At 37.8% G+C, this 222,621-nt stretch overlaps 2 protein-coding genes across 2 annotated transcripts; both read right to left on the reverse strand.

The window, feature by feature from the left end:
- Nucleotides 1–34,905: 34,905 nt before the first annotated feature.
- On the reverse strand, nucleotides 34,906–62,556 carry SERPINI2 (serpin family I member 2). Its single transcript, XM_060100019.1, has 8 exons — nucleotides 62,304–62,556; nucleotides 57,303–57,533; nucleotides 55,083–55,277; nucleotides 54,810–55,002; nucleotides 46,267–46,364; nucleotides 42,315–42,401; nucleotides 39,173–39,262; nucleotides 34,906–34,982 (listed from the first exon to the last, which is right to left on the reverse strand). Exons 1-8 carry the CDS (start codon nucleotides 62,548–62,550, stop codon nucleotides 34,906–34,908), a joined length of 1,218 nt encoding a protein of 405 aa, XP_059956002.1. The 5' UTR covers nucleotides 62,551–62,556.
- An 8,425-nt stretch (nucleotides 62,557–70,981) lies between these two features.
- WDR49 (WD repeat domain 49) lies at nucleotides 70,982–213,304 on the reverse strand. Its single transcript, XM_060098829.1, is given in 20 exon segments — nucleotides 70,982–71,112; nucleotides 95,029–95,175; nucleotides 97,025–97,102; nucleotides 97,105–97,133; nucleotides 106,109–106,176; nucleotides 111,117–111,304; nucleotides 113,484–113,648; nucleotides 115,294–115,392; nucleotides 117,329–117,438; nucleotides 127,238–127,353; nucleotides 130,526–130,690; nucleotides 149,450–149,683; nucleotides 167,894–168,041; nucleotides 169,888–170,059; nucleotides 182,314–182,488; nucleotides 183,550–183,607; nucleotides 184,087–184,205; nucleotides 187,492–187,924; nucleotides 189,395–189,402; nucleotides 213,137–213,304. Coding segments are annotated over 20 exon segments (2,811 nt in total).
- Between the last annotated feature and the right edge of the window lie 9,317 nt (nucleotides 213,305–222,621).

Raw genomic sequence — 222,621 nt, forward strand, 5'->3', positions numbered from 1 at the left:
TCCATAAATACATGAATAAATTCAAACAAGATTCTTTCTCGTGAGAATGTATATTTGAGACTGAGAGAGTGATTCTTGGGTTAACAATATTCTGCCATGTCGACTAGAGAAAGAAAAAAAAACGGAAGAAAGGACAAAAGGAATTTTAAAAAGTTAGAAGGGAGGGAATTTTATGGAAGCTTTCCCTTTCCTGAGGACTAGCTACATTCTAGCTTTTGGGTTCCATGATATACTCTTATATCCTTAAAATAAATTCCCCTTTGTTACTTAAACTGGCATGGCTTGATTTCAGTTGTACAGAAAAAAGAATCTTGACTAAGATGACTGTCAGAATTGTAATACTAAAGTAACTTCCTTTATAAGGCAAGTCCAAAGTTAGATTCCCAGAGAATTATTTTAAACAACGGTTGAACATTAATCTATGTCTCTCATAATGTTAAATTAATATTCCTATATATACAAAGATAGGAAGGTCATTTGGCATTCTTTTGAAGCCATTCTATCAAAAAAAAGGTAAAATCTCTTTATTTTTTAATCAGTTTAATTTCTTAGTTTATTTACTTTAAGTGTAGCTGTGCTAGTTTTGCTAGCAGACAATTATTTATAATTGATGTAGCTTTAGGGAAAAGCTAAACTTAAAAAGAAAAAAGCTGGCATTTCAGAGAAAAAGACATTCATTTTGATCCTTGCCAAGTTTTAATAAGTGTATCGTACTGTCTTCTTGAGATTTATGCACTGTTAGCTGTACTTCATTTGGAAAATTTGCATTTTTTCTCTTATGCACTCAAGCTGGGAGGCACAAAACAAGAGTTATAAGGTTTGTTTGACATGAGATGTCTAACAGTAAATTTCATCAACTTTATTCTACAGCTCTGATCCCCAAGGGCAGATTTTTCATCATATTTTGTGAAATATTTTATAACAGCCTTACCTTTTGCAGAAGTTGCTCCCAAAATATTCCAAAGGAGCTGTTACAACTCTCTCCACTATAGAACAAACTAGATTTACCATTCTTATGCCCACTGTGAGTTAACATGACCTATGTATCCATCTTCACATTAATTCAGAAAACCATATACATCTAATGTAGCCAGCTTTCATGAAGGTGTAGACATTCACCAAATACTTCTTGAGGACCTATTATGTCCCAGTTACTTGGATAAATAATGGCTATAATGATGAACAAGACAGATTTGTATTCTATCCTTGCAGAAAAGACAGTTTAGATGGGAGGTACAGACAAGAAACTCAGAATATTAACTACTAAAACTGTATGAGAAATAACACTCTAGAAGCACAGAGGAAGGAAACTAACCCAACAGCTGAGGTTCAAGAAAGGCTTCTTAGCCTAAGTGATGCCCTATCTGGTTTTGGCCCAGTTGTTTAGTAGGAGCTCCAGACTGGTTTGGGGGGATGGGTGAAATTAAGGAGTATTCTGGGTAGAAAAAAAAGTATATGCAAACGTCCCCACGATGAGTTAGGATATGGTTAAGTTTAGAGAATCTAAAAATGTCCAGCATTACTGAAACTTGAAAGGGACTTAGGAGAAGTGGGGAAGAGGGAGAAAAGAAGTGACAGTCACACAACTCTGGCAAAGGGGAGAATAAAAGCCCATTGCTACAGTCAGGCAGATACTAGTGGCCTAGGACAAGATAGCATGATTAAAAGAAAGTTTAAGGATTCAATATTTATATGAAAAATTCATCAGTGGACTTGGAATTGATTAGATGAGAGGCTGAGGAATAAAGGGTGATCCCTAGTATATATGGACCTGAAGATAGGCTTTTTGTATTTATGTTCATGAGAGATATTGGTCTGTAGTTTTCTTTTCCTGTAATGTCTTTTTCTGGTTTTGTTATAAGGACAATGCTGATCTCATAGAATGAATTAGGAAGTATTCCCTCTGCTTCTATCTTCTGAAAATAATTGTACATGATTGGTATAATTCCTTCCTTAAATGTTTGGTGGAATTCACCAGTGTATCCATTTGGGCCTGGTGCTTTCTCTTTTAAAAGTTTATTAATTATTGGTTCAGTTTATTTAATAGATATAGGCCTGTTCAGATAGTCTATCTCTTCATATGTATTGGCAAGTTGTGTTCTTCAAGAAATCAGTCAGTTTCATCTAGGTTATCAAATCTGTGGACATAGAGTTGTTCTCTCATTTTGCCTTAGGTGGCTTGGATAGAGGCTTATTGATTTTATTGATCATTTCAAAGAACCAGCTATTTGTTTCATTTATTTTCTCTATTGATTTCCTGTTTTCAATATTATTGATTTCTGCTCTAATTCTTATTATTTATTTTCTTCTGCTAACTTTGGATTTAATTTTATCTTATTTTTCTAGTTTTCTAAGGTAGAAACTTAGGTGATTGATTTTAGATCTTTTCTTCTAATGTATGTATTCAATACTATAAATTTCTCACTTTAGCACTGCTTTCACTGTGTCCCACAAATATTGATAAATTGTGTCTTCTTTTTTATTTTGTTCAAAATATTTTTTCATTTCTCCTATATTTCTTCTTTGACCCTTGTGTTATTTAGAAGTGTGTTGTTTAATCTTCAAGTATTTGGAGACTTTCCAGCAATCATCCTGTTATTGATTTCTAGTTTAGTTTCATTATAATCTGAGGGCAGACACTATATGATTTCTATTCTTTTTGTTACTGTGTGTTTTATGGCCTAGAATGTGATCTATCTTGGTGAAAATCCATGTGAGCTTTATAAGAATGTATATTCTGCTCTTGTTGGATAAAGTAGTCTATTGATGTACTTTATATCCAGTTGATTGATGGCATTGATGACTTCAACTCTGTCCTTACTGATTTTCTGCCTGTTGGACTTGTCCATTTCCGATAGAGGAGTGTTGAAGTCTGCAACTGTAATAATGAACTTATATATTTCTGCTGGCAAGCAGAAAGTTCTTCCAGTTTTTGCCTCACATATTTGAACACTGTTGTTAAATATAATATATAAATATTAAGAACTGTTATGTCTTCTTGGAGAACTGATCCCTTTATCATAAGGCAATGTCCCTCTTTATTCCTGATAACTTTCCTTGCTCTGAAGTCTGCTCTGTCTGAAATTAATATTACTTCTGCTTTCTTTTGATTAGTGTTAGCATGGTTTATATTTCTCCATCCTTTTACTTTTTTGTATATGGGTCTTTATTTTAAAGTGAGTTTCTTTTAGACAATGTATAGTTGGATTTTTGTTTTTGATCCACACTGACACTCTTTTAATTGGTCCATTTAGACCATTGGTATTCAAATTAATTATTGATATAGTTAAATTAATGTCTACAAATTTGTTACTTTTCCTTTTTTTTTTGCTCTTGTTCTTTGTTGTTATTTCTATCTTCCACTTTTTTCTACTTTTTCTGGTTTTAATTGAACACTTTACATGATTCCATTTTCTCTCTTCTCTTAGTATGTTAGTTTACCCTTTTTAAAATGCTTTTTAGTTGTTGTCCTAGTATTTATCATATACATTTAGAACTAATCCAAGTCCACCTTCAAATAACACTAAACTACTTCACAGATAGTATGAGTACCTTATAATAACAAAATAATCCTAATTCTCCCCTCACCTCCATTATATCACCACTATCATTCACTTCATTATATATACATATGAATATATATATATACAATATTGAATACATTGTTGCTATTATCATTTTGAACAAACTGTTGTCTGTTAGCTCAATTGAGAATAAGAAATATAAAAGTTTTTCTTTTATCTTCACTTATTCCTTCTCCAGTGTTCTTCCTTTCTTTGTGTAGATCTGTTTCTGACCTATACCTTTTTCCTTCTCTCTAAAGAACTTTTTTAAAACATTTATTTCAAGAAAGTCTACTAGAAACAAATTCCTCAGTTTTTGTTTATCTGAAATATTCTTTACTCCTCCTTCCCTCCTGAAGGATAATTCTATGTTAACTCTTAAATTACAGAACTCTAGGTCAGTGGGATTTTTTTCTCAACACTTTAAATATTTCATTCCACTGTCTCCTGGCTCACATGGTTTCTAAGCAGAAATCAGTCTTTACTCCTCTCTAGGTAAGGTGTTTCGCCCTCTGCCTTCTTTATCTTTGATTTTTTTTATAATTTGAGAATGATATGCCTAGGTAAAGTTTTTGGCATTTATTCTGCTTCATCCTCTCTGACCTTCCTAGATCTGTAGTTTGGTGTCTGACATTTATTTGGGCAAATTCTCAGTCATTATTGTTTCAAATATTTCTCTCTTTCTTCTCCTTTTGGTATTCCCAGTGCATGTATGTTACACCTTCTGTAGTTGTCCCATAACACTTAGATATTCTGGGGTTTTTTAGGCTTTAATCTATTTTTCAGTTTTGGAGGTTCCTATTGAGATATCCTCCTGTTCAGAGACTCCTTCTTCAGCCATGTACAGTTCACTAATAAGTCTATCAAAGGCATTCTTCATTTCTGTCCCAGTGTTTTGTTTGTTTGTTTGTTTGTTTTGCTGTACAAGGGCCTCTCACCATTGTGGAGCACAGGCTCCAGACGCACAGGCTCAGTGGCCATGGCTCACAGGCCCAGCTGCTCCATGGCATGTGGGATCTTCACAGACTGGGGCACGAACCCGTGTCCCCTGCATCGGCAGGCGGACTCTCAACCACTGCGCCACCAGGGAAGCCCTGTCCCAGTGTTCTTGATTCCTAGCATTTCTCCTTGATTCTTTCTTAGAATATCCATCTCTCTGCTTACATTGCCCATCTGTTCTTGCATGATGTCTTCTTTATCCATTAAAGTTCTCAGCATATCAGTCATGCTTTAAATCCTCTGAACTGATAATTCCAACATCCCTGACATATCTGGGTCTGGTTCTGTTGCTTGCTTTGTCTCCTTGAACTATGCTTTTTGCCTTTTAGTATGTCTTGTAATGTTTTTCCTGATAGCAGGGGATGATGCACTTGGTAAAAGGAACTGATGTAAGTAGGCCTTTAGTAATGTACTGAAAGGTGTGGGAAGAGGGGAAATGTTCATTTTATGACTAGGTCTCAGTCCTTTAGTGAGCCTGAGCCTCTGGACTGTGATCTTCCCATATGCTTCTCAGTTGTTCCACCTCCCCTTCAGCTGCGACAGAATGACTGAAGCAAGCTAGAGTTGGGTATTTCCCTTCCCCCAGGTCAGTTAGGCTCTGCTAAAACCCCAGCAGGTTAGACTCTCGTTAAATAATTTTTCCTAAGGGTGAATCTTCTGAAGAAGAACAGAAAGCTCTGGTATATTTAAAAACAAATTTTTCCCCTCCCTTTGCCAAAAGCATAAAGGGTTTTCCTCCAATATTCACTGTGAGAACCTGGTAGAATTTCAGGAGGCAAAACACACAAAAGTGTGTGGTCCCTCCAATGACTGGGTCCTTCTGGAGTTTTTAACTTTCTGAGTTGTCTACACTGCACCTCCTTCAATTCTTCAATTACAGTTCAGGTTTCTTGGCCCTGGCACTGGTTCCCCAGGATGTTTCTGGCCCAGAAAGTTGTGATTCTCTGTATTTGCCTATGGGTCTCTATAATTTGGAGGCAGTGGTTGGCCCTGTGACCTCACTTCTCTTGTGGATCTAAGAAGCACTGTTGATTTTTCAGTTTATTCAGCTTTTTACTTGTTGTTAGGACTGAATGGTGACTTCCAACCTTCTTGCCAGTAGAAGCTCACCAGACCAGAAACCAGAATCCTCTGTTTGTTTTTTTTAATAGTTCATATGAGACAATCATAAAAATTTTCAAATCTTAAATTTGAATTTACTTCATAGTGAGTTTAAACATTTTCTAATGGCCATTTGTATTTCTAGTTCTGCGAAGTGCTTCTTTTCAACATGATTGATTTTTAATTGTTACCATTTGGTATCTACTGTAAATAAGGTCATCTTTTCTTTCACCCAAATTATTGAGATATATACTTAAAATGTAATACAATAGGGCTTCCCTGGTGGCGCAGTGGTTGAGAGTCTGCCTGCCAATGCAGGGGACATGGGTTCGTGCTCCAGTCCAGGAAGATCCCACATGCCGCGGAGCGGCTGGGCCCGTGAGCCATGGCTGCTGAGCCTGCCCATCCGGAGCCTGTGCTCCGCAACGGGGAGAGGGCATAACAGTGAGAGGCCTGCGTACCACAAAAGAAAAAAAATGTAATACAATAGATTACACACATTTTAAGTTTACAGCCAATGAGTTTTAACAAATGTGTACATGTAACTACCACTAAAATCAAGATAGAGAAAATATATATCATCCCCAAAAAGTTCCTGCTTGCCTCTTTGCAGTTAATACCCCCAAACAACCACTGATCTGCTATCTTCCACTGTGGAATAATTTTTCCTGTTCTAGAATTTATTATAAACATAAACATAAAGTTTGTTCTCTTTTGTGTAAATCTTCTTTCACTCAGCATAATGTTTTTGAAATTTTTCCATGTTGATGTGTATAACAGCAATTTGTTCCCTTCTGTTGCTGAGAACTATTTCACTGGATAGATATACCACAATTTGTTTATACACTCACCTTTTAATGGATATTTAATTGTATCTAGTTTTTGTCTCTTACAAATAAAGTTATATAAATACTTATGTGAAAGTATGAGAGTTCAATTTGCCACCACTTCTTTTACGGGCATGACCTGGAAATTGCATGTATGCCTTCCGTCTATATCCCATTAAACAGGGCTTGGTCATGTGACAACACCTGGCTGTGAGGGAAGCTGGAAATATAGTCTGTATCTGGGAGACCAAGTATCTGTCTAAAATTCAGCGTTTCTATTACAATGGAAGAAAGTCAAGATGGAAATGTCAGGGATTGTCTTCATGTGAAGAGGAGAAATCTAATCTGGCTTCTAGATTTTGGATGGGTGTTGGTGCCATTATCTGATTTGACATTTAAGTGGATGGATGAGTAAACTGTTCACTATAACACTCTGATATATTTCCAGCACTGATCAAAGCTGAAAATATAAATTTGGGCATCATCAACATATGGATGGAATTTAAAGCAATAGGATGAGATAAGAGTCCCTAGGGAGTAAGTGTAAGATATGGTTTCTATCTGATGATGCAATGATTTCACCAACTGCTTTCAGAGCACAAGCTAAATATAACTATCACTAGCAGAATGCTAGTTAGCCTAAAACAAAACAAAACAAAAAATCTTTTTACCTGGTAATATAGTAAACTACTTAAGTATTACATTTCCCAGCCTCTCTAAAAGGTAGGTGTGGCTGTGTGACTAAATTCTTACCAACAGAATGTGAGTGAATTTCCAGTCTGGATGCCCATCCCCAGACAGACTCTTCTATAAAAGGAAAAACTAACTTCTTTCCTATTTAAGCCACTATATTTGAATTTATTTTTAGCAGCTTAAGTTTTTATTTTCAGGATCAGATGGCCAGATTTAATAAATAATATTAAAATTTGTCAAAGGCAATGAGTAAAAAAATTTGGATATTGACAAAAATTCACTATGAAGTCAGGAAGTTGTAGACCTGGTGTTTCTTTTATTAAGTTCTGAGGACCTTTTCCATCAGGATCACCACAGATCCTTCTTATTTTTTCCAATACAGATTTTGGGGCTCCACCTTGGATTTACTGAATCTCTCTCCTAGAATCTTCATTTTAATAAGTTCCATAACTGACTTGATATAAAATTTTTGAAAATCAACTTTATAGAAGGACATAGAGTACTATTTTCCTCCCTCCTCAAGTAAATTAAATCTAACTTTGTAGTAAGGATTTGTCCTTGGGGTAGAAAATTTATTTTACTGTAACAATAGTCAGGAACTGGTCTAGCAGATTACTGTAGCAGCTTAAGTTTTAACTGATTCAAGAAGTATATCCAATTATTTCTTATGCTCAACTAAATGAATCTCCATTGCCACTCATTTTATTCATTCTTATTGATTTTATCACAGTCTTGGGGGGGGTTAGCATTATTTATTTGGGTTTAGTTTTCAAAAAGTATCAGGTTGCTAGTATTTCTAAACTGCTCCAAGAAATAAAGATACTACCTTACAGAATATTAATGAATATTTTCTTCATATACTTGCAATTCTTTCCAGTCATTGTCTCAATTAATTCTTGATGCTAAAGTTTAATAAATAATATTAAAATTTGTCAAAGGCAATGAGTTAAAAAAAAGATAGCTAATATGGTTGTCCTCATTTCACTGAAGAGGAAACTGAAGTAGAGATATTATTTGCCTATAAAAGAAAACCAAATTAATGGAGAAGGTGGAAGTAAAATGCAATTACCTCACTTCTGTCTTTATTGAACTATTGAATTACAAGTCACAACCAATTAAAAGCATGACATAAGAGCTAAGCAGTATAACCTGTTTATCATGTAAACTATGGGCCCCAAAAAACTGCCCATTAGCAGTTTGTAAAATGTTTCTTTTAGTGAATTTTATTGACCTTTTTCACCATTAAGTTTACATAAATATACATAGATATAGACACATAGGTGAAGATGTAAAAACTATTTTTAAAATAGAAAACATATTCACTCTAAATTTTCCACACTTATCAAATCTGTTTATATCTGGATGTATTTTTTCCAGCCCTTTCTCTATCCATATCGCTAATCATTTAATTTTCACATAATTGTGATCAAATATAAATTCAGATGGCATCTAAAAAACATAATGTTTCTCAGCACAAGTGAAATTCAACAGAAATCCATTGGGTGGAGTTGTACTATAGCTTAACATTTCGAAGTATTTCTCAACTGTGTCTTTTTAACTTTTTCTCCAGTCTTTATATAGCTTATGGCTAAGCAATATTTGCTATTTGAAGATCTAAAAACTATTTTATTCCAACTGGAAATTGTTTGGAGATTATTGGTTTAGGCATTATTCTCTTTTCTGATTGTGTCTAATACAAGTCACATGCAATTTAGAATAGTCCTTCAAAGAATATAGTTGCTTATTTTCCAAAAAAAATATGCAGATTAATGAGATTAAATAGAAAATAACAACTGGCTTGGTAAAAAAAAAAAATGCTGCTCTGTCTTTTCACCTCTCAAACTCATGTTTTTTCTGCCATCCAAAAAGACAGGTAAACATCTGATATTCCAACTCCTCTGAGACAAAATGCTACGTACACCAAATATGCAAGGTTTCATTAATGTTCATCCATTCTAATACATGCCACAGAAAGTTGCCAAAAGTTTTACGTATTCTTGAGGAACAAGCTCTCAAAAAAAGTTTTGTACCTGCATACACAATCAGGTTAATCTCTCTCTGGCAGAATTTTGGACTTAAGTGTGCATTCATATCAAGGACCCAATCTTATAAATTCTGATTTAGCCATAAGAGGTGGATCTCAAGAATTTCACAGGTACCTGCAATAGTCCAAGGATCACATGTGAAAGCACCACCCTGAGGGAAGAACAAAGAAGATGAGGACTTGGCCTGAGTTAGTTCTCAGTCTTGAGCCATGGGAGGAAATAGAGGCATATTAAAACTGGCCTGTGACTCAATTAACCCTCCAATTCCATTCATTCATCTTCTGAAGGAAGAACTAAAATTTTCTCACTTACTCCCTAGGGTTCATTCCCCAACTCTCAAAAATGCACCAGCTACTTATGCCATTTAGAAGAATGAAGGCCAAGATTGTAGTGGGAAAATGATGAGATATGGGAATTTACAGATTGTTCTAGATAAGCATTTTCTTTGATTCGTTAGGAATTACTAAAATTCTTTCTTAGGAAAAGATAATGTTCTTGAATATTCTGCTTTTTTTCTCACAGTTTGTATATAATAGTTATCAATCTTGGTCCTAGCTGATTTCACCAGTAGTACTGGTCTTTTTATGCAGGAATAAGGTTGTGAATTTTCTTTAGCTGGGTATACAATAAGTATAGGCAGGATTACTAGTGTTAGAAAGCAGCTTGGCACCATGGAAAGATCATAAAGAATCCTCAGATCTGAATTTGAATCTTAATTCCATACGTAGTAGCTGAGTAAAAAAGGGGTAGGTTCTTGACATCCATGAGTTTCACATTTGTAAAATATCAATAATAGCACTTTAACAACTTCATCATGATGGTTGTGATGAAGTTCTCAAGACAGCAAATAATAAAAATACTTTGTAAGCTGTGAAATGTTTTGAAAATCACAATAACCTTGTTTCTAACAACATATTCACACTTCCAAGTCATTATCCAAAAGACCACTGGCTGTAAACTATGCATACGAATTGAAGGCTGGGAGTCTGTCAAAATGTTCATCAATGAACAATTAAATCAACACTGAGCACCCTTTCTGTTTTCAGTGCAATGTCAACTCTGATACAGCCATTAAAGATATATTCCTCATGGGCTACCCTGGTGGCACAGTGGTTGAGAGTCTGCATGCCAATGCAGGGGACACGGGTTTGAGCCCTGGTCTGGGAGGATCCCACATGCCGCGGAGCAACTAGGCCCGTGAGCCACAACTACTGAGCCTGCGCGTCTGAAGCCTGTGCTCTGCAACAAGAGAAGCCGCGACAGTGAGAGGCCCCGCGCACCGCGATGAAGAGTGGCCCCCGCTCGCCACAACTAGAGAAAGCCCACGCACAGAAACGAAGACCCAACACAGCCATAAATAAATAAATAAATAAATAAATAAATAAATAAATAAATAAATAAGAACCTATTCTAATATATATATGTGTGTGTGTGTATATATATATATATATATATATATATATATATATATATATATATATATTCCTCATGATCCAGGTGATTACAATAGAATTATAGAATATTAGAGTGAGAGACACCTTATAGGTGTGTTTCTTGATCATAAGACTCACTTGGGGTGTTTGTTAAGATCTCCAGTTTCCTAGCCCCCACATCAGATCTAGTGAATCAGAAACTCCAGGAGACCTGAGAATCTGTATTCTGTAATAAATACAAGGATATTGTTATGATCAGAAACAAAAACCTAGGAAACTGTTTCTAAGCCACTTTTCTCCAAACTCCTATACAATGTTAAGTATCACTGAGACAATACCCTTTAACATTTTGTTGACTTAAAAAAAAAATACATGCACTAGGTGAGAACTGCGCGTTAAGTTTTTTGGGGGCAAAATGAAGACTGAAGCCCTGGAGAGCACGTTTCAGATAACTCTGAGAAACTGCTCGAGGTGAGCGGTGGAGCCGGGATATATAGGAGTTTTTCAACAAAGGATAGGTAGCCGGGAACGTCAACAATTGTTGTTAATTGAAGAAAACCAGATATCTCAAATTAAGGAATTTAGCGCTTTTCTATGTATGGGAAGATGCAAGAGTCTGGGCTCACTGAAATCATTTCTCTGATGTGCACCTCAGCTCTCTGAGGCCAGTATCCTGACACATCCTGAGTTTCCTCAGGGTTCACTGCAGGGAGTGGCTGCAGTCTGTTGGCTGCTAGACGGCAGGGATTCTTTTCAGCCCTGAGTTTCCTCGCCTCACATTGGAGGGTTGCAATCATTGATGACTGTGATATCCTTTGTTTATTGATATGGCAGGAAATATTCCATTTCTCGGTTTCAAAGGGATGTATTCTATCATTGGTCTTTCAGTCAAAGAATTGGAAAGACAAGATCACACACATGAAACAGCAGCAAGCACTGTAAGTGGTGAGTTTTGTGATGATACACACTGATGCTATGTGCTGGACACCTTTGCTCGAAGTAATGTGGACAAAGACATACCTAAAAAATAAAAGCATCCAATTCCAGGTTAATATTTGGTCTGGAGAGCATGACATATGTGCTTCTACAGTAATAAATATTCAAAAGGAGTAAGGTTTTTACTTTCTTATTTTTATGACAACATCAATTAACCTATGAGTGGCATCTTTAGAGCTCATACCACACCCATGCCAGACACTGTAGAAAGAAACAGGAAAAATTACATGTTGGTTTCCTCCATTCACATGTGGCCCTGAGCTTCCTCAGAGCAGGCACCATGACTCATTTTTCTCCTGGCCCCCTTTGCTCTGGGACTCAGAAAGAGCTGCACCTCCTTTCCCAACTCCAGCGTATAGAAGACCAACTTGGGTCAGGTTTTAAGAGGCTTTGAAATGGCTAAAACGTCAACACCTTGCTTTACTTGCTCCCACCTTCTCCCTTCTCCTCCGCCCAGTACAGGCTGGACTAGGAAAGCACCAGCGCCTGCCCCCTTACCATGACCCTGCCATCCTTCTCACCCTGGCTTGCCCACATAATTGTGAAGTCTACATGGCCCAGCCTGAGGCTCACCCAAGAGGCAACTTAGACCAGCTTCACCGTTATCAGAGTGCACACTTTTTTTTCCTTTTCCTTATATCTCTGTCTGTTTGATTCTGGCCCATTTTGCCCACACACATCATAAATTACCAGTTTGGAGGCACGAAGGCAAAAGTATGGAATTAAGAGACAAAGCCATGTGGCTTGCTTTGGTTTGAGGGTTTGGCTTACTTGGTATATAAGGAACCTTATTGCTTGATTCACTCTCATTAAAGTTCTACTTTAAGGCTTGAGTCCAAACCTCCATTAAAATAAGGTATTTCTTTGTGTTGCTTTGCCTTCTTCATATCTTCGTCAGGGATCACCTGAAAAGGAAGATAGTTGCCACGGCATGATTACAGAATTCCTTATTCTTCTGGCAAAATTTCTCCTTAATAGAGCCCAATTTAGTCCATGCAAAACTGCAGTCTCTGAATATATCTCAACTAGTGTGCTGATCCTGGGCCTCCTTGCCCTCAGATCCAGCTTTGCTGTCTACACTCCACTAAAGGCAGTGGAGCCGACTGCTACAGATGCATTTCCCCGGTCCACGTCAGCTGCTCCCAACTGGGTTCTGTTGTTGACTGAATAAATAAATGACCCTGGAAACAAAGTCGGTCTGCATGATTGTAAACTTCAGTGATTGCGAGAATGGGGACTACTACAGTACATAAATCCAGGGGACAACATTCACTTTAAAGTGTACCTGAATGACATGTAAGGGAATTGTATGGAAAGTAGCTCATGTGGCCATTTTCAAGGCATGAGGCAGAAGGCTATTAGCATTGGCAGAGGTAGAAATGAGAGGAAAAAAAGAGTTTTAAGGATGATAATCTTATAGGTAGAGTGAAATAGTGGAAAGAACACTGGATTAAAATTGGAGAAACTAGTGGGACTTCCCTGGTGGTACAGTGGTTAAGACTCTGCACTCCCAGTGCAGGGGGCCCAGGTTCAATCCCTGGTCAGGGAACTAGATCCCACATGCATGCCACAACTAAGAGTTCACATGCCACAACTAAGGAGCCAGTGAGCTGCAACTAAGGAGCCCACCTGCTGCAACTAAGACCCAGCGCAACCAAATAAAGAAATAAATAATAAAAATTAAAACATTAAAAAAAATAAAGTTAAATCTCCTCAAAAAAAATTGGAGAAACTAAGATTGTTCATATAGAGGGGATACAGGGAAGTCACCACAATGGATAAAATCACTGAAGGAGAAAGTATGTGTCAAAATACACAACAGAGATAAGGTTGAACTTAGAGCCAGGCTAATATCCAGAATTAGCAGGGAAAAATAAATAAAAGAAATGCAGAAACAGGACAGATGAATCATCCCATGCAATGCTTTGAAGACAAGGAAGAAAAAAAAGACCAAATGTGTCTAACGGACAGAGAGAATAGGGGTCTTCAGATGATACAAGATAAATGCAATGCCTGGACATTGACTGTTAGAGAGTTAAAGTGGCTGAGGCAGAGAGACCATGTGCTTGGCTGTGAAACAAATTCCCTGTTACAAATCCTTTTGCTCTATAAACTATTATAATTGCTATTAGGTTCCCTGGGTTTGTGATTAACAGCAACGACAATATCTAGATTTATCTGAAAGCAATAGTACTTAAATTTTAGACTGCATTCATATCACCCAGGGCTTGTTAACAATGCTACTCTCTAAGGCTCATCTCATGAGGACCTGACCACTTAGGACTTTCCCAAGCCTGCTAATTCAGTGTGACTCAAAGGACCAGTGTGAACTAGCAAACTGTTTGTTACCAGTACCGGAAGGAAGAAGCACAGATAATGAGAGGAAGGAACTAGAAACTTTCTGAACCATCTGACATTGCTGCAACACCCAATCCCCACGATTAGTGAACTTGTCTCATTGCGTAGAGCGTAGAACAAAAATGTCAGTCCTCCACAGATTAAGGAAAAAAAGGACCTTCATCACACTGAGTTTAGGAAGCCCTGATCTACATAATTCTGATGCAGATAGATCACGAACCAAAATTTGAAAAAATATGCCATTAGGAAGTTCCATGAAAATCTTAATTCAGTCACATTTGAAATGTATTTTATGTGTATAGAAAATAAATATTGTGTGTGTGTGTGTGTGTGTGTGTGTTTATTTATTTATTTATTTACTTACTTACTTATATATCCAAGTGGTATCCAAATAGACTCATAACTTTCAAAAGGTAGGGAAAATTGAGATTCACAAACCTAGAGATTTTTGTTACATCTTTATACCTAGATGTGACCTATCTTAAGAAGTAGCAGCTCAGTTTGTTTTGTTTTTTGTTGTTGAAACAGGTCATGAATGCCTGGGCATGTTATAAATATTTATGATATATGACTGAGAGTGTGCAAATGACAAAGTCCTTGCAAAATAAACACAACCATCATGATACACTAAAGTCTTAAGGTTTTGTCAATGAACACTTTAATTGGAAAGTTACATTAGCAAATTTTTTGTGCCCTTTTCTTTCGAAGAGCAAAGGGTAAGGAAGACTGGGATATATCAAAATGACCTCAGAGAACTTAAACGATCATGATTTATCTCTGCTTTTCACAGGACTTAAATAAAATACCACCACGATGTCAGATTTGGTTGTTGTCACTGGAGAGGAAAGACCAGGGAGAAAGGCGATGTGCCCTAGTCTCATATGGTAAGCATGACACTGCCTACCTGTTTTTTTCTCTTTCTTAATCATTAAATCCTTGAGTATCTCATTTATAAACATGAAGAACTCAGCTACTCGCCTGCAGAATTGTTGAGATATTCGTTAAGCACAGAGATTCTTGGTGGTAGAAATCTGGCTCCTTTCCACAAACTCTTTTTCTACATCTCACTTGACTTCCCTCATTTCAATTTCTTTGCATTTTTCAGGTTTTTTCTTCAGCCACCAGTTGAATTGCTAAGTTTCATTTGACTGAGGAAGAGCACTGCCCTAGGCTTGCAAAGATACACAAGTCACCTCATAGATACTGTATGGATGACCCATGGAAATAAATAAATTACTCCCTATCCCATTTCAACATAAGTGCACACATGCACGCATGCACACACACACACACACACACTTTTCCTCTTCCATGTCATGAGAAAATTATCAGATATGTGTTATTTCCTTACTTTATCTTCCTTGAAACACTGCTTAGTCTCATACATTAATATTTCATTCCCAAATATAACATGTCAAAGTGGAGAGTTGTGTTGACCAGCAAGAAGTCAGAAGGTAAGAAATTGCCCTGCTACCAAAAAAACTATTGTTGGTACAGCAGACAATAATAAAAGGGAAAGGCAGGAGGGAACCTTTTATGCTGAGAAAAATGCAGACGATGACAGAACTTATAAGGCTAAGAAAAAACAAATCATCTTTAGGAGAACTTTCACTCAAAATGGTTTTGCCTTTCAAAAGGAAAAATGCCCTGCTGAATCAGCAGCCTTTGGGGGGAAAAATCTTATGTGGTTTTCTAAATACTAAAACTCACTGGCAAAAAAGAAGGTTGTGTTTGTATGTAAAATGAGAATGAGTTTAAGCTCGGCAAATCGCAAGTTTCAGATGAGGACAATCAAGCAGAGGGGTTGGGGAGAAAAGAAACAAAGCACTTTTGGGCAGGTGGCATCCTGACGTACAACAGAAAAATCCGCATAGTTGGGAGTGGGCCCATTTCATCCTTGCACTTTGTTTCATGGGTTTGCTACAAGATAAAAAAATGAGTTCTAATTCTTGCTCAGTCATAGAGCCTTTCAGCCAAGCAAGATAACAGATAATGGACCTCTACAATGGAAAACTGATTTGTGGGCTCTCAAATTCTTCATTTTGTTTATGTTTCAGAAATGTATAGATGTGTAAGTATGTCTTACTAGGGTTTTTTTTTTTTCCTTTTCAATATTTTATCACAGCAAAAAGGGATAATTTGACTATCACTGTGAAATGCAAATTTGTTTTATCTTGAAATGTCAGATATACTATTGTCAATCTACAACAAACATAAAAAGGAATAAGATTCTCTGAAGGACTGGATAACATAGTCAATAATGTGCTTTTACTGTGGAAAATAAAAACCCCCCTCCTTCAGAAAAATATTGTCTGGATTTTTATGAACTTTAAAATTACAGGCCATAAATTGTGATATGTATGTTGTATTAGTTAAGAAATATTTTCTATATCTAGTGAGTTTATTATGTAATATGTACAAATCAAATATATAAAAATTTAATGAGTGTTTATAATCACTGCTGGTTGGTATTTACTCTAAATCCTTCTACTTTTTGTCTAAAGAATTACGATAGTACATGAAAGAAAGTTTAGTTTTAGATATCTGACATTTGCAACCCTTTAGCAAAATTTAAGGACATGTGAGACACCAGAAATATATTGTTCTTAAATAGGCAGGGTATTATCGTAGGCCAATGTGGCTTCATTCCAAACCTTGTACAGGAGTAGATAATTAAGAGCCATTGTTAAACTGATGAGAATGAGCAAATATCAAATACAAGAAAAGGTAATTTACAGAGATAATCCACGCAAAACCTAAAGCTGCTGAAGGTTTGATTAAATCACGACCGCTGTTGTTCATTCACTCACTCATGAACTCATTCATTCAGTCACTCACTCAATAAGTATCTTGTGAATACTTCATCACAACAACTATTTTGTTAATACAGCACAGGGACAATAACTGCCATTTATAGAGTACCGGTTATGTGTCTGGAGAACAGGAAAAAGATCAAGTTAGAGACAATGGCAGTGACTGAAGTCATTGGAATTGTTGAAATAACCCAATGAGAAAAGGTAGATGATACAGAAATCTTGTACTCTGTCATAGAAAAGGTAGACAAAGGATAAGGACCCTGAGAGGAAGACTGAGAAGGAAAGAATGAGATGATGACCAGAAAAACTATGTCACAAAAAAAATACAAGGAAAGAGATTAATTCGAGATGAGGAGAGTGTCCAAGGGAGCTAAATGCTGCAAGAGAATGAAGACTGAAGCACATTCATTGCACTTGAGGAACAGAAGATTGCTCCCAAACTCTAATAGGATATTTTCATGAAGAGGTGGGTTGGAAAACTGACTGCACTGAATTGCAGACTGAATGAGAGATGAAGGCGAAGAAAAAATTAATATAGTTTTTTCATTCCTGAACTTGACTTTTAAACTGAATAGGAACTCCTGAACTGAAATTAGTAATTGAAGAGGACATTCCAGTGAGTCGTTGTCACCAACAATTAAAAAGCCTATGATGTAGCACAGGGAGATCAGCTCGGTGCTCTTTGCCCACCTAGAGGAGTGGGATAGGGAGGGTGGGAGGGAGACGCAAGAGGGAGGAGATATGGGGATATATGTTTACGTATAGCTGATTCACTTTGTTATAAAGCAGAAACTAACACAACATTGTAAAGCAACTATATTCCAATAAAGATGTTAAAAAAGAAAAAGCCTATGATGAGAAAGATGCAGTAAGCGCTTTCTCCAACTTAAGCAACCAATAAATTCTTCCCAACTGGAAAAGAGATTATCAGAGCTCCCTTTATGTTATGTTGATTTGCAACCTAAGTGACATCTTCAGAGATAATTAGCCCTTAATAATATGCTTTTATGAGCACCACTTCTGTGTGAAGTGTCTAGGAAAGGAATATATTTATAAAGAAGAATATCAATAAACGCTTAAAAGCAATTTGGGCAAAAGCCAACTTGCATTTTTCCCAACAGTGGAAAAGTTTAACACATCTTTCTTAGTAATTTATACAATGGAGACACTTTCCAGGGAGCTCATGAGATTGAAAGTGTGTATGGAAAAGATGTAAATGTTAAGGGAAAACTAAACTATAGGCCCATTAATAAGATGTTTCTTAGGATAGTCCTCAATGTGAGCACCATGGATATATCTAGGAAAATGTTTTACACTTCAGATTTCACTGAAGATTAGTGAGCTTTCTCAGTTTTTCTACTGTGATCTCTAGGAAGGAAGGAGAAGGGAGAGGGAAGGACCTTGAGGAGTGGCAATCAAGAACTAAGCCCTAATATTATTCCTGAAAAGAAGGCAAGGAATGGAAATTGTGCAAGGTGGAAAAGTTTTAATTTTGTGGGTAGGACTTAGCATTTGAAAAATAATAATCTAACTCAAGAGATCAGTTTTCTCCTAGTAGCTCCTCAATGGCCTGTCTGCCTACTGACACAGGAACGGGGAGGACAGGCTATTGCTTGCGAAGCTGGAAGCTTTCCCATTCAGTCCACCACTAGGAGCGCCTTCTGCCTGTTCGCTCCACTCTCTGCCCTAAGTGGCCATTATGTCAATGTTTACTTGGTCTGCTGGGTGGCGCCAGATCATCACATAACCACAGAATCCCAGCAGCATCAAGCATTTCGAAAACTTCAAATGCTTAAGTATAAATGTACAACTTTCACTATATTTTTAAAAATTTTCTAACAAAATCCAAATAACGATACCAGAAAGAAAGAGTATGAAATCTCTCAAGTGTAATACATTAATTTAAAATAGTTTTTTTCTAAAGTTAATGCTAAAACATTTTTATATAGAAGGAATGCCCAAAGGTAATGTCTGTATCTACATGACTTTTCCAATCAGAGAGGCAACTAGAGGTGCAATATGGTTTATGAAAACAATATCCGAGTGTTATCAGTTAATGACTGATATGCTCTCAGACGGTTCTGGGAAGATCTTGACCTGGTCTTACCACCAGCTCAGTGTAATATCTCCACTGTGTCCCAGTCCCTCATAGTTTATCCAAGTTTATCTTTGGCTACAATATTCTCCTCCAAGATTATTTTAGGCAACTGTAAACTCATCTCCATACCCAACTCATAATCAGGCCCAAGTAGCCTGCAGAGGCCTTATTCACTCTCTCCCCATTAAAAATATTCCTGTCGTATGTCCCATACTTTCAAGTTTTCACTAAAACAATAGTTACTTTATTGAATTAATTATGCAGAAAATGTTCTGAATGATTCTATAGTAGATACTACTACTGGTCTATCAAAATCCATACTCCTATTTTTCCATAGTAATAGGGTTCAAACTGGATATGTGGCTATCTAGCTAGAGACTATGTTTTCCAGACTCCTTTGCAGCTGGGATGTGACTTAGTTATCATCAAGGGACTGTGCATGGAAGTGATAAGTGCAATTTCTACCTCACTGGTTTAAAAGAAAATTGCCTGTCTTAGACATCTGCTCTTTTCCCTTGCCTTCAGCCAGAACATGGACTTGTCAGCAATTCAGCTTTTATTTCAGAGATGAAGACATTTCTTAGGAACTGACAGTTCTTTTAAAGTCATTGTATTTCGGACCTACTTTTTTTAAATAGTAATTTAGCTGTTACTTAACTAATATAGATGTTAATAGAGCAGTGAGTTTCATCTCCCACGTTTGCATTTTTGACACAGATGGCCCAGAGACCTATTTACTTAATGACAAATAGCACCTCTACTACAAGAATTCTCCACGCCTTAGCAAGTCAACCATGTCTGCTACTCTGCCAGCACTAATGATTCGAAGGAAAAAACTATGTCTTTCTAGCTCTAGCATTTAGCACAGGTTTTAGTACAATGGTAGGTATAGAATAGATGTTTGCATAGAATAGATGTTTAAAAATATTGGGAATAGGAAGAGTTTACAGCCTCTAAAGTCTCGCCACATTGGCAGCCACTTAACCTACTTACACACAGGGTGAGCCCTGCAAAGGTTAGGCTTTATGAGAACTACTACTGCTACATTGATGGATATAATATCAAGCCAGAAAAAAGACCATATGGCTAATGCATCCACATTTTGACCTGCCAGAAAATGTGGCAGCTCATCAGAAGATCAGCAGTAATATTGACATTGCTAACTTTATTGACCTCTGAACTGTGTTTTAATATTAGGTGTCATAAAATTACAGGAATGGTGAGATACCTATAGGCTTAATTAAAAAAATACTGTGGAATTAATTTACCAGATGAAAGATAATAAGAAATTTGAATCTTTAGCATTCATGTCACTGTTTGGATGCTGTATTAAAGCAATCATGGCTCTCCCTGGTGCCTCATCAAAGGCTGTGTTTGGATAAGTTAGGGCACACCTGGGCAACACTGACCTCATTTAAACATTATTCTCTAAAGGACACTGCTTAAGAGCATTTCTCAATCTGCTCTACACAATAATCTTAGCTTCAGTTGTATATTTGGTCTGCCAAGGCTAGGTACCCATCTATAACAACCCTGGAAAGTGATTTTTGTTCTGGACTTGATAATAACAGCAAAATAAGTCATGGAAGAATGTACTCAACCTACAGTTTTTGACTTAATATATGCCCAAGAAATACAAATAATATCTTTTGTGTGTGTGTGTGGTACACGGGCCCCTCACTGCTGTGGCCTCTCCCGTTGCGGAGCACAGGCTCCAGACGCACAGGCTCAGCGGCCATGGCTCACGGGCCCAGCTGCTCCGTGGCATGTGGGATCTTCCCAGACCGGGACACGAACCCGCATCTCCTGCATCGGCAGGCAGACTCTTAACCACTGCGCCACCAGAGAAGCCCCTACAAATAATATCTTGATGGCAATTTTCAATGCCTCTTCACTAAGAAATCAGAGTCAAGTGTAGACAGAGAAAATGTCTCTCAGGACCCAGGAGAAGTCTAAGATACAGGATGGTCTTAGTCTACTGTTCTCTGAGTCTTAGAGTGATCCCTTTCTCCTTCACTCTTCTTTGTCAGACATTTTTTTAGATTCACCTTCCCTTGCTTTTGAAGATTGAATATAAAAGGGATGATAGGTAGCTCTGGGCTTGGGAGAGATATAAACAAGCTGCTCTGCCTGATCTGATTCTAGTTGAAGCTGCCCTATCATAAACCAGAGGGTTTTATTTTTGTCTCTTTCTGTCCAGTTCAGCCTATGAAAAAAATACCTTAGAGTTAAGGCTAAAGGTCATTATTGATAAAGCATTTGCATTTTCCTGGTCTGGAAACTCCTAAGAATCTGGGCATGCTGACCGCTAATATTTGTAAGTCCTTGGGAAGAGTCAAATGGAGGCCCACATACCATATGTCCAAGTATTTAAAAGTTATAAATCCAGACAAAAATTTAAAGGAAATATGTCTATTCTCTTAATTTAATAAATAAAATTTCAAAATAACCTGGAAGGCCAGATTTGAATTTAGAATTCTTGAATTAATTGGGTTCCTTTAGCAAAATATGGCAGCATAAAGAGAGCCAGCCCCTCATCCCCAGAAGGAAGTAACCCACTCTTTTCTCTTTCACCCTGCCTCTGGCTCACTCTGGAAGGAGTGTGGTTGTGTGCCCATCCCAACCTGTAAGGCCAAGCTCCATCTACCACCCTGCAAATACCAGTCCTTTGACCCTTTCTTGGGTCTCAAGATGGTCCCTCTAGCTGTGCAACAATTCCTAGAGAGAACAGACTCTTGGGAGTGCCCTACACTAACGTTGAAAGAAGGCTTGGGACTGTTTGGGAAGTGAATTCTAGGATGTCAGGTATCCAAAGCATGATCTAAAAGATCTAAAAAAGAGAGTTCCAAGCTCTGGATGGACTCATTCCCTTGGTTTTGCAGATTTTTAGCTCCTTGGTCAAAGGAGGTTTATAACAGGGGACCCAAACTCTCTTGCCTGGGACTAATTGTGAATCTAGGGCAGCAGTAGGCAGTCAGGAGAAGATTTGGAAGTTGGGTTCTGGTCCTATTTCCTAATACAGCCACCTGATGTCAACATTTGGGAAAGGATCCTTTTGAGTATATCAGTTGTGAGCTATGTTATACAATGGCATGGGGATTGATCACATCAAATCAGGTTCCCAAGACTGGTGAAAGACTAGGAAGAAATAATTTGGGGCAGAGCTATGATAAGCACTGGAAATGAGAATTTTAGAATTGTTTACAAAAAGAACTATTACTACAGCATATGTCATATTGCCCTAGTTACTAAATTAATCTGAGATCTAACTTTCTAGTCCCAAGTATAGAGCTATAGAAATGATTTTTTCCCCTTTAATTAAGTGGGTACTTACACAGGGACATGTGTAAGACAGTACTGATAAGACACAGGCAAGCCTGAATACCACTTCCAATTTCTCCCTTTAACTAGAGGAATCAAAGACAGTGCATGGCCAAGGAAGAGGTTTGGGTGTTACATTTTTTCAGCATTCTCTAGGCAGGACTGAAGAGGAGTAGATCGCATTTGTAAACAGTTTTTTGGCTCTTCCAGGAGAAGCCCATGGTTGCATCCCAGACAAAATTGTTCATGTCCTGCTGACTTAGGCTGTAAGGGTGGGATGGCATTTAGGCCTTCCATTTTATGAGTGCAATTGGGTGTAATTCTAACATCACCAACAGTGATGAGGCACTCTGACAAACAGCATTCTGGACAGAACACTTTAAAAATGGATCCCAATGCTAAAAGTCAACCGCGGGCTCCCATTTCAGACTTACAGATATCACCAGTTATTTTCTCAGGTTGCATCAGCCCCCATTTATATATAGGTTCTGATTAATTTAGGTGAGAGTCTGGTGCCCAAAGAGAGAAAGTTCATTATAACATAGCAATTGCTTAGGGAGGTCCAAACTTCATAAAGAGAACTGTCCAGGGGACTTACATCAAAACAGATACCTACAATGATATGTAAAGAAAGTGGTTTATGCCAGTTACTAAAACTGTAGTGATTATGTGCTGATATCATGATTGACTGAGACTCTGGGGAGGGTAACAAAGTTACTTAGATATAAGTAGAAATCTGTAGCATATAATTACATATCTCTTATTTCTAGTGAAAGGCAGTGTTTGTCCAGCTCTCAAGGCACTCCTCTGAGACCTAATTTATATTCCTTCATGAACATCAGCCCCTAATACCTGTAAGCAATAACTATGTTAATCAGGGCTGAACATATAACCCAAACTGGGCTAATCAGATTATTGCAAACTGGAATAATCTGGAATCGGAATTCAGTGATGCTAGCCAGCCTCTGCTGGTGGGTTGGCTTGTAAATGTGGAAACTTACGTGGGAACTTACTTCATACTTAACCATATGCATAAAACAGCAAAAAAGCTGATCTACAGAGACAAATGAATTTATCAGGATCCCAAAGAGAAGCAAAGATGAGAAACCATAGTGCTCCCCCCAAAAAGGATAATGCTTTAATAACCTCCTGAACACTTGATGGTGGTTACTTCCAGTTTCTTGTCCTTCCTGAAACTTGGTTGCAGGTTCTCCCTTGGTAATCAAAATACCCCTATATCCTCAAATAAATCCTCTTTCCTGTTTCAGCATGATAGGTTTCTGTAGCCAGAGAGCCTTGACTAAACATTACTTGAATTTCTAATTTACCCTGTAAAGAACTCTGAAAACACTGGGTAGTAAAGATGAGTCTTGTTCTTCTTTTAATGCATGTTCTCTACAAAACAATTTCGATGATGTTTTATTTCCTCAGGGGAAAAAATACAACACACACACACACACACACACACACACACACACGTAGTTTTTTAAATTGCATTAACGCTCTGTTGCCCTTCCTATGGCTATATTCTGCTCTGTAGTCATGCTCTGCAGTCCATCTGTCCTGAAGTCATGTAAAGGATTTTATAGCTATTCTGTTTCTTTTTCTGGTATGAGAAAAAATTGGGGGGCTGGGGCACAGTAGTAGTTGAAATAGTTATCCACATTATGCAGATATCTCTATGATGTGCCTATCTCACATTACCATACACTCCTGGTTCCCAGACTTATGCTGCTACTTCTTCCACCCATCAGTCATCTCATTTTTTTGTTTTTGTTTTTGTAATCTTTAACCATCTCATATCAATGTGGCCTATGTAAATATACACTAGGGGTTTACAAGAATTTTGGTCTCAGGGTATCTTTCCACACTTAAAAATCACTGAGCACACCAGAGAGGTAAATATTTTTCATACTAAAGAATAAAACTGAGTAATTTAAAAAAATATTTATATTAGTTCATTTTAAAATAGCAATAATAAACCTATGACATGTTAACATAAATTATGTATCTTTATTTTTAAAAACTACATTTTCCAAATTTTAAAACAATCACAGGGAAGAGTAGCAGGTGTTTATATTTTTCATATCTCCTTTTCATATCTCGTTTAATAGAAGACAGCTATAGTTTCATATCTATCTGCATTCAATTTGTTGCAATATCATATATTTTGCATGTAGCCTATGGAAACTCCAGGCCATGCTCATGAGAGACTGAGAGTGAAACGGGCAAATACCTTCATAATATTATTACGAAAATAGTTCAGACTCATAGAGTCTCAGGTACTTTCAAGAGTTCCTAGACCATACTTCAAAAAGTACTGCCATACACTATAAAACCACAGTATTAATCTAACAATCAAAAAATAAAATATTAAATATTTTACAAAAAATAAATCTTTTTGTCTTGGTTTTTAACTAAACTAAAAAAATTCACATATTTGTGGCATCTTATACCACTAATTTCTGAAGGGAAAATTATTTTCCTATTATAAATTTGCTAATGCATAAAATACTTTGGTGAAATTTAAATTGAATCTGAAAAAGCTTATATAACCTATCCATATAGTGGACTAGTTTGTTAACTTTTCATTGTCCGATAGATAGAATGAATAAATTAGTAACTTAATTTATTAAGTGTCTTAGAAGTCTAACATTACCTTTTTCCTTTGAATGCTCACATATAGAATTGGACTATTCTAGCATTTTTCAATTTGATATATTTTTTATCCTAACCTACTGGTACAATAAGTATATAAATAAATATACTAGTCAAAATTGGATTGCAGAATTCTATAAATCTCTAAAAGGAAAATGTATGCTGTGATTTGGTACATCTGAGAAAGCTCAAACACCCCAACTCCCAAATTATCTTTCTTCAATAATCTCTAGATAATTTGATCCAACACTATTTCCTCTCTTAACAGTCTTTGGAAAATGCACCAGAGTAGAACTCCCTTAAATATATTCTATCTGTCCTTAGACGATTAGTTCCATGTCAAATTCAATATTTATAAAGATATCGAAAGTTACCTCCTTATTCTTTTCTCCACTCTGGGCAGGTATAACACTTCAAGGTGATGTCAAGGGCAGGGAAATCAATTTAAGAAGTAGCCTACCTGGATTGCAGTGAAACATTGCAGAAGACATGGAGGAAAACATGTATCTACTTTTTCCCTGTTGAATTCTAGATTTCTTTTTCCAAGGTGGAGACAAGATGAGAAAATATGGATATTAAACTAAATAAGTAACTATTTATGTTGACTTTAACAATCAGCAGGGAAAGCAATGTCAGCAGCTTCCAGTTCTTTTAAGACTTAACCCTTTTACATGCAAATCATATTCTTCCCTTTCATGTTATCATTTTCTGTATATAGCTGAATTTTCTGTCTTTGGCCTTGAAAACATCAAACTGATCTGCAAGTCATTTATGTCTACTAAAATAAAACTCAACTCCCTTTAAAGTCAGGCAACAAAATCCAGATCACAGCAACATAATAAAAACACTAACAATGACCAGCACCTAATCAGAATCACTACATATGCAAAGAAGCAGAAATGTGATCCATCAATAAAAGGAAAATCAACCAAAATAACAGTGATAATGGATTTAGCTGACAAGGGCTTAAAATAGCTATTATAAATATATTTAAGGATCTAAAGGAAAACTTTTTAAAAATTGGAGAAAAATGGAAGGTTTTTTAAAAATAAAACTTCTAGAGCTAAAAATATAATAAAAATTTTACTAGATGGAATTCAGTGAAGAATAGACCCTACAGAAGAAAAGACTAATGAACTTTAAATATATTAAAATGGAATCTATGCAAACCAACTTATAAATAAAAACATAAACAAAGCTACAGTGTCCTGTGGAGTGATGCAATGCAGTTACCATACATGCAATTCAAGTCCAAAAGAGGTGGGGAGAGGAAAAAATGTTTGGAAAAATAATGGCCAAAAATTTCCAAAACTGATATTAACTATGAATCCATGAATCCAATAAGGACAACAACCCCAAGCAGAATAAACACAATGAAGATAACATCACAGCACATTGTTATGAAATTGCTGAAAAGCAGTTAGAGAACAGGGCCACATTACCTAAAGGGAACACTTTAATTGTGCATTTCTCAGCCTCAAGAACTGTGAGAATTAAATGTCTGTGTTAAGCCCACCCAGTCTATGGCATTTTGTTGTAGCAGCCTGAGCTAAGATACAACACCACAGAGACAGAATTACTGAGGGAGATTGAGTCTCTGACAGTCGTGGGACCTCTATACCAGCCATGGACTGACAGCCCCCAGTCAGTGAACTTTTGTTATTTTAAGTCACTATTTTTTGAGTCACTGTTATTCATGGTTGAAACAAATTCTACCTTACACAATTATCTACAATTTTGGGGTCCTCATACTGTCTGATAAGGCAAACATATACCTGAATTGGTGACTCTAACAAAGTTCTTTAATAACTTCGATTTGATGACCCCCTCACTGAGCAACTGCCAGGATGCAGCAGAGTCCTAGGTCCTATGAGAAACAAATGTGAATAAGGCTTTATTATGATGCAGTTAAAAAACACACAACTCTTCCTGGGCCCATTGTTATATGAGCAACTCAAATAACTGTTATGATACAGGGGAGAATGTTGGAGGGAAGAAGTAGAAATCAAGAAAGACTTGGATGGCATTTTTAGGAAAGGAAATATTTGGACTAAGTCCTGAAGCTCAATTAGAGTTTTGACAGACAGAAGAGAAAAGCATTTCAAGTCAAAGGAAGCAGCTTTAGTAGACACCACTCAAGGTGAGAGATCGGAGAGGTGCTGGATGACCAAGCACAGATGAGTGAAGCTTAGTCTAGAAGCTAGACTAGTCTAGAAACTAGACTAGTCTAGAAGTCTTAGTCTAGAAGTCTGGGATTAAATTATGAAAGACTTTGAATATTAGCTGCAGAGTCTTGGTTTTATTCTTCATGCAATGAAGAGTCATCATCTTTGTAATTTATTTACCTCCTTTCATTTGGATTTTTTTTTTTTTTTTTTTTCTGTGTCGGGTCTTCGTTACTGTGCTCAGGCTTTCGCTAGTTGCCACGAGCGGGGGCTTCTCTTCGTTGTGGTGCCCAGCCTTCTCATTGTGGTACCTTCTCTTGTTGCAGAGCACGGGCTCTAAGGGCATGGCCTTCAGTAGTTGTGGCATGTGGGCTCTAGAGCACAGGCTCAGTAGCTGTGGCGCACGGGCTTAGTTGCTCTGCGGCATGTGGGATCTTCCTGGACCAGGGCTCAAATCCGTGTCCCCTGCAGTAGCAGGCGGATTCTTAACAACTGCACCACCAGGAAAGCCCCCCTTTCATTTGGATTTTAATGTAATCTTTTCTTATTGGCCTTTTTCTTCACTGAATCTTGTGTTCTGGTGGCTTCTTTCAAATTGTACTGATTATCGGATCATTCTAATTATAGCAAAAAAATATATAGAAGAGAAGCAGTTTATCTTATTTCAGTGGTTCTCAAAGTATGGTTCCCAGACCAGTAGCATCAGCACCATCTGGAAACTTGTTAGAAATGTAAATACTTAGGACCCAATCCTGACCTCCCAGGGTGGTCCTCACCTACCCTGAGGTAGGGACCAGCAATCTGTGATTTGACAAGCCCTCTAGGTGATTCTGATGCACACTGAAGTGTGAGAACTACGGGCTTAGTGATTAAGACTTGAAGTCTGGAGTCAGAGAACCAGAGTTCAAATACCAAATTTATACTCCATGCATGCCCTTGAGCAAAGTATCTTAATATTTCGGTTTCAATTTTCTCATTTTGCAAAGGGTGGGGCAGAAATGTGAGGATTATGTAAGATGCTGTATATACTTTACTCAGTGATAGTAGGACCTCTGTAAATATAAGCTATCATTAATTACAAAATTGAAATTTAATTGCCAGAAATTTTTCTCTGTATATTTCCATGGATACAAAAAATATGAATAATGTGATACAGGCCATGACAAACCAAAGAATTCAAATCTAATATGTATAGAGAATCCAAAAGAAAATCTGTTTTGATCTCCACAAATGCTTGTTGAGATCTTCTAAGACCAGCTTTTTTTCTGTCATTTTCTGTGAATCATTGAGCACATGCTTTTAAGAATCATTAGCGAGGCCATATCTGCATTCCTTACAAGTAGGCATAATTTTTTATATAAGTCAAAAATCTTTTCAGGACAAATCTTTAAAGATACCCTCAACCCCCACCTCCCACTTCCACACACACATGCACACTACACACACACACCACAGACACACCACAGACACACACACATCACACACACCCCACACACACCACACACTGCACACACACTGCACACACACCACACACACCACACACACCACACACAACCACCACACAAACCACATACACACACCCCACACACCCCACACACACCACACACACAAACACACACACTGCACACACCACACACACCCCACCACACCCCCACACACACAACACACACAAACACCCCACACACACACTACACACACACACCACAGACACACCACACACACCACACACCACGCACACACCACACATACACACTACACACACTCCACACACCATACACACCACACACACACTCCACACACACCACGCACACACCACACACACTCCACACACACCGCACACACTGCACACACACTACACACACCACACACACCACACACAACCACACACACAAACCACATACACACACCCCACACACCCCACACACCACACACCACACACACAAACACACATACACCACACACACCACACACAACCACCACACAAACCACATACACACACTCCACACACCCCACACACACCACACACACAAACACACACACACCACACACACTGCACACACCGCACACACCCCACCACACCCCACACACACAACACACACAAACACCCCCGCACACACTACACACACACACCACAGACACACCACACACACACACCACACACATCACACACACACCATGCACACACCACACATACACACTACACACACTACACACACCACACACACCACACACACACTCCACACACACCACGCACACACCACACACACTCCACACACCACACACACTGCACACACACCACACACACCACACACACTCCACACACCACACACACAAACTACATACACACACCCCACACACCCCACACACCACACACACACACCACACACAAACACACACACACACCACACACACAAACACCCCACACACACACTCCACACACACACCACACACACAAACCACATACACACACCCCACACACCACACACATACACCACACACACAAACACACAAACACACAAACACACACACCACACACAACCACACACACCACACACACACCATGCACACACCACACATACACACCACACACACTCCACACACACCACACACACACTCCACACACCACACACCACACACATCACACACACCACACAAACACACACACCAGGCACACACCACACACACACCCCACACACGCACACAACACACAAACACCACATACACCACACACACAGACCACACAGACCACACACACACCACAGACACACACCACAGACACACACCACACACACCACACACACACAGAGTAACTAGGAGGTAAAGGCTGGTTTTATATTACGAAAAGAGTCTCAATCAAGAAAGCTATGTGGCAGCCAGCAAAGCACCCCATTAGTGAGCTTTCTGCATTTTACATCCTTTCCTCTCTTTTGGTGAAGATACATTTTTACCACGGAGCTGAGCAGTTTGCATGGGAAAATGCACTGGATCATTCCTGAACTTCTTTCACCGAATTAGCCAAAATGAAATAGCATTCCAGAATTTTGTCTTACCAGGTGTCAGCACCAGGATGAGAAAACGTACAGTACAGACTAATACATGGAAAACGTATTAAAAACATAGGTGTACTACTTTCTTGAACACTAGGTACCTAGTTCCTGTGGCTTAACATCACATGGTATATTTCTTGTTCCTAGTAGAGTCCAGTAGGGAATCCCTGGTCAAGGGTAATGGGCAGAGAATAGAATGGTTGTGATCCCTGTAATTATTCAGGGACCCAGGCTGATGGAGATTTGTCATGTTCCAGATGCCTTGTAAGGCTTTCAATGTCATCCTTGATGTTGATATGCAGCCAACAGAGTGAACAAAAGAGAAAAAAAAAAATAGGTCAACTTGCTTCCTCACCACTGTGGCCAGAAGGGACACATAACATTTCTGCTCATATTCCACCTGGTGAGGACAGGTCAAGTAGTCTACCAAGTTCAAGTTCAAGAGAGATATGAAATGTAGTCTCTAGCTAGATACTGGGTCTGTATACACATGGTTTACTTTCCAGGTTATCACAGGCAACAGGTACCAAATAGTTCCACAGCTTAACAAACTCTGCTGCTTTCAGCCTGCTCTGTGTTCTTATTGTTGCTGTCGTTTTTGCTGTCCAACTACAAATTACACCACATACTTTCCATACTTTCCAAAAGCATCCCATTAAAGGTACCAAATTAACACTCACTATTGTCACTTACAACCTCTTAAATTTCAATGAAAATGTAACTCTTGCTCACATCAGTCCCAGGCCAGTAGGTATTCCTGATTGACTTTGGCCCCAGCAGCAGAGAGGATCTGGACACACGATGACAGAGGAACCCAGGCTAACAGAGGCTCTGTCATCTTCTAAATAGAGCTTCCAGGGTGTCCTTGAGCATTGGCATCTAGCTGGTACAGGAGAAGAGAGCAGTTAGAGAGGGACATTTATTCCTTAATCATTTGGGCTCACAAGTGACACACTCACCTCCACTCAAATTCCACTAAGGAGAACTAATTACAAGGGTCCACTTAGATAAGTGCAATGGTAGGAGAAATGAAGTCCTCAGCTAGGCTGCCACTGCCCAGCAACATCTCTGCACCTCAAAACCATGCTCAAAAGTCTTCACTAGATAGGGGTCTCTGCTACAATGGTAAAACTGTTTTATGTGCATTCTATTTTTAAAAATTAAATCTCAAACTTATGAAGAAACAACTGTATCATTTTTTATAACCTATATGAGAAAAGATCTGAAAAAGAGTTGATATATGTATATGTATAACTGAATCACTTTGCTGTACACCTGAAACTAAAACAACATTGTAAATCAATTATACTCCAATAAACTATTTATTTAAAAAGAAACAACTGGAAATAGTTAAAGGTAATGTCATGGACCAAAATTCTACTGAGAGATGCATCCTGGATTTTTGTTTTGTTTTATTTTATGAAAAAACACTGCTTATAGACAATATTGACTCAGAAGACATTATTCCAAATGTATCTTTGTTGAGAAGATTTACAAACATAGGACTTTGGGAAAAGGACTTAAACAGGATTTGTCCAACTTTTCACTGTACAGGTGAGGACATCGAAGTTCCAGAGAATTGAGGTGACAAGCCAAAAATATAGCGTTAGGCAGTGAAACTATATATCATCTTTCATTTCCTTTATATTATATGCCATCAAGGTGGTGACTTGAGGCATCAAAAAGAGAAAGAAACTAGACTTTTGACCTCTTGAATTTTAGGCTTCAGATTTAGAGGTGATCAAACAAGGAGCCAGAAAAAAAAGGAATGGCAGGAGGAAAAAGTGCTCTGACAAGCAAACATTCCAGTAGGTCCACTTTTCCACCCTATTCGTGGAGTCAGTCTCAGGATGCACAGCTCAGGTGGACTTACCCCTTATAGGGTGTGTCTCAGACCGTCCTGTGAGAAATATCTTATTTTCAGAGGTCCAAAGCACTGGCTTCTAACAAAATTTCCCTGAAGTTTTCTCTGTATCTTTCAAGGTTTCCAGGTTTTTACTAACCAATTCAGGAGAATTCTATAAACCTCACCCCCAAAATAGAAATTGTTTATTATCTCAGAACTTTGACGTGCCAGGTCCCACTTCCTAATGTAGCAGACTCCTTCCTCTAAAATATGCCATGGATTATAACTATGTGAAGTCAATGAAACCTAATTCCATAGTTTCCAAAAAATATATTAATACTTTAATGGCCATTTTGCCTCAAAGAAGAAAAAAATATATATATATATATATGATGTATTAAACTTTTACGAGGGCTATTAATTTGACAATATTTTTATCCACATAGATTACATGCTGTTATGAATCTTAAAGATTTCATATAGCTTGGCAGTGAAAACTATTTCATACTTATTTCATAAATAAATAAATACACATATATATTATAAATATATTCCAGACCCTTCTAACCTTTGTAATATGGAACTATAATAACTACTGAGTTAATTACAATGAAAGTGAAGATTAAGGTTTTAATCTTGGAAGTGCTCTGACAACTGTGTGTCTAGAATGGGGGAAGGGGAGATTTTCAGCTTGAATCCACACCAGAAGGCTACTCTCTCTCCCATAAGGAGCTTAAACTCTCTCCTTTTGTAAGGCAAATAATACCTACCAGATGTAGAGCATGAAATCAGAGGAGAAAACAGCAACAATGCAAAGTTGGGCTCCATAGTAGGGAAACTGAGGCAGACATTTAGCAGATCTTGTTGAAGAAAAGCATCTATATTAGGGACATATGAACACATGTACTTAAAGTGAAACCTGGGCAGTCACCTGATTACATTATGTCATTTTATAAAGCCCTTCTCTTTCCTTATCCTGTTTCATTTCTTCACTGGTTCACTGTCTTTCTGCCACCAGTAAATTGCCAGCTTGTTGAGGGCAGAGACCTTATCAGTTTTGTTCACTGGTCTCTCCCTGGTGCCTAGAACAGTACCTGGAACACAGTGGAAGCTCAATAAATATTTGAGGAAAGAATGAATGACTCTCCAGAGCAGATTAACACGTAACACGTGGAAGAGGATCATAAGAACTCATGCAATCCAGGGAAAACAGGAATTTGGACAGACCTGAATAAAACTACTGTCCTCTTAACAGTGTATTATGCTCTTCTTCCTAAATCAAGGAAGCATATTTCTTCCTTTTTTTTTTTTTTTTTTTTTTTTGTGGTACGCGGGCCTCTTACTGTTGTGGCCTCTCCCGTCGCAGAGCACAGGTTCCGGATGCTCAGGCTCAGCGGCCATGGCTCACGGGCCCAGCCACTCCGCGGCATGTGGGATCTTCCCAGACCAGGGCACGAACCCGTGTCCCCTGCATCGGCAGGCAGACTCTCAACCACTGTGCCACCAGGGAAGCCCAAGGAAGCATATTTCTAAACCAGTTCCATGGTGAGGAACAAACTTGTGATATACCATGAACATACATATTAGCATTTATATTTGTGTTATATCTAAGTAAGCTGGACTTGACAGTCTAGGAAAACTAACATTTCTTTAAATTATGTTATGGTTTTAAGCCATCACAATTAGTTCTAAAGTTGTCTTCATAATGTCTTGAGTATTGCTCTAGGTTTTGCTATAGATGGACACCTAGACGTTGGAGACCAGACAGCACAAAGTTTCAGGGGAAGACCTGTGCTACTTTAAAGGACTTAACATAGGAGGGATTGTAACTCAGTGATTATGGTCACAGTCTCCTAGTTCAGACAGTCCTGAGTTCAAACTTAGAAATACAGCAAAGACCACCATATTTACTTACTATATGTTCTTGACTAATTTATATAATGTCTTTGAGCTTCAGTTTCTTCATCAGGAGGCGGGGTAATAGTATAGTATCTCATAGGATCTTTCATGCATTTAACATAATGCCCAAAAAAGTGCTTACTTCAGTGCCTGCCACAAAATTAGGGCTCAACAATGGAGAGCCATTATCATTAAACTCTCTGCAGAGAATTGCCAACGTAAACAAAAGGACATTTTACATCACTAACATAAAAATGGAAAAATTGTGAAACACTTTATATAAAGTCATTAGAATGTAGTATTATTTGGGATATTTACATCTGACATCAGAGGAAGTGTCTCGCATTTAATATTTGTAGATTACAATCTAGGCTCTAACACTGCCATTAACTCAATGTTATGAAATCATGGAAGGTCAGCATCCTGAATCAGGCTAACTTAGCTGCCACTTTCATGTATAGGAAAGTTTTATAGAAGTTCTCATCATTTCTACTTTTTTACATGTTTAAAGCATAAATCAGAAGAAAAAATTGATATGTCCCCAAAGGTATTGAAACAAGGCAACTGTTAAACACAACACATGGAGTATCAAGTTAAGATTAACTACATACTCACAGTTTGTGTACTGTCATGGGTACTGGATTTTTGTATCTCAGGTTGGACCACAGAGAGGCACCCAGCACACCCACTCTCTCTTGACCTTACTTCCCCATGGTCTGGATAATGCTGCTATGCCTGGGAGTCGGATAGTCCAGTCTTTTAAGAATACAGACTTTGATATCTAAGACAGGAATCTGATATCTAAGCTATTTTAGATGGATTGTTCTAACATATTAATATCTTATGTAAGTTCACTGCTTTTGATTCATGTATACTCTATAAAAATACAGAAAGAACAAAAACATTTAATGCATAATTTCATTTATTTATGAATACAGATTAATAAAGGCACAGTTTAAAATAGAAAAAGATATATAGAAAATATTTGATGATATTTTGCCAATCAACTGTTTTCCATATTCTGAGGCTGTGCTTTTCATTCACAGTGAATCTAAATCTCTTCCCTTCATCTTCTGGGTGTCAGGATTTGTCACCCTTCCCATAAACAAAATTGAATCTAGGAAAAGAAAAAAAAAACTTTCAGAATTTCTGGAGAAAAAAAATGACAATGATTAGTATTTCTTAATATTTTAAAAAATCATTGTCTTTTTTTCTATATATGATAAATAGGCAATGTCTAATAGCAAAACCCACTCCTCTGTCTAAAATAGATAATTATATCATTATTAATCATTTTCTGATAATTTATGAAGTAAATTAACACCCACAACAGCTTGTCATGGAGAATGCATTAGTCCTGTTTCTCATAAAGGAAAGCAAAAATAAAGTGACAGAGAGGTGTTCTTCAAAATATAGAGATTCAGTCAGGCAAACATAGAATAATAAAATGGTGATGAGCATGGACGCACTTTAAATTTAAGGTATTAGCAGTCATCTCTTTATGCATGTAATATAAACCATTGGGGTTAATAGTGCAGCTTCTCAGATCTCTTCCTTCAGCTCTGAATCAAATCTTACTGCTAAAGACAATATTTTCACATCTCTAGTGCTTTCAAATCCTCACCGGTGATATAGTATAAAGCATAAATGTAAATATGTAAACATCTATTTCCAGCCATTCTGTGTGTGCAAGTGAAAAGGAACTAAGAACTAGAGGACAAAACAGAAGTAAATATGTTAAAATGCATTCGTCTTTCTTTTCAACTAGGGTAAGGGAAGTGGCTCTATGTCAAGCGTTGCCTTGAGTTATGTCCCTTAAAGTCATATGTAATAAAGGTTTATTTCAAAAGTGATAAAATAAAATTTTACATAATTTTAAAGCTTACATGTATTTGAAATAACAATGGCAGAAATGAAATAAAAAGGCAGAACCCTTTTTCATTAACTCCTTACTGTTCAGTCCAAAGACAGACACAGTCTTAAAAGAGTCAATAACATGGAAATAGACATAATCTCTAGCAGATTTTTTCTTTTTATGATTATAATTAATAATACTTTGCCTCAAAACTCTCAGAATAATTCCCCAAACACAAGAAAAGAAATACACTATTTTTCAGATAGATAGAGATACATAAATAACTTCCTCAGGATGTATACTACATTTAGCCACAATAGGAATCAATAGTAACTCTTGTGTCCTTAAATTCTATGGAATTAAAATGCTTACCAGAATTGCTTGCTTGGGGAATTTTTAAAGTAACTTTCATAGAAACTAACCTCATAAATTGAAGATAATAGTTTAAAGTTCTAAACACTGAGAAGTGTAGGACATTACATAAAAGCCATTTGTCCCAGCCTTTTTAATCTGTTTTTTTTGACCAACAAAACCACATTTTGACTAGAGTCTTCATGCAATCACCAATCTACTCAGTACTAAATTGGACAGATTAGTGAAATCTTCCTTGACATAGTCACAGTGGATTCACAGGCAGGCTGAAGCAGAAATCATTGTTGTTTCCACATTTCTTTTCATGCCCACTTCTTAAAAAGTGTCCCTCATATTTAATCAATACAGTTATAAAACATCTCCATCAGATGGAAGCACTTTTTACTTCATAATGTAAAACTACAATAGCATAACCAAAGCTAATGACCTAGAAAAAAGATTTCTTAGTGAATACCCTGCAGTCTGCTTCTCCCTTCAACCTACGATCTGAAAGAGTTATAAACACAACATTTTTAAATTATGTATGGAGTACTGTCAGTTTCAAAACCAGGATTCACTATTTTCTGAGAAATGGCACATTTCATGTAGCATCTTTGACAATTTTCTTCTGAAAGTCTCTAACACTGGCCTATACCCTCAGCCTAAAAGAAGAAAAATTGTTCTTCATTTCCCTAGAAGTTTGGCTTGGTAAGAGGTTTGGATGAATATACTGAAATATATATGATAGGAAGTCAAATACTGATAGGAAAATACAAGTAATGTATGGATTTTGCATAAGAGGATTGTTTGACCAAAACAAAATTTAAAATTTAGGTAAAAATTGGTTGTACTAAATCTAAACTTATTCACCCTCATACTCCAGAAATTGTCAAATGAATATATTTTATATAAATCATTAAGCCATTTAGTAGTTTACTACACCATGCTAAATCACCAGCTTCGTTAATCCCAATGATTTCTTCAGTTCATTTGTGAGAGGAAAAATAAATAAATCACTGAATGTGTATTGTCTTAAGGCAATAACCCATTCTACAGTTTATATGGCAACAACTTACAGCCTCCAATAAATGAGTGGCCATTCATTTTAAACAATACTTTAAGGGAGTAACCCTAGTTTAGAAAGTCTCATTACAATAGAGATCATAAAACAGTGGAAATTGTCATTAAGGGTCTGATAGTTAATTATTATCATAAGTAAATAAATAAGTGAATTATTTTGGGTTTTGAATTTTCACTGCTGTTTAACTGATAGCGATTACATGTCCATAGTCATCAACTTGGAAAATAAAGAGTAAAACATCATTATGCTAAACACCATTATTTCCTAGTGCATTGATGCCCAATGAGTTTTGTTTCTTTCTGTTCTCCATACTCAATAGTTACACACTGATGGCAAGAAATCAGAGTTACCCTAAGGTTAAAGATGTATAGATCAAATGACATACTCAGAATATCTCTTAACACTGACACATCCACTACTAGAATTGAAGTTGTGTTAATACAATCTCAGCAAATCTGAAACTGTCCCACTGTTTCCAAGATATAACTTTCAGAAAGGTCATTCAGCATTAGTTTCATGGAACTTAAAAAAAGAGACTGATATATCCCTTAGGGGGCCAATAATATCAGTATTGTTAGTTAATCTAACAGATTCAGATTCTGAAATTAACTCTGTCTCTTCTCCACGCAAAACAAGTTATATAGAGAAAATTTCCATTTTTCTTCCTTCATTTATTCAGTCGTTCACTCATTTACATTTATTGATGTATTCACAATGAACACTATGTGCCAGGTAGTGTCACAGGTTTCATATATTCTTTTATTTAACTCTCTAAGATAAGTACTAATATTATGTTCAAATAGGAGGTGGGGAAAATTAGGTTTAGAAAGTATGTGACTTGTCTTACAACTATTAGTTCATTAAGCTGGGACTTGAACCCCAAGTCCAAACCTTCAATCTCTAGGGGCACTGATATTAAGTGCAAGGCACTTTGCCAAATACTGGGCTGGATAAAGAAATGAATAAGACATAATCTCTTTTCCCCTGGTTTAGAGTCCTCACATGGGGTTATGACTCCTGAGAAGTCCTAAATATACACTTAAAGAAAGTTTCCTCACTGTATCCACATTTCTGGCCTCTCTTTTTCATAAGAGAAATTGCAAAAACATCTACACAGACAATCTGCATTTACGATGCCATTGTGTCTAACGCCAGTCCAATCGACTACTACCCCTACATTTTGTGCCCCTACCTTTTGTGCATTATCTTTCACAATTGCCCAAATTGGAGATTTGGAATAATATTTGACTCCTCCAGCCCACTCAGAGCCTATAGCTAGTCACTTATTCTTTTGGAATCTACCTATGAAACCTTTCACAACTGTGCAACTTCCAATTTCCACTCCCATTGTGGCACCATTGAAAGAAAAGTTGACTTCTGAAACAAAATGTCTTATTCTCGCTATGCCACTTTTCATTTGTATGACCTTAGACAAACTACACAACCTCTCTCTGAGCATCTATGTCTTTATTCATCAAATATCTAACTTATTGGAATGGTGTTAGCTGTCGAGACTGGTATTTAAAATCATCAGCACAGGGCTTCCCTGGTGGCGCAGTGGTTGACAGTCCGCCTGCCGATGCAGGGGACACAGGTTCGTGTCCTGGTCTGGGAAGATCCCACATGCCACGGAGCAGCTGGGCCCGTGAGCCATGGCCGCTGAGCCTGCACATCCAGAGCCTGTGCTCCGCAACGGGAGAGGCCACAGCAGTGAGAGGCCCGCGTACCGCAAAAAAAAAAAAAAAAAAAAAAAAAAAAAAAAATCACCAGCACGTATAGTAACTATTTCGGCAGCTATTACTACTATTGCTCTATTTTAGGTCACTGTCATCTCTTAAAACACAATGCCTGGTACAAAACAAGCACTCAAGAAATAGAACTAAAAATTTTTTGAAAAAAATTAAAATAAATTCAATAAATTGAAAGAACAAATGATTTCAGATGTATAGACTGAGATTAGCATCTAGGACTAGGTCTATTTAACTTAAGCAGCTCCCCCAGGGAATTCTCAAAAAGGTACCTGTTGGGTTATTCTTCATAATAAACAGAAACGGATGGTTTGCTATAAATTTGTTTTGAGGCAGACTCATGATCACAGGGACGTGTATGCCTATGAAATAGAGACAACAGTTATTTAGATGTGCACATTAAAAGATCAGTAAAGAAAATATATCCATAATATCCATACTATTTTTTGTAGACAGGAAAGGTCATTTTGTTTGAGAAATTAACATGTGGAAAAATAACCATTTTCTAAGTACAAAGAAATTTGGAATAAATTTAAAAATCGAAGAGCAGAAGAATACATATTGGATTACTCATGAATAATTCTAACTTCACATTTATGCTCAATGAAGAAGAAAACCAAAACTAGTTTCAGTTTAGTGAAAGCAGTTGAAAATTTCATCTTTTAAGCAGTAACTTTCTGCTCACTTTTTATTTGCGTTATATGATTTATCTCATAATTTTTCAACTCCTAATTCCTATCCAGGTATGTTTGTACTTTATTTCTATTCTCCAGACTTGTAGTAATCACATCTGACTTCAAATTTATTTTTTTTAACTTTTCCAAAATTATTCTGTGAGCCCAGAACTTTTAGGATTTGTGCTGTGAATGTGTATGGGATTTTTATTATGATATTAGAAGTTTGCTGCCTTAACAATTATTTAATATGAGAATTTGTATCATGCTCCTCCATTGTGGCATTTATCAATATTTCAGAGTGGATAAATTTAAATGGCTGGATTGTTTTTCTTTCTAGATTAAATATTTCTGCACTCAATTCAGATGTTTTATTTACCAGTAATGTAATAATTTTGTATAATTTTTCAGACCTATGAAAATGGTTTTTAAAATGCAACATGTGATCAGAATTGAAAAACAAATGTAGAGAAGGAAAAAACTATTCCTCTACACTTTTTGTTTGTAACTGGGGTGTGCAAATTAAACTGACAAAAGACAGATTAACAAAATAAATGGTTTTATTTTGTATCCACACAGGAGCTTCACAGAAAAGAAGTGAACACCCAAAGAAGGGGTTGTATCATTTTAACAAAAAGTGGTAAATTGTGGAGAAGTGACTACACAAAGGAAAAGGGGCTTGAGTGTCTAGGGGTGGTAAATTGTGGGAAGGTAAATATATGGGGAAAATTAATGGTATATAAGGATTATTTAGTAAGGTTTTCTTACGCAGACTCATATCACTGCCAACTTTCATCTCCTATGCCAAAGGTTCCTTCTCTTGGCATGGAAGACAAGAAGGGAGATACCTCCACAAGGGAAATCTATGCCCTGATTTTAGACATGTAAGAGGAGGGTAGAGAGCTCTTTTTGTACCTGCTGTTTCTAAACTGCCTTCAGCTCAAAATAACTCTTCTGCAAAAATGGCATATTTGGGGGTGGCATATTCTGATCCCCTGCACAATCCAAAATAACCTTAGTAATATTAAATGTATGGCATTCTTCTACCTGAAATATCAGGGCTATGTTAACCAAATTACCAGTGAATATAGACTCCTGTCTGAATTAATGAGATAATATAGAAAAGCATAGTCAGGATCACACCCATTCTCATTTGGGTGAATATTTGAGTTCTTTTGTTCCTGAGCATCCATTGAGTAGATGCCTGAAAGTCAAAATACTCACACTAACTATTTAAGTGTGATACATCAGGGTCACTGCTGATCCCTTAATGATTGTTACATCCTCTTAGAGAACTCTACATTTAAAACAAGAGGCATCAGGTGATAGCAGAAAGAGTTCTGAACTTGAAGTCAGGAAACGTGATTTCAGTCCAAACCCTACTGTCTATTATTAGCATGACCTTAGGCAAAGCACTTCACACATGCACCTGTTTCTTCACCAACATAATGAGAGGTTCAGACAATGATCAATAAGGACTCTTACAATTCTGTGTAAAAGCAAGTGGAAAATTTGTCTACGTGAACTAGCAACTTCATCCCAAAGCCACCTTTGATTTCTCCAAGGATTGTAATAGCTCATCTCCTCCAATCTAAGTTACTTGAGCACAGTAATGCAAAGTCCTTCAGGAGATAACAAAACAGTAGTGGGAGTCCAGTGTGCCCCACCTAGATGTCAAAATCCATCGCCATTACATAGCATTATAAATTAATCAAGAAATTAATAATGTGGATATAAATTTATCAATGTGACTATTTAAAGGATGCATATCTTTTACATACAGGTTAAAGTCATGGTCTGAAGAATTAAAATAGACTTATGAGGAATTCATTAAAGTTGCCCTTCCATTTCTAATTGAACTTAAGGCTTTTCTCCAATTATTTTTTGAGTATTACTTTTATGCAGCACAGATACTATTCAAAATGCCATTTGTTCAAGGAAATATATCACAGAAGTGGTTCTCAAGCTGTAATGTGCATACAAGTCACCAAGAGACCTCGGAAAATGCAGATGCTGGATTAGTAGGTCTGGAGTTGAGCCTGAGGTTCTGCATTTCTAACTAGTTCCCAAGGGGCACTGATGCTGCTGGTCTATGCATTACACTTGCAGTTGCAAGGATAGGCTCCAAGTAACTGGAGAGCAGTGTTTCTCAACCTGGGATTCACACTGTTATCACTTAGGGAAAGGTAAGAAAATACTGAAGGCTGAATCTCATCTGCAGAGATACCATTCTAATTATTTTGGGGTGCAGTCTGGGCACAGAAATTTTAAAAGCTTTTCAGCTGACTCTAATGTGCAGCTAAGTTTGAGAGCCATTGCCATAGAGATAATAAGAGTCACATTAGACTCTCATTAGAAAAGTAGGGACTAAGAGTGCAAAGGAAGAATGGAATTAATACAATTTCTTAAGAGTGAACATTCCTGAGCAATCATGTTTCAGGTTTGAGCCTACAGTTTTCTCCACTGGGTCCTATCGGCTAATGGGCAGGTAATCCAAGTGACAAATAAGTAGATATCAGTAGTTGAGCCTCAACTCGTAATCAAGTCCCTTCCCTTTTCTTTTGCCTTAAGCTCCAGCCGCACAGGTGCATAAATAGCTTCTATAGCCATTTTCCCCTTCCTTCAGTGTACTGGACAGCAGGAGGAGAAAAGGAGATCAGAGGACCACAGAGTGGCAACATCCTCACGCTCATTTCCTCCAGTCCTTCCTCCTGGCTTGCTGTGACATCATTTGTCCTACCAGTTGATGTTGCAGCTTCACTGCCATCTTCGTTTATCTCAAAGAAAACTTGTTGCATGACATGGGAAACATACACTTCAGCAGAATCTGTAGGAAAATATGAAAGTGCATTGAAGGGTTAACACTCAGGGCTAGTACTTATTGGATCCCAGGTGAATTACATTTTCAAATGAACAAAGAAAAGGAAAAAAATCCAAACTCTTTCCAAGTTAGTTAATTTGCTAGAGATAAATGTGGTTTAGGTTTAGCTCTTGCAGAGATGATGTAGAGAAGGTATGGAGAGACCAAGTTTAGCTCAGATATAAGTGAAATATTTGAATGGACAAAGGGTTTTGCCTGCCTTAGTCATGGTCTACAGGCAAGATGAAAAAGGCTTTACAGATTTGAATTAATCCCACCCTATGTCTTCGACCTCAAAGCCAACTTGCCTTTTAAATTCCGTATTGGGTTTTGATCTGAGTTTAGAACAAAATTTACTTTCTTTCAAGACTGATGAGGCGATAAAGGTCTAAAGAGCTTTTGTGTCATCTGTTACAAAATAGCTTCAGAGCTATGCTTTAAAACCTGTCAAATTTCTCAGTGTAAGATAGTGTCTTAATGACGTTTTGTTCTGCTGTGGAAACGAGCTGAGAGAGAAGGCCCCTCTCCTCCCCTTGGTGGAACTGATGTATGTGTGAAGCGTTTCTGGTATAGTGACCTGTGAAGAGTCTCCTTGAGAAGGGGGAGTGAAACCATGAGTTCAGAAGCCACCTGCCACCCGTGTCCAGACCAGATAGATCTGACAATGTTCCTCAGAGAGACAACGGAAAGGTTGTCGTGAGTTCAGTGGTGGCGAAAGGGTGAGGAAAGAAAGGCAAGCCTTGAAACTTGAAGAGAAAGGAGCTTTGTCCCTCATGAGAGAGAAAGCTGATGTGACGCAGGTGGACTCCACCAAGACGACTGAATTTAGAAGGATTCATGAAGAAATAATTTAGTCAAGGCAAACCAGCTCTGACAGCTTACAGAAAAGTAAATCTCCTCAGGCAAGTTAGAGAGAAGTCATCAAAGGGTTACTTTCGTAAAAAATGGCTTCCTAAAAATAACTCCAAACTGCTTGTAATGACTCCGTCTGGGCCCCTGATTACCTCTCATCCTCATCTCCTACCCTCCTCTCCGGGTCCAGTAGCTCCAGCTACAAGGTCAAGCATCAAGACTTTAGCCCCATCTCTCCATCTGCTTAAAATCCCTTTTCCCAGAACTTTCCCTGATTGGCTCCCTTGTTACTTAGGTCTCAGCAAAAATGACACTTCCTCAAAGCAATTGTCCCTTCTCACCATGTCTAATTCTGCTCTTATCTGATCTAAATCTCTTTATCCCATGACTCTATGTTAGTTAATCCATAGCATCTATCACCTCACCATTTAATTAATTAATTACTCGTTAATTGTCCATCTGCCCTAACAGATGTAAACTTCATTAGAAGAGGGAATGTAGATTTTATTCAACTCTAGAAAACTGCCTGGCACATAGTTGGCTTTCAATAAATACTTACCAAATAAATAAATCAATGGATAAGGCTATGTCCAGTGATAGAAACATGTAAGATGGAGAAAAGGGGGCATCCACATCATTAGTGTGGGTTAACTAAAATGCAGGAGTGTGGTTTTTTAAGGTCATGCAAATGAGCACATTCTTTTCCCACAACTGCCTGGAATAAGATAGGATTCACATATAGAGCACAGAGTAGATGACCAAGGGGCTCATGCAAAGAATGAAGACCGAAAAGCAGGTTGGGGTGGAGTGGAAAATTTCACGCATGCAGTTTAGCACTGGCACCAGACCAAGTGACTCCCTGGCCATTAGACTGAGCAATTTGGTCTTCTGTATTCCATCTTACACAGAGGGGGGCCCGGTCTTGGAAAAAGAACAGGACTTGGGAGATGATAGATTAGAACAAGGCATCTGAACTTCATAAACTCACTGGTTTCTATATCTTTGCAATAATTCTTTCCCTTAATTTCCTATGAAAATTCCAAGTATGTCTTTGTCAAGTTAAGAGGACAAGAAACTTTCAATAGCTTTGCTAGAAGATGTGCAAGTAAATATTAATGTGTCATTTACTCACTTTTTTTTGTATTTAACATTTACTGAGTGTCCACTATATAACAGATGTTGAACAAGGTGATTTACATATATTCTTTTTTTTTCCACCACTAGGATATATTATCTCATTTAATAGATTAGAAAGTTGAAGTTCAGAAAGGTTAAATATTTTACCAAAGGTGACACAAGAAGTAATAACAGTTAGAAGTCAAATATTCATCGCAAAGTTTCCAAAATAACTCTTTTGAAAACATTTCATTCAAAACTTGTGAATGACATGAGTATAAGATAGTGTCTCTTTTGTGTAACTATCACACAGCACTAGCATTGGACTGGTTCCCAGTAGCCTTTAGCAAATGTTTATTGTCTACTTACAAATGGTAAGTAGGGATAGCAGGGAATTAATTCACTATTCTCCTGAAGACCAGAAATAGTGCCAGTCTTGACTGTGGTTGTTCTATTTCAGGCAATAAGACAGAACCAAAGAATCAAAGTAGTTAAAACAACTCAAATAGGCAACTCAGAGCAAAAAATGTTGGACATTTATTCTTTTCTGTTCAGGGTTATTCTCTCGCACAAATTCTTTTATAAAGCATTTTGGAGGTATTTTCTTGATACATCTTCTTGTAAAAGGAAACTTTACAGAAGTCACAAATTGCTGGGAATTTGCAGAGCAAGTGGCTATTTGAAAGTCTGAGATATAGCAAGTGAGCTTCCAAAGGCCAGAAAGAAATTTAAGAGGAAGAGGTGTTTAAAAAATGGCTTGGTTTATTTCAAGTTGGTGAGGTGTCTGCATTCCAGGACACACTTAGATAGCATCCTGTTGCAGTATTTAATTTTGACTGTCTCATTCCTGATGCTGATGAAATTGTCAGAGAAGTCAGATCTATCCGGCAGTGTGAGAACAAGCAGCTAAATCATGCGTGAAGGTGATAATGAACAGCTATGTCACCTGTGTACCCCACCCACCTCCTCCGCCAGGAAAACTCATTCATTCTATTCATTTACTCACGTAATTGATGAGTGCATAAATTAATGAATACTTCTTCAAAGTCCAAATTTTATATAGGACTACACAATAATGCTGGGTTATGATATCCAACCCCACCAGACAGACAAGCCTGTGTCATTAGGACTGTTGTTTTTATATATATATATAAAACAGAAGACTGAATTTAAAAAAGGGTAGATAACTTAGGACAAATTGGCCCTCTTCATCCATTTTCTTTCTCTTTAGTTATTTTTGAACTTGTGGGTACTGCCAGGATGAGAAAAATTAAAGACTGTCTTGGGCTTTGTTGTATAAGTAAGTGTCTTAACTGCACACAATTTCCCAGGTGCCAGTTAGCATAAAAGCTCCATCTCCTCAGATGTGTTGTCAGTCTCAAGCTAAATCTACAAACTGCAGCATTACAATTTCTAGATTGTGTTCATCATCCAGCAACTTGTGGATGCCTATTTCATGGCCTCTAATATTACCGAATTAACATTTGCTAATTGGTTTATAAAAGTTTTATTAGCTCTGCTTAGATGAGAGCCTCACAGTTGTAATTCCCATTATTCAGATAAGGAAATCCAAACAGGGCTGGAATAAAAGCCCATATAATACTTCTCCTACACAGTCTCACTGTAAGCGTGGTTAGAAGGCTTATCTAACATTCTCTAATGCTGTCTGACTTTCATTAAGCAAAACTACTTAAGTGCAAAATAGAGTGCTTGTTTACAGACAGCTTGACATGACTATGACATTTATTCTCTGTGTATGTATCTTCTGGGGCCAAATGCTCTCTCAGTTTTAAGATCAGTCAGTTAACATCATTAGTAAGAAAACATATTTACATGATAATATAAGAATAATTTTCCATATTACCTGTTATTCCAGAAAGGTCACAGCCACCATTAAATATCTTAGTTATATTCAATGAATACAAAGCTTCTTTGAAGTCTAATTTTTGTTCTACTTTAAATCTGTTTTAAAAAATGAAGAGGAAAAATTTTGAAACACTGTACACATTTTCTACCAAAATGATTTTTATAAAATGGATGACTTGGAAAAGATTTTATTGTGAAATATTTTGTTTTCATTATCCCAGTTACGTTTCCTCACTTTTCACACCATTTTTCCCCAGCTCCACTGAGCAGTTCTAAGTTGCTAATAACTTGTTTCCCAGATAAATGGTTGGTTTGGAAGGGAGAAGCAAATACTCTATTTTTTGAAGTAACACCCAACAAAACAGGGTGAATTCTAGCTAAGTTTTCAATTATTTGCTTCTTCGCTAGAAATGTAAAGCTTCCCTCCAGCAACTATACACACTCAGATTTTTCACATCATCAAAGGTGGTTCCTGGCAGGCATCCATGAGACTATGAGCCTGAAACAGAAGCCAACGGTCCTTAAAGGAGATTTTTGGCTACTGAGGTACAGAGAGGGGGCATTAGTAACCTATGAGCCTTCCCATCCATTGTCACAGTTGATGTGACTTCCTTCAGTTTACAGACACACCTAACATCTTCCCCCAAAGCCCTGTATTTTACAGGTAAAAGATTGAAAGGGAACTAAATTTCTTTCCAATAAAGTAAAAATTATAGGAAAAACAAAAAGCTGGCCAATACTTCTAATTCAGGGCCCTAAGTTAGGACTCCAGATTCTGCGCAAGTCTCCAAGCCTCTATTTGCCTGAAGAGGGAGCTTCACCAAAGAATCTCAAAGATTCTCTCAAGTACTGATCTTCTATGATTCCAAGTCAACAGCAATCAGTGACCCTCACTTTCCCATTTCAATAAAAAGGGGGGGGGCAGGAAAAAAAGAAGCTAGTACTTACTGGCTTTAGAGATGCTGAAAGCATCCATTTACATTTTACAGCCAGGTTGGAGACTTTGTTTATGAAAGAAAAGAGTCTTAAGTCCTCCATCAGGGGGCTATGTATATTTCCTACCTCAGGGAAATCCCAAGACAGCTTCTGCCCAAGGGGCTCTGTCTGTGCCCTAGCTGGGCCTTTCCCCCCGTGCTCTCTGGTTTGGATGCAGACATGATTGCCCAAGCACAGGATCCTTGCTTAGCTAACAGGTAGGCCCACATCTGGGGCTAGAAATTAGCTTGTGCAATCAGTCTAATTAGATCATTGTTTTAATTGCCAAATACTGAACAAGCTTCTTAATTATAGTTCTTCAAAACAAGGAACATGCTGTGGCAAAAATTTACTGGCCCTAAATTATTTCTTGGTAAAATATTATGCCCTTTTGGAAGATGTTTATTCATTCAGAACCCTAGCTAACTGGGGACGGGCACAATTCACAACATGCACATTAAAACCTACTGATAATGAAAATAACTTGTTTTATGCCAATCATTTTCAACTTCTTCCTTTTAACTTCCTGCTAAGAAAGATAATATGCAGCATGATGGCTCTGAGGCTTTGGGGTTGTTCTTTTTTTCTATTTTCATTACCACACTTTTTTTATTCTGAATGGAGTATGCGCTTCTAAAAGGTTGAGGAACAATGTTCTAGTCCACCCATAATTTGGGTATTTTTAGTATAACAGTCCAATGATTTGGGGATAATGACAAGAATACTGCAAGACTTATTACAACCTCTAATAAGGTCTAATCATACCAGAGAGTCATTTAAGTAACAGTCTTGCTCATAACATAGTCCAATGAAAGCTACAGTGATAGAAACCCATTCAACCATTTAATAAAAGTATAATCTATGGCCGATTACTAATTAGCCATAATTATTGGAGCCATGAATAGCCAGGTGTGAAGTAGCACTTCCATGTGTTAGCAGTTAATATAGATCATAGTTTTTAATCTTCACAAAAACCCTAGGAAGTGAGCATTATTATTCCCATTAACATATAAGAAAGTGGAGGCTTTGAGAAGGTGGATTTTCAGACTCAAGGACAAGATAGGAGACAGGGCTAGGATTCAAATGCAGGTCCCTTCCAAGTCAGAGCTAATGTGCTAACTTCCACTGCCTTCTAATCTAAATATAATCCAAAATCGTAATCTCGATCAATACGTGTAGTGTTAATTGTGTACCTCTTCCAAATTTTGTGAATCTTAATATTTATTCTAGATGTGGTTCATTTCCTCTTTTCCTTGACTCTCCTCTAAAATTGTCAAAAAAAAAATACAGCTAAAGGTAAAAGAATGAGTAGCAAAAGGACTGGATAGACTATTACCAACCAAACAATCATGAAATGAATGTTTTAGCATATGTAAACATTATCTGCCTCCTTAAAAGGCAGCAATTTACTGCCATAGGCTACCATTGTGCTTAAAGGGGTCTCACACAGGTTAAAGCTGCAGAAAACGAAGGAACACAATTCAGAATTTCTGTTTGAGAAGGAGTCACTCCTGGTCTGCAGGCCCTACTGTGGATTGGTGTTGTCCCTGTCTTCTCCTTTATACCCAGGACTCTTGTTTAACGACAAAATGTCTTCAACTGATTTCCCTCAAGGTCCCTGTCCTTATTGTTTAGAATTCCACTTTTGATACAGTGGGCTTGAGTCATCTTTGGAAGGTTCAGGTTTAGAAACAACCAAGTCTTAGGGCTGCCCACAAGGATAAAAATATAACACAATCCTTGACAGTGGTGGACTTGGACTATTATGTGAGTACATAGTAGTTTCCAGTCACTGTGTGTGTGTGTGTGTGTGTGTGAAATATTCCATTGGCCTCAAGGGCTGAATTAAAAATGCTTTCTGTCACATAGGAAACATAGCTGGACAATGTTTAATGTAAACTTGGATTCCAATTTGTATCAGTGTTTGATAGGCTAAAGTGAAAGAACATTTAGAATCATCATTGCAGCTGGTCATGACTTATCTATTCTCACACCCAGCCTCATTTTCCCTGAGGTCACTTTCTCTCACCCACACACAGTTCACATTCACACACTTAGAGATCCAAAGCTGTCTGTTTGGGATTGACATATGTACACTACTATGCATGAAGTAGTTGGCTGGTGAGTGCCTACTGTATAGCACATGGGGAAAAAAAAGTACAATCCGTTTGCAGGACATATATTAAGTTAACCTGAAAAATGCATTCAAATATACATTAGGTGCAGACAAATACTGTTTGATTCCACTTATTTGAGGTACCTAGAATAGTCAAATTCATAGAGTCAGAAAGTAAACTGGTTGATGCCAGGGGGCGGGGGGGGAGGGGGCGTGGCGGGGGGAGGGGGGAATGGGGAGTTAGTGTTTAAAGGGGACAGAGTTTCAGTTTAGGAAGGTGAAAAATTTGGAAGATGGATGATGGTGAGAGTTGCACAACAATGTGAATGTACTTAGTGCCACTGAACTGTGCAGTTAGATACGGTTAAAATAGTATGTTTTATATTATGTGACTTTTACCACAATAAAAAAAAACATTTAAAAATAAAATAAAATAAAAGAGTAGTGTTTTGAAATACAAATAGCTACAGTTACAGCAGCTAATAATAGTAATTAGCTACCATTACTGACTGCTTGGAACTATACTAAGCTCTTTACATATATTATACCATTTAACCCTTTAAATGACTTTATGAGGTACAGAGTATTATTATCGATTTGCAGATGGGGAAGCTGAGGGTGTGAAAATTTAAGTAACTTTCCCAAGGCTAAATAGCTACTCAGAGGTGGAGCTGGGATTTAAATCCAGAACTGTCAGACTCTAAGATCATGTTCTTCACCACTGTACATACCCCTTCTGAGTGTGTCTCAATAATTGTGCAAAATAGCACTCACAGTCTGTAGAGAACTTCCCAGAGATGCTTCCTTGTAGGAGCAAATGGCTTTGCTCAGTGGGATCTACCAACTTGCTAATTACATTGCATACAACATCCTGAGGTTAAGCAGGGGTACTGGTCAAAGAAAAGAACAAAGTCCACCAAAGACAAAGGCCACTGAGCTAACCAACCACCAATTCCCAAGGGAATCCTGACTTCTTATTCAGTTCCACCCCCCTGCCTAGAAATGAGCTGGTCTCTGGGGGAATCTCTTAGAACTAGATTTCCTGGGATTATTCCAAACATCCTAATCACTTCTCTCTTCCCTTCTGGATGTTGAGGTTGGATAGCATCGGCTAATCCAGTGCTAAAACCTCTAAATCACATGGGATTGTGCAGGAGAGAGACATCAGGTAGACATCAGACCCACCCCCTCAGCACCGCCACACACAGACAGGGCCATGTTCTGAATCTGTGGATGAAGAACTGCACCCAGAAAATGGCAATGGGGCCCCCCAGGACTTTGTGCAATCTTTAGATGGCATTATTTGGTCAAGTGAACCCAGTACCTTAGTAGGTTTACATTTTCTACATCTCAGCAGCTCTCTAGAAAAGCAAGCTCCTAACTCATTCCCATGTATTATCTTTTTTATTTGGCAGGTAAGCAGGGAGGAGAAAGAAATAGAAAATATAGAAAAGGAAAAACAAAATGTTCATAATGCCATAACCCTATTACAACTAATGTTAACATTTTGGTAAATTTCCTTTGTTTCTTTCTGTAGATTTGTTTCTTTGTTTCTTTTTTTTTTTTTTTTTTTTTTTTTGCAGTATGCGGGCCTCTCACTGCTGTGGCCTCCCCCGTTGCGGAGCACAGGCTCCGGACGCGCAGGCTCAGCGGCCATGGCTCACGGGCCCAGCCGCTCCGCGGCATATGGGATCCTCCCAGACCGGGGCACGAACCCGTATCCCCTGCATCGGCAGGCGGACTCCCAACCACTTGCGCCACCAGGGAGGCCCTAGATTTGTTTCTTTACATAGCTGTAATCATTGTAAAAAAATTTTAATCCAGTTATTTTTCTATTAAAATATACCATAATTTTTTCTCATTATCACAGCCTCCATATCTATCATTGTTATTGGCTAGGTTACATTCTACCACACTTTTCTTAAAATTCGTTTACTGTTGAACTTTTACATTATTTCTGTATTTTTTCAAAATAAACAATGTTGTAATAAAAAAAATCTTTGGTGCCTGGAATTTGTTTGGAAAAGGTGGTACAACTGCCAACTAATGTTTCTGCTTCCATATAACTGAAGATTCGATTTCACCTTTTAAGGCAAGTTATTCATTTGTTTGGGAAAAGCAATGCAGTGAGCTCTTTTAATGCAAATAGAACCCCTGGGATGGAGATGGAGAAGTTTGAGATGATGAGAGTGGAATCTGTTCTACCCCATATGAAGACGTTGTTTTCACTAAGGGTTGAAATCTACTGTTATAGATTCCTATTACGACTAGGAATCTGGCCTTAGAGGGGATGGAAGAAAATCTGTGTTACCTTTATTTTATGCTAGGAAAAGTTGGAGGACTCTGGATGCTGGGTAGGATGGAGATGGGAAGGACACCCATTTTGGGTGAGTGGGCCCCAGCACCATGAAAATGGTAGGCTAAGGATAATAATGGACAGAGGAAGACTCCCTGGTACAAGAAATGACCTACATTCCAGGAATACTCATCCTTGAAACCTGGTTTTAAATTTCTTTTCACCTTGTAAGCCCTTTTTATTATTAGATTTCAGTAAAGTTTGGTTAAACATTGAAGTTGCTCTTACTTGTAGTAGCTTGCCAAGGGCTACCTTAACAAATTACCACAAACTATATGGCTTAAATAACAGAAACGTATTGTCTTACAGTTCTGGAGTTTAGAAGTCCAGAAACAAGGTGTCTGCAGCATTGGTTCCCTCTGAGAGCTGTGAGGGAAAGATTTGTTCCAGGCCTCTCACCTCGGCTTGTAGATGGCCATCTTCTCCCTATGTCTCTCCACATCATCTTCCCTCCCTGTGTATCTTTGTATCCAAATTCCTCCTTTTTATAAGGACTTCATCCATACTGGATTAGGGCCACTCTAATGACTTCTCTTTAACTTGATTACCTCTACAAAGACTCTATCTCCAAATAAGGCCACATTCTGAGGTAGTGGGAGTTAGGATTTCAACATACGAATTTGGAGAGCTCATAATTCAACATATAACAGTTGTTCCTGGGCAAATTAAAAGAAAAGTCTGTGTTCACACTATGGGAGAAGTTGTATGAGAAGTGTGGCTACAGTTTGGAGTCGCTGATGACAAGGCCAAGCAGTTTGGAAAAGCTGTCCAGACTACAGTAGTCTAGGCAGATTTGTGGACTGTGAACCATTCCTGTTGGTATTCCTAAAATGTTGGAGAAGGGAATTCTGAAAAAAGCATGTATTTCCTATTGTCAATTCAGTTTGTAACTTATACATTATTATCTAGGCATTTGTTATCTAGGCTAATGAAGATGAAGATACCTTAGTTATAAGTACCATTATCCTCATTTTGTACTAATAAAACCACAACCAGGACATTAAGTGACTCTCCTAATACCCCACTACTAGTACATAGCACAGACAGTTCTCAAACTCAGGAGTATTTTTGTGTGTGACCCCAAATATTAATCTTTCCAAAGGGAAAAGAGAGAGAGAAGTAAATTTGAAAGTAACCAATTCCAAAAATTATTTCTATGATCAATAGGTAAACTATCTGTCACATACACCATTATATCCCTGGTGTTTGGCACATAGTAGGAGCTAAAAGAAATACTCTTTGAAAGACTGAATAACGTCCAAGTAGAGATTTATAGATGGTAGAGAACTGGAAGAGAGATTGGAAAGAGAGAGTCGATATTAGAGACATGAATAGTAAGGAACAAATAAAAGAGAGAAGAAGAGGAAATTTCTGAAAATGAAACTCTGGTAAATATTATCTGGGGACAGAAGGAAAAAAGGTATAAGTCAGGGAGAGGAAAATTTCACAGAAAGAGAGAAAAATAAATAGAAGTAAGTTATGCCATAGGGGTTAAAGAAAGAAGGGTTTTCAAGAAAAAGGGGATGGTCAAAAATATTTGGATCGGGCTTTCCTGGTGGCACAGTGGTTGGGAGCCCGCCTGCTGATGCAGGGGACATGGGTTCATGCCCCGGTCCGGGAGGATCCCACATGCCGTGGAGCGGCTGGGCCCGTGAGCCATGGCCGCTGAGCCTGCGCGTCTGGAGCCTGTGCTCCGTAACGGGAGAGGCCACAACAGTGAGAGGTCCGCGTACTTCAAAAAAAAAAAAAAAAAAATTTTGGATCAAGAGCCCAGAGTTAGGGTGAGGGAATCATAGGATACCTCTTTCTCCAGGATATCAAGGAAGACAGAGGAAGAGAAGTTTAGCAAAAATGTACACAATTTTTGAGGTGAAGGGTTGAGAGGCGAGTTTGCATGCTTATATGTTTTCTTTAAGGAAGAGGTGGTTGAGACATACATTGAGAGTAAGAGAATCAACATGAAGCAGTGCCTGGAGAGCAGAGGTAAAGTCTTGGTGGGGTGTTAGAAGAGAAAGTTCTCTGAAGAGAAAGACTACCAAGCTCCAGCCTCAGGGAGACCAGAGTGACTGATTTGGAGAATTTTGCTTAACAAAATCAGTAGTTGGGAAGCAGGAGTAGCTTTTTGATGAGAGAACTACAGAAGCACAAAGACAAGGTGACAGAAATATTTAAAACGTTTGGTGAGAGTACAACTGAAATAACTGACTGGATCCCGGCTAAGTGGGAAAGTAAGGAAAAGTCAAGAGGGTGGAGAGGTGGAGGGCCAGGAAGGCCTTGATGAGTGTTTGAAGAAAAGTTTAGAAATGAAGGGACAGAAAATAATCTATTAGACACCTGTCTCTTTTTAGAAGTTCAGGTAGAGTGTGATTTATTTGGGCACCCCTTACTCTCTGAAGTTTCTCCTGTCTCCAGGAACCATGATATCAAAAAATTAGTGTTTATAATTATGGCTTCCTGAGATACACCTTTGTGATTTCCATTTTGTATTAACTATCTGAAATGACCCCAATATTTCATAATAGCTATAAATGGAAAGTAACCTTTAAAATTGTGTAAAAATAAAAAAAAATTAAATATTTATATAAATATATATACCCCAATAATAAAAAAATGACCCTAAGATTTATATTTTATATTTTAATGACTCTTACAGCACTATCTGTCAAAGGCACTTTAACATATCTTTTAATTATAGAGTATCACAAGAGTCTTGGGAATTATATTTTCCTTAAACACAATAGAAGACAAAATATTTTAAATTCTAATCAGGAAAAAAAAGAGAAAGATAAGTTTGTATACTAAAAAGAATAATAATTCCCTTTAATCCCAGCATTCTGTTTTGAAGACTTACATTTCTTCATCTCTTTCAGAGAATATTGAGTACTTAAATTCCATCCTTGTCATGGCAACGCAATGCTGGCAATGTTCAGACCTGCCTTTGCAACCATAAAGTAGAGTAACAACTCCAAACGGGTTTTTTTCTTTATATGTTTGTCAATAGCCTTTTCGAGCATTGGTTATCTTTCAGCCGGCTATTCAAGTCCCTCTATAAGTGAAAACATAGGAACGAGAATGATAAAATGACATTACCAACCTAGGGAGGCTTATTTCCACTTCCTCTTCTTGCATCTCAGAGAACCACTGCAGGATTTGATGAGCAGTAATTAGCTTTTCCATTTCTTCTATGTTCACATCTTCTGCAGGAAGTATGATAATTAAACTAAACTCATCACCTTTGTAAGGTAATTCTAAAACCTGGTAGTTCATGGAGGACTCAGAAAAATAACCTGGAACAGAGAAAATAAAATATTAATATACTTGGCAATTCCCAAAATAGTGCTTTAGAGTGTGATTTTTTTCATATTACCATATTTTGTTCTCAGAAGAGTCTTCATCATTGGAATTTTGACTGCTGCACCATATTTCTGAGTGAAATTCATCAGCCTTGTGTCTTCTTTTCTAAATTTCTGTTTCCAATCCCCCTTGAAATAAATAGCATTCACCAAAACAAGCCGAGTCAGAGGGCCAAATTCTTCCCCTGAAAACATGTCTTTAATTTTTCCTGTGAAAGGAAGAGGAAGAGGTGGGAAGAAATATGCAATAGTTATTCAAAGGAACTGCTTTAAATAGAATTAAAACAAAAATTTATTTTGCTAGTCAATTAAAAACAGGGTGCTTTATCATTTAAACTTGGCAATTTTGAGAACAAAGGGGAGCTTTATTAAATATTTCACTTAGAAACAGGTACAAACAGGATTTCACTAGGAAACAGGAGGTACAGGATTGTCTCAGGCAAATTTGGACAGACCTAGTAATGGCCTCTCTTTAGTGAGATTATTTGTGTAAATTGTTTTTCAGACAGAAAGAACAAAACCTAAGTATCTCTTCCTGCATATTTGTTGGTAATTTTTAAACTTTATTTCAAGGTTCTTCAGCAAGTCAATCAGAATTAATACGTTAATGGTTCACTCAAATTCTCCACTCTTGCAGCTGTAGCCACTGACCATTGGGAGAAGACAAGAATAAGGTTGCTAGTATGATTTTCCTCTTCTAAAAAACCAGTCTCCTGGATTCCCTGGTGGTACAGTGGTTAAGAATCTGCCGGCCAATGCAGGGGATGCGGGTTTGATCCCTGGTCTGGGAAGATCCCACATGCCGCGGAGCAACTAAGCCCATGCGCCACAACTACTGAGCCTGTGCTCTAGAGCCCGCCAGCCACAACTACTGAGCCCGCGTGCCTTGACTACTGAAGCCTGAGCGCCTAGATCCGGTTCCCCCACAACAAGAGAAGCCACCACAATGAGAAGCCCATGCACCACAAGGAAGAGTAGTCCCCACTCGCTGCAACTAGGGAAAGCCCGCACATAGCAACGAAGACCCAACGCAGCCAAAAATAAATAAATTAATTAATTTAAAAATAAATAAATAAATAAAAATAAAAAACCAGTCTCCTATTTCTACATTCAATGAGTATTTCCAAGCTGTGAGTCAACAGCATGATCAGGTGCCATGGAGCTGTCTAGGGATGTGTATCATTGTGTATCCCAATAATAGGACTTTCCTGTGAACACTGCTCACAGCACTCATCTCATATTTTCAACTTCTGCTTCCCCATAGGAGGCTCCCCATGAAAAATACAGTGGTGTCTTACACATCACAGTTTTTTGTAACAGGACGAATGAACAAAGAAACAAGCTACTATTAATTGAGGACCTGATATATGCTGTTCACTTCACATACATTTTTTTTAACCTTCCAATAATCCTGAAATGTTTTAATAGTATCCTCATTTTAAATGGAGCATAGTTTAGAACTTGTCAGAATTTGAACTCAGATCTGTATGAGTTTAATCTTGTGTTCTACTATGTCACTCAGTAGCGCCTTTGGAATTTTTGCCAGAAGTTTAGATTACAACTTTATGACAGAACTATCAATATTTATTATGAAACATTAACACATTCAACTAACATGAGTTAATTATTTACAGTATATGTGGGAAAGAAGGCATCTTGGACAGATGGACAGATCTAAGTTTTACCTGGCCAAAGATATTATTCCTGCTGCCATACTTAAAAATCCTATACTTAAACAAAAATTATTATTAAAATTCTCCCATCAAGAATTCTACAAATAGGGCTTCCCTGGTGGCACAGTGGTTGAGAGTCCGCCTGCCGATGCAGGGGACACGGGTTCGTGCCCCGGTCCGGGAAGATCCCACATGCCGCGGAGCGGCTGGGCCTGTGAGCCATGGCTGCTGAGCCTGCGCGTCCGGAGCCTGTGCTCCGTAACGGGAGAGGCCACAACAGTGAGAGGCCCTCGTACTGCAAAAAAAAAAAAAAAAAGAATTCTACAAATAGGTGTCTCTCTCAAACAAAAAATAATAATCTGTATACCTTTCAAAGCAGCTTACACTTTCTCTCTGTTTTACAATTTAGTATTAATTTGAATAACAGGAAAGAAAAATAGGAGATTTGATCCCTCTGAACCATAATTTAATAGGAAAATATTCAACCATTCTTTACTTTAGGATATTAAAAACCATGAATACAATGGCAAATAATGACTTTATGAAAATGGGAAACTTTACCATCTGTTTTGCTTTCTACCCAGGTACTTATTGTCTCTGCACAAGCTTTTGCATTCTGAAAATCCACCAGTTTTATGGCACTCTGAAAAAATTCCTTGTTGCCATGGAGATACTGTTCTTTCACAGTGAATCCTTCTTGAAGGTAGAGGGCATTGGCAAGATTAAATGTAAATTCTTGTTTTTTCTCTGAGATGGCAGAGAAAAATGACTTCAGCACAGAAAATTCTTCTCCTAAAAAATAATTATAATGTATACTGACATATTGAACAACATAAAAACAAGAGCTTCTCAGCTTTGCTTCTAAGCACTCTGATTCATATCACCATTTTTTACACCCTTAGGTATAACTAACGATCCTTTCTAAGTTAGTGTAAATATTTTAAGCATTTATCTCCTGTGGAATATGCATTTTGTAGAGAAATCAGCTCTCATACAGGAAAAAAAATGTCCATGTAAATTTGAAGTTTGTCAAAAACAAGAATATGCATTTAAACAGGCTGAAGGAAACTTCCTCTTTATAATCAAATTTAGCTCGTTCTTAGTTGTTGGAAAGGTATCTTTAGAATCTCATTCTTTGCATAACATGCAATATTTACAAAAGAGGAATACTAATGAATGCTGATGGGGGCTAAGGCAGTGATGAGCAATCCTTTTCACTACTACTTTTATTTCAGCTTAAGAAAGAATTGTTCTCTTATGAGCAACTGTGCCTGTCCAATTTTTGAAATTTATGAGGTACCCCTATAATTATCTCTGGAGATGCATAAGAATCAAAATTACCTATTTCTTCAGGTTCATGAATCTATATACTTTGGCTGTCTTTGTGAACAATAAAAATCTTTAACCATTCCAACTATAACCACTAGCCAAATGAGTCTGTCAGAGTCAGCTACTAATCACCATTGGCCCATTACTTATTTATCACTGGGTCATCCTGACCACCATGTTTTCAGGAAGCTGTACATGCCATTAGAGAATTCAGCTCTGATCGTTGCTCAGTGGCTTCCTATTTATTACCAGAGGGCACCAATATTTTTCATTTCTTTCTGGCTTAATTCTGGAACTCAATTGTTGAATCTGGGAACTGTATTTCAAATCCAAAATTCCTTCAGAGCCTTTGTTTATTTTGATTTAAATACTGAAAATACCGCTTTCATAACTTAGAAGTTGATTGCATGCAATTAATCTCTATTGAAGAAAACACAAATGGTTCATCATTGGGAGATGTCCATTGAATAAAGAGGGGAAAAGAAGACTGAGAGGAACTTTTATCAGAGAGCTAGCAGCCCATAGGGCATCTCTGTGCAAATAAGAACTCATGCCCTCACTGAGTGGTGGTGGTAGGCTGCATGCCCATATTTTGTCCAGCTGAGTGGAGACTACATTTTCAGTCCCCATTTGCCTCTTTGTCCTGGTGCTCTTGTGCAGATACAACCTACAAAACCATAGAGCAGGCTTGGAAGGTATATTGCATCATATTTCAAACTCCATGATTCTCCATTTGTGGGGATATAGACACAGACATAAACAATTTTAGTTACAAAAACTTACTTCCATATGATTGGGTATGAAGAATATCAATAATTCTTTACAACCCTGGAGTTCCTTACATAAGGAAGAATGTTAATCTATTTTACTTGTTTATACAATGATTTCAGATGCAATCATTTCTTGCTATTGGAAGCTGAGAGAATATCTCAACAGCTGAGAGCCTACAAAGAAGACTTTCTGAGGGAAGGCATAGAGCTTCTCCAAAAGACTTAAGTAAGGTCAGAAATAAAGTGGCAGAATTTGAAACCAATTTTCAGAAGTTTGTAATTTATGAACATCTTTATAGGAATGGGGAAAAAAGGAGAGGGGGAGGAAAAAATAGTTCCAACTCATTTGTCAGAGCAAATAAATTTATGTCATGTACTTAAGGTCTAAGACTGTTTGACAAACAGTCAGCTGCCCTTTGATAAATCACTGGACGCAGAAGTAAATGAAAAAATGTCACCAATAGCACAAGTTTGGAGAATATAAAGTTATCTGCCTATACATTTGATTTAATTTACAGATTAATAGTTTCTTTTAGCACAGATCAAAAAGAATACATATCCATGGCTCCTAGTAAGCAATGAGAATAAGTTTATTTCATTTCCTAAAATAGAGCCATGGAAAACCTACAAGTCATGGAATGAATGTGACTTTTGGTTTGGTTGTACCAGACCTCCAAAAAATGTTCTAAAATTTGGTACATGTTTACTTCTCCTGCTGTTAAAAGCCCAAAGATCAACCGTGTGTACAATGTGAGAGATCCAAAGATGAAAACAAAGGCAGTCATAGAATTATAGATTATTTTAGCTGAAAGGTCCAGAGAAGTCATCTAATCCAAACTCCTCTTTTTATAATGAGGAATCTAAAATCCAGAGAGATAAGATAACTTGAAAGGTGCCCAATCACAAGGTCATTTGTATGCTTAACTGAGACAGAAGTTCATGCTCTTCTCTTTCTATAACCCTCTTGGAATAAAGAAGCACCTTTAAGTTAGTCTTCGATTAATAAGCAGCATCATTAGACACAAAGCAAAATGGAGTATTATCAGATGCTCAGTAAACTGGAGAAGGTAAATTCTGAGCAGACGCTTTGGCAATGGGGAAAGAAGGATAAGTGAGGATACTGAGAGCTCCAGTGGGGGTAGGATGCTAGGGGTTGTATGCCCATCTGAAGAATAAGCAGTTTAGATGTGAAACAGGTTGGTAGCTGGAAAAGTAAAATATAGCCTGACTGAACAGATAGCACTGCTTGACAATCAGAGGGAATTGAAGTCAGGGCCAGGACCAAGATGGGTCAATGAGACACTCATTTTGGCATAAAATTTAAGGAGATGCCAACAAATTCAGTAATCAAGATAAATAATATTCTACTGCAATATAATTTTAAATCAATATTAACACAAAGAAATCCATGATGAACAAAATATAAAAATTTTAAATAAATAAAGACAGGCTCATTGTTACTGATTTTTCTTTTTGTCTTGGGTTCCAATATGGCTCTGCTAGGCACTACCTTCTAATCTGTCATACCCTTTGTTCTACCCTTAACACCATTTTGCTTTTCTTTCTTTTCATCTTCCTGCACTTTTTCTCTCTGTTCCCCTCCTTAACTCTGTGTCTTATTTTTCTTTATTTCTTAATTTTCCCTTTCTTTTTTTATTTTCCAGAGTTTAATATTTATATTTTCTCCCTTTTTGGTTGGTCTTCTTTTCTTGTTGTACTTATCCTCCATCTGTGCTTCTTTCTCCCTCCCTTAATGAAGTATAATAGAAAGCAAGTTTGGTAGATTTTGTTACATGTGTTAAAAGGTTAATGCTTAATTGTCCATATATACTCTTTCAAAGAAAATATTAAAATGTTCATTATTGCTCTTGTGACCTATAACCCTCAGTGAATCATTTTTAGAATTAGTTCTGGGCAAGTTACTCAACCTTTCTCTGACTCAGTATCCTCATCCGTATAGCAGGGTTATGTCTGACTCACAGAGTAATTGTGGGGATTAAATGAGATAAGCACATAAAACAGTGACTGGTACACTATATATATCTGTTTGATAATGTCATCATTATTATTACTATGATTATTATTATATTCACAATCCAGCGTTGTTAAGACTCCCATGTTCCTCTATAAGATGGATTCATTTAAAGTAATTTAAATTTCGGAGGCTCTAATTTTGCTAGTTTATCGTGGAATCAACTTTACATATCTTCATAAATGTTCTATTACTTTCCAAAGCAGTATCATGTGATATAAATGTTTCTGGGACTGTGTAGTGGGATTTGCTGAAATTAATACAGACAATGAAGACTAGATCTGCAACACAGTGGCTTCATTTTACATTATCCACAAAGGAAAACTCTTGCAATTAACTTCACTATCACCAACTTCTTTCCTACATAAAATTGCCTTTATTTAAAACGAAGCAAATAAAACCTTGTAAATAGTTTATTCAGAAAAACAATTTCCTAAAAATAACTACTCTGTGCTAAAGCAAACATACTGAAATTGGTTACAGTTACAGTGACTAAATGTCCAAATCAAAAATCTGGAAGTCACCTCTAATGTTTAGGACACAGTATCTGACAGTGATATAAACATTTTAAACTAAAATGGAAATTGGAAGCACAGGATAGCCAGGGAGATGGACAACTACCCCCTGAAATGGGATACCAGCACTAAAGCATCAACACAGTATCTCAGATGGGCCCTTGCGATGCTAGAAAACAACTACCCACATGCAATGGGTTATATAAATGCTTCTTTTTTTAAATTTTCTTTAAAAACTATTAAATAAGCTTTTAAAATATATAAATGAATGCTTTTTCTTGGTCTCACTTAAGTGAAAAGGTTAAATTCTAATTAAAAACTAATTTTTAAAAGCTTACACAATAATAAGAGATGCACACAAAGATTTCTGGGTGAGGGTACTCACTGAAGCATTTTTATAAGAGAAGTATTGGATATTATCTAATGAAGAAGGGTTAGGTGAGTATGCAATAATGTTTTCATCAGAGGCAAAAAGACACAGCAATTAAAAACTACATTCTGAAGCAGTTGCATGATATGAAAAAATGATCAGACACAGTAAGTGCTAGTAGAAGAATATGTGTATACATATATATGGGTGTATATCTACTCATACACATACACACGTGCACACACAACATAATCTCACTTAAAACTGGCTAAAACAGGCTAGAATAAAATATATAGACATAGTCACAATTTTTATGTGTATAGAATTAATTAATAAATTATTTTGGTAATATTCTCATTAAGAAACAATTATAAATATTTACATTGACAATTATTTGCATTTAAAATTCTCCATTTTATTATAATTTCATACTTTTCATAACTTTTTATATTTAATAAGTTCTATGACCCTGAGCTTCTCTGATAGTTTAAAAATAAATTTGGCCAGATCTTATCTAGTATAAATAATCATATGTAAGAATCTTACCAGTTGAGGTTTCTTGAAATTTTAAACTTTGTCTTATCTGCTGTTGTGTTATTCCTTTTGCTCCCAGTTGTACCATTCCAAGGGCCAGAGTTGTTCCAAAAGGGGAAATTATGATGTTGTTCTTATGAGATAAACAAACAGCTTGATAAAGATCCACTGCAAATTCGGTATTTCTTTGAGCCAAGGGGCTTGAGGCTTGACTTCCAGAAAAAGTCAATAGGAGACTCCACAACAAGATCTTATCCATTTTGACCTCTCTGCATTGGTTAATTCAAAATTTGTTAGTTTTCAAAATAATCAGAGTTTACCAGAGTAAGCTCAATAGAAAGATTTCTATCTATTAGAACTTTCTGTCTTATTAGAACAAACTACCACAAGAAGATTCTAATGTCAATTTTCAGACTAAGCATCTTCTATTAGGAGAAATAGGCCATGTGCTAATAGCATTTTTAATATGTATTCAAGAAGCAGTACAGGTGTACTGCAGTTTTTTTAAATTAAAGGAGAAATTATAATGCTGGAATATTATCAATAGCAATGCTATCTGAATAGCTATGTGATACTTTTTTGCATCTTTTCCATGGTTTTAAATGGGATACTTGCAACTCTGATATGAAGGGAAATTTCTGTTCAGACTACTCTAAAATAGTTTAAAGAACAAAAGGAGAAATGGAATAAAAACTGAACACACTCCAGTGTGGTTTTGAACCCATAATATTAGGAAATTCAAGTATTCTAAATCAGTTGAGTAATCTGGCTAACTTCTTACAGCAACAAGTCTCACACTTTATGGAATGGTGAAATAACCTCCAAACCCACCTCATACTTTTCCAAAGAGAGGTTTTACAAACTCAGAAAAAAATTATAAAGAAACAAAATTACAATCAAATATAAATGGTACAATAACAAGAAATGAAGAAAGCAATTTTTAAAAAATCAAAGAATAATTTGACAAATAAATTAACAAATATAAGAAAGCTGCGACTGAAAACTGTAACCAATTCACAACACTAATGACACCGTATTAAACTGCTCTCCACTAAAACTCCAGGAAATTCAACCATCTCATTACATCGGGAGCAGAATGAGTTTTACAATATTACTGCAGACTTAGTAGAATACTGACTCTGAAGTATTTTAAATTTTAAGTACTTTAAATGAATAAATTTTAAATAAAATTTCAAAGTATTTAAAATTTTAGTAACAATAGTTTTACCTTACAAATAATACATTTTAGTCACTTTCAATAACTCCTACTAGTTTAATAGGTTACTAGGAAGTAACCCTTTATTGGACATAAATATGAAAACCTCCGGAATAATGTTTTGTTAGCCTTAAAGACATGAAGAACTATATTTCTAGTGTGTTTTGAAGATTATTAGGAAGGCTTCCATGACCCCTAAATGGCTAAGAATCACTAAGAATCACTATTATACATAAAGATTACTAATAGTCAATTATTTTCCAAAACTAAGTTGTAGAGTCATTATCAAGATATTTCCATTTCTTTTCTAATATGTGTAGTTAAACTTAGATATACAATTTACAAAGAAAAAAAACCTCAAAACACAATCCAAAGCAATTGTTAGAAAATAATGTGTTGATAAACTGCAAATATAAATATATGCTATCAAGCAAGTATCTTATTGAAGATTAAATTAGTACATAAGGTTGTGGGTGGTAGTGCAATAGTAAAAGTGTAAAAGATGTTTTACATGCAAAATAAATTTCTGAGTATCATTTTCTAATATATTCAATATCTCAGAAGATTTCTGACCAAAATATCAGTTTGTAGATAACATAAGTAGTCAAAATGTTATCAAAAATTTTAAGTCATCAAGTGGCAATTCATTTGGCCCATTTTTAAGTACTTGGTTTATATTAGAATAATAAGCAATATTATGAAGGATGTAATTTTTCCCTAGTAGTAGAATCTGGGAGTTGCCCTATCATTATTAACAGTCTTAATAATTAAAATGTATATTCTTTGAGCATCTATTTCTCCCAGGAAATTTTTAGGCCCTTAATAAACTACAAGCTCAGGCAAAAAAGTTGTTTTAAAAATTCACTTACCTCATTGGGCTTTGGATTGTGTCTCATCAGAAAACACAAAGTACTGGTGAACTAAGCAAACTGATGAATAGTCATAAGAATTTGACCTTCAAATTTGTAGTGAAAATTTAAGGAAAATTTAATCTTTTAAGGAAAATAAAAGTAATGTGTTAATTTGATACATTTAAATAGTACCTACACCAGAGTGAATTGAAATGCCATTCCCTTAATCTATTAAACACTCATGGTCAATGTTGTTGCATACATACTTCATTCAAACACTATTTAATTTCAAGGTACTTACCCGAAATTGGCTTCTGATTACTCACTGTAATGTTACAGCTAAAATGTGCCTGCTGGGAAACACTAGTACATGGAACACCTGATCAGTCAAGGACAACTCTACTTATCTTGAACATTGCTCGATTAATTCCTCTAAAACCAAAGCAGGTGTTCACAACATTTGTACAGAAGGACTAACATGACCAGGTTAATGATCAATTATGAAATATGCAAGAATTGAGGGAGAAAATAGAATTTTAAAAAATCATTAAGTTTGAATTATTATTTCATCCATTATTTCACTTCTTTTATAAGTAGAAACAGAATGTGGAAGAATGTGCCAGTGGTTGTAAATCTGCTAGTAATTAGTTCTTTTTGTTTTTTACAGAACTCCCATATCAGATTACCAATGTATTCCATCATAAATATTTCAGAATGCCTATAAGAAAAAGAATAAAGTTAAATCAAGTCCAAACTGCACAAATTACTGCTGCGTTTATAGAGTTCTCAACAATTCATCAAATTATACAATAGTCAGAGGAGTTTCCTGGGGATACAAGGCCCATTTGAATCCTTAGGAAACAGAGAGAATATTGAAGAAATATAGTCTTTATGTTGAGCAAAAACACCAGATTAAGATTATTGTCTTACCAAATTATCAGGATAATATCAAGATATTATTAAATATGAATAATTTGATAATAAACATTGGTGTTACTTGTATATGCTTTTAAAATTCTACATGATTTTCTCTACAAACAGGTTATTAATAAAAAATGGATGTACAATTGAATGGGTTTTGATCTCATTTTTCTAGTTCAAATCAATCACCTCAGGGACTTCCCTAGTGATGCAGTGGTTAAGAATCTGCCTGCCAATGCAGGGGACATGGGTTTGAGCCCTGGTCCGGGAAGATCCCATATGCTGCGGAGCAACTAAGCCTGTGCATCACAACTACTAAGCCTGCACTCTAAAGCCTGCAAACCACAACTACGGAGCCCGCGTGCCACAACTACTGAAGCCTGCACACCTAGAGCCTGTGCTCCACAACAAGAGAAGCCACTGCAATGGGAAGCCCAACACAGCGAAAAATAACTAAATTTTTAAAAAATACTATTTAAAAAATCACCTCAATGACAATCAGATATTAAACACATTGTGTTATTCATCAGAGGCCTCTGAGAAGGGGAAAATTTGGTGCAGTTTCAATTAAACAAATGTTCACTATTTTTTATTTTATTTTATTTTTTTGCAGTATGCATGCCTCTCACTGTTGTGGCTTCTCCCGTTGCGGAGCACAGGCTCCGGACACGCAGGCTCAGCGGCCATGGCTCACAGGCCCAGCCGCTCCGCGGCATGTGGGATCTTCCTGGACCGGGGCACGAACCCGTGTCCCCTGCATTGGCAGGTGGACTCTCAACCACTGAGCCACCAGGGAAGCCCCAAATATTCACTATTGATCACTAAATGTAATATTATTTCTGATAAATTTATGAGAAAGAAATAAAATGAATGTAGATACCTTTAAAAAAATTCATTAAAAAAATAAACTTTTGCAAGGACCCTGTTAACCTCTTTCAGTGTCCTAACAGGGCTATAGCTCAGGCCACAGAAGGCTGATGACAGTCATAGGCCATAATCTCTTAATTTACTAAAATTCTTAATTTCCCATCTAGGCATCTCTAAATGTTTTCTAAATCTTGGGTTATATTCTAGTATTACTTACTCTAACATAAGCAAACTCTATTCCAACTTCAACTTAACGCTGTTGGAGATAATTTTCCAAACACAGAATTATACAACACAAGAACATTATCATTCCTCTTGTTCTAGTCGGCAATTCATAAATAAGTCTGAATGCCTAAGACTATCATTCAATCAATGCTCTTCTACCCATGCAGTGACACTAGCAAATATCCATCACAAGTACCCTTGGCTTCCAAATTATTATGTCTGTACATTACTCAGATCATAATGTGACTTACCCACGGAAAGGCCATTACTTTTCCTTCTAATGACAGAGACAGACACTCTGTCTTAGTAAGATCACTTAGTTGTTCAGTAAGAACCTCATGTTACAGCAGTTCCAGCAGAATGTATACTTTCCGGTCTCTTGGGTAGTAAAAAGCAATGGCCATGAATTTCTCCTCCTTGGTTTAAGCTCTTTTAACTGACAATAAAGATACCATGACTGTCCATAAAATATTGCTGCAAACCTTTTAAATATTTTCACAAATCTGTTTTCTCTATAACTCTATTTGCTCCTAGATCATCAAGAAAAATACATTCATTAGTGAGAGCCAAAGCATCCTGCTATAAATTTGAGCACCATCACTACCGCCACTGTAAAAAATACACTTGAATGTGTATAAAAATAATAGCAAGGGGTTGCAGCTTCAATCTCATTATCTTTCTTAGCATTTTATAGAATTTTTTAAGTAAAAATGTATTTAATTCCAAACTAAAAACATATAAGCAAGCGCTCTCATTTGTAAAGGACATAAAAGTTAATTCTTCCATCTGAGTATGGGTTAATTTCAAGCATTCTTTCCTTTGTCAGTTTGCTCTATATATTTTGAGTGATAAGAGGAAAATGTTCTGTAAATAGAACAGGCTATATTATATTTAGTGTAAGTCTACACAGTACAAACAAAGTAGCCTATTGAAAATTATGGCACATCCTATTTTGCCATTTTTCCACTGCAGAAAAATGGCTCTTAAATAATTGAACCTAAATGTTAATTTCAGAAGCAGCTTATAAAGTCTTCAGTTCTATTAACAGTTGATAGGTGAGACCCTGCTACCTGCCTGGCACAATTAGATACTGTAAGATATAAAAGAGTTAAGACATAATAACTAAATGTCTTTTTTTTTCCCTTTTGTGAGTGTTTTTGTTCCACATTATTAGAAACAGTAACATTAAAAGAGACTTTCATACCCTTAAAAGTTCTATTCTCATTAAATATAGAGAATAGACAGCTCCTCTTAATTCCTTTTACAAAGCAGGCCCTGAAGTTAACTAAGGATGAATTAGGGTCACACACAGCATAGTGCCATGCACATGTAGTAGGCCACAGAGAGAAGTTCTGTCTACATGAACCAAGCTATTTCAGAACAGTCACTTCAAACAGAGTCGTCTCCAGGGCTAAAAAATATATAAAATAGGTCTAGTAAAAGAACTTCCAAATTATAACAGAAAAACTAGAGGGCCCATTCAATCTTTACTTTAAAACCATTGCATTTTATGTGCCTTCACTCCAGAAAGCTGATGGCAGGAGAAGTGTATTCTATTTATATGTGTATACCTGGTGTCTAAAACAGTCCCTTGTATACGCCTTCAATAACTGGTGGGATAGATGGATGGATGGATGCAGAAAAGGGCCTTCACGAAGTATTTGGTAACCATACTACTTCTCTTTAACATCTTAATATTCCTTTAAATTTCTGGAAATAAGGCTCAAATTTCCCTCCACTGTACTGTCACCAATCTATGATTCATAGATCATATGCTCTAAGTTTGAAATGATGGATTGTCCAATCAAACCTGCCAACTAATCCAAGAATTCTCTTCAATATCCCTGTGAGTTATTCAGCCTCTGCTTTGACATCTCAAGGAACCCTTTGGATTAAGGCAAAATTTTTCATTTTTTAAAAATAATTTACTTTAAATACCTTAAAGTTACAGAAAAGTTGCTAATATAATACAAAGAACTACCATCTCCGTCTCTCCTTCTCTCTGTTTCTTCAGTTGTTAACATTTCACCACATATGTGTACTCTATCTATATACCTAATCTCTCTTTCCCTCCCTCTATCTCTTTTTCCTTTCACACACACAATATATATATATTATATATATATATAGTTTATATATATATAAACTATATATATATATAGATAGAATGAAATGTTTAGGAGTGATTGAAAATTGTGATTGAATCTTGCTCTCAAATGATTCAAAAAATACTAATTATAATATTTATATATAATTATAATTATATAATTATGTTTATATATATTTATGTACACAACAAACACACATATATATATATATATAGTGTGTGTGTGTGTAGGTAAATATATGTGTGTTTGTTGTGTACATAAATATATATAAACATAATTATATAATTATAATTATATATAAATATTATAATTAGTATTTTTTGAATCATTTGAGCTCCTCCTGTTTCCTTCCCTAGCTGTACAGTGGGCCTGCTGCCAACAATTCTGTACCAAGATGAGAAGTGAAGATGGGAAGGAAAGGGAAAATAAGAAACCTTTTCAAGTTCAACAGGGATTAGGAAGAAATTCTAGAATCTGCCTTCTTAGCATTGTGCCTGTCAGTTCTACTCTCTTTCTTCACTGCAGCTTTGAAATACTTGAGGATAGTTTGTATCTCCCATGAATTCTCTTTCTTAAGCCAGACCTCCCCATTTCTTTATTTGTTCCTCTAGAATATGGTTTCCAGGACCACTACTGCTCTGACAACATTCTCCAACATTTGTTGAGACTGATTCTTCCAAATATCTTTCTCCTACATCTTTCCCATATGTGACTGTCATTCAATGAGAGGGAGAAGGAATATTCATAGAACTCACAACGTCTGCCTCAGGATTCACTTAAATGTACATGAAATAGGCAACTGTCTTCTGAAAATCATTCTTCTGCCTCTCTCTCCACCAAGCTAAAGCATTTGCTCCACCGATGCTGAAAATTCTATAGTTAGAGTTCATTCCACTGACTTTATACTAATAAGAAATGTGTGAACAGAATAGTGAAAGGTGAAAACCATGGTCTTTGGAGTAAAACAGATCTAGGCTCCAATCCCAACTCTGCCATCAATAATTGGGCACTCTCCTAATGTATCCAAATCTCAGATTTTAACCTTAAAATAGATATATCTTATACAATTATTGTGAGGTTTAAATATGATAAACTTTTGCAGTAACTGGACAGAGTAGACTGTAGACCCTTACGTATTGTCAATTCCTTTACTTGCGTGTGTTACTGCAAAATTCTTAAAAAACAAGTATTTTTAAAGGAGTCTTTTTTGTTTTTTTGTTTTTCTGTTTTTCGCGGCACGTGGGCCTCTCACTGTTGCCTCTCCCGTTGCGGAGCACAGGCTCCGGACGCGCAGGCTCAGTGGCCATGGCTCATGGGCCCAGCCTGTCCGCAGCATGTGGGATCTTCCCGGACCGGGGCACAAACCCGTGTCCCTTGCATCGGCAGGCGGACTCTCAACCACTGCGCCACCAGGGAAGCCCTAAAGGAGTCTTTAAAATACAAAAAAACCTAAACTTATGTGAATGAATTGATTAATTATTCCTACAGGACACATTAGCTAATGTACCATAAAATACTGGCTGCCTAGTAGATAATATTTATAAAGAAAAATGGATCAAAAATGTGATGTGTTTCAGAACGAAACAGTCCCTACTTGACCTTACACATAAAGTGAAGCTTTTACACAGCCTCAGTCCCCTATTTTTCCCCCAAGGCTATTCCCTCTTTGGTGTGCCATGCCTCTCAATTTTAGAGTATAGTATAACAAAGTATAGAAGTAGAACATATGCAGTAATTTCTCAAGAAGTACATAGAAGGATAAATATAAGTAATTAAAAATTAATAGTAATAGCTGCTATTGACAAGGTTTAATTGCATTATCAGAATCATTTTTTAAAAACCTAGAAAGTGTATATAAGTCTCAATGCTTTTCTCAGTCAAGTTTATATAGATATTCACTGTGTCAGTACATCTTTAATTTCAATGCAAATTGATTTTACAATGAAAACTGACCAAAAATATTTATCTATAGGAGCAACAAGAAGTGTGACTGGTCAGAACATTTTGTTCTGGAGTTGTACATTTTTATATAAAAACACTTGAGAATAGATAATACCAATTGCTATTGCCCCCCTCTTTAGTCATATTTTTCTATTTAAAATGCAGAGAAAGTGAAAGGTGATGGATAAAAGCAGCACTAAAACATTGTTTCAAAATGAAGCTTCCTGGGGCTTCCCTGGTGGCGCAGTGGTTGGGAGTCCGCCGGCCGATGCAGGGGACGCGGGTTCGTGCCCCTGTCCGGGAGGATCCCACATGCTGCAGAGTGGCTGGGTCCGTGAGCCATGGCCGCTGAGCCTGCACATCCGGAGCCTGTGCTCCGCGATGGGAGAGGTCACAGCAGTGAGAGGCCCGCGTACCGAAAAAAAAAAAAAAAAAAAAAAAAGAAGAAGAAGCTGCCTGAAGTTCAAATATAAAATAAAAGGAGCAATATTTTTGATTCCATTTTTTTTGCATTTTATATACATACTTTATGTGACCATGAAATATTTATTTTTCTTTCAATTATAATGGCTTCTTATTCCTTTTTATCTTTACATCACTACTTGTGTCTTGACATAATTGCCTGGCTCTTCGGTCACGATCCAGAATTTCTTTGGGGAATAGGCTCTTCTCATCAAATACTGCTTTCAATGCTACAAAATGATGAAGAAAATGACATATAAATTATACTTGGCAAAAGATCCAATTAAATGAAATAGTGGGGAGAAATTTTCAAATTTCACTTCTCAAAATGTGGATGTTCTTAAAACCAAGAGTGCTCTGGGAAAATTTCCTCTTAAGCTTCTACTATTCCTTTTAGTTCAATTTAAATTTAAAAGTTAAATTCTAACAGAGTTTGTCCTATTAATGTATTTATAACATGATAGAGATCTACCATGTAACAGGAGAAGTCTAAAGAAGCTTGTGTTTACTTCCGGGTAAGATGGCGGAAGAGTAAGATGCGGAGATCACCTTCCTCCCCACGGATACACCAGAAATACAGCTACACGTGGAACAACTCCTACAGAACACCTACTGAACGCTGGCAGAAGACCCCAGACCTCCCAAAAGGCAAGAAACTCCCCACATACCTGGGTAAGGCAAAGCGGAGAGATTCCCACACAGAGGAGCGGTGCCGAGCGGCACTCACCAGCCCGAGAGGCTTGTCTGCTCCCCCGCCGGGGCGGGCGGCGCTGGAGCTGAGGCTCGGGCTTCGGTTAGAGCGCAGGGAGAGGACTGGGGCTGGCGGCGAGAACTCAGCCTGAAGGGGGCTAATGTGCCACAGCTAGCCGGGAGGGAGTCCGGGAAAACTCTGGAGCTGCCGAAGAGGCAGGAGACTTTTTCTTCCCTCTTGGTTTCCTGGTGCGCGAGGAGAGGGGATTAAGAGCGCCGCGTAAAGGAGCTCCAGAGACGGGCGCGAGTCGCGGCTGAAAGCGCGGAGCCCAGAGACGGGCGTGGGACACTGGGGCTGCTGCTGCCGCCGCCAAGAAGCCTGTGTGCGAGCGCAGGTCACAGTCCACACCGCCCTTCCGGGAGCCTGTGCAGCCTGCCACTGCCGGGGTCCCGGGATCCAGGGGCGGCTTCCCTGGGAGAACGCATGGCGCGCCTCGGGCTGGTGCAACGTCACGCCGACCTCTGCCGCTGCAGGCTCGCCCCGCCCTCCGTGCCCCTCCCTCCCGCCCAGCCTGAGTGAGCCAGAGTCCCCGAAGAGGCTGCTCCTTTAACCCTGTCCTGTCTGAGCGAAGAACAGACGCCCTCCGGCGACCTACACGCAGAGGCGGGGCCAAATCCAAAGCTGAGACCCAGGAGCTGTGAGAACAAAGAAGAGAAAGGGAAACCTCTCCCAGCAGCCTCAGAAGCAGCGGATTAAAGCTCCACAATCAACTTGATGTACCCTGCATCTGTGGAATACATGAATAGACAACAAATCATCCCAAATTGAGAAGCCAGGAGTCAGTGCTGTGCCTCTGAGGTGGGAGAGCCAACTTCAGGACACTGGTCCACAAGAGACCTCCCAACTCCACACAATATCAAACGGCGAAAATCTTCCAGAGATCTCCATCTCAACATCAGCACCCAGCTTCACTCAACGACCAGCAAGCTACAGTGCTGGACACCCTATGCCAAACAACTAGCAAGACAGGAACACAACGCCACCCATTAGCAGAGAGGTGGCCTAAAATCATAAAAAGTCCGCAGACACCCCAAAACACACCACCAGACGTGTACCTGCCCACCAGAAAGTCAAGATCCAGCCTCATCCACCAGAACACAGGCAGTAGTCCCCTCCACCAAGAAGCCTACACAACCCACTAAACCAACCTTAGCCACTGGGGACAGACACCAAAAACAATGGGAACTACGAACCTGCAGCCTGCAAAAAGGAGACCCCAAACACAGTAACATAAGCAAAATGAGAAGACAGAAAAACACACAGCAGGAGAAGGAGCAAGATAAAAACCCACCAGACCTAACAAATGAAGAGGTAATAGGCATTCTACCTGAAAAAGAATTCAGAAAAATGATGGTAAAGATGATCCAAAATCTTGGAAATAGAATAGACAAAATGCAAGAAACAGTTAACAAGGACCTAGAAGAACTAAAGATGAATCAAGCATCGATTAAAAACACAATAAATGAAATAAACAATACTCTAGATGGGATCAATTGCAGAATAACTGAGGCAGAAGAACGGATAAGTGAGGTGGAAGATAAAATAGTGGAAATAACTGCTGCACAGCAAAATAAAGAAAAAAGAATGAAAAGAACAGAGGACAGTCTCAGAGACCTCTGGGACAACATTAAACGCACCAACATTCGAATTATAGGGGTTCCAGAAGAAGAAGAGAAAAAGAAAGGGACTGAGAAAATATTTGAAGAGATTATAGTTGAAAACTTCCCCAATATGGGAAAGGAAATAGTTAATCAAGTCCAGGAGGCACAGAGAGTCCCATACAGAATAAATCCAAGGAGAAATACGCCAAGACACATATTAATCAAACTGTCAAAAATTAAACACAAAGAAATCATATTAAAAGCAGCAAGGCAAAAACAACAAATAACACACAAGGGAATCCCCATCAGGATAACAGCTGATCTCTCAGCAGAAACTCTACAAGCCAGAAGGGAGTGGCAGGACATAATTAAAGTGATGAAGGAGAAAAACCTTCAACCAAGATTACCCAGCAAGGATCTCATTCAGATTTGATGGAGAAATTAAAACGTTTACAGACAAGCAAAAGCTGAGAGAGTTCAGCACCACCAAACCAGCTTTACAACAAATGCTAAAGGAACTTCTCTAGGCAAGAAACACAACAGAAGGAAAAGAACTACAATAACGAACCCAAAACAATTAAGAAAATGGGAATAGGAACATACATATCAATAATTACCTTAAATGTAAATGGACTAAATGCTCCCACCAAAAGACACAGACTGGCTGAATGGATACAAAAACAAGACCCATATATATGCTGTCTACAAGAGACCCACTTCAGACCTAGAGACACATACAGACTGAAAGTAAGGGGATGGAAAAAGATATTCCATGCAAATGGAAACCAAAAGAAAGCTGGAGTAGCAATTCTCATATCAGACAAAATAGACTTTAAAATAAAGACTACTAGAAGAGACAAAGAAGGACACTACATAATGATCAAGGGATCGATCCAAGAAGAAGATATAACAATTGTAAATATTTATGCACCAAACGTAGGAGCACCTCAAAACATAAGGGAAATATTAACAGCCATAAAAGGAGAAATCGACAGTAACACAATCATAGTAGGGGACTTTAACACCCCACTTTCACCAATGGACAGGTCATCCAAAATGAAAATAAATAAGGAAACACACGCTTTAAATGATACATTAAACAAGATGGAGTTAATTGATATTTATAGGACATTCCATCCAAAAACAACAGAATACACATTTTTCTCAAGTGCTCATGGAACATTCTCCAGGATAGATCATATCTTGGGTCACAAATCAAGCCTTGGTAAATTTAAGAAAATTGAAATTGTATCAAATATCTTTTCCGACCACAATGCTATGAGACTAGATATCAATTACAGGAAAAGAGCTGTAAAACATACAAACACATGGAGGCTAAACAATACACTACTTAATAATGAAGTGATCACTGAAGAAATCAAAGAGGAAATTAAAAAATACCTAGAAACAAATGACAATGGAGACATGACGACCCAAAACCTATGGGATGCAGCAAAAGCAGTTCTAAGAGGGAAGTTTATGGCAATACAATCCCACCTTAAGAAACAGGAAACATCTCGAATAAACAACCTAACCTTGCACCTAAAGCAATTAGAGAAAGAAGAACAAAAACATCCCAAAGTTAGCAGAAGGAAAGAAATCATAAAAATCAGATCAGAAATAAATGAAAAAGAAATGAAGGAAACGATAGCAAAGATCAATGAAACTAAAAGCTGGTTCTTTGAGAAGATAAACAAAATTGATAAACCATTAGCCAGACTCATCAAGAAAAAAAGGGAGAAGACTCAAATCAATAGAATTAGAAATGAAAAAGGAGAAGTAACAACTGACACTGCAGAAATACAAAAGATCATGAGAGATTACTAAAAGAAACTCTATGCCAATAAAATGGACAACCTGGAAGAAATGGACAAATTCTTAGAAATGCACAACCTGCCAAGACTGAATCAGGAAGAAATAGAAAATATGAACAGACCAATCACAAGCACTGAAATTGAAACTGTGATCAAAAATCTTCCGACAAACAAAAGCCCAGGACCAGATGGCTTCACAGGCGAATTCTATCAAGCATTTAGAGAAGAGCTAACACCTATCCTTCTGAAACTCTTCCAAAATATAGCAGAGGGAGGAACACTCCCAAACTCATTCTACGAGGCCACCATCACCTTCATACCAAAACCAGACAAGGATGTCACAAAGAAAGAAAACAACAGGCCAATATCACTGATGAACATAGATGCAAAAATCCTCAACAAAATACTAGCAAACAGAATCCAACAGCACATTAAAAGGATCATACACCATGATCAAGTGGGGATTATTCCAGGAATGCAAGGATTCTTTAATATACGCAAATCAATCAACGTGATACACCATATTAACAAACTGAAGGAGAAAAACCATATGATCATCTCAATAGATGCAGAGAAAGCTTTTGACAAAATTCAACACCCATTTATGATAAAAACCCTGCAGAAAGTAGGCATAGAGGGAACTTTCCTCAACATAATAAAGGCCATATATGACAAACCCACAGCCAGCATCATCCTCAATGGTGAAAAACTGAAACCATTTCCACTAAGATCAGGAACAAGACAAGGTTGCCCACTCTCACCACTCTTATTCAAGCTAGTTTTGGAAGTTTTAGCCACAGCAATCAGAGAAGAAAAGGAAATAAAAGGAATCCAAATGGGAAAAGAAGAAGTAAAGCTGTCACTGTTTGCAGATGACATGATACTATACATAGAGAATCCTAAAGATGCTACCAGAAAACTACTAGAGCTAATCAATGAATTTGGTAAAGTTGCAGGATACAAAATTAATGCACAGAAATCTCTGGCATTCCTATATACTAATGATGAAAAATCTGAAAGTGAAATCAAGGAAACACTCCCATTTACCATTGCAACAAAAAGAATAAAATATCTAGGAATAAACCTACCTAAGGAGACAAAAGACCTGTATGCAGAAAATTATAAGACACTGATGAAAGAAATTAAAGATGATACAAATAGATGGAGAGATGTACCATGTTCTTGGATTGGAAGAATCAACATTGTGAAAATGACTCTACTACCCAAAGCAATCTACAGATTCAATGCAATCCCTATCAAACTACCAATGGCATTTTTCACAGAACTAGAACAAAAAATTTCACAATTTGTATGGAAACACAAAAGACCCCGAATAGCCAAAGCAATCTTGAGAACGAAAAATGGAGCTGGAGGAATCAGGCTCCCTGACTTCAGACTATACTACAAAGCTACAGTAATCAAGACAGTATGGTACTGGCACAAAAACAGAAAGATAGATCAATGGAACAGGATAGAAAGCCCAGAGATAAACCCACGGACATATGGTCACCTTATCTTTGATAAAGGAGGCAGGAATGTACAGTGGAGAAAGGACAGTCTCTTCAATAAGTGGTGCTGGGAAAACTGGACAGGGACATGTAAAAGTATGAGATTAGATCACTCCCTAACACCATACACAAAAATTAGCTCAAAATGGATTAAAGACCTAAATGTAAGGCCAGACACTATCAAACTCCTAGAGGAAAACATAGGCAGAAGACTCTATGACATAAATCACAGCAAGATCCTTTTTGACCCACCTCCTAGAGAAATGGAAATAAAGACAAAAATAAACACATGGGACCTAATGAAACTTCAAAGCTTTTGCACAGCAAAGGAAACCATAAACAAGACCAAAAGACAACCCTCAGAATGGGAGAAACTATTTGCAAATGAAGCAACTGAGAAAGGATTAATCTCCAAAATTTATAAGCAGCTCATGCAGCTCAATAGCAAAAAAACAAACAACCCAATCCAAAAATGGGCAGAAGACCTAAATAGACATTTCTCCACAGAAGATATACAGACAGCCAACAAACACATGAAAGGATGCTCAACATCTTTACTCATCAGAGAAATGCAAATCAAAACTACAATGAGATATCATCTCACACCAGTCAGAATGGCCATCATCAAAAAATCTAGAAACAATAAATGCTGGAGAGGGTGTGGAAAAAAAGGAACACTCTTGCACTGCTGGTGGGAATGTGAATTGGTACAGCCACTATGGAGAACGGTATGGAGGTTCCTTAAAAAACTACAAATAGAACTACCATATGACCCAGCAATCACACTACTGGGCATATACCCTGAGAAAACCATAATTCAAAAAGAGACATGTACCAAAATGTTCATAGCAGCCCTATTTACAATAGCCCGGAGCTGGAAACAACCTAAGTGTCCATCATCGGATGAATGGGTAAAGAAGATGTGGCACATATATACAATGGAATATTACTCAGCCATAAAAAGAAATGAAATTGAGCTATTTGTAATGAGGTGGATGGACCTAGAGTCTGTCATACAGAGTGAAGTAAGTCAGAAAGAGAAAGACAAATACTGTATGCTGACACATATATATGGAATTTAAGAAAAAAAAATGTCATCAAGAACATAGGGGTAAGACAGGAATAAAGACACAGACCTACTAGAGCATGGACTTGAGGATATGGGGAGGGGGAAGGGTAAGCTGTGACAAAGTGAAAGAGTGGCATGGACATATATACACTACCAAACGTAAGGTAGATAGCTAGTGGGAAGCAGCCGCATAGCACAGGGAGATCAGCTCGGTTCTTTGTGACCGCCTGGAGGGGTGGGATAGGGAGGGTGGGAGGGAGACGCAAAAGGGAGGGGATATGGGAACATATGTATATGTATAACTGATTAAATTTGCAAAATAAAAAAAAAGCAAAAAGAAAAAAAAAGAAGCTTGTGTTTTCCATTTTTGTTTTTTAATCTACTTAACAGCTATCAAGGACTCATAATAAGCAAAGAACAAATTATTCTGTATTGAAATAAGACAATTAAAAGCATCAAAACACAGTTTGACTGTCTGCATGACTAAACAAGTACATCTGCAATCACATCCTTATAAGAGAGTTTGACCTGCAGGGATCTGTGGCTTCAGAAGAAAAAGAGCCAAATTATCCCCATGAATGGTTATATGTGCATCAGTGAGAAGTGGAAGGAAACTGTGTTATGCATTCAAAAAAATAATTTTGGCCTTTTGCTAAATTTTGTCATTTCAACAAATGTTTATTGAAAATATATTATGTACTGTGCTCAGGCATAATGGGGCACAAATATGACTAAGTCACAGGCTTCCTTCCAACTGGTAGAAAGTGGGAGCAGTAGCCAAATAACCAAAATGTCATCTATAATATGATAGCATTCTAAGAGAACATGAACAATGTAAATTATGTGGTTAAACATATAAAGAGCTTATAACAATACACAGAGATCAGAGAAAAAGCTTTAAGAATCAGATGCTATTTGAGATAGATCTTGAAGCCCAGAGAGGATTTTCATTGATCTTGAAGACTGTGGAGATGAGGAAGGGTTTGCAAGGGGGAAAGGAAATGTCAACTAGAAGGAACAAAGTAAATACAAGTATGGAGAAACAGAGCTACTCTTCAGGTAACTGAGTAATTCAGTACAATTTAACCTAAAGGAGAGGAAAGTAGAATGAGATTGGAGCAAGTAACTCCACGAATAAATTCCACGTTCAGCAAAACCCAAAGGTAGATGTAACCTGCAGCCTACAGAACATGAAGAAGGGTAGCCAAACAGCTGAGATTGGGCAGAAGTTACACAAGATAAATCAATCCGCATGGAGAGTATAAGAAGGCCAGCAGCAGCTGCAGCATTTCACAAAGTGCTGGCACAGAGACGCTCACTAAAGATGAGGGGCTCACCCTGCGGTCCAAATGCTGTAACTTTCATTTATATCTATGGATGCTACACGGGGTGAAGAAGGCTGGTAGCAAAAGCTCTCCCCAACCTCATTTGGTTCAGCGAAACATATGAGGCAGGACTATATAAAGAATCACACCCACGAGCCATCTTCTGCTAAAAGCAGTCCGCCTCTGTAGGTTGTAAAACTTGAAGGCCACACTGATCCCATGTCCCAGGCTCTCTCACCCAGGGACCTGCTACAAATGTCAAGTCTAAGAAAACCAAACTCATTAAAGGTAATTGATTAAAAGGGTAAATTTTAAAAACTGGCATAGCATGGACATAAATGTATTACAAGCAAAATTAAAAACTAAACAAAATGAATTTTAAAAAGAGCAGCAAAACTAATCAATACATAGATTGCCACCAGGAACATGTTGCCATTGGACAAATATTGTTACCAAGCATTTTGCCACAAATTAAAATTTAAAACTGGAAAACGCTCCTGTCTCTATGAAAGAAGATCACAGAGCAAAAATGTCCCTTCATCTCAGGGATGAGATGAAGACACAATGGGAAGTGATGAAATGTCAGCTGGCAGAACTCGGGAAAAAAATATCACAAGTGAGAATAGACTGCATGGTAACACAATGGGAAGCGTAGAGTGTATGAGTGAGAAAAACAAATAAGATGAAAATTAAAAACAGAACAAATTAGAGGGAAATGATAGATATTAGGGAAAAAAAGACCCAACAAATACATAAATGGGCTGAGTCCTCAAGAAAGAAAAATTAAGCAGAAAAATTTTTAAGTGTTATGTAATAAAACTTTCCTCAAATAAGAGACAACCTGACATATATAAAAAGGACATACTGTTAATTACCTCTTTAATGGACCTATCTGCAAATAGAGTCACATTATATGATGCTGTGGGGTTAGGAATTTGGGGAAACACAGTTCAGCCCATAGCATATATTTTGGAACTTTTAAATGACCAGTGAAGCTGCAGGAGCTTCAGCCTTGCTTCTGCATTTTTGGTAACTCAGTTCCAAACACAATCACAGTTTTATTAATGTGTCTTCACTTTTCCAAAATCCTGACCCTTTTATTTCTTGGTAAATTTGGTATTTCTTGGTATAATTTATTCTTGTATAGCTTAGAGATAGCCAATCTTTGTTACTGGCCTGAGACAATTTTTAAAAATTGTGGCAAAGATGGAGTTTGGTGATATCTCTAGTGGAAAGAAGGAGTTGGAGGCAAAAAGTTAGGTCTTTTAAATAAAAGACCTAACTTTTCTTGCTCTGGGGGAAAAAAAAGGACATAACTTGTGCCAGGAATAATAGAAAAGTCAAAAACAAGGCATATCCTACTAAAGTTACTAGACTTTAAAGATAAAGGCAGAATCATTTGGCAGCCAAGTAAAATGATCAAGTCACTCAAAAGAAGAGAAATATATGTATTGCATTTGATATCTTCATAGCAATGATCAATACCAGTAGACAGTAAAGAGAGCAACTCCCACAAGATAAGTAAGGAAAGAACATGTGAGGTACGAATACTATAAACATCCAAACTACACATCAAATCTGAAAACTTCCAATAGTTTCAAAATGCAGGGAGTTCATGGACTATTGTTCCCAAGAGTCCTTTTTGAGGGAATTACTACAACATAAACTGAGAAATGACTGAGAAAAAGATTTGGTGGTGAGCACCAAATATATTTTAACATAGAAGTGAGATTAAAACAACATAAAGTTTAGGATGATAAATTAGAAGGCAAATGCCACATGCCTGACAACGTAAAAATGATACAGTTGACAAAAATTGGGAAAGTAAGAAAGAAGTTTCATTCATGATAGATCAGTAACAGCTGAGAGACAAAAGACTTAAACCAACAAGTCAAGTACCGTATAAGCAAATTTAACAAAACAAAAGCAGAAAGAAAAATCATATTATTGAACAAAATTGTGTGGTGGAAGAGGGGGAGGGGAATGAAGAAACATGTTCATTTATCATCAGTCAGCATGGATTTAATTGTTACTGCTCTAGAAAACTAAAGGGTGACAATTATAATTATATGAATGTATAAGTATAAAGGTACTACCAGAACAAACATATAACACCCACCCACCCCCCACCTCAAATAAAAACGAAGAAAAAGATTACAGGTCCAGTGAAAACTTCAAAAAATATATAAACAGTAAATAGCAGAAAAGAGTATGAGATATACAAAACCAAACTATCTAATAAACAACAAATTTAAATGTGCTCAATTTCATGATTTTTTAAAAATGGATTTTTTAGTTGGATCAAAGGCAAAAACCCGATTCACATCTAAAATAAAATGATTCCGAAAATTTGAAATAAAAGGATGGGAAAAGTATACCAGGCAAACCAAAATCAAAAGAAAGCAGAGATCAAAATCTTCTAAAATCAGGGCTTCCCTGGTGGCGCAGTGGTTAAGAGTCCGCCTGCCGATGCAGGGGACACGGGTTCGTGCCCCGGTCCGGGAAGATCCCACATGCCGTGGAGCAGCTGGGCCCGTGAGCCATGGCCACTGAGCCTGCTCTTCCAGAGCCTGTGCTCCGCAATAGGAGAGGCCACAACAGTGAGACGCCCGCGTACCGCAAAAAAAAAAAAAAAAAAAAAAAAAAAAAAAAATCTAAAATCATAGATGCATGAAGAAACCCTCAAAGGATACACAGACACTCGCAGTAGTGGTTGCCAGAAATAGGTGATAGTGGGAACTGGACAGATCAGCATCATGGAAGGGAGGTAGACTTCTCACTGAATAATTTTTTACATGTTCTAATATTTGATCAGTGTGAATACATGCTGTTTTTCATATAAGAAAGTATATGAAAAACAGCATATTCTGTTTTTTATTAAGACAAAAATGCAAGCTGGACCTACCTCATAAGCAAAGTTACAAATGAAAACCCTTTCCACTGGCCTAATACCAGCAGTACAAGATAGTGTGGATTTCTGCACATCAGCAGTTGATTCTGTCCTCTGTTGTCTGAAGGTAAGCACGTCAGAATCACAAGGCATTCTGAATGCCTCAGAGTTCTCCTGAGGTCCACTGTGAAAGCCAAAAGGTTGCTTCTGAAATAAACCCTACCTGCTTTACTGAGATTTGTCTCTCAACTAGACAAGGAATTTTCATTGTAATTGAGTGGGTTTCAGGACAGTTAAACCAATAACTAACCAATAGGCCTTTGCAAGTTCTTTGACAGGGATCATCTTTCTGGGATAATTTATTTTTCTGAGTTAAAAAATTCATATGCAATTCATATGCAAGGGTAGATACCTGTTTCCTGGGCCTGAAGCTTACAATTTGGGGAGCTTTCTTTAAGAAAATGAACATAAAATTACAAATACAAAATTATTCATAAAAGTGGTTATGTACTTAGAATGAGAAAATAAATCTCAACAAATTACTAGAGTTTTGTAGAGCTGAATCCTTTTCTTCTCAGATCTCTTTTAGGAAAGGCACCTGAAATGCTTACTTGGAAATGATTCCTACTTGCAACCTGGCTTCCTCTCTTCACCCAGAACACCCTAAAACTCCCAGGAACTCCTAATACTCACAAGGGACTTTGCAGATAAGGCTTATAAAACTTAACCTACATTAGCTTCACTAGCAATCTCCTTTATGTGGCGAAAGCCATGTCATTAACCTAACACCTTCTAAATGAATAATGGTCATCAATTCCTCTCACTATTCAGAGTAACAGCATCTGCTGGGTTAATGGCATAATGTTTGCATATAAGTGAGTCTGCCATGGATTATGAACCATGTAAGAAACCATTAACCATTTATTGAACCTGTTTAAGATGATAAAAGAATGTCTTTAACCTTGCTGTGATGACTTGTTTTCTTTTTTTTTTTTTTTTTTTTTTTTCAGTACGCGGGCCTCTCACTGCTGTGGCCTCTCCCGTTGCGGAGCACAGGCTCCGGACGCGCAGGCTCAGCGGCCATGGCTCACGGGCCCAGCTGCTCCGCGGCATGTGGGATCCTCTGGGGCCGGGGCACGAACCCGTGTCCCCTGCATCGGCAGGCGGACTCACAACCACTGCGCCACCAGGGAAGCCCGATGACTTGTTTTCTTGATGAACTTGGCAAGGCTCTTCCCAGTTATTCAATCAAACACTAATCTAAGTGTTGCTCTGGAGAAATTTTGCCTATATAGTTAAAGTCCCTAATCAATGGATTTTAAGTAAGGAGATTATCCTGGATAATTTGGGGGCGCCGGACTTAAATCAGTTGGAAGGCCTTAGAAGCAGGACTGAAGCTTCCCTAAGACAGAAAAGAAATGCCAACACTGGACAAAACTTCTGCCTGTGCCCATGGAGTTCAGTCCTCTTCCTTTAACTGCCTGTGGACAACAGCTTTAGCCTGTGCCCAGTCTGCGATGATCTTCCTTCCTGGCGCAGCTCTTCTCCTTTTGCACTTGCTCCACCAGCCCTCACAATCCCATAAGGCAATTCCTTGTCATAAATTTCAATACATGGTCCTGCTCATTCTGTTTCCCTGCACCCTGACTGACACACTTGCCATAAAGTGCATTGTTTAATGCAGAATCATCGTGAAGGGCGAAGCATTCTTATTGAGACAAATAGACTGGTTTGTCAAGGTTCCTGCGGTTTGTGACTGGAGTCTGTCGGATACTCCTTGAAAAGAAAATTTATGTTTATTCAAATATACAGCTTATCTTAAAGCACCTTCAAGTTCCCACACAGGTGTTATGTGGGACCTCAAGCCTTAAACTTCTTTCCTTATGGGTCCAACAACTTACTTAGAATCTTGGTGAGTAGTTCACTCAGAAGGGTTAGTAACAGCCAGTGTATTTGGACTCACTGTGTCCAAATGGACCCATCTTTAAACCTTCTAAAGGCGTCCTTCTCACTTAAAATAAACCCAAGTTTCTTGCCCAGGCTACCTCATCCCACAGGAACTGATCCCTAATTCTTCCACCCACATCTTGGGCTTCCTGTGAGCATCCCTCACACTCTACCCTGGCAACACTGACTTTTCTGTCCCTGGAACATTCCAACCTTGTCCCCACCTCAGTAGCTTTACACTTCTGCTCCCATCCTTGGAATGTTCTGTCCCCATTTGTTTGTGGAACTGCTTCCTCTTATCTTTCAGGATTCAGCCCAACAATCAGAGAGAACTTCACTGATGCCCCACCTTAGTCACGTTCCATCACATTGTCTTGCTTTATTTTCCTCATACCTTTTATCAATATCACTATCCAAACGTATCTTCTTCTATTCAGTTATTTATTTATTGTCTATCATGACCCTAGGTGATAAATTCAATGAGAGCAAAGACCTTGTTTGTCTTTATACCCCATATACCCTTAGCACCCAGCATTGTGTCTGGTATTTACATAGAAGATGGTCACAAAAATGTATTTGTTGAATAAATGAGCAAATGAATGAAGATACCTCCAGGCTTGGAAAGGGGCAGGATCACTGCTCACACTTTGGAATTCCTGCCTTCCAGAGACCCGAGGGACTCTATTATGGTAATAGAAGGCTGGTCCTCCATGTCATTTATCTATATATCCATCCACTTACCGCAACCCCTGCTCTTAAAAATTAACATCAAGTGTTATTGGTAACCATTTATGTTCCCTATTTCCTACTTGGGAAAAGATGACATTATACATTAATCACTTCATTTTATAGTTGGCTGCCCAACAAGGCTTGTTATAATGATAACCAAAAGGTGTTTTAAAAGTGATGGAAATGAAAGATGTGGTGGCCATGAAGCTATTCAAACATTTTCACTAAAATAAAATGATTCGGTGATTTTCATAAAGCAAAGTTAATCTTTATCATCTGATCCCTCCCTTGCCCCCTAATTGGAGACTAACTATATATCAGATGAACAACAGTGGCAAACCTCACAAAGGCACCCTGGCAATAAGGTACTTAGCGACCATGTAAACACAGCACTGCAATGACCAACTGTTGTTAGTTTATGAATACACAGTATTCTGAAAACTTTCTCTTCAATTCACATTCTCCATCCTATTCTAAGTCCTCTAGATAAGTGCTTCTCAAACATTAATGTGCATAAAAATCACCTACAAGTCTTGTTAAAATGCAGATTCTGATTCCATAGATCTGAGTTGAGGCCTGTGATGCTGCATTTCTAACATGCTCCTGGGTGATGCCCAGGCTATATCCACTGCCCACATTTTGACATCAAGGTTCTAATTCCTAAATATAGACTAGATCAGGATGGACAGGCTGTCATTTAATTTCAGCCATCACTGTGTAACAATCAGGTAACAAAGCAACAGGTTGTTGGCAGAGTAGTGAGAATTTATCAAAATGCTTTAGTGGTCTTCATATGGCTCTTAAGTGATTGTGCTTGGGACCTGTTCAACCTTTTTTTTAAGACTTTTTTTTTTATGAGCCGTTTTATTTTTACAACAAAATTGAAAGGAAGGTACAAGTATTTCTCATATATCCCCTGCCCGCACACATGCAAACCCTCCCCTGTTATCAACATCAGTCACCAGAATGGTATATTTTTTAGTAAGGGTGAATCTCCACTGACACATCATTATCACCCAAAGTGCATTGTTTACCTAAAGTTTCACTCTTGGTGTTGCACATTTTAAGGATATTTAAAGGATAATGACAAATATCCTTCATTATAATATCATACCGAGTATTTACACTGCCCTAAAAAAATCCTCTGTGGTCCCCCTATTCACATCTTTTCCTCCTCCCCTGGCAACCACTTATCTTTTTTTATTGTCTCCATAGTTTCGCCTTTTTAGAATCTCATAGAGTAGGAATCATACAGTGTGTACCTTCTCAGATGAGTTTCTTCCACTTAATAATATTCATTTAAGATTCTTCCATGTCTTTTCATGGCTTGACAGCTCTTTTTTTAAAGTGCTAAGTAATATTCCATTGTCTGGATGTACCACAGTTTATTTATCCATTCACATGCTGAAGGACATCTTCGTTGCTTCCAAGTTTTGGCAATTATGAATAAAGCTGCTATAAAGATCTGCGTGCAGGCTTTTGTATGAAAATAAGTTTTCAGGTCCTTTGGGTAAATACCAAAGACCATGATTGCTGGATTGCATGTTAAGAGTATGTTTAGTTTGTAAGAAACAGACAAACTGCCTTCCAAAGTGTCTGTACAATTTTGCATTCCCACCAGCAATAAATGAGAGTTCCTGTTGCCCCACATCCTCACCAGCATTTGGTGGTGTGAGCGGTCTGGAGTTCGGCCATTCTAACGCGTGTGTAGTGATAACTCATTGTTCTCTCACTTTGCATTTCCCTGATGGCATATGATGTGAAACATCTGTTGAATCTTTTAAAAAAATGTTTTTCACATGTTAATGACCTGTTTTATAGGACTCAAATTATGGTGATATCATATAAACAAAGATATAAAATAATAGGAAGGATTCTTTTACTTCTAAGATATCTCTGAGTTTTGTGCTCAGCCTGGATCTTCAGTTATCTAAGATTTCCTGGCATGGATCATGTGTAGAAATCTCTCATTTCCTACTAAAAATGAATATATCTATAAATGCATTCTTCTTGTATTTAATTATTTGTTCAAGTAAGAAGATTTCCACAATATTTGATTCTTTTTCTTTACTGGTACTAGATTTAAGATAGTATTTTAAGGCAAAGATATATAAGGTTGATTCTACTAGAATCCTGTGTGTATACCTTTTACCTGTAGCTTAAGAATTATAGAGAGTAAGTTTGTATATCAATGAAAAACCAGTATTGTCTCTAGCACACCCTTCTGAGTATGTAGATTCTGGCTGAATTCACCATTTTTGAACTATTTTGCCCCTCTTTGTAAATTGCTGGTTACCATGGATATGCAAACTCCGCCTCATCTGGTAGAGTGTTAACTGACTTGCTCCCCTTCCTTGGAAACACCAGTTTTTGTACCTACCTGCAAATTGGGTCAGGGACAGTTATCTTGCACAAATTATCAATTCTTACCAAATTTTCAATCCTCCCACTTTTCTTCAATATCTGACCACAATCCTCCAAACTTTTTCAATTCTCACGTCTGTCTAAAACCGAGAACTAAAACCTGACAGCCCAAATCTTTATCCAGACTCCGTGCTGCCTTGCAGCTGTCCTTTGCTCTCAGGACCTTCAGGACACCAAAACAACTGACCTTCCCCCCCTCCTAACATCTGGTTCAACGGGTTCTACAGAAGCAATGCCAACAAGAATCCCTGAGAGACACTTCTCAGACACTGTTCTGCCCCACCCAGAAGATTCATGATCACCTCTGGGCTGTTCAACAATGAGCGGTAATCATTCATCTTGAACAAAAGTAAGGGGGCTGACAACAGTGACCTCTACCCTGTGCAACTAGAAAGTGGAGGCAGTTAAGAAATGGCCCGACCCTCTTGCGTTCCAGAAACAGATAACAGCAAAGGACCACTCTTCTCTCTCTCATTCTGAGATAAGACCCTCTTCACCCTCCTCCCAAGTCTAATAAGACTCATGGATTCACTGACCTGTCTCTATAATAGCTGAAGCCCCCCTCCTTTTTTTGAGATACTCCTCTTTAATGACTATTCTCCCTGTTGCAATAGCTTGAATAAAATCATCTCTTTAATTGTCCCGCACACTTTGTCTTTGACAAACAACAACAACAAAACAACTCACCTGAGGTATCACTAATGCAGCATTTTCTCTACGCTGGAAATTTTAAAGATTTTATAGGTACAATATGATGACTTCTGGGGAATTTATTGGCAAAACCTGACCCAGAGCCACTTCTAAGTAGATTCCAGTTTTTTGAATAAAGCATATCAAAAAGGAGTTTCAAGCTGTTTGAGAACCCACGGGGAACAACTTGGAAGCTAAAGAGAGAGTGTGAAAGATGTTTCAACTTGAAAGGGAAAGAAAGAAAATACAAAAGGACATTAAAAACACAGTAGGTAAAACTGAAAAGTCACCTGGGGTTTATGAAGTGTTTGAAACTGTCCCAAGTTCCAAAGCGGTAGTTTAGAATGTTGAAAGTAAGTCTGGCAAAATGCCTCTCATCATACAATTGCCAAATAACCTTCAGCACACTGTAATTATGGAGATTTCAGGAATGTGTGTAAAATGCAGTGCAAAGACTTAAGGTAGACTCTGTAATGATAGTGTGGAGGAGGGCATGTATTAGTAACTGAGATTTTTTTTTAAGTGCTCATTTATAATAACAATTTTTAAATTCAGTAGCCTCCTACGAAAAAGGAGATGAACGATTTTAAATGAAAGTGTTAAAAATAGGTAATATTATAGTGAAATAGCTCGTTTTAGAAAGCCGCATAAGAATAGGTTGCCTAGGGACTATGATTTCAACGTTATTTGAACAAGGGAGGCTGTACCTAGAAATACTAATAACATGGACACCTGTAAGACAGGGACACTTCTCAACTAGGGTCCACCTTTTACTAGCTACGCGAGACTAGGTATGTTATTTAAACTCTTTTTTCTATCCCACAGAGTCTATGCCAGAGACTCTTTATATAGTAAATAGGGGCAATAATAATTCCTATAACAAAGAGCCATTTAGTGGAATAATAATAATAAAATACCATCAATAAAGAAATGTATCAAACTCTTATTAGGTGACAGGCTCTGTGCTCAGGGCTTCACATGGGTTATTTCACTTAATGTTCACAGAAACATTATGAAGACAGTAACTAATACGATGCCCATTATTAGTTGAAAAAACTAAGGCATAGAGAGTTTAACTGACCTGCTCAAGGTCATATAGCTAGCAAGTGGTAGAGTCTTGATTTGAAGCCAGGTTGATGCTTGAAATTTTGCCCTTACTATACCTTCATTGCTTTGAGTCTTCCAAGTTTTATTCATTCTATAAATGGAAATTCTCCAAAAGACAACCATAACCGTTAACCCCTTATAACTGAGTAGGAATAATGACTGTGATTTCGAAGCTTATAAAATAATGTAAAGGACCAGGAGTGGGATAAAAAGCATGAATAGCCAGGGAAGATGGTACTATGCCAATGATCAGTACATTGCCCCTGAGCTCCAAAGCCACTCTTCACTGCTCGCTGTGTGATAATGGACCAGAGTCTTGTAAATGGTTCTCCTTTGACAGCTGGTACAATGTTGAGCTCTGTCACTAGAGGGACACTGGAGGAGAAATGGATTTCTCTCCAAGCGGGTGCTCCCTTCACCAGGCTCCTGCAGGGCAGTTCCTCCAGCACTAGACTCCTACAGCATGACTTCCCCAGGACCAAGCTCGTCCAGTGCCTTCTGCAGCTCCAGACTCCTGTGATGCAAGGATGGCTTTTCCAGAGCCACAGCTTCCCTTGCCACCCTCCCAGGAGACTTTGCAGCAGAGTGCCACCTGTCTGCCAGCATGCAATGAATGACTTTCTGTAATACCCTAGGAGGCAAGCAGAGGGCCGCCAGTGTGACTCCTCTCTGTGAACAGCGCCCCCCTGCAGCCCCTTGATGGCTTTGCAGTGAGTTCTGAGACACAGCACCTCCCTGTGGATGGCTTCCCCTGACACCCCTGAGAGCAGATTTCTGCAAGTTCCATCTGCAGCAGCTCTGCCGACTTGCCAGGTGGCAAAACAGCGATAAGCCCTCTTGCACAAGGTCTGGGTCTCCACCCTAGCTTAAGTGGGCCTATTCCCTGGTCTGTCTCAGGCCTGGGAGTAGTGGCTTCTCTTTAGATCTTCTATTCCTGTGTTCTTTAGAATCCTCTTTGCTGCTTACTAGCCAATGTTCTATAATGTGTGTATATTATATCTAAAATCGGAAGAAAAAATGAACTGAAAAATAAAATTAATTCTAAAACATGCCTTGACTGTACTTGCTCTTCAGTTACCGTTCTTTTTCTTTCCTCCCTACTATAGTCAGTTTCTTGGAAAAGTGTTAGCTTTTCTTGGTAGATGTCCCACAGGTACCTCCGACTCAACATATTCTGAAAACTAACTCTAAATCATCTTCTCCTCCTATATTTCCTCTCTCAGTAATTGCCTATCTTTGACACAGTTATCCGGGCTGGAAACCTGATAGTCATACATGTCTTAACATCTCATTAGGGCACAAAATCCTTTAAATTCTATCTCTGTAACACTTCTCAAATTAATAGTTACTTCCTTTCTAGGGTCCCCTTATCTTCAAAATAATAATAGTTACCATTTATGAGTGCTTATTATGTGCTAGTCATTGTGCTAAAATTAACCCACACAACTCCAAGAAGCAGGTACCATTAGCCCCGTTTTACAGATGAGAAAACTGAGACTTTGTAGCTTATTTAATTTATCCAGATAAAAACAACTAGTAGAAGGCAAAGTGAAAATTCAAAAGAAGATAGCTGCGTCATACAACAAGTTCCCACCACTCTAATACATACACTGCCTTCAGTCTAGTCCCATTATAATGCATCAACTACACAGTTTCCAGAAAGCTTTCTAGAATGCAAATCTGGTCATGTCACTTGCCTGCTTAAACATTTCAACAGGAATTTTGTTTCTGGATAGGATTTAATAAGTAGTGGCAGGTCTTCCTTCTCATTGCACCAGATAGAAAAAAAAAGGTAAATTACAGAAATAATATTCTTAAAGCCTTCAGAGAGCTGTGAAAACAAATATTATCAAATTAAAATTCATGAGATAGTAGAACCATTCTCAGATGAGCTGAGATTGCCAAATCTTTTCTTCCCTTTGGGGATTAATCATGTCTGGGCATTGCTAAGAAACAGGCTTGCCATAGACAGATTTTCTAAGGGAAGGGAAAATCAGAAGAGCTTTTGATGACTATGTGGGGTGGTGTGATGGACTGGAATTTGGAGAAACTTTGTAACTGTGGCCAGGGTTCCCCACAGGACATATTCTGAGTTCTGGGGTAGTGTGGGAGGCTGTGGATTGGACTGGGGAGGCAGATTAATGTTTCCTTCGGTCACAATATTGCACTACAGGGAGAGGCCTAAAACAAACATTTGAAACTGAAAGTAAAGGAAGTCTAACTAAAGCCATAACCCAGCACTGACCGAACTCCATCCCTAATTGGATTAACATGGTCCACCCTTCATGCTCTCTGTCCAGCTAAGGAAAGGGTGCATGCACTGCCTCAGAGAAAAAACGTTAAGTTCATTATCTGTAGATATTTAACACATAATTTCTGCCATATAATAAAAAATTATACAGAAATTACAGGACTTGCAAGAAAAAAGGAAAATGTGACCAATAACCAAGAGGAAAAAATAGACATTAGAAACAGATCCAAGGATCACACAGATACTGATGTTAGCAGGCCAGGACTTTAAAATGATTATAAATATGTTAAAGAAAACAGAGAGAAAATTTGGACAAAATGGATGAAAACAGAAGTAATTTCAACTGAGTATTAGAATATATATAAACAAGATTCAAATGGCATTTTAGAAATATATATACATATATATGTATATATATATATATATATACACATATACATATAAAATCTGAAATTGGGAACTGATATCATGGGTTTAAAAGAGATTGGCAAAAGAGACAGGATTAGTGAATGCAAAGGTAAGTCAATATAAAATATCCAAAATGAAGCCCAGAGAAGAAAATAAAATGCAAAAATGAGAAGAACATAAGAAATGTTTGTGATATAATGAAAATCCAACATATGTGTAATTGCAATCCCAGAAGGACTGGAGAGTGGTAACTGGAAAGAAACAATCTTTGAAAAGATAATAGCTGAGAATTATTCAACATTGAAGAAAGATGTATTCAAGGATTCCTATCAACCCCAAGCAGTATATATACAGAGAAAAGTGTATTTATGCCCACTGTGATAAAACTGCTAACAAACAAGGATAAAGATAAAAACCTGTAAAGCAGCCAGAAAAAAAATTACATTCAAAGAAGCAACAATAATATGAAGAGTGGAATTTTAAACAGGAACTACAGGAGCAAGGTAGCAATGGGATAGTATCTTTAAAGAGTTGAAAAAAAAAACTGCTATCTAGGGTTTTAAACCCAGTGAAAAAATCCTTCCAAAGTCAAAATGAAATAAACGCATTTTTCAGACACATAAAAGCTGGGAAAATTACTCACCAGCAGACCAACATTATAAGAAATACTGCAGAAATTTCTTCTGAATAAAGGAAAATAATCTCAGATGGAAGCCTAGTACCCCAAAAAGAAATAAAGTACTGTAACCTCTAGAGTAATCACTAAAAGGTTAACACAAAGAGATCTAAAAACTGAAGAATTAATAGAAGAGATAAAATGGGATAATTCAGAATACTTGACAAAAACATTCCAATGGTTCCGCATTTCTGGTAAAATAAATACCAAAGTCCTTAACACAGTACACCAGGTGCTCCATGATTTGGCCCCCATTTACCTCTCTGGCCTTAATTCTCATCATGTCCCTTCAAGAACCCAGCCATTTGGGACTACTTATAGCTCCCTTAGCACACCATCCATATACTGTTCCTTTGCCAGTAATATCATCCCCCCTTTTTTCTTACCTAACTAATATCAATTTAACTTTTAATATCTAGCTCAGGCACAATCTGGTTTCTCTGTAAAATCATCTATGAACCTCCACATGATCCCACAGTACCCAGTGCTTATCTCTATTATAGCCTTTGTTGTAAAACATAATGATTTGTTTCCTTATCTAGTTCTGCAACTAGTCTTCAAGAGCTTTGAAGGCTGTGCCTCTACACGTCAGCTCTGTGCCTCCACCACCCAGCACAAGGGCCAGCACAGAGCAGGCATTCAGTATTCACCAGGAGGGCTAAATAAACACATGAACAAGAAGACTGCTATTATGCAGAGCATGTTACCAACCTCTCCCATTCTCCAGACCCTTATTTCTAAATAGCACACCAGTACCTCAAACTCAACACATTCCAAACTCAACTCTATTCATCTGTGTCAAACTCAGTCAACGTGGCACCATCTGAAGTCACCCATTGCAGCCAGCTTGGAATCATTTGGACTTGTGCCCTACTTCATCCACAATGTGTCTTTCCTTATGTTTCCTTGATCTTGACTTCCTCTTCTCCTCCCTCGCCCTTTGAACTCCTACTCATTTTAAGTCCCAGCTCAGAGGTGACTTCCACTAATTCTTTCTTATGCCCCAGGCAGAGTTAATCTGCCTTCTTCCCTGATGCGTCCACAGAACTTCATTTGTGGTGGCATGTGTCATGCATTCTGCTGTCCTCAGTAGTCTACACTTGTCTCTCCCTCAAGTCGGTGAAACTTTTTAAAAAAGGAACTATTTTCACTTGCAGAGAAGGCAGATGACTGGAAATATTTAAAAGGGAGCAAAGAAGAAAAATAGAAAAGCAAAAGAGAGAAAACGTCTTTTTTAAATGGTGTGGAAACTATAGAAAAATTTTATATTAAGAAATCCAGGAGAAAAAATTCTCTTTGATAATGTATTAGAGGTTTTTTTGTATTTTCAGTATTTCCAACCAGCCATTCACCCCCAACTTCCCCTATACATCCTCCCTGCCCAGGAGGAGAATTTATGTGCAGATGAAGAAGAATTCTCCTGCTGCAGAACTTGCAAGGCTCCTCACAAAAACAGGAGCTCCCAGGGCTGAGGAGAGGCATTTGCTGCCCTCACCCTTGCTCTCTCCCACTTCCTGGCTCTCCATCTTCTGCAATCTCTTTCTCTCTTATTTCTCTTGCCTCTATTCTGACTCCTTGCTCCATCTTGGTTTCCTCCTGTGTGCATGTTCTATGTCTGGACTGTCTTTACACTTTGTTCTGGCTCCCTGGATCTTGTCTTACTGTCTGTTCCCCACATTCTCTTCCGTCTGTGACTCAGCAGGACAAGATAAGTCCTCCCCATGTTTATTCTTGAAGATGAATCATCCTGGGGAAAAAGCAGTAGGCTGATAGACTGAAAGCACAGTCAGATGCACTAAAGGTTATTTAAAGCCCTAACGTTTGTGGATTCATGTTTTTGAAGAAATGAGCAGATATCATAGGTGATCCTCCTGAGAGCAAATGAATGACTATAGATTTAGAAAAGAGAAACTGAGAAAAAGCAAAGGAAGCTGATAATAATTAGACTGGAAATACAGCGGTGAGAAATGACAGCTGTACCTTGTTTACAAGTGGAATTTTTTTTTAAAAAGTGTTGACCAGCTGTCATGGGGAACCAAGCAGAGACAAGAGGCTTAAACTTCCCCAAGTGTAGACATAAATGCCTCCCTCCTACAAGGGTTATTATTTCTCAAGGATGATGTTGAACCCCCATCTCAGAGGATTTGAAAAGTTTAGAAACCACAGATCTCAGATGGTTCGAGTGCAGTTCTGATCTTTTGACTGTTACAAGTTGAAAACTTCTCTTTTCATTAATTATTTTAAATTAATCCCCTGCCGTGTCCATATGCTTTCTGAGTGCCTCGCTGAGTAGCAGGTTGTGTTGCCTGCACTCCCGTCGGATCCCTCTTTGCGGGTAGGATGTTTGTACAGAAATTACTCTTCAAATTCTTAAGACACTCAGAAGCCTATAACAGTCCGAAAACTAGAGCATTTTTTTGCACATCTTGTTTCCAAATCCTCAGAGATCATTCACTTCTGTTTTCTAAATTAAGCTTTCTTGTCGACTCATCATATTAGCCTAGCACAACAGCTGGAAGGCTCTAAGACAATACACTTTAAGTAGCTGCTATTTATAGTGTTTCACATGAAAAGAACAAAACCAGATTGTCAGAGACTCTGTTCTGAAGCTGCCTTAGGATATCTCTTTCTCTGGTATCAGATCTGAAAATTAAGGTTACTGGGAGGAATGGGTTCTCATTCATACCAGACTCATTATATATATTCATGGCATTCTGACTTCAGAAAGGTGGCAAAACAAAAATATTCCTCTTATGTATTTTGGCCTGTTGACTGTCCTTTCTGAGAACACAGATCGGCAGCTGAACTATAAATCTTAGCAGTCAAACCACACGTCATTTCACTGCAACCTACAAGGCGAACACGTGTTACTTTTGTGCTTTTCTACTTTGTTTTCTTAATTGGTTGAGTTTCGTGGGGAGAGAGGATGGACGTGGTATGATGGTTGAGGACTTACTTTCAGAAAGTGATGGAAGCTCTGGAATTTGGGGACATTCCTCCTCTGGTTCTTCCCTAAAGTATTTCTCAGGGTCTAGAAGAAAAGCTGGTTTATTCACTTCAGGTAGTTCTTTCAAGTTTCCAATGCTTAATGACCTAAAACCGCCTTTACAACAGCAGGTTTTAAGGGAGGATGGGAAAAAAAAAAGTATAATATCATTAATTCCTCAGAAAGGGCTAGCACATTTCCAAGTTAACTTTTTTTAAAAAAATCTAACCTCCCTGTTACTCAGCTGGTACAGCTGCAGATCAGCAAACCCTATAAGCACAGCTGTTCAAGATAAATCCATGTTCCTTTTATGCAAAGGGACCAAAAGAAACTCAAGGCTCCCCATTCATTTATTTTTCATTTTGTATTCTTTGCTATTTTCCCTTGAAAATGAGTATTCTGCAGTTTTGGAAAAGCTCCAATTTCTCTTTTATCTGCAAGAAAACTGTAGGCTTTGTGAGATGGAATCTATTTTTCAGCGTTTAACACATCTAAAATTTTGAGTTTGCAGGTTCATTTTCATTTTGCTAAAATATAAACCAGATCTTTATTATTGTATCTATGATGCACACAATGAGATAATGGGAAGGAAGACTCTTAATTATGCCCTTACAGGCAAAGTCTTGGACAAAATAAAGTTTTCTTTTTGCTTCATGGGATAAATGGATAATGGAATGGAAGTCTACAAAAACTTAATTCAAGATGTGAGTCTATGTTTGTTTAACTGTTAGCTCTGTGAAGGTAAAAACTGTCTGTGCTTTTGTCATTGTGGTGGCTCAGTATCTAGGAAAAGTAAACTAACAGGTAATTAGTACCTGATCAGAGACAAGTCATGTGCCATATCAGTGGTTCTCAAACTGTACCAGCCATCAGAATCATCTACAGGGCTTATCAAAGCATAAACCACTTGCACCATTCCCGTTTCTAACTTAGTTGGGTGGGGATGGGGCCCCAGAATGTACCTAAATTCCCAGTGATGCTGGTAGACCAGGGAACGTACTTTGGGAACCAATGTGTTATATTAAACCAAAGGAGAAATCTTCACAACCTTTAAAGTATCATTATGCCCTTTTGACAGATGAGGAAATCAAGGCTCAAGATGCTTTAGTAACTTGCCTGAATTTACATAACTGGTAAATGGTAGACCTTAGACATCAACTCAAGTATATTTCACTCTAAAAGTTGTGGTCTAAGGTATAATAATAATAAATAATATTACTTATAAAACTGTATTGAGTTTCTACAATATGCCAGGCACTAAGTGCTTCACATATATTTTCTCATGTAATCCTGACAAAACCCTTATAGAGTAGATTAGTTTATAAATATGCATTGAATATTAACAAATAATAATGTATCTTTTGACAGCAAAATTTCAACAGAAATGAGCTCATTTGCTCTGTGAAAGTGCAGCTTCCCCTTGGACATAAGTTGACAAAAGATATGTAGTGAGTGAAATATTCTCATTATACAATGGAGCTTCGAGAATGATTCTCACAACTCTTCTAAGTAACACACTTCAATATGATAACAACCCTTTTGTTTCAATTACTTTTTTAACAGTTTTTTTCTGGTCAGCCACAACTAAACAAATACGTTGTTCTGTGTGGCTTTGGGCTTTCTGAGAACAAAAATAGTTTTAATTTTATTTTTATCTTTTAAACACTTAGGAGAGAGAATTAACATCCTGTGCCAACTCTATTTTGGAAACTATAGTGGTCACTTTCCACATGTTTTCTGGTTTAGACCTTATACTTCTGCCTATTGTACACTATGAAGGCTTGGACAAGCCACTTAATATCTCTGAGCCTCGCTTTCCTCCTTTGTTAAAATGAGATCACAAGAGCTTACTTTCAGATTTATTAAGGAATACCAACATTCCTGGCACATAGAATAGTTACTTGTTTTCTTCATACCAATCTATAAAATAATAACACGATAAAATATATCAACAGTGATTACTTACTGAATGATTTTTTTACAACTTCACCATTGTAAAGGTTATGTGTTTTTTTCTTATAAACATTTCCTTCCTTATATTCTTACCTAAATTTATAACTTCTGATGGTCTGACACTGGAAGAAAATAATTTATGATAAAACAAAATATCAACCACAAAGGATGAACAGACACTTTCTGGCTATAAATATACACCTTTAACAAAAAAACGTCTCTATCCTGTGGACCTAAGTAGTGACAACTGTTTACACTAATCAAGTTATATCTTTGAATAAAATGCCTACTAGCCAGGTGATGGTATAAAAGGGTAAGAGCCACGAAGGAGGAGAAGCTAGTTAAGCTAAGGTCCTGTCCCCATAAAAACTGGAAGGTCAGAGAAAAAACTATGAAAAAGAAAATGCCACAGAAACGCACACTATACTTGCCCTGTGTGTAAATTATATGGGCTAATCAGTGGTATGTGTCAAAAGCTCTTTTATCCAGTGTTATGTCTGGATCTTCATTTATGGTATCCAAAATTCAAAAAGAAAAAAAAAGTTCAGTGCTTTTGAGGCTTGTTACATGAATCGATAGGAAAACTTTAGATTAGCTTGAATCCACAGGAAAAGCTTTTATCAATAAAACACAGGAAGTGAAACCAGTCCGTAGTTGTATATAATTCCAGTCAAGAAACAGGAAATGGTCTCAAATATATTTAACATTCACTGTCACAGACCTCAACCTTAACAGCTACAAGCCATGTTTCCAAAAATTGTTATTATTCTCTTGGAAGCCTCAGGCCAGAAAACATACCTATTTTTCACAAAATCATTGAGAGCCATGGGGCCTGCCCTCTCCCTTCTGCCTCCTTTCCTTGCACCCTTTAACCCTTTGTGATTACTGCTGCCCTTAACCTTTATTCCCTATTTTGCTACACATTGAGTAGCTATAGAACCTTGAGATGTTTCCTATACTCTCAGCCTCAATTTCCTGCTCTGTATGAGATTCTTACTGTGATTTTAAAGGAGACAAGATGGATGAATGCTCAGCGATGTGTCTAATAAATAATAGTATTCAATAAATGTTTATTTCCCTCCTTCCTTTTCCTCTCCCCTAGTTGACTGTATCTCCCAAACCCAAATGAGCTTAAAAGTAAAAGTTTCATTTTAGAGTAGTTTTAGAGTTACAGAAAAGTTGCAAAGATAGTACAGAGTTGTGGTATACCCCTCACCCAATTTTCCCTGTTGTTAACATCTTATATTACCCTTTGTCACAATCAATACTGATATATTATGATTAACTAACCTTAGTATTTTATTAGGATTTTCCTAGCTTTTCCTAATGGCCTTTTTCTATCCCAGGATACCACATTACATTTAGTTTTCTGACTCCTTAGTTTTCTCTGGTCTATGATAATTCCTCAGACTTGCATTGTTTTTGATGACCTTGACAATTTTAAGAAATATCAGTCAGTTTTTTTGTAGAATCTCCTTCAATTTGGGTTTGTCTGATGTTTTTCTTATGGTTACACGAGGATTATGGATTGTTGGGAGGAAGATAACAGAGATGAAGTGCTATTCTCATTATATCTTATCAAGGGCACAGGCTATCAACCTGACTTACCACTGTTAACTTTATCACCTGGCCAAGGTTGTGTTTCCCAAGTTTCTGCAGTTACTTTTTCCCTACCTGCCTATACACTACTCTCTGGAGGCAAGTTTCCAAGCACAGTCTACACTTAAGGAAGATGAAGAGGAGAGTTAAGCTCTACCTCCCTGATTGGGGGGCATATCGACATAAATTATTTGGAATTATAGATTTTATTTTTAAGGAAATCTTTGCCATCCAAAAGACTGATGGTAGGTAGCAGCTTTTCCCCAAATCACACTGGAATGATTTCCCTCACAACATACTATCTCCCATGAATAAGACATATTATTCAACCCTCAGAATGGGAGAAAATATTTTCAAACAAAGCAACTGACAAAGGATTAATCTCCAAAATATACAAACAGCTCATGCAGCTCAATATCAAAAAACAAATAACCCAATAGAAAATGGGCAGAAGATCTACACAGATATTTCTCCAAAGAAGGCATACAGATAGATGGCCAACAAACACATGAAAAGATGCTCAACATCACTAATTAATAGAGAAATGCAAATCAAAACTACAATGAGGTATCACCTCATATGAGTTAGAATGGCCATCATCAAAAAATCTACAAACAATAAATGTTGGAAAGGGTGTGGAGAAACAGGAACTCTCTTACACTGTTGGTGGGAATGTAAATTGACACAGCCACTATGGAGAACAGTATGGAGGTTCCTCAAAAAACTAAAAATAGAACTACCATATGACCCAGCAATCCCACTCCTGGGCATATACCTGGAGAAAACCATAATTCCAAAAGATACATGTACCCCAATGTTCATTGCAGCACTATTTACAATAGCCAGGACATGGAAGCAACCTAAATGTCCATCAACAGAGGAATGGATAAAGAAGATGTGGTACATATATACAATGAATATTACTCATCCATAAGAAGGAGAGACGTTGGTAGACCTAGAGACTGTCATACAGAGTGAGGTAAGTCAGAAAGAGAAAAACAATATTGTATATCACTTATGTGTGGAGTCTAGAGAAATGGTACAGATGAACTTATCTGCAAAGCAGAAATAGAGAGAGAGGTAGAGAACAAACATATGGATACCAAGGGGGGAAGGGGTTTGGGATGAATTGTGAGATTTGGAATTGACATATACACACTACTATGTATAAAACAGATAACTAATGAGAACCTACTGTATAGTACAGGGAACTCTACTCAGTGCTCTGTGGTGACCTAAATGGGAAGGAAATCTAAAAAAGAGGGGATATGTGTATATGTATAACTGATTCACTTTGCTGTATAGCAGAAATTAACACAACATTGTAAAGCAACTATACCCCAATAAAAATTAATTTAAAAAAACATGTTTATTCAGCCACTATCGGGCTTTGAAGACAAGAATGATGGTATCTTTAGAGAGTCATTTTAAATAGTAAGAGAATCTGTAAAAATAAGAAGTTGGTGGTGGATGCAGGAAAGGTAAATTACGGTGCAGTTAGGTCTTGCAGTTACTAGGTTAAGAATATATTTTTTTCCTCAGGAAAGTATAACTGAAATAAACTGAGGTGCAAAAGTTTGAGGGAGGTCTATCTTTGGACTAGTTAACACCAGACCTTAGTTTTTCTCCAAACACCCTGAATGGTTTCCTGCTTTTAGACCCTTTGTTTTCCAGCTCTCTCATCCAGTGGCATTTAAACTGAGTATCTTTTGTATGAAATGAAAGACTTTGTCTATCTCCACTAAAGAATTTAATCCACAGAGGGAAAGAGGAAGGCGGACAGTAAGAGAAACTCTTCTAGAGAGTCATAACAACCTGCACGAATTAGATGACTGCCTAGGAAATGGAGCTATACTGATAAAACTCCAAGACAAAGGGCAGTTCTATGAACAACTAGACTGTAGAATCAACTTCGACTTACAGGCCAACCTATTGCTTCTTTTCCATAGATATTTGACTTCTTGGAAAGTGGTTACTATGAAAATGTACAGGGAACTGGAAAGAAGTGAATATTCCTAAGAGTCCAATATTCCTAGTGGTCAAATACAAAGAAGCTAAAGAATGTAATAAGGAACACAGATAGAGTTTAAAACTTTTGCAAAAATGTCTTATGTGCTGATGCAAGAAGGGAGCCTACTATGGGCTCTGACATCCTTGCCATCAATTCTATGAGAAGGAAAGACTAAATCTGCCATCTCTCGGTTCTGGATGTAGAAAGGAGGAACGATGTGTGACAAGTCCCCAAGTGCCCTAAAGGAAAGTGAAGGTACCTAGAGTAGTGGCTTACCCATAGCAGGTACTTGACAAAACATTTGGTCACTTGACTCAGGGACCAGCAACTTTTCAATATGGTCACATGTTGCTTGTCAGACAGGCAGAACAGAGCAGTGGCAAAGTGTACTGACTCTGGAGTTCGAATGCCTGCTTTGGGGTCCCTGGCTCACCTCTTCTTCATTGTGTAAATCACTTAACTTTTTTCTGTCTTGCTTTCCTAGTTATGAAATGGAGATTATAATTGTAGATATCACCAAGGATTATAGTGGCAATTAAATGTTAAACACACAAAAACCCTAGAACAGTGCCTGGAATATGGTAAGAACTCAATAAGTATTGGCTACTATCTCTTTAAGAAAGAATAATACAATATTTTTCACTCAAAGCAGGAGTTCCAACACCCCCTACAGCCAGTTCTAATACTCTTATTTTATGTTTGTATTTTTTATATTTATAATATTCCTATTTTATTTTCTCACATAAGCTCTACTGGCAGAATAATTAGATAATCAACAGCATATAAATGATATTAAATATCAGTTCCCATCTAATAATAATATGGAATTTAGAACATAATTATTTCATATTTCTAAGGAACATTAATTTTAAGTGTACCTTCTGCCTTATATAAACTTACAGAGAAATTAATGGAATTTATGTTTCATTTCCCATCTAATTATTTTATCCTGGTTTCTAATAATCATTTCCCCATAAATATTTTTTTAATGGTAGCCAAAGAAAAATTTGTCACATAGTAGAAGATGGGGTAGATTTGCTCTTTGTTGCCCTAGAATAAGATGAAGATGGATAAGAGCATGTCCTACAAATGGATAGATCTGACCTACAATTAGAGCCTTTCTATAATAAAGAGTGGTTGAATAACAGAGAAGGCTATCTGCACGATGGTGAGTGCAGCCTGTAGGATATATTCAAGAAGAGGCTGGGATGTGCTTCTCTTAAGGCCTCAATAGGAATTAGTCTAGCAGACATCAGATACCTCTTTCAAGTTCATTACTGAATTATTAAAGATTAACAAACGTGAAAAATGTTCTCTCACAAATAATTAAAAAATACAACATAAAACTGATGGTTTATCAGAGTGGCAATTTTAAGACAATGACAATAGTCAGTGTTGGTTCAGAGACAGACATTTCTATATACTGATGGTGGTAGAGTCTTCACATAATTGGGATGGCAATTTAGCAAGACTCAGAGGCCTTTAAAACTTTGACTCAGCAACTCCAATTCAAAGAATTTATTGTAATGATGAATTCAGTCAGGTACTCTTAACACGTGTGCATGAAGGTATTTAAATAAATGTTTCTCAGTTAAAATTTGTAAATATTTTAAAAGAAGACAATGTTTAAAAAGCTAGGTGATAAATTCCTAAGAGGTCATTACGAGTACTGATGTCTGTAGATACTCATATTAAGTAACTCGGAAGTGCACTGGCTGTATGGTTTTAAGTAGTAAAACAGGTTATAAACTGTGTGTATTATATCCTCACGTTTATAAAATGTATATTTCTTTATTTGTATACGCATGCTCAGAGCAAGACCTGAAGAGTGAAATGCCTAAGTATTATTGGTGGTTTTGCTGCTAATGATTTCTTTTCATCTTTTTCTTCTTGCTTGTTTGTATTTCTAATTTTTCTCCTAATGAAAATGTATTATTTTCATAATAAAGAAACACTCTAAGGTTATATTGTCTAAATTATTCATTTTATCTACAATTTTTCTAGATTACAATAATTTTGTGTGAATCCAGAAACCAAATATTGCCATAGGTTAAGAAAAATGTATGTCCACTGTGGTTTTTGTTCCCCCATTTACTTTTTTCAGTTATTTCTTTTTTTCCCCATTTTCTAGTGGTACTATGACTTTTGCAGAACCTACAGAAGGAGAAAAATCTATTTCTTTGTGTCAGTGTTTAACTCAGCATTAGGACTTCCTATTTTCTCTTAAATTCTATATTCATTTGCATATACCCAGGACTTAAATTGAAGATGACATTTTACCACCTACCTACTTCTCACACACAATACTATAAAATACCTTAAGCACTATAAAAACCTGGTATTTATGTATAAGACAGAACATCATAAATGCCAAGCTTTTTATCCTGGAAAGAGAATCTTAGGAGTTAAGGTGAGAACATGGCTTTAAATTATTAAATTTTTCCTTCATTTTTCAAGCTTCTTTCATTTTCTATTGGCTTTTTTCTTTTTTCATCTGTATCTTACTCTTCCTCCCCCTCCATTTAAACATCCCTCCACCCGCATACACACACCAAATGTGCTTTTCCCCTTTTAGTCTCTCTAAATTCTTTCACATATTTACTTTTCTTTCATACTTTTGCATATGGACAAGAACTGGCATGATTTTCTCCTTGGATTTCCTAATCTGATTAGAAATAGGGCACATTCTTCAGAATAATATTTTCTTAGGGAAAAGGTGATCTGTAATCTCTTCAGTACTGGATGGAGGCCACAAGGGACATTCTACATCTGACAATTGTATTTCTTTTGTAGGTTTTCTCCATAGGATTCATGGACATGTTTCCAGGAGAAGTGAGGGCTGTATCTGCCAAGTCAAATCGGAGGATACGTTTTTAACCTTTTCCTTTCAATTAGTTCAAAAATTCCAAAATGATATTATTCCCTTCTATCTCATAATTACAAAGTCTTAAAATTTATTTCAATTCACTCATTTGAATTAAAGGCAGAAATTTTAAATATCACAGGTATTTTTGGATGTGTTGTCACTTGAAAAGATGCGGTATAAACAGAGATAACTTTGCTTTCTACTGCCGGAAACATCTCCCAAGGCCCACAGAAATGTATAACGAAGGTGAGATGATCACTCTGCTGTAGTCTTATTTCCTCTGGCAGAATGCAAAGCTCTAGTTTTAAGAGAAATCTGTGAAGTTAGGAACCTATACATCAGCACTAATTTTCAGAAGACAAGTAAAGTGTCATGGAACAATAGGAAATGAAATAAGATGGATAGAAGTCAGAAAGAAGTCAACAGTTTAAAGTGCCAATTTTTAAATCTAAGGAAAGGCTAATTTTTAAAAAAAGAATAACTGAGATTGTCATAAGTAATGGGAAATTAGTATCTTGGCTGAAATACTCAAACAGGAATCTGTGACACTTGCATTCACTCTTCTAGAAGTGTCACAGGAAGAGAAACAATGATCAATCTGTGTTACCCTGGGGTAACTTTATCTCCTGATCTGTACAATTGAGTTGGGTGGCTGGGTGGGGGCATTATATCGTACACCAAGTCTTTCCATTCTCAGCACTCTATTCTTGTACAGCGTCGGTCATGCTGTATTTCTAAATTGAAAGATTCTTCTGCCTGAAAGTAAAATGCCACTTGACATTTCAGCAAGCCATAATTCAAGGAAATGGAAGAACAAATACCAAAAGGTAATTTAATGTAACAGGATGTTTAAAGGGGAATTTTTTTTTCTCTCCTACCTCGTCATCAGAGGTCCAAAAAGTCTGAAAGCAAGATAATTAATTAATTAAGAGGTAAAAAGTATTCCCACATTCCAAAGTGAGGTGCTAGATCAATTCCTTGCGCAGGCCCACTTTGTCAAGGAGGTAGCATCTTGTGATGCTCAGCCAACCACCACTCTAGGATAGAAACAGACTAAGGATGCAGCAATCCTAAGAGGACTGCACTGGAGAGAGACGTAGGTGGGCACTGAGAACCACTCCCACGGGAGAGGAGGAATGCTTCCCCCTCAGTTCTAGCTCCTGTTCACATAAACCAGGCAACGAGTTTAACACATGCCCCCTGGGGTAACCATTAGAGGGACACAGTGAACCAGTGACTCATTAATATCTGAAAAAGTCTACTGTGGTTGAAGGTACCCCAGTGAGAGGAGGAGAAGGGGTAGCTGTGGAGCAGTTGGTGTGGCAAGGACGTGTGAGCTTCCTATTGGTCAAGCAGAAGTTAACCCAAGAGAAGCTGTGCAAAAGGCGAGGCTGCCAGTGTGAGGGGACTGGAACAGAAAAACCCCAACTGGTGGGTTTGAGCCCCAAGAGCTTAGCCAAAGAGTGCATTAATTTAGAAAGGTGCAATGCAGAGGTCTCTGCGTGGTGTCATCAGAGAACTCTCAACTGTACTCCCTTAATGTAAACTATGGACTTTAGTTAATAATAAAGTATCGGGCCTCCCTGGTGGCGCAGTGGTTGAGAGTCCACCTGCCGATGCAGGGGATACGGGTTCGTGCCCCGGTCTGGGAGGATCCCATATGCCGCGGAGCGGCTGGGCCCGTGAGCCATGGCCGCTGGGCGTGCGCATCCGGAGCCTGTGCTCCGCAACGGGAGAGGCCACAACAGTGAGAGGCCCGCATACCGCAAAAAGAAAAAAAAATAATAATAATAATAATAATAATAAAGTATCAATATTGGTTCATCAATCGTAACAAATGTACCACACTAATGTTTGACACTGTGTGGGATGGGCGTGGGGTATGTAGGAATTCTCTGTGCTTTCTATGCAATTTTTCTGTAGACCTTAAAAAAAGTAATATAGGTACATGGTAATAAAAATGCCAAGTGTATCAAAGAAAATACAATGAACAAAATTGTTCTCTCAAAAGATTGTTTAATATGAAAGGTGAAATTACGAGATCATGAGTTAGCAAGAATATAGGAAACAAAAGAAACAATTAAAACTGCCTGGTATTAGAGTTAGAGGAATGTAAGAATGGGATCCATCAGTGGCATGAAAAGAAGAAATGGCTGAACAACAGGAAGGAAAGGCTAGAAGTCATAAAAGGAGAGTGATATCCAACATTCAAAGTCAAGCTCTTTGAACTTCTGACATATATACCTCTGTGTGCCTTACTAAAACCAGGAGTAAAATCTGACATACATTCTAAGATGGACAGGTAACTAGCTAGGTAGATACATACATACACATATACACACATATATTGCTTTTGAAGAAAGGGGTTAATTTCCAAAATTAGGTTGCTAATGGAGTAGAAACAAAAGACTAGAAGACACAGAATAGAAGTCAAGCATTCAACAGAGACAAGAAGTAAGAATCAGATATCACCCTGAGAACATACGTTCTCCCGTTGCTACACACACATACCTACCAATAACCTAAATGTTAGCAAAATCTTGAAGTAGTCATTGAACATTCCACAAAGCACAGAAGGAATCTGGGGCCAATTTTACTCTTTACAGGTAAGATGTACTTACTTGTATGTTGACTCTTTGTTTTTCTTATCAAGTAGAGAACGTTTTGATGGGTCTAACCCTGATTCCTCCTTAGAAATCAAAGGAATTTCCTTTATGCTTTTCTCTTGAATCTTATCTTCCATTAAATTAGTATTTCTTTTAGGAAGGGAAAAACAGTTCTCAAGTTGCCAGTGCTTTGCCTGAAAAAACAGAGATTTACTTTTATAAAATGTATTTTCCTTGAACATTTATATGTGTCTAACATGTGCTAGATTATTAATTGAAGTCCTGGGGACACCAGAAATGAAGATGATATGGTTCCTGAACTCAAGGAGTTTACAGTCTTCTAAGGGAGATGGGACATAGACATGTAAGTTTAATAAAGTTAGAAAGTGATGTATCATAAGAAACAAACAGATATTTTCTGAAGAGATAATAATGAACTGCAAAACAGAAATTAACATTCCCACTTTAAAATCCTGTATAGCAAGATGTATATTAACTAAAAAGAAAAATAAAGCTTTGGTTGAAGTACTGTCAGAATTTTTCATACTACTACTTTCTTTGCATCTTCCCCTCCCAAAATCTCAAAAGCCAGTCCAATTACTGAGTACTTTTTCCTAGAAAAATATATGTGTTACATGATAGTTTTCACAGATCTTGGCTACCGCTCTTAATGTGTATCCATCTAGCGAGAGCTCCTCATTGACAATTTATGTTTTAAATACAGAAGCAATTTCCTTGTCTTCTATTTGTTCACACTGTATCCACAGGAGTGCAGCAGGGAACACAGCCTGTGTGATATGAGGGAACATTAGGGATCCCCAGCATATCTGACAGGCCTATGGATGATCAACCTTTGTCAGACGATTTACAAAGTAAAATGCCTACAGGGGTCAGGAAGGCAGTGTCAATGAATAAATCAAGTCTCGTACAAGATGATAAATAGCAAATGAAAGTCAGCCTCAGTGTTCATAGGCAAAAGGGAAAGAAAGGTGGCATTACACTGACTTAGAGGGAATCCATTTTCCATAAAGGGGGCCATAGCTACTCTCAGGGAATGACACGTTCTTTTCCAAGAGAAGCAAAAAATTTGGATATTATATGAAACCTCTTAATGTTTAAACGTGGGCAACTAAATCAAATTTTAAACACTGGGTGAATAGGTTCAATCAAAGTCACTGGCCATCAAAGCAATCAGCTGAGGAGGGGTGCCAGTACACACTCTGCCCAGCATAACAGTGGTTAGTACTGAGATGGACACTGAAGAAGCACAAGCATCATCTAATTTCTTTTTATACCACAATCATCTGACAGTTTCCTGGGATAAATGTATCTCCACAGATAAACCATCCCTACCCCTATCTCTCCAACTCTAGAAATAGACATAGCACACCACATACTTTTAAAAATCTAACTTGAAAACCAACCTCAGATCAATATGTTATAAAACTGATTCACAGTTATTAAAAAAAAAACTTCTTTTTTGAAATATACTGAATCACACTGCACTAAATTTTGAATACTTTAATCACACTGAATGTGAATGAAAAATGAAGCCTTAGTGTAAGAAATTAAAATACACGGTTGCTTTTCCTTTTGTTTTTATAACTGCTAGAACAGAATTAATTCCACGAAAAGACAAATGCAACATTCAAATGTAGGTCAAAAGTCACTACACTGTACAAATCAAGCTGGTTCAGGAAAAATTGCTCTGATCCTAGCTATATTTAAGAATTGAGTCTCTTCTTATCTCTGTATTTCCGTCTGTCTCCCATATCTTTCTGTTCTGTGAAAGGGTGTCTCTTCTCACACTATGAGAAGGACATTCACTGTTGCTTTTTTCCAGTATCTGCTAATTTTCTCTCTTTCTTCCTCCCCTCCTCTCCATTGCCCTCCCCTCCCACTGCCTCCTGTGGCCCTTGGAACTAGCAGCACCCATATCCAAGACAGCTTGACAAAAGTGAGTTCTTAAAAAACATTTAAAGCTCAAGCAGAAGGGACTAGAAAACCCAGCTGTCCCCCGCTTTGCCCGCCTTTACTTTCTAAAACTACCCAGCTCTGGTGGCTCTTTTCCTATCTCAAACAGAAGGGAAAAAAACCAAACTATTTTCACGCAGGCTTTCTGAGGCTGAGTCCTTTGAAATAAAAAAGTAGAGATGTGGATGGACCTAGAGACTGTCATACAGAGTGAAGTAAGTCAGAAAGAGAAAAACAAGTATCGTATATGAACGCATATACATGGAACCTAGAAAAATGATAAAGAACCAGTGTGCAGGGCAGAACTAGAGACACAGATGTAGAGAACAAACATATGGACACCAAGGGGGGAAAGTGGCAGGGGCGGGGGGCAGTGGTGAGATGAATTGGGAGATTTTGATTGATATATATACACTAATATATATAAAATGGATAATGAATATGTGACAACCTATATACATGATGAAGTTCATCAATTTCATCAAATAGCTGATTTTACTTTTTTTCTTTCCATCCTCTCCCTTCCCCTCCTTCCTTTCTTTCCACTTCTCAAGTTAGTTAAATCAGTTAGAAACCTTTTTTTGAATGTTAATACCATTTTCCTAACCTCTGTTATCATGAGCTGTTCTTTTGCATTTGTATCACAGATTGCTGCTCCTAAATGTACCTTTTTCAATTTCCGTATCAGACTTTAAAAAAAAGTGTTACATCACTGCAGTCATTTAATATTTGGACATTTTAGAATTCTGGCATTTCTGTTCATTTAGGAGTACTGTCTTAATTCCAGTAAGAACAAACTCACAGAAGCCCCAACTCTGCTAAGATCGTTCCGACCTCAATGAAGACTGGATAAGTTCCGTAGAGATGTGTGAGCCGGGTGGCCCCTTACTGGCTCTCTCCGCCTCTGCAGACTGCAGCATTTGTGTGACTGATGTCTGTGGTGCTCCTGTCCAGATCTTTGGTCAGGTAGAAATATCGTTTTTTTATTATTCTAATATTTACTTGACATTTATTATGAGCTAGGCCTGATTTCCATTTGAATCTCATCGGCCATTAAAGTTCATTAGTCATGAAAGAACTGACTTCCATTTCTGGAACTGTAGCTCCAGGCCTCCCTTATTAACCAAGGCAGTTACATCAAGTGGAGGACACTGGAGACATGAAAAGTTTGGGGCCTCTACGCAGCTCAAAATGTACCAGGATTTGTGAGAAAAATTTCTCCTCCAAAATAAGTGGATTCCTTCAATTTCAAAATTTAGTAGAAACATACTACAATGTGGATACATTTACCGCACTACTATCAAACAGATAGATAACTATGACAGCCAAGTAATAATCAGGTAATAATCAAATATAGAAAATTTTAGAAAAAAACCAAACTCTTCTGTTCACTGTCTGATTTATTCCTGCCTAAATAACAATTGCTAATGTTTGCTGAGTTTCTCCTGTTCTAAGGTCTCTACATGAATAATTTCATGTAATCTTCACACTTGCCCATCCCATGAGGGATGAATGATCATTATTCCTATTTTATAGATGAGGAAAGAGAGGCACAGAGAGTTTGAATAAATTGCCTGAGCTCACAGAAGCTAATAAGTGGTAGAGTTTGGCATTTGACTCAAGCTGGCTCATTTCAGAGCTCATGCTTTTAACCCCTTCCTCCCATGAAACTAAGCTCTGATTTATACCTGCTTATAAAAAAATAGAATAAAGAAAATATTTATTGTCTCACATTTCTTTTCTTTTTTCCATTTATTTTCATGGGAACTCAGCTCCTGTTCCCTTTGTACTTTGGGGGACAAAATATCAGCCTGATCTGTTTCAACCAGCACTGTTCAGACATGGTGGTGTGAGCATACCCTGGAACCTCCGTTTCTATCTGGCCAGTTAACTTGGTCCTATTCAGCAGCCTCAGGTTCCACTCTCATGCCCTGAGTATGGTGATTCTCTTCATGCTGGAAGACAAAGTCTGTTGTTGCTCCCTTTGTGAAGTTGGCTTGAGGATACCAACCTGTGCTGACAGAATTCCATACAGCCCTTTAGGACATGGAGGGTGATGGTAAATCAGAAAATGATGGTAAATTGGGCAGATAGACCGTTTTGGGCCGGGTAATGCAGAAGTCTCCAAGAGCTGTACAGCCTCTTCTGCTCTGTAAATAAGGCAAGTGCTAGACTTTTCTCAGGAAAAAGAGTGTCTGGGTGGGAACTCAAATCGGTGTGTGGGCAGGTGTGATGAGACAGCGTGGGGCAAAGCTGGCATTCTGAACATGAAAGGAGTTGAAAAGCTGCTTTTGGCAGTTGGAGAAGTTAATGCAATGCTGACATTGTTATATGGCCATGCCACATGGGCTCTGGTGAGATGAGGTGCAAAAAAAAAAGAGTGTCTTCAAGCGGGTGTTGTCTGGAGTATAAGTCCTTTAGATGGTGCTGAAGCAAGAAATAGGGCTGTTCTAGGTATGGGTGCCATATAAACTGTGTCCACCAAACACAATCTGCACTGCAATTTTATTTTAATTAAGAAATATGTGCTAGTAAAACTGTTCATTTTATACCTTTGATAGTTATCCTTAGTTATTTTGTAAAGTCTTTTTTTTTCGTATAAAATACAAAAAATACTATTATTTTATAGTATTATTAGAAAATTGAGCAGGTAATCAGTGACACAAAAATCCCAAACTACCTCAGGATGACAATAATGTTAGATGAAAGGCCAGGACTCTATTTAAATTATGTTTACGGTCTCATTTCAAATAAGGCATATCTTAACTGTTTACTCTCAAACAATGGTATATTACTGACAATACTGCATTCCTAAATTGGGGGATTGACTTGACGATATATTAACAGAGGATTTTCAATATCGAGAAAAATCTGTTTTTCCCCATGAATTATTTAAAAGAAGTCTGATCAATACATATGTTTTCTTTAAAATACTCAGATTCATTGTGTCTTCCTTTATCTAGAAAACAGACAAGACCTGATTCATAGTTATCTGCAACAAAAGGCAATCAAAAATAATAAAGATAATGTTATAATTTTTTCAATGTACCTCTGTATTCCAGATTTTCAACCACCCCTCAAGATCTCCTGCAGCGAGGTATCAATTTGACTTATCAGTAGACACAATAATGGAACCAACAACATTATGAGCCAAAAATTCAGCCAGAAGGTGCTTCTTAAATGTATCCCAGAATCTGACATACCCAGATCCTCCACATGACACCAGGTTGGCTCTCCCTAACATGTAAGAGAATCCCTAATTAGGAAACTACAAACACAAGAAACAACTTCCTCACTGGTTTGCCCTGTAGAAAGCATACGGATGTTGGAGAGGTGAGCAGCCCCACAACTTCCAGCACTCTGATTCTCTCAAATATAAACTGGAAAAAACCCTATGATACCTTCACTGGTTTTTGTTGAATATTAAATGAGATAGGATGTGTAAGATATTCCATTAAATCTAGTTACCACTCCTTTGTTCATTGTTTTGATATTATTTGGCTTTTTAAATTTTTGTTTGTTTGTTTTTTGTTTTTTTTTTGCAGTAGGCAGACCTCTCACTTCTGTGGCCTCTCCCGTTGTGGAGCACAGGCTCTGGACGCACAAGCTCAGTGGCCATGGCTCATGGGCCCAGCCGCTCCACGGTATGTGGGATCTTCCTGGACCGGGGCACGAACCCGTGTCCCCTACATCGGCAGGTGGACTCTCAACCACTGCGCCACCAGGGAAGCCCTTGGGTTTTTAAATTTTGATAGAATCTGTTACTTCAAATAAACTTATAAAATACTAATTTCAACATTATAATAATATTTCAATTACGTAAAACACATGTTTCTTAATTACCCATTGGACACATATACCAAAGAAGTAAAATTCCTCTTGCACAGAGCTGGATGCGTATATGTAGTTATAGCAGCATAGCTATTGATTCCTCTATGTAGCTGTATGCTTTGAATTCTACTTATGAGCTTGTTTTTTAATCTTTCATCAAGAATTCATTGTAATTCCTTATGGAACACTTTCTTGGTTCATAGGCCTAGAACTAACCTTTTCATTTTCCATTTTTATATGCTTGTAGAAGCACTTTACCTAAATTATTCTTCTGTGGCAAAGTTCCTATTATTATATGATAAATCTGTAGAAGACTTCCAATTTGCTTCACAAATGTGCTGCCTATTCACAATCATATCTGTTTAAGGTAGAAATAATGGTATGTAGCCGCTTCAGTGGAAACAATTTGGGAATAACAGTAAGAAGAATTAGTGTTGAGAGCAATTTCAGGATAATAGTCATTTTGTAAGTATAAGTGCGTCCTGGAAAATAGAGAGTTTTAGAATCTGTTTCAAGGTCTATTCTAAATATTTCACAATGGTTCTAAAACTCTATAAGGGTATACCTTTATTGACTTTTAATGCAGAAAAATTATATAAGAAAATCATGCAGATTTTCCATCTGCAAATTGAATATGAGAGAGTGAATGTGGAAAACATGGTTCAGATATGTTTCTTTTTTCAATCATATAACATATATATGTCTAGATTCCTAATGTTAAGGAAAAATATTTCTAAAATTAAAAAATTACTTTTTTTTAGGTGAAAGGTCAAAACTATGCATTGTTCTTAGGAGCAGATTTTTACTTTGGGAGCATGTAGGCTGCATCAACACCACACTAACACAGCCATTGAAGACAAAGGGGAAATTAAGCAAATAGTTATTCAATCTATTATAATATCAAATAACTATGGTAAATCATATGTTAGCATACATCTTAGAAGAAGCTCTAACCAGAACTCTGACTTATTCTGGAAAGGATTCGTAGTTGGTAAAGACACCCAAAGCATTACCCATAGCCCCCAACCAAAAAAATTAAGACAAAGAGCAGGCAGCTCTCTTGACCTGGGATCAGCAGTTAGCAGCAGCTATTTCAAGTTTTGCTATTGCCCCCAATCTCCAAGTTTCTCACTATCTTCTCATAGCCCACTTTGATAATAAGTGTCAGTGTGGTCATCTCAAGACTCAACCCTTCTACCCTATGCAGACCTAAGCTTTGGCTCATATATTTGGAGCATATTTCTTGCTGTGCCCTCTACCCTACCAAATCTCTACGCCATGGCTACAACACCAATTCTGATTGCTGCCCAGAGTTTTTCTCACTCTGATCCTGACATACGCAGCACTGTATAAATTGCTTGTGGGGTCTGGTCTAGCTCCTGTTCCTGGATCCATCCTCCTGAATCCTAACCTTGTTTGCCACAGCCTGTGGCTTCCTGTGACCTGGTGCTGCCCATTCGCTAGACGCAGTCAAACTCTACAAGACCTAGATCGGATTAGATTGAACTTTCTTTATTGTTCCCTGCTCCAACACTTTACAATATATCAAAGCAGTCTACAGTCAAAATATAAATATATATTTTACCTGTGGCCGCAATGTTTTCTCTTGCTTCAAGGAAGCAAAGCCTCATAACAGCATTATTGCGCTCAGTGTCTGTCTCAAAGGAACAGGCTCCCAGAGTAGCCTGGTCAGCTGTGGAGTGGGTGAAGTGGCTCCTCCCAGCACCAGGAAGTTTTTGAGGCTCTCTATCTGAGATGGAGAAAAGCCAGGTGTCTTAATGAACAGATATATGCTTTTTAAACAAAACACTTATGAAAAACAATAGGCTCACCCCCATCACAGCCTCCAAAGACTCCAACAAATCTCACAATATGTTTCCAGTCAACATCCACGGAGCCTTGTGCTCTTCACTTCCTCAACCCCAACTTCAAGGATTGCTTGATTCCATTTTTATTTCTCATACTCCATACAAGCTTACTGTGTTTTCCCTTGATGTGAATTAATATGGACTTCATTTTATAGTCCCTGCTAACACCTTAGAGATCCTGATATGTTCAAGACAAATGTGATTTTAATATCATGGCATTTTCAACTTATTAATCATTAATATTAAGCTTGCAAATAATTTAGTGAACATGAGATACAACTATGTAATGTATTTCAATGATCATTCTTAAGCAATATTATTTTAGTGAGTTACCCTGGAAAGGATATTCCTAATGGTGCTTCAATTATCTAATGATATCATCTCCAAGCCACACTAATAAAAACTGGGGATATTTATCTCAGAATCTATAAATAGTCTGCACACTGTTATGAAAAACCTATACAGAGGTGTCTTCAAAATTTCAAAGCAAGTCTATAGCAATGCCTCTTGTGTCCTTTATAAATTGGACATTATCTGCTTTTCTTTCCTATCTGTCTGTCTGTTTTTAATCATAGCCACAATTAGGTCTGCTATCAGAACAAGACTGTGCTCTCCTGAGGACTAATGCAGACAAAAAGGCAGAATTCCACCCTCTCCATGGAGGGTTCAGATGAACCCTCATGATTAGCTCTTTGTATATAAAGCAGGTCAGAGTTTTGTGCTTGCAGCTAAGTAAACTCTAAATCCCTTAAGTTAGTCATGTTCCTCCTAAAAAATTACTCCCTTAGCTTTTCACACACACACACAAAAGCTGTATCTGATGACCAGTCCTTTCATAAGGTCTAACTCAGCCTCTGTGAGTTTATCCAGTTGAGACAACAGAACCTCACCGGGCCATGAGGAATGACATATTCATTATCCAAATAAATTAGTCTAAGGAAAAACCTTTAGTATCTAAAGAAACTAAAATAAAATGTGAAAGGCAATTGTCAAGACATTTTGCTTAAGTATAAAATATTCATCTGCTATGCTAAACTCCCATAAAATACAAGTTACTCCCATCTCATGCTCCTCACAGGTTTCTAAAGCAAGAAATAACTTAAGATTTCCAGGTGGTATAATATTTAATACAAGCTCTAGATTGAGCCTGAGCAGCCTATCAAGTGAACACGAGTTCCCATTTTCCTACCAAGGAGTGCCCAAGGTTCAGCCAAAGGCAATTTGGCAAGGTTTATTGGCAAAAACTAAACTAGATAAAAATGAGAGGCCTGCTCCCTGCTGTCAGTAATTCAGAAACGCTGATGTAGCATAAAGAGAAGGAACGGCAAGCCATGGAGAATTTGCTAAGCCAAGTAAATCTCAAGGTTCTTTTTAGTCACTTTGACAAGACAACGATATACTAATCCCTTGTGCTTATAGCCAATCATCTATAATTTAGGAGCAAGCTGCAGCAGGTCCATGAACAAACAACCAGGCTTACTGTGGCTGAAATCAGCCACATTATTTTAGTTGCAAACTTACGCTCACCCGATTTTGATTTTAGCAGCCGCTGATAATCAGGGTGAAGGACATAGCGACCATTTTCTGTGCTATTGTTCCACAGAACAGTTTCTCCATCATAACTCCCTATATGAGCCAAGACAGAGAACAGAAATGGCCTGAAAGTTAGATAGAAAATATGAACACCAGCAATTAGAAGAAATCATTATCAAAATAACTTACACGGAATCTGGCACTTCGTAAGTTCTATGTATTTGGAGACATGAATGAATAGTAATTACTAGTGTTTTTATTAAACTTTAGAACTTAGAAACTTCATGAAATATCTGTTCAGTAAGTGTGATAGAAATTATTGTTGTATCTTTTTCATTTTATAGTAATAAAGCATTCAGAATAAAAGCTTTGTAATTAAACAGCTTGAGTCTGAGTCCTGGTTCGACCACCTACTAGCTGTGTAACCTTGGGCAAGTTATTTAACTTTACTTGATGCCACAAGTTCCTCACTTATAAACCTTAGTTAATAATTTTATTTTTTTCATAGGGCTGCTATGAAAAATGAAAAGCACTTAGTGCCTAGCATATTACAAATACTGAAAAAGTGTTAATAATTTTTATCATATTTGTTTATTATTGAGTGAGGGCAAACAAATTAAGTCCTTCTGAGTTTCTGTTTCCTACAGTCTTCGTGTGTGTGTGTGTGTGTGTGTGCGTGTGTGTTCTTTTTTTTAAATTGAAGTATAGTTGATGTGTGTGTATTCTTTCAATTCCTTCTCTTTTATGTCCTTTATTGAATGCTGCTTTCTCCAATATTAAAAGTTTCCCTACACAAAGTCCTTCCCTACTGCTCATTACAGAAAACATAGAAAAGCCCAAATATCAAGGCTAAGTCTGACCAAGCCTGTCTCGGGAGGAGCCGTGCATGCCCAGACCACTGCTCTCAGCAGCCCAGTGAGGAAAGCTCCCTAGTGAGCAGAGTGCCAACATCAAATAGAGAGCAGAAGACAAGAGCTGAGTGGGCTGTACTGATGGTGTCTTTCTTGGGATTTGGAGAGAGAAGAGAGTAATACATGCTGAACTCTGTATTGTCCTGGAGAGGGCAGCCTGTGTAACTCACAAACTGCCCGAGGATGATGGGTTTCCATGGATTAGCTATCCATGGGAGTAGACTTCCAGCAGCTACATAGCAAATTCAACTGCAGAGTTGGCCCCCCAGAAGATAATCAGGCAAGTTCTGAAAACAATGGAAGTTTAAATGTAGATAGAGCAGGAAACCTTGTATTGCAACACTTCATAGATATCCCAGCTCTTTTCCTGTAATTTTTCATTCCTCTTAATTGATGACATTTTTGGTTCTATAAAAAAAATTAGTCTGTCAAAATACAGACTTGATAATTTCATGGTGCAATCTGTCTTTATAAATTGATTTCTTTGGCTGGAAATGATTCAGCAATTTCTGATCCTCTTTAATATATCATGTCAAAGTATGCCTGTAGATCCATTCAAAAGCTTGGATTTGTAGACGTTTCATGAGACCAGTCTTTAACCGATGTTATTTAGACTAAATTGTGCCACAGGGTTAATGTGTTCCCATTATAAAATACCTGAGTACCACAGAAGTGTGATTTGTACCCAACAGTCCTAATGCTGCTCCTCAAAAAAGGACAATGAAAATAAAAGCTTGTATTTACTGATGAGCTTATTGTGAGCACTGGGTTAAACCCTTACACAGATTATCTTGTGCAATCTTCACTATAAACCAAGATACTGATATATTATTATTAATCAGAAACAATTATAATTTAGAGTTTAAATAACTTTCTCCATATGAGGTAGTGGCAAGTGGTGGAACCAGGATCTGAAGCCAGGTAGTCAAGCTCAGGAGCTGACTGTCATAACCATTATCACCCAGCCCTAGAAATAAGGACCAAGAGTATCTCTAAGGGCAAGGACTGCTTCTTTAAGAAATCTTTTCATTTTGCAGTTGAGAAAAGCCTTTTTCAAAGTGAGTGAGGCAAAAAAATACAATTTTCACAACTGATGGTCAAGTGAAGGTTCAAGTAACCTGTAACAAGAATTTGTGGAGGTAAAAATGCAGTGCATACGATATCATTACGGTGTTGCACTCCTCCCTTCCATTCTTCAGGCTGGATGAAAAACTGATTGAAGTTTTTACTTAGAGTAAAACAGAGTAACAGCCCTAGTAAAAAAGGATATAGCATTTAGCTGTGGATATAAAAGTGATATACATATTGAGTAGCCATAATGCACTTGGATGGTGTGATTTGAGAGGTCTAAAAGATGCTGCTGCCCCAAATTTTATCCCCACTTGTCATCCATAAGGCTGAATCCCCACACTGAACTTGCTTTTGGATTCTCTCCTGAATCCTCTGGTAAATTATAAATATTTAATATCAGAAGGTTAATCTTCCTTTCATAATCATTAAACCAACCATGCATGCATCTATCAGGTTAATTATCCACAACCAAGACCCTAAAACAAAACTTCTCCAACATGGAACCACCAAAAGGTTTTTGACAGTAACAATAAAAAAGGGTAGAGTCTGTGGGTCCTTTTTCATACAGCATCTTGAGGAACTATATTTGTGGAACACTTGAAAATGCCACTTGAAAGAAATGGGATGGAGGACAGATATGTTTTCAACAGAAACAGTAGTTTTGAAAAGGTCAGTATTCTGGGGCACTTCTGGTGAATTTGAGGACAGACCAGAAAAGACAGAGAATGAAATGTCTTGTGCCTGGTAGGGAAGGGAGGAGACTAAAGTTAAATTGGGGGGGCATCAAAATATGGGGCCACCCTGTTTCCTCTTGATTGCAACTCTGGCTTCCAGCCTCTGGTAAGCCTCTCCCTCCTTCTAGAGCCACACACATTTCAAAGGAGCATTTGTAACCCCAGACGTGGTGTCTCCACCCACGTTCTCTCTTCACCTTTCTGAAATCTTGCTTTCTATTCCGCCCATGCTAAAGGTCTCCCAACTGCCCTGCCAGTGTAACTAACTCCTCACCCTCTGATGGATGTGAGTTTCTTCCTGGAAACTCTTCTGTTTCCAAACGCCCTGCTTCTCTTCCTGCCTCCCCAACCTTTCATTCCTTGTACTCTACTTCACCTCCTTTTTCTCTGTTTCTCTTGTTAATATGGACATTACTCACTGTCCTCCACTCCCCTCTCACTGCTCAAAAGGGCTTGTTCAGAGATTTTGTATACCACCGTCATTTCCAATCTCACTTCTGTACAAATGGCTCTTAAATTTATCTACATTTAGAACTTTTTCCAGTTGTGAGTCGCTCCCATTTGACAGCTGACAGTTCCATTATACTTTCCATCAGCAACATATCAAAAATCCAAATGTTTCATCTTCGCTCCACAGGACTCCCGAAATTCCCCAAATTGGTTAATAGACCAGAACTCCACCCTCCTGCATGCCTTTCTCTTCTTTAGTCAAATAAAATACTCAGATTCTTCCTCTGTGATATGTTACATATTCATTCCTTCCTTTTTATTTTAAATAACCAATGACAGCTTCCTAGTTCAGCACTCACTAGCTCATGGTGGAAAAATTTTAATAGCCTCTTAACCCATTTCACTGTTTCTAGGCTACCCACCTCTGGTACATTCTTCATCCTGCAACCAGATCAATCATTCCATTCAGGAGCTCTTAATATACATTCATTCTACAAGCATTTCTTTTCTCCTTGGAAGTCCCTGTTCATGGTGCTGCAGGGGACAGAGCCATGAACACAAAGTGACTAAAATGCAAAGTGAAATGTGCTAAGTGCCAAGGAAGTACTGACCAACTGCCATGGAAATCCAGATGTATAAATCACAGAAGGCTGAGTGAAGGGGTTATTTTTGAGCTGGACCATAACGGATGGGTAAGATTTGGAAGAGGAAGTCACTCTAGGCAGAGTGGGGAAACAGCATGATCAAAAGGTAAGACTAAGGCCCTGTTAAAAACCATCTCTTAGCTTTTTCCATTTCCTACATGACAAAATTCAAATGTCTGGGGGCCTGTTATTCAAGATCTAATAATATTTGGATCCAATCAACTTTTTTAGAGTTTTTCCCTCTATCCTTCTATCCTTGGTTTTCAAAGTAAAATGTGAATGTCCAACTATTTGAGAGGGCTACTAGAAGCCACAGGGTAAATATGACATGCCTTCCTAAGTGTTCATTTTACTCAAAGGGTTTTAGGGAAAATATTTTTATATTAAAAATAAGGATACATGAATTCATGAAATGGAATGTAAAATTCACCTGGATTTTATAGCTAGAATGCAAGTTTTCAAATAACTTTCTTGCTTGTAGGAGCTGTTTTGAGCTGTTAGGAGTATTCAGAGGCTGTTTCTGAAGCACGTCTCAGGTTCAAGCCAAGCAATATGTACTGCTCTCTAAGTATGCTTTGCATTTCTAGCTGCCTTTTTAAAAAAAATTTGTTATTTATTTATTTTATTTATTTTTGGCTGCTTTGGGTCTTAGTTGCGGCACGCAGGATCTTCGTTGAGGCGTGGGGATCTTTCGTTGTGGCACGCCGGCTCTTCACTGTGGTGCGCGGACTTCTCTCTAGCTGTGGTGTGTGGGTTTTCTCTAGTTGTGGCGCACAGGCTCCAGGGTGCATGGGCTCTGTAGTTGTGGTATGCGGGTTCCAGAGCTTGTGGGCTCTGTAGTTTGTGGCATGGCAGGCTCTCTAGTTGAGGTGCATGAGCTCAGTAATTGTGGCATGTGGGCTTAGTTGCCCCGCAGCATGTGGGATCTTAGTTCCCTGATCAGGGATAACCCGCGTCCCCTGCATTGTAAGACGGATGCTTTACCACTGGACCACCAGGGAAGTCCCCTAGCTGCTTTGTTTTTATTCATGATGGGTTCTTCCATTCCTCCATGGATTTCCTTTCACACACAGACCCACATCTACCTGTCTACACACCCATTTGTTAAGTCTATCTTGTTCTGTAGTCTTCCTTAATGACTAGTGCTGAAAGAAATATTTCCCTCTTCTGACCTCTTACATCATTTGCAGTTTACTTATAACATTTAATTAATATTATATAGTCTCTGCTCCTCTGCTAGACTGTAAGCTCTCAGAAACCAGGGATCGTGTCTTATTCTACAGCTCCTCAGTGGCAATCATAGTGACCTACACATATTAAGTATTCAATAAATATTTGTCAAGTGAATGAAGGAAAAATTCTCTGCTCAGATGTTACCTCCTTGGGTAAGCCTTCCCTGACCACCCAAGCTAAAGACTCTTCCTTGAGTTTCTCGTTCTTCATCTACATCATTTTTCTTTATTACATTATCATTATGTGATATTGGGGTCCTATTTGTCTGTTTCTTTTCTGTCTCTCCTACCATAAATAGGCTCTAGGAGAGCAAAGACTTTGTTTCTTCCCCTCAGCATCAGTAGTGCCTAGAATAGTACCTAGAAAATAATAGGCATTTCATAAAAACTTGCTGAATCAATATATGAATTATTTTATTTTTAAATCAATAATTTAATATTAATGTTACCTTAATATTAATATAAGGCTTAGCAAGAAAAGATAATATAAATAAGGTAATTTGCAGTTCTGAAATTGTCATTAATCTCATAATAGCTTTATATGCATATATTTTTAATTTTCTCTCTACCTATTGGTAAGTTTGGTTAAATAGGTTACCTTTTGGGAATGGAGAATGTGAGGGTGGGAGTGAGAGAGAAGCGATCAGTCCATATCTCTTCTAATATCTCTCAGCCAAAATACAATGTCAGATGTCTTCTTTGCCAAGCTATCCATATTAACTAGGTATATTTAGGGAGTACCACCCAAAGGCACAAAATCCTCTTCATAAGATGGTATAAAAAGCCCTTCTGATATTTGACCTTGTGTGTCAAAATGGTGAGAAACTAATTAGCTGCCACCTTTCCCTTGAAACCTAACCTGAAACTTTCATTTGAAATGACAGTTATCCTTAAAATACCTTCAGAATCCACCCTGTATTTCTTACTTTGTACATTTCCAAGATAACTATTTTTTTTTGTTTGTACTTTTGCCAAAAGTAAAATTGAAGTGCAGAATGAGCCAATTTTTAGGCCATTTTAGGAGTCTGAGAGATTTGTTCTTTCTGACATTGAAGGAGTTTACTAGTTCCATTCCACACCTCACATTTGAAATCCTGGGAGTACTGCTACTGAGTCATTGTGTCTTCTTCTGATGCCGACCTTATCTCTAATTCAGAATTTAGATATGATGACTAACTCTGTGAAAACAAAATTAGTTTACCTGTCCAGGGCAAAAATTTTTTTAATGTTTTAAAAAACAATTTCTTTTAGGATGAATGAGATAGGAAAATAACTTTTACCAAAACTTATCATGTAGAAATTGTCATGGTGAGAACAAAAGAACACAGTCAACTATTTGTTCCCTCAGAGATTAATTGTTCATGTTTTGTTAGTCCAATTATCATAAGAATGTATCCGTGTTCAATCCATTGTTTTTTAGGCCAAAAGGATTATCTCAGAGATAGCAAGTGAGGTCAAAATAAATCAGTTCATTTTTATTCTTTTTCCTAAAATTTGCGGAGTCCAATCTTGGATACTGAAACTGTCACAAAATTAGTTTTGAGGGTTATTTGTGAATTTCAAACATACTCGCCCCCTCCTAGCTTCCAACAATATTATTCAGAATAAGTCACAACTTTGGAAGTTTTCATTCTGATTCTTATCCTAATAATAGAAACTGACTGAGTCATATATAAGATTATGTATAGTTCCTTAGCAAGGCAATTATTAAGAATTTAATATCTTGTGATAGATAAGTTTTATTGTTGAGGAACTTCAAATCCCTAATCTCATTTCCCTGAAAAATACTTTTAGAAATAAAATTATCTCAACAGCTATTTACTGACCATTTGCTTTTTAAAGGACGCTACTATCAATCATATTTTCAGAATTATTTGAAATTATATGAAAGATTCTCTTTTTATTTGTATAAGTCTAGATATTTTACAGAGATAAAACCTGCATAAAGAGAGGTTTTTCCTTTAACTAAAAGAAGAGAAATAAAGTGGGGAAAACAAAGAGCTTGAGTTTATTTCTACAGAGAGTTGCAAATACAGAATCATGGAATTTTAGGGCATAAAATTAAGATAAAAATAAGATCAAATGTTAAACTATTATGATTATTTGATTTTACCAGAACTATACATATTAGATGACTACTTTTAACAAATGCAAAGGTAATTGATCATCTATTCACTTAGTTTTACCAACATAAATACGGCTAGGTATTTAACCAGGTATTTTTTAACTGACCCTATGTCAATTCACAACTTTGTCTCTAAGCATATTTTGCTTAAGGTGATAAGAAACATATTTCTAGAAGTTCTGAATTTGGGGCTTTTTTTCTGATGGAAATATTCTCTAGATGTGAAAGGTCATATTTCTAAATAACCAGCACGGGCTCTCTGATTCAGGCTTTGCTTAGGCCCATTTCACAGTGACATTTTCCATATCTTGCCTTGTATGCATCGACTCCCCAACTAGAACGTGATGCCCTTGAAGGAAGGAATCCTGCTTCTTCACTTTCAGTCCATCATTGTTCCTAACTCCATGTTTTCCATCTAGGTGCAGTTTAAAGATATTTGTGGAAAGGAAAGGGGAAAAATCATGGTAAGCTAAAAGTCTAAGGTATTGTTAAGTTGATAAATGTGTGGGTTTTTATGTGTTTCTTCAAGTGCACAAAACTGATTCATTAGCGTTGACATGACCAACCTACTCATTCATATTATTTATTTAAAAGAATATAATTGATCTCCCAAGATTTAATGACTCCATCTGTAACTCGGGAATGGTGGGAAGAGCATAGAAGAGCATAGAATTCTAACTCGGCTGCCTGCTAGCCTTGGCCAGGCTACCCAACCTCTTCAAGCCTTGCCTCCCCCTTTGTGAAAGTGAGTTGGTAATACTTAGCTTTCTGGCTTACTGTAATGAGAGAATAGATTTGAATAGCTACTCTGCTTTCCTCTAATTCGGAGTATAATTACTGGGTAATAAATCTCTCTAATCCTCAGATTCCCTGTGTATTCAATAAACGTTAATTAAGCCATTCAACAAATATCATTGAGCATCTAATAAGCCCCAGAAAAAAATATATATATAGCATATGTATATATATATATATATATATATATATATATATATATATATATATATGCTTATTAAATGCTCAGTATATATATTCCTAGGTTAAATAAAGTACAGGAAACTAAATAACACAAAGACAAAAGGGGGCATATTTCCACCCTGGGAGTAAAGAGAAATGTTCTGGTGGAGAAGATATATGAATGAGACTTGAAATAGGAATAAACATTAGCCACATGAAAAATATTTGGAGAGCGTTCTAGACAAGGGGAGAGAATAAAGGCATGGGGTTGAGAAACAGTACGGCTTGTATGGAAACAGTCTGACAGCAGGTTGTTATTTGAGTTTAGAATGTACACAAGAATGGGTGAGTATGAAGCTCAGAAAAGTCCAGGCCAGAGGGCGTTTCGTGGGTTTTTTTGTAGACACTTTAAAAAGCTTTAAACAAGGAAGTGACGTAGACAGATCACATTGTAGAAAGAAATCACTGTAGAAATCATTAAAATGAGCAAATCTATTTAAGAGGTAAAAGGGAAGCATTACTAGAGGAAAGGACAAATAAGAAGGCTGTGACATTCGTGTATGTAGAAATGATGCTCTGAATTATACAATTTAGTAGTAATAGGAACAGATTTGAAAAAATATTTAGAATATAAAATAGATAAGGCTTAGAGACTACTTGGTCGTGAAGTTGAGTGAGAAGGGAAAACCAAGGTGGATGAACAGGGTGTCTAGCAATTAACTGAAGCTCCGAATCTAAGAGAAGAAGCAGATTTGGGGAAAGGGAATGAATAATACATTCAGTTTAGAATATGTAGAATTTGGGATTGCAGTCAGACGCATCCAGGAAGCAAACGGATAAGTGAGCTTAGAGAGAGAAGAGCTGAAGATAGAGATTTGAGATATCTATAAAATATTGCCTACCTTCCGAGAAGAAGCTAAGGATTAGGTTAGATAGTGTATGTAAAGTGCGTAATGATACAAAGCACTATGAATAAAATAAATTGGATGGCATATTTATGTACCTAACTCAATAAATGTAATTGCTATTCCATCTTGGGCAGAATTATCAGACCAATTTCTTTATTTAAATAGAGCCTAAAGTTAAAGTTACAGTATAACTTAACAGCCTCCTCTGGGTTTTAAAGAAAGCTTAATAAGCTGATGGTCAATCTTCCAGTTATTTCTTCTCAAATCACTAAACTATTATGGAGTTGGCTTAATGGACCATCCTCCCCAAGCCAGAACCAAAAAAACGACCTGTTCTCTTGCCTCTTTTGCTAAATGCCTCTTGTTTAAAAAAAGACCCTGCAAAGATCCTGCAAAATCCATCCTAATGTAAGACCTTCTACTTAGGAAATATAATTTTTAAATTCATCAACATGAAAGTAAAAAAATATAATTGAGAATGCATTCATTCAACTTTCAATTCCAACCACAGGGATCCAAGTCCTGGCAACCTTGTGGAAGATGGAAAAGATGGAGGAAAATGAGAGAAGTGGTAAGTTTTCCTCCACTCATTTCAATCCTCCCAAAAATTCCTCCCAAGATTATAGAAAGTGACCACCCACCATGTTGGGGAAGCTAGTAAAGTAGTCCTGTTCAGGCTTCAGAGGTGGCACTAGGCCTCTCTCTGACGGGACAATGACGCTAAAGCTGGCTGCATGCCAAACTGCTGAGCTACACTCAGGCCAGCAGGGGTGACACAAGCACACATTGTAAACCATTAGATAAGACAGAGAGTAAGTCATGGGACTTCTTGCACCTTGAGGGTCTGGCCAGCCCCCGGGGATCAAGAACATTCTCAGACTTAAGAGTTAAGACCAAGGCATTTATGACAACAACCAGAGCTGCAAACTTGCACGTAGGCTGATCGTTATCAGCCTGTGGCCTGGTGCTAAAAGCTGGGTTCCTCTGAGCGGCAAACTGAAGTCTCAGCAATGGGGTGGACTCACCGCCTGGGACTTTCCCAAATCGGACTCCAGATTGCTGTTCAAGGAACTTCCCAGTGCTGCTTGGATCTGGATGTAGCTGCTTCCCCAATTCGGTGATGTATAAACCTGTCTTTACCATTCTTTCTTAGCTACACTATTCTTTTCTTAATTAGTATACTGTGATCTTTGTTAATTCAATAAACTCTCTCTAAATTCGTTTGAGTGTAGAGTGGTTATTTTGCCAGCGAATCCTACTAACCTTGAAACCGAAAGTAAGGCTTTCAGCAAAACACACCAATACAGATCAAATCATTGGGTGTTCTTTTAAACCACTTTTGAATGACTCTATATCTTTAATCTTTAAAAATCTCCCCCTGGGCTTCCCTGGTGGCGCAGTGGTTGAGAGTCCGCCTGCCAATGCAGGGGACACGGGTTCGTGCCCCAGTCCGGGAAGATCCCACATGCCGCGGAGCGGCTGGGCCTGTGAGCCATGGCCGCTGAGCCTGCGCGTCAGGAGCCTGTGCTCCACAATGGGAGAGGCCACAACAGTGAGAGGCCTGCGTACCGCAAAAAAAAAAAAAAAAAAAAAAAAAAAAAATTTCCCCCTGTAACCAATTTAAAAACCTCACATTTGATGCTATTTCTATCCACGGATGTATAAAAAATATAACTAAGAAAATGGTGTGTCTCCATAGTTTTGACTAACGATTAATTTTTAAAGTTCTTTTTTGTTACGTTCAAAATTTAAAGTGGCTCAGCTGTATATTACACATCTACCCTGCCATGATATTAGAGAACTTCACTTATTCATTGCCATAGCCTAATTATAGAGATCATTAGGCTGTAGTCTGCTGGAGTGGTTATGAGTCATTGATGGATCATGACTGCTACCAGGGATGTGAAGAAGCTGTGTCTTTCAAAGGTGGGGATGATTAAATTAGTTCTTAATAGCACGTAGAATATACATGCTATTAAGAACTATAATTAATGAACTATACTTTCTTTACTTATAGTCAAACTACCCCTGAAAACTAAGCTGTGTGTGTGTGTCACTATATTTTCTAGTCTGTGTTTACATTTACATTAGGCAAAAGCCTTCCCTATGACTGATAAAAATCCCCAAATAAACACTGCTGGTTTTCTAGGTATAAAATCTGATTTAGTACTACTTCAAACCATTAAGATCATATTTCTATAGTGAATAATCTTGGGCAAATTACCTATTAGAGCAATATTTTGTGAACTGTTGAATTTATGGACAATATATTTTCAAAACACATCACACCTTAATTTTCCTAGTGCTTATACAATGCCATAGAAAAGGCCATTTATGATCCCTTAGTTCTATCAGGAAAAGAGGAAAGAAAAGTAATTTTCCTTATAATGAATGGAAAAATTGCTCCTTGAGAACAGTAAGTGGGCTGTGAAAGGCCCTTCTCTGCACTGATATGAAGGAGGTGCTAACATAGATTTCAGCAGGCTGTTCCCCCCTTGTGCTGTCATTTAAACTAAGTAACAAGAGAAGAAGGAATGAGTTCCTTTTACAGTTGAAGGGATGCAATTTATACATTAAGAATTTACTGACTATAAAATTTGGGAAACTTTTGGATTTAATCCCCAGGAAGTGGTATTATGTTTCTATCTGGAATGGTTAAAGAACATTCCCAAAGCCAGGAGAAAGCAATGTAACACTTCTCAAAGCCACTCAAACTATGTGATCATAAAATATTTTATTCACAAGCATTCAGTCAATTCCAAATAGAGTTTCACTCACCTAGGTCACCAGCGAGTTAAAGACGCAGAATCAGTCAGGATTTCTATGTTCTATTTTCCTTTAGATTTTGATTTAAATAAAACTTTCTCCTTTTACCTTCCTACAGTTTTACATGAAGCACATCTTACCTGTCCCAGCCTGTAACCAGGATTGTCTTCTTAAGAACCAGGATGTGTGAAATATCCACAGCTCCCTCTTGCCCAACATTTAGTGTGTGGTGACAATAGCCATTGAGGTCCCAGACCTTCAAGAGAAATATTAAAATCAGCTTTGAGACAAGAAAAGAAAATGTCTTCGATGAGTACATTAACAGAGTGTAATAGTATTATTTTCATGTTTTTGTTTACATCCTGGACTAGGGTTGATTCACTTGAGATACATAATAAATCAAGAAAATCCTCTCACTGTTTGAATTTAGCTATTATATTTATTACTCATTTTGTAACCTTATCAGTCTATTCTAATATTGTTGATTCAAAGGCTATAAATAAGTGTATATTTTTTAGGGGGAGACAATACAAAATCATGAAAAGCCACATTTTGGAGTCTGTCAAAATCCTGGTTCTTTCTCAAAGTGTCTTTCTAAGTGTCTTTTAGTTTCCTCATTTATGACACAGGACCTTTACTCTTCAGGCATGCTTGGAATTTTAAACATCTAATACAGAGCCTGAAACACAGTCATCATGTCCTAGGTTTCCTATCTTCTGCTAGTGAAACCTCCTGTTGACAGTGCGTGCCAGACCCAAGCCCACAGAAGCACAAGCAATTCCAGTTTACCTCCTCAGGCAGTGGGTGAGGATGTAGACCTGATGGGTGTACTTTAAGAGAGAAGGTCATTAGGTCACCAGCAGTTAAAACTAAGCCCTGCTATGAAACATTATTGGTTCATCATCAAAGAGCAAGTTGGCACCTTCTATCAAGATTAAAACACATATACACTTTGCCTCAAAAATTCAACTTCTAGAAAATCATCACACAGAGACACTCATATGTATGAAATGACACAGGTTGAAGGATATTCTGAATGCTTTGTTTACAAAAGCTAAAGATTTAAATCAACTTAATTGGTCACTAACAAGAGACGGAACATCAGAATATGGAATATCTACAGTAGCATATAATGTAACTATTAGGAAGAATGAGTCACCTCCAAGTGTCCAAGCTTTGCCCAGAGTCGACCAGCTATAGAAACTTAAAGCAAGTTGCTTTATCTCCTTGGGCTTCAGTTTCCTCCTCTGGTATAATAATAGTACCAACCACGTAGAGGTGTGTGTGTGTAAAGTGCTTAGCACAGTGCCTGGTTCATAGTAACCATGTGACAAAATTTAACTAACATCATTATTGTTGTTGTTTGCATTCATATGAATCAATGTCCAATACAGGGAAATGCAAAATGCAGAACAGCATGGACAGTGGACTGCCACTGAGAAAAAAATGGTGCTCATAGTCTAGAAAGATGTACAAGAAACCAGTACCACTGGTAGCCACAAGGGAGGAGCTGGGAACAGGGGTGAGAAAGAGACTTTCTTTGCACTGTATATCCCTTTTATGTTTAAAATTTTATTGTGTGCATACATTATTCAAAACAATTAATTTAAAAACAGACACTTCAAAACTGTTATAAATAGGGCAATACTTTTAAATCTTTGATTGCATAGGTACTGGGTTTTAGATTCTAAATTATAAATGAGATTGGAAAATATCATTCATTCTTGTTTCTTCATAGAATATGGCCAGCGCAGCTCAACCTTGATTTATGCATCCTACATACCTACACTGAAATTGCCAAAGTTCAGAATTCTGTTGTGCTATTGTGATAAAGATAAATGTACCTTCAAAAGCTGTGACTGTAATACTAAATTCACATTAACTTCTAATACGTCAAGGTTTGAGCTGAGACATTGAGGGGTATACATGCTCTTCACCCACATCACTTTGTTCTCCTCTAAATATGGCTCTTACCGAGTCCACCTAAAATAATACCCACAAAAAAGTATTGTAAAGACCTGACTGTCTCCAGATCCTATCAAGCTGTGACCCTTAGCTGGGACCATTTTTGCAACCATCTACAAGTCTGCCCTACCCTAGACTCTATGACCAGTTATTCCTAAGATAGGGATAAAAATAATCTAATCCATTCCCTTCATTTTTCACTTCAGCCTTGTATCCAAGGACTGGTAAGTGGGATTCTCACTTGTTCCTTTTGCCTAAGCCACTGTCTAATACTCCAGTTCCAGTTATTCTTGTTTTATTCTACCTAGACTACTAGGACTGGGATTATCCCATTACCTTCCCACATTTTACCAGTTCTCCCATGAACTAGATTACTTTACTTAAACACATTCTCCCAGTCCATACCTCACACCATTACCCTTCCCAGAGGCCACGTTCTGCTGATTTCTAGAGATTCTCACTGCAACATGCTTCACACTGACCGTTGCAGCCTGGAATCTCCCAGAATACTTGCCCCCAACTTCCATAATGTTCTATCTACATACCCAGGTAGCTTTCCACTACCCTCCAATGCAGCCTACCTGAATGCATCTTACAACCTAACACAGAAGGTACCTCTAATTAACAGCCTTCTGACCCCAGTTATGACAGAAATTTGAGAACCATTCAAGGCTTATTCAAGAAACTGCCTTCTGTTGCCTCAGAGTGTCACAAGTCATCTCCCATCCAACACTGTCATCTCTCTTGAAACTGAGAACAGAGAAGATTCACTGGTAAGCATGATTTCAGATTGTAAGTATCTAGTTTTGCCTGAAATTTTGATCACCTTTGCAAAGTAAAATACCGCTTTCCTCCCAGAAGAAATTAATAATAGTTACAAAATTTAAAAACTGAGAGGATAAAATAGTGTTCATTTAGGATGGATAATACATAAGATTATGATTGTTCTTCCTACTTTCCTTCTTTACTGTCTTACTTACCTTCACATAAAAATGCAGATTACAAAATGGGTTAATTTCTAAATATTCATTTTCCAAAAAATTTGCATCTATGCAATTTTTGAAGTTTACTTACTTGCCCTGAGTTCTCATTTTATATACCAAAAAAAAAAAAAAAAAAAAAAGAAAAATGAAAACTACAGACATTAGCTGAAGCACATGAAAATTATTCAGGCTTCTTATTCCCCAGAGTGGTCCTCTATGGCTTTCTGAAATAAGTAAGTCAAGTTGTGTTTTGATTCTAAATAATTTATTCAGAAAAATCATTTATTCATTTTTCCTCAGAGGTTTATTTTCCTAACAGTTTTGTTATTAGATGGTCTGGGTTATTTCGTTCTTCTTATCTTCTCATCTCTCTTCTTGAAAGGCCAAAAATACCAACACAAATATAGCCAAAGCTGTGTCTCCTCACACAATATTTTAGCCCCCTCATATCTGGATAGAAAAACGTCACTGTGTTCGCACCTTTACAGTCCCATCTGTGTTGCCAGTCAAAAGCCGTGTCTCATTTGCATCAAGGGCCATTGTACTGATTTCTGCGTTGTCATGGCAACCAGTAAACTGTGTGATTTTCTGCCCAGTGTCTATCATCCAGAAGGAAACAGTCGACCCCGCATCAGAACTGATTACCTACAAGAAAATAACACTGTAGAGAAATTAAATATAGTTCCAGAATCCACCATTTTTATTTAAATAAAATATCCAGCCTGTGCATTTCCACTAGTGAGATCCCCCAACAGTGACAATTTCACAATGTATTTGCTTTCTTTTTGTTAAGCTGACAACATTTCAATTTCTAGGCCAGAACTGAGGTAATGAAGTCATGATTCTCTTTATCAGAGAAGATAGGAATCTTCTTTCCTTACCCACTGTTCAGCTTAGTGTCTAGAGGCCATCCTGAAATCGAATCCTACTGAAATAAACTTATATAGCTTTCACATTTAGATGAGAAACTTGATTTTATCAGTCACGATGTTCTGACACTATTTACTATATGAAAAGAAACTTTTTATTATATATTAGCTTCCATTTAGCATTCAGAAAATAAAGCACTACCAGCCATTACGGGGAAGAGTTCATTTCAGCAAGTTGCTAGAGTTACTGCTTCTAATGCCGTTAGTTCCTTTCTTCTTTTTTTCCTCAAGGTACTGTGTATATGTTTACAACTAACACAAGTTTTGATGGGTCACTAAAAACAAAGAACACAGGAAGGTTAAATATAAATCTGCATATACACTCCAGGAGGAAGGCAACCAAACAAATGCAAGAAGGGATAGGATTATATATAATAGTTCCATAGTAAGAAATTTAATAGTGTCAAGTAGACTGCTAATTTCAGCTCTAGGTATTTAGGCATCCTTTAAGAGATTTATAGGTTAAAACTACCTTGCCCATATGACTTTCGGACCCAAAGGAATGAAAGAAAAAACAAAAAAACACTAAACATAAAAATGTGTAGACAGAAAGTTGCCTGAAGCAATATCTAGATTTTAAGAAAATTTAAAGTGCATCTTTATCCACTTAGGTATTGATTACCAATGTATAAATATAAATGTATTAAGAATATGTTAAAATGTCACATTTTCATAATTAAATGGGTTAAAGTTTATCAAATGTATGTTCGGAAGGCCTGGATAACTGGTTGTCATACATGTATTCACTCATTCATTCACTTATTCATTCACTCTACAGGCATTCACTGAACGTCTACTGGGTGCCAGCTCCATGGGGGCAGTGGGGCTTCACTGATGCATCCCTGCTCTCAAGGGGTCTATAGTCTAGGCTTGTACACTAGAATCACTTTAAAAATCACAGTTGTGTACCAGACCAGAGACTCAGACTTAATTGGATCAGGCAGTGGAATTTTTAAAGAGCTCCGCAGGTTATTTAAGTATGCAACCGGGTCAGGTACTACTGGTCTAGAGGGAGAAACAGACAAGAAGTAAATAAATGCCCAACAATCCTACAAGTTTAGAGGTATCACTCCTGGGTGATCTGGGGGCACAGAGAGTAAAACCACAAATCCATTCACTAGAGGGGGAAATGGGGATAAAAGGTGAGGAGGATCAATCAGGGGTTGAAGATAGGAACATGTATTTATTGAGTGCCAAGCCCTTTACACTCACTACCTCATTTGATCTTTAAAGAAACTCTGTAAAATTATGTTATCACCCTCTATCAGTGATGAAATTGAGATTCTAATCAGTTAAGTACCATTCCCAAGCTTATATAATGAGGTTTGAATCCTGGGCCTTCTATGACAGACACATCATAAGGCCTTCCTCTATTTCAGCAACCTACCCCAGATAATTAAGAGTGATGAGAAGACAGAACTTGGAGGCTATTCCAAGCATGAGAAACAGTAAGAAGTGTAATGGAGCCAGAGTACAGATGATGAGATAAATGGTGGAATATCAGGTGAAGAAGCAAACTGACGACAGATATTTGAAATCCCTAACGAGCAATGCCAGAGACTAATGGGTAGTGTGTATACAGTTGTTTTTTTTTTTTAAACTGGGAAAGGGTTCATGGCTTTCATTGGTTATCAGTGGCATGTATGATTCAAAATAAAATTAGGAACAATCTCTTTGTTCTTAATAAGGAGGAGAGAGATATTGCATTTTTGTTGGTTGGTTTGTGAAGGTACCTCTGGCAGCAGTGTGGAAAACAAACAGGTTGTGAGAAGACCATTTAGAGGCTGCTGTATCAGTCCAGGTGGAGATGCTCACCTGAGACAGTAATCCCAGAGGTAAAAAAGAAGAGGAGGGACTGAATGAAAGGGCCACCGTTTAGCAATCTTTATGCCTCAGCAAAGAACTGATCGTGAGTGTGGGAGCTCTCACAGACCTTTTTCCCCCTGATATTACAACCCTTAATCAGACAATTTCTTAAATGATGTAAAACTATGTTTATGCTACACATTTTCTCTCTGTGAAATCAAAAGTAGCTTCAAAGTTTAATTACCGTTATTAAGCTACAGTGCAATTTCTAGAACAAATGACCTGGATCTTCATAATAATGTGACCTAACACTTTAATTATCATTCCATGTAACTGTGTTTCTATTTGTTTTGGTTTGTGAAATATGCATGGTGGTTAAGCACTGGCTCACGCCAGCAGGCCTGAGTTTAAATGTTAGTGTCTGACCTTGGATTCATTACTTAATCTCTCTAAGCTTCAGTTTCCTCACCTATAAACCAGAGAGAATCAGAGTCACTACCTTAAACCATTTTTAAGAGGTTTAAGTAAGCTAATATTTGTAAAGCATTTAGCACAGTTCATGGCATACAATAAATGTCATAAAAGTTAGCTAGTGTTACTATTCTATTTAAGCTTAATCATCTGACCTTTTATTTGGACTCATATCCCTTTTCATATCCGAATCAATTTAAGAAAACCATTTAATGTCTTATTTTCTTCCAACCATGAGAGTGAATGTAGACAGCTACATTTCAGAAACCAGCTTTTAAGATGTACGTTGAAATTTAAAATTATATCACACTTGGAATTTTCTCACATAACTATTTAAGAATTTGGATTGTAATCATTAAAGATAAAGCCATGAAAACATAATATTCCAAGCATGAGTAAAAATTTTGATAGTGGTCTTTGAAGAAAAGGTTAGGGGATTTTATGATTTCAATTCAAAAAGCATTTATTGGGCTTCCCTGGTGGCGCAGTGATAGAGAGTCTGCCTGCCGATGCAGGGGACACGGGTTCGTGCCCTGGTCCGGGAAGATCACGCATGCTGCGGAGCAGCTGGGCCCGTGATCCATGGCTGCTGAGCCTGCGCGTCTGGAGCCTGTGCTCAGCAACGGGAGAGGCCACAACAGTGAGAGGCCCGCGTACTGCAAAAAAAAAAAAAAGTTTATTGAGCATCTATTATATGCTAGGCATTTCAGTACTAAAAGATGGGTATTCCCTGATAGAAACAAAAAAGGCAAAATAAAGTAAACAATGTTCAAAGAAAGACTTGCTTACTTGTTTAAGACTGGTATCACGCACATTACAAAGCATTTCATCATCCACCCACCACTTTTATCTAATGCAGACATTCGATCAGGAATTAGTAACCTTTGCTTTTTGCTATTTTGCACCCGCCCTCCTCTGCCTTACCTGGCTGAACCCCAACATACTGTTCATCACTTTTCAGCACTTTACTCATTTCACAATTTCTCACGAAATCAGAATCAATAATGACAACAGTGTATAGCCAGTCAGATTTCATTTTATGGCAATCTACCTTAAGGCGCAGTCTTCAGGAAAACGACGTGTTGAAATGCAAGGACTGACTATGTCACAAACACACACCTGGTATTAACCAGAATCTGCTCAAACTATGACAATATCAGAATACAAGAATAACAAGGCAGGTGAAAAGATGTTCCAAGTCAAGTGAGAGAGGAGGGCGTTTACCATCACTTGGCAGATGAAGTGGTTTGACTACAGGACCGTGAGGACCGTGTTTTTAGCAAGCTGTTTTCATCTGCAATAAATGCCAGGAATAAGTATTGGCATCATATTTATATGCCACATTTTGATGATACCAAGTCCCTTTAAGTTTTCAGTTTCCTCCTGGCTGCTTCTTATCAGATGAGACCTTAACCTTTGAGGACAGGGCCTTGGCGTCTGCAGAGCAGAAACGGCACTTTCCTAATAACTACACTTCAGTGCAAATGGACCCTGTGAGCAAATCGTTCTGATGGAGGCACGCTCCACCTTATGTACCTGAGTTAATAACTGTTTAGGAACATATAGGTCTGTTTTGTCTCTCTCATCTGAAGCTGTCACAGCCAATAGGACAATTCTAAGATATGTGAGGCTCTATCCATGTCCCCTAATTGTCTTTTTGCTATTCCAACGACAATAAACACTTCTGTTCTCTTTTATAAGCATCTCAAATTCTAGGTCTAAGCAAGAAAAACCAAAAATTGCAGCAGCAGATATTGCTGGCTACCAAGGGATCAGGACATTTGACTTAATTGCTGTTTATAATTTTATTTTTTTAAGTCAGTGCTGTTTGTGGTCCCATAATATAAAGCAGGTTGTTTCCTTTATTTCTGTTTTGCATCAAATCTCTAGAAGTTACTTACCAGTAAGTAGTGAGGTGAGGAGAATGATAATATCTCAGGGTACTGGTACAGACAAAGAATTCAAATATTTTAAGGCAGCCATTCTCTATTTATAAATCTTATTTATCAGATATCACTTCTTTGTAGATTAATTTGTAATTGGATCTTTCAGACTCATTCCTGTAGTTTGTCGAACCCCTACAGTATGCAAGGCACAGGATCTAGGCATTGGGGATCCAACAGTAAAAAATTCCTGCCCTTATATTTAGTGAGGGAAGAGGGGAGAGATGCAACTAAATGAGAAAAAAAGCATGCGCACACACACACACACACACACACACACACACACACACACGATGTTTAGCGGTGATAAGCATTATAGAGAAAAATATAACCAAGAAGGAGGTAGAGATCACTGAGAGTGGGTGAAAAGCTGGGGGCTCTGGGAAGGTTTCCCTGAGGAATTATTTGAAGACAGACACAGGGGTCAGGGAGGGAGCCATGCAGATACCTGGGTGAAGAGAGTCCCAGGAAAAGGAAACAGCAACGCAAAAGCCCTGAGACAGAGTGTCCTTGACATGTTCAAGGACTAGAAAGGAGGCCAGCAAGGCTTAGGCAGCATGAATAACGGGAAGGACCATGGGCTGTGACCGCCTGTGATCATTATACAGGTGCTCAGAACACTCCCCCAATCAGTAGGCACCCATAGGGATTAGGGTATGAAGTCAGAAAAGTATCACTTCCCTTTTTTTGGGCAATTTTATTTAGCTTTTACTCCCGCTTTGTTCTATATATCTTTATACACAATATTCTTTGTCTTTCATAGAAAATCTACACAGGAGGTATTATAATTCTCACTTTACATATAAGAAAACATTGCTTAGAGAAATTAAATTACTTGCTCAATGGAAAACATTAGGAACTCTGACTCTAAAACCTCACTATGTCCCTCCTTCTAAAAAATTGCTAAGAAAAACTACTTCAAAAAATAGTTGAGGCTGCATTGGACTTGCAGGTCCTGGTGCTGCAAGCTTGGAAGTTGTCACTCCATCCTAACATGAGTAAAAACCCAGAAAAACTGAAAGATCAACAACTCCTCTTAGATCAGTAAGAGAAGTGAGGTCACAGGGTAGATCACTGCCCTCCAAATTGGAGAGACCAACAGGCAGATCGGGAAAATCACAACCTACCAGAGCAGAAACTCATGAACTGAAAACTCCCCAGGAAACAGAGCCAAGAGAGGAAAACCTGAACTGTAACTTATGAATCACTGGAGACTCAAAGTGGACAAGTCTGAGAGTTAAAAATTCTGGGAGCTGGTGATAGGGGAGCCTCCACAAGTTTATGAGTTTATTTTGAGGTTATGGACCAGGTTCTCCCTATAAATATTAGAGAAAAATCGCCTCATGCTCTGGCAGGGCCAGAGGGAAGGGAACAGCTTCAAAATACGTCAGACAACTCTGTTCTTCTTAACAAGGTCTGCCCTCGGGAGAAACTGTTTAACAGAGCCTAAACTGCTGGGGTTTCATCAGAGCCTAACTGATATGGGAAAAGAAAAGACAAAATTCTAGCTAGTTCTAGCCTTCTTGTTTCACTGAAGGGTGGAAGACAACCGAGAAGCATATAGGTGAAGTGCACAGTCCAGAGGCACAGGCTCACTAAAAGACTGCGACCTAATCCCAGAACTACAGAATACTCCCATCCCCGCCACCTGACCACCACATCTCGAAAGGCCTGTTTACATCAGTCCCTTTGGCCCAGCACAACATGTCCGACTATAAAGAAAATTTACAAAACATACTAAAAGGCAAAATAACGTAGTCTGAAGAAATAGAGCAAGCATCAGACTCAGACATGGCAGAGATGTTAGAATGATCAGATCTGGAATTTAAGACAACTAATGTTAATAAGCTAAGGGGTCTAACGGGTAAAATAGACAGCTTGTAAGAACAGATGGGTTGGGTAACATAAGCAGAGAAATGGAAATCCTTAAGAAGAATCAAAAAGAAATGCTAGAGATCAAAAATATTGTAACAGAAATGAAGCATGCTTACTAGTAGACTGGATATGGCTGGAGAAAGTATCTCTGAGCTTGAGGATAAATCACAGAACTGAAAAGAAACTGAAAAGCAATGCGAGCAGAGACTGAAAAAAAAATACAGTATCCAAGAACTGTGGGACAACTAAACAAGGTGTAACATTCACATAATGAGAATACCAGAAGGAGAAGAAAGAAAGGAATAGAAGAAATACTTGAAACAGTAATGACTGAGAACTTCCCCAAATTAGTGTTGGACATCAAACCACAGATTCAGGAAGCTCACATAACACCAGGAAGGATAAATGCAAAAAAACTACACCTAGGTATATCATATTCAAACTACAGAAAATCAAGGATAAAGAAAAGATCTTGAAAGAAGTCAGTGGAAAAAGATACCTACCTTACCTACAAAGGAAAAAAGATAAGAATTACACCTAAAAAAAAAAAAAAAAAAAAAAGAATTACACCTTGACTTCTCAGAAAACATGCAAGCAAGAAGGGATTGGAGTGAAATTAACGTGCTGACAGCAAAAAGTCACCAACCCAGAATTCTGTATCCTGCAAAAATAACTAAAATTGAAGGAGAAATAAAGACATTCTCAGACAAAGAAAAATTGCGGGAATCTGTTGCCAGTAGACCTGACTTCAAAATAGACTAAAAGACGTTCTTCAGAGAAAAGAAAATTAATATAGGTCAGAAAATTGGATCTACAAAAAGAAAGGAAGAATATTGAATAGGAATAAGTGAAGATTAAAAAAACTCTCGTTTTAACCTTAATTGACCTAATAGGTAACAGTATGCTCAAACCAATAATGGCAACAATGTATTAAATTATATATTTAATATGTATTATGTATATACATAATGTGTAATTATGTATATAATTAAATTATGTACTTAAGGGAAATGAATGACAGCAATGATACAAGGGACAAGAGGGAGGAATTAGATTATTTTATTAGTATAAGGTACTAACACTACCTGTGAAACAATACAGTGTTATTTGAAAGTAGACTTGGATTAGTTATAAATGTATATTGAAAACTCCAGGGCAATCTAAAGAAAGTTTTAAAAATATATATACATGACTGATAATGCTAAGAAAGGAAAGGAAACAGAATCATTTAAAATACTCAATTAAAACCACAAGAGGGCTTCCCTGGTGGCGCAGTGGTTGGGAGTCTGCCTGCCGATGCAGAGGACATGGGTTCATGCCCCGGTCCAGGAGGATCCCACATGCCGCAGAGCGGCAGGGCCCTTGAGCCATGGCCGCTGAGCCTGCGCATCTGGAGCCTGTGCTCCGCAATGGGAGATGCCACAGCAGTGAGAGGCCCGTGTACCGCAAAAACAAACAAACAAACAAACAAACACCCACAAGAGGCAAAAAAAAAATGTGAAAGACAAAAAAATAGGAGCAAAGAATAAGTGCAACCAACAGAAAACAGTAACAAATATGGTAGATATTAATCCAACTGTATCAATATTAATCCAGCTGTATCAATAATCACTTAAAATGTCAAAGGTCAAAATGTACAAATCAAGTCAAATTGTCAGAGCAGATCAAAAATAAGACCAACTATATATATGTAGTCTAAAAAAACCCCACTTGTGGGCCTCTTGTAGACAGTATATATATATAGGTCTTATTTTTGTATCCATTCAGTGAGCCCATATCTTATGGTTGGAGCATTTAATCCATTCATATTTAAGGTAATTATCGATATGTATGTTCCTATTACCATTTTCTTAATTGTTTTGGGTTTGTTTTTGTAGGTCCTTTTCTTCTCTTGTATTTCCCACTTAGAGAAGATCCTTTATCATTTGTTGTAGAGCTGGTCTGGTGGTGCTGAATTCTCTTAGCTTTTGCTTGTCTGTAAGGCTTTTGATTTCTCCGTTGAATGTGAATGAGATCCTTGCCAGGTAGAGTATCCTTGGTTGTAGTTTCTTCCCTTTCATCATTTTAAATATATCATGACACTCCCTTTTGGCTTGTAGAGTTTCTGCTGAGAAATCAGCTGTTAACCTTATGGGAGTTCCCTTTTATGTTATTTGTTGTTTTTCCCTTGTTGCTTTTAATAATTTTTCTTTGCCTTTAATTTTTGTCAGTTTGATTACTATGTGTCTCAGTGTGTTTCTCCTTGGGTTTATCCTGCCTGGGACTCTCTGTGCTTCCTGGAGTTGGGTGGCTATTTCATTTCCTATGTTAGGGAAGTTTTCGACTATAAACTCTTCAAATATTTTCTCAGGTACTTTCTCTCTCTCTTCTCCTTCTGGGACCCCTATAATGCAAATGTTGTTGCAATTAATGTTGTCCCAGAGGTCTCTTAGGCTGTCTTTATTTATTTTTATTCTTTTTTCTTTATTCTGATCCATGGCAATGAATTCCACCATTTTGTCTTCCAGGTCACTTAACCATTCTTCTGCCTCAGTTATTCTGCTATTGATTCCTTCTAGTGTATTTTTCATTTCAGTTATTGTATTGTTCATCTCTCTTTGTTTGTTCTTTAATTATTCTCGGTGTTTGTTCTTTAATTCTTCTAGGTCTTTGTTACACATTTCTTGCATCTTCTCGATCTTTGCCTCCATTCTTTTTCCGAGGTCCTGGACCGTCTTCACTATCATTATTCTGAATTATTTTTCTGGAAGGTTGCCTATCTCCAGTTCATTAGTTGTTTTTCAGGGGTTTTATCTTGTTCCTTCATCTGGTACATAGCCCTCTGCCTTTTCATTTTGTCTATGTTTCTGTGAATGCGGTTTTCGTTCCACATGCTGCAGGACTGTAGTTGTTCTTGCTTCTGCTGTCTGCCCTCTGGTGGATGAGGCTATCTAGGAGGCTTGTGCAAGTTTCCTGATGGGAGGGACTGGTGGTGGGTAGAGCTGGGTGTTGCTCTGGTGGGCAGAGCTCAGTAAAACTTTAATCTGCTTGTCTGCTGATGAGTAGGGCTGGGTTCTGTTCCTGTTGGTTGTTTGGTCTGAGGCGACCCAGCACTGGAGCCTACCTGGCTCTTTGGTGGGGCTAATGGCCAACTCTGGGAGGGCTCACACTAAGCAGTACTTCCCAGAATTTCTGCTGCCAGTGTCCTTGTCCCCACAGTGAGCCACAGCCACCCCTGCCTCTGCAGGAGACCCTCCAACACTAGCAGGTAGGTCTGGTTCAGTCTCCTATGGGGTCACTGCTCCTTCCCCTGGGTCCCAACGCACACACTACATTGTGTGTGTCCTCCAAGAGACAGTCTCTGTTTTCCCCAGTCCTGTCAAAGTCCTGCAATCAAATCCCACTAGCCTTCAAAGTCTAATTCTCTAGGAATTCCTCCTCCATTTGCTGGACTCCCAGGTTGGGAAGCCTGACGTGAGGGTCAGAACCTTCACTCCAGTGGGTGGACTTCTGTGGTATAACTGTTCTCCAGTTTGTGAGTCACCCACCCAGCAGTTACGGGATTTGATTTTATTGTGATTGTGCCCTTTCTACTGTCTTATTGTGGCTTCTCCTTTGTCTTTGGATGTGGGGTATCTTTTTCAGTGAGTTCCAGTGTCTTTCTGTTGATGATTATTCAGCAGTTAGTTGTGACTCTGATGCTCTAGCAAGACGGAGTAAACGCACATCCTCCTACTCTGCCATCTTGAACCAATCTTCAAAAAAAAAATTTTTAAATCAACTCCAACAATGCATCAGAAGAATTTGGTTGGTTCAACTTCTGAAAATTAATTAATGTAAACCAGGGGGCCCCAACCCCTGGGCCTGTAAGAAACCAGGCTGCACAGCAGGAGGTGAGCAGCAGGCAAGCAAGCAAAGTTTCATCCGCTGCTCCCCATTGCTCCCCAGCACTCACATAACCACATGAACCATCTCCCACCCCCACCCCCCACCCCATCAGTGGAAAAACTGTCTTCCACGAAACCAGTCCCTGGCACCAAAAAGGTTGGGTAATGCTGATGTAAATCATCATATCAATAGGCTTAAAAAGAAAAATCACATGATTATACCAACAGATGCGCCCCCCCAAATAAAACCGTGACAAAATCCAACATGTACTTATGATTAAAAACTCTCAGTAAAATAAGAATAGAGGGAAACTTCCTTCACTTGACCAAAAAAATCTACTAAAAACATGGAGCTACTATCATACTTCATAGTGAGAATCTTGACTCTTTCTTACTAAGGTCAGGTACAAGGCAAGGATGTTCCCTCTCATCACTCCTTTTCAACATTATATGGAAGCTCTGCCTAATGCAATAAGACAAGTAAAGGGGAAAAGGCATAAAGGCTGGGAACAAAGAAATAAAACTGCCTTTGCTAGCAGATGACATGATTCTCTATGTAGAAAATCTTAAAAGAATTGACCAAAAAAATCTCCTGGAACTAAGAAGCGATTATTGCAGGATTGCAGGATACAAAGTTAACATACAAAAGTCAATCATTTTCCAATACAGCAGCAATGAACATGAGGAATTTGGAAATAATACCACAGTACAATTTACATTAGCATCCACAAAGCTGAAATAATATAAATCTAATAAAATATGTAGAAGATCTATATGAGGTAAAGTAAAAAACTCTGATGAATGAAATCAAAGACTAAATAAATGAGAGATATTCCATGTTCATGGTTAGCAAGACTTAATATTGTCCAGATCTCTGTTCTTTCCAAGTTAATCTATATGTTTCATGCAATTCTAATCAAAATCCCAATAAGTTACTTTGTGGATGGATATCAACAAACTGATTCTAAAATTTATAGAGAAAGGCCACATACTCAGATGTAGCAACACAATATTGTAGAAGAAGAACAAATCAGAGGATTGACACTACCTGACTTCACAACTTACTATAAAGCTTCAATAATCAAGACAGTATGATACTGGTAAAAGAACAGACAACCAGATCAGTGTAACAAAATAGAAAGCACAAAATTAGACTACATAAATATAGTCAACTGATCTTTGACAAAAAAGCATAGGCAATACAATGGAGAAAAGATAATCTTTTCAACAAATGGTCCTTGAACAACTGGACGTCCACATATAAAAATATGAATTTGGACACAGACTTTACACCTTTCACAAAAACTAACTTGAAATGGATCACAGACTTAAATATAAAACACAAAACTGTAAAACTCAAAGAAGATAACATAGGAGAAAATTTAAATAACCTTGGGTTTGATGATGAATTTTTAGATAAAACACCAAAGGTATAGTACATGAAAAAATAACTGAAAGCTAGACTTCATTAAATTTAAAATTTTCTGCTCTGCAAAAGACACTGTCAGGAGAATAAAAAGACAAGCCAAGATCAGGAGAAAATATTTTCAAAAGACATATTTGATGAATCACTGTTACCCAAAATACACAAAGAATACTTAAAATTCAACAATAAAACAAACAACCCAATTAAAAAAATGGGCCAAAGACATTAACAGATGCCTCACTAACGAAGGTAAACAAATGGCAAGTAAGCATTTGAAAAGATACTTCCCATCATATATCATCAAGGAAATACAAAGTAAAACAAAAATGTGATACTACACATCTGTTAGAGTGGACTAAATCTAGAACACCGACAACACCAAATGCTGACAAGGATGTGGAGCAACAGGAACTCTCATTCTTTGATGGTGGGAAAGTAAGATGGTACAGCCAATTTAGAAGGCAATTGACAATCTTTTTACAAAAGAAAAATATACTCTTACCATATAATCCAGCCACCATGCTGTTTGATGTTTACCCAGAGGGGTTGAAAACTCATGTCCACATGAAAGCCTGCACACAGATGTTTATAGTTGCTTTATTCATAATTGCCAGTACTTGGAAGCAACTAAGATGTCCTTCAGCAGGTGAATGGATAAATAATCTGCAGTACATCCATACAATGGAATATTATTCAGTGTTCTAAAAAAATAAGCTATCAAGACATTAAGATACATAGAGGAAATGTAAATGCATACTACTGAGTAATAGAAGCCAATCTGAAAAGTCTACATACTGTATTCCAGTTATATGACACTCTGAAAAAACTAAACTATGTAGACAGTAAAAATATCAGTGGTTGCCAGAGGTTAGGGGAGGTGGGATAAATAGGTGGAGCACAGAGGATTTTTATGATGCTATAATGATGGACATGTCATTATACAATTGTCTAAACTCTTAAAATGTATAATACCAAGAGTGACCCCTTATATAAACTGTGATTACACTTGATGGTAAGGATGTGTCAATATAGTTTTATCAAGTGTAACAAACATACCATTCTACTGGGTAATGTGGATAAAGGAAGAGGTTATGCATGTGAGGGACAGGAGTACACCGAATATTTCTGTACCTTCTTCTTAATTTTGCTATGAACCTAAAAATGTTCTTTAAAAAAAATTTTTTTTAAATAGTCTTAAAAAAATAGCTGAGACTGTGTTAATGAGAGAGGCTGAGGAAAGGGTCATCTTTTACCCTGCTGATGGATTTAATGCACCTTTTATGCAGAAAATTTGACAACATCTGTCAAGGTTACTGTCATAAATACACTCTGACCCACTAATTCCAGTTCTAGAAATTTATCTCACAGATATTTCCTCACTAGTGCCAAAATTTGTGCATTCAAGGTAAAAAATTACTACATTATTTGTAATACAAAAATACTGGAATCCATCTAAATGCCCATAAGAACTGAATAATAAAGTTTGGCACACCCATTTAGTAGAATAGCATGCAGCTGACAAAAAGAAAGAGGATACTCTGGATAAGGAGATAAATAAAATAATCTTTCGGCTGTATTGTTGGGTGGAAAATCAATGTACAGAGCAGTGTTTCTGTGCGAAGAGCAATTAAAATAATAAATATTCTTAAATATTAAGAATTATTATATACATCTATTTAAAAGTGAGTATACATATTTATATATGTATATGTATATGTATATGAATACAACAGCCCTTAAAGGGTGCTCATGGATCTCATGAACTGGTTGCCTCCAGAGAAGGAAACTGGTAGGTAAAAACAGGGATAAAAGGAAATTTTTACTGTATACCCTTTGTCCATTTGAGTTTTATAACACTGAAATGTATTATTCCTTCCAAGTAATCACATTTAAATAAGTGTGTGTGTGTGTGTATGTGTGTGTGTGTGTGTGTGTTGGTTTAACCTTAAGGCTAGGGTGTTTCCCACAACTCCATCAAGTGACCAGAGCTCATAGCCTCAGTACTGACATGTAACCAAGGACAGCCTTAAGCTGACCAGTGAAGAAAAGCCACGTTAACTGAAGGGTGGTCACTTGGAGCCCAGCAGCAAGCAGGCAAAGAGAAAGTTTTCACTAGTGTTCATCCAGTTCTGTTCAATTAGAAGCTCATTGATTTTGCCTTAAATACAAGCACTAAAGAGGTGCTTATAAGGTGGGGATAAATTTCCCTCAAGCTTGTCCCCTTCCCTCTGCTCAGATATTACATTTCCCACAGGAACTACCAATTGAATTGGTTAGATTCTCAAATATCTCAATTCCCCCAAAATCATATGCAGAAACGAGGACAGGAGATGCACTGTCACTAAAAAACTATACCCCAGTCCTATTTTTAATGAATGATTGGCATCATGTTTCCTGTGAGAATGTGAGCATTGGTCCTCAAGAAAAAACACTACTCTGGGTAAAGTAGAGGTCTAATCTTCAAATTTTAAAAGCCAACATCCTATGCTGAATTACAGGAGCCCTGTCAGGGATCTCAGGAGTCGTGCTGGAGGCCGCCAGGCAGCCACTGTCTGACAGGACTCTTTACGTACGTATGTGATTAATGTTTTTACTCTTAGAGATCAGGTAAAATGGGAAGATTCAGGAGGCCATTTTTGTATCAAATTGTCTCATACGCATTTATTGTAACCTAGAAATTCATTCTCAAGATTTTACCTTACAGAGATAAAGTCATGAGTGTGAATATATTTATGCATAAAGAAATGCATAATAGCAAAATGCTCATCAAGGCAAATGGATCAGTAAATTATGATACATACATACAATAAGACACTGTGCTGCCTTTTAAAAATGATGAAGTAGATCTACATTTAGGTACAAGGAAATAATTCCAATATGTTTCAGAATAAGAAAGTAGGTTACAGAACCATATTCAGGTGAAATAGTCTATGCAGAGAGAGATATTTAGAAGATATTCAGATATTTTGATGATGTTTCAGCAACATTTAATTCTTTATCTGAACTTACTGCGTTGTTTTAATTTCTTATAATAAGCAACTAATGTTTTACAAAAAATAAATTATTTCAATGAGAAAAATAGTAAATATCATTGTCTGTCAAGATTTGATGATACTGATATATTTAGCCTGACGATAAATATGTCTAGATGCAAAAAACACTGAAACATTACCTATTTTACAAAAACACATAAACCCACATCATTAGGATGAGAGCCATGGTGATAAGTCAGAAATTTTATCTATTCCAGTTTATATGTTACCTACAAATACATTTTTAAAGTTCCCCAGCATTCATGGGTTTTTAAGAAAAGTTTTATTTAAGAATTCTATGCAAAGACAGTTCATTAGAACTACCTCCAGGATACTGAGTGACTTTGATTCTTTCAAAATTGTGCATTCCAGGGACTCCCTCAACCTGTCCCAACTTGTTCTGCCACTAGCTGTGAGGGCAAGCTTTGCTGGGTGAAATAAAGCATAAGGTTCCTTTTCAAAGGCCCTGTGTGGTTTAACATCACTTTCTTAGATTAGGATGCGAGGGTACCAAAAGGCAGGAAGATAAAGAAAAGTCACAGAAATATGCCATGTCACTTTCATGTAGAAATAATGGTAGGTTCCCACTGATGACCAAATAGAATGAAATAATAGTAAAGTGTCAGCAACATGGTGAAATGACAATGGAAGGGAAGGTTTTCATTAGATTCAGATAAAAGGAAAGTCTTTCAAAAAGACACCAAACCAAATAACCAAAGAGCAAGCACGAGTGGACTGAAAAAGCATGGGTTTTGAACTTAGAATTAGAAATAGCAGTAAAAGGAATCGAACATCCATTGGTGCTCAGAAGAGTGTTGGGAGTTGTAGGAAAACACAGAAGGGGAAGACAAGGATCTTTCCCTTCCATCAAACATGTGAGGGGAGAAAGTGAGAATTTAGCTAAGTTTTTAACTGGAAAACAACTAGAAATGCAACCGACGCGCAGAGAGGGGAGAGAGGTATGGCAGGAAATGTCCCTGGAGACCTCGGATGTCGAGAGGACCAGAGATGAGCCCCGGAACTGAATGTTTACCAGCAGGAACTTCAATGGCAGAGAAGAGAAGGGCAGAAAAAAACTCTTCCTCACCTCAAGGGACCAGAGACAAAGCCCAATGCAGGGGCCCCTCCGCCTTTCTAACTCTTCCCAACATCTGCTTTCAAATGACACATGGGTAAAATAAAGAGTAAGAAATATCAAGATGTTAGTAAGAAAAAGAGGTGTCCTAAAGCATCACCCTTCAACCTGAGAAGTATGGGGGAGCGAGGGAGACTTGCCAGGGCTGGCCACCCAGGAGGAAGGAGGACGGCTTCCAAGAGGCAGGACACAGTAAGGCAATGCTGCAGAGATACCTGTTGTTACCATTATTACGTCTATGCTCACAGCACCCCCACCCTGCCACACACACACTTTTGAAAGTCAATAAACTGAAGCTTAGACACGATAAATAGTCTGCCCAACATCTGAACTCACATTTCTCTAACTCAGCAGTTCTCAAAACTTTTGATCTCGGAATCCCTTTATACTACTAAAATTATTGAAGAATCTAAATAGCTTCTATTTATGTGGGCAACAGAGACAGAGACAGAGGTAGAGATAAAGACAGAGACATACAGAGAAACATATATATTTACCAAAGTAGAAATTTAAACTGAGAAATTGTTAAAACACAGGAATACAAAAGCACATGTTCCTGTAGCCATCAGAGCAACGATGTCTTCACTCATCATATAGCCTCTAGAAAACTCCATTGTACACTCATGAAACAAGAGAGGAAAAAGTAAACAGTAAGTTAACATTATAATGAAAAGAGCTGTGATCTTGAAGATCCTCTGAAAGGATCTGACTTCCCCAGGGATCTGAGATCACGCTGTGAGAACTGCTGTTCTAACCTCAAGTCTATATTTTTCCAAGACTAGACCTTGGTACATTGAGTGAATGACCTTCACAATCTGGCTCTAAGCTCCCTTCACTGCCTCAAGTCCCACAGTTTTTGCTAAGTATCCCCAAACCAGCCATACCAGAATAAACCCTCTCCCTGAAAAAAAAATGTAGAGTCTGTGCTCAAGCTTCTTTGCAGGTGGCCATGTTGTACCTTCTGTCTGGAACTACTTCCTTCTCTCCTCTTAGGGGTTCTCATTCTAGATTTCAGGGCTCTGCTGAATGTCACCCACCCCAGCCCCAGCCAGATTTGATCACTTTCCAAGGAGAGCACTTTGCTTTTACCCCTGTTCATTTTACTCCACTCCACTGTTTCCTTGTGAGTTGGTCATGTGTCTGCTTCCTCTTCTTTCACCCCACCATCCTGTAATGAGCACCTACCCAGCAATGAGCTCTTGGAAGACGCCCAGAACCTGAGTCTCCCTGAACTACGGGGGCGAAGAAACTATGTGGCACGTGAATCTTTGATCCCTCATTCCTGGCACCTGAAACTTATTCAAAACTGTTTTATTTGCTTTGCCTAATTATCCTGAAATGATAAATTATCACTGGCTGATGGGACTGTGGGTGATATTATTTTCTTTGCACTTGGCTGCAACATATTTTTACAATTATAAATTATACAACGTTAAAGTGTTTCTCTATAACTTAGCTGCTAATAGTCAGGAAACACTTATGTATGACACACAGCTCTGTGTGCTTTATATACATATTAATGCATTTAATTATTTATACTTTTAACAGCAGAAATAAGTAGAGGCATGAATATCCAACTCATTTGTACAGAGATTCTTTCTACATAATATTCCATATGTGCATAGTCTACTGTTGCCTATAACTTGCATATCCTTGTGTTATCTTGGCTTTATCTTCATGTTCCAAATGGAAGATTCCAGACCTTCTTTGTGTCCCATTTCCTGAATTCCTCATGGAAGATTGCTCATTTTATGGTCAGGCAATAGCAGATCGTAGCATCAACGCACAAACCTAGCACTTTAACTTTGCAGATCTCAATTAGCAGAATGTTCTCCTGGAAACAAATACATCTCTCAGTGGCCACCAGGGAGTCGCATTAACTGGTTGCCTTCATAAAGTTCAGTAAAACATTTACGAGGGAATGTTTTCCCCGAAGATGGAATTCAAAATGGATCGTTTTGTAAAGGATTTTTATCTCCTAGAATAACTGGAAAACAGAGTGTATTTGAAGTAGTGACATGACACACTACTCATTACTAATAAAGGGCTCTCCTCCCCTTGCACCCCATCTGAACTACTCATTTCTGTGTAGATACAGAAGCTTCTGAAGCAAGAAAAGAAAGAATGGGCTGGAGTTACTGTTTAATTGGCCACAAGCTGGATACTGGCTGTCTGCTTGGCTCCAGCTGTGCTGTGACTGTCAGGCCTGAGGTGATCATGGTCGCAGACTAAGCTCCATGAGTGCCCGCTCGCTCTGTGATATCCACAGGCTGGCCCTCCCTTTCCTCTAAGAAGGCCTGTGGTCCTTGCGGCATCTCCACTCCAGAGGAGCCCGCTTCCTCATTGACATGCAGGGAGCGCTCCCATAAGCAAAAGCTGCAAAGCGTCATTACCGTGGTCGGGAGACAAACAAAACCCGCACTGCATACCAAGTGGCACCACATTTAACTGAATCATTTTATTATGAATACATTCCGGGCTGCCACTGTGAGCCACTTGCCTAAACTATGCCGGCAAAATGGATCTTTGCTAATTACATTTCATGCATATTTCAGATCTTTCCATGGGGATGCAGGAGGATGGTGTTCATAAAAGGGAATTTTACAGCCAGGTTCACTTGCATTTGGCATCACAACCCAAACTAGCGGGTAACAAAGATAAGTTCAATTACATTCCATGTTGTGTTTGTTTTAGCTGGAATGTTTCCTCCTAGTAACTCTATCAGTGCTGCTGTGGTCACTGGTTGAAAATGCAATCACTCTTCAAATCCACCTGAATACATATTATTGCAGAAATGCACACAGTTATTAAATCATTTCTTTTCCACATTTCCTTTTCTATATTTGTCCTTAGATTGAATTAAGGAAATAAGTCTCTGGATGTGGGGACATCTCAGGAGAGTGACAGAAAAACATCATTACCTGCTTCAAGACTGAATTGTAAAGCACACAAGTGACTGCTTTCTTGTGGCTTCTCACCCTCTTGCTGGAATCACTTTTCATTGCCAGCAATGCTAGCTGGTTATTAAATGAGATGAAAAGTCATCCGTGGGCTTCAGCAAAGTGGAAGAGACATCTGAAGTCCTGACTTTTGGAGAAAGAACAAGCTATCCTCTGGATGGACAGCTGGTGCTGAATATCCCAGAGTCTCAAAACCTGCATGAAAAGTAACAAAGTCACATGAGTATGTCAAGAATAATTCTAATTTTTTAGCCAGATTTTCTCTAGCTCACCCTCGATTCCAGGCAGGCTCTGCATAGTGCTGTAATTGTTCACACTTCTCTCATAGCACATATTTTTTTGTATTTCCCTTCTCTGTTTCAGTATCTCCTCAATTGTAATCTCTTCTAGGGAAGGGACTGTGTTTTGTCTCAGTCCCCAGAAAAGTGCCTGCATTTAGTAGGTGCTTATGGTAGGCAGAGTAATCATCTTCAAAGATGCCCACGTCCTAATCCCTGGAAAATGTGAATATGCTATCTTACATGCCAAAAGAGATTTTGCAGATGTCATAAATTAAGGCCTTTGAGATGGAGAGATTATCCTGGTTGATTTGGGCAAGTCCAATGTAATCACAAGGGAGATCACAGTGATGGGATGTGAGATGGACTCTACCTAATGTTCCTGGCTTCAAGGAAGGAGAAAGGGGGCCATGAACCAGGAGAGCTGGAGAAGGCAAGGAAACGATTCTCCCCCAGAACCTCCAGAAAAGAAGACAGCCCTTGGAGCACCTTGATTTTAGCCCAGTGAGACCCAGGCTGGAATTCTAACCTACAAAACATTAAAGGTGTGTTGTTTCAAACCACTGAGTTTGTGGTTATCTGTCACAGTAGCAATAGAAAACGAATACAACCTCTTTCGATAGATAGATAGATAGATAGAAAATATATGTATATATTTTTGTGAAATAAAAGACTTGTTATTAAATGAAATCAAGTTCAGATAAAACACAACAATTAAGACACAAAAAATGACATGCAGATGGAACAAGGTAAACACTGAAGGAAACAGGAAGAGCAACTTTGCAGATGCAAGTGTTGCCACTGTCAGTCACGGTGCAGAAGTAACACAGGGCAGTGAGGGAGAGTCAGAGTGAAGACAGCAAAAATCCTCTCCAACAGGGGCCAGCGGGCCAGCTCTAGGGCCAAACTTTTTGGGTTTTGATTTTGGCTCTATCCCTTACTGCAGGGTGACCTCTAGTAAGTTTCTTTGTCTCTCTGAGTTTTTGATGTAGTACCTTCCTAAACTGATGCTATGAAGAGTGAATGAGAGCCCATGTCAAGCACTTAGCGTGATGACCAGTACATGGTCAGTGTTCAGTAAATGGTTTTTTTTTTTCATTATTAAGTGCATTTTATTCTTTTTATTGTATAAACATTAGAACCTAAGAGCAAAAAAGTTTCTTTCAAATAAATGAGTGCATCTTATCCAGTATGAGAATTATTTTAAAATATCTACAAAAGATGACCTCTGTTTACACGAGTGTTTATTATTCCATAGGGTAGGCTACCCCGTAGTTTTTAACGGATTTTAAATCATATACTCCTTTGGGGGAAAAAAAAAATCGTTTGAAAACGATGGTTCATCCCCTCCTCCTAAATGCATATACCCATACATGCACACAATTTTCCACATAATTTCTTTGGATACATAGACACACACATCTCCCATACAGATCCTGATATCCCATGGGATAGGAATTCCTAGAGTAATCATTATGATTAGCCGGGTAAATGGCCCCAGTTCTTTCAACATCATAACATCATTTTTAGATCCCCGTCCACCAAGGCAGCCTCTTGATTCTCTCACTTTGTCTTTTTTTTTCCATTTTCTCTCCAGGGGAGGATGGTCATCCAGGCCTTGTTTACTTTTTTAAAAATATAAAAAGATATGGCCATGGTGTAAAATGCAATAGCACCGAAGGGATTTTTCTTCAACTCATCCCTCTCGGCCTCAAGTCCCACTCCTCAGAGACAGCCTTCTTTAACTCTTTTTGAGTTACTGTTTTCTCCTTAACACCAAATAATAGCCGTGTGTGTGTGTGTGTGTGTGTGTGTGTATGTGTGTGAACATAGCATATATTAATCATACATTGAATGACATTCTCCTCTGAAAGTAATGCAGTTACTTACACTCATTTTCTCCCTTTCTCTTCCCATTGCCCCAATCTAAACATTGTATTTTTTTAGTTCTATTGTTATTATGCTTTAAAATAATACACTTACACATTAATTACTGCACTATCAACATAAGACATATCTCTCTGCTCACTAATATGTAAAATGAATACCTTAGGGTCCTCAAGGACCTCTTTAAGCCAAGTGCTCAGAATTGAGCCAATATTTCAGGTGTGTTCTAACCACTGTTACAGCCACTGTGACTTCTTTAAAGCAGCCTACTTTTACGTGAGCTGATTAAGCCACTCCAACATGCATTGCCCTTACCTTGGGGTCCTGACTGAGCAAAACTCTAAATCTTATTCCCATGAACAAATAATCAAGCCAGACATCTACCATCCTACCTTCAAAAATCTGATGTTGTAAGCTAAAACTAGGATTTTTCTAGTTTCAAAGTGTAAAGATATAATTTTGAATCTTAGTTCTATTATATTGATAATTCCTCCCTGATTTGTCCACACATCCCATGGAATACAGTAGATGGTCAATAGATATTTTCTTAATTTGCTGAAGGTTGTGGTTCATTTAACAACTATGTTTTTATCCCACTCACTGTTCAAAATATTAGCTAGGATAAGTCCAAAAATATAACACTTCCATAAAAAAGCTTGCCTCGCTTCTACATGTTTATTTACCCAATTGCAGATCTCATCTAATTCACAATGAAATTTTATGATACTTTTTCAAACATCTTGCAGAAATGAGTATGTTTGATATATAGGGTAACCTCTCCATTTACTAACACTTATAACAAACTTAAACTGACCTAGTCAAATTTTACCAGATGAGCAGCATTACCAATCCCTTTAATCCCAAGAATATATATTTATAAAGTAAATTGGGTTTTCTTGGCAAGAATTTTTTATTAAACAACTTATTCTAGTTCTTAAACCTTACTATTTTTATTTAAAACATCTGGCCACTCTCCAGAAAATGTTTATCCTCAAAAATATAAACTCTACAAGAACTAAGACTTGCAAATATATTTCAAAGTGCTCTAAATATAAATAGGATTGATAAGCTATTATTTTGAATGTTAAAACCACATAGATTAGATGCATCTAAGATTAGATGCATCTAGATCATTCTCAAACACTCATATAACTTACAATAGTCATATCATCATTGTTCAAAATCCTGTCTTGTTTGGTATGGACTCCCTCCTAAAAAACTGAAATTAACTTCATTTCAGAAAAATAATCTGGGGCATGGCTGAGTATAGATTAACAATAACTCAACAGTATTAATGGACTATAATTTCCCCAGAATCATTTTCTGCATGTTGTTCAAATCATTTATGTTGATTTAATATTTCATTGACATTTAGTCACATAAATTAAATGAAAAATTAAAAATAGATGAGTGATAACCTCTACTCTATGACAGGTGAGTTCTTCCTATTAGCAATTAAAATTAGAGGTGCATTTTTTAAGCAAAATATGCATATTCATTCATTTTTCTTAAAATTATTTTTTACTTTTCTTCTTTCCCTTCTTCCCTCGAAGAACCCTTGACTCTCATAATTAGTGATCCTACTAATCCCCTTCCATCTTTAATTCTCTGATTTTTCTTTCTGCTGAGAATCAAAGCCAACAACATTTATATACTGTCATCAATGTATAAAACAGTGTTTCAGCATTCTCCCAGAAATCATATCATGGTAGGTGACCTCCCATATGGTTTTCAATTTTTTCTACACTTCACATTCTATACCAGTGGTTCTTAATCTTGACATTAGAAGCACCTATGGTGTTTAGAAATTGCTTATGTTTGAGACTTTTCTCAAACCTATTAAATCAGACTCTCTGAGGATGAGGCTCGGGCATTAGTTTTTTGGTTTTGTTTCTTTTAAATTTCCCAAGTATTTTCATTGTATTGTACTTTAACTTCTCAATTTGGTTTTAAGATCAATGCTAATCTCCTTGAACAAGATATCTTTCTCTCAGCTTAATCAGTAATATCATGTGGCTTGGCTTTAAAACAGATAACTGTACTCCCTTAATCAGTCTATATCTTTTTAATCAAGAAAAATATCTCACATTAATTCTATTTTATTAATCAAGTCCTTTTGCAAAATATCACTTAAATACCTAGTTAATATTTGAGAATCCTTGATTTTCCTTTTTTTATATTCAAATTGACTTCTGGAATAGAATTAGGTCACATTTCAGAAAGGAGTATATTTAATATCATTTTCCATTCCGATATCCTAGAGAAGTTTTCTTTATTCTTAGTGGGAAAAAATAAGAAATTGGTAAACACTCAGGCTTAAAAATTATAATTGAGTAACTGATTATTTTTTAATTTATATTTTCCATATATTTTTATCTAAACTGTACTTTCCATTTTCATCATGATACCTGAGAACTTGTGATGCTTGTCCAAACTCAGACTTACTAAGCCTAGTCCTTGAAATGCTTTATATAGGAGCTCTTTACTTCATCTCCATTTTTATAGTATTAGGAGGAGCAAGCATCCAAGCTTGTGATTTTATATCAAGGCAAAATTTAGCTTTTCACATAATGATGAGGACTTATTTTTCTACTTAATCTTTATCTTGTTTCAACTGTTACCCAGTTAATAATGCAGGATTATAAAAGCAAATCCTGTACTATTCATATACACTAGCACTAGAAACCAGTAGATTGGGACTCCAGACTCCAGACATCTCGATCCTAGTTTTAATATTACTCAGGTCTGTCAGCTTAGGTATATTACATTACTTCTCCATTTCCTCACTTTTATACAGAAGGGGACACCACCAGCTCTAAAATTCTGTCAGTTTTGTCTAGAATGTACTGAAATTGCTCAATCCATTACCTATAGATCCCAAAATAACAACAACTGAAGCAATTTCAAGAAGGTGTATTGTGACAATTGGGCTAAAGAAATGTAGTCTAATTTTACAAAAAATTTCTTCCTGCCCCCTGCCAGAGATAGACAGAATCATTTCACATAGGCATAATAAAACTATATTAAATAAATAATAAATAAATAAACAAAACTTTTCTTTTATCCTATAAATATTAGAATTATAAATGGGTAACTTCATGGATGGGTGGGTACAAAAATATATGTATGGATGGATACAGAATCTGTTTTCAGTGCACTTCTTAAAACCAAATCAGCATTATTTACATATTGGCAACATGTCCAAATTTAATTCAAAGTAGTTAGGGGGAAAAAAGATTCATAATTTCCTAATAATGATATAAAAGTGAGGGAAAAGTAGAAGACAGACTTAGAGAACTGCATCAAAATGAGATTTGTTTGGCTGCATCAAAGAGAACTGCATCAAAATGAGATTTGTTTGGCTGCATCAAATATTTGCTACTAACTCCTACCATCCTGTAGGGCATAGATATAAAATGACAATAAGAAAAAGAGAGAGAGAGAGTATATATCACTAAGGGGATTTTGAAGACAGCAGTGCAGCAGCTCAGCTCTCTGGGATAATCCACAAAAATGGATAGCCTTCTTGCAGATAATAGGATAACAGAAACTGAGGGCATTGGTTTTCTTGAATATACCTTTATGTATTAACAAGTCTATTTATTTAGAATTTAAGCCTTTGGATAATCCACAAAGGCATAATCAGTGAATGCTTAAAGGCAATTTTGTTTGACATGATATATGCTAGCACGTGTATTCTACTGAATAGCTCAGCTAATGTTTTTATCTTGAAGTAACATAACAGATCTTCCTTTAAGAAATATTTTTGCCATTTTTTTCCTCAGGATTGAGGTCCACCTTAAAATATTAGTGGGAGGTTAAAATTCTCTTGTGCTATTCATTGTTAAATTGTTACCATAGCCATTATCATCTTTTTTTCATTCTTTTCAACAAAAATGAAAGAAGACATACAGCTCTAGGACACAGATTTCTATTGTGTGTCTGTGTATTCTATCATTGACCTTGAAAAAGTCAAAATGTTTCTTAATGCTATGAATTGTTCTGCAAAAATCTCATTAATTTCCCAGTTGAAGTTCAGCAATAAATTTAACTAATATCAACATTTTATTTAATTGGCTTTCTTTTTTCAGAACAAAAGTCCTTTGGGGAATTTTAAAATTTCAGTTCAATTGATTTTTTTGCTATTATCATTGCTCACATAACACTGAAAAACATAACAGAAGTTTTCACAGTTTTTAAACAATGTTTTCTAACTTTGCCTTTCAAAGATCACTGTTCCTCTTTTACTTCACAAAGTAAACCTAAACACTTTAAATTTTCTTCTTTCTTTTTTAATTCAATATTTATACTAACAACTGCTTTGAAGAAAGTAAGTGAAAACCAGCTAGAACAAGGGAATCTTGGTTCAATTATCATTCCAGACTAGGTTTTTGTGGGGGGCCTTCCTGCTTCAAAACAAAACAACTCTGAATAAAACATAATTTCTGCTGCCTTGCTGGAACTTCAGGGATTGGAGACAATCTCCACAGGTCCAAAAGAAGAAGGAGGAAAAAAAGAAGCAAACTTCACAAGGAGACAGTGAACAGTAGGCATAAATGAGTAAACTATAACCAGGAGAGAGGGCAGACAGCAAAAGCAAGAAGAACTACAATCCTGCAGCCTGTGGAACAAAAACCACATTCACATAAAGATAGACAAAATGAAAAGGCAGAGGACTATGTACCAGATGAAGGAAAAAGATAAAACCTCATAAAAACAACCAAATGAAGTGAACATAGGGAACCTTCCAAAAAAGAATTCAGAATAATGATAGTAAAGATAATCCAAGACCTCAGAAAAAGAATGGATGCAAAGATAGAGAAGATGCAAGAAATGTTTAAAAAAGACCTAGAAAAATTAAAGAACAAACACCTAGAAGAATTAAAAAACAAACAAACAGAGATGAACAATACAATAATTGAAATGAAAAATACACTAGAAGGAATCAAAAGCAGAATAACTGAGACAGAAGAATGGATAAGTAACGCGGAAGACAGAATACAGAAAAAGAATGAAAAGAAAAGAAGAGAGCTTAAAAGACCTCTGGGACAACATTAAATGCACAAACATTAGCATTATAGGGGTCCCAGAAGGAGAAGAGAGAGAAAAGGACCTGCGAAAATATCTGAAGAGTTTATAGCCAAAATCTTCCCTAACATAGGAAATGAAATAGCCACCCAACTCCAGGAAGCACAGAGAGTCCCAGGCAGGATAAACCCAAGGAGAAATACACTGAGACACATAGTAATCAAACTGACAAAAATTAAAGGCAAAGAAAAATTATTAAAAGCAACAAGGGAAAAACAACAAATAACATAAAAGGGAGCTCCCATAAGTTTAACAGCTGATTTTTCAGCAGAAACTCTACAAGCCAGAAGGGAGTGGCACGATATATTTAAAGTGATGAAAAGGAAGAACCTACAACCAAGGTTACTCTACCTGACAAGGATCTCATTCACATTCAACGGAGAAATCAAAAGCTTTACAGACAAGCAAAAGCTAAGAGAATTCAGCACCACCAGACCAGCTCTACAACAAATGATAAAGGATCTTCTCTAAGTGGGAAACACAGGAGAAGAAAAGGACCTACAAAAAGAAACCTAGGGCTTCCCTGGTGGCACAGTGGTTGAGAGTCTGCCTGCCGATGCAGGAGACATGGGTTCGTGCCCTGGTCGGGGAAGATTCCACATGCTGCAGAGCAGCTAGGCCCGTGAGCCATGGCCGCTGAGCCTGTGTGTCTGGAGCCTGTGCTCCACAACGGGAGAGGCCACGACAGTGAGAGGCCCGTGTACCACAAACACACACACAAAAAAAACCTAAAACAATTAAGAAAATGGTAGTAGGAACATACATATCGGTAATTACCTTAAATGTGAATGGATTAAATGCTCCAACCAAAAGACACAGGCTCGCTGAATGGATACAAAAAGAAGACCTATATATATACTGTCTACAAGAGACCCACTTCAGACCTAGGGACACATACAGACTGAAAGTTAGGGGACAGAAAAAGATATTCCATACAAATGGAAATCAAAAGAAAGCTGAAGTAGCAATACTCATATCAGATAAAATAGACTTTAAAATAAAGAATGTTATAAGAGATAGGGAAGGACACTACATAATGACCAGGGGATCAATCCAAGAAGATATAACAATTATAAATATATATGCATCCAACATAGGAGCACCTCAATACATAAGGCAAATACTAAGAGCTATAAAAGAGGAAATCGACAGTAACACAATAATAGTGGGGGAATTTAACACCTCACTTACACCAATGGACAGATCATTCAGACAAAAAATTAAAGAAACATAAGCTTTAAATGACACAATAGAACAGATAGATTTAATTGATATTTATAGGACATTCCATCTGAAAACAGCAGGTTACACTTTCTTCTCAAGTGCACACAGAACATTCTCCAGGATAGATCACATCTTGGGTCACAAATCCAGCCTCAGTAAATATAAGAAATTTAACTCACATCAAGCATCTGTTCTGACCACAATGCTATGAGATTAGAAATCAATTACAGTGAAAAAACCCATAAAAAGCACAAATACATGGAGGCTAAACAATACGTTACTAAATAACCAAGAGATCACTGATGAAATCAAAGAGGAAATCAGAAAATACCTAGAGACAAATGACAGTGAAAACACGATGATCCAAAACCTATGGGATGCAGCAAAAGCAGTTCTAAGAGGGAACTTTATAGCAATACAAGCCTACCTGAAGAAACAAGAAAAATCTCACATAAACAATCTAACCATACACCTAAAGGAACTAGATAAAGAAGAACAAACAAAACCCAAAGTTAGTAGAAAGAAAGAATCATAAAGATCAGAGCAGAAATAAATGAAATAGAAACAAAGAAAACAATAGCAAAGATCAATAAAACTAAAAGCTGGTTCTTTGAAAGATAAACAAATTGATAAGCCTTTAGCCAGACTCATCGAGAAAAAGAGGGAGAGGACTCAAATCAATAACATTAGAAATGAAAAAGAAGAAGTTACAATGGACACCGCAGAAATACAAAGCAACCTAAGAGACTACTACAAGCAGCTCTATGCCAATAAAATGGACAACCTGGAAGAAATGGACAAATTCTTAGAAAGGTATAACCTTCCAAGACTGAACCAGGAAGAAATAGAAAATATGGACAGACCAATCACAAGTAATGAAATTGAAACTGTGATTAAAAATCTTCCAGGACCAGATGGCTTCACAGGTGAATTCTATCAAACATTCAGAGAAGAGCTAACACCCATCCTTCTCAAACTCTTCCAAAAAACTGCAGAGGAAGGAACACTCCCCAACTCATTCTATGAGGCCACCATCACCTTGATACCAAAACCAGAAAAAGGTACTACAAAAAAAAGAAAATTACACACCAATATCACTGATGAATACAGATGCAAAAATCCTCAACCAAATACTAGCAAACAGAATCCAACAACACTTTAAAAGGATCATACACCATGATCAAGTGGGATTTATCCCTGGGATGCAAGGATTCTTCAATATATGCAAATCAATCAATGTGATACACTGTATTAACAAATTGAAGAATAAAAACCATATGATCATCTCACTAGATGCAGAAAAAGCTTTTGACAAAATTAGACACCCATTTAGGATAAAAACTCCCAGAAAGTGGACATAGAGGGAACCTACCTCAACATAATAAAGGGCATATACAACAAACCCATAGCAAACATCATTCTCAATGGTGAAAATCTGAAAGCATTTCCTCTAAGATCAGGAACAAGACAAGGATGTCCACTCTCGCCACTATTATCCAACATAGTTTTGGAAGTCCTAGCCATGACAATCAGAGGAGAAAAAGAAATAAAAGGAATACAAATTGGAAAAGAAGTAAAACTGTCACTGTTTGCAGATGACATGATGTTATACATATATAATCCTAAAGATGCCACCAGAAAATGACTAGAGCTAATCAATGAGTTTGGTAAAGTTGCAGGATACAAAATTAATGCACAGAAATCTCTTGCATTCCTATACACTAACAATGAAAGATCATAAAGAGAAATTAAGGAAACACTCCCATTCACCATTGCAACAAAAAGAATAAAATACCCGGGAATAAACCTACCTTAGGAGGTAAAAGACCTGTAATCAGAAAACTATAAGACACTGCTGAAAGAAATCAAAGATGACACAAACAGATGGAGAGATATACAATGTTCTTGGATCGGAAGAATCAATATTGTGAAAAATGACACTACTACCCAAACCAATCTACAGATTCAATGTAATCCCTATGAAATTACCAATGGCATTTGTTATAGAACTAGAACAAAAAAATCTTACAATTTGTATGGAGACACAAAAGACCCCAAATAGCCAAAGCAGTCTTGAGGGACAAAAAAACAGACGTGGAGGAATCAGACTCCCTGACTTCAGACGATACTACAAAGCTACATTAATCAAGACAATATGGTACTGGCACAAAAACAGAAATATAGATCAATGGAAAAGGATAGAAAGCCCAGAGATAAACCCACGCACATATGGTCACCTTATGTTTGATAAAGGAGGCAAGAATATACAATGGAGAAAAGACAGCCTCTTCAATAAGTGATGCTGGGAAAACTGGACAGCTACATGTAAAAGAATATAATTAGAACAGTCCCTAACACCATCCACAAAAATAAACTCAAAATGGATTAAAGACCTAAATGTAAGGCCAGACACTATAAAACTCTTAGAGGAAAACATAGGCAGAACACTCTATGACATAAATCACAGCAAAAGTCTTTTTGACCCACCTCCTAGAGAAATGGAAATAAAAACAAAAATAAACAAATGGGACCTAATGAAACTTAAAAGCTTTTGCACAGCAAAGGAAACTATAAACAAGACGAAAAGACAACCCTCAGAATGGGAGAAGATATTTGCAAATGAATCAACAGACAAAGGATTAATCTCCAAAATATATAAAAAGCTCATGCAGCTCAATATTAAAAAAAAAAAGAACCCAATCAAAAAATGGGCAGAAGACCTAAATAGACATTTCTCTAAAGAAGACATACAGATCGCCAAGAGGTACATGAAAAGCTGCTCAACATCAGTAATTATTAGAGAAATGCAGATCAAAACTACAATGAGGAATCACCTCACACTGGTCAGAATGGGCATCATCAGAAAATCTACAAACAATAAATGCTGGAGAGGGTGTGGAGAAAAGGGAACCCTCTTGCATTGTTGGTGGGAATGTAAATTGATACAGCCACTATGGAGGACAATCTGGAGGTTCCTTAAAAAACTAAAATTAGAATTACCATATGACCCAGCAATCCCACTACTGGGCATATACCCAGAGAAAACTATAATTCAAAAACACACATGCACCCCAATGTTCACTGCAGCACTATTTACAATAGCCAGGTCATGGAAGCAACCTAAATGTCCATGGACAGACAAATGGATAAAGAAGATGTGGTACATATATACAATGGAATATTACTCACCCATAAAATGCAATGAAATTGGGTGATTTGTAGAGACATGGATGGACCTAGAGACTTTAGTACAGAGTGAAGTAAGTCAGAAAGAGAAAAACAAATATCGTATATTAACGCATATATGTGGAATCTAGAAAAATGGTACAGATGAACCAGTTTGCAAGGCAGGAATAGAGACACAGATGTAGAGAACAAATGTATGGACACCAAGAAGGGAAAGCGGCATGGGGAGTGGCGGTGGGATGAACTGGGAGATTGGGATTGACATATATACACTAATATGTATAAAACAGATAACTAATAAGAAAGAACCTGCTGTATAAAAATAAAAAAGTAAAAACTATAACCAGGAGCCTAAGCCTTGGACCAGCAGTGAGTCGGAGGCACTGAGGCAAGACTGTTCAATTAAAAGGACAACAGGAGCTTCCCTGGTGGCGCAGGAGTTGAGAATCTGCCTGCCAATGCAGGGGATACGGGTTCAAGCCCTGGTTTGGGAAGATCCCACGTGCCGCGGAGCAACTAGGCCCGTGAGCCACAACTACTGAGCCTGCACGTCTGGAGCCTGTGCTCCGCAACAAGAGAGGCCGCGACAGTGAAAGGCCCGCACACCACTCCGCTCGCTGCAACTGGAGAAAGCCCTTGCACAGAAACAAAGACCCAACACAGCCATAAATAAATAAATAAACAAATAAAGTTAAAAGGACAACAAATAAGGAAAATGCAGTAGCCTCAGGACAGTAGTTTTCCTCATTTCCATTCTGCAGAAACGAACACAAATCTTCTCTGGAGGAAAGCATTTTCAATTTCATTCCTCAGAATGCCTATAGTTTAGCAATAGCAAAAAATGAGGTAACAATAAAAGATAACCAAACATAGAAAGGAAACAGTAAGGAACAATTCACCATGAGGAAGAATCATCAGAATAGTAAATATCTAATTCAGATACCCAAGGACTCCAGGTATTAGAATTATTTGATAAGAAAATGCAGTAATTAATATGAAATTAAAGAGCTAAAAGTCAAAATCCCCAAAATGAGCAAACAACAAAAGAGCATACAAAACTATCAGGCAGTTAAAAAATGTTTTAGAAAAAAATTGTTAAATTTTATAACTAAATGTATAGATTATATAGAAAGTGGGCACATCCCATTATAAACACTCCCATAAAAGTCAAGAATATGATAAGATGCCACCTGAAACACGGAGGAAAAACCTCAACAAGGAATGGGAAATTTTTGTACAATTTTTCTGAAAGGCATTTAAAAAAATGAATAAATGGATAAATACAGGGTGTGCTTTCTCAATATTTTAAAGACGTCACCTATCAAATTCAATGTAAATCCAATCCAAAAATTAATACGGTTTTTCATGAAACATGAATACTGATCCTAACTTTTACTTAGAAGGATAAGATGCCAGAGGATTGTTAAAATTAAAAACAAAAAACAAAAAAAAACCCACAGAAGTAGAAATTTCTCTACCAGATATCCAAACATACAATAAAGCTATGCTGGTTAAAGCAGTGGTGTATTTATGCAGGAAAAGGCAAATAGACTAATGGAAAGAATAAAGCATCCAGAAACAAATTCATGTATACCTGGAAATTCAAATGATAACAATGGAACTTCAAACCAGTGAGGGAGAAAAATTTTTCAAAAGAAATTATTCAAAAAAAATCTTGGATGTCCATTTGTAGAAAAAAAAAACATTTTACACAAAAATAAACTGCAAAGATAAATGCAAAAAAAATTTGACAATAGAATAAGTATTAGCAGAAACTAAAGGAGAACACCTCTATAAATATGAATTGTGGAACATGTTCCTAAGCTAGATACAAAACCAGAGCCACAAAGAAAATCATTTCTTAGACTCAACTTCATAAAAATTTAAAACTTTTGAATGATAAAAATCACATAAACAAAGTTAAAAGATGTATGCTTGAAAGAGACAAGATATTTGCATCATATATAATAAAGGATAATCAATATATTTTTCAAACTACTACTATTGATAGTATTCCCAAGTCCAGTTGATAGGATAAAGGGCTTGATCAGATAATGCACAAAAAAACAAGAAATATAAATGGCTAATAAATAATTGAAGAAGAAATTCATCCTAATTTTTTGTCCATTAGATTCACAAAAGAATGAACACATTAGTGGTATCTATCATTGACAAGAATGTGGGGAAAGAAACACCTTTACACATCTCTGATGGGTATACCAATTGGAACAATATTCCTGCATCTAAACCATCCTTTAAGAATTGAATCCCTGTTGACCCAATAGCATCACTTCTAGAAATGTATCTCTAAGAACATATCACAAGAAATTACTTATGTGATCTTAAAGATGTGTGTGCATGTGTGTGTAAATGTGTGTGTGTGTGACAGTTGGTTAGAGACAATATCTCTTATAATCAACAGGTGATTGAATAATTAAATTATGACCATCCATACTATGAATTACTATGTAGCAGGTAAAAAGTCAGGTCTATGTATACTCACATTGAAAGATCTCCAGGAGATATTGTTTAGGGAAAAGCAAGTTGCAAGGAAGTATGTCTCATGTGATGCCACTTACATAAAAATTAATAATAAATACTACGTTGTATTTGTATACACACATAGGATGGTATACAGTATATAATAATAAATTATAACAACATCACATATTATAATACAATATGTTATAGTATATAAGTATGTGATATAAATATAAGACAATACCCATCGTGTTGGGCTTCCCTGGTGGCGCAGTGGTTGAGAGTCCGCCTGCTGATGCAGGGGACACGGGTTCGTGCCCCGGTCCGGGAGGATCCCACATGCCGCGGAGCGGCTGGGCCCGTGAGCCGTGGCCACTGAGCCTGCACGTCCGGAGCCTGTGCTCCGCAACGGGAGAGGCCACAGCGGTGAGAGGCACGCGTACCGCAAAAAAAAAAAAAAAAAAAAAAAAAAAACATCGTGTTAATAATAGATATTTCTTGGGAGAGGGATTGATTTGAAGGGGGAGTGAAGAAAAGGGATATTCACTTATTGTACTTCATGCTTTCTCATTTGTAAATTTTACGGAAGAGCATTAATCTGTTTACTTGCATAATTTAAACAAAATGAAAATGGCTTTGTCTCTGGATGGATAGAGGAAAGTTGAGGAGAGAGGGTATACAGAAGGGGAAGGAAGACACACAGGTAAGAGCTAGTCACCAGCACAAGAGTTTTTGAATTTTCCTTCCCAACCTTGGGTGCACAATACAGAAACCAGACTCTGGGAAAAATCAAAACCTCAAACAAAAGATTAAGTTACAAACTGATCTGATTCTGGTGGCCAAATCAGGATAAGTAGCCCAGGAGAGAAGAGTTAGCAGCAATAGAAAAGCCTAATCAGATTCACTGGTTGAGATATTTCCCAGAGGCTTTGAAAATCCTTTTACTCCCATGGTGATTCCTCCTCTAAATGACCAAGTTACTGGCTCCCAGCAGGGCCTTGCCATCAGTGATTGCCATCTTATAAGACAATTTAGGAGTCCAAAGCAAAATGCAATTGGACTATTACTTATACCAAATGCTATAGGGATAAACTTATTGTTTAATAATCACTGGAAAGCACAATAGAGCAGTTTTCCAAAAAAAGAACTGAAGTAAGTCTCAGGCAATTATTTGGATCTAAATTACTTTGGTCTGAAAATCCTCTAATTTAGCAATTCATAGACCAAAATATGGTTCAATCAAAGGCTCTTTGAAAAAAGAATGCTTTCTTTCATTTTCCCTGTTCCCTAAATTAACCCTAGTCCTATAAAATATCCAAAAGAATTTTATGCAATAAAACAAAGACTTAACCTGGTAGCTGAAAGCCCTGTTGTTTGTTGTGAAGACATACAGGCTAAGATTATTATACATTTATCGAAGTGAAATGGATTTAGACTAATGTGAAAGAGGGCATGGCAAGCTTCATTACAATGTAATGATTTAAAAGTCAAAGCAAAAATAGGATGATAAAACTGACTTGAAAGAGTCCAGGTAGTCTTAACATTGATAATAGCTATACACAATCAATTCTGACTCTAAGAACATTTTTTTCACTTGCTTTTAAAGTTATAACATTTTTCAGGGAATTCTATAATGATAAAATATGTGATTTCTTTCATATTTAGCTTTGATAAAGATTTGTTCATTTAATTAAAATTTATTGAGAACCTACTATGTATATGGCACAGTCCAAAAAGAGAGTTCCAAACCTCGTGAATCCTGTCGGTTAGTTGATAGTTACACTATTTTATATGCTTTATTAAACATTTAATGTACATTAATATGCGCTAGATACTGGGAAACACAAAAATGAATTCAACAAATAATCTTTGTCTTTAATCACTCAAAATACAGTGAAAGATAGAGTATACATATACAACCTTCAAGTATATATGTCAGGTTGTGTTAAATTCAATAATGGGGGACTTCTGTGGTGGTCCAGTGGTTAAGAATCCGTCTTGCAGTGCAGGGGATGCCGGTTGGATCCCTGGTCAGAGAAATAAGATTCCCACATGCCGCGGGGCAACTAAGCCCGCAGGCCACAACTACAGCAACAAACAGTCCACGCACCACACGGAAAGATCCTGCACGCACAACTAAGATCTGAGGCTGTCAAAAAAAAAAAAACCACAAATAAATAAATATTTTAAAAAACAAATTCAATAATGGGAGTTAGAACAAAGTACTAAAAGATCTCAGAAAATAGAACAACTAAAAGCTAAGGCATCAGAAAAGTCTTCATTCTGAGTTTCTTTCCTATTTAAGATTCACAGTAATATGTATTCACTTCAAACTGTCAAAAAATAATCACTGGGGCTTCCCTGATGGCGCAGTGGTTAAGAATCTGCCTCCCAATGCAGGGGACACGGGTTCGAGCCCTGGTCCGGGAAGATCCCACATGCCACAGGGCAAGTAAGCCTGTGTGCCACAACTACTGAGCCTGTGAGCCACAACTACTGAGCCCGTGAACCTAGAGCCCGTGCTCTGCAACAAGAGAAGCCACCACAGTGAGAAGCCCACTTGCCACAACTAGAGAAAGCCCGCATGCAGCAATGAAGACCCAATGCAGCCAAAAAAAAAAAAAAAATCACTGAACAAACACTGCAAGGTGCCAAGCACTGTGACTGATACCAAGTGTACAAGCTGAAAAGACACTGACCCTACTTAGGAAAGTTAACTACAATTTCAGTACAACAGAACACATGCTCTAAGGAGGGACACACAGGTGTAATGGGAGTTCAGAGAAAGAAACACCTAGGTCTGTCTGAAAGACTCCAGAAAGTCTGAAACTTCAAGGATAAATAGGCTTTTGCCAATTGAGCATGGAGGAGAGGGAACTGAAGGCAGAAAGAAGGGCACGTGGCAGAGCCACGAGGCAGCGTGGTAGAAACAGGCAAAGTGTGATGCGGAGTATCAGATGAATGGAAGAGAAAAGCAAGAAGTGAAGTGGGCCTGGTAGACCGGGGGAGGGCTCTATATAAAAGCTTAAGAATTTTAGAGCTGATATTTAGAATGAGGGTAAGAGGAGGTATTGAAGATTTTTTCTTAGACACCACTTAACTAGCAGGAGGAAGGGCAGATTGGAATCAGACCCGTATGCAAGACGGGAGACATGTTAGGCAACCTTGCAATGTTTTGGATGAGCTAACTCGAAAGATAATAATTCAAAAGAGGATGAGATTTTGAATTAGAGCAATGGCAGTTGAGAGGGAGAGGTGAGGCTGATAAATATATTTGATGGTAGAATCAACTAGAATTGGCAGTTGAGTGGTGAAGTTTCAGGTGAAGGGAGGAGATTTATGGTCTGATAGGTAATACAGTAAAATAAGCAAGTTTGGCAGGACTTATACATAGGGTGAGGCTAAGGAGTTGAAGATGAATTTCTATTTTTTCTATTTAATTTTCACATATACAAGTATCACTTTAGAATAGAATTAAAAGTCAGAGTCACTGAAAAAGTCTCAGAGGCTGTCCCCAATAAGCCTATTGCCCATCCTTCTTCTCTTCACAGCCAGGTATCTTGAAATCTATCACATGTTAACTGGATCTATATCAGGCATTATGTAAAACAGAAGCTTTACAGAGGAACACATGATGAGATTATTAGAGATAAAGAAATTTTTCTGGGAGATACGAGTAGTGAATAATGTGATCAGGATACAACCGGGACTACCTGGTTTTGGTACAATATTTTTTTCCACCATATTTAGAATTTGCACCAATATTATCAAATAGAATGGACTAATATACTTAACTGAAATGTTCTTAATGTACCTGATACTCTTCAGATCAACTTTGATTTCTAATTTACTGAGTCTGTTCAATGGAAAAGCAACAATAGTTAATTGGCTGTGCCTATTCCATATCTTATCAAAGCAACATTTTCTCATTCCCATTTCTGTTTTGTATTTTTATTGCATTAGTGAGTACTTTGGAAACTCTCAAAATGTGGCCTATTGAGAACCCAAAAATAAGGATTACATCTATGAGTACATGGTTTAAAACAATTTTTTTTAATGAAACACCTTGTCCAGTTGTCCAGGACTATTCCTAACTCACTATCAGTATCATTTTTAAAATACAGATTTCCAAAAACACAGTAGTAAGTCACTATATTATAAAAATCTACACCAGCTCTAAGAGGAATTTCGGACCAAAGACACATTTGCGTAGGAACTGGGGAGGCAGAACTAAATAAATTAAATGCACACTGTTACTAACTTTATCTTCGGAAAAGATGAAAAGTTGTTTTCTTGCAGCAAAGAACTGGACAGCTATTACACTGGCTGAGTGACCCCGAAGGACAACAACTGGCTTAGAGACAACATAGGGGTTCCAAAGGCAAACTTTATTGTTAAGGCAGCAGTTGCTAATCAGAATTAGAAAGAAAAAAATGTTTTTAATAACATGAATACTCTACTTTTTTTTGAAACGAGTATATCACATACTGTATTACCGTAGGTTGATAAAAACCTTCTGAGCACTAATGCACCCTCGTCCTGAAGGAAGGAAAATCTTATCATTGTCCAATAGCCCAGGCTAATGCATGAATGCTATCACTGGAAATAGCTGAAATGCAGGGTGGAGGGGAGAAGGAGTCTGCATGGGGTGAAAGGACAAGACAGTTCCATTAAGAGGCAACCAGTAGCCCAACCTGGAGGGGAGAAAATCCTTCTCCCAGTCCCAAAGTTCCCCCTCTACAGCCATCACAGCCTAGGAATGCAGACCACGTTAAAATTATTCCAGGGTTAAGAGAGAACTAAAACAATATTTAAAGTTCCCAAATTAATGAAAAAGTGTAAGGAAACCAATTATTTTCACTGTCATGTAAATAATCAAGTATTTGAAAGCAAATAAGCAGCAGAAATATATGTTTGACCTGCCCTATTGAGGCAATAGTTTTTTTGTTTTTTTTTTAAACACAAATTGATTATATTCAGGGAGCACATCAAAAACTGGGAGCACAGTACTTCGTCAGGTCTGGGGAAACTCAGCAGAGCACTCTTTGTCGTTCCCTTGTTTAGGGTCAACTGTGGAGCTGAACTTATTCACATTTATGGAATCGCCATAAATGGCAGACCCCTATTTGGATTAATACCCAGTGTAAGGGTTATGGCAATAAGAGGAAGTGAATCCACTCTTGTTTCAAGTCTTTACCCCATAGTATGAAATTAGTAAGACAACTGATAAATTTTACCCTCAGTGTTACTGCATACAGTAATATGTAATACCAGCACTGTGCCAGGAACAAGGTAGCGATCAGTATAAAGGGGCTGAAATAATCAATGAATCAATGCAATGGTTGATATTTGAGTCCTCCCAAACTCAATTCACTAACTCCTCCAGCTTTCTCTAATAAATCTACAATCCTCCTTGAAAGTCTGATGTTGGCATATTCCTGAGTTCAGAGTCAAGGTCTCTTTTTACCATGATTGTCAGCTGTGATTGTTGGGAATTTTAGAGACTCAGCTTAGCTGATATCATTTATATACTCTATATAAATGATAATTTTTGAAAGAGGGTTAATATGACCCATTCTGTAGGCCATGTATGTTCATTCTCTGTACTACCTTATTAATTTTTAAAATAATACCTCACTTTTTTATAACATTTGAACTAATATCATATATATCAAATTATCAGCTTTCAAAATACCTAAATATTTTATTTAAATAGATAATGCCTGAAAACCTTTATTGCTTATTTCTTCAGCTAAAATTTACATCCAATAAAGAACTCTCCTTTAGTATGCTAAAGGACAAATCTGAAATTTTTCAAAAAGCATTAGAAGTTGTATTCTGAAAGGTGATTGAAAAACATTCTATATTTTGCATTTCTCTAGTAAGTGAGTGAGTGTGTGTGTGCGTGTGTGCATGCACACACATAAGAAAATGATGTATTTAGGCTGAGCATCTGGTGATGTTAGGAAGACGGCAGAAGGCAGACACTGCATTCTTTCTCTATGTCATTTTACATTCCCCACCAATTCTGATAAAAAGACTCATTAAAGCACCGGGGAACTTTCTCATATTGTCACCCCAATGTAGTGCATATACGCTGCACATCATAATGCATCATTATCAGACATAATAAAATGTGAGCTGCTCAAGTTGGTCTCTCTGGCAATAAAGCAACATGGTGAAGAGGCTCCATGCGTGCAGATATGCATCCCAGACTATTGATGAGTCCCTCATAGTTATCATGATTTATTTTACATACCAATTAAATTGAGACGAGAGTGGTAATCAAAAGCACGAATGCCCTGGGCAATGTTGAAGGATGTCATTTTAAGATGCTTTTTTGATTTCTCTCTCCATGCCAGCACCACAGTGTTTGTATTGCTGGTTGTACTGGAAATAACAGCATCTAAGGACGCATTGTAAGTAACTGATTAAAAAAGAAAAGAAAACAACCTTTAGTCGATTTCTCAAAAGATACAGGCAAAACAGAATTGTCTTAAAAGATAAAACTAGGGCCTCCCTGGTGGCGCAAGTGGTTGGGAGTCCGCCTGCCGATGCAGGGGATACGGGTTCGTGCCCCGGTCTGGGAGGATCCCATATGCCGCGGAGCGGCTGGGCCCGTGAGCCATGGCCGCTGAGCCTGCGCGTCCGGAGCCTGTGCTCCGCAACGGGGGAGGCCACGACGGTGAGAGGCCCGCATACCGCAAAAAAAAAAAAAAAAAAAAAAAAAGATAAAACTAAAAATTAAACTCAGATTATGATGATGCAACCTGACACTTAGAAAACACCTCACTAAACCCTTCTCTCACCAAAGAACCCACAGTGAAAAGTTACATCAAAGTCTGCATCCAGACTTTTCCTCCCCCCCGATAGCTTAAAAAATTTTTAAATTAGAACACATGACAGGAAACAATATTAATCACAATAATCATGTGGGATTCTCGGGATATAAGCACCTGGCCAAAATGCTGGGCTCTTCCTCCTGGGTCTAAAGCAGGCAAACAGGAGCTCAGCAGCCATCTGCTGCTCTCAAGGTCCGGCTCACACCCAATCCACTGTTTTTTTTTTATGTTTTGACTAGTCTAGAATGTTTGAAAGTGGGGTGTCCTGGACTCAATGCTCTGCCAAGAGTCACAAACACAGCTAGAAGCCCAGGATGATTGGCTGTTCCCCTGTTCCTGATTATCTAGTACTAGACGGGCAGCCAAATCCCACTTCCCAAGCAACAAAAGTGATCCTGCTGCCTTTTGTCAGAACGACCTGTGCATTCCTATCAGACTCTCGGGCTCCAAAAGACATAGCTGCTCTGTCACCAACTTCAAACCACTAAGCCCTCCATGGTTAGAGGGCAGTTCTCTTTTGCATTTTACTAAGACAATGATTTGTGCCCCAAGGTGAAAGATTTCTGATTTGACCTCAAGCCCAAATTTCTGCCTCACATAAAGAGGGATGTTGGAACTTTGTACACCTTAAGAAAAGTTGCTTTAATAGAACAGCTCTTGAAAATGTTTCTGATCCGTTTATTATACAGAATCAAGAATAACACTCTTGGAATACAATTCTCAATGGATCACTAGGATTCCTACACTTCTTATGAAACTAATCCCTGACAGCAGTTCATTCCACACTATCTTGTTAAAGATGTTTACATGGAAAACAGCCTTGGAATGTAAGATCGCTTCTCCCTTTGCAGCAAATTATAGACAAATTTACTACCAAGAATAACTCTGGAGCAAAAGATAGCACGCGCCTGCCCACTGTAGAAGATTCAGGTTCTCTAAACTCAGGGTTCCTCTCCTGTAACATGACCCACTGCGTGTGCAGGCATTCACCTGCAACTGTCTGCTTTGCCTCTGTGGGACTTGGGTGTCAAGGGGAACTGACACAAATATGAGGATACTCATGGGGCTTGCTGTGCTGGGAGTAATGAAGTCTTTTTTCTCTAACACAGGAGTCTTCTGCCCTCTGTCATTTTAAGATTATTTTAAAAATCCTTTCTCCAAGTGAGAACCACAGTATTTGTATTGTTAGCTGTGCTGGAAATGGCAAGCTAACTTATTAGTAACTAACTTGGAAATAGTCTTACTATTTTGGTGAAAGAATTTAATTTGCTTTATATAGATGTGTGTATATACATATGCATATATATATACACACATATATATGAATACATACATTTCCGAATTACTAAAGGCAAGGAAATTCTGAGAGGCAGAAGTATAGCTCAATACATTCTTCCCTTTGAGCTTATTCTATTAAGATGATTGCTTCTAAAAGCAACTGGGACTTATATGTTTTAATATGACCAATTTAAAACTAAGAAGATTGGGGCTATTCATGTGTCACATATAGATGTCCTCTCTCAAAACACAGCCTCCAATCTTCAGATTTATTAGGCGTCTACTACGTGCCCTGTGCTATGATACCTTTAATAAGAGAAGAAATAGACATAGCTTGGATGGTCCCAAGCTTGGAAAAAATGATATGTAAATCAAACAACTACAGAAAACTTTAGTATACAATAAAGGGATAAATTGAGTAGTACAGAAATTATAATAGAAGTTCAAAGATGAAAGAAACCAGTGTGGGCTTCAGGGTTTGGGAGACATTTGGTGGGCCCTGACAAAAAGAGAGCATTTCAAGAGATAAGTGGTGACAAAACACATGTGTGGGAAACAAAAGGTAAAATCAGAGCTCAAAGAAGATGAATCTACTCCTTTATTTTACAGGCTAAGAAATAGAGACCCGTGCAGGTTCAAAGATTTGGCCAAAGTCAGCAACTGACTGCTGTCCAACTCAGAACTAGAGCCCAAGCATTCTGATTCTGAGTTTGGTAGTTTAATGTTATATAATGTGCAATATTAAAAACCCAGTCGGGATTGGACATTAGCGTTTGGCAGAGCCAGAGTACAAAGTCAAATCTGATCTCCTGACCACTGGAACAGGGCTTCTCATATTTTAGTATGCACAACTGTCACCTAGAGATGGGTGTTAAAACGCAGATACTCATTCAGAAAACCTAAGGTGCTGCATTGCTAACGATCTGCAGTTGTGGTTGCTGATGCTCTCTTAGGACCACACTTGGAGCAGCAAGACACTAGAATACATTCCTTAGAGCACTGCCACCCTTCTATAGTCTAGAAAATTAAACCATAGTTCTTAAAATTTGGGATATTAAATGCCCCTTTGGGAATCTGATGAAAGATATAGACCTTCTCCACCAGAAAGATGTGCACACACAAAAAAATTTGTATAAAATATCAGGATCTGGGGAAACTCCCCCCTTCTACTCATGAAGCCCAACCAGGATAGATCTGAAGAACTCAGGTAATTAATCTCCAGCTACAAAGTAATTTGGGATTGCAAAACACTTCAACTGCTTTTTCAAGTGATTCTTAAAGTTTCTGTTACTAATGATGGATATGCTTTGCTCTTTGCAGGGAAGAGCCCTTTGCAGGAAGCAGCTCTCTGCAGGAAGCCCCTTTTGTCTTGTCACTTTGGCAAAGCTATATTGTAACTAACCTTTAAACTAGGCGCCCCCATGCTCTACTCACCTCCTGCCCAAGCACACCTTTCAAATCTTTTGATCACACAATGCCTTGCCTAACCTGTTGGTTCTTTCCTTAGATCAAAGAAATAGAAATGAAGACTAAGTGATTAACAGATGACCAGATCTTTTCCCCAGCTTCCCCTTCTGTAATCCCTCAAGCCAACTCTGTGAACAAGACAGCATTTAAAGAAAGATCACAAGGAGTCCACAAGTCCGCATGCAATGGGAGATGGTGATGAATCTGACCCCCTACCTCAATGATTAAATGAGTTTACTCCCCCTTTTTCCCTTTAAAAACTTTCATGGCCGAGCAGAATCTTCCGAGTTGGTTCTAGAACACAAGTCCGCCTTCTCCCCAGGTTGCAGGCCTCCTGAATAAAGCAACCTTTCCATTCCTACCAGCACTTGTCTCTCAAGTATTGACTTTCAAGTGGCGAGCAGCCCAACCTGAGTTCAGTAATGCCCACTTTGGCGCAGCTAAGGAGCCCGCGAGCTGCAATGAAGGAGCCCGCCTGCCGCAACTAAGACCCCACACAACCAAATTAATTAATTAATTTTTAAAAATACCAAAAAAAAAAAAAAAAACCCACTTTGGGCTTCTCTTTTTAGTTTCTACTTCTTTAAAGTAAATGAGTTTAACCGATCTTTGATGTGGGGGTTCTACAAATCAATGCCAGAAAACAATTTCTAAAGAAGAAAGGAGGAGGTGCAATAATGCAAAGGAGACTTTCAGAAAGGAGAGCTCACAGAGCTCTAGGCAAACAGAATAATTCACTGAGCAGTGTATTGTGAAATGTCGTGAAACACAAAAAGCCTGCTAAGGGCCAAACTGGTCTATGTCTCCACTCTGCCCAGAGTTCACCTGGATGGTATGTTTCTTGCTCGTCCCCCATCATGTCATCTCCCTCAATCTATGGATTACTTATAATAATTATTCCGGTAATTTTTTGAATCCCTCCCATTCATTACCAGGTATCATCATGCCAGATGCCCTCACCCTGTAGTCATCTTTAGTGGGCAGATATCCCAAATTTACTGATGAGGAAACAGTCCAAAAGCCATATCACCCAAAGGCATGTGGCTACTTGGAGGTGGAGATGAGATTGAGCCCAGTCCTGTCTGGCTGTGAGCTTTCCATTTTGTACTACTGCATCCTTATTTTTCCCTAAGCCACACTGCCGTGTGTATGCCAGGTTCTTTCTATTACGTGATCTGAAGTTCTTTCTATTACCAACTACATTTATGTTCCCCATACTCTCAATCCCAGACCAAACTCCCACTTCATCTTTAGTCTTTCCTGATCTCTTCACTTTTTTATTGCTACTTATCCCCCTAGGACATAGTATTCCTATGTCCTCTTGTTTTCCATCTTTTTCTCATCTACTCTTTCCTTCTTAAAAAAAAAAAGAAAGAAAGAGAGATAAATGAAGGAAGGAAGGAAGGAGTAATCAGTTCCTATAAAACTGAGTTCTTTGAGCCTCATTGTGGAGCAATTAATTTTAGGAGCATAAAGGTTGATTACTTTTACACTAACACTGCTACTTTACTAGAAGTACCAACAGTATAAAATCTGAGGACAAGTATCCTCAACAGGAGCAACCTCAATGAAAATATTCCCTTTGTTTACAGAAAATGCTAAGAGTTATTATAACTTGACTTAATGAAGCAATATTGTAATACATAAAGTATACAACACAGCACTATAATTATATCTTCAAATCCATGGAAATTCCATAATATCATTACACTACAATCAAAATAGTTTCTACCCAGAAAATTGCTTTGTCATGTGTTTCCACATTATATCCAAGTATCTTCTTTAATTTTGAGGCTATAAAGAAAGACATATAAAGAAGTACATTCTGCCCTGGTATTTAAAGTATTGCTGTAAGATTTGAATCTGGAGGTTAGCAAGTGACATTCATGGGCCTGTAGTGTTATATATTAGAGGCTCAACAATTCACACTTTATTTCTAAACCAAGATATAACCCGTTTCTGATTAAATTGTAAAATGCCGGAGCTCCTGAAAATGCCTGAGTAAAAGGTGAAAGTAAAGCCATTTCCTTAAAATCAGATTACCTGATATATAAAAATGTGTAAATGTGTTCCTCCCTTCTTGAAGAGAGGAAAGGAAATAATGGGTTATGATGACAACATTTTTAAAATATCAAGCTAGGGAATGGGATGAACTGATAAAGTATATGAGTTGTTTTTAACATTCTCACTGAGTTTGGGGATTGGTAAAGAAACATTTAAAAATTACTTTTCAATAATATTTGAGAGGATAAAAGACAATTTGATCATGTCTGTCCCTTACGGTGCTAACTTTCAGCTCTTCCACTCTCTTGCCCCTTAGTCATAAAAAAAGGCATTAAGGGAAGCTGTCATTGATCTTTGTACTCATGTTGCTGTCAAAATAACCCTGTGTAATAGCAATTAGTTAATGTGAAAAAAGTGATTTGAAAATGAAAAGTGATGCCTAAAAACTAAGTAAGTAATTCTATTAAGTACCCTCAGAGTAAGCTAGAATGAGGCCACTCTTTTATCATTTGCCAACAGATGAAAGCTATAGCAGGGTAGAAAATTGGGCCATTTCTAACTAGGAATTCTTATTATCATTTTTCGGGCTTTTACTTTATGAGTCACATGACTTAGGAAAACTCCCTACCTTGAACTTTCTTTGATGCCCTCTTGTTTGAGTTTATTTTCAGTTGCATTTCTTATTTTGAAGTTGGAGTCCCATTCTCTGAGACCACCACAGGGCTCTCTACATTCTGAGCAGCTGCCATTTCAAAGAGGAAAGATAAGAAAGAATAATTCTATCTATTCCATTTTTAAAAATCAAAATACATCTAACTCAGTACTGGTAGGTACACTAAAAATAATAATGCAATTCATTTAATGAATTTTCAGAATACTGATTAGACCTAGGTTCACAATACAATGGATCTTACCCTTCCACCACACTGTGGAACGAGCTGCAGGAAAAGATCTTTTACTTCAAACTGAGGCCAGTGGCTCACAGCTGATTTCAACTGCTTTAGACCCAGTGACGGTGTTGGCAGGAACAGCAGAGTGTTCCAGCTGACTCAGTGGTGCACCATTTTTGTCTGCAGAACTGATTTAGATGCAGGGAAGTGGAAAAACACACCAGCAAGACACTAAATCTGGCTTCTCTTCCAAACTTAGTCCCATCAATTATGAAGGCTCCCGAAGGAAACAACCTGCTGCCTGGATTCTAAATTCCCTGGCACAGTTCCATTAATTAGCTCAGCAATTAGTGATTTTATCAGTTCAAACTCGTAGCCGTGGTCAAACAAAGGGGGCGAAACACCTTTCAACATAAAAAAAGTCAATCATTTTTATTATTGGCAATTTAGTATTCACTCTTTCCGGAGCTGTACTTCCAGTCTCTGGTTTCCAAGGTTTCCAATGATATTGTCTATATGAAAAGGCAATTCTTTGGGACCAAAAAAAAGAGAAACTTCTTTGAGGTTGATGACATTTATGTCTTGCCACTACTGCCCAAAATCACTGTGCTTACTTTTCAAGTATTTCAGAAGGTAATTATTTTTCCGTTAACATACAACACAGAATCACTCAGGCGCAATGAAAACATTTTCTCCTCCAAAGTTTTAAATAAGCATGAACCTTACCTTAAAGCAGCTAAGCTAATATTCACATGTCTGAAACTGAGTTTTTCTTTTGACATTTCAATTTTACAGATATTTTATCATTAGCTTCAGTGAAACATTATCACCAAACTTGCCATGTATTAGTTTCTTTCCTCAATTGTACATTCCCTCCTCACACTGAGAAGGAAATCACTATAAATATTTCTTGAGGAGGTCTAAGAATATCAATTCATGTTGCTGGGGTAAAAAGAGTATCACATGAATGCAGCCATTGTTTGCTTGCTCCTGACACAGTAAGTCTTGCAGACCAAGAAGCATAATTACTACTAAGCCCACTGTCCTCTACTTGACTCCAGCCTGCCTTCTTCCTTTTCCTGCCTCCTCATTTCAGCTTCTTTCCATTCTCCTCATAGGGAAATAACTGACCTGCAAGCAAACCAAAAACAAAAAAGTTGTATTTAAGCTTCGAATCCCAGTGACTAAATCTGGGAAAAGGCAGTCATCCACTGCTTAGGACGGAAGCCAGTCCCCTTTCAGAGGTACCTGAGTTTCAAATCTAAAACTTGAAAGAAGACAAAGTCTTATATAGATACTTCACCTTTCCATATTCTCTACTTTCTCTTTTTTGAGTTATCTTCTCTTCTACTGCATTTCTTCAACAGCCATTCATAGAGTATTACACTATATATTGGTAAATATATTTTTCTCACCCTGACCATTTTCTTTTTACCATAAATAACCCCCATTAAAAGAAAAAGTCTACCAATATTTGCAAGATTTCTTTTGGTTTCTCTTTTCTTCTGAAATACTTTTAACAATGTTTATTCAATGTCTTAGTCCAGGCTGCTGTAACAAAATATAGAGACCTAGTGATTTAAACAACAAACATTTATCTCCCACAGTTCTGGAGACTGGGAAGTCCAAGACCAAGGTGCTGACAGATTTGGTGTCTGGTCAGGGTCTACTTCTTAGTTCACAGATGCCCTGCTTCTCACTGTGCCCTCATGTGGGGAAGAAGTGAGAGAGCTCTCTGGGGGTCTCTTCCTGTTCACAAGACCTACACTTTCATGACTTAATCACCTCCCAAAGGCACCATTATAAGGGGGTAGGCGGGGGGCTTAGGACTTCAACATATGAATTTGCGGGGGGAGAAGGACACAAAAATCCAGTCCATACACTCTGCCCCTGCCCCTCTCCCCAAATTCATGTCCTTCTCACATGTAAAATACATCTCAACAGTCCTAGAAGTCTTAACTCATTCCAACAACAACTCTAAAGTCTAAGTTCAAATCTCATCCAGATAGCTAAATCAGACATGGGTAATACTCAGGATACAAGCCATCCTGAGATAAATTGCTCTCCAAGCTGTGAACTTGTGAAACCAAACAAGTTACATGTTTCCAAAATAAAATGATAGAACAGGCATGTGAGAGGCATTCCCATTCCAAAAAGAAGAAAGAACAAAGAGGTGATAGGTCTCAAGTAAATATAAAACCTAACGGGGAAACTCCATTAAACTTTATGGCTCAAAAATAGCCCATTGGTCTTATAATCTGCCTTCCAAATGTACTGGGATAGCAACGTCACCCCCAAAGGTACTGCCCATGCTGTGGCAACGGCCCCACCTATGCCACAGTCCTCTGAAGTGGCCCCACTCGTGTCAGGGCTCCATTGGCTGCAGCCCACACCACAGGTCTCTGCAGGGCTGCCCCCAACCAAGGCACTAGGCTGGGGCACGCTAGCCCACCTGAACCACAGAGGCAGCCTCACTCACCCTTTGAAACAACTCTGCAATATCTCAGAAGAAAAGATTCAGGAACTTGAAGACATAGAAATAGAATCCAACTCAACTAAAGCATAGTGGTTTAAAAAAACAACCAGCTGAATAAAAATGAAAAAGCCTCTGTAACTAGTAGGGCAATATCAAGCATCTTACAGAAAAAAAAAAAAGAGGGGGAGACAAAAAACTTCAGAAAAAAATAGCAATAGAAAAATTTTCAAATTTAATGAAAATCCAAGAATCACAATGAATTCCGGTCAGCATAAACACACACACACACACACACACACACACACACACACACACACACACACTCCAAGAAAACTAAGGCACATCACAATCAGATTGCTTAAAATCAGTGAGAAAGGGAAAGTTGTACGAAACATTACACTACGTGTTATAAAGGACACTAAGAGAATAAAGGACATATTTCCTGCCATAAGAATAATGTTTTAATTTTCAATTTATGTATAAATGTGATTTGTAAGTGAGCCATCTAAATTTGGGACATCTGGGATTGGGAGGGTTATGACAGACAGAACTAAGATTCTGATGTGGGTACAGAAATTTGTAGGAACCCAGGAGCAAAGCCAAAATAGAGAAGTTTGCAAATTACACAAGGAAGTGTCCATCTGAATTAGATGGTTGAAGAGACAAATATGAAGCTTGGCAAAGGGAAGGGAAGTATCAGAACAATACTGGTAAGAAAGACTCTTCTTTTGTGGCAGATCAGGAGTATCTCAGAATAAAGAATCCTAGAAGTAGTCAACATTGAGAAAGTAAGCCGGGGAGAGTCTGAGCATTGGGCCCAGGAGGGCATCTGTCAACTGCAAATAGAACATTCCCAACCTGGGAACAGAAGTCTTTGTGAGATATTCTAAAACAGCTCATCATTCCACATTTCAGACCTCAAGTCCTGAAGATTCCTGTTTCAAAAGGTTGCTTGTTTCTCTCCTTGCTTTACCATTTCCATTTTCTCATGATCCCAACTAGCCAATCTGATTGCAGTTTCTTTCTTTGCCCCCCAATCTATGCTGGACAGAACTACTAAATAAAATTTTCCTAAATGCTGTCTACATCAGGTCTGCCCAAATTTCCTCAAAAACCTTCAATGCTGGGCTTCCCTGGTGGCGCAGTGGTTGAGAGTCCGCCTGCCGATGCAGGGGACATGGGTTCGTGCCCCAGTCCGGGAAGATCCCACATGCCACGGAGCGGCTGGGCCCGTGAGCCATGGTCGCTGAGCCTGCGTGTCCGGAGCCTGTGCTCCACAACGGGAGAGGCCACAACAGTGAGAGGCCCGCATACCGCAAAAAAAAAAAAAAAAAAAAAACCTTCAATGCTTCACTGTTTCATTTTTTCTGTTAAATGTGAACTTGGCCTGATTGCCAAGATCTTCCAACAGACATCCTTATTAGACCTAGGCACTGTTATGTCCTAATACTCCATCTCTGATCTATTCATGTCCACCTCACCCTCCATTATTGTGCCTACTTGCCTACCTTTATTTATGTTCACCATGCTCTCTTTTTTCCCCTCTACCCATCCATCCTTCAAATACCACCACTCACCCTTGAAGCTCTTCTTCATGTCTTTTCCTGCTTAAGAATTACAACAGGAGTCAAAATCTTGTTTATATGATTTAGTAGTTAATTTTCAGTACCATTGTACAATGTTCAAATACATGCTTTTATATGTCTTTAATTCTTACTTACCTATTAAGTTTTTTGAGTTAAGCCTATAATTTATCTTTCTTCCACTGCCTCCAATGCCTAAGACAGTTTTAAAGCACATAAAATATAAATAATTGTTGACTGATTTAAATAAGTGGACTAAAGTAAATATATTCTTTCAGCTATTCTTCCAAAGACTATTCGCCTGATTATGAGTTTTAATTCAGAGAGCTAAGACATATATAATCCAAATTAGATAACAAAGATCCCTAATTTTTTAATATATATAAAACTTTTCTATAGCCAATTCCTAATTGCCATGGTTTAGAGGCTAAACTCCAAAGGTGGATTCCTTAGGTCATAAGCATGAATATCTACTGCTGATACTAAACTAAGTTCGCATATTCTTTTGTCAGTAGGTAAAAGAACTACAAATCAGAATGATATGTTGGAGATATGATGAGCAATGAATTCACATTGACCTAGAGAAAAATTCTTGTCCTGCAACTTAACAGACAAGAGCTCATCAGCAGATTACTTCACCAGTAGCGCTGGTTTTTGAGGTTTAAATGAAATTGTGACAGAGTCTAGAGTGAGAGCTTTTCATTCTCTCCCTGAGTGTGAAGAGAGTATTTAGACACTACTCATATTCAGACAAATGATCTCAATTTTAAAACCCTGTTACATCCCCAACCTTTTCAAAAACAGAATTCTATTAGCTTTTCTCTTTATTTATTCATATTAATTTAAGGTCATGGAACTCAAACTAAACTTCAGGGAACTTACTACAAGCAGATTTCAAGAACTATAACTTTACTACTGCGGTCTTTTTAGTCTTTAGTTTATGTATTAAAATATCATGCTTGTTTGGAAGCAGCTGTAATACCTCCCTCACTTTCAAGGACTCTCTTCACTTTCTAGTACTTTCTTGTTTCCAAGTTATGAAAACATAACACATAATTTTGTGTCTGTCACACATAGTGGATGACCAAAAACTTTTATCTTTTGGTTTTCCCACAATTTATATCATGCCAGAATTACAGGATAGGTAGAAAGTACCAATGACATGGTATGATTTACATTGAAGAAAAAAGTGCAGAACCTATAGCTCATCATGTGGGATATTATTATTGTAGGTCATGCATTAAGGAATTAGTTCCAAACTCCTAAAACTCAAAAAGGGGAAAACTACCATAAAAGCCAACAGTTGGGTCCATTCTGACTATCTCTTCTTCAGAGAACATTAGGAATATGCCTACAATATAACAATGAGATTGACAGTTTCCATTCCAATCATCATTGGAATGTAGCATTATTTAATGTAGCAGTTTAGAAGTGAGAAAAATACCATAGTCCTTAGTGTCCGGACCAAAGGAGGTATCAGAGCAGAAAAGGCACATTTGGATCTTGAACCATCAGATGCAAATTTTGTAAAAAATTAGGCATATTGTGAAACTAATAAACTCATTGTTGACTAGGTTTTAAGAAAGTCCTGGCCTTCCATAGATGCTGTTTTATAACATAATCCTATCACACAGAAAACCGCCATTCAAGTACTCTAGATCAGAGCAACTCAGTCATTATATCAAAAAAGAGAAAAAAGAAAAGAAAACTGAGAAGAGTCCATTCTGAAAGCAGTCAAACTAATACACTTCCCATGAGAATATAAAGAAAGCAAGGGAGTGTTTTGAGGGTACCTGTTAAATTATTTTATTAAGTAGACCCAAATGTGACTAAACAAAATTAGTTCGGATCAGAGTTGGGGTGAAGTTAAATGGATTCTGTGACAATTTTCTCCCGTCTTGAGATTTCTTGACTGCACAGTTCGCCTGAATTAATTGTATGAGGCATAAATTTTAGAAGGAAAAAAAAGAAAGAAGTATTCCTGCTAGTGTGCAGGGGATATCAAAGTCCAGGTCAAAACCTCCAGGGAATCAATTATTAGTTTCTAGACTTGAACACTGTGTGTGGAAACATTTTCATTAAGAATGTAAATGTAGAAGTCTAAGGTGACTGTTTCTTTCATTGTTGTTTAAATTCAGTACCTTGTGTGACCCAGTCTCCACAATGAAGTTTGTGCCCTAATGTATAGCAACATTTGTGATGTCCGGAGCATGGCTCTGCCCAGTTAATGGTCATGGTTGCTTCTTCATCTTTACATGCACCAGCAGGATGCTCAAAAAGGGAAATCAAGGCCGTTGTGAAAGCAATTACTTGAACCTTGAGAGAGACATTACAAGAAAAACAAACATGGGTAGGTAACTGTCGCAAGAAGATTCTATGTTCTTTATGATTAATAAGGAACAGGTATTGAATTAACAGGCATTTCTTTAATATTATTTAAAGGTTGCAGGCAGTTATATTGAAAGACATGACACTACAAGGTTGCTAATGCAATTACCAAGGGCATTTATTTGTTTGCTTTTATGATCTGTCATTAAAAACAGTAAAGATGAAAGGCTTACATAATTATGAGTGGAAATTGTTCAAATTAGACTATTTCAGCATTCACAGGCATATTCTACTGTCATTCAGTAAGAAGTCATTTTTCAGAGGTTGGGTGGAATTTGATGGGAAGACAGAAATCATTGTATGCAGTGTCTGGGGTTCAGTGCTGCTCTCTCTAATGCACCTATTCCTTTGTCACATGAGACAGGAAATAAGCATTTCCCAGGAGCTTGCTACTGAGAAGCCTGAAATCTTATAAATGAAAATGTGAACAATTTGAAAGAATTATTAGAGATAACTTTAGACACAATATTAAATGTTTATTAATAGTGGGGTCTATGGAGCTTCCCTGGTGGAGCAGTGGTTGAGAGTCCGCCTGCCAATGCAGGGGACACGGGTTCGTGCCCGGGTCTGGGAAGATCCCACATGCCGCGGAGCGGCTGGGCCCATGAGTCATGGCCACTGAGCCTGCGCGTCCGGAGCCTGTGCTCCGCAACGGAAGAGACCACAGCAGTGAGAAGCCCCGTACCGCAAAAAAAAAAATTGGGGTCTAATAGATTAAGCATCCTATGGTGAAAAAGTTAGCAAATACTTTTTTCTAAATAAGGAAAATGAGACTATACACAGGCAAGAAAACCAAAGGGCAGATTGGTTTTCATATGCAAGGAGAGGAATTATGACCTAATCCATCTTTTTCATGTCCAAGGTGTGTGGCCTTGTAATCTATAAAGTAGCTCAATTAGGGGGTCACATTCATTGTACTCTATTTCTATTTTGAGCTAAGCTTTGATGATTAAATCCATAGTGTTCAACCTTATCCTTCCCTCACTTACCTTTCCGGTTATGTCCCCAAGAGAAAGAATTGACTCATTGGCATCAAAAGGGTCGTACGAGGGCCGCCGGCGGCAGCGGCGGTGGCGGTACGAGGCGCGCGCTACGGATCCCGGTCGCGAGGAGGAGGGGTCTGTGGCGCGCGGAGGGGAAATGGCTGCTGAAAACAAGCCGGAAGATGATCATGGGAACAGCAATAGTAGTCATGTAAAAATCTTTTTACCGAAAAAGCTGCTTGAATGTCTGCCTAAATGTTCAAGTTTACCCAAAGAGAGGCACCGTTGGAACACTAATGAGAGATCATGATGCAGCCGTCCTTTTGGATTTCTTTTTAATAATGTGGGACCCTTCACCTTTGATCCCCTGACCTGCATTACCTTGGTAACCATTTCTTTTCTTTTTTTTTTTTTTTCTTTTTTTGCGGTATTTGATTTCCTCAAATAGAGATACCCCTTTGAGCGATAAATTTGCAAAATGCTGTCTTCATTTTCTGTATTAAAATTCACTTCAGTTTAAAAAAAAAAAAAAAAGGGTCGTACCAATAATCCATGCAAATTGGTGTTCCTTTCAGGCCTTGGAGTTTATATTGACAAGGAAATTCTTCTTTGGACAGCAGATCATAGAAACAAATCTCTTTTCTTGTAAAAGCCACTGCTATCTAAAGTAGCAAAGTAGAAAATCAGAAAATATTTCTGATGGATTTAGTGAAAACAATATGAAAAGCAGACATGCAAATCTTAGCACCAAATCAAACATTTGCACCTGAGGGTCCTTAATGTATTACAGAAGTATAGCATGGTAGTACAAATGTGCTTTATTCTAACCAAGTATTCTAGGCAAGATAAAACCTTTCCCATTTGAACACACTTTCTTCCCTATCCCTACTTTACAGACCCCCAACTTCTTCCACCCATGGGAGACTAGGCAACTAATCACAGGAAAGACAAGGACATAGAGGGCTACAGCATCACACAACCATACAGAAACTTTAAAAACCATGTTTTATGAGGCAAGCAGAGGCTTTCACAGAAATAAATTACTAAAAATTCTGTAAGTAGCCTTCCTAAGTCAAATAAAATCCTAAAAACTATTTAAGAAAGGGTAAATACATTTGTAAATAAAATTGACAAAACTTTAGCTAGACTAACCCCCCCAAAAGAGAGAGAAGATAAACATTACTAAATCCAGAAATAAAAGAGCAGATATTACCATCAACCTTACAGAAATTAAGAAAAGGGTTATAAGAGAATACCATGACCAACTGTAAGCCAACAAATTAGATAACTGAAATGAAACGTACAAATGCCTAGAAACAAAAAATTACCTCAACTAACTCAAGAAGAAATAGAAAATCTCAGCAGACATATAATAAATAGAAAGATTGAATTTGTAATCAAAAAAATTTCCCACAAAGAAAATTCCAGGCCTGGATGACTTTTCATTAATAAGTTCTATCAAACATTTAAAGAATTAAACCCAATCTTTCTCAAACTCTTCCAAAAACTAGAAATGGAGGGAACACTTTCCAAATCATTTTATGAGGCCAGTGTTTCCTAATACCAAAACCACACGAAGATATCACAAGAAAAGAAAACTGCAGACCAATATTCCTAATGAATATAGATGTAAAAATCTTCAGCTAAATAGTATCAAAGAGAATCTAGCAACATATAAAAAAGATTACACACCGTGACCAAGTAATATTTATACCAGTGTAGGGAAACAAAATTTGCCACCTCAAAATGTGTCTCTTTGGCATGAGGATTAATTTAGGTTGATTATTTTTAAGAAACAGAAGACTCAGGAAGTTTTTCTTTTTACCTCCCCCCAGCTGCCTGAAGAATTTGGATAAAGGGCCTGTTCCTAGAATAGAGCTATCACCAGAGATATCTGCAAAGACCATGGGCTAGATGTGATGGCAGAAACTCAGGGTCTAGAGTCCACTCTGAGTCCCAGCATCTCTGTATGGCCCAGCAAATATTTGTATACCATATATTTGCTTTTCCATCCTCATGTAAATTGCCTTCATCCCCTTTGAAATCCCAAACCACCATCCCAACACCCTCTTTTGTCTTTGTTAAAGATAATATTTAAGGTGAAGTCTTTGGACACTTTGGTGAGTTACTCAGTTTTCCTGGGTCCCTTCCATATATACATGTTATTAGACTTTTGTTTGATTTCCCTTGTTAATCTGTCTCATTTCAATTTAATTATTGGACCAACCTAGAAGGGTAGAGGAAAATTTCTTCCTCCCAACACCAGGAATACCAGGTTAGTTTAACACATACAAATATCAACTAATGTAATACACCATATTAATAGAATAAAGGAAAAAGGTGGTATGATCATCTTAATAAATACAAAAAAGCATTTAACAAAACCCAATGCATTTTCATGATAAGAATATTCAACAAATTAGGAATAGAAAGAAACTTGATAAAGAGCATGTACAAAACAAAACAAAACAAAAACACAACCTACAGCTGATATCATACTTAATGGTGAAAAATTGATTGTATTCTCCCTAAGATCAGAAATAAGACAAGGCTGTTCACTCTCACCACTTCTATTCAACAACTGTGCTGGAGTTTCTAGCCAGGGAAATTAGGCAAGAAAAGTAAATAAAAGGCATCCAGATTGGAAAGGAAGAAGTTAAACTAACTCTATTCGTAGATGACACGATCTTATATACAGAAAATCTTAGGGAATCAACAACAACAACAAAACCAATTAGAACGAATAAGTGAGTTCAGCAAAGTTGTAGAATATAAGATTACTTTTTAAAAACTATTTATATTCACTAGCAATGAACAATCTTGAAAATGAAATATCAAAGGCAGTGTAAGAGAAAGAAAAGACAAAGCACAAACTGGGATACAATATTTGTAAATTATCCATCATATAATTGCATATAACCAGAATATATAAAGAACTCTCAAAACTCAATAATAACAAAATAAACTCAATAAAAAATGGGCAAAGGATTTGAATAGACACTTCACCGAAAAGGATAAATAGTTAGCAAATCAGCACATGGAAATATACTCAACATTATTAGTCATTAGGTGATTCAAACTATCAAACAAACAATTAACAAACTATTAAAAAAATCATAAGACAGAAATATGTACATGAGTGGATATTTGATGATATTAAGGAATTATTGCTATTGATATTAAATGTGATATGGTATTATGTTTATGCTAAAAAGAGAGACTTTTTTCAAAATACTGAAATATTTACAGATTAGATGATTGGATGTTTTGGATTTCAATAGAGGGGAGATGTAGGTGAAACAAGATTGGCTGTGAATTGTAAATGGCTAAGGGTGGATATTGGTTCTTAATGGGATTATCCCTGCTTGTGTGTAAGCGTAAATTTTTCATAGTAAAATTTACCATCTGCTTAACGTAAAATACTAAGAATATGGATTCTTTAAGCTGCATTCTTCCCTCACAAATTGACTTTCCTTTCAATATGTTATCTTTCTCATAGGTCTAGTTATATGAGGGTATTTGGACTGAATGGGCCCTACCCATCAAAATTAAGAAACTGACTAGTACAGTGGTCAACATCAGATAAGCAGTTCCCTGAAATTGCACTGAGCTGTGCTATGCACTGATATAGCCTCTCAGCTCTGCATACAGATCCAAGACTCTGCTAAAAACTACAGTCATAAAGGTCTTATCAGCTAGTAATGCAGCATGGCCTCACTGGGGACAGAGCCAACAATCTGAGTCACTATCAGCCTTGTTATTTAAAGGCACACACAGAACAGGCTGTGAATTGGATTTACTTGCATTCCCTCCAGGTGAGATGAGAGGTACAAAAGAGTAATTCAGCTCTCTGTCACTGCTAGTGTTATACTTGCTATTGATCAGGAGCCCTGTCCTATCATTTCCCCCCTTTTACAAGCAATAAATTTATTTATAAAGACTCTGTACCTTGTTTTCATTTTCCAGAGAAGCCATACTTGTCAGCCACAGGTGTTTAAGCTTGTTGGCATCTGAAATGATGGGAAGCATTTCTTGCAGCTTTAAATTCTCTCCCCAGATTCCTACTAAACCTTCCTTCCTGATGATCAGATAACGACTTGAACTTGTTAAGAAAATTACTTTTTGAATGGTGTCCTTGCATTTCACCGGGAGGAATTCAAGGTCTTTCCACTGGGGAACCACCATTGCCTTTGCTTGTTCATCTTTCTCATAAAGTGTTAACAGCATAAATGAAGTCAGCTTGTCCCAATTAATACAGCCATCTTGGGCCACATCCACTTTATCAAAGAGCTCTCCATATTCTTCCTTTGTGCCCCAACCAACAATCTCTGTCATCCTCTGCACAAATTCTTCTCTGGACATACAAATGGTTGACTTGGCTCTGAGGGCTAGAAACAGGAAAAAAAACAAGACATCAGTGAAAACATCCTAAATACCAGAGCACTGTGCTACCCCCAAAGGTGGATCTAATCAGCGATTCTTCCAAGATGCAAAGAAAAACACCTACTTTATAATGGTGCTATACTTAAATGAATTGGGGCTGCAGAGCAAATAACTGACAGACCTACAAGCTGACATCCTCAATCACAGATGTCCTTATAACTGGCAGAGGGAGATAGGAGAGTCAGAGGTTTGATATGATGATGAGTGCAGAGGTCAGAGTGATGCAGGGCTATGAACCAAGGACTTCAGGTGACCTCTAGAAGTTGGACAAGGTAAGGAAAGAGATTATCCCCTAGAGGCTCCAGAAGGAAGACAATCTTGACAACACATTGATTTTAGCCCTGTAAAACCCATTTTGGAATTCTGAGCTGTAGAACTGTAAAATGATACATTTGTGAGGTTTATGCTACTAAGTTTGTGGTAATTTGTTATAGCATCAATAGGAAACAAATACAGTGGTTTAGAGAAAATGGGTGAATCCCTGAAGAGAGTTTAGCATAGCCAGTAAAATGATATCACAGTGACACTTTAATCCAAGGGCAAGAAGTCACCTCTATGAACACACCATTACAAAGACAGTGAAACCTTATAAGTTGATTTTCATTATTCGTGGTAGTTATGTTCTATAAAACCTTTGCAAACACTAAATTAGCAGATACTGAACCATGGCTTTTATGGGAAATACAACATTAGGTTTCTGTGAGCCTCTGGTCACAATATTTTCATCGTCAATTCTTAATTTTGTTTTATGTCTGTTTCCACTGAAAGACATTTTAATATATATTGTTAATTCATTAACCGTGAATTCATGGCCAACATTACTATAAGTCAAGACTGAGTGAAGCTTATCTAACACACGTATTTTCTCCATAAGGCACAGCACAACCTTCTTGCACTTAGACAGAACTTTACACTACACTTGGGGAGCCATTTTAAACAGTGAAATCACCAAAAAAAAGCACAAAATGCAAAAACCTGGCACCAAGTGGAGCACAAATAGGACACTTGTTTATGGTACGAGAGCTGGAATAAGAAGGCAGGGTGTCACTGAGTTTGACCTCAACACTGAACCGGCACACTGGAAGACTGCAACTTTTTGCCACTCTGTACATGTGTGTGAATGACCATGAAGGTGCCTTGAGTATTGACTTGGGGGTTACAAATAAGTTTTAGCAAGTAGGCAAGTTCACAAATACAGAATCCATGAATAATGAGAAGCATCTGTATTTCAAATAAGTATATAGCTTAATATTGATAGGCTGTTTAGTTCGGTGAGCTTCATGATGAGAGAATCTGTTTTTCTACTACCTCAGAGCCAAAGAGTCAGAATTGATGGTAAACACAGGGAGGCAGCATATTGTAGAGCAGGTCAAACAACTGTAGATTTAATTCTGGTTCCATCAGAGACTGTGGGAACTACTGGCAAGTTACTTCACTGTTGAGGCTTAATTCTCCCATCTGTAAAGTGGATATAGCAAAATATCAGTCTCAAGAAAATGATTATGAAGGTTAAATGACATATCAGTAAATGCAGAAAAAGCATGTGACAAAATTCAACACCTATTCATGATAAAAACTCTCAGTAAACTAAGAATAGAAGGAAACTTCCTCAACTTGGTAAAGAATATCTGCCAAAAACATACAGCTAACATCATACTTAATGGTGAAACTTGTAGCATTCCTACAAAGGATCAGGTACAAGGCAAGCATGTCTTCCTCTCACCATTGCTTTTCAACATCATATTGGAAGCTCTACTTAATGCAGTAAGACAAGAAAAGGAAGTAAAATTATAATGATTGGGAAGAAAAATAAAATTGCCTTTGTTCGCAGATGACATGATCATCTATGTAGAAAATCTGAAAGAATCAACAAAAAGCTCCTGGAACTAAGAAGTGATGATAACAAGATTGCAGGATACAAGATTAATATACAAAAGTCAGTAGCTTTCCTATACACCATCAATGAATGAGAAGAATTTGATATTAAAACCATAATATCATTTTACATTAGCACTGTCAAAAATGAAATACATATAAATCTAACAAAGTGTGTATGAGATCTATATGAGGAAAACTACAAAATTCCTATCAGCAAAGTCAAGAACTAAATTATTGGAGAGATATTCCATGTTCATAGAGAGGAATATTCAGTATTGTCAAGATCTCAGTTCTTCCCAAAATAATCTATAGATTCCATGCAATTCCAATAAAAGTCTCAGCAAGTTATTTTGTGGATATTGAAAAACTGACTCCAAATTTATATGGTGAGGCCAAAGACTGAGATGAGCTAACACAATGTGAAGGACAAGAACAAAGTTGGAAGCCTGACTCTACCCAACTTCAAGATTTATTATAAAACTTCAGTAACCCAGACAGTGTGGTATTGGCATAAGAATATAGAACCAGATCAATGAAACAGAATAGAGAGCCCAGAAATAGAGCCATATAAACACAGTCAACTGATATTTGACAAAGGACCAAAAGCAATACAATGGAGAAAAGACAAAATCTTCAACAAATGGTGCTGGAATAACTGGACATCCACATAGCAAAAAAATGAATCTAGACACAGACTTTATACCATTCACAAAGATTAACTCAAAATGGATCACAGACCTAAATGTAAAACACAAAACTATAAAACTCCTAGAAGATAACATAAAAACAAACCTAAATGACCTTGAGTTTGGTCATTTAGGTTTGTTTTTAGATGAAACACCAAAAGCACAATCCATGAAAGAAAGAATTCATAATCTGGATTTCATTAAAATTTAAAACCTTCTCATGAAAAACAATTTCAAGAGAATTAGTAGACAAGCCATATACAGGGAAGTATTTTCAAAAGATACATCTGATAAATAATTCATCCAACATATACAAAGAATTCTTAAAGTTTGACAATAAGAAAACAAATAATCCAATTAAAAATGGGCCAAGGACCTTAATAGATACCTCACCAAAGAACATATACAGATGGCAAATAAGCATATGAAAGGATGTTCCATATCATATCAGGGAAATGCAAATTAAAACAACAGTGATATATTACTACTTACCTGTTAGAATGGCCAAAATCTGGAACACTAACAACAGTAAATGCTGACACAGATGTAAAGTAACAGGAATTCTCATACGTTGCTGGTGGCAACCTAAAATCATAGAGACACTTTGGAAGAGAGGTTAGCAGTTTCCTACAAAATTAAACATACTCTTACCATATGTAGATCCAGCAATCATACTCCTTAGAATTTACTCAAAGGATTTGAAAACTAATATCCACACGAAAACCTGCACAGTGATCTTTATAGCAGCTTTATTCATAATTGCCAATACTTGGAAGCAACCAAGATGTACTTCATAGGTGAATGGATAAATAAACTATAGTACATCCACAGAATAGAATAGTATTCAGTGCTAAAAAGAAATGAGCTCTCAAGCCATGAAAAGACATGGAGCAAACTTAAATGCATGTTACTAACAGAAAGAAGCCAATCTGAAAAGGTTACATGCTGTATGATTCCAACTACATGACATTCTGGAAAAGGCAAAATTATGGAGACAGTAAAAAGATCAGTGGTTGCCAGGGATTAGAGTGGTGGAGGGCGATGAATAAGCAGAGCACAGAGAATTTTCAGGGCAGTGAAACTACTCTGTATGGAACCACATTAACGCATACATGTCATGATAAATTTGTCCAAATCCATAGAACGTACAACACCAAGAGTGAACCTTAATGCAAACTGGACTTTTTGGGTGAGTATGATGTGTCAAAGTAGATTTATGAGTTGTAACAAGCGTACTACTCTGGTGGGGATGTGGATAATGGGGGAGGGTGTGCATGTTTCAGGGTAAGGGGTATATGAGTAACCTCTGTACATTCCCCTTAATTTTGTTGTGAATGTAAAACTGCTCTAAAAATATAGTCTTAATAAAAACGGTTAACTGAGATACCACGTGTGTGAGAACTAAGTAATCAAGTGTTTAATAGAAGTTAGTCTAAGCTTTTAATTAATTAAATTAACTTTCTGAGAAATAATTGGTATTTAGCCATTTGAACTACTCAGAAGTCCATCATTCTTAACTTTGTTAAATTATTTTTAGACTAAAAAGTTTAGATGATGGAAATTTTTCAGTGACCCAGATCTTGAGTACGGAAAGAAACCTTATCTTAAAAACACTCCATTTGAGCCCAAACTGCAAACTGTTCCTGAAAGCTAAGTCAAGTTGATCTCAATTTTAAACTATTATGTAATGACATCAATCAGACTCTCAAATCTATATCATTATCCCTTTAACAAAAAGCATTTTAAAGCCAAACCTTATTTTCTTCCTATAAGTTTGTAATTTATTTTTATTTCTACGAACAAGAAACTGTTCTGACTGACAAATACCAAGACAATTTCTTTTTTACATTCTAGAATATGGAATGGCAAATAGACCATAAACAAAGAAGAAAATTAATTTTCTTCCCCAAAGTAACATATACGATCAACTTTATAATTTTCTGCACATTGATAATGCCAATATGCACTGGGGGAAATTTTGAGAAATACTTCCAATTTATGAAATGTGACAGAGAAGCACAATTGTATGACATACTTGGCAATTCTATTACTAATTGTTCACTCACTAGCTTTTTTTGCTTTTAGTTTTAAAATAAAACCATGGTTTTACCATGAAAATCCTTCATTCTAAATAAATATGCACCAGGGAAGTCCCACATTAAACAATTTTATTCAAACAATATTTATTATTGTTGAAGACACATCCACATCAAGTTAAATTCACAAGCATATATTTAGTCTAGCTAGGGAAATATTAAGAATTTATGAAATTGGGGCTTCCCTGGTGGCACAGTTGTTGAGAGTCCGCCTGCCGATACAGGGTACACGGGTTCATGCCCCGGTCCGGGAAGATCCCACATGCTGCGGAGTGGCTGGGCCCGTGAGCCATGGCCGCTGAGCCTGCGCGTCCGGAGCCTGTGCTCCGCAACGGGAGAGGCCACAACAGGGAGAGGCCACAACAGTGAGAGGCCCGCGTAGCGCAAAAAAAAAAAAAAAAGAATTTATGAAATTGGATTTCATTATAAAACATAGAGCATAAAATAATTCTCAGTTCCTTCAACTGAAAATTTAATTAGTATGGCTTTAACAAAACCTTCTTCCCATAGACAATTTGCTCTAATTTGAATGTAGGCCTTCCAAATAAAAACTACCTCATAATGTTTTAAAGTATACCCTTTCACTCCTATTAGCCATGATTCTCTGTCTGGTCTTTTTGAGTAATAATTAGTATCTCTGCATCTATTAGAACTCCTTTTCTAATAAAATTGAAGAGTGAATGATCCATTAGAAAATGTATTCTCATTCAGCTCTTCCTAAGATGATGTTAAGAAGTTTATTTTGCTATGTCTATGTAACTATGAGTAAGAAAATAACCAGCTATGGCCTCTCATTGTTCTTGCAAGGAAGCTAATATACTCAGAATGTCTGGCTGATTATCTCAGCAAGCACGACTTTAGACCTTTAGAAAATCTTCCTGTCTTCCTGAATCCCTTTCAAAGAATATTCTAAAAATCATCTCCTTTTACCTAGAAAGCATTTTCTGCAACTACAGTCAGTTCTTCTGAGCTGTCTTTAAGAAAAAAAAAAAAAAAAAGCATGAACTCTGTTACATTCTCTTCAGCTTTTGAGCTTTGTTAAGATTTGGATTTCACTGTAACTTATATAAAAACTGAGCACTAAGGCTAAGCACAAAATTCTGAAAATATACCCTTTCTAAGAAACTTGACAGCCCTTTTTTTCACCAAGAAGAGATCACATACTTTCAATTAGCAATATATGAGTGTGCCAACACATTTAAAAATTATTTATTTTTTGCATAAAATAATCCTTGTTTACTATAGAAAAGACAAAATATAGATAAGCCAAAAATTAAAATCCTCCGTAATGCCAACAGCCTACCAGACTTGTTCCTAGGCAGAAACAGAAATACCTGTGCATTATTTACCAAATGGTGTCATGATTTACATACCTTTGTGTGCTGCTTTTTCCATTTTACATCGTACCATGAAGCTATGCCTTGTATAATATATATTGGTCTTTAACATCATTTTAATGGCCACAGAATAGTCTATGGAAAGGCATAAAATTTATAACCCCTGTTAATAAAAACTTCAATTGTTCCCAATGTGTTCCTGTTTCATAGAAACAACCCTGCAACAAACATTCCTGCACATACATCTTTGCTTGTTTGTCCAATTATTTCCTGAGGGAAATTCCCTAGAAGCAGAATTGCTGAGTCAAAGAATTTGCACAAGTTTTTGATATATTTTGCCAAATCTTCCTCCAGAAGACTCAACAAATTTACATTTCCATTAACAAAGTATGAGACTGCCTATACCTCACCAAGCTGGGGTATTCTCATTCTTCTTAAGAGTCACCAACTGGTTTCTAAAAAATAGTTCTAGTAAGGCTGAACATTGACATACTTGCTGGCAAAACAGATCAAACATTCCCAAAGCAGACACAAATATTTCCAAATCTGTTGACTCTTAGAAATGTTGTTTATCTTTGTTTTTTCCTCGACTTTTTCCTATAGCAATATTTTATAATGAAATGAGGGCAAAAATTTTTTCTTTTTTTTCCTACTCTGTGAACAGGGACTTCCCCAAGACAAGAATACAAGAATACTTTCCCAATACAAGAATACAAGTCCTACTACAGAGAGAGCACAATCCAATTTAGTCAGAAATCTGGGTATTTTCTCCTTTGTCAAAGCTGATAGTCGGTTAACATGTCACTGACCCAAGTTTCACTGCCTGATATTGTTGAGTATTTACTTTCAGATCCTGAAAATTAATGTCAAATGGCAAGTTGTAAACCACTTAGAGAAGTATTTCCATCCATTGATTTATTTAGTAATAAAATATATATTGAACATGTACATCATACAAGGTATCATGAGGTAGATTTATTTATTCATTCATTCAACAAACACTTAGTAAGTGCCTTCTCCATGCCAAACACTATTCTAAGCCCTCAGCACCAGCTCTGAACAAGGTAGTTGAAGTCTATGCTCTTCGAGTACTTACATTAGAGTGGGGAGCCCAGGGATGCTGATCACATTGAATGACACATTGCTCTAGATTACCAAAAGTAAAAAAATCACAAGAATAACACTAATTATTGCTTTTCCTAATTTCAAACTGAATTTAGGACTTAAACATGTCAAAAACATTCCATGAACTGAAATCTTGTGTGGACCAGAAATCTTTCTTAAGTCAGAAAAAAAAATTTTTTTTAAATGATTAAAATTCTGCAGTGCTTCTTTTTCTCTACATAAAAAAAGAGTTTTTAATAGGATCTCAGAATCTTGTTTTCCCCAGAATCTGCTGATTTTATCAAGTAATTAACCAAAAATAATATTTCTTCTATCAGATAGGTAACATGATTTTTGGGTAAAGCTCCATGACAGCTGGATGAAGATATACTATCTCAGTGCATCCTTCCCCCCATCTCTATAATTAAATTTTTTTTTTTTTTTTTTTTTTTTTTTTTTTTTGGTACGCGGGCCTCTCACTGTTGTGGCCTCTCCCGTTGCAAAGCACAGGCTCCGGACGCGCAGGCTTAGCGGCCACGGCTCACTGGCCCAGCCGCTGCGCGGCATGTGGGATCTTCCCGGACTGGGGCATGAACCCGTGTCCCCTGCATCGGCAGGCGGACTCTCAACCGCTGCGCCACCAGGGAAGCCCTAGAATTAAGTTTAAAATTGGCATGCTGCTTCCTCACACTTCATTCCGTTGCACTTGCTTCAATTTCCCTTGGTCACAAAGTGCATTGGTTATGAATATGTATTAGAGTTTGCTGTCAAACCCTGTGAACAACTTCTGGAGCAGAAGATTAGATATGTTATTTCAAACAGATGCATCAGTTTATATCATCCTTTGCAATTTTTATCTACCAATGAACATCCATGAGAGATTGAACAACAGAAGAGACTAGTCTGCCAGCCAAGGTTCATACTGCTATTTTTTCTTGCTGCAATGGATTTTAGTTGGCTTTAATTTTCATTTACATTATGATATCAATGATTCAAGAGCTTACCAATCTAAATGGAGTTAAATTTTTGTGACTAACAAAGACACAGGCCTTGAAACCCCCATACTGAATTTAAGGTTTAGAACTAAACTCTCCCAAACCAAAAATTCAACAGGTAGATTTCCTATTCAACTGGTAAATTAGAAGTGAATTGCAGTTGCAGGATATAGAGTCAATAAATCTCTCTCTTTTAAATAAAAATCATATTCCCTGAGAAGTATAAGTGTCATAATATTTTTCTCTAAGTCTATGGAAGTCTTTAATTTTCTGCTATGGACCTAAACCATGTTTATCACTATCATCTGTTTTGCCTAAGCTTAAAAACTTGGAGGGATGAGCCTGACCAGTGGAATGGTATAGCCAAGAGACATTTGAGCTTCATTGATCTTCATTTGGAAATATCCTTACAGTAGGATAAACATATACTGTTTTTAAAACCAATTGCTCTCTCTTCACTGGAAACCACAGACAGAGTCAAAGAATTGCACACATCCATGAACTTCAGGCATGTTAGAGCTGGAAGAAAGTTTAGAGAATCTACACCAAACCCTTCATTTAAAAGGAAGAAACTGAGGCCCAGAGAATTAAAAAGACTTCTCTGAGGTCACATAGCTCACTGCTGTCAGAAATAGGCTTAGAATCTAGGATTTCCAATTCCTAACTACTTTCATCATGCCACAAATATGTTGACTTCAACAAAATCTGATTCTCTCTAGGATAGCACATTCATCAAAAAAACAGAAAAATATGAGGTTGGAATGTGTATACCCAAATGGTCTCAGGCAATTTTGCTAAAATCTATTTACTTAGAACCCTAAAGCTTTCTGCTGGTCTACTTAAAATTTACATATGAACTCTGAATCAATATAGTAAGCAGGAAATGACTAAAAAGTCAGAAAGATTCCAACCCAGGTTCCAGAGGAAAATTTTTTAAACCAAATTACCAGCTCCTTCCTGCTCTTCGTATTCTTCTCAAACCAGAAATCCAACACTTCAACCAACCTCTGGCCATTATACTCATTCCTTTTCTCTGCCACACTTCCATCCCAGATGTCTAGTGAAACACTAGCCCTGGAAAAACATCTTCTCCATGCCTACATCCAGGCTGCTGAACAAATATCACAGAAATGGACAGAATGGTGTCACAGTAATAAAATGTATGATCTCCAACCTCAAAAGGTCCCTCCTATGCTACTAGGAACGCTTCCATGTTTCCTGGCAGAACTCTTACCCTTATTTTCACTTTCTTCAAACACCTACTTCATCCTTTCCCTGTCCATTCCTAACACAGAAGTCTGACTATTAATTCACAGCAATGAAGAAGGAAAATAGAGAGGAGGAGGAAGAGGGGTAGGGGACATCAATTAGATGGGAACTTCCTCAGTTTTCTGCACGCACATAGAGTTTGACCTGCACCTGTAGCCATTTCCTTCCTTCCTTCTTTCCTGTGGTAACAGAAATTCTCCTGTTTCCTGGATATGTCCTTCCCCCACCACTTCAGTGACTCTCTTCTCTTGCTCTCTCTTGACTCCTTTTCATAAGCATTTCAACATAATCAAATTACTTGAACTGTTAAAAATCTTCCCTGACATTCCCATCTGCTTTCAGCTACTGTCCCACCTTCTCCTTTCAAACAACCATCTCAAAGCAATCATGTTCACACACTGTCTCAATTTTCTCTCCTCCAATTTACTCAACTTTTGCAGTCCAGCTTCTTTCCCTTCACCTCCACTGAAATGGTTCTTACCAAGAAGATTAAAATCCTTTAACTAAATCTTTTAGTGGATTCTTTCAAGTTCTTATAAGGTGAAAAATGTACCAAGTTAATATTTGATGCCAAAATATCTTTGTTTGAGAAAATTTCTTGAGACTTCTATTTAGTTAGAAAGTGAAACCTGAGGCCCATGAAAGACATCGATCAAGAAAGCAAAAGGTTCAAGCTGCTCTAAAGGAGAGAAGAAGAATTTGGTATTTGTTTTGTTGTTTGTTTAAGCAGATGGGAAGAGAATAGTGTCAGAAAGGGCACGTGGACAAGATGGGAGACAACAAGAGAGCAGACGGAGACATGGCAATAAAGGGCCATTGAGAAAATCTCATAGGCAACACAGCCATTGATAAAATATAGATATAAATACTTGTTAGTTTTTCATGAACCTCCCTCCATGTGGCTTCAAGCCACTAAGATACAGCCCCCCCCACACACACATATACACACACCCTTAATCTCTTCCTCAGCTCTTCTGCTGAAGAATTTGGCCTCCCATGCACCTACGGTCACCTAATCTATGACATAGGAGGCAAGAATATACAATGGAGAAAAGACAGTCTCTTCAATAAGTGGTGCTGGGAAAACTGGACAGCTACATGTAAAAGAATGAAATTAGAACACCCCCTAACACCATACACAAAAACAAACTCAAAATGGATTTGAGACCTAAATGTAAGGCCAGATACTATAAAACTCTTAGAGGAAAACATAGGGAGAACACTCTTTGACATAAATTACAGCAAGATATTTTTTCACCCACCTCCTAGAATAATGAAAACAAAAACAAAAATAAACAAATGGGACCTAATGAAACTTAAAAGCTTTTGCACTGCAAAGGAAACCATAAATAAGATGAAAAGACAGCCCTCAGAATGGGAGAGAATATTTGCAAATGAAGCAACTGACAAGGGACTAATCTCCAAAATATACAAACAGCTCATGCAGCTCAACATCAAAAAAAACAAACAACCCAATCCAAAAATGGGCAGAAGACCTAAATAGACATTTCTCCAAAGAAGACAATACAGATGGCCAAGAGGCACATGAAAAGATGCTCAACATCACTAATTATTAGAAAAATGCAAATCGAGACTACAATGAGGTATCACCTCACACCAGTCAGAATGGTCATCATCAAAAAATCTACAAACAAGGGCCTCCCTGGTGGCGCAAGTGGTTGAGAGTCCGCCTGCCGATGCAGGGGATGCGGGTTCGTGCCCCGGTCTGGGAGGATCCCATATGCCGCGGAGAGGCTGGGCCCGTGAGCCATGGCCGCTGAGCCTGCGCGTCCGGAGCCTGCGCGTCCGGAGCCTGTGCTCCGCAACGGGGGAGGCCACAACAGTGAGAGGCCCACATACCGCAAAAAAAAAAAAAAAATCTACAAACAATAAATGCTGGAAAGGGTATGGAGAAAAGGGAACCCTCCTACACTGTTGGTGGGAATGTAAATTGATACAGCCACTATGGAGAACAGTATGGAAGTTCCTTAACAAACTAAAAGTAGAACTACCATATGACCCAGCAATCCCACTACTGGGCATATACACAGAGAAAACCATAATTCAAAAAGATACATGCACCCCAATGTTCAGCACAGCACTATTTATAATAGCCAGGACATGGAAGCAACCTAAGTGTCCATCAACAGAGGAATGGATAAAGAAGATGTGGTACATATATGCAATGGAATATTACTCAGCCATAAGAAGGAATGAAATAGTGCCATTTGTAGAGATGTGGATGGAACTAGAGACTGTCATACAGAGTGAAGTAAGTCAGAAAGAGAAAAACAAGTATTGTATAATATCACTTATACGTGGAGTCTAGAAAAATGGTGCAGATGACTTATTGGCAAAGCAGAAATAGAGACATAGATGTAGAGAACAAACATATGGATACCAAGGGGGGAAGGCGGGGGTGGGATGAACTGGGAGATTGGGATTGACATATATACACTATTGATACTGTGTATAAAATAGATAACTAATGAGAACCTACTGTATAGCACAGGGAACTCTACTCAGTGCTCTGTGGTGACCTAAATGGGAAGGAAATCCAAAAGGAGGGGATATACATTACGTATAGCTGATTCATTTTGCTGTACAGCAGAAACTAACACAACATTGTAGTTGAAATCTTAATGCCCTGTGTGATGATATTAGGAGGTGGGACCATTGGGAAGTGACAGGTTATGAAGATGGAGCCCTTATAGATGGAATTAGTGCTCTTATAAAAGAGAGCTCCGTAGCCCCTTCCACCATGTGAAGACACAACAAGAAGTCTACAGCCTGGGAGTGGGCCCTCACCCACCCAGGCTGGTACCCTGATCTCAGACTCCCAGCCTCCAGAACTGTGAGAAATAAATTTCTGTTGTTTATAAGCTACCCAGGCAAAATATTAACAATTACTGAATCTGGGTGGAGGGTATATATTCACTGCACTTGTCTTTCCATTTTCAAATTTCTGTAGGTTTAATATTTTTCAAAATAAAAAGTTCAAGGAGAAAAAAAAATACTCATTTCTCTTCCTGTGTTCCCCAACTCAATGTATGTTACCACCTTAATACATTCAATTGATCAACGAGTTCTGTGCAGCATCACTCCCGAATCTCTCCACTAATCTCTGTTGTGCAGGCAGGCCATTGTACCAGCCCTCTAAGTGGTCTCTCCGCCTTCTTTCGGTCCTGCTCCCATCTCCACCCCCGAACCATTTTCAAAAAATACAGCCTTAGTGATCATTTCCAAAATGCCAATCCCATCATGGCATTCCCATGATTAAAACATGTCAGGGGCTCCATACAGTCCCCCAATATCCGCCTCTTTATTTATTTGTGTGTGTGTATCACTTCTTTATCCATTCATCTATTGATGGACACTTAGGTTGCTTCCACATATTGACTATTATAAATAATGCTGAAATGAACATAAGGGTGCATACATTTTTTAAAATTTTATTTTATTTATTTATTTTTTATACAACAGGTTCTTACTAGTTATCTATTTTATATATATTAGTGTATATATGTCAATCCCAATCTCCCAATTCATCCCACCACCACCACCACCACCACTCACTTCCCCCCTTGGTGTCCATACATTTGTTCTCTACATCTGTGTCTCTATTTCTGCCTTGCAAACCTGTTCATCTGTACCATTTTTCTAGATTCCACATATATGCATTAATATATGATATTTGTTTTTCTCTTTCTGACTTACTTCACTCTGTATGACAATCTCTAGGTCCATCCACGTCTCTACAAATGACCCAATTTCGTTCCTTTTCATGGCTGAGTAATACTCCATTGTATATATGTACCACATCTTCTTTATCTGTCTGTCTCTTTGTCTGTCTCTTTAACACAGTTCTCTAAGGCCTTCTTGATGGTTCTGGCTTGATGCTCCAGCCTTATCTTTCCTTCCTTTCCCCTTTGCAGATGAGTTTTCTGACTTCTTCAAAAAGCATCACACTGCTTCTGCTCAAGCAAACTTTGTACTTCGCATCCTCTTTCTAGAAAACTACTCTCCCAAGCCCCATTTACCTGCCTGAGTGATGCCCTTCTGTCAGATGGCAGCCTGGATGTTACTTCCTCCAGGAAGCCTCCCCAGAGTCCCCTCCCCAATGTGAGCTATGTGCTCCCCCAACATTGCTCTCTCCTCAGAGCACTGAGTGATTACAGAATAACTCCAAGTTTATTTGTCAGTATAGCTCTCCATGAGGGAAGGTCTGGGTCTCAGCGGTTTTCAACTTCCATAGGGTAAACTTTCAATAAATATCTGTTGTAAGAATCAGTAAATGAATGAATGTATTGTTAATATTCTCATCTAAATTGTAGAAGTGGTGCTCATCTGTTTTAACAATAATAGCCGGTTTGGGGAGGGGGTCAGAGTAGTGAACAATGGTCAAGTTATAGAATCATACTGTGTAAAATAATGTTGGAAGATGAGAAATAAATTTGAGTAAAGTTCAGCGTTGTTCACTAAGGGAAAAGAGACAAAAATGGAAATCAGGCCACTTTGGGTGATGTTCTGGTTTTGCCAACAACTCAATGGACAAATCCCTTCATTTGGATTTTTGTTTCCTCACCTGAAAAATAAAGGCAACAATGGCTCTCTATAGTCTCTCTCTTAATGCTAAAGTTCAATGAAAGGAAGGTGATGGAGAAAACTACTTCATAGAGAGACAAAGTATGTATAAAATGTGCTGCTTTTAAATTCAGCATCGTTAGACCATACATTTAGAAAATAGTAACACCAAGTCTTTAGGCTATTAAGATATACTGACATTTTAATAACATTTATCTTTGCACTGAATTATGGTATAGATAAGGAGTCCACAAAGCCATTTGCCATACCTTACCCTGCTACAAGCACAGTTCTATTTTTCCATAATTGAGACCTTGACACACAAGGTCTCAATTATGGAAAATACACACACTTTTCATTTTAGAATATGATTATGCACTGCTCTGCAATTTACTTTTTTTCACTGAACAGTAAATCTTGGCAATCTTATGTCTTCCTTATTCTTTTTAATAGCTGAGTAGTAGAAGTATACCATAATTCATTTATCCATTAATTTATTGATGAATATTTGGGGTATTTTAAATACTCCATTTTATTGACAATATTACAATGAATATTTTTATACAAATTTTATTTCTGTACCTGTCATAATTTATTTAGGATAGCTTGTAGAATTGGACTTGCTGGTTCAAAAAGTATGCATTTGATACATTTTACATTTGATATATTCCAGAAAATTGTCTACCAAAAAAGCCTTCACAATTTAATAGTGTTCATTTCCCTGATTCTTTGCCAACAGTAAATATTATTGATCTTTTTAATCTTTGCCAAGCTGATGAATGAAAAAGGATGTCTTCTTTTTTGATTAGAGTTTCAAATCCAATTCCTAGTGAGTTGAAGTATCTTTTCACATGGTTAGCAGCTATTTATGTGGCACTCTTCCTTGAATGCACAAAATAAAATATGTAATATATATGATATGTAAAATACACTGTATGTAAAATAAAGTTACATGTGATATGTGTACATGCATATATGGGTAGAAATGAATGAAAAATACACTAGAAGTATGCAACATTAAGAGTAGTTACCCATGGGCCTCCCTGGTGGCGCAAGTGGTTGAGAGTCCGCCTGCCGATGCAGGGGATACGGGTTCGTGCCCCGGTCTGGGAGGATCCCATATGCCGCGGAGCGGCTGGGCCCGTGAGCCATGGCCGCTGAGCCTGCGCGTCCGGAGCCTGCGCGTCCGGAGCCTGTGCTCCGCAACGGGGGAGGCCACAACAGTGAGAGGCCCGCATACCACAAAAAAAAAAAAAAAAAAAAAAAAAAAAAAAAAGAGTAGTTACCCAGGGTACTGTAGTTGCTAAGGGTAAGCCATGGTAAGAGGAGACTTTCATGTGTAACTTTGATTTTGTACAATGAAAATAATGTATTCCTTCTTTTTCTTTTAATAATAAAAGAACTGTTAGGGCTTCCCTGGTGGTGCAGTGGTTGAGAGTCCGCCTGCCGATGCAGGGGACACGGGTTCGTGCCCCGGTCTGGGAAGATCCCACATACCGCGGAGCGGCTGGGCCCGTGAGCCATGGCCGCTGAGCCTGCGTGTCCAGAGCCTGTGCTCCGCAACGGGAGAGGCCGCAGCAGTGAGAGGCCCGTGTACCGCAAAAAAAAACAAAAAATAAAAAATAAAATAAAGGAACTGTTAAATAAATAGGAATCATAAAAATTGTATATGCCTGACTGCACCCCTTTTTTCTGTTTGTTTGTTTCTCCTCCCTCAACTTCCAGGAAATAACCCTGCTTCTTTATTTATGGTATGGACTCCAGTTGTTTCTCTACCCCCTTGAAGGATTCCCCTAAGATCCTGTTTTAGACACTCTGCTCTTTCCTCAAGATAATCTCATTTGCACCCAGGGTCGCCATGCTCTAGGGTCTCACACTGATTTCTCTCTGCCAGCCTGATCCTTCTACATGGCTCTACTTGTACTTAATCAGAGCATCTGCAATTAGAGAAAGAAAAGAACACACAGGAGCTATGAAGAGAGAAAACAGGAACAGGATAAAGTGCTAACCCAGCCTGGGTAGTGAGAGAAGACTTTCTGGGATGGTGGTATTTAAACATGAAGTATGAGTAGGAGTTGGCTGGAGATTGGGGGGAGGGAAGAGGGAATATTCCAACATGAGGCACCAGCATTTGATAGGTCCTAAAACAGGAATACTGTTAAAGCATTCAAGTAACTAAAATACCACCAGCATGAACAATTTGGGTAATGTGCCAGTGTCAGGTAATTTTGTGACTGACTTGTTGGAACCATAAATCCAGACTGAATATCAGTGGTGAGGGGAGGGGGCCTTGAAGGTGGAGGTAAGGATTCCCTTGAAAGAAATGGATGTTCCCATTCTTTACAGCCCTAGGAAAGTGGAGAGATAGGTCTTAGACTAAAGTAAAGGAAAATATTTTCTGGTATCTCTGGGGCCAATAATCAGTTTGGCCTCCAGGCTCTAAGGAATGAGCAGTCTGGTATATTTCCAGGGGGATTAAGGTGCTGAAAGTAGCCCCTTGGCCATATAAATGTGGCCAGAAGTGAGGAAGGGGAACAAGGTAGTAGGATACCAAGAGAAAGATCTGACACAGCCTTATCCAATAGGACTTTCTGTGATGAAGAAAATTTTCTATTATCTGCACTATCCGATGTGGTGCCTACAAGCTACGTGAGCCTACTGAATATTTTAGATGTGGCTGGTGCTTGTGAGTAACTGAATTTTTTATTTTATTAAACTCTAACTTTATTTCATTTTAACTTAAATAGCCACATGTGGCCCATGGCCACCATATTGGACAGATCTGGAGGAAGACCAGTGTGACAACCTGGCCTCCTCAAGGGTGTTGAGAGAATTAGGGAGGGAGAACATGGGAGGTGATGGAGTAGAGGAAAACCGTGTCCCTGGAAGTCCTCAGCAGAGAATGCTGATGCCCAGAGAATCAATATCTCACAAGATGCATATCCATAATATGGTGGTAAGACGTGATGAGGGAAGAAAAGACCCAAGGGATTCGTGTCTGAGCAAGAGTGAGGCAGAGCTTCAGGCAAAGGTCAGAAATCAACAAGAGACAATTCAGAAGAGTCCTATTCCTAGCAACAAAGTTGGTGGGGTCTTGTCTCATCATTGGGTGTGCTATACTTGCTAAAACAGGACAAATGTGAAATCAAAATAGCACAAATTATACTTCTCCAGTTTTCTTTCTTCATGTTCCTTTTTTAATTTTCAGGAAATTACAAAGGTAGGCTGTGCCCTAGGTCTAAAGGTCTGGCTAAGTTGATATATTACAAATGAATAGCAATAGGCACTTTTGCTTTCTTTCTTTCTCCGTTATGACCAGTTTCTTGGTTGCCTTCTCTGCTTCAGTCCTGGCCAAAGCTTAAGGTTAAAATGTCTGTCCCCCAAAAGCACTCTTCACCAGCCTCCCTGACCAAGATTCATTTTTATAAGCACCTGTTATGAAAGCACACAGAGAAATTAGAAAAGGCATGAAGCCGTTAGCACTTGTCACAAAATTTAGCACAAAGGCAGCAGTGCTCAGGAAGACCGATTTTTCATATGTGTTGACAAAGGACTTCACTTGCTTGTGTTTTGGTGATGACCTTGTTTGTTAACCTCACCCATGAATTCTAGCAACTCAGACAGAACCACCAAAGAATTCCTCTGTGGTTTCCAATTGTGCCAGCTGCAGGGCTGTTGGATGTGTCTTCACGATATTACCTTAATGCTGAGGAGGGGGTGCCTGCAGGGTTCACTGATTTTCTACTGCCATCCAAAATAGGTTTTTTGGATTCCACTAAGGGAGTTGGGGCGAGAAATGCTCTGCCCTGCTGCCTTTGTTTAGCAGGTGATGGATTGACTGAGATTGCTGAATGTACTCTGTACTATGGAATAAAGTTATAGATTAAGCTTTACCTGTTTACTTTCTCTCAAGCCTCCATTGAATGCCTTTAGAAAGGAAAAAAATAATAAAAAAGCAATGAGTTATTCCTACCTTTCCCTTTTATTCTTCCACCCTTCTCTGCATTGATTTTATTGTAGGAAGTGTTGATTATTTGCTAATTGTGCATTAATTCCAAGTTACCAAGGCACAGTGCCTGTGTGCTACTAACTTGACATGCTCGTTTTGTTAATGAAGTACTTATTCTATTGGATTCCTATTCCTTAGAGAAAATCTCAAAGGGAGATTGCCTGGTGGCCAGTGGGAGCCATGCCATACAATGGGCTGGGAAGTTGGCAATCTACCCCAGAGTCCTGGCTCTGCCCCATGGGACAACTCAATTAAATATCTTTGAGCTTTATTCTCCTTATGTGTAAATGGGAAATAAAAATATCTGCCCTGCCTACATTCCAGGCTGGTGAGAGGATCAAATAACACGATACCTACAGAAGTGTTTTATAAAATCTTACTGAACTTCAAAGATATTAAATTTTTATTCATCATTTTTACCTCCACTGATTTCTAGAAAGAGTTTTAGTTCAGTTGCAATAGAAGGTACATAGGGACCATTAAAGCAAAGATAAAAGAGCAAGGATCATATAATGAAAATAGAAGATAATTGTTCCAGAAAAATCTATGTTAAGAATAGTTGTATCGGTTGAACACTGAATTTAGCTTTGAACTTCCTAGCAGCTAAGGCAAAACACAAAACACCATTAGGCACACAACTTTCCTTAATCTATGAAATAAGCACGCTGGTTTATTAGGAGAGATGGAAATTTTCCTACCAGTAACTCTAAGGATTGTGGGTGAGACTGTTTTCTGGGCACACGCCTGCCTACACTTTCCAGATGGCCTTGCAATTGGGACGGGAACCTGGCCCACAAAACCCTTCCCCACGTGCTCCTTCATGCTCTTCCCCCATGACTAGCTTGACATATGGCCATTGTGGAAGGAGGAAGATGGAAGGAGCCCGGGGACCAGAATCCCTACTTGGAGCTGCCTTCCTATTAGAAATATCTGCTCTCTATATGAGCAAGAAATAAGTTTTATCATGAATGTGCTATTATATATTTTACACAGTTTGCATACCTTATAAAAATAAAGATTTTCTAATTTTGGAACTTTATTGGATTCCATAATATACAGTTTTTAACTATCAGTCTTACCTTAAAAAATTTTTTTTTAAATGATCTTCATGGACTGTCTCATATTTTGACAGAGGCAAGCAAAATCTAACAGTTCTGAGGAAAGGGAATGAAACAAAGATGGGTGATTTTATTTATGTGTTTGGAATGGTGATGTCTGGGGTAGAAAAGAAAGAAGCGAGAGGTAAGAATAGTTCTGGAACATGAGCCATAGCCAGGAAGGCCTGTCCATTTGGGTAACTTAATAGTGAAGATACAGTGAGCAATGAGAAGGCGGGTCCCTAATGAACTGGGAGAATCCTGACAGTTCAGAAAGAAGGATAGGTGGTGCTGGGAAAACTGGACAGGTACATGTAAAAGTATGAGATTAGGGCTTCCCTGGTGGCGCAGTGGTTGAGAGTCCGCCGGCCGATGCAGAGGACACGGGTTCGTGCCCCGGTCTGGGAAGATCCCACATGCCGCGGAGCAGCTGGGCCCGTGAGCCATGGCCGCTGAGCCTGCGCGTCTGGAGCCTGTGCTCCTCAACGGGAGAGGCCACAGCAGTGAGAGGCCCGTGTACCGCAAAAAAAAAAAAAAAAAAAAAATTATGAGATTAGATCACTCCCTAACACCATACACAAAAATAAGCTCAAAATGGATTAAAGACTTAAATGTAAGGCCAGAAACTATCAAACTATTAGAGGAAAACATAGGCACAACACTTTATGACATAAATCACAGCAAGATCCTTTTTGACCCACCTCCTAGAGAAATGGAAATAAAAACAAAAATAAACACATGGGACCTAATGAAACTTCAAAGCTTTTGCACAGCAAAGGAAACCATAAACAAGACGAAAAGACAACCCTCAGAATGGGAGAAAATATTTGCAAATGAAGCAACTGACAAAGGATTAATCTCCAAACTTTACAAGCAGCTCATGCAGCTCAATAACAAAAAAACAAACAACCCAACCAAAAATGGGCAGAAGACTTAAACAGACATTTCTCCAAAGAAGACATACAGATGGCCAAGAGGCATATGAAAGAATGCTCAACATCATTAATCATTAGAGAAATGCAAATCAAAATTACAATGAGATATCATCTCACACCAGTCAGAATGGCCATCATCAAGAAATCTAGAAACAATAAATGCTGGAGAGGGTGTGGAGAAAAGGGAACCCTCTTGCACTGCTGGTGGGAATGTGAATTGGTACAGCCACTACGGAGAACAGTATGGAGGTTCCTTAAAAAACTACAAATAGGACTACCATATGACCCAGCAATCCCACTACTGGGCATATACCCTGAGAAAACCATAATTCAAAAAGAGTCATGTACCAAAATGTTCATTGCAGCTCTATTTACAATAACCAGGAGATGGAAACAACTTAAGTGTCCATTGACAGATGAATGGATAAAGAAGATGTGGCACATATATACAATGGAATATTACTCAGCCATAAAAAGAAATGAAATTGAGCTATTTGTAATGAGGTGGATGGACCTAGAGTCTGTCATACAGAGTGAAGTAAGTCAGAAAGAGAAAGACAAATACCATATGCTAACACATATATATGGAATTTAAGGGAAAAAATGTCATGAAGAACCTAGGGGTAAGACAGCAGTAAAGACAGAGACCTACTGGAGAATGGACTTGAGGATATGGGGAGGGGGAAGGGTAAGCTGTGACAAAGTGAGAGAGTGGCATGGACATATATACACTACCAAATGTAAAATAGATAGCTAGTGGGAAGCAGCCACATACCACAGGGAGATCAGCTCGGTGCTTTGTGACCACCTAGAGGGGTGGGATAGTGAGGGTGGGAGGGAGGGAGACACAAGAGGGAAGAGATATGGGAACATATGTATATGTATAACTGATTCACTTTGTTATAAAGCAGAAACTAACACACCATTGTAAAGCAATTATACTCCAATAAAGATGTAAAAAAAAAAAAGAAGGATAAATAATGGAAAGCTGGGAATCTGATTGTCTGCATATTTTTTTCAATCTCATAGCCTTTTAATAGATTAGCCCCACCTCACTTTAAAACTACAGACCAACACTGTCACTACCAAGCAGGTTACTCATTTCTCCTCATCCCTGGGAGAGGTGAGGATGGAAGGAGTGGGGCAGGAGAGGCAAGAAACCAATACTGCTCTTGGTCTTTTTTTGGGGGGGGGTTAATATGATTTATTTAATTGTAAATGTATATAATTAAATTTCTTATAACAGTTACTGTCTGTATTCCCTTAGAGTCTAGCCTGCCCAGCAGGGCATCAGAACTCTCAGCTTTGTCCTGTTGGTACAAGAAAGCGTTGTTCATAGGCCCTACTGTAGACAGGAATCTTGAGAATTTTATAAAGACAACCCAGCATGAAGATATCATACATTCTGTGGATTTAATCATTTACTATACCTTAAGCACAATTTTCAGACCTGCAAAAGTGCCTTCTGAATTTCTCTGGTTTTTTTAGATTGTCAGCACAAGTGTGTTGTGTTTAGATTCCATTCAGCTCCCCAAGACAAGTTTGTTCAGAGAACCTTCCCCTAACATCTCTGGGGACTTCCTGTTAGGATTTTTATTCTCCCTTTCTCACACTGAACTGTCCTGGCCCTTTCTACTTTAAGCAGAAATAGTTCACCTTTTACATGCGGTTTAGGAGATTTCATTTCAAGCTATTTAACCTAAAGATTTAGTAGGACTTCGGCAAACAGCAGCATGGAGTAGATAGGGTAGGGCCAGGCCATGGCTCTGGGCCAGAAAGAATGTACCAGGAGGTGATACAGACACAGTTGCTGACAGAGGCAGGTCAGCACCCAGTCCAGTGAGTCCAGCAGTATAGGCAAACTAGATACAGGCCAAATAGGCAACAAGGCTCCAAGATCAAAGAGCAGACTGTCCTGACATGAAGAGGTCAACAATGGAGAATTAAAGAAAAGAAATATTTAGGAACCTACATGGCCACAGTCTTGGAAGAAAGTCAGTATACATCAAGTCTCAATGCGGCTTTTCCAAAATTCCATTTCCCTTGGACCATAATTTCTATTTCTCAGAATTCCTATAAAATTAGCAAATCACAGCCATCCTTCCTCACACAATAACTGACTTTTGAAGTATCTAAGAAAATATGTTTGACATTAAAACAATATGAATATCCAGAGACCACATCATTTCTCTAAGCATTACAAGTGCTACAGGAAAGTTTAAGTAACATGCATTTTACAATTCTATGAATAATACAAGTTTCATTCCCTGTGAGCTGATATATGACTTTTTGGGCACCGTCACTTGAAAGAAAAAGAAATCCACAAGTCACTTTTCTAGTACTTCTATCCAGATAACTTCTTTGTTCTAAAGAAGAGGATCAAGACATCACTTAAAATTTTTTGTATGCTAATAAAATATGAAGTAAGACATGGAAAGATGATGCTTTTGTACTCTTCTCTGTGAATTTGTGTCTTTGCAACTCATTGCTTCCACTTCCTACCCCAATTAAAAGGAATGTAAAAGCATAGTTGTGAGTGTTATTCAAAGCTTAATTTTTTTTTTAGGAAATGTATGAGTTAAAATTAAGAGAATGTTAAAGACCATGTTGTTCAACCTCTACTCACTGAACATAAAATACCTATGTTAATTGAGCACTTTTTCTGTGTCAAGCACTCTTTCAAGTGCTTTCCAGATAATACCCCATTTAATCCTCACAACAACCCTATTATTCTCACATTAGAAACAAAGGAAACTGAGGCTCAGAGAGATTAAGCAATTTGCACAAAGTCTCATTGTCGGTGGCAAAACTGGGACTCAAATCCAAGAAGTCTGACCCCTGACTCTTATACACTAAGTGATTCTGACTCATATACCATCATGCAATAAACATAAGCATTACTCACTTCATTCCTAAATGCTACTACTAAGATTTATATGGTATGTAATATCTCATTTGGAACATATGTGAAACATTGACTACAGGAAAACTCAGCTTCCCATTTTTCAATTAAGCATCACTACTGCTATTTAAGGACATGGACTTTACCTACTGTCTAAAAACTCTTCAGCCCCAAATAAGCAATCTGGGTACAAAAAACAAAATAGGAGATGGAAGGATCCAGTGCCAGAATCGTGGCATTCCAAGAGCATGTCTTTAGTGACTGGACTACAAATCAGTGACTTTGGGGTTCTGTGTTGCAGGACAGCCCCTGAGGGCAATTTTTCCTTTCACAACAATCTACGTCTGTGGCCTGTGGGCCCAACGCTCATGGCAGATGGAAGAGGGTCCACAGAAATCATCTAGTATATGATTCTTCTCTAGGTGTCCATGCTGTGTGTGGAAACTGTGTTGTCTCAAGGGCCTAACTTTTATTCCTAGTTTTACATTTGCCATTGGATCGTTCCATTCTGTCTGTTGAGTCTGTTAAAAATCTATGGACTTCATTTTTTCTTGAAGTATGCCTGCAAAGCTCAATTTTTTTTTAAATTACATTTTTTAAAAAGATTGTAATTAGATTGTCTAGGTTCATGCAAGCTCTGAATAGCAATTTCTTTCTCCCTTTTGGTTCATCAGTGGTACCTGCTTTTCCAACTGGTTAATTTCAAAATAAGTGATCCAGCCTTTAAAACATTTAAAGTTAAAAATATATATGTCTTGAGATCCAATTTTCCTATTTCACTTGGGTTCACTCCAGACTAATTGGTAATTTGAAAAGAACACCCACCCCTAACCTTTTATAGCAGTTTCACTTTCTAACACATTGACTTTATACAGTTGACCCTCCTAATAGACCCTAGCGTTCAACTTTGTGTTCTTAACACCAGAAAACAACTGCCACATTTCTGTTCATTCCAGAGTCAAAGCTGTCATAGTCTGCTGTTACATTTTTCTGAATGTCCTCAAGCTGTCAAAATGTTTGCTATGTCTATCAAACTATGTCAGATTCATTTGGGGCATTGGACATGAGCAGCACTAAAATCTTTCAGACAAATGGGTTTGGATGAACTGCAAATACATGAAGATTAAAATGAGAAAAGTGTAGGGCAGAGCATGTCTTTGCTACTAAATATGATAGATTCTATTAAAAAGAAATGATTGATACTATTGGAACATTCTCAACACAGGTAAAATTTAACTTGTTATACAAAACAGGGTATAGTAGAGTATTTCAGTGGTTAGCAACTCTTTTTTTTGATAGGTAAAGATTAAAATTTGTGCCAATTACAGGCCAATATAACAGTAAGATTTCATCATATTTTATTAATTTCAAGGTGGTATTCCCAAACATTGTATGTCTGTTTCAAATTAATATGACATGCTCAAGCACCCCCAAAGGACATTCTGAAGCCCTGAGATCATATTTTAGCAACTGTAATGCAGTAGGAAGGATGGAGGCTCATGTCTACCTAAATTCCACAGCACGGAAGAGCACTTCTTCCTATCAGCATGAGAAGCTAAGAAGCATTTTGATATATGCTGTTCATTAGGCATAGTTGCAGAATTCAAAATTAATTAAGATAGAGAGAAGGAGCTTATTCATTTATAGTTAAAATTCCTAAGGTCTGTTTTATATGTAGAATTAAAATTTTAAAAATTTTGTTTTCACTGGCATTGCTCCAATATTTGCAAAAAGAGTGGCAGACTGGTCCCTCCCATGGGATCTGGGACAATGAAGTGCCACAATCTGCTTTGAAAAGGAGCTGTGTGGCTGGGGTGAGGCAGGGGAGAATGTTTGCACACCAGGAAGTGGCTATTTGCATTTCCAGAGGGATACTTTATGTTACCTGCAAGGACAATTATTATTGGGAGTCACCCTGGAGATCTGGCTTCCCCCGTCACCATCGTAACTTTCCGTTTTCCAAAAATATGTTGATCTCTAAGAAAAAAATTTGTCCAAGAATTCATTTTCCTTCCTGGATGGTAATGATATGCAACAGCAGTAATTTCATACTAAATAATATTATTTGTCCCGAAGAACAGAGGGATAAAGTTACTCTGGTGTTAAATCCAGGTCTGACCAATTCTTTTCAATTCCCTGTTTTAACCATTAAGTATATTAAAAAAAAAAAAACTTATAAGAGAGAAATCTCTTTCTGTTTCATCCTGGTCTCCTTCATGAGCAACTCAAAGTCTCCAGGAAATAAGATTAACGCTTACCTCAAAGGCTCTTTGTATTTGGACAAAGTCACCCAGGCTGAGTTCGTTTTCAAGCAGGGCTATGCAGGCATCTTCCTCTGCAGTTTCACCTTGTGAAATTCTCTCTGGGTTCTCTGGCCCGGCCTGGGATCCTTTGTTCAACTCAAGGGTAGCATTCTGGAAACTCATAATGGCTTTACCTCTTTTTAACAGCCTTCAACTCTCTAAGTATTTATCTTTTTCTTTTTCTTTGCCTTCAACAGGTGCCTTTGAAAAGAAACAACTTAGCAATCGAATTCCAGAATCAAAGTACATTTCAAGGTACACAATTAAGAGGCAAAAAGTTCAAGCCCAGAGGTAGGGAATGAAAGCTCTCAACCCTCGCACTTCCTTAATTCCACAGTTTATTTTCAAAACCCACTGTTGAATTGTTTTAAAACATCCCCTCCTTATACTCTGTTTAACCTGGCTTGATTTAAAAAAGCGTAAAATCTTCCCCCGTGTTTATAGCAACTGACACAGAATGCAACATCTAATACTCATTTTAAATGCATTAGAAAAGCAATTTCTCAAAATCTCTTTGGCTAACCTTGCTTCTATTCACATATTGTGGTTTTAAACTCCATTTTCTTGTGGGGAGGCATGAGGTGACACAGCTACAAGGTTTCCGCCCCAGTGAAGTGCTGGCCTCTGAAGGCCACCTTCCCAGCAATGTGGCCTTGTTTGTTTCATCCTTCCCTGATGCCTTTGTATGCTTCCTGGCAATCAACATAAAGCCCTTCACCTCCCCAACTAATGAATTACCTGAAGGTTGGAATATGTAATGTAAACATTGAGGCTTTTTTAAAGGGCAATTCAGGCACTCATTTTTTATTAAATTTCACCCCTGCATTATTTAATGACAACTTCTATAAATACATTTTCTATGAAGCATGTTACATATTATGAAACAAGATGATTAGCCAAAGAAGAGAGCAATGAATTTAGGAATGTTACATTTTCCACATAAAAAATGTTTCATTCTTATTTAATAAGAATCCATTCCTATATTCTCTTTGTCTTAGTTTCTATGTATATAAAATGAGGATGGTTTAGCATAGGCTTCCAATTCATTGAAAGTATGGGGGGGGGGACACAGCATAACATAATATGATAAACCTTATGATAAAACTACTTACAGTACCATCCCTGGTTCAGCTAATATTAATGAAAAGGAAGGAAAAAGGAGAAAGTTAATATTTTGTTTTAGTATTTACCATATGCCAGGCACTACACTAAGCACTTTGCAATTCCTTATCTTGTTAAAGCTTCACAATAACCCTGCAAGGCAGACAAGATCACTCTTCCCACTTTACAGATGAAGAAGCAACGTAAAGGCCAAAGACCATGCAGTCAGTAAGGCGTGGAAAATGACAGAGTGGCTCTGCCTTTGGAGCCTGCCCTTTAGATGGAGGCCATCTCTGCACCTTATTTTCATCTCTGTAAAACTGAAAAGTTGTCACTAGATATTCTCTAAGTTCTTTTCCTACAATTTCATTCAATGAGCTAGTGTTCACAGGCACGTGATGGTACAAAGCACACTCCTTACAACACAGAGATGCAAGTATCCCAAGGCTTTCCTGGACCAGTTTTGGGGAAAAAAAAGTGAAATATCATTCATGCAGCCATCAATTCATCAATTTCTCTGTCCATCATTCATTCCAAAATCCATTTACTAAGGACCTGGTGCTACCCGTGAGGGGTTTACAGTCTTATAGGAGCTGTTACCTGTCTAGTTCATCTTTCATGCCAATCCCAATCTCTTGCTGTCTATAGTGCTGTGTTGAGAAGAATTGTGAAGTTGTATGTAGGCTCAGAGGAAAAGAGTGGCGTTATAAATTACAGATGTGTATCATGGACACAGAAGGGCTGAGGGAAGCATATTTACCACACATTTGCCTTTCCTGGTTTAGCCCTTCATGTAAATTAGAAAAACAACTTTAAGCCCTAACATGATAAATTCCCCTAAATCATCTCACATAGGGATAAAATTTGTCTTCTTACCATCCGAATTAGTAAATTAATAATAGTTTAGTTCAGCCAGATCAGTCCCATAAATGTCTGTAAAATGTTTTATGGTGATATGTTGAAGATTTGGGCTTAAATAACAGACACTAATGAGGGAAGGAAGAGGAAACAGAAAAAATATTCTGTGAAGCTGCACCGGGAGAGGTAGGCATCCCACTGGATGAGGATGCAAAATTCTCTAATTATTCTAAGAGAGTCAAACTGCCTGGACTACTTAGTTTTCATAAAGATGCAGCTCTAAACGTTTTCATTAGTCAAAACAGGAGAGTATAATGAACAGCTAACAAATTACTATAGAAGTTAATTAACTGACACAGTTTTCTTTCCGTAAAATCATGGCATTAGAAATCATTCTTGATCATAAAATCTTCGATGGCTTTCACCTACTTTGTAACGGTGTGGTTAATTTTCAGGTTAAATTCCCACTGCTCTGAAAAGTCCATAACTAGCCTCTTGCCAATACTGAAATTTTCCTTCTTGCTTACCATGAATCAATAATGAGTTTGTAAAAATCTGCCACGTGCCCAGTGCCATCCTAGGCTCTGTGGGGAACGGTGCACTGATGAAGACAATCTGTGCTCTCAAAAAGTGGAAGGTTCAGGACTTCCCTCGTGGCACAGTGGTTAAGAATCCGCCTGCCAATGCAGGGGACACAGGTTCATGCCCTGGTCTGGGAAGATCCCACATGCCGCGGAGCAACTAAACGCGTACTCCACAACTACTGAGCCTGCGCTCTAGAGCCCGTGAGCCACAACTACTGAACCCACGTGCCACAACTACTGAAGCCCACATGCCTAGAGCCTGTGCTCCGCAACAAGAGAAGCCACCGCAATGAGAAGCCTGCATACCACAACGAAGAGTAGCCCCCGCTCGCCGCAACTAGAGAAAGCCCACACATAGCAACGAAGACTCAACACAGCCAAAAATAAATAAATAAATAAATAAATAAATATAAAAAAAAAAAAGTGTAAGGTTCAGTCTGGAGAGAAAGCTGACTGACTGACGGACACTTGCTCTCTTCTCCGGTAGGGACCAACCAACAGCTTCTAGCATAGCGGAGCACTTGGCACCCAAGAGGACAATGCAAGCAGATACATCCACTAACTTTTGCTTTTTTTGGAACCTTGGGACTGAATCATTCTCCCCACTGAACAGACACTCCCATATGTGTCCTTGTCACAACTCCCAGTCCACGCCCAAATCCCTGCTCTCTTCCTCTCCCGAAATTCATCCGCACCAACACAAATGCAGGCCCTGTCTTTCTTCTTAATTTCCCTTCCCTTTTGTTTGTCCTCCCATCACCCCAGGCCTGTTCTTACTAACATTCTTAATCTTTGCCTAGAATTCTCCCACCACCTCCTTTCTATAGAAAGCCGCTTCCCCTTATAAACCCCGTTTCCTTCCAAACCATCTCAAGCTGAAGCTCCTCCTTGGCCCAGGCTCTGTCCCTCAGGGTCAGTGGAAAGGTGTCTTCTCACGATCTCCTCGCTTCTTGAACCCACACCTTCCCAACATGGTCCCAGTGGCCAAATACACCCCTACAGCCCTCCCCCTTCAGCCCCCAGCTCACTTTAAACATCACCTGCTCCCAGAGCCTGAAAGCACCAGCCCTGCCTTTGGCACCTTTTTTTTTTTTTTTTAATAGATCTTTATTAGAGTATAATTGCTTCTCAATATCGTGTTAGTTTCTGTTGCACAACAAAGCGAATCAGCTATATGTATACACATGTCCCCATACCGTACCTCCCTCTTGCGTCTCCCTCCTACCCTCCCTATCCCACCCCTCTAGGTGGTCACAAAGCACGGAGCTGATCTCCCTGTGCTATGCGGCTGCTTCCCACCAGCCAACTATTTTACATCCGGTAGTGTACCTTTTAAGCCCTCAATAAATACTAGTATCTTTCCTTCCTTGTTCCGGATCCTCCTGGTTTAAATTAATTCCTCCTTCCACTCTGCAACCACAGCATTGTGTTTACACTTTCACTACAACAGTTTTTCTTTCTGCCTTGCAATGTAATTAGTTGCCTTTGTATCTGTCTCTCTCCTACAACATGAACTCCCTGAGAACAAGGATGGTACCTCACTAACGCCCATAGCCCTACATTGCCCAGTGCAGAACTTTGTATAAACTACACAGTGGTATGGTCATGTGTACTCATTTGTAAAATAGGATGGGCTGAAAGCAAAATTCTCCTATAGCTTTGAGTTTTCAGTGCCGGGTCCTGGGAATGGGTGGCACTGAGTCCGAAACGGAGGCAGAATTCCACAAAAAAAAATTAATGAGAGAAACAAAGTTTGAGGTTGTATCTTCAAGGGTCTTAGAATAAACTGTTCAAGCACTTTTGAAACAAAGCATTTGTTTTTTTTTTAAATTTTTATTTATTTTTTGGCTGCGTTGGGTCTTCATTGCTGCATGCAGGCTTTCTCTAGTTGCGGCGAGCGGGGGCTACTCTTCGTTGCGGTGTGCGGGCTTCTCATTGCAGTGGGTTCTCGTTGTGAAGCACAGGCTCTAGGTATGCAGGCTTCAGTAGTTGTGGCCCACGGGCTCAGTAGTTGTGGCTCATGGGCTCTAAAGCACAGGCTCAGTAGTTGTGGCGTACGGTCTTAGTTGCTCCGCGTTGTGTGGGATCTTCCCGGACCAGGGCTCAAATCTGTGTCCCCTGCATTGGCAGGCAGATTCTTAACCACTGCACCACCAGGGAAGTCCTGAAACAAAGCATTTATTTTTATACATGCAATTTCTGCGTAAGATGCTCCCGTGTTGAGGCCCTACTCTGTCCCAGGCACTGCTTTAGACACCAGAAAAGCAAAAATTAATGAGACACAGCTCTGTGCTCACTGTTGCTCAGAGACATATAACAGTAAACGTTGGTTTTAAGTTAATTTTACCTTTGGAGAAATCAGGTCCCCGTTAACTCTTAGGCAACAAAATATTTCCTTTTTGTGATCTGCTGAACAATGTCTAAAGTAAGAAAACTATATTTTCATAACAGAATTTCTCAGGCTGTTCAAGTATTTAAACCCTGAGAATTCATGAAATAATGATATCCTGAAATAACTAAATATATCATTTTGCAATAAATTGCAAATTGTTATATGTCACGTTTAGTCTAAGCAAGCAGTTGTAGCCAAATTTTAAAATATATGGAAGTGGAAGGTAACATTAGGAAAATCCTAATTTTTGACTTAAGCATTCCTACTCATTTGAAGAAAACAACTGCGATTTTTATATTATCAGAGGATACTTAGGATCCACTGAACTGAATATTGAGAATAAGTGCTTTAAAATATTCTCAAATTCAATCTTTTTTATGCAAATTCTGATAGGCCTTCCCAAAAGTTAATCACTTTTTGAGCCCTCTTTGCTTTAACATAAAAATCCTTGTCTTTGAAATCCAGTGTCCACGTTCAAAGTCCCACATGGGCTTGTTGTTTGTCAGCGAGATTTCCACGAGGAGCCACTTTCTGGGCAATTACTCTGAACTACCAAATTTCTTTATGTTTCCGCTCTAAGAGGACACTGCATTTTTTTCCATTTGGAGATTGAGAACAGTTTGTCAAAGTCACCTTGATATTGAACACTTGTATCCATGTATAGAACCACTAAAAAGTAGTCACAAAATCATTGCATGAAAGGAGTCACCGAAAATCCAGTAAACATTTATTGATTTCTTCCTTGAAGAAAGAAGGAAAGCAGGTAGGTGGGAAATTAACAATTATTGAGTCCCTAGTATATGCTAAACACTGTGTTAAGCACTTTCACAAATGTAATTTTATTAAGTATCATGATATCGCTGCAAGACACTTGATATTTTCCCAATTTTGTTTTACTGATGATGGTACCAAACAAGATTAAGTATCTTGCCCAAATTCACACAACTTGCAAATTATATAATATAATAATATCATAGTATGGTCTCTGCTAAGACTTGACACATTTTTTCATTTAATTCTCTTTGAAACTCTATGATGCGGCACAATTATGGTCACCATTTTACAGATGAAGGAACTGAGGCTTAGATGGATTAAATAACTTGTCTAAGATCACCCAGCAAAGCTGTAATTCAAAACTCAAATCCTTCTATGTACTCCACAGTGTAGAACCCTGTACAGAGTAATCTGCTAGACACCATAGTAAATGCTAATCCAGTTTGGGAGCTGAGATGTGTGAAAAGTGGGGAAACGAGAAAGCATATACTTGGTAATAAAGTCAAAGGAACTTAAGATTTTGGACTCAGTACACCAGGTTTAAGTCTTAATTCTCTCACTTTCAATCCTGTTTCTTGGGCAAGCTGAATCATTTCTCAAAATGAAGACAGTAATATTGTTTATTTCAGAATAGTTTTAAGGTTAAAATGAGATATGATGAAAGCTGTATGTAAATTGTAAAACTTTATGCACATGAATTAGCATTAATGTTAGTACACAGTCAGAGAAAGGGAAATTCCCTGAAAACTCAGAAAGATTGGGTAGGAGTTCACAGAGAGATTGGAATATTGTAATTGTAAAACAGAATGAAGCAAAATCATCCATGTCATGACATTTCCTATTGAAGCTGAGATTCTATAACCATCTTCATTGCTCCTAGGAAGTTGTTACATCTAAATCCATCCCAGAGAGATCAAAGCCATATCAATATATTCAAGGTTAGTTATTTAAAACAATGCTTATTGTGTGTGTGTGTGTGTGTGTGTGTGTGTGTTATACTTAACACTTTGAAAAAACATTTTCTGCCTTAGAATTAGTTAGAGATAATGGCAGCTACAGAAGTCTCCTCTAATGGATCTGGTCTGCTTGGCACTGAACCTACTTTTTTTTTTTTTTTGTGGTACACGGGCCTCTCACTGTTGTGGCCTTTCCTGTTGCAGAGCACAGGCTCTGGACGCGCAGGCTCAGCAGCCATGGCTCACGGGCTCAGCCGCTCCACGGCATGTGGGATCTTCCCGGACCGGGGCACGAACCCGTGTCCCCTGCATCGGCAGGCGGACTCTCAACCACTGCGCCACCAGGGAAACCCTGAACCTACTTTTAATAACAACAGAAATAGCTCTTCCCCATCACTAAAACAGTGTTACCACTATCCATCATAACATGAGCCTCTTACTCTTCAAGTGCCCAAATCCCCAGAATCAGATGTTTTGTTTATAAAACTCTGTTTTAGAAGTACTCTCTAGATGGCTTAGCCTCAAGGGAGGATACATGCATGTAAACACATACATATACATATGCATATGCATATAGGAGAAGAAAGACAGAGGGGGAGGAGCCACATAAGAGTGTAAGATTGGGAGCTTCTAGACAAGTTGTCTCAAAGCAAGGGAGGGTCATGGGCAGCCACAGCGCTTGGTCACTACCTGGGGTGGCAGAGGTGTAACTGAGAGATAAAAATATCTCCAGAAGAGATAAAATGTAAGGGGACAAGAGCTCTAAGGTCAGAGTCAGGAGACCTGGATCTTAATGTAGTCCTACCATGTCCATGTAACACTGGACATTTACCTTTGGGCTTCAGTTTCCTTGGTCGTAAGTGGAGATAATAATTCCTACAAACCCACTTCAAAGACTCGCTTTAAGGCTCCAAGAAGATCATGTATGTGAAAACATTTGCCAACCAGAAAGAGCTATGTAAATATTTATTTGTTGGTTGATTCATTCATTCATTTTATAATACTTTTATGTCACTTAACATGTGTAGGGCATCATGGTCATGATACCAATGCTTCTCAGTCATGGGTCTTAACAGTAAAGGGCATAAAGTCTAAAACATGAATCATGTAGGTAAAATAAATGTTATAGGTGAAGTACTATGTGGATTTGGTTAAGAAAGAGATTGCTTAAATATATTTGAGGGGGCACTGTGAATGGAGCAAAGATGGCTTTGGAAGAGGTGGCACTGGAGTCGCTGTTATGGCTTGCTTTATGTATCCCCAAAATTCGTATGAAGTCCTAACCCATGATACCTCAGAATGTGACCTTATTTGTTATAGGGTCATTGCAGAGCCAATTAGTTAAATTAAGATGAAGTCATATTGGAGTAAGGTTGGCCCCTAAGCCGGTATGACTGGTATCCTTATAAAAAGAGGAAATTTGTACATAAACACAAACACACACACACACACAATACCATATGAAGATTAGAGTTACTCTGCCACAAGCCAAGGAAATACTAGAAGCTAGAAGTGAGGGCTGGAACAGATCTTTCCTTAGTGCTTGCAGAGGGAGCATGCCTGCTGTCACCTTGATTTCAGACTTCCAGCCTCCAGAACTGTGAAATAATAAATTTCTGTTGTTTAATAAAGCCACTCGGTCTGTGGTACTGTGTTATGGCAGCCCTTGGAAATTAATACAATTGTTTATATGGTAATACAAGAAAAACTGTTTATGTATAGAAATGTATGTTATTAATATATTTATTATTGTTATTATTAAGCTAATAAAAATGTAAATATAATCATTGTAATACAATAATGTTATTAATATATTATATAATTATATTGAATATAATATACTATTATAATATTATATAATATTAAGCACCTAGCACAGTGCTTGGTACATAGTAAGCACAAAATATTGATAAATACTTATTGAGTTAATGTTTTTATATTTATTTATTCATTTATTTGGCTGCGCCAGGTCTTAGTTGCGGCATGCGGGAGCTAGCTCCCTGACCCGGGATCAAACCTGGGCCCCCTGCATTGGGATCATGGAGTCTTAACCACTGGACCACCAGGGAAGTCCACGAATGAATGTTTTAATAAATAAAGAGGAGATCGCAGAAAGAGGAATGGATTGGCAACAAATATATATTTTTTACCTGTTTCATACTTTCTTTCCCCCCCCGGACCAATCCTTTACTTATCACACACAACAAAAATCAGAAAAATCCACGCTCCTATGAAAAATGCTGCCATTTCACCTTTGTTTACTCTAAGAAATTCTGTCTAGGAAAGCAAAGAAATAGAAAAAGTCAAAACTCGTAGAAATCAAAGTTCTGAGACAAACTGCACTTTAAAAGATTGAAAGCTGTGATCCCAAGAGAGAACACTGCCAGAGTAATATTTCTCACAGAACAGAATGCTCCCAGACACGGTGCTCTGATGAAAGCCCTGAAGACCACAGGCCTCTATTTTTCTGAGGCAGAAACAGCAATGGTCAAATTAATGTCAGAAATAGACTCCTAAATCAATTGTTGCACGTGTACCCATAGAGAAGGCATCTTCGAAAATGCAGATGGAATGTTTGCACTCATTGCCTAGACCAAATGCTGTCAGAGAAAATGGATCTTAATTTACTCAACATATTTTGGTTTTATAATTTTCACAATTAATTCTTGACAATGTCTGAAAAAACATGAGGCCCTTTAAAGGCAAGCTTTAAAAATGCACTCTGGAATGGGGCAGGGAGTTAGGCATGTTCAGAGCAGATGGCAGGAGGTTTGA

This window comes from Mesoplodon densirostris, chromosome 5 (genome assembly GCF_025265405.1).
Source record: "Mesoplodon densirostris isolate mMesDen1 chromosome 5, mMesDen1 primary haplotype, whole genome shotgun sequence".
Classification (NCBI taxonomy): domain Eukaryota; kingdom Metazoa; phylum Chordata; class Mammalia; order Artiodactyla; family Ziphiidae; genus Mesoplodon; species Mesoplodon densirostris.

Coding starts and splice junctions, on each gene's coding strand:
- SERPINI2 (XM_060100019.1), bottom strand. CDS start 62,550: ATGGATAAGATCTTGTTGTGGAGTCTCCTATTGACTTTTTCTGGAAGT. Junction 55,003..55,082: donor TCTTCTGAGAACAAAATATG/GTAATATGAAAA, acceptor TCTCTGTTCCAG/GTTATTTTTCTGAGTCCTCC. Junction 34,983..39,172: donor TATGAAGAATAACCCAACAG/GTACCTTTTTGA, acceptor TTCTTTTCCTAG/ATTCAATTTTGTTTATGGGA.